This window comes from Neofelis nebulosa, chromosome 4 (assembly GCF_028018385.1).
Source record: "Neofelis nebulosa isolate mNeoNeb1 chromosome 4, mNeoNeb1.pri, whole genome shotgun sequence".
Taxonomy (NCBI): Eukaryota; Metazoa; Chordata; class Mammalia; order Carnivora; family Felidae; genus Neofelis; species Neofelis nebulosa.
The window spans coordinates 167556785-167832234 of record NC_080785.1 but is presented as its reverse complement, the minus strand read 5'-3'; the positions used below and the strand labels follow the sequence as shown (position 1 = coordinate 167832234).

At 58.5% G+C, this 275450-nt stretch overlaps 8 protein-coding genes, 3 long non-coding RNA genes and 1 pseudogene across 29 annotated transcripts; 7 read left to right on the top strand and 5 right to left on the bottom strand.

Moving 5' to 3' along the window:
• Positions 1-13312: 13312 nt before the first annotated feature.
• LOC131508520 (uncharacterized) lies at positions 13313-15879 on the bottom strand. Its single transcript, XR_009260041.1, has 2 exons — positions 15270-15879; positions 13313-14259 (listed from the first exon to the last, which is right to left on the bottom strand). It is a non-coding gene; the product is annotated as an uncharacterized LOC131508520 (long non-coding RNA).
• Positions 15880-20496: 4617 nt separating this feature from the next.
• On the top strand, positions 20497-30376 carry TLE6 (TLE family member 6, subcortical maternal complex member). 5 transcript variants are annotated; one of them, XM_058728394.1, is made up of 17 exons: positions 20499-20573; positions 21156-21262; positions 21797-21855; positions 22193-22238; positions 23241-23282; positions 26225-26287; positions 26375-26693; positions 26821-26843; positions 27079-27139; positions 27219-27322; positions 27411-27448; positions 28019-28271; positions 28369-28619; positions 28907-29048; positions 29457-29607; positions 29848-29924; positions 30093-30376. In XM_058728394.1, exons 2-17 carry the CDS (start codon positions 21194-21196, stop codon positions 30195-30197), a joined length of 1803 nt encoding a protein of 600 aa, XP_058584377.1. In that variant the 5' UTR covers positions 20499-20573; positions 21156-21193; the 3' UTR covers positions 30198-30376. The 5 variants fall into 5 exon arrangements, 4 of the variants coding, with proteins under 4 accessions (XP_058584380.1, XP_058584377.1, XP_058584378.1 ...); XR_009261209.1 differs by lacking the exon at positions 29457-29607 and having other exon boundaries at positions 20497-20573; positions 30093-30207; XM_058728397.1 differs by lacking the exon at positions 30093-30376 and having other exon boundaries at positions 20497-20573; positions 29477-29607; positions 29848-29923.
• A 1771-nt stretch (positions 30377-32147) lies between these two features.
• TLE2 (TLE family member 2, transcriptional corepressor) lies at positions 32148-56145 on the bottom strand. 2 transcript variants are annotated; one of them, XM_058728390.1, is made up of 20 exons: positions 55850-56145; positions 55678-55775; positions 55144-55207; positions 54706-54750; positions 52461-52523; positions 48991-49065; positions 48585-48768; positions 48207-48226; positions 43785-43892; positions 42456-42500; positions 41797-41946; positions 40185-40323; positions 39272-39432; positions 38132-38208; positions 37150-37399; positions 36698-36945; positions 36462-36609; positions 34741-34891; positions 33770-33846; positions 32148-32463 (listed from the first exon to the last, which is right to left on the bottom strand). In XM_058728390.1, exons 1-20 carry the CDS (start codon positions 55871-55873, stop codon positions 32356-32358), a joined length of 2235 nt encoding a protein of 744 aa, XP_058584373.1. In that variant the 5' UTR covers positions 55874-56145; the 3' UTR covers positions 32148-32355. The 2 variants fall into 2 exon arrangements, with proteins under 2 accessions (XP_058584373.1, XP_058584375.1); XM_058728392.1 differs by having other exon boundaries at positions 48585-48765.
• A 13129-nt stretch (positions 56146-69274) lies between these two features.
• Positions 69275-77894, bottom strand: TLE5 (TLE family member 5, transcriptional modulator). Its single transcript, XM_058728393.1, has 7 exons — positions 77428-77894; positions 76188-76285; positions 73957-74020; positions 72598-72642; positions 71933-71995; positions 70511-70585; positions 69275-70428 (listed from the first exon to the last, which is right to left on the bottom strand). Exons 1-7 carry the CDS (start codon positions 77452-77454, stop codon positions 70207-70209), a joined length of 594 nt encoding a protein of 197 aa, XP_058584376.1. The 5' UTR covers positions 77455-77894; the 3' UTR covers positions 69275-70206.
• Positions 77895-77953: 59 nt separating this feature from the next.
• LOC131510822 (uncharacterized) lies at positions 77954-83066 on the top strand. The gene is made up of 2 exons (XR_009261208.1): positions 77954-78347; positions 82171-83066. It is a non-coding gene; the product is annotated as an uncharacterized LOC131510822 (long non-coding RNA).
• A 1576-nt stretch (positions 83067-84642) lies between these two features.
• LOC131511223 (U6 spliceosomal RNA) lies at positions 84643-84739 on the bottom strand (annotated as a pseudogene).
• Positions 84740-107844: 23105 nt separating this feature from the next.
• GNA11 (G protein subunit alpha 11) lies at positions 107845-130361 on the top strand. Its single transcript, XM_058728389.1, has 7 exons — positions 107845-108242; positions 119670-119854; positions 122946-123100; positions 123481-123609; positions 126303-126432; positions 126509-126662; positions 127660-130361. Exons 1-7 carry the CDS (start codon positions 108107-108109, stop codon positions 127848-127850), a joined length of 1080 nt encoding a protein of 359 aa, XP_058584372.1. The 5' UTR covers positions 107845-108106; the 3' UTR covers positions 127851-130361.
• An 8146-nt stretch (positions 130362-138507) lies between these two features.
• Positions 138508-160480, top strand: GNA15 (G protein subunit alpha 15). 3 transcript variants are annotated; one of them, XR_009261207.1, is made up of 8 exons: positions 138510-139008; positions 145322-145506; positions 150517-150671; positions 151281-151409; positions 154349-154478; positions 155571-155724; positions 158676-159030; positions 159741-160480. XR_009261207.1 is itself a non-coding variant. In XM_058728388.1 (7 exons), exons 1-7 carry the CDS (start codon positions 138864-138866, stop codon positions 157721-157723), a joined length of 963 nt encoding a protein of 320 aa, XP_058584371.1. In that variant the 5' UTR covers positions 138508-138863; the 3' UTR covers positions 157724-158663. The 3 variants fall into 3 exon arrangements, 2 of the variants coding, with proteins under 2 accessions (XP_058584371.1, XP_058584370.1); XM_058728388.1 differs by lacking the exons at positions 158676-159030; positions 159741-160480 and adding an exon at positions 157659-158663 and having other exon boundaries at positions 138508-139008; XM_058728387.1 differs by lacking the exon at positions 159741-160480 and having other exon boundaries at positions 158676-159583.
• A 4819-nt stretch (positions 160481-165299) lies between these two features.
• On the bottom strand, positions 165300-168724 carry LOC131510816 (uncharacterized). Its single transcript, XR_009261206.1, has 2 exons — positions 168454-168724; positions 165300-166998 (listed from the first exon to the last, which is right to left on the bottom strand). It is a non-coding gene; the product is annotated as an uncharacterized LOC131510816 (long non-coding RNA).
• Positions 168725-168900: 176 nt separating this feature from the next.
• S1PR4 (sphingosine-1-phosphate receptor 4) lies at positions 168901-172444 on the top strand. The gene has a single exon (XM_058728386.1). The coding sequence runs from the start codon at positions 169053-169055 to the stop codon at positions 170208-170210; it is 1158 nt and encodes a 385-aa protein (XP_058584369.1). The 5' UTR covers positions 168901-169052; the 3' UTR covers positions 170211-172444.
• A 2130-nt stretch (positions 172445-174574) lies between these two features.
• NCLN (nicalin) lies at positions 174575-191915 on the top strand. Of its 4 annotated transcripts, none has more exons than XM_058728980.1 (15): positions 174575-174877; positions 179303-179493; positions 180269-180413; positions 181096-181190; positions 184084-184164; positions 186087-186190; positions 186468-186556; positions 186641-186780; positions 187042-187220; positions 188543-188630; positions 188735-188773; positions 188872-189032; positions 190005-190058; positions 190157-190235; positions 190385-191915. In XM_058728980.1, the coding sequence occupies exons 1-15, from the start codon at positions 174694-174696 to the stop codon at positions 190661-190663; spliced, it is 1908 nt and encodes a 635-aa protein (XP_058584963.1). In that variant the 5' UTR covers positions 174575-174693; the 3' UTR covers positions 190664-191915. The 4 variants fall into 4 exon arrangements, with proteins under 4 accessions (XP_058584963.1, XP_058584962.1, XP_058584965.1 ...); XM_058728979.1 differs by having other exon boundaries at positions 188869-189032; XM_058728982.1 differs by having other exon boundaries at positions 174578-174877; positions 190365-190564.
• A 13329-nt stretch (positions 191916-205244) lies between these two features.
• CELF5 (CUGBP Elav-like family member 5) lies at positions 205245-253040 on the top strand. Of its 9 annotated transcripts, none has more exons than XM_058729004.1 (13): positions 205249-205639; positions 224905-224987; positions 235031-235079; positions 237355-237483; positions 239280-239359; positions 241282-241428; positions 242040-242181; positions 242276-242422; positions 243979-244041; positions 244610-244693; positions 247358-247501; positions 249669-249836; positions 251142-253040. In XM_058729004.1, exons 1-12 carry the CDS (start codon positions 205381-205383, stop codon positions 249794-249796), a joined length of 1455 nt encoding a protein of 484 aa, XP_058584987.1. In that variant the 5' UTR covers positions 205249-205380; the 3' UTR covers positions 249797-249836; positions 251142-253040. The 9 variants fall into 9 exon arrangements, with proteins under 9 accessions (XP_058584994.1, XP_058584988.1, XP_058584991.1 ...); XM_058729002.1 differs by having other exon boundaries at positions 205250-205639; positions 235031-235082; XM_058729011.1 differs by lacking the exon at positions 244610-244693 and having other exon boundaries at positions 205245-205639.
• The last annotated feature ends 22410 nt before the right edge of the window (positions 253041-275450 follow it).

The window sequence follows — 275450 nt, the reverse complement described above, 5'->3', positions numbered from 1 at the left end:
AGCCTCGCCTTAACCTTAATCACCTCCTCAAAGACCCTTTCTCCAAATAAGGCCGCTTTCTGAGGTCCCGGGGGTCACAGTTCAGCCAGTAAGTCCTGCAAAGGGGGAAACTGATTTTGACTCAAGATGGGGGGTGGGGGGTGGGGGTGCTGGTAGGAGTGGCTGGCACAGCCCAGCAGGGAAGTGTGAATCCAGGCTGTGCCTCCTGGGGCCTCAGGTGCTGCTGGGTGGGAAATTGGCAGGTAGATTTTCCCCATCTGAGAAATGGGTACAAGCCTCGGTCCTTTCTGGCAGCTGTAAGAGAATAAACAGACTCCGGGCTTGTAAACAATAGGCCTATCCCATGGTTCTGGGTGCTGGAAGTCCAAGATCAAAGCCCTGGTGGATTCGGTGTCTGGTGAGGGCCCAGTTCCTCGGTGCCCATCACATTGTGGCAGGAGGTGGGAGGGAGCCTTCCGGGGTCTCTCCTCAAGTGGTAATCCCACTCCTGGGGGCGCCAGCTCCCGACGCCATCACACTGGGGGCTAAGTTTCAACATAAGGGCGTGGGGAGACACAGACATTCAAAGAACCAAAGCAGTGGAGTTCATTTTTTTTTTTTTTTAATTTGAGGAGAAAAGAGAAGGCAATGGGGAAAAGCGATGGAGTTTAAAGTTGCACAAATACTGCACTAAAGGACCAGAGAGTAGAATAAATCTCATCCCAGGGCGCCTGGCGGGGGGCTCCGTCGGTTAAGCGTCCGACTTCGGCTCGGGTCACGATCTCGCGGTCCGTGAGTTCGAGCCCCGCGTCGGGCTCTGGGCTGACCGCTCGGAGCCTGGAGCCCGCTTCCGATTCTGTGTCTCCCCCTCTCTCTGCCCCTCCCCTGCATGTGCGCTCTCTCTGTCTCTCTCTCTCAAAAGTAAATATACATACATACATAAATAGGGAAGTGAGTTTCTCTGAGTTCTGTGTAAATTAACGAACCTAAGGAAGAGGCCGTGGCCCCAGCTGGTGTCTGAGGATTGCTTGGGCTTATGGGTGGGGGTCAGTCCCTTGCACACACGTGGGCATTGGGCCCAGGAACCCTCAATGAATGTGGAAATGTGGCCAGACGGGAGAACAAAGGGAAGAAGGGGGAGAACTCCAGCAAGACCAGGAGGCCCCCCCAGCCGCCCTCCCACAGCCGCCCCTGCCCTGCAGCCTCTGTTCCCCGAGACCTTCTCCTATCTCAGGTCTCGGGCCTGTTTGCAGTGAGGACGGTGGCTGCTGCCCAGTCCCTCCACGAGCAGGAGGCTTTGTCCCCCTCCTTCCCCAAAGGCTCACCCTCCCCGTTTGTGCTGCTCTCCTCGGGTGCCCCCACCCACCCAGCGGCCATCACCTACTTCCTCCCTGGTCTTTGTCACATGCCCTCCCCTGCCTCCCCCCCCCCACCCACCCACCCTGACTCCCACCCTCAAACCTGTAACATCCAGGGTCCCAAAGTCCCGGACAGGGAGGACCCAGTGTTCTGTCCTCCAGGCACGTCCTCACTGCCCGACCTTGTCCCCAGCTCCCAGGGGCCCTGTGCCAGCCACCCTGGTGTCACCCGCAGGGGTTTCTGCTGCATTGTGTGAAATGTGTCCCCCAAAAAAGATCTGTTTGACTCCTAACCCTCCGGTACCTGAGCCTGTGACCTTACTTGGAAACAGGGTCTCTGCACACTTGACCAGTTAGGATGAGATCACACTGGAGAGTAAGCGGCTGGGGTCCTCACAGACGGGAAAACTAGAAGGGGACAGACGCACGGAGAGAAAGGCCAAGGCCTGACGCAGCCGGCAGCAGGGGGGAAGGGGGGAAGGGAGGACCCCTAGAGCCTGCAGAGGGAGCACGGCCCTGCCACACCCTGATCTCAGACCCAGATCCGGGAAGGGCTCTGTCCCTCTGGTTTGGCACCGTGCGAGCCGGTGGCCCTTGCCCTCGGCCTTCACCCGTGCTCGCCCCAGGTGGGTCTCAAACCCAAACCCTCGGCTGCCTCCGTTTCCCCTCCAGCTGTGCCGTCCCCTCCTCCTGGCCCACACAGACCACGAGCGGAGCGCCCCCTGGTGCGAGCCCACCCACCCAGCGGCTCCCCCGGGTCCCGCCGCCCCCTCGATCCACGCGAGGGAGCGCTGACCTGGCTCACATCAATGAAGCCTTCGGGTCTGGGTGGCCGACACCGCTCGGAGGGGAACCAGGCGGCCCGAAGACTGGAGAACGCGCCTGCGAAACCTGTACGCTCATAAAGAACGTGTCCTGAAAATGCACAAAGAATCTTTAAAGCTCAACAATAAAATAAGAGCCCAATTAAAAATGGGCCACGGATCCGAAGAGACTCCTCGCCAAAGGTGCAGAGATGGCAAGGAAGTTCGCGGACAGATGCCCCATTTCGCGTGCGGTCGGGGGACGCGAGCTAAAGCCGCACACGCCTGTTAGAACGCCCCCACCCCCACCCGGGGACCCAGCAGCAGGTGTCGGGGACACAGCAGGAGCGCGCACTCACGCCGCTGGCGCCGTCGCAAAACGGGCCACAGCCACACTCGCTCGGGCCCCGGGGCGGCTTCTCACAAAACCGACCACAGGCTCAGGGAGCTTCCAGAACACAAGGACCTGCGCGTGGCAGCTTTATTCCTAATCGCCCGAAACCGGGAACAATCAAGATGTCTTTCTGGAGGGAAATGGATTCGCGGAGCGTGGGGCAATCGGACAAGGGGATGTTATCCGGCACTAAAGGGCAAGAAGCTATCGCTCCGGGAAAGACATGGAGGAATCTTTTTTTTTTTTTTTTAATTTTTAAAAATGTTTATTTTTGAGAAAGAGACGCAGACAGAGCGTGAGCAGGGGAGGGGCAGAGAGAGAGGGAGACACAGAGTCCCAAGCAGGCCCCCAGGTGCTGAGCTGTCGGCCCAGAGCCAGAGGCAGGGCTCCAACCGGGGAAGGTGAGATCATGACCTGAGCCAAAGTCCAATGCTTAATGGACTGAGCCCCGCAGGCGGCCCTTGTTTTATTTTTTTTCATGTTTATTTTGAGAGAGAGAAGCCCAAGCAGGCTGCACGCTACCGGTGCAGAGCCTGATGCAGGGTTCGATCCCACCATCCTGGGATCGTGACCTGAGCCGCGATCAAGAATCGGATGCTGAACTGCCTGAGCCACCCAGCCCCCCCCCCACCCCACCCCCCACCCCGGGTAGATTTTATTTTTTTAGAAGTGGTTTTAGATTTACAGAAAATTTGAGCAGAAAGCAGTTTTCCCATATGCCCTACCCGGCCTTTCTTCTATTTATTAACATCTTGCATTCTTGGAACGTTTGTTATAGGGGATGAGCCAATATTGGTAGATTATTAATCAGAGTCCACAGTTGGCATTGGGGTTGATATTAGTGCTGTATGTACTCCATGGGTCTGGACAGATGTATAATCACATGTATCCGTCCTTGTGTCAGAGTAGCTTCACTGCCCCCCCCCAAATCCCTGTCTCCCCCTGTTCGTGCATCCCCTCCTTCCCACGAACCCCCACAACCACCCATCTGTGTACTGTCCACAGCTTTGCCTTTTCCAGAACGTCGTAGAGTTGCAATTATGTAGGACTTGCCTTTTGGGCTGGCTTCTTTCACTGAGGGAGATGCATTTAAGATCCCTCCATGTCTGGGGGCCCCTGGGTCTTTCTGTCTCTCAAAAACAAATAAACTTAAAAAAAATTTTTTTTTTTAATCTAAAAAAATACCACGAGATATCACTTCACAGCCACTAGGATGGTTAGAATCAAAAAGACAGGCAGGAACAGTATCGGCAATGATGTGGAAAAATCAGAATCTTTATTCACTGTTCGTGGGAGTGTGAAACAGTATAGCTGCTGTGGAAAAGTCTGGTAGTTAGTCAAATGATTAAACAGAGTTTCCGTATGACCCAGCAATTCTACCCCTAGGTATTGTTAACACACACACACACACACACACACACACACACACACACACACTTTATCTGAGTAAATTTTTTTAACATTTACTTTATTTTGAGACAGAGAGTAAGCAGGGGAGGGGCAGAGAGAGGGAGACAGAATCCCAAGCAGACTCCACGCTGTCGGCACAAAGCCCGATGTGGAGCTCGAACTCACGAACCGTAAGATCGTGACCCAAGCCAAAATCAAGAATCGGACAACTAACCGACTGAGCCACCCAGGTGCCCATCTGAGTACACTTTAAAGATCTTATTGGCTTGGGGCGCCTGGGTGGCTCAGTCGGTTAAGCATCGACTTCGGCTCAGGTCATGATCCCGCGGTCCGTGAGTTCGAGCCCCGCGTCCGGCTCTGTGCTGACAGCTCAGAGCCTGGAGCCTGCTTCAGAGTCTGTGCCTCCCTCTCTCTCTGCCCTTTCCCCCTCTCAAAAATAAACGAACATTAAAAAATAAAAAAGGCCACAAATCATATGATTCTCTTCATACAAAATACCCAAAGAGAGACATGTATAGACAGAAAATACATCAGTGGTTGCTTAGGGCTGGGGTGGGAGATTAGGGAGACAGGGCAGTGGTAAAACGAAGGGTATGGACTTTTATTCCGTTTGGAGGTGATGAAAATATTCTAAAATTGTGGCAACGGTTGTGCAGCTCGGTGGGTACTAAAGGCCATTGCCTTTTACACTTTCTCTTTCATTAAAGTGATGCCAAAAAAAAAAAATGCACACTAAACTCTTTAAATAAAAATACAAGTTTTGGGAACGGCCACATGTAGCTACCACATGGGACAGCACACGCTGAAAGGAAAACCACCACAGAAATCACAGCTCGTAGGGAACATGGAATTTTAAGAATTAATTCTGAGAAGTGACCGGGGGGCGGGGGGGAACCTGCATAAAAGTGACCGAAGAATCAAATCTTCTTGACAAAAGGGAGGTCTGTGAAACCTGGCCAGAGAGTCTTGCCACGGAAGGCAGCTTCTAAAAAGACAGAAGCCGGGGCACCGTGGGGGCTCAGCTGGTTGAGCATCAGACTTCGGCTCAGGTCATCATCTCACAGTTCGTGGGTTCAAGCCCTGCGTCGGGCTCTGTGCTGACAGCCTGGAGCTTGCTGCCGATTCTGTGTCTCCCTGTCTCTCTGCTCCCCTGTTCATGCTCTGTCTCTCTCTTTCTCTCGAAAATAAACATTTTAAAAAAACTTTTTAAAATAAACATTTAAAAAAAAAAAAAAAGAGGGGCGCCTGGGTGGCGCAGTTGGTTAAGCGTCCGACTTCAGCCAGGTCACGATCTCACGGTCCGTGAGTTCGAGCCCCGCGTCAGGCTCTGGGCTGACGGCTCAGAGCCTGGAGCCTGTTTCCGATTCTGTGTCTCCCTCTCTCTCTGCCCCTCCCCCGTCATGCTCTGTCTCTCTCTGTCCCAAAAATAAAAAAAAATAAAAAAAAAACGTTGAAAAAAAATTTTTTTTTTAAAAAAAAAAAAAAAAAAAAAAAAAGACAGAAGCCTGGTGAATAATTTGAACAGCCATACAGGTGATGGCTGACTCAACCCTTCCAGGTGACCATGAACTTGAGAGTGATGGTGCTTTCACGTATTGGCCAAACTGGGTAAAAACGGCTCTTCTCAGTCCCTGCAGGCCGCCCCAAGGACAATCGGGCAGTTTTTATCACAATTTAAAAGGTACACACTAATTGTCTCCTGGGGCTTAAAGAACACATTTGTACGGGCAGAGACAGGACAATCCATACAAGCGATTGGAGGTTTCGGGGGCTTTCAAGGGGCTCAACCAAGTGGTTAGGGGATTGGTGTGGAAGGAGACCCACTTTTCAGTGTATAATTTTGGGGGGCCATACTTTGCCCAATTTTCTCAAGGAGAATACGCTCACACAGCTGCACAAGCCATGGAGGTGTCCCACAGGAACTGAAATTTGCAAACACGGAGCTCCCCGAAAGTGGAGTCGCCACACTGGGCAGTTCCTCTCCTGGACGGCTCCCGCAGCTGCCCGCAGGATTCAGGAGCAAGGAAGGGCGGTGTGTATAAAAGTAAAACACTGGGGAAAAAAAGACAGACTAAAACGCCACCAACAAAACGGTTCAGTAAGTCCTGTATACACCAGGCAGGTCTAAGGAACTAATTTCAGCTCCGCATACAGCTGGTGCTCGACCAAGTGCGATTTTTGCCCTCCAGGGCGACACTGGCGATGCCTGGAGGCAATGTGGGTGTCAAAAGTAGGTCTATTACTGGCATCTGGTGGGTGGGGGCGGGGGAGGTCCTGAGTTTGAGAAACCTTGATGTATAATCCACACTAAATCGGAAAACTCGTGTCGGTTAAGCGTCCGACTTCGGCTCAGGTCACGATCTCGCGGTCTGTGAGTTCGAGCCCCGCGTCGGGCTCTGTGCTGACTGCTCAGAGCCTGGAACCTGCTTCAGATTCTGTGTCTCCCTCTCTCTCTGCCCCTTCCCTGCTCATGCTGAGTCTCTCTCTGTCCCAAAAATAAATAAACGTTAAAAAAAAAATTTTTTTTAAAAATAAATAAATCTGAAAACTCGCGTTGAAGTTCTAGACGCAAGGCTGACCATGAATGTGTGCAGGATTCCATTATGGCAGCTTTTAAAATCACACACAAAATATTACCGTGTATTGTCTAAGGGCACAGACACACACGTGAAAAACAAAACAAAACCCCACATAAACATGGACTACAAGGTTACAGGTCAACTTAGAAACGGCTCCCTCTGGGGAGAGAGGATAGCTGCACTGTTTTTCTTTTTTGTGTACTGTTTTTCTGTACAAATATTTGCAGCAAATACGGGTACCTGTTAAAATTGCATGTTACTTTTGTGCTTTTCTTTAAATTATTTCGTGAAAAGGCAAACATACGATGGATAAACCATCTCTCCGTGAAAATTCATCAGTCACAAAATAACGTTAACGTTAATAACGATACATGCCTGGTAAATGTCTACTCTATGCCAGGCACTCTTCTCCCATAAGCAGAGCATTTCAAGGCGGCACTATTAAACACGTGGGGCGAGCAGCATCACTGGCCTCCACCCACCCAATGCCAGTAACAACCCCCTGTAACCCAGTTGTGACGACCACAGTATCTCCCTACATTGTCAAGTGTCTCCTGGGGATAAACTAGTTCTTAAGGGTGGAAATCACTAGTCTCATTTGACCCTTTATTCGATCCTGGAGTGTTTTTGCCAAAGTCCACGGTCATAACCACTTGCCATTCTGCCACCTGCACATCAGTGATCTAAGCCTTTAATATTGAGAATGAGGACCAAGACGATGAGCGCACGTTAACAATCCACACTTTACATAGCAGTCATTACTTCCCCAAAATGCAGGTCCGGTTATGCACTCTCATTTTACAGATGTGGAAACTGAGGCTCTGAAAGGCTCCGCAAATTGTGTAATATCCCCAGAGAAGTGATTAAGGCTATGGGGCCAGGATTGCAGCCCAAGGCCGGCGCCCTGCTGGGCAGAAAGTCTCGGTGCACTGGACGTGAGAGATACTAAAAAAAAAAAATTTTTTTTAACGTTTTATTTATTTTTGAGACAGAGACAGAGCATGAACGGGGGAGGGGCAGAGAGAGAGGGAGACACAGAATCGGAAGCAGGCTCCAGGCTCTGAGCCATCAGCCCAGAGCCCGAAGTGGGGCTCGAACTCACGGACCGCGAGATCGTGACCTGGCTGAAGTCGGACGCTTAACCGACTGAGCCACCCAGGCGCCCCATGGATGTGAGAGATACTAAAAATCAGCTGAGGAGGTAAGTACTTGCCCTGACATTCATCAGGCCGGGAGGCCAGGGGCAGTAAAGCCAGCAGCAAAACTTAACAGGAAGCATTTCCTCCCTGCAACGTCAAGTGTCAAAACAAACCCCTTTTGAGCCATTCCCATTTTCTAACTCGCTGCAAGCTCTGTCCATTCAGTGAAGAAGAAAACATTCCTGTCTTGCCTGGAACATCTGACACTCGAGAATCAGGCTCCATTTCCAGCACCGGTGCGAAGGCTCGGATAAGGGGCTTCCGGACACAACCACCTCCCGCTTCTCCCATCTTTGCAGTTCCCAAGGAAACAGGACCGGGGTCCACCTCGCGTTCCAGACGCGGCGCTGACCCCTTGCACGCGGCCCTGCTTTGTTCTGACCCCGTGGGAACCAGGCTGCATTTATGCTGCAACCACTCCCACCCACCTTGCGTGGGTTCGGCCCGGACCCCAAGGTCCAAAGGGTCGGAAGACCCCCCAGTCCAGACCTCGGAAGCCCAGCCCCGCCCCCTGCCCCAGCCCGGCCCCGCCCCCCGCCTCTGCCCCGGCCGGGAGAACACGCAGTGTCCTGCAGTGGACACAAAAACAACCACGCCCAGGAAAGACGATCATCCCGGGACAGGTACCGCCGCCACCGCCCACGGCCGAATCATCGCTTCCGCTTCCGGGGCTGCCTGGAGCGGAAAAGGAGGCAAGCCTGGGGCTCGGGATTGGTGGAGTCTCGACGGTGGGAGGGGCTAGCCGCGTCTCCAATCGGTGAGCAGAGAGGCACTGGTCTCCCCGCCCTTTGGAACGCGATTGGGCCCAGTCTCCGGATCCGCCCTGGGGCGGACCTGAAGTCACATGGTAGTGTGGGCGTAGTAGAGACTGGATCCACCCTGGGGCGTGGCCAGGGGCAGGAAGAGGCCCGGGGTGCGGCTGGGGGCGTGGCTGCCGAGCTCTCTCCGTGCGCCCCGTTACGTTAGCAACAAATGCTTATTTCCACAACACTTTCCACCTGCCAAACACTCCTGTGAAAAGATAGTCCCATATTGGAATGATTCTCCCTGGAATGTCTCTTATTTCTTCCAGAAATGGGGTCCTATTTTGGGCATTTCTCTACATGTGTTTTGGTTTTTTTTTTCCTTCCTGATGGGTGTAGTATCCTGTCTTGGCCACTCGATGGCGACCTAGTTCACATTTTCACGTTTGTGACTCTTCTGTTTGTTGCGCTGGGTGGGCTCAGGAAAAGTGCGTGTGGATTCCTTCCGTACATACTCACTGGGCAACTTTTATATCCGGGACTCTGTTCTCTGCACTGGGGTATACGGCAGTAAATGGACACAAAAATTCTTGCCCTCATCCTTCTTAGATTGCAGCTGGGAGGGGCAAAAAAATTAAGCATGTTAATAAATTATATATATATATACATATATATATATGTATATATATATATATATATTAAATATAATATAGCCCAATGTAGATGGGGAGTGATGGCGAGCACCCGTCCTTTCTGCTGCGTCCTCCAAGCCCTGCACAGCTGTTTGAGACCCATCACTCCCAGGGAAGCCCCTACCCTGCCCCCCACGCTCCCCAAATTCCCCACTCCCCCTTCTGGAAACCAGCCCCAGACTTTCCACGTTCTAGGCAGGGCGCTTCTGGGGGGTGGGGAGCTGGCCCAGGGTGCCTGAGAAAGGGCTGGGGCAGGCCTGGGGACTCTGTGAGCAGCTGCTGGCTGTGAGCTGCTATCTCAGGGACCCGGAGAAGCCCAGATGTGCTGGGACAGCTGGCTACAATTTCGTTAAATGAACAGGCTCAATTTAAGGCAAACTGAAAATTCTTACAGGTTTTCCTTTTCTTTTTTAATGTTTTATTTATTTTTGAACGAGCACAAGCGGGGGAGAGGCAGAGAGAGGGGAGACAGGGGATCTAAATTAGGCTCTGTGCTGACAGTAGTGAGCCTGATGTGGAGCTGGAACTCACCGACTGCGAGGTCATGACTTGAGACCAAGTCGGCTGCTCAACCGATTGAGCCACCCAGGCGCCCCTGAAAGCCACTTTAAAGCAAACTAGGAGGCAAGTGACAAGAGAAAATATTTGCAAAACATACTGACAAAGTGGTTATTTCTAGAAGATATGTGGAATTCTTCCAGTGGAGTGGAGTGTGACCACAAGAGTGCCTCTTTACACCCTCAAAACCTCCTCATTCCCTGAAGTATTTTGGGAGCAAAGGGGCACAGACCGCAATTGACTCTCAGAGTTAAGAGGAGAAATCTACATAATTTGTATATGCGTATACACACACACATACATACATGTACACACACGTACACAATACACACATACATGTGCACACATGCACATGCGTACACACACACATACACGAAATCTTGGTACTATTCTTGCAACTTTTCCGTAAGTTTGAAAAGATATCAAAATGGAAATTTACCCAAAAGTAGTTTCCTATCCTGGACTATCCTGTATATAGAAAGCCAGCTAATGATCAGGGAGTAAAGAGTGAGCGATTTTAATTGTTTGCAACCATTTCCTTTCGTTCTTTTGCCTACAGCTCTGGTTTCATTGCTGCATTTGCCGAGAATATAACTGGTCATGTTACTGCTTCCAGAATTGTAGAATGGCTTATGTGCAGTTGAAAACAGTGGGTCCTAAACAAAGCCATTTCCCTGCGTCATCCAGAAGGTGTCCTTTTTGTTTTTCATTCCGAATTTTATCCTCACATCTTTTCCGTAAAACTGATTGGACATTGGATGACAGCGCAGGAGTTCCTTCACTGAGCGACACGAGATCCTTCCATTTTCTTTCCATGGCCTCTCATGTTACTGGCATTCCCATTGTGATGCTATTTTCTTATGTTCCTATCAGTAGGTCTCTTTTTTAATAGAAATCTTTATTGAAAGAATGGCGGAGGGGCGCCTGGGTGGCTCAGTCGGTTGAGCGTCCGACTTCAGCTCAGCTCACGATCCGTGAGTTCGAGCCCCGCGTCGGGCTCTGGGCTGATGGCTCAGAGCCTGGAGCCTGCTTCCGATTCTGTGTCTCCCTCTCTCTCTGCCCCTCCCCCGTTCATGCTCTGTCTCTCTCTGTCTCAAAAATAAATAAATGTTAAAAAAAAAAAAAGAATGGTGGATTCACTGGCAGTTGTCAGAAATAGTACAGAGAGACCCCAGTTTACATTTCCTTTGCCTTTGTCTAGTGGCAACATTTTGCAAAACTGGAGTTCAATGGATATTGACATTGATACAGTCCATTCATCTCAGGCAGACATTCCCTTTCACGTGTGTGTGCGCGCGTGTGCACGCGTGTGTGTATCACGTGGGTAGGTTCATGTAGCCACAGCCAAGATACAGAACATTTGTGACGGCACAAGGATATCCTGTGTCCTTTTTATACTCATACCCACCTCACTCTCAGGCCACCCTATTCCAGCAGGAAGCTTTTTTTTTTTTTTTAATGTTTATTTGTTTTTGAGACAGAGAGAGACAGAGCATGCACGAGGGGTGGGGGTCAGAGAGAGAGGGAGACACAGAATCTGAAGCAGGCTCCAGGCTCTGAGCCGTCAGTACAGAGCCCAACGCGGGGCTCGAACTCACGGACCGTGAGATCGTGACCAGAACCGAAGTCAGACGCTCAACCAACTGAGCCACCCAGGCGCCCCTAGCAGGAAGCTTTTTAAAAAGAGGCCCAGTCTCCTAGGAACCCCTAATTTCCACTCCCTCTCCCACTGTGCTTGGGCTCAGAAATCTGCATGTTTGCAAGGATGATCCCGGTGCTGGGGCAGGAGAGGGGCAGGAGCCTGGGCCATCTAGTTATACCTGAAAGCCGGGAGGCACTCAAAACAAAGATGGGGCATGTCACCAAAGTACGGAAGCCAGCTTGAAGTCTGGCCAAATCTCAGACCATGGGACCATCGAGATAATTACAGAGAATAATGAATAGAGAAGCCATTTTAAAAATGGGGCTCTGAAATAAACAGGTTCACAGGGGAAAAGGAAGGCTCTGGCTTATGGTAGAATACTAAGGGCCCACTGGCAAATGCGGGGAGTGTTCGGGGTACAAGGTGATGGATCCTGGCAGAGCCTGCTCCAGGCAAGAAGCATCCATCGTAAGGGCTTCTGGAATGGTTTCCAATGAGCCTCGCCTCCTAGTTTCCAAACTCATATACGGCTGTCCGACGGTGAAAAGCGGTGTGAAACGAAAGCAAACAAGGTAAGAGGACTGGGAAGCGCCTTGGGTAGAGGTAGGGTGCGGTTTCATGTAGGTGGGGGTCAGGGAAGGCCTCTCCGAAGAGGTGACCCGGAGCTAAGACCCGGAAGTACTAGAGGGAATGAGTCACAACACAGTCACGGAGAAGACTGTTCCAGGTGGGCAGACAGCCGGTGCAAAAGTCCTGTGGTCGTCTGTGAGGAACGGCAGGAAGGTCTGTGGGGCTGAGTAAAGGGACTGTGGTCCGGGATTAATCAGAAGAGATTGTAATCCGGTAAAGACCCTGCAGCACTTTCGGAAGCCACCTGAAGACTTTGGCTTTGCATCTGCGGGAGGGCGGGGGGGAAAGAGTTTGAGCAGGGGAGGGACAGGAGTCCACTCAATGTTTGAACCATTTTCCGGCTGCTTGTTAAGAATATATTGTAAGCAAAAAAAAAAAAAAAAAAGAATATATTGTAAGCAGAGGAAAAACAGGATGAAAAAGGCAACTAAATACTAATGTGAACAACTTCAGTGTACGTGAAATAGCGCACGCGCACACCCACAGACGACCGTGTCCAGCGCGCACGCGCACGCCCCTCGGGTGCATCCACCGCGCATGCGCACGTCCACAGCTGAACGTGTCCACCGCGCACGCGCACGTCCACAGATGACCGTGTCCACCGCGCACGCGCACATCCCTCGGCCGGAGCAGAAGCGAGGCGCCCACGCTCGCCGCCCCCGCGGACAAACCCCAAACACACGACGCGCAGGGAGGGAACCAGACGCGAGAGGCCACGCGGGATAAGAGGCCACGCGAGTGGAACGTCCACAACAGCCCCATCCACGGACGGGAAGGGGGCTCGTGGGGGCCGGGGAAGGAGGTGGGGGTGACCGCTGATGGAGACTGGGTTCCTTTTTGGGGGTGACAGAATGTTCTACAATTAGTTGTGCTAATGATTGCACAACCCTGCGGACATACTTCAAACAAACACACAAACACGGAATTCTACACTTGAAATAGGTCAGTTGCGTGGCATGGGCGTTACAGCTCAAAAAAGTCGTTACCAAACAAACGATGAGCCAGAAAACGAAGAAAGAGCAGGTTGATAACAGGGTCATGTAGAGGGCAGTGACGGCCAAGGAAAATAAGGGGTGAGCTGCGTATGCAGTTGAAATTTTTCTAGCCACGTTTTTTTTTTTTTTTTTTTTAATTTATTTTTGGGACAGAGAGAGACAGAGCATGAACGGGGGAGGGGCAGAGACAGAGGGAGACACAGAAGCGGAAACAGGCTCCAGGCTCTGAGCCATCAGCCCAGAGCCTGACGCGGGGCTCGAACTCACGGACCGCGAGATCGTGACCTGGCTGAAGTCGGGCGCTTAACCGACTGCGCCACCCAGGCGCCCCTAGCCACGTTTTTTAAAAAGGAAGAAAACAGAAGTAAAATTACCTCTAACAGTATATTTACCCCAATTTGTCTGAAGTCGTAGCCTTTCAAATGTAATCGGTATGGAAAACACTCAAGAGCATCCCACCTTTTTTCGGGTACAAACTCTTCAAATTCCCGAGTGCTTGACACCCTCAGTTCGACCCCGTGGTTGTCACTGCAAATCCTTGACCCCCCCCCCCACTGAGATGTCATAAAATTTGCCATGAGAAAATTAGATTTGCACCCCCAGATCGTCCCCAGTTGTCCCAAACAGAAATACTTTCTCTTACCGTCCTGGTGGGACCAGCACCGTCCACTTTCGGTCCCTAACATCCTGCCAGACACACCGGGAGGCTTAGTCACCCCTAATCAAGCATCGTTTTTAAAATCTAAACTTTAATTAATTTAAAGAAAATTAGGCATCCATTTCCTCGGTTCCATGAGCACATGTTTCCTTCTTTTTTTTTTTTTTAACGTTTATGTATTTATTTATTTTGAGAGAGAGAGAGACAGTGAGCAGGGGAGGGGCAGAGACACAGAAGGGAGAGAATCCCAAGCAGGCTCTGAGCTGTCAGCGCAGAGCCCCACGCAGGGCTTGAACTCACGAACCACCGTGAGGTCATGACCTGAACGGAAATCAGTCAGTCGGGTTCCTTCACCGGCTGAACCCCCCAGTTGCCCCCATCCACTAGCCCGTTTCTGTCGCCACGTGTACCAAAGAGGTCAGAAGACAGCAGCACTTACCATCACAGTAACGGCGAGGCCCCTAGTCGATCTAACTGAACTTGACGGTGGGGAAGGGAAGCGGATGGGGAGACAGGGCTGGGTGCGACGGGCTAAGCCCTGCGGCGTCACATGGAGCCACCACGTCCAGCACTGCAGAAGCCATGGAGAGTTTCGGTTCCCAGCAGGGCTCCGCGCCAGCTGTAACGAGGTCCCCTGGGAGCTTACTCAAAATATAGACCCTTGGACCCCCACCCACAGATCTCCTGCATTGGAAACTCTGAGGCTGGGGTGCAGTGACCTGTGTTTGCACGACCCCTCCCCCGCGGATGCTGGTGCCCAGCAGCTTGAGAACCGCCGACTTAAAGATATGTAGGCAAACACCTGAGGAAAAGGGTAAACGTAACATGTGGCCGATGCCTAGGAATCCCACTGAGGACCCAGCAGGTGATGATAATTCTTCATTTGAAACCTTTGAGGTTTGTTCTGTGTTTAGAAGCAATGCACCAGTGTGGTTCTTTGGGGGGACACTTTTATTTTATTTTATTTTATTTTATTTTATTTTATTTTATTTTATTTTATTTTATTTTATTTTACTTTTAGAGGTTATTTTATTTATTTTGAGAGAGAGAGAGTGCGCACTCATGGGAGGGGCAGAGAGAGAGGGAGAGAGAGGATCTCAAGCAGGCTCCACGCTGTCAGCGCAGAGCTGGAACCCAAGAACCGTGAGATCATGACCTGAGCCAAAACCAAGAGTCAGACGCTTCAACCAAGCGAGCCACTCGGGCGCCCCCAGTGGGACATTTTTTAAAAGCATCCGTAGGCAGTAAATAATAGAAAGATGGATAAACAGAGACAAACTGAAGGCACAGGTCCTCACCCACAAGGACCCACAGTGCGTGGGCATCCCAGACCCACCTGACTCTGAGTCTGGCGTCCAATCTCAGAGGATGAGGGCAGAAATGGAGCTCACGATCAGGCCCGCAGCCAGATGAGGGCAAGCTGGGCCTGGCCGCCGGGAGACCCTTCTGAGAAGGAAGAAGTCCCTGGTCCGGGAATCCCCTAATTGAAAAGTTTCCCCACTGTGAGAATGGGGAGCCTCTGGGGCCTCACACACAGCTGGTGGGAATGCAGAATGGTGCAGCCACTTTGGGAAGAAAGCCTCTGGAAGCTTCCAGAAAAGTTAAAGAGACACCTTATCATATACCTACCGATTCAACTCAGAGGATCCACCCGAGAGAGATGAAATCAAATCCCAACACAGACATACACGGATGTTCGTAGTAGCCGGATTCGTGATCACCCAAATTAGAAATCACCATCAAGGGCGCGTGCGTAAACACAATGGGGTCCGTCCACGCAGCGGAACGCTCGTGGGCAACGACAAGGCACACGAAGTGCTGATCCACGCAGAAACGTAGATGAACCTCAAAAACTTACCTCCAGTGAAGGGAGCCAGATACAAAAGACACATTTATAAGCCCATTTATATGACATTTCTAGGAAAGGAGATACCCCTGGAGGACAGAAAGCTAGGGAATGGGGGGGGGGTGTCAAAATGGACCAGAGGGACCCTTCTGAGGTGACGGAAATGTGCTAAGGTTCGGTTGTGGTGATGGTTGTGCGCCGGGACAAATTTACTAAATTTACGTGCGCGGCTGCAAGCTGGCGGCCTCACGGTGCAGAAACGCTGCGGCAACAGCGCTGTAATAAAACATCTCGCCAGCAGAGGGAGCCAGAGACCACAAGTTCAACTATGAATGGGCGTCGGGATAGGGCCTAGTAGGATCCACCTTCCCCTCTTCCCACCTCCTAAAGGCAATGAACTGGCCCCTCCGGAAGGTGAATGCAGCCTCTCCCTGCCTTGGGGGGAGGGGGTCTCTCCGGGACAAGGCTGCTGCCTTCACTGGGAGGACGTCACTGGTATTCACAACTGGCCATGTGCGGATCTGCTGGGAAGCCCTCAGCAGCCCAGCGCTCAATTAACCAGCCTGGGTTACACTTCGTCTTAAATCTCCCAAGAGCTGGCTGGATGCGCGAGTCTCTGCACTACGTCACAGGAAGCGGTGATATGGGGGCCTCATTCGGGTCACATCTCCTCCCCAAGTCCTCTGACAGCCTTAGCACGAGACCCAATGGGGGAGCATGTCCAGGGCGGGGGAGGCGAAGTCACCTTGGACCCCACAACTGAGACACCGACATCCGAGGGAGAAGAACACAAAAAAGGCATGTGGACGGATGCAGGTGTTATCCACTCAGTCACCCTTAGGGCCGCCCATGAACAGGACAAAGAAGAATTAACAACAAAGCACTGGGTAGGGAGTAGGATTAGGGATGCAGGAAAGTGATGGGGCCTCAGTGAGATTTTTAAATTGACTTCTGGGTGGCAGACCATGTTCGCTGGGGAGGGGGGCAGGGAAGCTGGAACAGCTATTTTTTTTTTTTAATGTTTTTATTTATTTTTGAGACAGAGACAGAGCGTGAGCAAGGGAGGGGCAGAGAGAGAGGGAGACACAGAATCCGAAGCAGGTTCCAGGCTCTGAGCCGTCAGCACAGAGCCCGACGCGGGGCTCGAACTCACAGACTGCGAGATCATGACCTGAGCTGAAGTTGGACGCCTAACCGACTGAGCCACCCAGGCGCCCTGGAACAGCTATTTATCGGCCACCCAATGACGATCCAGCAAAGCCACCTCCAGATTCCTGGCTACCGGAGCCTGTGTGAGATGATACGTGTTTATTGTTTAAGCCACTAACTTTGGGGACAGTTTGTTATGCGGCAGTAGCTAATACATCTGGATTTCATTGGAAGCGAGAGCCAGGTCCAGGTGATCCCAAATCCACTCCTAGAATGGACACACCTTCCTGCATGTTCGGGTCCAGTTCAATGACAGGAACCTCCTTTAGACCTGAGCATAATGGTGTCAGGGTTACAAGGATACTTCTCACAGCAAGGTGACCCGGGTTCAAATCCTGCATTAGCCATTTAATAACTGTGTGACCCTGGGGAGGTCAGTTAACCTCTCTGGACTCATGGAGGATTGAATGGGTTGATTTATCCACTTAATTTCTCTCTGAGCTCATAGAGAATATAACTGTGCCCTTCAAACAGTTTCTTTCACATCGTCATCTCTCGTCTCTGGGAATGTGACCTTATCTGGAAACAGAATGACTTCAGGTGTAACTATTTAAGACGAGGTCCTACTGGAGTAGAGTGGCCCTAAATCCAATGACCGGCGTCCTTATAAGAGGGGATTTGGACACAGACACACACGGGGAGAACATGTGGAACGGGAGGCCGGACAAGTGAGGACAGACACAAAGACTGGAGAGATGTGTCTACACGCCAAGGGACACCAAGGCACAGTGGCCACGCTAGAAACAGGAAGGGCAGGACGCATCCTCCCCAAGAGCCGCTGCAGGGAGCACAGCGCTGCTGACACGGTGATTTTGGACTTCTGGCCTCCAGAAAATGATAGAATAGATTTCTGTTGTGTCAGGCCCCTGGGCATGTGGGGACTGTTAGAGCAGCCCCGGAAATGAGTACAAGGCTCTCTCCACCAGATGGCAGGAGGCAAACTTCAATCAATTCTGGGTAATTCAATCAATTCGCTTTTCCTGGGGCCAGGTCTAAGTTCAAGGGTGTTCCCTGTGGCATTGGAGAGGGGCAGCTGAGGGGCCTCCTACCCTCGAGTATCACTGGGCCCCGCCACTGTCTTGGGAGGGTCCCTGTCCTTCTGTCTGTCAGTCATTCATCTGCTGGCTGGACACCAAGGTCCTTCTACCCGCTGGCTTTCTACACCTGCTCCTTCACGTGTGTCACTTGGCTTTTGTCTCTTGCCCATGAAGGCCATTGAGATGTCCTGGGGATAGGGGAGAAAATGGAGGCCCAAGGCTGAAACCTGTCACCACCTCTCTGCTGTCACCTCCCTGTAGTCACTCCACAGCCCCCTCTGCACCCTGGGCTTTCTCTTGAGCCTCCTGCCTGGCCTGTCCCCAACGCAAGTAACCCTGGGCCTCTGGGGGCTTGAGGTCATCTCCAAAGCTTTGGAAATGGAAACCCCTTTTCTGTCAAACTTTCATCCAGACCCTGGGGCTTCCCGGGCGACCACAACTCAAAAGCCAAGAAGGAAGCCTTTGCTTCCTCCCTGCCCCCGCCTCCTCTGTGCCCTGAGCCCTTCCAAAGGGCTCAAGGAAGCCTGCGTCCCTGCTAGCCAGACCAGGGCAAGCGGGGGACAGCGAAAGGAAGGACAGGGTGAGCACAGGCCAGCCCAAGTCCCAGCTATTAGCCCACCGGCATGCGGGGCGTCCACGGGCGAGAGGAGAATGGATGATGCCGTGGACGGCTCCTGACCTCTGTGTGGACCTAGGCATTTTTCTGCTTTAAGGACCTCAGATCTGCACTGTCCAGTGTGGACGGTCGTCCCCAGCCGCGGGTGACTGTGCAGAAATTGACACGCGGACAGTGAGCCTGAGGAACGGAGTTTTAAATTCTGTTTAATTTTAATTTGTTTGAATTTAAATAGCCACAGGTACCCAGCGGATCGCGTATGAGACCGACTGCCTTGGATAAACTGGTGTGCCCAGCAACCACGGAGAGGAGAGCCAAGCGCACAGGGGGAGGCAATTAGCAGACTGGCCCATAAATAAAATACGCTTCAATTAAGGGCCAGTTGAGGGATCGTGGGTGAAAACCTTTTCTGCGGCTCCTACGCGGCAGCCCTCGCTTTCTCCTCCACAGACCAGCCACAAAAGCCAAGTCGTGTGTTTACATTAGGACCTCTGGGGACGGTGCATCCCAGGATCTGAACTCCCAGGGTGCCCACCTCCCCCAGCCCCAGACAAAGCGCAGATGATGGGCAAGCGGACTGTTCACTCACTCACTCACTCATTCCTTTGGATCCCAAGCCAGCACACCTACCCAGGTGCCCTGTGGCCTGTGCAAGAATGTCTGAGAATCCTATCAGCGTTGTGTGTTATGTGAATTTTGAACACAGCATGACCTACAGCCACTGAGATTGCAAGATTAGTGCCAATTCAAACCGCATTTGGGGAAAAATTAAATAAGAAAGGGAGAATGGGGGTGGGGGTGGTGGGGGTGGTGTTGGAAGTTCATTTTTTTTTTTTTTTAATTTTTTTTTTTTATTTTTGGGACAGAGAGAGACAGAGCATGAACGGGGGAGGGGCAGAGAGAGAGGGAGACACAGAATCGGAAACAGGCTCCAGGCTCCGAGCCATCAGCCCAGAGCCTGACGCGGGGCTCGAACTCACGGACCGCGAGATCGTGACCTGGCTGAAGTCGGACGCTTAACCGACTGCGCCACCCAGGCGCCCCCTGGAAGTTCATTTTTTAAAGGGAATGTGAGGGGAGGCCTCCCGGAGGTCTGGTGACCTCTGAGTGGCTGTCAGGGGGAGACTATTCCTGGCAGAGGAGAGAATGGTTAGTGCAAAGGTCCCGGGGTAGGCAAGACCACGGCACACCTCCAGTAGGCATTTGCAAACCAGGCCAAAACAGAAATCTAGAATCGCCGGCCTCCTACAACCCAAACTCCTGAATTTTCCCAACCCCCCCCCTCCCCACCCCCCGCTTATCTTTTTACCATCCCAAGCCTGGAATACCCACGACCCATTCCTACCCTGGCCTTGAAAACTTGTACCAGAGTCAAGGCCTCTGCAGTTCCCGCTTTTGGTGCTCAGACGCCGGGCTGGGGGGGGGGGGGGGGGGGGGGGGGGCGCGGGGGAGGGCAGTTGGCAAAATTCACTGACAAAAATACAGAGCCCAGGGCTTGGTGCTGGGTGAAAGGGGCCTGTTATGTTTTCCCCATTAAGGGGGCTTGAAGCGTCCTTCGTCTGCACTGCACGTTATTAATATTGAGGGGAAAACGTTATCAGCCCCCGTGCGAGGACCGGAATGGGTGCGAAAGATTCGGCCCCCAGCCCCACCCCTAGCCACCAGCCACTCCCGGGCAAGGCTAAAGACGGTCCTCTCTAAATAATGCAACTGCACGCCGCCCAGCTCCTTCCCAGGTGGCACCCTCTGACCCCAAGCCCCAGACCCTTCTAAATATCCTCGCCCCTGCCTGGACCCCGAACTGCCCGCGGCTCTGCCCGCTGCCCTCCCCCCACAGCGGTACCGCGAGGGTTAAGCGGCGGCGCCGGGCGCGCTGATTGACAGCCCGGCCGGCGGCTGGGGCGAGCCGGCCAATCAGCGATAGCGGCCGTGGGCCACGTGGGCAAGCGGCCTCGCGATTGGCCAGAGCCCGCAGCGGCCGCCCGCGGAGTCCGAGCCCACGTGCAGCGGCTGCCCGTTCATTGATCGTCCTCGTGGTGCAGGTGGCGCCCGGCGGGGCGGGGGCGGGGCCGGGGCGGGCCGGGGCGGGGCCCGAGGGGTCAAAGGGCTCCGGGATGAGGGGAGAACTGGAGGGGCGCTCATTCTCAGCCTGAACTTGGTTGCCCCCCCCCCTCCCCCCCCACGTCGCTTCCTTCTTGCTGTTCTGGGCCTCCGTCCTAAGGGAGGTGAGTGGGCAGGCGAGTCTCCTGGAGGACCCCAGAGGCCGCGGGGTCGGGGAGGAGGCTGGAAGGCTGGTGAGGGGCAGAAGCCAAGTAAAAAGGGGGCTTGGTGCCACAGGAGTGACTGGGGTGGAGAGCGGTCCCTTTCCTCGCGTCTGAGACGTCCTAATTCCCCTGGCCAACTCTTACTCATCCTTCAAAACCCCTTCCCAGTGATGTTCACCCGTGCTCAAATTTGTCTCACACTGTCTCAAAACTGAGGTTGAAGTTTAGCGTCCTTCTCGGGGGGTTCCCCTAGCCCTGGCAGCAGCTGGTAGGGGGGGTGTAAGTGTTTGACACCATCTCCCTCCCAGCCCATGGGATGAGGCCCCTGGATGCGGCCCAGCATCCGTTGGGGCAGCTGGAGGCCCCAGCCTTTGATAACCGAACACAGGATATAGGTCATGCAGTGCGCAGGTCAGGGAGGTGATGGGGATCCAGGCCTGGGTCCTGGAGGGGAGACTGGATGGGGGGTGGGTGGGTGCTGGTTCTGTCCCTGGCTGCTTGGCCTTCTGCCCTCAGGACCTGCCATCACTTTGTCGCTTTTAGAGCCTCCTGGCTAACGTCCTTGTGGCTACTGCCTGAAGATGACCTCTTGGGACCATCTCCGCCCCCAGGAGCACCCTCAAGGGCTGAGGAGGCCCCCAGGAACTTTGGTGAGGAGGGCCCGGTGAGGCATTTACCCCTGTGGGTGCTTATTCCTGGAAGCTGGGCTCAAACCTGGCTGTCCTGCTCCTGCTGGAGGGTCACGGGCAAGTGGCCAGGCCTTCAGGCTGGGGGCGCTAACCGGACACACCTCCCGACAGGTGCCAAGGCCCTTTGTAAATTACACTTGCTTCTTATCCCCCGGGTGACGAACACATGACCGCAGCATCTCTGGTTAATATTTTGCAAGTAGAAGCCCCTTGCTCCAGAAACGACCCCTTTCCAACAGTGTGGGCAAACTTTCTCTCCAGGACTTTGCAGAGAGTCCGTGTTTGAGACTTTTAGGCCAAGCTGCAAAATGGGAGATACTCCCGGGGTGAGGGGGCTGGGTGGGGACTCACGTGACCGGAGAAAGCGAGCCCCCCTGGAGGTTTCAGGAGGCCCCAGCCCACCCCCTGGGGGGCGGGGAGGGAGGCGCCGATGGGAGCTGTGGCCCGAGGGCGGCGGGAGGCCGCGGTGCATCTACCTCCTCTCCCCTTCCCCAGGCTTCTCCAGAACTGAGCTCCCCGGACGTCCTGGATCAGATCCGGCGGCAGTTTCCCAGGTGACGGGCGCGCTCAGGGGCTGGAGGTCCCGCTGTGGCCCCCCGGAGGGAGAGAGCGTCCCGTCCGCGCTCTCGGTGGCCCCGGAGCCCCTCGCCCCAAAGACAGAACTAGTAATGGCAGGCGGGGAGCCTCCCTGGAGCCCGAAGCAAACGGAAAACCAGCAACGGCAATCCTGGCCCCCGCGTACCTCGTCGAGTTGTGTTGTTTGGCACGAATGTACTTGCCTCGATTGTCGCGTGTCCCGACGCTGCCTCCAGGGCCTCCCCGGCTGGGGGCGGGGCTGGTGGGGGGGCGGGGCTTGAAGGCTCTTCTCACCGGAGGTTTTCTTCCGCTCAGGCTCCCCCCTCACCTGACGGCGCAGGTGGAGAGCACCTCCCACGCGGTGAGCCCCACCGGGCGGCCCCCGGGCGGCCTGGCGAGCCGGGTTTGGGGACCCCCTCTCCTGCGCCTATTCCTGCTTCCTTTGGGCCAGTTTCTTCAAGGGGGTTCTTCGTGAATACTGGCCTCGCTGCCAAAGTTAGAAATTCCGGGCGTTTCTTTGGCTGACAGTTCATCCTGGAAGGATAGGTAACAGGAGCCCCTGCTCCCGGGGAGGGTATGTGCTGGTATGGTGCCGTCTTCTAGAACTTTCTGCAATGAGAATGTTCTATATCAACGGTGCCCAATATGGCACCCCGCCGGCCACACGCAGCCCATGGAGAACTTGTGAGGAACTGAATCTTCAACTTGACTAAGTGTACACTCTTGACTCGTGGCGAGCTCCTTGGACACAGCGCACCTCTAGGCGGGGGGAGAGAGAGAAGTGAGCGGAGAAACCGGATTCATAAGCCGTAACCACTATAAAGAAGCCGGAAGATGAAGGGGGTGGACGGGAGTAAAGATTTTGAGGGGAGATAGTCAGGAAGGGCTTCCTGGAGGAAGTGATGTTCCCTGTGAGGTATGGAGGATAAGGAGCTTTTCAATCCAGAGAGAGCAGGGAAGAGCATTCCAGGCTGAGGGTGTAGCCTGTGCAAAGGCCCTGGGGCTAGGAATGGGCCTGGAGGAGGAAAAGCCAGGAGGCCCCTGTGGCTGGAGCAGGGAGAGTGAGGGAGGAAGGCAGGGAGGGGACAGGGACAGGGGCAGGTGTGTAGGGCCTTGTGGTTCTGGGGAGTCTTTGAACTTCACCATAAGAATGAAATCCAAGGGTGTCCCTAATTAGCTCCCACTCTGTGTGGTGGGTCGTGTCCCATCTGATAGATGTAGTGACCAGAGAGGTAGGGCACCTTATCCAGGATCACATAGTTGGGGAGAAGCACGCACAGCCTTCGATTCCTACTCTTGTCCGCTTCCATTGGCCACCCCACCCCTCCCCCACCTCGGTGCAATCCCTGCTGTTCCCTTGCAGCTCCAGAAGATCCGGCAGGGTCTCCAGGAACATCACAAGCAGGTGAGTGATTGATGACCAGGAGCTGGGGTGCGGCTGCCCCTCCTTGAAAGACAGGAAAAATGGGGGGAGAGACAGAGGCTATGACAGGGGCAGGTTGTGGGGGCCCTTGTGGGGCCCGTGGGGAGGACGTGGGCTTTGACCCCGAAGGAGGTGGGAGCCCTGGAGTGCTGTGGGCAGAGGAGGGCAGCCTGACCCGGAGCCCCCACGCACCCGCACATCAGAGCCCGTCCCCCATCCTCTTGAGGCTCCTCCCCGGCCTGCTCCCAGGTCCCTGCGTGGCTCAGAGGAGGCCAGGGACCTTTTCAGTCAGCACTTTGCAGGTCTGGGTCTGTCACTTCTGGCCCAAAGGGCCTGTCATGTGCCAGGCACACCCGGATTGCAGCCTTCCGTGCGCCTGAGGGTTCTCAGGGCCCGGATCGCACATGAGCTTGGGGGGGGGGGGGGTGCAGGTCTGCACGGGGGCCCGGGCTCCCAGCACAGGGCTCCGTGCCCTAGCCGAAGCCTGTCTTCCACTCCTGCCTGTCCTTCCGCCACCTGGCCCCTCTCTCCTGGGTGCTGGCAGGACTTTCTGCCTGTGCCAGATGTGACTGGCGGAAGGCCAGGTCCGTGTCTGCAACTTAGCAGGGCCTGGGGTGGGCAGTGCACAGAACAGGGAGAGACTGATGGGGGGGGGGGTGGCGGGGGGGCAGGAAGCAACCAGAACACGGTTATTCATTCAACAGCTCCTTATCCATCACCTTCTTGCCAAGTGTGGTTGCAGGCGCCAGGGAAATAGCAGAGAAGGACACAGACGAACCTGTGCCCTTGGGGTGATGAGAGCTTGGTAAACAAGAGTGTCGGGTGGTGAAAGCTGGGCAAGGCACGGGGATGGGACCGAGCCGCCCAGGGGGACATGAGGGCAGGGGTGGGAGTGAGAAGGCCTGCTGGGAAGGTGATCAGGGAGGGAGTGCAGATGTCCAGGATGGGAGGAGCAGAATGGGCAAAGGACACAGCCAGTACAAAGGTCCTGGGGCAAGACCATGCCCGTGTAAGTGGCTGGAGCCTAGTGATGAAGGGATGAGAGGAAGGGAGGGGAGGTGGTGCAGGGCTGTGGGGGCCTCGGGGAGGACTTGGCTTTTCCCACAGGGTGGTGCAAGCCTTGGAGGGCTGCAGGCAGGGAAGGGCAGACCTGACTTGGGCGCTCATGGACGCCCTTTGGAGGATGGACTGTGGGGGGCAGGGCAGGAGAGCAGGACCATCTGGGTGGGGTGGTCACTTAATGCTTTGCTGGTGAGAACTAATCAGATTGTGGATTTGGGGGGATCCCCGCAGCACTTGCTGAGTGTAAGGATGTAGGGGACAAGGCCCCCCGAGAGTTGCTGTTCAAGCCAGGAGCCCCCCTCACACCCACTCAGGGGAAGATCCCTAGAACCCTTGCTGGCCGCGTAGTCCCTCAGAGACTCCTCTGTCCTCTCCCCTCGGTCTCCCGCTCCCTGTTTTCCCAGCCTCCTTGCTGCACATTTAAAATCCCGAGGAGCAGCAGGCTGGCCCAGCCAGCTCCTCTCCCCAGGGAGGGCCGGCTAGCAGGCAGGAGGGAGCCGCTCTTTCCATGCTGAGTGCACTCAAGTGCCAGTAAATTGCGGATTAACGAGCCAGGGCGAGTTGGGGAAGGCTCCCCTGGGCGCGTGCTGCTGGGAGGCCCAGCTGGGGAACCCATCACCGGCTGCCCCAGGAGGCAGCCCCAGCCCACGGCCACGGGAGGGGGTCCCGCCACCCGCCCCCTCCCTCACCATTCTGCCTGCCTGACCAGGCTCCAGATGGAAGCAGGTAAGCCCCGTCCTGACTTCGAGAAGTTGCCTCTGCTTCTCTGGGCCTCTGTTTTCTCATCTGCAAAACGGGAATGCCCGTAGCTCCTGTTAAACAGGACAGACCACGGTTGGCGCCCACACCGTATTGCTTTATCGGCTCGCTCTCTTCATGGATCAGAGCGTTTTCCCAGGATTTTGGAAGTTGCCCTGGGCCAGACAACTCTGGGCGGCTTCTCCGTGCCCACCACGGAGGGGTGCGCGTTGACAAGGCAGGGGAAGACCAGCTCCACGCCGTCTTCTCCGGGAGGCCACGGGAGCTGGGTTGACATTTCAAGTGCCCGGTAGCCACTCGAAGCTAGCAGCCACTGCATTAGACGGGCAGGTCTAGAACATTCCCGCTGTATTTAGTCTGGCACTGGACTAAATGTGGCTGCACTTTGTTCCCATCGAGGTCCTTATCTCACCACGGGGGGTGGGGGGCTCCCCGTCACGGATTCTTGGGAATAGTGGCCAAGAGGTTTGGTCTGCCCACAGCCCGGACGCAGGCACGTTCTCGGGACCCCTGCTTATGGGGTCTGTGCTGTCCTGCTTGGCTGTTGAGACCTGCCTGAGACTGGAGGAATTGCATCTTTAAGTTTGTTTATTTTGAGACAGGGAGAGGGAGAGAGAGAGTCCCAAGCAGGCTCTTCCCTGTTAGAGCCCTGACGTGGGGCTCAGACCCATGAACCGTGAGATCATGACCTGCCTGGAAATCAAGAGTCGGATGCTCAACCGACTGAGCCACCCAGCCATCCCCCTCATCGATTTCTTAATACGCTTCCAACACTCAAGCAAACGCACATGTCCCCATGCAGAGGGGCATATGTCCTGGGGTGAGGACAGATCGGATCCTACCTTCTACCAGTTTATGAAAACGACTGGCCTTTAGGGTTAGGCTTTACCACTTGCTGCTGAGTTCTGGGTACAAAGAACTTTCTTCACACTCAGCCCGGTGCCGAGGGCTCTGTGTTACCACCAATCAATCCGCCCAGAACCATTCAAGGCAGGCAGTGTGTCCCCGCCGCCTCGCACACTGAGGGACCCTTGCAGGAGGAGGTCTGCGCCCCGGGGCTGTCCAGCTGCAGAGGCTTAGCTGGGACACGTCTGCCCCTCCAGGCAGAAAACTTCCTGCGGACCATGGAGACCTGGAGTCGACCCCGGGGCTTCCAGCCGGAGGAGGTGGGTGCCCGGCCCTCAAGGTGGGGAAGGGGACGGGCTCGGGGCCAAGGGCACCCCCTCCCACCCCTCACAACCGTGTGCTTGCAGGAGCCCTCGAGCCAGGTCTCGGGTGGGCTGGCTGACCGGCACTCCTGGGGGCCCCCCAGCCCCGAGGCTTCCCCGCACCCGGCGCTCCCGACCCCGCCGCGCTCCAGTCTCCGGGGGCCACACTTCGAGGATGTCGTGGCCGCGAGGTCCTCAGACTGGCTCACGCAGCGCTCTGGGGTGGACGACGCCCCAGCCCACCAGCTGGACACGCCGGCATCCTGGGACTCGGAGCCCCAGCTCTGGCAGGACGTCCTGACCGAGCAGCTCTGGCAGATCTTCGCCGGGACCCACAATAAGGGGGAGCGGCTGCAGCACACACGTGAGCCTCCCGCGGGTGAGGGGCTGGGGGGTGGGGTGGGAGGGGGCTGTCCAGGGGCAGCACAGTTGAACCTTGTCCTCCTGTTCACCCCCCCACCCCCACCCCCACCCCCACCCCATCGTCCTAGTGACAGAGCAGGCGCCAGGACTGGTGAGTGACTGGTACCTGGAGGGCTGGGCTTCTGGCTGGCGGTGATCTGGGCTGGGTGCTGGGGTCCTGGGATCCGTTGGGTCCTTAGTCGCGCGTGCCCTCGGGGGACTCGGGACTTGGGGCTGTTGGCGAGTGCTGTCTATACCGCCTGGGCCTCCCTGAGGTTTCCAGGGTCTAAGACTGACCCTGGGCTGGTCTTTTGGTCTGAACTGATCGCCCCAATTCCCACGGGCAGGAGAGTCAGGACCTGGGACCGCGCTACTCAGGACCGGAACCACGTATGGAAGACACTTTGGGTAATCCCAGTGCGGGGAGGGGGGGCAGCCTGCCCCGAGGACCCACACCCGCCACTCATCTGCTCTTGTCTTTGCCCAGTTCTCAGCCCACCTGTGCCCTCCCTCAGCTCCCCTGAGGGCTCCCACGAAGGGAGCACAGAGCCAGGCACCGAGGCGGACGGGATGCTCTCCCGAGTGGCCCAGGTGAGGCCCCAGCCGGAGCGGTGGCCTCCGTGAAGGCTGGGAGGGCTGGGGCAGAAGGAGCTGAGCGTGACTCTGGTCCCGCCCACAGGAGCCTGCTGGGAGAGCCCGCCCTTTCCTGAAGCCCATGTAAGTATCTGTCACTCTCCTACCTGCACCTCTGTCCCTGGCAGGTAGAGGGGACCAGGGATGTGGGTGTGTCCTCCCCTTCCCCACCACCGTATTACTGTCCTCAGTAACCAGAGCTGAGGGATCTGGGTGGAAAGGGGCAGCTCGGAGACCGTCAGGCCAGCATCACTGTCCCTCCCCACGTGACTAGCTCTGGCTTTGCAGAAAGGACTCCCATGGAAAGAGGGTGTTAGAGCTGGGTGCAGACAGTCCTGAGCTTGTGGTCTGAGGCTGGGGCAGCCCAGCTGGGGACGAGAAGGCTACCTGGAGGGAAGGGGCATAACAGTTAGGGTCTTGATGGATGAGTAGGAGTTTGCTAGGATGGAGCAAAGCATTCCAGGTGGAAGGGGGTGATGTTTGGCTCTAGGAGAGGGAGAATACTTGAGGGGGCATGGGTAGCGCCGTGGGGGAAGCGAGGCCTGAGAACCCCAACGTCTGCAAAAGAATGAAGCTCCTCGGGTTTGAGGGGTGGTCCCCTCCAGGCGGAGAGGCTCACCAGTAGGCTGGTGCCCCGGGGCTTCCCCTCCCAAGATGCTGGGACCCTGAGGACTTTGACGACACGTGGAAGAGACCGGACGCCTTGCCCTGGCAATCCAAGAAGTGGGCCATCCCACACAGAATGGAGAAGGTGCGGACGCTGGAACACGGGGAGCCCGTGCTGGCCACGGCTGTCAGCAGCTTCGTGCGACACGCCTTCACCTGTGGCAGGGGTGGTGTCAAAGTGTGGAGCCTGGCCAGCCAGGTGGTAGAGGACAGGTATCCCGAGAGCCACCTGTGCGTACAGGTGAGGTTGGGGCTGGCTCTGGGGGCGGGGCCTGCGGGAGCCAGAAGAGCCTCCGGAAGAGGACGAGGACCGTCCCCTGCATCTCTGCCCACCACAGACCCGCCGGGCCTACCTGCGCACCTGCCTGCTGTCCTCAGACAGCACGACCCTGCTCGCGGGTGGCCACAACCTGGCTGGCGTGGGCGTGTGGGACCTGACCGCGCCCTCCCTGCACGTGAGCGGTGAGCTGCCCTGCGCGGGCCTCACCTGCCAGGCCCTGGCCTCCAAGCCTGAGGACAGCCTGGCCTTGGCTGGTTTCACGGAGGGCACAGTCAGGATCTGGGACCTACGGGACCAGAGTGTCATCAGGTGAGGCCTGGGCGGGGGAGGGGCGCGGAGTCATCCTGAAAGCCTGAGTAGGGATCCAGCAGCCCCAAAGCAGAGAAACCCCTGGACCACTTACGTTTGCATCCGAGAGCGTTGAAGGCCTGAGTTCAGACTGTGGCTGGGTTTCTTCAAAACCCAGTCCTGGCACTTTTGCCTGCCTCGGTTTCCCCATCTGTCACCCGGGTGTGGTTCGGTGGGGCAGGGGAATTCCTGGGGCTTAAGGCTCAGAGTCTCAGCCCTGACCCTCTCCCAATACCCCTTCTGGCCAGGGACCTGCCGGGCCACCCGAATGGGGCCAAGAGCATTGCTGTCAAAGACCAGAACGTCTGGACAGGGGGTCTGGACACCTGTCTGCGGTGCTGGGACCTGAGGGCTGCCAGAGAGCCTCAGGAGTACCAGTTTGAGTCTCAGGTGTGCAGGCTGGGAAGGGTCTGGTCGGCCAGGTAGTAGTAGCTGGGTCTCAGAACAGAGAAGGAGGTGGAAGGGGGCTGGATGGGACCCCACATCTCAGTGGTGCTGGTGGGAATAGGGTCGTTAGAGATGTTCTCCTCCCTCCAGCCCTAAGAGCATCAGACACTTTCATGTTGTTTCAGGTGCTCATAGCCCCCTTTAGTCTCCGCAGTCAGCCCTTAAGGTAGAGGGAACCAACCTGCTTTACAGATGAGCAGACTGAGGCCCACAGTGTGAAGTTGCTCATTAGGCCCTCGAAGCCGGGAGGCTGGCAGGAGGTCAGCCCCCAGGGTGGCTCCCTGTGCCCCTGTCCGCCTCTTGGGCCAGGCTGGGACCTGACTAGCTTCTTCCCTGCCGCCTGCCCCCCAGATAATGAGCCTGTCCCCTAGTCCCCAGGAGGACTGGGTGCTGGTGGGCACAGCCAATGGCCAGCAGTGGCTGCAGCCCACCCGAGGGGGCCAGAAGCACATGGTGGGGTGTAAGGACGGCACCATCCTGGGTCTGAAGTTCTCCCCCCTCGGTGAGTGGCCAGGAAGGGGCAGGCAAGTCCCCTCTGGTCCCCAGACTCCCACAGGATCCTAGCCCGCCTTCCTGACCCCTCCTGACCCCCCAACACCCTTCATCAGCAGGAACCACTCAGTGATGCTTTCCACAGAGGCAAGAGGGAGGTGGGGGGCCACCCCTGCGTCCCAGACCCCCAGCAGCCCTGCCCTCAGATGCCGATTTCCCCCCCAAACTGGTCCCTTCCGCCTCCTCCCAGGCCAGTGGTGGGTGAGCGTCGGGACGGACAACCTGGTTGGCGTCTATAGCATGCCAGCGGGGGCCGTGGAGCTCCAGGTACCCTGGCGGGGCGGGGGCGGGGGGGGGGCAGCGTTCAGGTCTGGGAGCTGAACGCAGGGGTCCTGATGCAGAGGCCCCCAGAGGGACCAGGCTTGAACTGCCAGCAGAGGTGAGGGGCGGGGTGGGTGAGCCCCCTCAGCTCATGCTGGCCTTCTGCCTTCCAAGGTACCCGAGACCTCCTCCATCCTGTGCTGTGATGTGTCCCCCAACAACCGCCTGATTGTCACGGGGTCCAGGGACCACGCCTCTGTGTACCAGGTCACCTACTGAAGGGCTTGGTACCAGTTGTCCTGACTTGGGCTCCTTTTTTTCTTTTTTTTTTTTTGTCCTTTTCCCCCAGCAAGGTGGAGGCATAATGGTGGAGGGGTGTGGTGGGCGAGCCGGGTCTCTTCCGCATTGCGCAATGGGGCCGGCGATCTTTGTCACATGTAATAAAGCAATTGGAAATAGCAGAGGTTCTGTGCGTCCCCCCCACCCCCGCCCCCGCCCCCGCCCCCGCCCGTCTTGCAGAGGTTTGAAAGGACTCTGTCCAGCTGGGTCTCCCAGCCTTAAGTCCACGTTCACTGAGAATCTCCTCAAAGCCACTGACCGCCCTGTTGGGAGCGGGGGTGGTCGTGGACCGCTTCTTCCTGTCCCCTCATCTCCCGGAGACGGGTCTCCCAGCCATTTGTGCCATCGAGGGGTGGGGCTCTCCGCCCTTCCCAAGATGCCCTATCGCTTTAGATGGGTGCATCTCACCTGGGCAAATCTGGACATTTCTGGTCATCGTGACCGGGGGTGGGGGGCTATGCCTGGCACCAAGTGGGTGGGGCCCGGGGATGCTGCTCAGCCCCATGGTGCCCAGGATCCCCTCCCGAGAGTGATCGGGTCCCTCCCCCACCTACCCCCCACCCCCAGAACACAGTAGTTCACAGCAAAACAGCAATTAGTCTCTGGCAGGCTTGTCCTCTCTGACCCCACCTGCTCGCCCTGTCCCCTCCGGCATAAGCACCCCCAATCGTGCCAAGAGGTCTGCTTTCCTTAGAGAATTGTCCTCTCCCCCAAAAAGCACCTCCAAAACTCCACCCGGGGGACCCTGCCATCTCCCTCCAGAAGGTTCCCAGGGGCGTCTGGGCCTCCCACCCAGCCACCCGCTCACCATTCTCCACAGCAGCCCCTAGGAGCTTCAGGAACACAGACGTGTTATGTCCCCGTCCCCACTGGCCCACATTTCTAGGGGCTTTCTCTGCTTAAGCCTGGGCTGGAGACCTCGCTCCCCCTGTGGCCGAGGAGGAGCAGATTTCCCTTGATTTCCACCTGGCCGAGCGCCTTACCTCTGAGCCTTTGCACATGCTGTTCCCTGTGTACCCACAGTCTTGCACGACCCTCCCAGCTGGTGGTTTCACCTGTTAGCTCCCGGCTTACCATCACCTCCCCTGGGGTTCTGGTGTTTGCTTGGCAGCTTATGCCAGGCCAGGTGTCCTCGTGCACCAGGCTCTCAGGAATTATCGGTGGGTGGGTCTCAAAGGAAAACTGCACCCCAAAGAACTCCGTTCTCCTCTATACTCCCCACCCTTTGTACATGGGCAGTGGCTTGGGATGATTCCGTCCGAAGGGCTGGCAGTGAAAGAGATACAGGCAACTTTGGGGCCAGGGCACTGAAAAGCCATGTGTGGGGCACCTGGGCGGCTCAGTCGGTGAAGCGTCTGCTCAGGTCATGATCTCGCGGTTCGGGAGTTGGACCCCCGCGTCGGGCTCTGTGCCGACAGCTCGGAGCCTGGAGCTACTTCCGATTCTGTGTGTCCCTCTCTCTCTGCCCCTCCTTTGCTCACACTCTGTCTCTCAAAAGGGCACGTTAAAACAAAAATGCAAAGGCATAACTAAATAAAAGCCACGTGTGACTTCCTCTCCCCTGCCACGTTGGATCCTGCAGCTACGGGCCCCGAGTGACTCCTCGCCGTCGAGCCCTGCAAACCACGTGGACACGAGCGGCAGAGAAACGTCCGCCGCCTTCAACCACTGAGGTCTGGTGGCTCCTTGCCACCCAGCACCACGTAACCCTGCTGCTCGACAGCACTCCGACTCTCCCGGCCGCCCCTGCAGAATGCAGTCCTCCGGGGTCCAGAGGAGGAAAGGGAGGCTGAGGGACGGGATGCCACTCACCCTCGGCCGCACAGCCTTCCGCGGTAACAGCGCCCAAGAAAAGCAACAGCCCTGGTTCCCCAGCCCAGGACAGAAAGGTAGTTGCGATAAGCACATTTATTTCCCCGAAGTCCACCTGCCCGTCCAGCGCCGTGTCCAGCAGGGGGAGATGGCAGGGAGCGAGCCGGAGGGCAGATGAGGCTTGGCGCTCATGGGTATGAACGGAGACGGGGTGCCGGGCTCTCTGTCCTGGATGCCCCTCCCCCAGGAGCCAGGCCAGGGGCGCAGGAAGATGGGGGGGGGGTGCTCAGTAAACCACCTCGTAGACCGTGGCCTTCTTGTCCCCCGAGCCTGTCACAATGTACTTGTTATTTCCGGAGATGTCACAGCTCAGCACGGAGGATGACTCCTTGGACTATGGGCAGGGGTGGGGGAGGGAGAGAAGGGGAGGTGAGGCGTGGCCGATACTAGCACCGTCTGGTGTCCGGTCCGTGCCCCTGATCGCCCTGCACGACGTTCAGAGGGAAGGGGCAGGGCCAGTGGGATTGGGTGGACAGGTGACAGATCCTGGGAAGGGTGGGTCCCCTGTTCTCGTGACACCAAGAGAGCCGCAACCGAAGCCCCGCCCTTTCCTGGGAGGCTCAGAGAGGGTGTGGACCGGGCACGAGGCCACAGGGAACAGCAGAGGGCCAGCCGAGGCTTACAGCGCAATGACCCTACACCAGCAAACGTTTCCTGTGAAGGACCCGGCAGTAAGTTTTCAGGCTTTGCCAAAGGTCCAAATGAGTCTCTAGCCAACAAGTCCGGGGGCCAAATAAATCTACGTCACATTATCGTCCTTTCGTTTTACACCCCTTTAACGATGTAAAACTCAACTGCACGCCCACTAGAATGGCTGTAACAAAAAAGGACACAATAACAAGTTGTTGAGGACGCGGAGAGTTTTGAACCCGCGTACACTGCTGATGGGATGGAAAAGTTGGAGGACAGTCCAGAGGTTAAACAGCTCCCAGCAATCCCACCCCAAGACCTCTCTGCCCAAGAGCAATGAAAACACGTCCACGGCAGCGCGACTCACAGCAGCCAGAACGCGGAAACAAAGCAGGTGTCCGTCAAGCGGTGGATGGATAAGCAAGACGCAATCCATCCAGACTACAGGCTGTGACCCAACCTCAGGAAGGAAGGGCAGCCTGCCTCCTGCCACCACGTGGGCGGACCCAGAGGACACTGAGCAGTGACAGAAGCCAGACACAGGAGGACACGTCCTGCGTGACCCCATCACAGGGGGTCCCCAGAGGAGTCCCGTCCAGAGAGACAGAGGGTAGACGGTGGGAGCCAGGGGATGGGGCAGGGGGCGGGGAGTCCGTGCTTCACGGGGACAGAGCCTCGGTTTGGGGAGATGGAAAGCTCTGGAGACGGATGGCGGGGGTGGTTACACAACAGTGTGAGTGTGTGTGCGCTTAGAAATGGTCACGATGGCAAGTCTTAATGTATTAAAAAGAGGAAGCACGCACAAAAAGGACCCAGGCTGCACGCGGATGTGGCCCGCAGGCTGCAGTTTGCAGACCCTGCTTTAGTAGCTTGCTGGCTGGTGGGGAAGGGGGGGGACCTCGCAGGACCCGGGGGAAGTTCCGCGGCTTAACCACCAGCTCGGCCACCCCGGGGCCCCTGCGTGCAGCACGTCCTGGCCTGCAGGGATGTGGCTGCACGCGGCTGGGTACCTGGAAAATGCTGGCTCCGTATGGCGTCCTCCAGGCATTCAGTAAGTTGTCTTTCCCGGTGCTCACAAACCAGCGCCCTGGGGGAGGGAGAGCAGGGGGTTCCAGCAGGAGAGACCAGAGGACCCCCCCCACCCCCCGGCTGTGGGCCGCAGGCAGACAGGGTCCAGCAGGCCTGGTCTCTCCCTTTCTCTCTGGCACCTCCGCTCTCACAAAGGGACCAGTGGGCCCCTCCTTCCCCCCCATTTTCCAGATGGTGAAGTCAAGGCCCCCCCCCCCGGGGGCGGGGGCCCATCTGGCCTTCAAGAAGGGGGAGCCCCCAAGAGAGCGTGGCCAGATAAAACATAAGATGCCCAGGTACCTTTGAATCTCAGATAAATCACAAACCATTTTAATACAGATGTGCCCCCAGGATTTCATTATTTATTTTCTTTTAATGCATGTGTGTCCCATGCGGTACTCGGGGCACACTTATGCTGAAAATCATTTGGCTGCTTTTTTTTTTTTTTTTTTTTTTTTTTTTTAGTGTCAGTGTGTCTCAGGCAATATTGGGGATGTATTTGTATTACCAAATCAGTTGCTTTTAAGCGTAAGCATGTCCTGGGTCGCACTTGGGAAAAACTTCCGCTAACCAAAGATTCGTTAAGGTTCAAAATTCCACCGAGGGGGTGCCTGGGTGGCTCCAGTCCATTAAGCGTCCGACTTGGGCTCAGCTCACAATCTCCAGGCTCGGGGGTTCGGGCCCCGCGTCGGGCTCTGTGCCCACAGCTCGGAGCGTGGAGCCCGCTTCGGGTTCTGTGTCTCCCTCTCTCCCTGCCCCTCCCCTGCTTGCGCTCTGTCTCCCGCTCTCAAAAATAAACATTAAACGGAAAGATTCCAGTGCCGCTGGGCGTCCTGTGCTTTGTCGTGGGGCTGTCCGGTGGGTGGGTGTGGGGTTTCGGTCGCCCCGCCCCGCGCCCTCCAGGCACACACACCGCAGGAGGCGAACTTGAGGGCCAGCACGCAGCTCTCGTGGAGGTGCAGCTGGTACTTCTCAGGCTTGCGCACGTGCAGGACCTCCACGTTACTGCTCTCCATGCCCACGGCCAGCCAGTCCTGGTTGGGGCAATGGCCCAGGGAGAAGATCTGGGGGTGCAGAGGAAAGAGGGGACATCGAACCCCCCCTGCAGAGGTTGGAGGAGGCCCAGAGGGGCAGGGGAGGGGCCCGCCGCTCTCCCGCGGCAGCCCTGCGTGGAGAGGCAGCTGGCCCAGGGCCTGGAACGCAGCAGGAACTGCATGTCGGATCATTAATATTAATCAGAATTACACGGAACCCTGGGGCCTCACATCCATTATCTGCTCAGAACGCACAACAGCTCTGGGAGGGAGGGAGGGAGGGAGGGAGGGAGGGAGGGAGGGAGGGAGAGGGAGAAGCCGGGCGAGGACAGTCGCCCCCCTTGAGCAGATGGCAGAAGGGAAGCTCGAGGCCAGGGCTCGCTCAAGGTCAGAGATCCGTGAAAGACGAGGCCTTCGGACTCCCAGCTCGGAACTTTTCCCTGCTTGCCAACACCTCCTTTTGCTTGGATGTGAAAGGACTCAGTGGCCTCATCGTTCCGTGTGCCCCACCCCAAGCGAGGCAGAGAGAGGCTTAACGCCCTGCTCTATCCTAACCCTGTCGAAGTCCTACGGACAGGACGCGTGTGGAAAGAACCACAAATGGACAGCAGAGAGAAGACTGGAAGTTTTCACGTGTGCTCTCCTGCCCGTGCAGAGTTCCTGCACAAAGACGTGGGCCCAGTGGGATGAGAGACACTCACCATGGGGTCCCCAGAGAACAACCCATCTAAGTCTCAGGGCCAGGGGATGAACAGCCATATCCACCTGCACCCTTGAGTTCCTTATCAAAGAAACTTTTAAGCTAAAAAGAAGAGAAGGTAGAACAGAAAGAGTTTGGGCGTTAGCTACTATCTCCAGGCTTCAAGGAAGGGGGCAAAAATGGAGATGGGTTTTGAAGGATGAGTAGGAGTTCACCAATTGGAGAAAAGGGAAGGAAAAGCATGTCAGCTAGAGGGAACAGTAAGTGGAGAGGTCTAGATGCATCTGAGGGCATGGTGTGTGTGAGAGGGACTAGAGCACAGAGGCCTTAAATGTCAGGCCAAGAAGCTCCCGTCTTGCCCCCAAGGCAGTGGGAGAGAGGATCTGGGTGACTCTGTTCAGCCGTGAGGAGTCTCCAGATCCTGTCCAGCTCCTTCACTTCATCCTTTAGCCTGGATTCTCACAGAGCCCTCAACGGAGACCTCTCTGCCCAACTCCTATGTCAACCTCTCCCTGTCGACCTAGATCAGTGGCTCCCCAGTGGGTCCTGGGGGGTGGTCAGGAGCTCTCAGTCGGGTCAAGAGATTGAAGGCTGGGAAGAGAATTGGGCTACCGGAGAAGAGGAAGGAATGAATGGGGGCGTGACTTAGCAAAAGCATCTGGGAAAGTGATCCGAGGGTCTTAGTAGACCCACAGCTTACTCTGAATCAGTGCCTTTGTGTTTCCATGGGGTTGGGGGCAGGGTAAGGCCTATGGATTTGTGAGAAGGACAAAAAAGATGGACACGGTCACAGGTATCTGGTCCCCACTCAGTTTCTGGAAGTGAGTGCCTTGTGGGGAGGGGAGGGGGCTCCGGATTCCTGAAGCTTCTATCGCCCTCCCGGCAGACCCACTGCGGCACCTGAGAGCAGAAATCGTGCTGCTGCAGCTGGCGGCCCTCCCGCAGGTCCCAGCAGCGCACCGTGTTGTCCAGACCCCCGGTCCAGAGCCGAGTGCCGTAGTCGGAGATGTCGATGCAGCTGGCACCATCGGTGTGGCCCTGGAACTGCCTGGAGGGAGAAGGGCCCAGGCGTCAGGCGACCGTCGTGGGGCTGGTTCTGCTCCAGCGCCGAAGCGAGGGGCGCGGGGGCCACCCACCTGACCATGGTCTGGTTCTGCAGGTCCCAGACCACGATGTTGCCGTCGCTGCAGCAGGAAAAGCAGACCTTGGCGTCGGGGCTGACGGCCAGGGCGTAGCAGGCCGGGGCCGAGGAGGTCAGCTCGGCCTTGATGCGCGGGGTGGGCGCCGCCAGGTCCCAGATGGACAAGGTGCTGGCCTCCCCTCCCACGATCAGACTGCGGCCGTCCGGCAGCAGCTTGCAGGAACGGATATAGTTGTCCCGGTTCTGGGGCGGGAGAGAAGCGACGGTGTGGGGCTGGCCCTCCCCGACGGGGCCTCCCCCCCCCCCCCGACGGGGCCTCCCCCCCCCCCCCCCCCCCCGAGAGCGCCCCCCAGCCCGCCCCCGCTCTCCCCGAGCCCCGCCCCCAGTGGCCCGGAAATCCCGCCCCTGCGGACAAGCCCCGCCCCCGCCGGCGGGCCCCGCCCTCACCAGGCAGTCGAGCTGCGCCACTGGTGTCTTGGCGCCCGGCTGCCCCACGTCCCACACTTTGACGCAGCCCTTGCCGCCGGTGTACACGTGCTGCGTGGAGCCGCTGATGGTGACGGCGCAGACCACCTCGCCGTGCGCCAGCGTGTGCAGCTGCCGCGCGTGCCGCGGGATGCCCGCGCCCACCAGCGCGTCCGAGGGGAAGGGCACCGGCTGCATCTGCCCGTCGGCAGACACGTGGAAGGAGTAGGCCCTGCACGGGGAGGAGGGCGGTGACGCGCGGGGAGGGGACCGCCCTGGGGGTGGCGGCCCGGCCGGGTGCCCGCCCCGCTCCGGGGGCTCGGGGCCGGGGGGGCGGGGGGGGGGAGGGGGGGGGGGGGAACCCTGGATCCCAGGTGACAGACGGGACAGTCAGCGTGGCCTAGCCCGTGGCCCGCAGCCTGGCAAGCAGGCACTTAGTAAATGCGTGTTGAGTAGCGAGGATCCAGGGAGACGCCTTGAGAGCTCCAGAGACTGGGACCCATTGGGAGCCCCCAGCCCCGGGTGGCCAGTTAGACTGAAATCGATTTACAACTTCAGTTTCTCAGTGGCGAAAGCCACAGGTGGCCAATGGCAGTCAGGTTGGACAGCTGTAGGTATAGAACATTCCCATCATGGCGGAGAGTTCCTGGGTACTTGGGGCTGCACCGCCCTGGGGTTGGCGGGGGGCACTCTGCGCACTGTAGGATGTACAGCTGTATCCCAGGCCCCATAGAGGCCGGATGTGGGCCTGACCACCAAAAATGTCAAAGACATGCCGAATGTCTCCGGGGTGGGGGTGGGGAGGGCAAAAGTACCCCCCACCCCCGTTTCTGCATTTTTCTTGTTACATACCTCTCCAGAGAGCTCCTCCAGAGACTTTCTGGAAAGACAGCAGGGAACCCCAGCCCCCACCCTACAATGTAAGCACCGGACAGGAGGCAGGGATCCCTGAGCCAATACTCACGGCTTCCCCCCAGGGATAGTGGGCAGGGAAGAGGAGATAGACGACCCTCGGAGATGTGGATGAGACTCAAATGCCATCTGCCAAAATGCCAAAGAGGAAGGGTCCTAGGGCAGGTGACTCAAACGCACCTCTGCCTTCCCCCATGCTCACCTGCCATATTTCTCTGTTTATGAGAGGATCCCCAATCTGATCCCCAGTCAGCCCCTCCCTAAGAAGGCAGAGATGCCCTCTCCTCCCGCTGCACTACAGACAGGAGAGCAGAGGCTTGCACTTGAAGGAACCCCAAAGCCTCTGCCCAGGGAATCCTAGAATCCCAGACTCGGAAGGACCCCGAAGAGTCTGACCGGCTCTAGAGCAAGAGTTGGCAAACTCTGGCCCCCTGTTCGTTTTTGTAAATAAAGTTTTATCGGTACAAAGCCACACCCGTTCATTTCTATGTTGTCTATGGTGGCTCTGAGCTATGAAGGCAGAAGTGAGTAGTTTTGACCCAGACCAACTGGTCGGCAAAGCCAAAACCATTTAATGTCTGGCCTCTTGCAGAAAACACTTGCTGACCTCTTTTGCACAACATCCCTTGGGTCTGGGATGTCCCCCGTGACAGCATTTTCTTCCCTCTGGAGGCACCCTTGTCTACTCCAGGGTGGCTCACTCTGTCAGCCATCTGTCCTTGTGCTGCCCTCTGGGGCCCACCCAGTCCCTGTCTGCTCCCTCCGCCCCAGCTCAGGGTCTCAGGCCCTATTCCTTCAACTCCTTCTCATGAGACCTCGCTTCCAGTCCTCTCCCCAGGTGAGTCCCTCATCAGTAATCTACCAGAATCATCGCAGCCCCTTAAAAATCAGGGCCAACAACTGTATGCCCTCTGCCGGGAGGTTGAATGGGCCCCTTGTGCCCCGTGGCCGGGGCTCCCTGCTCCTCATAATGCGGCATAAGCACAGCTGCTCTTTCCAGTTATATGTTACTTGTATTAAGCTTGTGGAGCTCCTGAGACCTTCAGATCCTCTCCCCGCATGCGCTTGCCAAGCCAGGATTCCCGTCCCTTTCCCTATCCCCTTGTCTCCTCTTGTGTAACTGGTTTCTCCTCCCGGCCCCCAGCCCCTGTGCCCTCCGATACCTCCCGGTGCCCCCACACTGAGGACTCACCATGGGGGACCGTCCATACACCACAGAGCCGCTGACCTGGGGGGACAGGTGGAGGCTAACGTAGGAGCTGGGCACAGAGAGGTCCCCGTTAAGGGCGCTGTGGGAGCTCAGGCTGAAGGACGTGGTGAAGGGACTGGACAGGGTCAGGGGGCTCCTCAGGGCTGAGTGAGAAGAGACAAAGATAGGTCTTCAGACACCTTGGACCCAGATCCGGCCTTCCACTGCCTTGGCTGGTCTTTCGGGGCTGCTGCGTTCCGGTCCAGCATCCACCACACCCTGTCATATGTCCAGATGTTTGAGAATACCGTTCCCTCTGGCTCATATGCTGTTCCCTTGCCTTCCTCGGTTGCTGAACTCCTACTCACCCTTCGACACCTAGACCCAAAGTCCAGCAACATCTCAGGAACATCACTGAGCCTGCTCGCCCCACCCCTAGCCCGTTCTGGCTCTCTGCCTCTATCCCTGCCACGATCACACGGGGCTGGAAGCTTAGGGGTCTGAGTCTCCGTCCCCACCATCTGGGAACTCCTCAAGGGCGCGTTCCAGGGCTGATTTCTTTCTGGGAACCCAGAACCAGTGACAGCAGAGCCCACGTTAACGAGGGGGGACCTGAGGCTCAGAAAGTTTGAGTCGCTTGCCCAAGGTCATGCGGCTGACGAGTAGTATCCAAGGCGGGCCTCAAACCCCAGGCTGTCTGACTCCAAAGCTTGTGTTGTCCGTGCAGAAGGCTAAACCTCTTGAGTAGATCGCTTCCCCCCTGGGCCTCTGTTTCCCCAACCATCCAGCCAAGACAGGAAACCGAGGCCCGGGGTGAGGCGGCATTGGGCTCAGAGTCCTGGAAGGGGTCAAGGCCATCCCAGGGCTGAATCCAACCCCCCAGAAGAGACCTGTTCAGGCCCCAGTGGACACTCACCGACACTGTCCGTGCCAGGCGTTGGCTTGGTAGCAAGCTGGCGGAGGTGACTGGCTGAGCTGGGCCCTGGGGTGGGCGCGTCCTGGGGCGGGGAGGAGTCGCAGGACTTGGGGGCGGGAGTGCTGGCGGGAAGATCATTCTGGGGAGAAAGGTCGGGACTGAACGCCCCACCCCCACCCTGGCACCAGCACCTGGCCCCCTGCTGCCCACGATCTGGTGAGAAATTGACACCTGAGGGGGGAGCTAGGCGGGGGGAGGTGTCTGCACGCCAAGCACGTGCGGTTCAAGGGCATGGGCCCCACCGCTGATGCCCTGAGCACAGGGACACGCGGGGTCCACAGGCCGGGAGCGCCAGGCGGGCAGCAGAGTGGGAATGGGCACGCACTGCCCGCAGGGCTGCACACGGCGTGGGGGGGGCGGGGGGGGGGGGACCGGCACCCGCTGCCAGAGCCCAGCGGGCACATGACCAGGTATGAGGAGTGCGGGTGTAGACAGGCCTCAAGCAAGGGCACACGGGGCAGGGAGCGGGCATTGCGGAGGAAGGCGACAGTCGGAGGACTCGGGAGGAGGGGAGCACAGGCCTGCACCCAGGCGAGGGACCGGCAGCCAGCACTGGGGTGCCCCTGGCTCTCAGGGGGCGGGGTGCCCCTGCAGCTGTCTCTCCCTGCGGGGACACCTGAGGAGAGGGGGAGGGGATCTCCAAGCAGGAGCACACGGGCTGTCATCTCTCTGCTGTCACCTCCTTTGCCTTTCAAGAAACTTCACGTCCCCGTCCCGTCTTTCCACTACACAATCACGTGTTTCCTGCCAACCCCACTCCACCAGGGGGAGTGGGTGGGGACACGTGGGACAAGGGAGGCCTTCTGGGGGCTTCTCCCGGAGAGCAGAGCTGCCCCTCCCCCTCTGGCCTCCCGGAGTGGAGGAGGTCACAGGAGATGCAACCGTCAGCCCCAGCCTCTGCGGTTGCCATAGCAACCTGCTGGGAGGGGAGGCCTAGAAACCGACGCACTCTCTGGGTAAGCGCAGGGCAGGGGTCTGGGGAAGATTTGGTGAGGGCAGGGGTGGGACCAAACGGAGCCCGGCTGTGAATGCCTAAGGGGCGTGCTCTGAGGGGTTCCTACACCTGGCACTGGGAAAGTTGTTCCCATAGTAATGCTCTTGCCTTTCGGGAAGGGGGGTGGGGGGGGAAGGGGGGTGGGGGGGGACGGGACAACCTCTCAGGTGGGGCTGCTGTATCTCCCGCTTCTCCAAGGCTTTAACACTTGCCAGGCTGGAGTCAGTCCCAGAGCAGCCATTCTGCAGCTGAGTGTGTTTATTTCCAAGGGATTTCCTATTTATTGCAAGAGATGCTTCCCTTTCTCCCTAAGAGGGTGAGTGGTCTTTTGATATGTATTTAGGTTCAACAGAGCACGTGGACTTGGGGAAAACACCTGGATAAAGTCGAGGCAGATTTTAGGAAGGTGGCAAATAATCATGAAGGAAATGCTGGACAACCCGCTGGAAAGACCCCAGCCGGGCTGGTTTCTCCTTGCTCGACATCTAATCCGGTGGCATCTGTTTCCAGGTCCCCAGGGTGCGTAAAGTGAGTTTCAAGGCCTCCCCTACTCCTTACCAGGACAAGCTCCTTGGCTCTGGGGAGCGGGGAGCCGAGGCTGGAAGCCAAAGAGGCCGGACTGTCCACGAGGTCCCGACGGGCGGGGACGCATATGGGCGCCTTTCCACATGGGGTGATAGCTGGGCTGGGGGGCTCCGAGGGTTGGTCCTGGGTTTGAGGAGGTGACATTGAGTGGAGGTGAACTGGGCAAAGAAGGAGAGCCCCTCTCTATATACCCCTCCCCAACCCCACCCTGCACTCCAGCCTGGGTCCCTACGATCCACCTTGGGAGGATTATGAACCCCCCCCCCCGCCCCTGTGCCTTACTTTACGCATCTGTAAAATGGGATTGATAGTACCTACTCCATAAACCCACATAGAAACGACTGTGTAAGGGCTTGGCTCTGTTGTCCCCCATTAAACAGATGGGGAAAAGTGAGGCCAGGGCCGGATGCTACTTCTGCTGCCCATTGCCAGGGTTCTCTGGGCCTCAGTTTCCCCACCTGTGCTATGGAGAGGGGGTCAGCCTGGGGTGTCCCTCTATCCCCTACTCACCCTACCCCCACATCACCCTCAACACAGCCATCCACAGAGGGGGCCAGGACCCCCCCTCTTCCCTCTGGGTCCCCCAACACTCGGGAAAGCCTGCCACCCTCTGTGCCCAGGCCCCGACTCACCTCGTCCACCACCAGGTTGTAATCGCTCTTGTCTTCGTCACTCTCCTGGGGGGACACGGGGGAAAGAGCTTGCCCTGGCCATGCCGCTACCTCCGTGCCCCCTTACTGATCCCAGGAGACCGCCAGCCGCGGTCTGACCGGGATTCTGGGGCTTCAGAGGCCCATGTGCTTAGTTCAGAAAGAAGGCTGCCATTTGCTCAGGTGCAAGGGGTTGGGGGCGGGTCTCTCATGGAGAAAAAGGAGGGGATGGAACTTAGGGCCCAAGACTTGCTGTGGGGCCCCGAGCGCCTCCCGGCCCTCCCTGGGTCCCAGTCTCCTCCTCGGTGACGGGATGGGACGTCCCGTCCGGGGTGGTCCCCGTCCGGGGACCAGGACTCATCCATAAACTCCCAACTGGCTCTCTCTCCACGGAGCCAGTCAACCTCTCGGGATCGTCTGCCCACCACCATCCCCATGGCCTAGCACAGACCTCATCCCCTCCTTAGGCTCCTGGCCTTCAGCCTCGCGCCCTCCAGGTAGCCTTCCAAGCTTGCCCCAGAGGACTTTCTTTACACCTGTCCCCACATCTGTACTACGTCCTTCTATGGCTCCCCACTGCCCTTGGGAGAAACCCTGGCGTGTGGGGCTGCCCTCTGGTCTGGCTGGAAAAGCAAGGGAAGACCAAGGCTGCAGCCTGAAGGCCACATCTCCCAGCAGGGGCGGGGGGGGGGGTGGGGGGGTGGGGTTGACTGCCCCCTGCCCTCCACCCCCCGCCCCGTCCCCAGTTTTCTTCTTTAAAATACCCGTTGCTGACGGGTATAGAACAAGCTGCTATGTTTTTTAAAGATCAAAGGCATCTCTGAGAAACAGCAGGACTGGCCAACACTGGGCCTGCCAGCAGGCAGCTGGGAGGAGAAGGCTGTCCCTGTAGATGGGACAGGTGCTTTCCAGTCAGCCAGTCCCAGCCCCAACTTGCAGCCTGGCCCCTGGGGCGCCAGAGTAGAAACTGCAGGCGCAGTGAGGGGCGGGGGTGGTCCTGACCCAGGAGGAGGGCCCCGGAGAGAGTATTCTGTGCCTCGTGGAGGGGCAGAGGGAGGGGAGTGCCAGAGCGCTGAAGAGCCGGAGCCAAAGCCAGGAGGTGGGCAAACAGATATGTGCCCCAGAGGCTACGGAGACAGCAACTGGGGTTGGGCCTGGCCCCACAGCTCCTCTCCTTGTTCAGTGCTCCGTGCCCAGTGGGGAGCTATGGAAGGCCCCAGAGTGAGAGAGTCGCGGCCAGAGCTGGGCTCTGGGAGGCCCTGAGGGGCGGGGCTGGGGGGCCCACCCATCTTCCGCTTGCCCCCCACTTACATAAGGTCCCGACAGATCCTTGTCCTCAGCTCGCGGCTTCCCACTGCCCCCTGGGCCACCGGGTCGCACCTCTTCCACCACGCTCTCAGGGGGGGAGGGGGACGCGCTCTGCAGAGACACAAGGGCCGGAGAAAGGGTCAGGGCCCTGGGGCCCCAGACTCCGTCCCGGCCCAGCCCAGACCGAGGGTCCCCAAACACAGTTATTAGGATCTGTGCCTCAAGCTTCCCATCTGGGAAATGGGACCTTCCAAGGGCAGACTCGATGCTAAGGTCTTGACCCCACAGCAAGTTCTTTGGGGAAGTGACGATTAATCCCATTGCACAGACAGAGAAACTGAGCCTGAGGAAGACAGGGCTGCACAGCGAATTAGGGGCCGAGGCAGGATGCCCAGCCAGCCCACCAGATGTCGACAACCAACCTTCTAAGGTCAAGGGCTGGGTGTGCCAGCACAGACACACAACATCAACCTGCCTGTGTGCCCTCGGACAGTTTTCTCCTTCCCTGGGACTCAGTCTCTCCAGCTGTACACAGGGGATGCCCCACACAGTGATTTCTCAAGCACTGCAGTTCTGGAACCATTTCTTCAACTGAGATCTTATCTTGAAGCCTGATTTCATGGGCAGATAAGACGTTGGGCCCTGAGAGCTGGGTGGCTCTGTGCAAACCGCACACAGGATTCAAAGCCACGTTCAGCAGGATGGGCCACTAGGAAATAAAGCAGGCCACAGATGCAAAAGCGTGCAGCCGCTTAAAAAAGAAAGCAGAGGGGCGCCTGGGTGGCTCAGTCGGCTGAGCGTCCGACTTCGGCTCAGGTCAGGATCTCACAGCTCGTGGGTTCGAGCCCCACGTCAGGCTCTGGGCTGATGGCTCAGAGCCTGGAGCCTGCTTCCGATTCTGTGTCTCCCTCTCTCTCTGCCCCTCCCCCACTTGCTTTCTGTCTCTCTCTCAAAAATAAACAAAGATTAAAAAAATTTTAATAAAAAAATAGTAAAATAAAATCTCTTGTTAAAGATAGTTTTAAAAAGTGTTTTTATTTTTATTTTTATTTTTTTGAGAGAGAGAGAGAGAGAGTGAGGGGGAGGGGCAGACAGAGAGGGAGACGGCGGATCCCCAGCAGGCTCTGCCCCGACAGCAGAGAGCCCGATGTGGGGCTCGAACACGCGAACCGCGAGATCGTGACCTGCGCTGAAGCTGGACGCTTAACCAACTGGGCCACCCAGGCGCCCCAAAAATAACATCTTAAAAAAGAAAAAAACAAGTAGAGACGTTAGAGATGTGACAGCACGGAAAGATGGCCTCAATGCATCACCGAGGCGGAAATCAGCCGGCAGAGAGGCTTCTCATTGGCTCTGAGACCTCGGGCAGGTTACGCAACCTGTCGCACGCTCAACCCGTGTCCCGTGGATGACCCCGGGGATCATCGCAACAGTGCCCGCCTCCCAGGGTTGCGGGGAAGATACAGCGAGCTGCGGACGCTTAGCCGGACGCGGGGCCCGGCGCGCGGTGAGCCCACGTTCGTGCAGGGAAATTCAGAAACGCACAGGATGTCCCTGAGTTTCCCCCCACTCGGCACTGTGGGGGCTGAGCAGCGACCCTGGCCCCGCCCACTCGATGCCAGGCGTACCCCTAGTCGTGAGAGCCACAGAGGTCCCCAGACACGGGCTGGTGTCCCCTGGGGGCGGGATCTCTTGTGCCACAACGGCTGCTTCCTCATACCCCTTCCCTCTCTGGCAATTATGTTCCCACCACGGAGCCTCTGCTGCCTCGAACCTGTGTCTCTGTGTGTGTGACACGTGTCACACAGGGGAGAAGTCTGGAAGGAGGCGCTCCAAAACGACTGGGGTCGTTCAGGAGACTTGGATGGGAGGGGGCTCGGGGCAAGGGTCAGGGGGTCACGGTCCCTTTACGGGGTTGAACAGGGTCCACCAAAGTTACGTGCCCACCCAGAACCTCACTAGGAGACCTTGTCTGAAAGTAGGGTTTTCGCAGAAGTGATTAATTGCGATGAGGGCACAGTGGGTCCGGGTAGGCCCTAATGCAATGGGGCTACGGTCCTGTTTTTTCAGGTTTTTAAATGTTTGTTTATTTTTGAGAGAGATAGAGGGCAAGCGGGGGAGGGGCGGAGAGAGAGGGAGACACAGAATCCCAAGCAGGCTCCAGGCTCCGAGCCGTCAGCACAGAGCCCGACGCGGGGCTCGAACTCACGGACCGCGAGATCGTGACCTGGCTGAAGTCGGCCGCTTAACCGACTGAGCCACCCAGGCGCCCCGGACTGGTGTCCTTAAAGGGCAAGAGACACACAGGGGAGAAGCCACGTTGAGGACAGAAGTAGAGATGGAATGATTCAGCCACAGGCCAAGGAGCCCCAGGCCCAGAGGCCACCAGACGCTAGAAGGGCTCACAGCTCGGTTTCAGATTTGTAGCCTCCAGAACAAGGAAGGGAACAAACCCGTGTTGTTTTAAGCCATGCAGTGTGTGCTAATGTGTTCTAACAACCGTGGGAAACGAGTGCAGCCCCCTTTCCACACGGTCCCCTTCTCTGTAGGAATTGTCTTCGAGGCACCTGGGGGCTCAGTCGGTTGAGCTTCCGACTCGTGATTTCGGCTCAGGTCATGATCTCACAGTTGATGGGTTCAAGCCCCGCGTCAGGCTCTGCACTGACAGCTCGGAGCCTGCTTGGGATTCTCTCTCTCTGCCCCTCCCCGGCTTGCGCTCTGTCTCTGTCTCTCAAAAATAAATTAAGGGGCGCCTGGGTGGCTCAGTCGGTTAAGCGGCCGACTTCGGCTCAGGTCATGATCTCGCGGTCCGTGAGTTCAAGCCCCGCGTCGGGCTCTGGGCTGATGGCTCAGAGCCTGGAGCCTGTTTCAGATTCTGTGTCTCCCTCTCTCTCTGACCCTCCCCCCGTTCATGCTCTGTCTCTCTCTGTCTCAAAAATAAATAAACGTTAAAAAAAAAAATTAAAAAAAAATAAATTAAAACATTAAAAAAAATGTTTTTAAGCAGTTGTCTTATATTTTTAAAATATTTTCTATATGATATATATATATATTTATATAATTATATAATGTATTATATATTTTTATTTTTGAGAGAGAGAGACAGAGTGTGAGCAGGGGAGGGGAACATACGTGTCACACATAACAGAGACACGGGGATCGAGATGCCCATCTCTAGGCCCAGCGAAGACTGAGGGTCCCCACCGCTGTTCTCAAGATCTGTGCCTCAAGCTTCGCATCTGGGAAATGGGACCTTCTAAGGGCAGAAGCCATGTGGTCGTGACAACCACAGATGTCCCCAGACACTGCCCAGTGTCCCCGGCGGCAGGGGGTGGGAGTGGGGGCCCGGTGCAAGCCAAGATGAGCTCTAAGAGCGAAACGCATTTGGATCGTGGAGATTTAGCACAATAAAAAGGACAAAAAACATACCATTAGTAGTTTTTATGTCGATTATACATTGAAATATTCTGGATACATGATGTTAAGTAAAATATACTATCGGAATTCATCTCATCTGTTTAACTTTTTAAACGTGGCTACGAGAGGGGCGCCTGGGTGGCTCAGTCGGTTGGGCATCCGACTTCAGCCTAGGTCATGATCTCGCCATTCCCAAGTTCGAGCCCCACGTCGGGCTCTATGCTGACAGCTCAGAGCCCGGAGCCTGCCTCGGATTCTGTGTCTCCCTCTCTCTCTGCCCCTCCCCTGCTGACGTGCGCATGTGCTCTCTCTCTCAAAAATAAACGCTAAAAAATTTTTTTTAATTTAAAAATATAAATAAACGTGGCTACTAGAAAATGTGCAGTCACATAGTAGATTGTGATGCTGCGAACAAAGGCAAAAAAACCACACGGAACCCCCCCCCCCCAACACACACACACCAAGCTCACAGCACAATGACGGATGCTGGGGAGACTGTGGGCTGCACCCGTGTGCGGTTTCCTGCATCCTGTACTGTGTTTTATCCGAGACATTACGGTTGGGGGAGGCTGGGTAAAGGGTACACGGGGCTTCCCTGCACTTTTCTTTGCAATGCCCGATGCATTGGTAACTGTTTCCAAATTAAGCAGTTTTTTAAAAAATCACACACAGGGCTCACCTCTATTTCCATTGGGCACCGCTCTGATAGATGGTGATATCGAGTGGATGATGGATAAGTTCATGAGCGGAAGGTGCCACGTGCGTGCATTTATTCAATGGCAAAAAACAAAACAAAACCCCCCAAAACCAGCTCACGATTGAAAACCTTCCATAAAGAAAACTCTAGCGGTAGGGGCATCTCCTATACCAAAACGCTCCAGACGACCCAGCTGGAACACTGGGCGGGCGTCCTGCTGGGAGGACCTTAGCAGCTCAGAGCCACTGGCTTCAGCCACATTCGAATGCAAGGCCAATATCACACAAGTTCCCGGATGCCTTTCGACTTACCCTGCTCCGAGCTCTCTCCGCTGGCAGGTTGGAGGCGAGGCAGAGAGAGAGAGAAGGAGAAGAGGTGAGGGTTTCACCGCCCATGGTGCCAGAGGGCACACCCCTCCAGCGTTGATAGAGCCCTCTTCCGGGCTCAGGATCTCCCTTCTCCAACACCCTTGCAAAGGAGTGGATCGTTCCTTTCCTGAACCATTCAGGTAGATGCCCAGAGAGGGGCAGTAACTCGCCCCAGGACACACAGCCAGTGGGGAGTGAAGTTGACCCCGACGGCCCTGCAGGCCCTCTCCTTCACTCCCTCACACTTAAGTCCCGGTGCCACCCTCCCCCCTCCCCCACCCCCTTCCCCCAGCCAGGGCCGCCCCGTGCTGCCCCGCTCACCTCTGGGTCCCTCGGCCTCCACGCCTGCCCGGTCTTCCTTGGCAACGGCGGCCAGCTGAGCCTGGGCGGCCAGGGCTCCGGACAGGGCCAGCAGCCCCGTGGCACTGCCACCCACCAGGCCAGTGGGGCGAGGGGTGAGGGGCACGGGGGGAGCATGGTGAGACAGTGGCTGGAGCTGCTGCTGCTGGAGAGAGGAGAGGTGGGCCGGGGCCAGGCCACACGGGCGCCCAGCAGGGCCCCTGGGCTGGGGGGGGGGGGGGAGTAGTGGGGGTCCCCCAGAGTCTCCAGGGAGGCCGGAGCCCAGGCCAGCTGCCCGCCCGGCACCCTCCAGCTTTAGCACCTACTGGGTGCCGGGGACCCAGGGGTGGGGTCTCCCCAGGGCAGGGCAGGGGCTGGGCGGACTCACCCCGATGAGGCTGTTCAGCTCCCCCACGGTCACCTGCTTGGCCCGCTCCACGGCTTGAAGCACCTGTTGCTGATGCTGGGAGGCGGGGGGCCGGGAAGGGGGGTGCTCAGGCTCCCCGTCTGCTGGGAGCCCCCACCCAGCCAGGCAGTGCCCTCTGAGGCCCCCCGCCTCCCTCCACCCCATCCTTGTTCCCTGAGCTTTGTTATTTCTCTTCTCTCTCCCTTTCCATTTTATTTTCTTTTAATTTTTTTAGTGTTTATGTTTATTTTTGAGAGAGAGACACAGAATATTTGAAAAAGACACACACACACACACACACACACACACACACACACAGGGTGCACGACCGGGGGAGGGGCAGAGAGAGAGGGAGACACAGAATATTTGAAAAAGACACACACACACACACACACACACACACAGGGTGCGCGACTGGGGGAGGGGCAGAGAGAGAGGGAGACACAGAATCCGAGGCAGGCTCCAGGCTCTGAGCTGTCAGCATAGAGCCTGACGGGGGGCTCGAACCCACCAACCGTGACATCATGACCTGAGCCAAAGTTGAACTCTTAACTGACTGAGCCACCCAGGTGCCCCTAAAACTTTTTTTTAAGATTTATTTTTGAGAGAGAGAGAGAAACAGAGTGAGAGTGGAGGAGGTGTAGAGAGAGAGGGAGACAGAAACTGAAGCAGGATCCAGGCTCTGAGCGTCAGCACAGAGCCCAACGCGGGGCTCGAACCCACCAACCGTGAGATCATGTCCTGAGCTGAAGCCGGACGCTTAACCGAGCCACCCAGGCGCCCCTCTCCCTTTCCATTTTAAACCGTGAAACAAACACAAAGCCAAAGAAACAGGCACACAAGCGCAGTGAAAACCAGTAATTATAAATCGGGGTTTCCTGGGGCACCTGGGTAGCTCAGTGGGTTCTGTCCGACTTCAGCTCAGGTCACGATCTCACGATTTATAGGTTCGAGCCCCGCGTCGGGCTCCATGCTGACAGCTCGGAGCCTGGAGCCCGCTTCGGCTTCTGTGTCTCCCTCTCTCTCTGCCCCTCCCCCACTCACGCTCTGTTTCTCTCTCAAAATTAAATAAACACTAAAAAATGTTTTAAAAATAAATAAATAAAAAATCGGGGTTTCCAGATCAGCGTCTCCCTCAGCACCATGGACATTGGGGCCAGGTCGTTCTCTGTGGGGGCATCCTGGGTGCTGTAGGGGGAGGCGGGGCTGAGCAGCATCCCCGGGCCCCCCTACCTCCGTGCCAGGAGCACCCCTCCCTCAAGGTGACAACCACAAATGTCCCAGACGTTGCCCGGAATGCCCTGGGGCAACACGGCCCCCAGCAAAGAACCAGCATCCAAATCAGCACCCAGGTAAACCACCCAGGTCAAAAAGTAGAAACTGGCAGGGGCACCTGGGGGGCTCAGTCCACTAAGTGGAGACTCTGGATTTCAGCTTAGGTCACGGGCTGCACGTTGCTGGTGCAGAGCCTGCTTGGGATTCTCTCTCTCTCCCTCTCTGCCCCTCCCCTGCTCATCCTCTCTCTCTCTCTCTCTCAGAAACAAATGGATTTAGAAAAAAAAAAAAAAAACGATTTAATGTGTAAATGGCCACATGTGTCTGGTGGCTCCTGTATAAGGCTGTTTATCCACACTCCTGAGGTCAGGGGTTTGAGCTGCTCCCCCTGAGGACGTGTGAGCCACAGGAAGCTCCCGTGTGTGGCACACCTGTGTGTCAGCGTGTCTAAGCCAAGGGTTGGTAAACTTTTTCGGCAAAGGGTCACAGAGAATATTTTCCGCTTTGCAGGTCAGAAGGTTCTTGTCTTAACTTCTCTGCCATTTTATCAGGAAAGCTGTCACAGAGATCATGCACGTGAGTGGGCATGACCCTGTGCCAATAAAACTTTATTAACGAAACAGGCAGAGGGCACGCCTGGGTTGAGCATAGGACTTCGGCTCAGGTCAGGATATCGTGGTTCGTGGGTTCGAGCCCCGCATCAGTCCCTGTGCTGACAACTCAGAGCCTGGAACCTGCTTGGGCTTCTGTGTCTCCCTCTCTCTCCGCCCCTCCCCTTCTCACCGTCTTGTCTCTCTCTCTCTCTCTCAAAAATAAACATTAAAAACATTTTTTAAAAAACCAAAACAGGGGCGCCTGGGTGGCGCAGTCGGTTAAGCGTCCGACTTCAGCCAGGTCACGATCTCGCGGTCCGTGAGTTCGAGCCCCGCGTCGGGCTCTGGGCTGATGGCTCGGAGCCTGGAGCCTGCTTCCGATTCTGTGTCTCCCTCTCTCTCTGCCCCTCCCCCGTTCATGCTCTGTCTCTCTCTGTCCCAAAAATAAATAAAAACGTTGAAAAAAAAAATTTAAAAAACCAAAACAGGCAGAGGGGGGGATTTGGCCCTTGGACTGCAGTTTGCTGAGTCTCGATCTAGAAGAATGGAGTCGCTGGGGCACATATGTGTGTCTTTATTCACTTCTTAGTTTTTTTTATCTTCATTTCTGCCATTTTCTCCCTACTCACTAAGCCACCTTGTCCCCACCCCCGGCTTCAGACACTCTCAGTCCAGCCACGATATCCCTCCATCCCAAGCTTCCAGAAAATCTCAGATTCAGTGGGGTCCAAAATTTTTGTTCCCCATCACACTGAGGGTGCCCTACTTATCCACCCTGCAGTGGAACCTGCCCTCATGTCTCTTGTGGACGGAATGCTCCGGATGGAAGCAGGGGCGGCTGATGCAAAGGTCCTGAGGCTGGCACGCACTCAGAGCATTCTTAGAAAGGCTGATTTTTTTTTTTTTTAAGTTTCAGTGAGCTGTTCACACTGCGTATTACTTCACCTGCCCTGACTCCAGCTTTTTAAAATTATTATTGTGGTTACAAATACATAAGCATTATCCTCGTAACCATTTCTAAGTGCACAGCTCAGCAGCAGCAAGCACATCCACGTTGTTGTGCAACCATCCGTCTCCAGAACTTTCCATCTCCCCAAACGGAGACTCTGTCCCCATGAAACACTGGTTCCCCGCCCCCTGCCCCACCCCTGGCTCCCACCGTCTACTCTCTGTCTCTGTGGACAGGACGGGAGTCCTCTAGGGACCTCCTGTGAGTGGGATTGGACAGCATTTGTCCTTCGGTGACTGGCTTATTCCACTGGACATATGTAAGGGCTGACTTTTATTGGGTGCTTCCTTAGCACCCAGTATCACCCTTGCACGGATCAGCTTGTCTGATCACACACAACCACACAGACAAGGCAAGCCGCCAAGGGCACAAGGCCAGGATTCGGACCCAGGCAGCCTGGTTGCACCCACTTGTCACCGTCAGCGATCACCTCCCTCCGCCCCTGAAGCCCCTGCCCCAGCCCCGTACCCTCCAGGCCACCCAGCAGAACCAGTGCCTGTGGCATCGGCATCGGCATCGAGCCAGCCCCCCGCCCCCCATCTTCCAGCTCCCCTCTGTCCCAGCAGCCCACTCACCTCCTGGGTCAGGAAGGGGATAATCTGAGCACAGATACCACTGAGGCGCTTCACAATCTCGGCCTGGCAGGAAACAATGAGGAGGAAGCTTGGAGGGGGTGGGGGCACTGAAGCCAGAGTGGCACACAGGCTCGGGGGCAGACGGAGGGGCTGCTGAGGAAGTGATCTGCTGAGCTGATGCCCAGGGCGGCCTTGAGCCGGAAGGCAAGGACAGATACACCAGCCGCGAGGCGTCATCGACAGATTCCCAGGAAGCAGCCACGTAGACGCCCAACTCAGATGGGGTACTTAGAAGCCGTGGGGTCCTCATAAACAAAGGAGTGGCGCTCACCGGGCCCGCGTCTCTGGGTCTGGGTCTCATCTGCAAGCTGAGGCCACTGCCAGGCAGAGACCCCCATGTACCACACTCAGGAGGAGGGCTTTGTAGTGTTGGGATAAAAAATCTGTTTACTTTGCTTTGTCCCCAGTTCCTGGCACAGAGGCTCTAAAACTCTTGGGATTTCTCAGTGATGGGTAACGGCAAGGGGGGGGGCATTTTTCTGTCCTCAACAAGCCCCTTTCGATCATACCTGAGTTTACTAGAGGGATGAAGGGTGAGCTAATCACCGATGGCCAGTGATTTAATCAGTGAGGCCTGTCCAGTGAAAGAAAGCTCCATAAATGTCTGTAACTGGGTTGGTGGAGAGCTTTGGGGGGGTGACCGCATGGAGGTTCTGGGAGTGTGGTGCGCCCCCGCCCCCTGCCTCCCCTGCACCTCTCTAGCCCCTGGCTGTGCCTGAGTTAGATCCTACATAACAAACGGGTGATCCAGGAAAGTGAACCGCTTCCCTGAGTTCTGTGGACTGTTCTGGCAAATTATTGAACCTGAGAAAGGGATTATGGGAACCCCTGACGTGTATATATAGCCGGTTGGTCGAGTGTGGGCCAGAGACCCAGACTTTTGATCGGCACGTCCAATGGAGGCAGCCTGGTGGGGCTGGGCCCTGAACTTGGTGGTGGTGGGGGGAGGGGGTCCACACTAACTCCAGGCAGAGAGTGTCAGAACTGAGCCAAATCGTAGGACATCTGCTGGTGCCAGGGTGCGAACTGGTTGGGGTGCAGAAAACCCACATATTTGGTGTCAAAGTATAGGGGGTGCAGTAGAGGGAAATCCAGGGAGTGGAGTAGAGACAGTCTGGTCTTACTTGCAGGTTTCATCGGGGGCAGGGCCTGGGCCAGGGGTGCCCCACGGGGGCTGAGCACAGCGGGGGCTGTGTGGGTGGGGACGGGGGGCAGCTAGGGCATATCCAGGTGTGTGCCCGGCCAGTCCATGCTTTTCTTCTTGGCTTCTGCCTGGATTAGAGGGGTGCTGGGTGCTGGGTCTGGGCAGAGTTTGAATTCCCAGCAGGAGGACAGAGACTGGGTCCTAGCACATGCCCCTCACCCTGCAAGAGAGTCTATTTCACGCACCCAAGGGACCACACCATGCTCCAGGCGGACGAGCCCCCTCCAGCACGCACCAGGTCCCGTAGAGCCCGCACATCCCAGAACAGCACACCAGGGCAGGCACCCCCAGGCACCCCACCCTCTCAGCCCACCCCCCTCCTCTTCCCACCCAGTAGGCTCCGCCCACTGCCCTGATAGTCGCAGGGACCAAATCTAAGATTCCATCAACCTCAGAATCTTTCAGGGCCCCTCTTATCTATCAGAGAGCCTTGAGTTCAGCCTCGGGTTGGAGGGGTCAATCTTGAACAACCGGAGCCAATTTCGGAACCTTTTGGTCTAACTTAGAACCTTGAATCAGACTTAGAAGCTCAGGAGAGTCTCAGAACATCACGGTCAACCTCAGAACCTTCAAAGCAGCAACAGAAGCTTGAGGTCCATCGCAGACCATCAGGTTCCACCTCCAAACATCAGACCCTGTGGGCTGAAGGGGACCTCCTCCAAGACCGTGTGGCCGGCCCCCACCCTGGGACAGATGTCTCCCCTACCTCCTCCCTGACCTGGCTGCCAGCCTCTGCCATAAGCCCTGCTTGCCCAGGACACCTGGCCCCTGCCGTCCCTGCCCGCTTCTTGCCTCTGCCGAACCATATCTCTAGAAGTTCAGAAGTGTTTTCCTTTCCTCCGTGAGGCTGAAATCGGGTAAGACCCCTGTTCCCTGGGTCTGCTTTGCCCCAGACTGCCAGATCGCTGGGTCTCTCCTCAAGCTCCAGACCCTCACCCTTCCCACTGAGCACCCCCCTTCCCGACCCCCCACCACTGTTACCTGCTTATGCATTTCAATGTTGAGCCCGTAGGACATCTCATAGTACTAGAAAGGAAAAACTCCGTTGGGATGTACGCCGGGCCAGTGGGTGCCCAGCCCCGCTCAGGGCCATGCTGGGTTTTCCAAGGGCTCCCAGGCTGGGGGATCACAGCGGGGAGCAGAGCCTCCCAGCCCCCTGGGAGCCCAGAGGGCAAGACCAGAGGAAGAAGCAGGGAGGGGGGGCAGGTAGGAAGTGCCCAGAGACCCTGGCCCCTCAGAGATGCCAGTGGGGAGAGGGGACATCCTTGTCCCATTGTTTGTAAGAGTTGGGGGGCTCCCAACTTACAGACAGGGAAAATGAGGCCCAGAGTGGCAGGGTGAGTGGGGATTCACACCCCAGGCGCTTTTACTCACAGGGAGCCCTCCCGCCGCCCCATCCTGGCGCGAAAACCCCCTCACCATGACATAATGTCGCTGCATTTCCGTCTTTTCACTGGCCAGCTTCTCACATTCCAGCTTGAGGCTGGAAAGGAGACGGGGCATGGGGGTCCTGCTCCGCCCCGCCTCTACCCCCACCCCGCCCCCACCCCGCGAAAGACCCAGGGACACCCCATCTGGGCCAGTTTCCAAAGCGATGGGTTTGGCTCTTGGCCCCCTCCCCACTTCCTCATTATCGGCCCACCTCCAGGTCCCGGTCCCTTCCCGCCCCTTCTCAGGCTCCAAGTGTCCCAGCACTGACGGTCCCCAGCCACCTCAGCTGCGCTTCCACCTGGAAGCCCTCCCTCGCCCCTGGGGGAGGGGGGGTCTCCCTCGGCCCCGCACCCTGGAGGCCCCGCCCCCGCCTGGCTGCGCACCCCCCTCCCCCCCCCTCCCCCCCGCCCCGGCCCCCAGCGGCCCGGCCGCTCTCCCCGGGGGCGCCCAGGTGGGCTCCCAGGTGGGCTCCCGGGTGGGCTCCCGGGTCCCCCGGGGCGGGGCGCCCCCGCCCCCCCTCACCTGTGGTACTGAGCCTGAAGGAACTGGAATTCTTCTTTGATGCGGTCGCAGATCTCCAAGATCGAGAACTTGAAGGGCTGGCCGGACTGAAGCGGGGTCTGGGGGGGACGGCGGCGTCTGAGCTCCCGGACGCCCGCGCCCCCCACCCCGCGCAGCCCGGGCCCCCACTCACCGGGTGCCTTCCCTGGGGGTACATCCTGCCGGTCCGCAAGCCCCCCACCCACGCCGCCGCCGGAGCCCGACGATCCGGGGGCGCGAGGCGGCGGCGGGGTGGGGGGGGCGAGGCCGGGGGGGGGGCTGCCCGAAGAAAGGAGGAGGGGGCGCGGCGGCGCGGGGCAGGCCCCCCCCCCGGGCGCGCGCGGGGGACGGGGACGCGGAGGGGCGCGGGCCGGGTGGGGGGCGCGCGGGGCGGCGCGGAAGGTCGCGCGAGCCGCGGCCGGTGTCGGCGGAGGCGCGGGCGGCGGGCCCCGCGCGGAGCCGCCTCCCTCCGGCGGGGCTCGGCCGGGAGCCGCGGGCAGAGCCGCCTTAAGGTGGCGCCGCCGCCCCCGGCCCGCCCACCCGGCCCGCCCGCCGCGCCCCTGTCACCTCCGGGCTGCGGGCACCCCCCCCTCCCCCGGGAACCCACCCCTTCCCCCACCCCGGGCCGGCGACCCGTGGGGAAACTGAGGCTCGCGCCCAGTCCCCCTCCCCCTCCCGGAACGTCGTCTCCCCCCCCCCCCCCCCCCCAGGGCCCAAGCGAGAGACACGCAAGGAAACCAAGAAATACCTGGGGGCCCACAGTGGGGAGCAGCGTGGCGGGGAGGGGACAGCTGGGGTCAGAAATGGCCTTTCTGAGGGAGTGGGCTAAGACGTAGGACACCTGCGTCTCTCTGGGCCCCTCTCTGGGCCTCAGTATTCCCACCTGTAAAGTGGCAGACACAGGGGCTGCTTTTGCCCAGGCGGTACATGAACAGCCCTCAGCCTGGCCTGGCACAGAGTAAAAACCCCCACAGGTGGGATTTGGTGTTTCCACTGCTACCTCCAGCAGACTGGGCTGTCTCCTCCCTCAGACTCAGCTCCCAGGAGAACGGCAGTTGAATCCCTGCCCTCAGACTCAGGTGTCTGAGGGCAGGGGCTGCGCCTCCCAGCACAGACCACAGACACCTGACACTCACCTGGGAGGGGGGACATTCTTATTCCCATCTTGCTTATGGGAAACCTCATGGTCTTTTGTTAAGTCGATCAACAAACGTGTGTCGACCACCTGTTGTGGCCGGCACACTGCGCTGGGCACTGGGCACAGCAGAGAGCCAAACAGAGAGAAACCCTTGCTTTGTATCAATCCCTGCATCTGTGTCTGCACGGGAGTGAGCAAATAGTACCCCAAACCCTGTTAAACTTCAGAGCATTGCCTTCCAGCCAACAGGTGTTTCTGGAACATCTATTACCTGGCAGGCACCCTTCCAGGTACCGGGAATATAAGGGAGAGCGGAGGAATACAGATTCCTGCCTTCTCGGAGCGCCGGGAACAAGACAAGACCACAGCTTGGTAATTATGGAATTATTTGTGTGCACAAAGGAAGAGTTTGGGGAGCAGGTATGGAAATGAATGAGAGGGAACCTGCTTATCCAGGGTGTCTGGGAGAGGCGTCTTTGAAGAAGTTTACATTGGAGATGAGATCTGGAGGATGCGAGGGTGGGGAGAGGAACAGAGATCCTGAGGATAAGGATTTGAGTGTGTGTGTGTGTGTGTGTTGGAGTATTCAATGGCTCCCTATTGTCCTCACAAGAACACCCAAACTCCTCCCTCTTCCCAGGGACAGAGGGGCGTTCAGGCCCTTCGCTGTTTTCCCAGCTGACCAGACTGGGGCCCTCTGCCTGGAATGCTTCCCACCATTTAAGTCTCAGCTCGCATGTCACCTCCTAAGAAGACCCCCTTCCGGCTGCCCATTTAAGTGGTGTTCACAAATGGCGTTCACGCCTCCCGTCTTGTGATCCTCCAACACTGTGCCCTGTTCTGGATCCTTCTGGGCCCCAGCACGGTTTGTTTTATTGTTTTGACAGGATCACGATGAGGCTGTGTGGGGACAGAGCCTATCCCTTGCAGGGCCAGGCACACAGTAAGTGCTCAATAAATGAATAGGACAGGCCGGGCAGTGCATCCAGAAACAGAAACAGAGCATCCAGCTAAAGCCAGAGATCCGCTGGCCACACTCCTGCTGGGAACTTGTAACAAACAAGAGGTCCGCCATCAAGCAGTGCCAGGAACTCCAGGTTCTGGGGGGTCTGTGAAGCCCTGTGTCCAAAACCTTTCCAGGAAGTGTCGTGCCTCCCCTGGATGTCCCCCGGGGTGCTAGATGTAGCATTCCCCCCCCCCCCGCCCCCTGCCCGCCGTGCCTCACCCTGCCAGGCCCCACAGTCCATCCTGCTCCCCCAACACAGAGCTTCAACCCAGCCCCTTCTCTCCCCTCCGCCTACCACTCAATCCTATTCCCTCTCCCCACGGCACCCCCCTCCGGCCTCCTCACCCCTCCCATCTGAGCTCAAGACACCTACCTCCCCCATGCGAGTGGATTTCACTCTTGTCACCTTTTGTGAGTCTGGCCCTCCCTCACTTCAGACCTTCTCATGGCTCCCCATTGCCCTCGGGACAAATCCCCAGGTCCTCAGGCTAGCATCAGATGCCCTACACACATCCCCCCCTGCCCCGCCCCCCATCCAGGTTTCACCTCCTGTCCACCGGTTCACACACTCTCTCTGCTCCAGCCACACCAGTCCCAGTACCTACTCTGTGTTCTCTCCCACCTCTGGGCTTTTGCTTGTGTTGTTACCTCTTCCTGGAATTCACTCCTGCTCCTTTTCTGCCTGGAGAAAATCCACGTCTTCCAGGCCCAGCCCCAAAGCATCTCCTGCAGGCAACCCCTCCGTCACACACACTGAACTCAGGCTGTTCAGGGAGGGATTTGTTCTAGAACCCATCCTCCTAACGGAAGCCGCTGGGGTCCTAGGGAGGGCCCGGGAGGCAGGGGGGTGGGGGGCAGAGTCAAGCACTCACTCCTGGGCCCACCTAGTTAGTGTCATGACAGAGGGAGCATCTGGAGGGACCAGGGCCTCTGCTTGGTGAGTCCAGAGGAGGCTTCCTGGAGGAGGGGACCTTTACCCACCAGGCTTTAGATGTTTCTACCAGGCACACACCACAAGGGAGGGTAAATACAGATTTGTGGATTGCCTGAGAAGCCACAAGACCACACACACACACACACACACACACACTATGGTGTATATGATCTGCCAGGAAGGAAGAGACATTCTGCTCTGAGCAGCAGCTGTGAGAATTTAGGAAGACTTAGCTGAGAGCAACCTGTGAGATGGGAGACCCTCAGGCAGCCCATGACTCCATAACTCGCTGAAATGTCACATCCAGCCAGAGCAGGAGGCAGGGAAAGGACTCGCCAGGGGTGAGTTACAGTCTGGGCAGTCTAGCACAACCTTCCCACTACACCGAGAAGGCGGCGCCCAGCTAACTCTTGGGCCTTCCGGGGCTTCTCGCCCCACCTCCCGAGGTCTCAGTTTCCCCATCTGCAGAATCCAGGGAGAAGCTGCAAAATGGGGGAAGGGACTTAGCTTCCGAGCTCTCTCCTTCCACTTAGGAAAGCTCAGCCCCGGTTCCTGGCTGGGTTTTTATGATGTGGATTTTTTTTTTTTTTTTTTTTTTAAAGGAAAAAGCTGAGAAGCAGCGCTGGGACCCGGGATTGCTCAGACCACCTTAAATCAGCCTCGCCGCCTCAGCTACTGTGGAAATTCCTTTCTCCGCGGTGGTTGGCCGGGTGTGCCAGCCAATCCTCCCGCGGCGCTCCCACATGGGTCCATGACATCACAATGGGCACTGGCCAATGGAAATCAAGAAACCCGCGACCAATGGCAGGAGGCTCTAGGATCGGCTGGGCCAATCGGAAGGCTGCCAGCGGGGTATGGAGAGTGCGGTCGCCCCCACCCTTAGAGACGATGAGAGCCTCGTGGACACCAGAGCTCACCAGGAGTGGGGGTTGGGGGGGATCCGGTCCGTTTAGTATCCGAAAATCCGGAGACGCCAGCCACCTCCTGAGCCTGGCGAGTCTCTCCTTAAAAGCAGGGGCCCCTCGTCCAACAAAGTACCTTGGAAAAGCCCGGCCAGCTGGCGGGGCCGACTAGGCGCCTTTCGCCCTATTTCACAGATGGGTAAACCGAGGCAGACTTCAAATCGAGCTGGACACCTCCCACCTCCAATCCCCGGGAAGAGCGGAGACTCTCAGCCGGGACTGGAGGCCCCTAGCACGACTCAGCTTTTGTTTCCAGGCCCCGCGGGGGGAGGATAAGCCTACGTGTAGGCGGAGGGGAGGGACGTGCGCGTTTCCGTGCCTCAGTTTCCCTGAGCGCAAACGGGAGAGGAGGCGGCAGCTGGGTTCTCGGAAAGACTACGATCCCCAGAAGCTCCCGCGCGACGCCCGCCCGGGCTGTCAATCAAAGTAACGTGGGTCCCTCTCCCGGCCCGCGCTCCCCCGCCCGCCGCCTCTCTCCTGCCAGCTCCCGCTCCCTCCCCCGCCGGCTCCGGGCCCGGCGCGGTATAATTACAGCCCATTGATCCGACCCGGGCCGGGAAAGCGGCTCCCTCGGGGAGGCCAAGCCTTTGGCTTCCGACTTCGCCAACCTCTGCCTACCGCCCCCGCCCCCAGCCGAGCTCCTGGGCCACCAGCCAGGCCTGTCCCCTCCTGAGGGCCAGGGCTCTCAGGTGACCTCGGAGCCTCTGTTCCTGCCAAGGTTGGCGGTGAGCCCCCCTCAGAAGAATCACACACGTTGACTTCCACCTGGGAACGTGGGGAGGCCTCCCCCTTGTTCTAGCGCCCCCCACCGTGACCTTAAGACTTGCGCGCCTCTCTCTGAGCCTGGGTTTGCTCACCTGTATTGTGAGATAGTTGGGCAAGACTTGTTCGTGAAACCAGTGTGCTGGCTCTCTGCTGTCCCGTGTGTGAGCAGCCAGGCCGGGCCATGATGGGGACTCAAGGAGGGGTTCCCGAGATTGGGAAATGGGGCGTGTGGGAGGCCCACAGAGCAGAGCACTCTCAGCCCCCTGTAGTCAGGGCTGAGATGGAGGTAGAAACGGGACTGTGGGTGGGGGCAGAGACAGAGCCAGGAGTGAGGTCCCTGCTTGGGAAGTTGGGAAGGCTTCCTGGATGTCAGATGGGGGTGTGTAAGCTGGGGTTCTGCAGAATGCATAGGAGTTGCCTCATTGGAGCGGTGCATTCATGTCACCCTAACCCAAAGTGGACTCAGAGGAAAACTGGGGCAACGTGAAGTCTTCCCCTGGGACTCCACACCTCCGTGGGTGGACCTCTGACCTTGCCCAGGCTGTGGAGTGGGGGAAGGTGGGCACACTCGTGGGCTAAAATGGCCCTCTGCCTGCTTTCACCAGGGTCTGAAAAGTCAATAGGTTCTGTGCAATGGGAGTCGGGGACTGGGTGGCCAGTGTCGGGAGGCGCTAGGACTGGCTGAAGGCTCCCAACCCCAGCTGCTGCCTCTGAAAGAAGTGGGCAGCTCCAGAAAGAAAAGAAGGGGCCTCAGGGAGTCCAGGATGGCCCCCGCTCCGTGGGTTTCCTCACCTGGGAACCGAGGTGGATGACAATCTTCTAATACACTAACACACACGCTCCCTTCCCCCTACATTTTTGACGATGCATTAAAATGGCTCAGCCCGGAGAGCCTTCAACTCTTGATCCCTGGGTCCTGAGTTCGAGCCCCGTCTCGGGCGTAGAGATTTGCTTTTAAAAAATGTGATCAGATCCCATCCTTCCCTCTGCTTAAAAATCTTCCAGAGCTCCCCATCACCCTCAGAATAAAATCCAAATTCCCACCTGTGTCTACATGGGCTGACCCCTGTCCTCTCCTGCCCTCACCTCCTCCCTCTCTCCCCATCACTCTCACTTCCCTCCAGCTTCTCAGCCCTCTTGGTTGTTACCTCTAACATACCAGGTAAGGTCCCGCCCCAGGACCTTTGCATGCACTGTTTTCTTTGCCTGGATCACGGCTGACTCTTCTCTCCCTTCCAGTCTTGGATGGAACATCACATCCTAGTGAGGCCTGGTCCGGCCAGCCTGGCTACAACAGCCCTCAACCTCCCTACTTGGTCAGCCTCTCTCATTTTATTTCCTTCAGTAGAGTCTCATCCCTCTCTGGACACTGATTATTTTATGGTCGGCCCAGGCCCAACACAGTGCCTGCCCCTTATATTTGCTGGGAGGATGAAGAGGCAAGCCTAGGGAGGGGCAGAACCCCTTCCAGGTCACCCAGTATTCATATCCGGGCAGGGATCCAGAGTCCCTGACCTCCTGCCCATTGCTAACCTTGCCTGCAGGGGTCAGTGGCCACCCGAGGTCACGCCTCCCTTGGAGGCCTGGGTTCAAATCTGACTTTGCTGCTGTGCCACCGTGATTCTGTAAACTGAGAGGAACGATAGGACCTTCCTTGTGTTGTCATAGGTTCAAACAGCTGGATGGGGAGGCTGGCTTTGCCTGTCCTGTGAGTGTGTGCAGGGGGGAAGCAGGGTGGGACCTGGCCCAAAAAGGCAACCTCTATTTGGGGCTCTCCTGGTCCCAGACCCCACATCACACGCAGGGGCCCTCCATCCCAAGTCTGGGCCTCACCCTCTACACCCCCCACCCCCGCTCCCGGCATCTCCACGCACCCCGCCTCCATCCCTACTCTTGGGAGGCTCCTGCTGGACCCCAGATTCGCCCAGTCCCCAGCAGGCGTCGCACAGACATGTGTGTGGAACACACTATGTGGCCCAACCGGAAGCTTACTCTCCCAGCTTCAGGTTTGCAGGGAGCCCTTTCTCCCCGGGGCCTCAGTTTGCTTATCTTGAAACGGGGGTGAGCTAGCCCTTGATAATGGTATCTCCTGCCCTTCTTGCAGGGCCAGCTGGATTATTCCCTTTACTTTGTGCGGGAACCTGCAACAAAATAGCAGTCCTCCTGCCTCTGGGCTTTTGCCCTCTTGGTTCCCTAGGCCTGCAGCCCCTCCCCCCCATCTCCCTCCCCGCCTCCCCCCCCCCCCCCCCAGGCTCCTGCCATCCAAGTCTCAGCTGAGATGTCACCTCCACAGAGAGAGGCCTCTGTCATTCTCCGTCTCCAGCCCCTGTTGGAGCTTTCTTTGTAGCATTTGGTCTGTGAAATCATCTTATTTTCTTATTTGCTGGCTTATTATCTGTCTTCCTAGACGCTGTGGGCTCCACCACGGTCAAGAGCAGCTCTGTCCTGGGTCCCTGGGCACCCACCCCAGAGTCTATTACACAGCAGGCGTCCAATAAATGCCGGTGACCAGTGGGTCTGGCTGCAGGGCAGGGTGGAGTGGAAGCGGCCAGGCCCAGAGACGCCTAGGGACCTGTGCGTGGTCACACAGCGCCAAGCTCACTCAGGGTGGGCGCTCAGCGGCTGCCGTTCAAGGTCCCGGGGGCCATCTCCGCCCCGCGTCCCAGGTCGGCCAGACCGTGTGCCATGTAGCCCGCCGCCCAGGCCGGGAAACCCACCATTAACCGCGGGCCGGGCCTGCACGTTACCCAACAGGCCCGGTCAGGCCCAGCAGGGCACCGGGAGCACGGGCCCCGCCCCTCCTCGGGGCCGGGATCGGGAAGCGGGGAGGGGAGGAAAAGGGAGGAGGGGAGTGGGGCGCGGGGAGGAGGAAACGCTGGGGACCCGGGGAGGAGGCGGAGGGTGGGCAGGAGGGGAAGGGTGAAGGGGACGGAGGAGGGAGGGGCGGGGGGGGGGGGCAGGGGAGAGGGGGGGTGGGAGGGGGCGGGAGGGTCAGGGGCGGGGGAGGGGCGGGCTTCCAGGCCTGGCTGGCGCCCAGCGTCCGGGTCCTGGGGCCGGAGTGGGTGGGAGAGGCTTGTGCCGAGAGGCGGTGGGTGGGGGGTGGGCATCCAGGGCGGGTGGGGGGGGGGGAGGGGGCACAGAGCGGGGACACGTGGGGAGAGTAGGAAGGAGAGACAGACAGGGAGGAGAGGGAGAGCTAGAAAGACCTTGAAGGACGGTGGGGGGCGGGGCGGGTGAGAGAGAGAGACCCGGAGAGACAGAGGATCTGGGACACCCAGAGACGAGGGCGGAGACACACGGAAGGGTAAGACTGCGACAGCCCGAGAGACCGTCGGGGGGAGTCCTCGGCGGGCAGGGTCCTATGGTGCCTGGGCTCCCTCCCGCCGCGTCTAAGGTCAGAACGCGTCTAAACGCGACGCGAGCCTCTGTCTCCCCTCCAGCCTGGCCCCTCCTCCGCTCTAACACCTGCCGTGGCTCCCAGGCTGGCAGGCGGGGTCCGGAGGGGCTGGCTCGTGCGCCGCCATCTCACCCGCTCGCTCGATCTTCCCCGAACACCTACCGCGAGCCAGACACAATGCTAAGCCTGGAGACGCAGTAGTGACCACATCAGACCGAATGCTTTTGTCACAGACTCGGAGTGGGGGTCGGGGGTGGGGGAAGGGAGAACAAGGGAGTATCTGTTGCCTTAAGTTGTGCATTGTGATTGATAAAGCCAGCAAAAGGGGGGGTGTTGATGGCAGTCCCCGGCTCTGGGGACAATGTGTTCCAGGCCAGGGAAAGGCCCTCAGGTGGTGTCAGAAAGAGGCCAGGGTGAAGGCCTGCACAAGCAGGGGAGCACTGCCTCCAGGAGCACCCCTCCCTCCCACTCCCTCCTCACCCTTGCCTCCTGCCCTGCCCTGCCCTGCCCTGCCTGGCACTCCCACCCTTGAAGCCCTGCTCTCCAGCACTGGTTCCAGAAGCTTCCTCTTTCCCTTAAACAAAATGGCTAAGACCCTGCACCCTGTAGCTTGGACCTTCCTGCATCAGAACCTAGGTTCCTGGCTGTGTGCTCTTGGGCAAGTCACTGCCTCCGTTTCTTTATCTGTCTAATGGTCCTTCCTTCACAGGTATTTTCAAGAATTAACTGGGAGACGGGCGCCTGGCTGGCTCTGTGGGAAGAGCATGTGACTCCTGCTGTCTGGGTCGGGTTCGAGCCCCACATTAGGCATAGAGATTACAAAAATAAATAAATAACTAATAAACTTAAAAAAAAAAAAAAAACGAAGGAGGGGCGCCTGGGTGGCTCAGTCGGTTGAATGTCCGACTTCGGCTCAGGTCACGATCTCGCGGTCCAGGAGTTCGAGCCCCGCGTCGGGCTCTGTGCTGACCGCTCAGAGCCTGGAGCCTGTTTCGGATTCTGTGTCTCCCTCTCTCTGACCCTCCCCCGTTCATGCGCTGTCTCTCTCTGTCTCAAAAATAAATAAGCGTTAAAAAAAAATCGAAAAAAAAAAAGGAATTAACAGACATGTAGTCAAAACCCTCAGCCAAGGCTGGGGCCTTAATAGATGTTCAAATCATAGCTGTTTATGATTTCTGTTATCCTGATGACTGGTTTTGGCTTCCTGATTATTTCTGGTTGCTCCTAGTGGGGCCAAGAGCTCCTTTACCTGAGGTCGGGTGACCTTCTGAGGCACTGCCTTGTTTTGTGGCCTTGACAATCTGTTGTCCGTCTTTGGGCCACAGTTCTGTTGTCTGCGAAATGGGCAGCGTGACATTTCCGGGTCCCAGACTCCACCAGCACTGTTTCTCCCCCAAGACTGTATCCAAGTCCAAGTTGCTGATGCCCAGAGGACTCAGGAAGGAGGAAGGCTGCAGGTGCGCCTGGCCGGCCGGACTGTGGCCATTTCGTGGATCACGTGAGGAGTTCCGGCTCAAACCAGGAGCCGGAGGAAGAGGGCTGGCTTTCTGAGCCACTGGGGTGCTCTCAGGCCTAGGAGTCGGTGGAGGTACAGAAGGGGTGTGTGGGGACAGGGGCTGGGTTCGTCTCAGGCCACAGGGGCCTGGGGGAATGCTCCAACACTGAGGACATTAGCACATTCGAGGACAGAGTAGGGGGGCGGCTCACACCCCTGATGTCCACATCCCCCTGCTAAAAACCCCTTCCAAAGGGGAATGATCATAGAAGGGGAGGGGCTTTTAAGAAGGAACCCCCCCCCCCCACAAGGGATGGGGTCTGAGAGGGGGTTGGGTGGTCAGAAATGGCTGGGTTCATCCTGTCTGCATGGCTCCCCTCTCCTCCAGTCCTGTGCCCAAGGGCTGGGGGCATTGCCCCCCCTCCTCCTCTCCCTGGGCCCCTCCCTCTCAGCCTTCCCCCTTCCTGCCGTGTTCCTCCCTATCCTCCTCCAACTCCCCCTCCTCTTTCCCTAACCCCTCCCCTCCCTTCCCTCCATTCGCTCCCCCTCCTCCTGTCCTCCCCTCCCTTCTCCACCCCTCCCTTCTCTCCCCCACCCCCTCCCTCCACCCCTCCCTTGTCTTCCTTCCCCCTCCCTTCCCCCTCCCTAGACCCCTCCTCTCCCCCTCCCCTGCACTCTCCCCACCGCCCCCTCCGCCCCCTCCGCCCCCTCCTCCCGCCTCATTAGGCGCGGCCGAGGCGCGGGGCCCATTAGCGGATCAATTAGCCGAGGTCGCCGGCGGCGCGGTCGTTAAGCGCGGGAGGCCGCGGTGGGGAGGGGGCACCGGAGGCGGCCCCTCCGCCCGGGCTCCGCGGCCGCGCTCGCGCACCCCCCCCCGCCCCCCCCCCCCCCCCCCCCCCCCGGACCTTCTTGTCAGCCTGCTCCACCGGGGGCTCCCAGATCCAAGCCCCGCAGGTGGGATTGGGCGGGGGTGCTCCGAGGCCCAAAGGGAGGCCCCCGAGGTCCCAGATCCTCCGTGGCTGGGCAGGGCGCCCCCTTCTCCGGAGGAGACCCCTGTTTTGGGGGTGTCGGATTTGTGACACCCCCCCCCCCCCCCACGAAGCCCTTCATCTGCCAGCAATATCAGTAATAATAACACCAGCTGACAGCTTGTGAGCCCTTGCAGGCTTCCTGCTAATTCTCGGGAACAGTTTCCCAGAAACTGAGATCAGACAAGTGACTTCACTTGCCTCAAATCACTAGTTAGGGTCTGAGACGGCTACAAACCCAGGTCTGCCCTCAGCAAACTGCTAACATTTATTGAGCTGCTTCTATGTGCAAATTAGAAAAAAAAAAAATTTTGCAGCCAACACTCCCCATCCCTTCTCTGCCTGGCTCTCCGTCAACACACGTGCTGACACATTTTGTGTTTTCCTGGTTATCTGTCTGTTCCAGCCAGAGGACAGGAATTTATGTCTTCTGTGTCCCTGGGGCTCACAGTAGGTCTCAATGAAGGAATGAAGGAACGTGCCAGGCTGTGCTGTAAGCATTTCCACGGATTAAATAGTATGACCTTCATAACAAGGAGTAGTATTGAGATTATACCCAGTTTACAGACAGGGAAACCAAGGTCCAGAGGGGAGAAGCCACCTGTCTAGATGGCTCAGCTATGAGATGGCTCGGAGCCTGGAGCCTGTTTCCGATTCTGTGTCTCCCTCTCTCTCTGCCCCTCCCCCGTTCATGCTATGTCTCTCTCTGTCCCAAAAATAAATTAAAAAAAAAAAAAAATCATTAGATGGCTCAGCTATGAGAGGAAGAGCCAGGATTTATTTATTTTTTTAATGTTTGTTTATTTTTGACAGAGAGAGAGAAGGAGAGAGACAGAGCACGAGTGGGGGAGGAGCAGAGAGAGAGGGAGACACAGAATCCGAAGTGGGCTCCAGGCCCTGAGCCGTCAGCACAGAGCCCGACGCGGGGCTCGAACCCACCGACCTCTAGATCATGATCTGAGCCGAAGTCGGGCGCTCAACCTACTGAGCCACCCAGGCACCCCTGAAGAGCCAGGATTTAAACTGAGGCAAGAGACCATATGCCTGGAACCACTATGTGACATATTAATGGCACCTGTTGTTCCCTGCAGGACCTGGGTGGAGGGGCCTGAGAGGACTTAGGAAACATGTCATCCAGGGACCTGGGGACACCTGGGTGGCTCAGTCGGTTAAGCCTCTGACTTCGGTTCAAGTCATGATCTCACGGTTTGTGGGTTCGAGCCCCACGTCAGGTTCTGTGCTGACAGCTCAGAGCCTGGAACCTGCTTCAGATTCTGTCTCCCTCTCTCTCTGCCCCTCCCCCGCTCGACTTACACTTTGTCTCTCTCTCCGTCTCTCAAAAATGAATAAACGTTAAAAAAAAAAAAAAAAAGAAAAAAGAACACTGTTCCAGACAGACGGAACAACATGTGCAAAGGCCTCTAGGCAAGGAATGGCGAGATGTTTCAAGCTGGTTGCCGCCTGCGGAAGAGGGATGATTGGAGGGGTGGGGAGCAGATCCAGCTGCCACGGAGACCACAAATCTATTTTTTATGATTTTTTTTAAATTGTGAAATGTAACACACAAAAGGGTGCACAGGTTGTGAAGTGAACAAATTGATGAATTATTACAAAGTGAACACCCTCATGTAATCAGCAGGCAAGTTGAGAAGTGAAACACGACCGGCCCCATTAGAAGCCCCCTGTGCCCCTCGCCCTCTGCCAAGGGTAACCCCATGACACCTGACAGTACAGGTCACTTGGGCTGGATTTTGTTCTTCATATAAATGGAATCACTCAGTACTCATGCCTTTTTTTTTTTTTTTAATGCTTATTTATTTATTTTGAGAGAGAGAGCGCACGCACAAGGAGGGGAGGGTCAGAGAGAGAGGGAGAGAATTCCAAGCAGGTTCCGCGATGTCACTGTGGAGTCCCAGTCAGGGCTCGATCTTAGCAACGGTGAGATCGTGACGTGAGCTGAACCAGGAGTCAGTGGGTTAACCAACTGAGCCACCCAGGTGCCCGAGTTTGGGTTTTTAACCCGAGGATAAACGTTAGGCGGGGAGTGACCCCATCACACTGGCGTTTTTAGAGGTGCTCTGGCTGCAGTGGGTGCAGGGGTGCCTGGGTGGCTCGGCCCCTGTCCCCACTCCTCTGTCTCCTCTTTGCTCAGGGACATGAGCCATTTCTTGTGCGGTAAGCAGTCCGCCTTCCCCTCTGCCTTTGGTCCCCCATGGGAACCCACTGGATGGGGGGCAGGTGAGAATTTCTTGGACTTGAAAAGTCCCTGGGTGCCCAGGTCCCTGAGGGTGGGAATTCTACGCCCCAGCCCTCCTTGGCTGCCCCGCCTTCTCCCCACATCCTGGGTGGGCAGCCTGAGGGCCTCTTGGCCCAAGCGCGAGATGCACTCTGGGAACCTCCTTTCCTTCTGGCTCCCCCAGGTGGTCCCGCTCAGGGGGTGGCTCGAGGACCTTCAAGAGGTCCTGGCCCGGTCACGTTCAGCTGGGGGTCTGTGTTCTCAGCTCTGGAAAAAGGGTCTTCGCGTGGGCAGTGGCAATTGATCCCGCAGTCTGGAAATCTGTCTCTAAGGGAAAAGAATGCCACTTAGGAGCCCTGTGGCCTGGTGATCAGAAACCAGCTCCATTAAGCCTCCAGCACCGGGGCGTGGCTGTGTGACTTAGATCCTCCAGCTGACCCTCTCTGGTCTATGCACCAAGTTCTGCAGACAGACTTACACGGACAAGCCGGACTCACCCGGGACTCTCGCTATCCCGTCCCCCATAAGGAGGGAGCTCAGACGTGAGGGAACCCCCTCCTCCCCTGGGAAGGGGGGCACCGCGGCAGCCCGCAACACAGAGGCAGGAACAAGGCGACCAACCTTCTCACATCTTTATTTGAAAGGCACAGCTAAGCCCACCCTCGACACAGCATTGTCACTTCTCCGCAGCGATCAGACGACTGAGCACAACAAAAGCTGACAGTCTAAAAGGCTATATACAGACACAGGTGTGGGTGTTGCTTGTTTTTTTTTTTTTTTAAACATTTTTCTGTCTTTTTTTTTTTTCCCCCGTAATATCCCTTTTCTTAAAAGACAAGCTAGTATACTGGAAAAAGGAAAAAAATAAAATAAAAACCAAGACAACTTGAGTACCCTCATCTTTATTCGGGAAGGGGAGAAAGGGAATTCTGGGACGCCCGCTCCCCCTCCCCCTGCTCCTGGCTAAGCTCACTCTCCCCGCCCCCTCTCCTGCGGGGCGAGGGGAGAGGACAGGTGGGCGTGGGCTCCGGAACGGGCAGAGGAGGTGAGGGAGGGGGGAGGGGGGAGGACGGGAGGGGGGGGGTGTGCCCAGGGCAGGAAGGGGCAGCTAGCGTGGTGTCTGCATGCAGTGCCGGGGTGAGAGGCTGGGGGGCGCGCCCTGAGGGGCCCTGCGGGGCGGACGTCAGGTGCGCATGTGCGGACGGGGAAGTGCAGGGGTGCGGGGCTTCTGGAGGCTTTGCTCTCCTCTGACCTGGCTTCCCGTTTGTGCCTCCAGGCCTCAGCTTGCCTCCGGTGTGGAATGAGCATGAGCAAGGTATTCACCCACTCAGGCTGCAGGGGTGGGGGGTGGAGGAGGAGGAGGGAGGCCGGGGGTGTGAGCGAAGCTAGGGGCGGCACACAGGCAGGGCTAGGGCCCCAGCAGGCGGCTACCATAAATACTACCGAGTTCAGCCAATCCCGAGCTACACTGTGTCTTGCGCTAAACGTTCCTCTCTCTTCCGTTGTCTGTCTCCCCTCTGTCCCCCCACCCTCCCCATCCCGGCCGCCCACTAATCCGACTTCTCGCCGTCATCCTCCTGGTGGGTGTCCCCGTCGTGCCCGTTCTTGTCTTCCTTGGAGAGGTGGGCCTGGGAGCCCAGCGCGGACAGCGAGAGGAGGCCGGTGCCCGCGCTGACGGCCGGCAGCGAAGGCGGCTGCAGCCCCACCGGCAGCGGGGTCAGAGGCAGGGCCAGGGCCTGCAGCTGGGACAGCTGATGGGCTTGGAGCTGCTGCTGCAGGGCAGAAGGAGGGGAGCATTAGCTGCCGGGCCCACCTGCCCTCCCACCTGCCCGCCCACCCGAGACCCAGACGTACTCGGATGATGGAGTTCAGCTCAGGAGCCGTGACCTGCTTAGCTCTCTCGATGGCTCCCAAGACCTGCTGTTGGTGCTGGAAAGGGGAATGGGGGGCAGAGAGGAGCCAGGTGCTGCACCCTGATCTCAGGTGGGGCTCTGGGGCACAGAGCCCAAGAGAAGCCACTCTCCCATCCAGGCTATCAGCGCCATGCACCGTCCCCCCCAACCCCCATGGCTTTCGACCCCACCAGAAAACCCCTCTCCATCCCCTTCTGTTTACCAAGCCTCAGCCAGTGCCAAACATACTTAAGAAAACAACATTGGGTGAGTCTGAGAGACACCCTGGATCTGCCACCTACAAAAAATAGATGTACAGTGCACAACGTGGCCAACTGTACAGGCAAGTCTTGATCCTAAGATCTTGCACATTGCAGTCGAACATCTAACCCAAGCTCCTCTCCTTCCATAGCTGTCGAACATCTGCTAATCCAAGCCCCTCTCCTTCCATAGCTGAGGAAGGCCCGGTGGATTCTGGCAGTGCTGGAGTAGGAGTCTAGGTTCAGCGCAATCCCTCCCCAGAGCAATCGGCCCCCTCCACACCCCAGCACTCCCTGAACGTCCGTGTCTTCTGCCATCAGATGCCAGAATCTGCCAACGTCTCTTTCTGCCTTGCCTACCAGGAAGCCCCCGTCATGAGAGGAAAGCACAAGTCTAGGTCTTCAAGGCCCCGAGAACCCCTTTCTCTGGGGTTTTCACAGTGTCCTTCTGGAACTGTCCCTGGGCATGCAGGTTCCCCAAGGGCCCCAAGATCGTCTGGCCTTAAAGAGGAAATGAATTATCGACAGCAAAACCTGGCAGGGCAGGAATGGCAGGGGCGGGGAATGTGGAGCGGGTCTCACACCAAGAGTCTTAAAATCTCAAAAAGCAGGAGTGAGAGCCCGGTGCCTGGTTCCCCAGGGCGCGTGCGTGTGTCCACGCGTCCACCTGTGGGTCTCTGCGTGGCTGCACGTACGTGCATCTGCGTGCACACGTGCATGTGTGTGCCTCGTGTATCTGGGCGTCGCGTCTGTGCATGTCTGCGTGCACGCCTGCGGACGTGTGCTGAGTGCCCTCCCCGTACACACACACGTTTCTGGTGTTGTGGCCTGAGGTGGCCCACGGGGCCTGGCAGACAAACCTCAGGAAGGTCCGAGGCAGAAGCAGGACAGGCGGGAACAACTCTTGGTGCAGTCTTGGGCATATCTGACATTTTCCCCAGTGAAATGACTCACTCCAGCCTGGGGATTCTTCCGCACAGGCCAGGCTGGTGTCTGGGAGGTCCAGAGAGGGGAGGTGTGTGGTCGGGGCAGCCCGAGGGCTGCAGCGGGGAGGGCCTGGGGCAAGTCGACGGTCTGTCTACTTCCTCCTTCCAGCAGCCCTTGGGGGGTGGAGGGTCACTCACCTCTTGGGAAAGGTAGGGTAGGACCTGGGCACAAATCCCATTCAGCCTCTTGACGATTTCAGCCTGGAACGCACGGAGGGTTCAGTCCAGGGCGGGCGGCGGGGGCAGGTGCAGACCAGCCCCAGGAGGCCCGCGAGGTTCTAGCTACGAGGCCAGCTCGGCCCAGGGTCAGATCAACCCCTCAAGCCTATGGGCACCCAACCAGCGGTAGAGGTGGGATCCGAGGCTGGCTCCCGGCCCTGCCGCTGACAGTGAAGACGCAGGACCAGGCTCGGGGGGCCGGGGGGCCCTGAGATGATGGCCGGCGCCTGGTAAGGAGTGGCTGCTTGTAGGGGACGGGTGGCCAGCATCATTGTTTTCATGACCCCCCCCTCAGGGCACGGATGGCCAAAGCAAGGCTGAAGGGTGAGGGGCAATTTGGGGGTCCACGGTGCGCTGGCATGTTACCCTCCCTCACTGTTGTAAAGGGGGGTCGACGGGGCAGGGGGGTGGTAGGTTGGGGGAAAGTTTCTGCCCCTCCCCCTCAGGGAGATAAACCTCCCAGGGGGCCCCAGGAAAGAGCAGACAGAGGGCTTGGAAGTAACAGTATGGAGGACAGACTTGGTGTATAGCCAAGGGGCCGGGCCCACCTGCCTGGGGGTGCTCAAGGGGGGCGGGGGGCGTACCTGCTTGTGCATCTCGATGTTCAAGCCGTAGGACATCTCGTAGTACTATTGGGGGGGGGAAGAGAGAGAGAAATGGGGGGTGGGCAAAGGATGGGGGGCTCCAGAGACGGCAGGAGGCAGCCAGATGAGAGTGTGAAGGCAGGAGAGAGGAGAGGCATGTAGGAGGCACCCAGACCCGGAGCAGGGGCCCAGGCCCCTGTGGGGGGGGCACTTGAGGGAGCTGGGAGGGGGCTTCAGGGCCCCAGCCTGGCCTGGCTCCCCTGGGTTCTGGAATAATTTTCCAGCCCCCTCTCCGGCACACAAACATTCCAGGGCTCCTAATCTTTTATCTTTATGTGTCTTGTCGGCGGGTGGCCCCAGACTCCCGGGAAGTCTGCCTTCCTGGGTATAAATAATCAGGATAAACAAAGCCTGCTGGGTCTGGCTCTGGGGTCAGGAGCCCCCCTCCTCACGTCCCAGATCTGACCCTGCCCCCTCCCCTCCCCTCAAGTCCCTCATGGCTCCCCATCATCCCTGGGGGTGGGGCAGGGGAAGCCAAGTTCATTCCCAGGACATAGCAGTTTTTCCTCTGCCCAGAAAGCTCCTACTCATTCTTCAAGACCCGAGCCGCAATGCCCCGTTCTCCGTGCAGCCTTCCTTAGGCAGCGTGCCCCTCTCTGGAACCGTCCCCCCCGGCCCCCCCCTCCCCCGCCAGCCCTGGGTCCCTCTCTCAGCCCCAGCCCCATCCCTCTGGGGCCAGGAGGGTAAGTATCTGCCTCTGCCTCCCCTGTAGCCTGGGAGAGCCGGGCTCTGGGCTGGACCAGCGCAGGGGTTTTTGATGTAGAAATTGCCACCTGGTGGGTGTGGATCCCGGCAAGTGATTCTGGCAGCGTACACAGGCAGGGTCTCAGATGTCAGGCAAAGAATGCAGTGTCACCCCCTCCCTCCCTGGGACCTCAAAGGATGTCAGCTTCCTGGCCACCCCCCCCCCCCCAGTCCTCCTTCTGAAGCCCGGGCCAGGAGGGGTTAAAGGCTGGGATGCCCAAACTGTGGGGGCAGGGAGGGATCCGGCTGCTCCCCCACGTCAGTTCCTGGCTTTGGCTTTCACAGCAGCCGCCTCCTCTGCTGCCAAGGACAGCCGGGGGACCTGGCAGGCCCAGGCTGCAACCCGGTGGTTTGGCACCTCGGCCACCGCCTGGGCCGGCGGCCAGGCCGGCAAGGCGGACTCAGCCAGGCCCCGGGGGCCGGCTGAATGGAGCGCAGACCCCGAATCCTCCTACATCCCGCAGGAGGCGGCCAGGGTCAGGCAGCTGCCAGGGGCGGAGGAGGGTCTGGGGTCCCCCCACCAGCCCCCCGCCCGCCCACCCGGGGCCAGCTTACCATCACGTAATGACGCTGCATCTCCGATTTTTCACTGGCCAGCTTGTCACATTCGAGCTTCAGGCTGAAACAGAACAAGGAGGGAGGGGCCAGGGGCTGGGCTGAGGTCCCCCCTACCACCGTGCAGGGGAGCCCAGAGCTTTGGTGGGGGCGGGACGACGCGCCCCTCTGTGGAGATGGGGCAGGGGGTTGGTTGCCTCGGGCTCCCGGACTGTAAACCGAGGATCAAGAAATCAGCCTGGGAGGTACGGCTGCAGAGAAAGTCCTGGGTAACCACACGGATTACAAACACCCTGACCCCAGGTCCGCCAGGGACTCAGAGAAACTTCTCCCCGTCCAGCAACTCGATGGAGTCCGTGATGTTAGCGCCGACCCTCGTGCCACGGATGACGCACTGGACGCCCAGAGAGGTTGAGTAAGTGGATCAAGGTCACACAGCCAGAAAGCTGGCTACAGAGACCACAGTCCCAGCCACTGGGGAAAACGATCCGGCCAGGGAGGAAGGAATAGAAACCACAAAAGGGCAGAGAGGGTGCAGGGCTGGCTGGCTGGCAGGGAGCTGGGCTGGACTCAGCAAGGAATCTCCAAGGGGACCGGCCAGGCCCCTCTTACAAGCCTTGATTTCACTAGGGGATTCAAGTTCCACTTTTGGGTGACAGAGGTGGTGAGCCCCTGGCCTCTTTCAGGCTGTCCCCGCAAGGATGAGCTTGGAGCATTTCTCAAAGCCCACTTGCCGCCAGCCCTAACGAGGAGGGCAGAGAAAGAGGCAGAAAGCAGACGGCCGACTCGAGCCAGGCAGACTGGACTCAAAGTTCGGCCCCGCTGCTTTGACGCCGTGTGACCCTCTACCTCTCTGGGCCTTGGTCTCTGCGTCTGTTAAGTGCCAAGCTCCCAGGGTGGGGTGGGGAGAATGAAACCGATTAAGACAAGGAAAGCTTCTAGAACAGCTCCTGTTATACAGTAAGCACCCAATAAACGCATGTCGGTCTCATGGGGCCTAGCGTCTCCCTCCACCAAACTGACTGCCTTGTACATCCAGGTTCAGACACAGGCCACAGTCTGTGACGCTAGGGGCCCCGTGAGTTTGTTTTCTCTCATTTTCTTTAAGAAAACTATTTGTTGACGCCATTAAAAAAAAAAAAAAAATCAGGCACTTCCACTGCAAACTCTGGATTTCTGGCCCTTCTTGGAGATCGGGTAAATCCCGTGTGTACCCCCAACACGGTAGGACCCCTCAGTGTATAGAGAGACACCCAGGTCCAGTGGATGGAGATCCCAAAGTTCAGAGAGGGCATCTGGATTACCTGAGGTCACACAGCACTGTGACCGTACTGTGACCTCCAGTCTATGGGACTGGACCAGGCCCAGTACTCCTGGGCTCGGGCCAGGCAGGGAGGGAAGGACCCCCTGGGGGGGTCTCATAAAAGCCAGACCTGCCAAGCCGAGCCCCTAAACTCTCCACATCAGGGGATGGAACAAAGTTCAACTGCCTGTGCCTCAGTTTCCTCATCTGTAAAATGGGCCCAGCGACAGGACACTGGGGGAAGATTAAACAAGAGGATGTAGGTTGAGTATTTACCACACGGGGAGCGTGGAAAGTACCCTCAAAAAGTGAGATTTTTGTAAATATCTCTATCTATTTCCCTTTCTTCTTGAAGAAAACCCAGGAAGCTTCTTAGATCGCTTTTGTGTGGGTAAACGGAGGTCCAGAGAGGGCCCGAGGCCCCGCTGGGATTCGTGACCAAGGACCCCCTTCTGATTCCCAGGCAAAGCCCCACACTCGGTAACACAGCCTTGAGGGCTCACATTCTTCAGCCCAGGGACTGGGTGCAAGTGTCCGTGTGCCACTTCCTTGCTGGGCAGCCCCAGAAAATCTCTTTAACTTCTCTGGGCTTAAACCTGTTGAAGTGGAAGGCCATCTCCAACTTCTTGGGAGGTCTTCTGTCCAATGGGGGTGGGGGTGGGCGTGGGGAGAGAGGCTCTGAAGCCAGGCAGGTTGCCGCGGCTCTGGGCACATAACTTTTTGTGCCTCCGTCTACTTACCTGCGAAATGGGCTGTTTTGAAGTCTAGGGGAGTTTAATACTGGAAAAGTGTTCACGACAGCGCCTACCACATGAAAGGACACTCTCTACCTACATTTTTTCAAGCCTACGTATACAGTAGGGGCCGCAACCTCCCCTCTAGGGGTGTCCATCATCCCCCCCTGCAGGGCCCCTGGCCCCCAGCTCACCTGTGATACTGAGCCTGCAGCAGCTGAAACTCATCCTTGATGCGGTCGCAGGAGTCCGAGGTGGTGAATTTGAGTTGCTGGGGTAGGTGAGAGGAGCCCTGTGGGGAGGGGGCGGCCCGGGTCAGGGCCGGGCGGGGCGGGGCGGGGCGGGGCGACCCCCGAGGCGGCGGGCGGCCGGCGGCGCAGCTGCAGCGCGCCCCCCCCCCTCCTCGCCCCACTTCCCGGGCTCGTGTTTACAGCCCCTGGCGCGGCCCCCGCCCTCGCTTCCTGCCCCCGCCTCTCCCGGGGGAAGGCGAGGGGGTGGGTGCGCCCGAGCCGCCTCCTTCCCCACCACCCCCAGGCTGTGGGGGTGCGTTTTAAGGTCCGCCCTTGGTGGGGGGCAGCGTGCGCCCTCTACCGCCCCTCCACAGCGCCGGAGGGGGGTGCACATCCGAGAGCCCCAACTGCCTCTGCGATGGGGGGAGAACGTGTCCTGGAGTGCCCCTCCCCAAGTTGGTGGGGGAGCAAGGCCTCCCCGCAAAGTCCCCTTGGGGAAGGGGCCTCTCCCAGCGCCCGATATCACCCGGCGGGGGGCCCTCCACCCCAGATTCCCAGCACCCTTCCTCCCGGCTGCGCTCTTCCGGGAGGGGTGCGCCTCGGATCTCCCCCCACTCCTAGGCCCCAAAAGCAGCCCCGGTGTTAGAGGTGCCCGGTGGGGCTCCCGGAGAGCCCCAGGCCCGAGGCCAAGGCCGCCCCAAGGCCCTGCCTGCCTGGCGGGGGGGGGGGGGGGGGGGGGGGCGGGAAGCATGCCTCAGGGGCTGGGGGAGGGGGGAATCCGGGCCGCGAGCTGGAGGGGACCGGGCCTGGGAACTGGGGGTGGAGGGGGGGGATCTGGGCTGGGAGCTGGGAGAGGACCGGGACCTACGGGAGATGGGGGGGGAGCCCGGGGGCTGGCGGCGATGGGGGCGGGGTAGTAGCGCTGGGCCGGGAGCTGTAGGGGACCCGGCCCAGGAGTTGGGGTGGGGGGGGGGGGAGGCGCCGAGCCGCGAGCCGGAGCGGAGGGGGGGGGGCGGAACGGCCCGGCTGGGAACTGGGGTGCCAGGCGCCGACCTGGGGGAGGTGCGCGCGGCCCGGACCGGAGTGGGTGGGGGTGGGGGGGGAATGGCCCGGCTGAGAACTGGGGGTTCCAGGCGCGGACCTAGGGGGATGCCGGGCCCGGACCCGGGGGTGGGGGGGCGCCGGGCCGGCGGGCCCCGCTTACCGAATGCCTGCTTTGTGGAAACATCATGTCAGTCGCGGCGGGGGGCGCGGGCTGCGCCCCGGCTGTGCGCCCCGGCTCGGGCGGCTCGGGGCGCCGGGCGGCCGCGCCTTTGTCCCGGCGCCGATCGGCAGCTCCCGGGGCCGCCGCCGCCGCCTCCCGCGCCCGGCCTCGCCCGCTTCCTGCGCCCCCTCCCCCGCGCGCCCGGCCCCGGCGCGCCCCGGGCCCCGCTTCCTGCGCGCCCGGCGCCCCTCCCCGCCCCTCCCCGCCGCCCGCCTCCCCGCACGCCCGGCCGCCGCTCCTATTGTCTAATGGCGGCGACGCCGGCAGTGGCCGCGGCCTCGGCTGCGCGGAGGCTCCGGCTCCACCTGCTGCCGCCGCCGCCGCCGCCGCCGCTGCTGCTTCCCGGGCCCCGTGCGCGCCGCCGAGGGGGGGCGCGCGCCCGGGGAGGCCTGCGGATCCCCACCCAGCCCGCCTCCCCGGCCGGCCGGCGCGGTGACCTTGGGCCCGGCGCGCCCCGCCCCGGGCCGCGGCCCCTCCCGGCGGGGTGGCCCCGGCCGCCGCCGCCGCCGCCGCCGCCGGGCCTCGGTTTCCCCATCTGGCGGAGAAAGGGCCCGGCCGCCCCCATCTAAACCGCCGGCTCTGTCATGGCGCGACCTGGACGCGTGCCAGGGACGTGCTCTGTAACCTTGGCTCACTGACTGTTTTCTCTCCGAGCCTCGGTTTCCTCTTCTGTAGAAAGGCCGCGGTGATCCCGCCGACCTCATGGGAGCCATTCCTTCGGCGCACGTTTATTGAGCGCCTACTGTGTGCCAGGCCCTGCTCCGAGACCCGGGGGTGGGGGTGGCGGGGCACGAAGTCCCGGCCCTGGTGGCGATGACATGAGACAGAGGAGCGCGCGAGCCAGAATCCCTGGCACGTCGGTAGGTGGTAAGGGCTATGGAGCAAATGAAGCGGCAGCGGGGAGGGCCAGGAAGGTGCGATTTTCAAACAGGGGAAGGTCAGAGAGGCCTCCTTAACCACAGAGAGGACCTGAAGGTGAAGGGGGGGGGGGGGGAGCCGGCAGGGATGGAGGCTGGCAGCTTACTCAAGGAGGCAGGAATAACAAGTGCAAAGGCCCTGAGGCAGCGAGCGAGCCTGGTACTGAGAAGCAGGGCAGGGAAGGAGGGCAGGGAGGCAGGGCAGGCGACTTCATGCATTCACACAGGGGCCCTGCCCTGCACTCAGAAGGGCCTGCGCTTGGGTTGGTGACCTGCTGTTGTGGCCTGGAAACTCCTCGTCGTTTTCGAACAAGGGTGTCTCGCGGTGTTGTTCTATAGTTGGGCCATGCAAATTCTGTAGCTGGTGCCAGGGGCATTCCAGATGGTGCAGGGCCTTGGAGGCTGCTGGGAGGAGTTGGGCTTTTACTCCCGGGGAGGCAGGGAGGCTGGAGCCCTGGCCCCATCAGGGCCGGCCTAGCTGGGATTTTGATAGGATCTCACTTGCTGTGGAGAACAGGCCCCAAAGAAGCTAGTGAAATAATGCCCCACTAATCCGGCAAGTGCTAAATACAGGCTCTTAATCACCACCACCACTACCAGAATCAACTCTGCAGCTCGCCTCTGGTTATTTGGTACTTTTTTGGGCCTTGGGTTTTCCCAGTCTGTAAAATGGAGGGTCAGGATCCCAGACACCTTTCCGGGGCAGATGAAAAGGCCAGACCGGTATGAGATGAAAAAGCAAAACGTAAGGCCTCTTCCTGCCCTCCCCCAAAGCCCTTCGAGATAAACAATGCTTTAAGACGGCATCTTTTAAAATAAAAATTAATGCCAAAAATATTCACGATGAGCAGAATGTCAGTGCGTTAAATAAAGACAGCATCTGATGGGGCCAGAGATGAGTTAGGAAGACGTGGGTCTCCCTAGTCCCAATGCTGTAGGAAAAAAGGAACAAATGTTTGGAAAGCTTCTTCCACATTCCCATCAGGTTCTGGAATCCGTGGACCCCACAAATGCGATCAGAGTCCCCGATGGAGGCGGCCTATAGAGTTTTCAGGCGGAGCATGATGAAAATGCAGGCCTCTTGCTGAAAAATGATTAGGAATGTAGGCATTTCAGGATGTTGGCCACAGAGCATTAAGCCGAGGGCCGGGTCCCGTGGGACAGCATGAGCCACACACCAGGCGCCCTCTCCCTTGGGAAGCCCCCTGGGGCTGAGCCTGCCCTGGGTAGGCACATCCCAGTACTCGGGCATTTGGGGACCCAACACTCCCATTTTAGCAGACCCCAGATGTGGCCGGCAGGGCCAGAGCTGGATGCAGAGACCCCAAGTCCGGTGGGGTCAGGGCTGGGCCTTCCAGCAGGTGGAGAGGCCCAGAATTGTGTCCCAGACCATGAACAAAAACCAACCAGTCCACCTGTCTATGTTTTTCACTATGTACCCGGCTCTGCTTAAAGCACTTTGACCTTAGGTATTATGACATTGGAAAGATGGGGAAATGAAGGCACCAAGAGGTTGAGGTCACCTGGTCAAAATCACCCAGCGAGACGATGGCAGGGCCAGGATGTGAAGCCAAGTACCCGGGCCTTTAACCACTGTGCAGTCACTGCCTCTCCAGGTGGGACGTGGAGGCGGGGCACGGTGGCATAGGCCGGAGGGGGCCCAGGAGGCTTGAGGAAGCAGAACCCCACATTCTGGACTGAGGGGTAGGCATTTTACCCAGAGGGCACCAGGGAGCCATGGGAAGCTTTACAGCGGGGTTTCTCAGCCAGCCTCTGCACCCTTGCCGTGCCGGCCTGGATCGTTGTCTGTGAGGGCCCCTCCTGGGCGCCCCGCGTGGTGCCAGGAGCACCCCCATCTGCCCAGTGTTGACAAGCAGAAGTGTGGGCAGTCGCTGAGTGTCCCCAGGGGCCAGATCGTCCCCAGCTGAGAAGCCCTGGAAGGCCGTGTGCTGGGTGGCCGAGTGGGGGACAGGGTGGGAGGCCGGGAGACGAGGTGGGGTGCCCATAGTAAGGCTGGAGGGGGGGGAGGAGGGGTGCCCATAGTAAGGCTGGAGGGGGGGACAGGCCCTGCGCGGAGGAGTAGCAGGTGCGGGAAAGGCAGGGAGAGTGTTCAGGACGGAACAGTCTTGACTGTCTAATTAATCTGGAGGGATTGGGGCTTCCGAGGATCTTACAATGGGGGGCATCCTCCGGTCCCACCCATCCCCGCCTCTGCACCGGCATCCTGGCGTTTCCTCTGTTCCAGGGTGGGGGGGGGGGTATCAGGGCCACATCTGGGGGGGTAGGTTGGAGCAGGGATCTATCTGTCTCATGGATCCAACCGTCTGAGACCAGCCTCTCAGCCTGCTTACAAATGAGCGCTGGGCCCCGCGGCCTCCGGGGCAGAGCCAGGCACTGGCTGGTGCATGATGGATGGGCTGCAGGGCCATTAATCACAGGCGGGGGAGGAAACAGGTGGCCACCACGGGCTCAGCCCTGGACCTCCCTCTGGTAAGGCTGGTGGAACTGGGGCCTCCGCTGCCCAGCTCCGGGTTTGAGCCCTTGGCCTGCCCTAACCTGGCTACGTGACTTGGGACAGTGTGACTTGCCTACTTTGCACCCTCACCGCCCCCCCACCCGCCCCTAAATGGAGCTGGTATTCATTCACTCCCTCAGTAAGTCTCTACTGCACCTACTGTGGGCCAGGTGGGATTCTAAGTGGAGGTTTATGGCGCTGACGGGGGGGGGGGGGGGGGAGATGGAAATCCCTCCCCTTGCAGAGCTAATAGGCTTTAAAAACTTGGCTCAAGTCCTGCGTTTCCTCTGCCCATAGCCCTCCAGAGCTCCCATGTCCCTGGGGTAAAAGCTCGAGTCCTCCCCACGACCCCCAAGGCCCTGCTCGAACCGTAGCATCCCCTACCTGCCCTGCCCTCCGCCCTCTCTCCCCCTCACTCCCTCTGCTCCAGCCACACGGGCCCCAACACACCCGGCCCGGTCCTGCCCCCGGACCTTTGCATGGGCAACTTCCTCTGCCTGGGATACTCATCCCCAAATGCCACTTTGGCTAATTCTTTCCTTTCTTTCCAGCCTTGGCTTAAAGGTCACTTTCTCAATGAGGCCTCATTGTGACTTCTCTATTTAATTCTGGCAGGGCTGGGACTAGGACAAGTGCACTTTTGAGTGAGGCACTTTCTTCAGGCATAAAATTTAAGGGGGCACCAAAAATCTCAGTCTACATGCTAAACACTATTTTCATGCAACCTTTTTTTTTTTTTATTGTGGTAAAAGATACGTAAAATTTACCACGGGAGACATTTAATCCATTCGCCACGTTGTACAATGATCACCTTTAGTTCCGGAACATTCTGTCGCTTCAAAAAAGAAGCCCTGTGCCCATCCGCAGTCACTCCCCATCCCCATGCCTCAGCCCCCTGTCCCCACGAACCCCCTTCCTGTCCGTGGATGAGACTGCTCGGGACGTTTCACACACGTGGACTCACGCCCCGTGCGGCCTCTCGTGCCTGGTTCCCTCCCTGAGCGTCGTGTGTTCAGGGTCCGTCCTCGGGGTGGCGGGTGCGGACGCCTCGCTCCTGTTGGTGGCCGAGGGACGTGTGCGTGCCCGGACGGACCACATGCTTGCATCCGTGTGTCCCCTGATGGACGGTCGGGGTGATTCCCCTTTTTGGCTCTTGTCAATCTTGCTGTTGTGCACGCTTGTGCGTGAGTCTTGGATCCCCAGAAGTGGAACTGCTGGGTCACCATGGTAATTCTATGTTTCATTTCTCAGGAGCCGCTCAACTGTTTCCCCGCGGCGCTGCCCCATGTCACGTCCCCCCCACCGCGTCCCTCCCCGCCAGCCGTGCACGAGGCTGTCGACTTCTCCACGTCTCTGCCAACACTCGCTCTTGTCCCTTTCGGAAAAAAGAGCACTCAGTAACCATTCTGGTGGGTGAAAAGCGGTGTCTCGTTGCAGTCTTGATTTGCATAAGGCGATATTTGAACAAGCCGAAATTAATGAAACAATTTCCGCGACGGGCGACATTTCGAAATTTTCCTAAGAACGGGATCCAGTCCTGCACGCGCTGCCCGCCGCACCTGTTCCCCCCGCCCCTTGCCAGTCCTGTGGCAGCGTGCCCTTGCTCCCGGGCCCCCTTCCCCAAACCGGTAACAGCTCAACGTTTTCTCCCAGCTGGAGGACTCCTCGCTGTTGGACACAGGAAGTGTGCGACGCGTTGCTTTTGTGGACTCTCTAGAATTAACCAGCGGAATGTCAGCTCCCGGAGGCAGGGGTTTTTGTCTGCCTCCTTCACTGCTGGATCCCCAGCGCCTAGAAGGGTGCCTGCCTCGCCCTAAGTGCTGGACAAATGGTGAATGGATGAATGAACAAAGCAACGAACGGATGGACGGACGGGTTGCAAGGATCCCCCCAAGACAGACCCGGAAAAGCACTTTGTACCCGCTGCTGGCACAGGCCACCTGGATTCAAGGTGCTTGGTCTGCTGGGATCCTCCGATTGGCCGGGCTTGGATCACATGACATGCGCTGGCTGGCAGGCCTTCTCCGGCCTCTTCTTTCCCACCAGGAAAAACAAACCAACGCTGAAATCAGTCTGTATTGTATCACCCTGCTTTATTATTACTTTAAGGGGCACGTATGGTGCCGGAAAGATCACGTTGAGCTATGGCCGTCTGTGTTGTCCTTCAGCCCCGTCCTATCTTATTTGCCGTGCTGTCCCAGCACGGAGCTGGGGCCTGGGGTCCGGCAAAAAGTATTTTAGGTATTTCTGGAATGAACGAATGGCGTGGTAATTATTTCCTCCATGTTGCAGGTGAGGCCGTGGAAGGCGAGGGCAGGTTCTGTCACTTACGTATCTGCCTTCTTCATCCCCAGAGCTCAGCCACTCCACAAGCATTTAGTAGGCGCCCCTGTGTGTCTGACCCCGGTCTACACCCTAGGGATAGAGTGACCCACTCAGACCCTGACCTCACACACCAGCAGGGGAGCGAGACGTGAATTAAGTAACAAACACAGATAGGCTATTAGGATCCACGAGTGACCTCACTGGGCCCAGCTTCACAAATGTACCCAGAATCAAGTGGTCCCCGAATTTGTCCCCCATTCAGGAGCCTCCTGAGGCGGCCCTGTGTCATTTGAAATGGCCGTCCCCCTCTCTGAGCCTTCTGTCTGGCCCCACCAGGCCATCCAAGCCCACCTGTCCTCCAGGCCCTGCTCCTGGTCTCAGCTGTCTCTCCGGGGAGCCTGGTTCCTTTGGAACGGGAGTGATATTTGGGATCCAAGAACAGGCTGCCAGATGTGTTCAGACTTCTGGGATTTGCTGTTCCCAGACCCTTCCAGTGAGTGAAACACACACACACACACACACACACACACACACACACACACACTAATATTCACGTGTGTGCATCTAAATCTATAATCTGTCAATCTACTGATTGACATCCATTGAGCTTATGTATTATCTATCGTGTGTTTCTGCATCATCTATCCAGCTGTCTGTCTCTCCTGTTATCTATGATCTATTGGTCGTCTGTCTCTCAGCTGTATATCTGTCTTACCTCTCAGCTGTCTCTCTTGGGCACTGTGAGTCCCCCTGACCCCTCCGATCCCATTCCGGCACCTCAGGATTTATTCCTTCCCTCTTCCCATAGTTTGTCTCCTTCTCCAGCAGGGGAACCAGGTTCAGGGGAAGAGTTTTGTTTTGTTTTGTTTTCTTGCCTGGCTCAGGGGGCGAGTTTTCCCCCAGGTTCAGGGGGAGAGTTTTGAAGACAGAGATGAGGTGGTGTCCCTCCCTGGGAAAGAGCCTCCCTGGATTTCCTAACACATTAAATTTTTTTTTTTTAAGTTTACTTAAACTTAAAAAGAGAGAGAGAGAGAGAGTGAAAGCATAAGTGGGGAAGGAGCAGAGAAAGGGCAGAGAGACAGAATCTCAAGCAGGCTCATCGTCAGCACAGAGCCCGACGCGGGGCTCGAACCCACAAACCGCGAGATCATGACCTGAGCCCAAGCCCAAGTCCATGACCTGGACCCAGCCCAGTCCAAATGCGCCACCCAGGCGCCCCTCCCTAATACCCTTATTACTTCTATTTTCTTTGTACAAAATAACTAGGATTTTATTGTGAGATTCCCATAGGTGGAAAACGAAATTGAATATTTATGCCGTCCCTTTCATTGTACTATGTATTTCAATTGCCTGTTTAGTGAAAAATAAAGAAACCTATAACTTTTGGCTTAAATTTGTAAGAATCTGGAACATTGCATGACTGTGTGTTGTCCTTGTACAGGGGCCGAATCTTCTCTGTATCGTCCCAACTTAAGTGTATATGCTGAGGAAGCGAGTGCCCTAATGTAGTGTCCATGAGACCCAAAGTCCTCCCCGTGGCCCCCAAGGCCTAGCATGACCTGCCCCCTCCCCTCCCTGCCCTCCCCTCCTCCCTCTCTCCCCCTCGTTTGGTCTGCTCCAGCTCGGCTCCTCCAACACGCCAGACCCGGTCCTGCCCCAGGGCCTTTGCACAGGCTGTGCCCCCTGCCTGGGAGGCTCTCCCTCTGGAAATCTCCTGGCCCATCCCTTACTTCCTGCAGGTCTCAGCTCAGGAATCACTCCCTCACACAGGCCGCCTTGGGCCCTAAAATAGCCCCACGTCCATTCCCTCACCTTTCCCCGTTTTTCTTTATAGGGACACCTCTGCCTTTATATTTTCCTTTATGTGTTTATTGTCTCTAGAAAGTCGGCTCCACAAGGCCGGGATGTAGGCTCTTACTCCCTGCACAGAGCTTGCCACACAGTAGGTGCTCAGTAAATCCTACTTGCTGTGAAGGTGAGGGTCGTCTTCCTCGGGACTGCGCTGCCCAGGCAAAGCAGGACGCAGCTTGGTCAGCCCGGGGCTGCCGTAACCAGACAGCACACGGTTGGGCCGCTTATGAACCAGAACCCCTATTTCTCACAGTTCCGAGGCTGGAAAGTCCAAGATCAAGGTGCTGGCAGATGAGGTCTGGTGGAGAGCTCTCTCCCCGGCTTGCAAACAGCTGCTGGCCGGCTGTGTCCTCCGGGGATGGGGGTGGGGGGCGGGGGGCGCTTTCCTCCAGGCCTGCAGCTCCCTTATCACAAGGCCACCAAGTGCTCTCAGATCGGGCCCTCACTCACCTGATTACCTCCTCCAAGCCCCACCTCCAGATGCAACCACACTGGGGTCAGGGCCGCCCCACAGGAATTGGGGGGACACGATTCCGCCCACGGTACAGTTCTACTGGAACACGTGGCCTGTTCGTTCCTGGAGCACGTGGCCTGTGCGGAGCCCTGGAGCCCCAGGAAGGGCAGACAGCGGCCTTGAGCAGCTCAGCGGCGCGCAGGAGGCGGGCATTTATCTGATTACCACTCTAATGAGGCCCTTCCCAGCCAGGGCGATTCTGCCTCCAGGGGACGTTTGGCAACATCAGGGGACATCTGTGGCTGTCACACCGGGACACTGCTCCCGGTCTGGAATGGGTGGGGGCCAGGGATGCCCCACAGACAGTGACCTCCGGATGTCGGCGGATGTCGGCGGCCGTGCTGGGGCGGGAGAGCTTTGCGGTCTCTGATAAGAGCCAAATGGCAAATTGAGAGAAGAGGGGTGGGGGGTTTCTTTCCAGGAGAGCTTTTAACAATGGAACTGACCTTGGCTGGGGGCTGGGAGGTCAGAGGGCTTCCCCCAAAGTGAAGGGGGTGGGGGTTACCTAGGTGACAAGTGCTCAGGTGGAGAAGACAGCTTGTGCCAAGGCCCGGGGGCAGCGGGAGAAGCTGGAGGGGAGGGGACGAGGTAGGGAGAGGGAGGGGTGCTTGGACTCCGCCTTCATCTGGGGCTGCTGGGGAGCCACGGAAGGTTTTCAGGTATCACAAGAGGGCAACACGGTCCCATTTGGCTTTGGAGACCTCCCTCTGGCTCCTTCCAGTCAGCAGGATGCAGGGTGGCCTCCTGACTTTTGTGGGTTCCTTCCTCCGCCAACAACGTTAAAGAGTATATTTAATGATGGCATTGGTATACAGACTGATATAATCCAGGGTGGCAATACGATGATCTGTTCGTGGTTATTGTAGTCACTGTTTTCTTCTGATTCTGGAGGGAATGAAAACATTTTCACAGGCCCCTAAACTGTCGTCAGCCCTGGGCACTGCTTAGTGGACATGCTGTCCAGGCAGGAAAAGCGACCTGGAGAGCAGAGAGGCACTGGACCGGGGTGGGGGCTTGGCGAGGAGGGAAGGGGCTGGGTCTGAAGGAGATTCCGATCACCACTGACCGGGGTACCGGGGTGGGTTGGGGGGGAGGTGGCAGGGACGGAGGGTAGAGCCATCCTGGAAGCCAGCCGGCCTGGCAGACGGTGCCGGGGGCACGGGCAAATCCGGTTTGAGAACTCAGTGAAACGCCCTCAAAAGTTAGCCAAGGAGGGGAAAATCAGACACGCGGGACTTCATGGAAATTAAGCACCATCGAGAGAATAAAAAGACAATTCACAGAATGCGAGAAAACCGCTGCAAATCCTGAGAAGACTCCATTGTCCAGCATATATAAAGAACTCCCACAATTCAACAACACAAAATAAAGCACCCCGTGCAAGAACGGGCAAAGGACTTGAACGGACCCGGCTCCGGAGGTGACCCGCGAACGGCCGAGAAGCGCATGAAAAGATGCCCCACCCCCCTGGCCGTCAGGGAAATGCAAACCGAAACCTCAGCCAGACGCCCCTTCACACCCACTGGGACGGTTATCGTGAACAACTGGAAAACACCAGCGTGGCTGAGGATGTGCAGGAATCGGGGCGGCCACCGGGGAGAACACCCCGGCAGTCCTTAAAGACTTACACAGAGGGTCACCGGCTGACCGGGCACATCCACCGCTGGGTACGGACCCGAGAGATTTGAAAGCGGGGACCCCCACAGACCCCAGCGCCCCCACGTTGATAGCAGAAGTCTGTATAATAGCCCAAGTAGAAACAAACGTCTGGGAGCAGACGACGGGATCAACAAAAGTTTACGGTTTCAACCATTTTTTATTAAAATTTTTTTCAATGTTTATTTAATAATATTTATTTTATTATAATAATATAATATATTAATATTAATAATATGCATTAATATTGTATATTAATATTATATAATAAAATATAATAAATATAATATATTTAATATATTATATATTATTAAAATAATTATATAAAAATTATATAAAATTATTATATATTATTAAAATATAATAAATATAATATAATATAAATATAATATTTATTTATAATGTTTATTTAATAATATTTATTTTATTATAATATAATATATTATTAATATTAATAATATATTAATATTAATAATATATTAATATTATATAATAAAATATAATAAATTATAATATAATAATATAATATGAATATAATAATATTTATTTATAATGTTTATTACATAATATTTATTTTTGAAGGAGAGAGAGACAGAGTGTGAATGGGGGAAGGGCAGAGAGAGGGAGACACAGAATCCGAAGCAGGCTCCAGGCTCCGAGCTGTCGGCACAGAGCCTGACGCGGGGATTGAATCCACAAACCGTGAGATCATGACCTGAGCTGAAGTCGGTCGCTTAGCCGACTGAGCCACCCAGGCGCCCCTATTTTAGCCATTAAAAAAAAAAATTTTTTTTAATGTTTATTTATTTTTGAGAGAGACAGAGACAGAATGCGAGTGGGTTAGGGGCAGAGAGAGAGGGAGACACAGAATCCGAAGCAGGATCCAGGCTCCGAGCCGTCAGCACAGAGCCCGACGCGGGGCTCGAACATACGAACCGCGAGATCATGACCTGAGCCGAAGTCGGACGCTCAACCGACTGAGCCACCCAGGCGCCCTCGGATATTTTTTTAAAAGTAATCTCTGCCCTCAGCGTGGGGCTCAAACTCCCGACCCCGAGATCAGGAGTTGCGGGCCCTCCTGGCTGAGCCAGCCACGGGCCCCTTAACCGCGTCTAAGCGCCCAGCTCAGCGGCATCAGGCGCACTCACACCGTCGGGCGCCCACCCTCCATCCGTCTCCAGAACTTTCCATCTCCCCAGACTGAGACCCTGTCCCCATGAAGCATGGACTCCCCACCCCTGGCTCCCACCATCCACTCTCTGTCTCTGTGGACGGGACTCCTCTGGGGACCCCCTGTGCGTGGGGTCATGCGGGACGTGTCCTTCTGTGCCTGGCTCCTGTCACCGGGCACAGTGGCCTCCAGGTTCATGCACCTTGGTGATTAGTACATTCACTGAGTTGTGCAACCATCACTAGTATCTAATTCCAGAACATTCCATCACCCCCAAAGGCATCCCCATTAGTTGTCACCTCACCCCTTCCCCCAGCCCCCACGAGCCCCCCTTCCTGTCCCTGGATGAGCCTGTTCTGGACGTTTCACGCCCCGTGTGGCCTCTCGTGTCTGGTTCCCTCTCTGAGCATCGTGTGTTTGGATCCGCACACGGGGCGGCGGGGGCAGGCGCCTCGCTCCTGCTCGCGGCCGAGGGACGTGCGCGTGCGCGGTGGCCACGGTCATCTGTGGACGTGCGCGTGCGCGGTGGATGCACCTGAGGGGCGTGCGCGTGTGCAGTGGACACGTCGCGTGTGTCCCTTCGTTGGTGGACGGACCTTGTATTGCACCCGCTATGGGCTGTCATGAATCCCGCTGCTGTGCACACGCGTGTGCAGGTTTTTGTGTGGACACATGTTTTCATTTCTCTTGGGGGAACGTGGAGTGGAATCGCTGGGGCAGATGGAAACTCCGTGTGCCACTTTGTGTTTTAATTTTTAAAAATTATTTTTAAGTTTATCTATTTATTTTGAGAGAGAGAGAGAGAGAGAGAGAGAGAGAGAGAGAATGAGTGGGGGAGGGGCAGAAAGAGAGGGAGAGAGAGAATCCCAAGCAGGCTCCTCGCTGTTAGAACACAGCCTGACATGGGTCTCGAACTCATGGACCCGAGCCAAAACTGAGAGTCAGCCGCTTAAGTGACTGAGCCACCCAGGTGGCCCTTAATTTTTTTTTTTTTTTTTTTTTAATGCTTATTGTTGAGAGACAGACAGACAGACTGCGAGCGGGGGAGTGGCAGAGAGCGAGGGAGACACGGAATCTGAAGCAGGCTCCAGGCCCCGAGCTGGCAGCGCAGAGCCCCACGCAGGGCTCGAACCCAGGAACTGTGAGCTCATGACCCGAGCGCGTCAGCCGCTTAACCAGCTGAGCCACCCAGGGCCCCCCTCCTCGCGCCACTTTTTGAAGAACCGCCAGACTGTCTCCCACGGCGGCTGCCGCTCCCCCAGCCCCACCTCACTGGGGACCGTCAGCCCCTCAATCTTGGAACCCGGGCAGTGCTCCCGTGTCATGTGATCCGGCCTGCTGCACAGCCGTCCCCTGCTTCTCGGCCCTCGCCAGCTTGGCCTGCAGCGGGGAGGCCTGAGAAAGACAGACAGACAACGCTCTTGACCTCCGGGGGTGGCAGGGGCCTCCTGCGTGCTGCGCGCTCGGTATTCTTCGTGTATTAATTCATTCACTAGGATTCATTCCATTTTGCAAATGCGGGCCATCGAGGCTTAGTTAGGGACAGTGGGGCCCGGCCGCTTGCCACCCAGCCTGGTTGGGGGCAGGGAGAGGGGGACCCAGGCCTCCAGGGCTGATGCCACCGGCCGAGGCTGTGCTGGACAATGACTGCGTTTGTTTTTGTGCTTTGCCTTCCCCCCGGGGCTTCTGGCTGCGCCCTCGGGAGCCAGGCGTTGGCAGGGCCGGGAGCTTGTTGGGGTGTTTAAGGCCTTTAAAAGGTGTAGCCGGTATTTCCCTGGGGCCGTGTGGTAATTGGGGACCGGGATTAGGAGGCTGCTGCCAGGGGGCGTGTCTCTGGGGACATTTGGGGACTGTGGGGAGCAGGAGGTATGGCTGCCCACCCACCCTGCCCTCCGGAGGTCCCCAGGGGCCAAGTGCCAGGTGCGGCTTTGTGACTGGTGGGCTGTGTGGCTCTGGATAAGGGTCCGTCCCTCTCTGGGCGTCCTTCTCTCTAGTGGATGAGAAGACTTTGTATTGCCGCAGGACCCGGTTCCCCCCGTTCCGGCTCCTTGGTGCCCAGATGCCCTCAGCCGGCCCCCCTGACAACATAAATCCCCCCCTTCGTCATAAGTGGAAGTGGCCAAGGTCCCCAAATGCACTCATGCCCCCAGTGTTGTTCCAAGTGCTTGAGGTGGGCACTGTTATCTCTCCCATTTTGCGGCGGAGGAAACTGAGACCCAGAGGCCCAGAGAGATCGAGCCACGGGCCCGGGAGCACACAGCCAGTGGCCAGAAGAGGCAGGGTTTGAACCTCAACCACCATGAGGACACCCCTAGCCAGTATTTCCTGGTGAATGTGCTCGCTGTTTTGAGTGGTTTGCAGTGAACTGTGTCCCCACCACAGGTTTCTGTGGAAGCCCTGACCCCCAGCGGGACGGTGTTTGGAGGTGGGCCTTTGGGGGGGGTAAGGGTTAGGTGAGGTCACAGGCTGGGGCCTTGCCAGGAGCGCACAGCCAGAAGGCGGCCACTGCCGCCCCAGGAGAGAGCCCTCACCAAACATTGACCCGCCTGGCACCTTGATCTCCAGGACCACGAGGAAAGAAATGTCAGGTGTTTAAGCCACCCAGCCTGCGGTATTTTGTTACAGCCGCCCAAGCCAACTAAGACAAGTTATATCGTTTAATCTCCAGAGAAGCCCCAGGAAGACGGTTGAGGAGACCCCGAGGCTCAGAGAGGGCAAGACACCTCCGTAAGGTCACACAGCTGGGAATTGACAGAGGCGAGGTTCCAACTTCAGACCAGGGTGACCGGTTCTCAAGCCCATCCGTTTCCCCCAACCTTCTCCATGACCCCGCAGACCACTCTAGGGAGGCAGTTTGGTGTCGTGGTTAAGAGACTTATGTGGGTTGAAATCCTCACTCTGGCATTCTTTTCTCTTTTCCTTTTTTTTTTTTTTTTAATATTTATTTATTTTGGGGAGAGAGCAAGTCGGGAAGGGGCACAGAGAGGGGGACAGAGGATCCAAACCAGGCTTTGCGCTGACAGTAGGTGCCCCCCCTGTTTTTGAAGGAGATTTTTATTTTTATTTTTTTAATGTTTATTTATTTTGAGAAAGAGAGACTGTGTATGCAAGGGAGGGGCAGAGAGAGAGAGAAAGAGAGAAAGAGAAAGGGAGAGAGAATCCCAAGCAGGGTCTGCTCTGTCAGCACAGAGCCTGACGTGGGGGCTCGATCCCACAAACCACGAGATCATGACCTGAGCCAAAACCAAGAGTCGGATGCTTGACTGACTCAACCACTCAGGCTCCCCTCTTTTTTTTTTTTTTCTATTTTGTTTTCAAGTGATTCCTACACCCGACATGGGGCTTGAACTCACAGCCCCGAGATGAGGAGTCGCACGCTCCACCGACCGAACCAGCCAGGCGTCCCTCACTCTGGCATTCTACTTGTGGGGGTGACTGGGCCTCAGTTTTCTCCTCTGCAAGATGGGAGTCATACAAGTCCCAGAAAACTGTGGGATGGAATGAAATAGGGCACGAGGGCCCCTTAGCTGGGGGTTAGCACAGAGGTATGAGCATTTGGGCAGCTGTCCTCTCTGACCCTCAGTTTCTTCTTCTATAAAGTGGGCATGTTGTCAGTACTTGTTTGAGTGGAGACTTGGAACAAGGGGGGTGAAGTGCTCAGAACAGGATCTGGTGCCCGTACGTGCTAAATATGCAAGAATTCAAAAATGTAGTCCTAAATACACACGTCGCCCAACCTGGAGACACAACAGCCACACACAGCCACACACACACACACACACACACACACACACACACACCTACTGCCCCAGGAAGAGTGTCTGCTTTCTGTACAAACCAGGCTGTCCACTTGGGTCCCAGCGGGCACATGGGGCTATTTGCATTTAAAGGTAAATGAATTGCAACGACAGGAAATTGAAAACTCACTTCCTCAGTTGCCCCGGCCACATCTCAAGGGCCCCACGGCCATGAGAAGCTAGCCTGTCTGGCAGCCGGGAGCTAGAATAGTGTCACCTTGGAAGAAAGAGACGGTGGGCGGGGCCTGTGGAGACCCTCCCCAAGGTCACGCAGTGCGTGCAGCGTGTTCCACGGGCGTCCACACGGGGGCAGCGTGTCACACGGTCTGGGCCCTGTGCCACCGCGCAGTCTGGTCCAGGGTCCTTCCCTCTGCACTTGGACATCGGGGCCCGGTCATTCTTTGGGGTCGCACTGTGTGGGCTGAGCCTCATCCCCCGCCCCCTCGATGCCGGGAGCACCCCAGTCGGGACAACCACACATGTCCCCAGACACGGCCCAGTGTCCCCCGCGGGCAGGATCTCCCCGAGTCGTGAGAACCAGAAATGTCACCAACGTTGCTGTCTCTTGGCAAAATCACGCTCAGCTGAGAGTCGCCGTTGCAGTGAATCCACTCATCACACACACAGGGATTAAATTATGGAAGCAGCCGAGAGCCTTCAAGCCTTTTTCGTCCGTGACATCTCCATCCAGTTCAAAGTATGTACACACGCCCGTATACAGACACTCGCTCGCTCGGGGCATGCATTTCAGTGCGAACATGACCCCAGGGAAAGTGATGCAAGCTGCCCCTTGCCCTTGCAAAGCATGGTGCACTGTGCTAGTTTCTACCTTAAAAACTTTTTCGTTAACGTTGATTTATTTTTGAGAGACCAAGCGTGAGCAGGGGAGGGGCGGAGAGAGAGGGAGACACGGAATCCGAAGCAGGCTCCGGGCTCCGAGCTGTCTGCACAGAGCCCGACGCGGGGCTCGAACTCCCGAGCCGTCAGATCATGACCTGAGCCAAAGTCGGACGCTTAACCGACTGAGCCACCCGGGGCCTCTGGGCCATGACTTATTGAATTGATTCCCTTAAAACACGGGCCAACGACTGTTCTCCAGAGAGATCTGCAAAGATCCAAGGAGCACGCGAAAAGATGCTCACCATCATCAGTTGTCAGGGAAATGCAGATCAAAACCACAGTGAGTTTCCACTTCCTACCCTCCAGGACAGCTAGAGTAATAATAATGATAATAATAAATAATGATTAAAAAAAAAAAAACCCGGAAAGTCAGACGTGTTGGTGAGGATGTAGCAAAAGCGGGGCCCTGGTGCACGGCTGGTGGGGACAGAAAAGCGTCTTGCAACGCTGTGCAAGACGGTCTGGCGGCTCCTCAAAAGATTAAACACAGAGTGACTGTCAGACCCAGTGAGTCACCCCAGGTTTCTGCCCACGAGAACCGGAATCAGGGACTTGAAGACGTACTTGTTCACCCGTGTTCACACCAGCATGACTCACACCAGCCAGGAGATGGGAACAGCCAGCAGGTGAATGGATGGATACACACAACCGGAATATGATCCAGCCTTAAAAACGACGTCCTGCCACCACGTGGACGGACCCGGAGGTCACTGTGCGCGGTGACAGGAGCCGGACACAGAAGGACACGTCCTGCGCGACCCCACTCACAGGGGGTCCCTAGAGGAGTCCCCGTCCGCCCACAGGGACAGAGAGTGGATGGCGGGAGCCAGGGGTGGGGCAGGGGGCGGGGAGTCCGTGCTTCCTGGGGGCAGGGCTTCAGTCTGGGGAGGTGGAAAGTTCTGGAGACGGATGGCGGGGGTGGCACGCGACGTTCACAGCTAGGTGCACGTGCTTGACGCCGCTGAGCTGTGCACTTAGAAAGGGTTAAAGCGGCAAGTTTGATGTCATGTCCTTCTGCTATGGCTAAAAAGTATTAAGAAAAAAACCATACAAGCAAAAAACCCACACCTGCTTGGGTAGGGAAAACAGAGCCGCACACGGCTCAGGGAGCTGGGTTGCAGGGAAGGGCCGGGGGCTGGGATCGCAGGACCCCTTCCCCGGGTGGGGTCGGGGCGGGGCAGGGGAGTAGCAGGGACTTCGCCTGGGCCAAGGCCTCCAGACGGACTCCGGGACGCCCGGTTAAATGAGCAAGGGACACTCTTACACGGAAACATTACTCGTTGTTTATCTGAAATTGCCACTTAACTGGGCGCCACGTGACTTTATTTGCCAAGCCCAGCTGTGCCCACCCTGCCGGCCCCCCTCCGGGGCCTCCATCCCGGGCAAGAATGGGAGCCTGGCCGCTTCCTGCGGTGGCCAGCAGGAGGCGCTGCGCCCGGCCACGTGGCTGCGGGCACGGAGGCTGGCAGGGAGGGGGCTTCCAAGGATCCCGACTGCGCCTGCGTCCCAGGGCGGGAGGGGGGGAGGGGCGGTCCCGCTGCTCACGTGTCTGCTCTTATCTGCTCGCCCGCCCCGTGAACTTTGGGGACTTTTATTGCTGGACACAGATAAGGAGAAGTAAGGGAAGAGTTTTCAGAGAAAGCTCAGAACCGAAAGCTTTTACAGGCACACCCTCAGGAGCCTCCGTGCAGAGGGAGGGGAGTGCTGGGGAAGGATGCTGGGCTAGACCCAGCTCCACCCCTGGGCGGGCCTCAGTTTCCCTCTCTGAAGTCGGGGGGGCAGAGGGAGAGGAGCATTTCCTAAAGGCGTGCAACATGGCCTTGCTTGCCCCGTGAGGAGTGATGGTTATTCCCAAAGGGCGGTGTCGATTCTAAGGTGCATGGGGAGGGGGGAGGGGGATTTTTTGAGGATCCTTTCGGGGGGTCCTGTCGAGTGAGGCCGGATGTATGCACAGTCCGTTCTTGTGACTCACGACAAAGTCGAGTCGCCGCGGACGCGGAGTGAGTGGGAGCCCAAGAAGGGCTCCGGGAGGGAATCTGGGGTGAGGGTCCTGTGAGTCTCTGTTCACAACGCTTTCGTCAACCCATCGATAGGTAACCTTGTGTCATGTGTTTCTGTTTAAAATGTTTTTCTTTGAAGTTTTATTCCTTTCTTTTGAGAGAGGCCGAGACAGCGCGAGCAGGGGAGGGGCAGAGAGAGAAAGAGAGAGAGACAATAGCCCAAGCTGATTCTGAGCTCCCGGCGCAGAGCCAAACGTGGGGCTCGAATCCACGAACTGTGAGATCGTGACCTGAGCTGAAACCAAGAGTCGGTGCTCAACCCGCTGAGCCCCCCGGACGCCCCATGTGTTTCTGTTTAAAGACACCCTCTTTTAAAAAGTTGTAAGTTTATTTATTTTAAGAGAGCAAGCAAGCAGGGGAGGGGCAGAGAGAGAGAGAAAGAGAGACTCCCAAGCAGGCTCCGCACTGTCAGCCCGATTCCGGGCTCAAACTCACGAACTGCGAGATCACGCCCCGAGTGGAAATCGAGAGTCGGATGCTTAACTGACTGCGCCCCCCGGGCGCCCCCCAAAGACACCCTCTATAATGTATGTTGTTGCTTCATAACCCAGCCCACGGCCGCCTCACCGCAGCTCACCACGATGGGAGGAACGGAACTCGACGTGAGTCAGTATTTTCTCCATAAGACAAGTCACAGCCTCTGGAGCTTAGGAACACCAGCCAGCCCAGGAGGCTGGGGGGGGGGGGGGGCAGCGCAAACAGCAAAATCGCCCACAAGAAGCGCAAAAAAGCAAACGAAATGTGGCACTCGACAGCCCACGGAAGGGACGCTGGTGTACCGTCGGAGCTGGGACAAGAGGGCGGAGTGTCCCCTTCCTCGCCCTCAGCTGGGAATGGGCACGTGGGGCGGCTCCCGCCGTTTGCCCCCCCCGGGTGCTCATCCGCAAATGACTGAAAAGTGCCTCGAGTAGTGATTTCAGGGGCGCAGATAAACGCGAGTCAGTGAGTTTGCCAACACGGACTGTATGAACCCTGAGGATTGGCCGTGTATGCGTTTATTTCCGTTTCTATATTCCCCAGCTCCGTTCACCAAGGGGGCTTGAGACGGACACCCCGGGGGCGATGAGCACACTCAGGGCCCACATGTTGGCTTCTAAATACCACCCTCCTGGAGAAGGATCCTGTATTAATTGTCTCTTTTTCTCCCCCCTTTATTTTCTGATGCTCTGATGTCTTGGGGGCTTGCTGACCTTGGAGACACCAAAGCTGGGGAGTTCCAGAGAGAGCGAACAAACTGCACGGAGCGTATCTTTTACCTGCAAGCCAGCCAGTCCAGAGTCCACACCCCAACTCGAGCCTCCTGGGGGGCTCTCACGCTCAGGACCACTGCTCTCCATCCTCATCACCCCAGAGCCTGGTGCCAGGTAGCTGGGGGGGGGGGGGGTCCCTTGTGTCCTAGACTCTTCTGCAATTATTCACAGCAGTCAACCCTAAATTTGCCAGCTTGCTTACCCTGCCTCACCCGGCCCTCACCTGGAGATCATAATAAAGGCTCTTGCCCATGTTTCCTGGCCCCCACCCACCTCCTGACTGACCCTGGTGCTTCCCCGTGTGGGCCTGCCTCCCGTTTTCAGGGATCCCAGAGGACAAGTCTCTTCCTACATGACAGGCATTCCTGTGTCTGCATGTCTTGCCGTACTGAAGAAAATAAGTCCTGGGTGCATTAAAAAAATTTTTTTAATGTTTATTTTTGAGAGAGACAGAGAGTCACAGCATGAGTGGGGGATGGACAGAGACAGAGGGAGACACAGAATCCGCAACAGGCTCCGGGCTCCGAGCTGTCAGCACAGAGTCTGATGTGGGGCTTGAACCCACGAACCGTGAGATCATGACTCAAGCTGAAGTCGGACACCTAACCGACTGAACCACCCAGGTGCCCCTCTCCTGGGTGCATTTTAAAACGGGCCCAGGGCTCATGGGAGAAATGGCCAATTCTGGGGCTGGGGGATGGAAAATAGAGGCTAAGCTCGAAGCATCTTTTTATACCAGGGAGTAGGGAAATATTCACAGAAGAGCCAGGACCTGTCAATAGGACATAGGAACCACCGTGAAGGGACGTCACTGGGCAGGTCTGGGATCATTGGAGCACCAAAACAGATAAAGGCAATAGTGAATCCTAAACACTTTTTTAAAAAGTGAGAATCCATGAGTTTATGAAAGAAAGAGGAAGGAAGGAAGGAAGGAAGGAAGGAAGGAAGGAAGGAAGGAAGGAAGGAAGAACAGAGAGATAGGGAAGAGCCTAACTCTAACAGAGTTAGAGACTCTCTCTAACAGAGAGATAAGGAAGAGCCAGATTGAGGAAGGAGGGTTCTCACACTGGAGAAACAGCATCCCAGACAGAGGGCACAGCCCATGCAAAGGTCCTGGGGCGGGACCAGGCCTGGTGTGTTGGAGGAACAGACAGGAAGCTCGTGTGGCTGGAGTAGAGTGGGAGAGGCAGAGAGAACGAGGAGGGGAGGGCAGGGAGAGGACAGAAGCACATTGTGCAGGGCATGTGTCAGGCCCCAGGGAAGATTTGGGCTTTTACCCCAAGGAGGTGGGAGCCCTGGAGGACTGTGGACAGAGGAGGGACAGGACCTTAATCAGATTAAAAAATAAAAAAAAAATTGTTTTTCAATGTTTGTTTATTTTTGAGAGACAGAGACGGAGTGTGAGTGGGGGAGGGTCAGAGAGAGAAGGAAACACAGAATCTGAAGCAAGACCCAGGCTCTGAGCTGTCAGCACAGAGCCCGATGTGGGGCTCGAACTCACGAACCATGAGATCATGACCTGAGCCTAAGTCGGACACTTAACCGACTGAGCCACCCAGGCGCCCCTAAATTTTTAATGTTTATTCATTTTTGAGAGAGTGAGAGAGAGAGAGAAAGGGAGAACGTAAGCGGGGGAGGGGTAGAGAGAGAGGAAGGCACAGAATCCGAAGCAGGCTCCAGGCTCTGAGCGCTCAGCACAGAGCCTGATGCGGGGCTCAAACTCACGAACCCACAAGATCGTGATCCGAGTCAAAGTCCGATTCTTAACTGACTGAGCCCCCCAGGAACCCCTGATTTAAATTCAATCATAGATTCAGCAGGAAAGAGGCTTCTCCACTTGATCTATATCCCCTGGAAATGGAGCAGGGACTGTCCCTGGCCATGCATGGTGGCATCTCAGAAGCCACCTCCTACCCCAGGCTCAGAATGAGCTTGTTTAAATGCGGCTTCCTGGGGCTGGCTTTGTGCAGAAGCTAATCCAGTGGAGTGAGGGCCGTCTCCACCATGAACCACATTCTGGGAGTTTCTGCCCGCCCAGAGAAGCTGCGTAGACCTCTCATGTTACCAGTGTAGCCGGGGGACTGCAGACCATTTTGCCCTAGTTTGGGAATAAGAAACTTAACCTGCACACGGGAAGAAATGGCTTATAATTTTTTTTAACCCAAGTTTTTTTTTTTAATGTTTATTTATTTTTGAGAGAGACAGAGTGTGAATGGGAGATGGGCAGAGAGAGCAGAGGGACAGAGGATCTGAAGCAGGCTCTCTGGTGACAGCAGTGAGGCCAGTGCGGGGCTCGAACTCATGAACTGCGAGATCATGACCTGAGCTGAAATCAGGAGCCCGATGCTCAACCGACTGAGCTACCCAGGCGCCCATATACATTTTTTTTTTTTTAAAGAAAATCTTGACTCAGTTATTTGCCTGAGGTCTCGGTACAAGCTGAAATGTGGGACTTGGGGCTGAGGTCCTCAGGAGGGGGAAATTGGGTTCTGTGTGGAGGGAGTAGGCAGGGAAGGCTGCATGGAGGAGGCGACGTTGGGGTGCAGCTTTGGAAATCGGCAAAGCAGAGAGGGGGAGAAGAATGTTCCAGGCAGTTGATACAGCGCAGGCAGAGCTCAAGGCGTGAGCCTGCCTGGAGGGTTTGTAGGAGTGCGGCAAGTTCGGCCTAAGCGAGAGGACTGAGTCTAGGCGGGGAGTTTCTGGGGGACTCTAGGACGGCAATGTTCTCAGGAGCCTGGTCATGCAGGGCTGAGGTGGAGAGAGGGTGTGAGGCTTAGGGAGTCTGCGGGGAGGAGATGAAATTTCTGCCAAACGTTTGAGCTGAGGATTTGAAGGATGAGTAGGAGTTTGCTGGCCCTGACCCTTCCGCAGCCCCTGAACTAGGGAGGAAGTTTGCACGGAAGGAACCAGGACAGAGAAAGGGACCCAGATGGGGAGCCAGTAAGGCAGGGGAGGGGGGCAGCGCTCTGCTCAGAAGGGTCAGGAGACTCACTCATTCCTTCAGTGCCTCCTTCCTGACACCTTGGCCTGGAGCTGAAGACTGGGGACCGGAAGGTGACAAAGGTCCAGTCTTTGCCTCCAGGAACCCGCTGGGAGCGGGCCTTGAAGATTCCCCGGGAGGCAAACCGAGGGAGGAGGGGTCAGGATGAAAAGGATCCTGGGTTGACCGTTGTACCCCTGGGACAATGCACAGTAACAATTATTACTATTATTGTTGTCGTTGTGGTTCTATCGTTATTGCGACAGAAAACGACACTCGTAGACCATTTACTGGGTAGTAGGCCTTGATTTCAGCATCGTGCGTCCATTCAATCTTCTGAGATAGGTGACTTCTATTTGCCTTATATGGAGAGAGATTGAGTCACTGCCTCAAGGTCACGGCTCAAGGTCTCGGAGCTGGGATGTGAACCTAGAAACCGAAGGGGCAGAATCTGGGCCGCTACCGACCAGGCCGCTTCTCGCCATTCCCAAGCCTCCAGCTGGTGCCGCCCCATCATCACCAGCCTGGACCCGCACAGTTCCCCAACCCCCTCCCCCGGCCCCCTCCCCCACGGTGTCTGTCCTCCCCAGAGAAGCCACCAGAGGGCGCCCGTGAGCACCTGAGTCCGTTCCTTCTCCGCCTGGGCTCCCAGCCCTCCAGGGCTCCCACCTCCCTGGGGTAAAAGCCCAAGTCCTCTCTGAGGCCCCCAAGGCCCTGTGGGACCTACTCCTGTCCCCTCCCTGCCTTCCCCTCCTCCCTCTCTCCCTCGTTCACTCTGCTCCAGCCACACGGGTTCCCTGGCTGTTCCTCCAACTTTGCGGGCCCTGTCCTGCCCCAGGACCTTTGCACTGGCTCTCTCTGCTACCTGGAATGCTCTTCTTGTAGATAGACTTGTGCCTTGCTCACTTCCTCAGAGAATGCTGCCCTAATCCTTGCATCCATGTATCCACTCCCTTCCTAAGCCCCGTACTCTGCTTATGTTTTTCTCTTTAGCATGTACTACTAATGTCAATATACAGTTGCCTCTTGAACGACTGGGGGGTTAAGGGTGGCGACACCCCGCACGGAAAAAAATGTATGCATAACTTCTGCCTCCCCCAAGACTTAACTATCAATAGCCTACCATTGATCCAAAGCCTTACCGATAACATAAACCAACCGACACATATTTTGTATGTTACCTGTATTATTTACTGTATTCTTACAAACAAGTCAGCTAAAGACAATGTTATTAGGAAAACCATAAGGAGGATAGAAAATGCATTTATAGCGCTGTATTTATCAAACAAAGCTGTGTGAAAGTGGACCCGTGCAGTTCAGAGGGGTGTTGTTCAAGGGTCTGCTGTATTTTATTTTATTGTTATTTTTTTTAAGTTTATTTCTTTTTGAGAGAGAGAGGGAGGGAGCGCGAGCGAGGGGAGAGAGAATCCCAAGCAGCGCCGGGCTCCATCCGACGAAGCAGCGAGAGACCATTGACCTGCGTGGAAATCAAGAGCCGGATGCCTAATCGACTGAGTCCCCCAGGCGCCCAGGGCCAGTTTATTTTAATTACTTATATCTGTTTATTGTCTGTGTGCCTCCACTTACAATGTGAGCTCCCTGACGGCAGGGATTTTTATCTGCTTTTCTTCATTGCTGCGTCCCCAGCACCCAGAACTGTGCCTAGATCACAGTAGGTGCTCAATAAATGTTTGTGGGATAAGAAACTGGCTCTATTATGTTCATTCAGCCCATTGTAATGATGATCTGACTATTTATTGAGTGCTTTCTGCGTTCAAGCCTATGTAGGAGGATTTAAATCATTGATCTATCTATCTATCTAAAGCTGCGGTTTACATACCCGAAAATTCACCATTTTAAATAGTATGATTCAGTGGGTTTTGGTATGTTTACTATGGTGTGCAACCATTACCACTAATTCCAGAACATCCTATCGCCCAAAAAAGAAACCCGTCCCCATCAGGAGTCACCTCCCATCCCTCCCCCTCCCCCGGCCCCCACGAGAGCCCCCTTCCCGTCCGTGGATGAGCCTGTTCTGGACGTTTCACACACTCGGACTCACACCCCCTGTGGCTTCTCCTGTCGGGTTCCCTCCCTGAGCATCGCGTGTTCGGGGTCGGTCCACGGGGCGTCGGGGGGTGGGCGCCTCGCTCCTGCTCGAGGCCCGGGGTGCGGGGGGGGGGGGGGGGACCTGCGCGTGCGCGGTGGACTCCTAGTATTTACACACCCATCCTTTGATGGACGTCTGGGCTGCTCCCACTTTTTGGCTGTTGTGAATCATGGTGCCGTGGACGTTCACGGGCACATTTTTGTTGGCACGGCTGTTTTCAGTGCTGGTGGGTAGGTACCTAGGAGCGGAGCTGCTGGTGGAACCGTATGGGGTACCTCTGTGAAGAGCCACCGAATCGTTTTCCACGTCCCATCCCCGCCAGCAGGTGGTCGAGGCTCGCGGTTCCTCCACACCCTGGCCAGCTTGTCCTACTGTCTGTCCTATTGTCTGTCCTTTCTCCTCGTGGCGTGGCATCTCTCCGTAGCTGAGCTTTGCATTTCCCTGGTAACTAATGATGTTGGGGATCTTTTTTTTTTCTTTTCAATCACACAAACCAGACTTTTTCGGAGCCTCTTTTCATGTGCTTATTGGTAGGTGATCCCGTGGTAAGTAAAGGTTTAAACTTTTTCTTTTATTATTATTATTGTTCTTTTTAATTTTTTTTTTAGCATTTATTCTTTTTTTTTTTTTTAATTTTTTTTTTTCAACGTTTATTTATTTTTGGGGCAGAGAGAGACAGAGCATGAACGGGGGAGGGGCAGAGAGAGAGAGGGAGACACAGAATCGGAAACAGGCTCCAGGCTCCGAGCCATCAGCCCAGAGCCTGACGCGGGGCTCGAACTCACGGACCGTGAGATCGTGACCTGGCTGAAGTCGGACGCTTAACCGACTGCGCCACCCAGGCGCCCCTAGCATTTATTCATTTTTGAGAGACAGAGCACAAGCTGGGGAGGGGCAGAGACAGAGGGAGACACAGAATCGGAAGCAGGCTCCAGGCTCCGAGCTGTCAGCACAGAGCCCAACGCGGGGCTCGAACTCACGAACTGTGAGATCATGACCTGAGCCGAAGCCAGATGCTCAACCGACTGAGCCACTCAGGCGTCCCAGGTTTAAACTTTTTAGACCCCAGTGCACTGTTTTCCCCCAGGGGCGCCCCCACTTTGTGTTCCTGCCCGCTGTGGATGAGAGCTCCCGTTGCCCCTGTTCTTGTCAGCACTTAGTATGGTCAGACTTTTTCGTCTTAGCCATTCTGGCTAATTTGCTTTTTCCTAAGTGCTCGTGGGCCCTCTGTATGTCTTTTTGGGTAGAGAGCAAAAGCTCATACGTACGGAGGCGTGCAAAAGGCATATGCCTGAGTGCCTGGTACCCACCAGGCCGGGTGTCGGGCACTGGGAACAAAACCGTAACCCTCACGGACCCAGAGCCCCTCGGTCGCCTTGGATTGCGCCGACTTTCAGAAAGCGAAAAAATGCGCACGCCAAGAGCCTCTGCGATTGCGGGTTGGGGACAGCGCTGGGGACACACGGCAGGACAAAGACTCAAGCCTCCCTCAGGCTCCTGGGGCGCTAAGTGTCCACGTAATGCTGGTGATTTCCTTCGTTCTTTCTTGTTTTTCTTTTAAAGTGCAAGCGGGGGAGGGGCAGAGAGAGAGCGAGAGAGAGAATCCCAAGCAGGCTCGGTGCTGTTCAACGTGGAGCCCGATGGGGGGCTCGAACTCATGAGCTGTGAGATCATGACCTGAGCTAACATCAAGAGTGGGACGCTCAACTGACTGAGCCACCCAGGCACCCCTAGTGATCTCTTTTCTAGAAAATCAGCACCGAGGTCTGGAGAAGTTCAGGGACTTGAGTGCCGAGACATCTGTCACCCAATTTCAGGGCTGGCACTCTGACCCTGGGTGCCCCTCCAACCTGCCTGCCCCAGCCTGGGCCCCCTCACCTTTGCTCTGTGCCAGGAAACGGCCTCTCCCCTAGCCTCCGGACCCCTCATAAAATTGAACTCCTCAAGGCATGGGAGGCCAACTTCCAAGGACAGCGGAGGCCAGGAGGCCACCAGGAGCCAAGAAGGCAGGGCCTCCCAGCCATCAAGGTGTGGCAGCCGCGGACTTTGTCTCTCTGGGTGGGGAAACCCAAGTCAGCGTTTAGCAACTGCCTGGGCCTTGGGGCCAGTTCACGGTCTCTCTGTGGACCTCAGTTTCCCTATTTACCCACTGAGGCCCTTCCTGGTATACGCCCAGCTCCCTGCCCGTAGCAGGCACTGGGAGAATGGATGAGAAGGAGGAGAGGCCCCCTGTGGATCTGCTCCCCGCACCTCCCCCTACTTCCTCCTCCCAGGCCCCCCTCCCCCACCCCCAGCAGAGCTGTGGTAGGAGGGGCAGCACCCAGGAACAAGGGCACAGGGACTCCTCTCCCCCAGAGTGGGCCTCTCCCTGCCCTCAGCTGCAGTCCCAACCCCGCCTGTCCCTGCCTCAGTGTCCCTTTAAACATTTTATGCATTTATTAAGCACCTAAGTAAGGTTTACCTGACATGTGATGAATCTCACGCTTATTTTTAAAAATTTTTTTTAATGTGTATTATTTGAGAGGAGAGAGACGGGGAGAGAGAGAGAGAGAGACAGAGACAGAGACAGAGACAGAGACAGAGAATGGGCAGGGGAGGGGCAAAGAGAGAGGAAGACACAGAATCTGAAGCAGGCTCCTGGCTCTAAGCTGTCAGCACAGAGCCCAACTCGGGGCCGGAACCCGTGAACTGTGAGATCATGATCTGAGCCAAAGTCCGACGCTTAACTGGCTGAGCCACCCAGGTGCCCCCTGAGGGGGTCTGTCTTATTGCATCACAGGAATTCTTTTTTTTTTTTTTTAAGTAACTTGTTTTTTAAAGTTTGTATAGAGAGTGGGAGGAGGGGAAGAGAAAGAGAGAGAGAGCGAATCTGAAGCAGGCTCTGTGCTCAGCGTGGACCCTGACCTGGGGCTTGAGCCCACAGCCCTGAGAACATGACCTGAGCCAAAACCAAGAGTCGGACGCTCAACCGACTCAGCCACCCGGGAGCCCCGAATGTCAGGTTTAAAGTAGACAATTAGAGGACTTTTGTCACGTGTCTACCTCCGTGAAACCACCAGCATAATCAAAATGGTGAAAAACCACGCCCATCACCCCAGAAAGTCCCCCTGTGCCCCGGCCTGACCCCACCCCCACCCCCCCAGACAACCAGAAACCTCCTTGTAGTCACTCCAGATCTCTGAACTTGGCATTTCCCAGAATTATACATAAGTGGAACCGAACAACACATCCTCTTTTGCGTCCGGCTTCTTGCGTGTAGCAGAAGGCAGCAAAGGTTCACTCAGGCTGTTGTGTGTTTTTCCCCTTTTTATGGCTGAGTAATATTTCAATGTATGGGTGGACCACACTTTGTCCACTCACCTGCCGGTGGACCTTTGGGTCACCCCCACTTTAGGGATGTTATGAGCAAAGCCGCTCTGAAGTTATTTTATTTTATTTTTCATTTTTGAGAGAGCGAGCATGAGCAGGGGAGGGGCAGAGAAAGAGGGGGGACAGAGGATCCGAAGGGGACTCTGTGTGACAGCAGACAGCCCGATGGGGGCCTCGAACTCACGAGCCACGTGACCATGACCTGAGCCAAAGCTGAATGCTCAAGGGACTGAGCCGCCCAGGCGCCCCGAGGGCAGGTCTTGGCCAGCGAGGTTTTCTGTTTTCATTTCTCTTGGGTGCGCGCGTTAGTTACCAACTTCTGTGTAACAAATCACCCCGAAGCCTGATGCTTGAGAACAAGAAACATTCATGACCTCACACAGAGGCTGAGGGTCAGAGAGCACCTAGATGGATGGCCGTGGCTCGGATCTGTCATGAAATGGCAGTCACACTGTCAGCCAGGGTGGCTTCATCTGAGGGTCCCCCCCCCGCCCCCTGCAACCGGGGCCTCACTGGGCGCTGGCGGGAGCCTCCACCCCACCCCACCCCACCCAGCTTCCCCAGCAGACACTACGAACTCAAGAGGGAGCCCAAGATGGAATCCAGAAACACCGTGTCACCAAATCCTGGAACCCGCATCTTCCGTAGTCTGTGTATCAGAAGTAAATCACGATCGCTAAATTCGAGTCACATCCTAGCTGGCGGGTGAATTACATAAGGCCGTGAATACCAGGAAGCAGGGCTCTCTGGGGGCCATTGTAGGGGTAATCTGCCACCGTCCGTGAGTATTTAAACATTTAAGCAAACGTTAAGCTTCTACCGTGTGCTTCTCGAGAATCATCTCCCTGGCTATTTACAACAGCTCTCCGAAAAAGAACGAGTATTATGCCCACTTGACGGATGGGGAAACATGCCCAGAGAAGGTAAGTCGCCCACCTACAGTCCACCCAAGAGTGAGCCGCCAAAGGAAGATTCCATCCTGAGGCTTAAGCCCTGCATACGGAGGAGGCCGACAGCAGCAAGAAACAGGAACACAGGAGGGAAGAGATTTTAGCGACTGCTTTTTTCTCCAGAGACAGAGAAGAAGCAGGCAAGGGAGCTGGGCTCCTTTGCTGTTTTCATAAACATTTATCGAGCACCCACTGTATGCCGGTGCTGTTTTCGTGCTGGGGGCACCACAGGGAATGAGATGGACAAAGTTCCCTGCACACGTGGAGCTCACACCATGAGTAAGTGATTTCACTCGTCACCGTCCAGCCAGCACCTGGCGCACAGGAGTGTCGCTGGCGCAGGAAGGAAGCCCAAGACGCGACCCCACGGGGACCAACACACATGCGGTCATTGCCTTCCTGGAGCTCATGGTCTGGTGGTCACTGTGGATGGCAAACAACACCCGCAACTTTTGTCTATTCGTGGGGGGAGCCCCAGGCCCCTTGCCCTGGCTGTGTGTCCCACTCAGGTGTGGATGGAAGTCCCAGAGAGGAGAGTTTCAAGGAGCCAATCTTCCCACACACCCAGTCAACTAATAAATGGAGCCTTTGACCCTCCCCTCACCTCATATCTCAAGATAGGCTAGAACAGCAAGTCAAGGTGCGGCTTGCTGTGGATCTGGGCACGGCCAGGTGGGGAGAGGAGGTGGGCGTCCTGCTGGGTCAGGGCTGGGGGAGATGCCATTGCAGGGAACCGTGCCTCGTGGAGCCTCCGTTTCCTTGTCTGCCTGCACTAGGAACGCTCCAGGCCCTTTTATTCTCTTTCTGTCACTCAAAGCACGTTGATGGAGCACCCTCTCTGTGTTTGAACCTTGTTCTAGGTCTCTTTTGGTGAGAGGCCAGATGGTAAGCATTTTAGGGCTGTTGGAACGATACAACTCCATGGGTTCAGGGTGAAAGTGGCCCAGGTCCATACTTACGTGAAAGGGCCTGGCTACGTTCCAATAAAATCAACGGGGCAGTAGGGCTGGTTCAAAGGGCTTAAAGCGTGCTGGGTATACAATAGGCATCTCATTAATGCTTGTCTCCTGCCTGAACACTGCAGGCGCTGCACTGGTCCGTGCCTGGTTTACAGTAGGCACTCCGGAACGCTTTTGCCCTGTCTGGTACATAGCAGGTATTATATTAGTGCTCGGCCCATGCCTAATTGGAAAGCAGATGCTGCTCCAATGCATAGGCCACATCGGGTATATAGCAGGTGCTACGTGAATGCCTGGTCCCTGCCTGGTTTACAGCAGGCTCTCCATTAACGCTTGCTTCATATGCATATGGAACATAATACCCCGCAAATAGCAGGCACTGCGTTAACGCTTTGTAAGTGACTGGTATACAGTAGGCGCTGGAGTAATGCCTGGTTCGGAGCCTGGTTTATAGTCAGTGTTCCATCAATCCTTGTTTCCTGCTGGGCATATAGCAGGCGCTGCTTTAGTGCTGGGCTCGGGCCCCATATACAGGAGGCGTTCCTTTAAAGCTTAGCGGATGAGAGGAACGTTCGTTTCCGGCCAGGCAATGCCAAGGCGCCTCCCGGGAGACCGTGAGCGCTGGGACCCCAGCGTCTCGCGGCGGGCCGGGGTCCCCGGGTGCCGCGACGGCAGCTACGGGGTCCACGCCGCTCGCTCCGGGGCCCAGCGGACCGCCCGAGCGGGGCCGCGCGGAGCCGAGCACAGACGAGCCGGCCGGCCGAGTCCGCCACATTCCCACAATCCCGGGCGGCCCCGCCCGGCTCCCGGCTGCGCGTCCCCCTTCCCACGTCGGCGCAACCTAACCCGCGGGCGCGCCCGCCGCGCCGCGCCCCGCCCCGCCCGCGCGTCGCCCCGCCCAGCGCAGCCGCTAGTCCCGCCCCCGCGGCGGGCGCGCGGGCCACCGCCCCCTCCCATTGGCCGCACTGCCCGCCCGTCGGCGTTGTCCAGGCGCGGGTTAGGTTGTGCACCGCTTGTCGCTCGGTCGCGGCGGCTGCGGTTGGCGGCGGCGGCGGCGGCGGCGGCGGCGGCGCGGGCGCGGGCGCGGGGCAGCTGGGCGGGAGTGCGCGGCCGAGCGGGGACCGGCGCTCGTAGGCGGCCGAGACGGACCGGCCGGCCCCGGGGGCCGAACGCCTAGGGCCAGGCGGGCGCGGCCGGGGCGGCTCCGGGCCAGGGCCAGGGCCGGGCCGGGGGGCTGCGGCGGCGGCGGCGGCGGCGGCGGCGGGGGCGGCCGGCGGGCGGCCGGGGCCGGGACGATGACTCTGGAGTCCATGATGGCGTGTTGCCTGAGCGATGAGGTGAAGGAGTCCAAGCGGATCAACGCCGAGATCGAGAAGCAGCTGCGGCGGGACAAGCGCGACGCCCGGCGCGAGCTCAAGCTGCTGCTGCTCGGTGAGTGGGGCCGGCCCTGCCGGGGTCCCGCTGGCCAGCGGGCGTCCGCGCCGGCCGGGTGGGGCCGCCCCCGCCGTGCTGCCCGCGGCCCGTGCCGTCCGCGGCGGGCCCCCGTCCCTGCCCGTGCTGTCCGCAGCACGGCCCAGCCTCCTCCGGGGCCGGCCTTGCCGGTGCTGTCCACGGCAAGTCCCAGCCCCTGCGTGGTCAGCCTTGCCCGTGCTGTCCAGATCAGGCCCCAGCCTCCTCCAGGGCCGTCCCTGCCCGGTGCTGTGCACGGCAAGTCCCAGCCCCTGTGGGGTCAGCCGTGCCTGTGCTGTCCGCGTCGGGCCTCGGGAATCCTCCCCTACTTCTGCCGTCCACATCAGATGTCCAGGCCCTTGTGGGGTCAGCCCCTGCCTCTACTGCCTGGGAAGGGACCCAGAACCCTCGAGGGTCAGCCCTGTGCCACTTCTCACCGCAGGAGCCCCTTGCCGGCACAGGGCTGGCCGTCTGTCCCTGCTTTACCGAGTCTGCCCGGCCGCTGCCCCAGCGTCTGCTCAGCAGCGGACCTCTGGGCTGTCATCCGCTAGCCGTGCCCCTCACCTCCCGGGATCTTGTCTCGGTTCTTCCCAGCAGGTGGAGCCCTGTTCCTGTGTGCGGGGGGTCTGTCCCCCGTCTAGCACCCCAATCCCGCTGCGGGGAGAACCTCTTTGAACGGTTTTACATCCCTTCCGGGAGAAGACAGCCTTCCGTTCCCTCGGGGTTTCTGTTTCGGGCCGAGGCCAGGGTGCGGGCACTGCAGGAACTATCCCAGATTCTTAGAAGCGGCCAGCTCACCACCCTTCCGCAAACCCCTTCCTTCTGTCTTGGTGAGAGCGGGCTCTCCCAGGTCGGCCTCCTCCTGCAGAAGATTCCTGTCCCAGTCGCCAGGGTCCCAGTCTCCATCGCCCCAAGGCACACCTGTTGTAGGGACGAGTGGGCCCGGCTGTTGGCAAAGTGCTGTCACCCTAGCGAGGGCTGTCGCAGGGCACCACCGCCAAACGCAGGAAGGTCGTTTACAAAACAGAAACCCTGGCCCTGCCCTGCTCTCCCGAGCCCTGCGCCCTGCACCCTGCACCATGGGGAGGGCTGGAAATGCTCACTCGCCCTCAGGGGTAGCCTGGACGGGCCCAGAGTGGGAGTGGGCGGCTGGCCCAGGCGGGTGCGCCCAGAGAGGGGCGGAGGGTTTAGAGGAGCCGAGCCTGCAGGTGAATGAGTGGTGGGTGGCCCTTTGGGAGGTGGCAGGTCTTGAGGGGGATGCATTGCGTTTCCTGCTTGTGGTAACCCACGTGGGCCCCCCATTTGATGAAGTACCTCTCCTTTTGTTGTTTTTCCAAACATATGTCCCGGTTTACCCGAAGACTGCAAAATAGGCCATCCTTGCAGAAAAGATAGGCAGAGAGTAATCTTCAAGTTTGGGGGAGACTTGCAGTGGGGCCGAGGGGTCTTTAGGGGGACAGCATGGCTCTGGCTGGCTTTTGCAGTGTGACACAGACTTTATCATGGGAGGGGGGCTTCGGAAGTTATCGGCCTCGTAACGGTACCACCAGTTGGCCTTTGCCTGGGGGCTGTGTGAGCCTCCAGGTTCTCCTGCCACCTGTCCTGAGCACGCAGGCTTTGGGCCGAGTGGGGTTCGAGGGGGCAGGTCAGCAGCTCACGCTTCTGCAGCCGTGGTGTGCGTCTCCAGTGTCCCTGGATTGGGGGATCCAGCGGGGCCACCTGCTGAAAGTGTTGGTGCCTGCCTGTGGGCGGGGGTGGTGCCTGTTTACAGCCCCACACCTCTGCCGCCCCGTGACCCTAGAGAGGCACCCAGCCGCCCCCTGCCAGCCTGCACTGTGGGGGGTCATGCACCTGTCCCCGAGGCCGTGACGCGCTAGGCATGGGGGGCAGATAGGAAAGCGAAGGGGTGGGCTTGCAGGTCCGAAGTGAAGGTCTGAGGCATAGAGCACAGCAGCAAATGCCTGGGGTGCCCTGGAGGCAGGGTCGCCCCCGTTGGGACCCCGTCCCCCCCCCCCCCCCCCCCCCCGCGCCCCAGGCCATTCTCCGTGCCAGCACACGGGGTCCAGTGCGGGCTGTGGAGCTGGGGTGTAGGCTCGTCAGGTGTTTGGGGAGGGCTTTCGAAGCGAGTACTCCATTTGTCCACCAGAAAGCCTCATACACACGTGTGTGTTTGGTAGGCCGTGTGTGTGTGAACGTGTGCGACACGCGCATTCAGCTCTCTGGGTGCTGCTGGTCAGGCCGTGCTCTGGTTACCGTTTTGTCCGGTCCGGAGCGGGAGTAGAGGGCGTGGCTGTGCGGGGCCAGCTCCCGGGATCTGGGTCCTGAGAACTCAGAATTGTGCGCGGGAGGACCCCGTGGCCTGCGGGCTGAAACCTCGTTAGGAGCTCTAGGGACAGGGATCCCGGGCAGGCCTGGCTGGCTTCTGCCTCCCGTGACCTCTTCTGGCCAGGTCCTTTGCTGTTGTGTTTCTGTCACTTGGGGGTGCCCCTCGTCTGTTCCTTAGGGCGGGTGTATTTGAAAATCAAGATCTTCACGGGAACCCCGGTCACTGGAGGTGGCAGCGAACGGCTCGGCTGAGCCTCCGCGGCTCTGGGACTTCTAAATAAAGCAGGGCGGTCAGTTCCACAGGCTTCCTGTCGGCTGCGCCGGCCCCCAAAGGGCAGTGGAAAGGCCCGGAATCTGGCATGGGGTGTGGTGGCCCTGGTGGGAAGGGCGCGCCTCCCGGGGCTTCGAGGCGCCGAGCGGAGCGTGTGGAGCGTGGCCACCGGCTCCTGGCGGGGCGGTCATGCTGCACGCCCTGCGACCCCGGAGAGCGGGAGGCACCTCGGGGAGCCCCTGGGCTGCGGCGGGCCCGTGACCCACCCCAGGATGTGCCTGACGCCCCTTAAATTCAGATTTCGTTTCTCCTGCCCAGAGGGTGTGCTTTCTTGGGGCACAGTCCGTGTTAGTGCTGCGGGAGCCCAGCGCTGCCCTCAGAGCTCCCCCTCCCTCAGTTTCCCTGCACGTGCGGGAGGACGCCAGCGACTGGACGCGGCTCTCTCTCCTTCCCGCGGGGCCGCCAGGTGTGCCCCGGGGGCTGAGCTCCCATCGCGCAGATGCACTGATGGAAGATCGAGGCCTTTCCAGGCTCTGCTCCTTCCCCGCTTGCGCCGTGCCCAGCCGGGCTGCGGTGGGACACGAGGAAGTGTTCTGCCTCAGATATTTAACCACAAGAGGTTTCACTTTCATGTTTTTGTGGTGGAGCCCTCCCCGGTGCAGCCCCAGGAGCGTGGCCACGGGCATCGCCGCTCGTGGTGCCCGGCGTTTGGCGCTTACAGAACTCCGGGGAGGGGGAGGGGAGGTGTGTTTGTCCCCCTCGGTCCCAGATGGTGCCCGGTGCAAAGTTCAGCCGGGGTGGGCGGGCCTGGTCTGGGGCTCCGGGCCACGCCGGGTGGACTGAGTGGGTGGACTGAGCCGGACCCACTGCCCTCGGGAGGAGGGGCCCCATCTGCGGGTACGGCTGTCCCGGCAGGCAGGCCGGCCCGGGAGCCGAGGACAGCCAGCCTCTGGGGTCCGTGGGCTCAGGCTGCTCACAGAACCGCCATCCCAGCCCCTCAGGTGTGCAGCCGCTCACAGGTGTTCGTAGCTCCTGTGCCCACGGTCCCGGTGCCTGTCTTCTGGGGCAGCCACCGTATCTGTCCCCTGTGGGGCATCCGGCCCGTGTCTGGGTCCCATCTCACGGCCACTCAGTCGCCGTGCGGTATCGTCCTTGCTCCCGCTGCTGCTCCCCACCTTCGGGTCTCCGCCACCCCGGCCCCCGGTGCAGGGCCTGCAGTCTCAGGAATGGTGGCCGGTGACTTCCATTTGCTAAGGGAACTCACATCCCCCAGGGAAGTGGGACGGGAGTGACTTGGTGCTGCCACCACAGCCCTTGGGGACCCGAGCCTCCCTGCTCAGGTGGGCCCGATGCCGTCTCACCTGTGGCCCTCTGCTCTGATGTGAACAGATGGGGACCCCAGCGGACAGCTCACGGTTACCCTCCTCGGGGGCTCCTGCTGGTGGGTGTGGGGGGCTTGCTTTGAGGGCTCCCTGTGCAGCCGGCTCGGAGCAGTGGGGGGGCGCGAGCTCTGGGGCGGGACCACGGCTCCTGCCCTCGGTTTCTTCCTCCGTCTGATGGGAATGACTGTCCCGGGATTAAGTGTGATGGTGCCACTGAGGCCCCTGGCACACAGCAGGTGCTCGGCAGGCAGAGGGAGCCCTTTGATCCTGTCGCTGCCCGTCCTCCTGGGCACTTTGCACCATGTCCCCTATGAAAGCAGCTGCGATGTCCCTGGGAGGCACCTGTCCCCAGCCCTCAGCACCCGGCTGGCAGGTGTGGGGTGGGGTTTCTGTTCTGTCTGACTCCCGGTCTCGGTGTTGTCTTCTGGAAATCGGAAGTGAGGGTGACGGGGAGGGACAGACGGGGGCCGCTGTCTCTGTCATTTCTGTTCGACCACACCGTCCACCTGGCTGGCAGTTCCCTCTGCCACTGAGCAGGGCCCCCCTGTCCTGCAGCACGGGGACTCACAGTCTCACTGCCTTTCCTCCTTACCTTTCCTGAGCCCTGGCAGCTGGATGGCGCTCTGTGCCCCGGGCACTCGCAGACTCCTCTGAAGGGGCAGCTCCGGCCGGTCCCCTGGGAACTGGCCTTGTGTTGGCCCCGGGGCATCGTGTTGAGAGGGACAGGAGGTGTCAGGTTAGAACACTCACAGAGTCCCTTGGGGCAGGAGCGTAAACGGGAGGCTCTCGCCACCTCTGCCCAGCTGGCCTGTCCTCCGAGCCTCCGTGGAGGTGTCGGTGAGCTGTGCGGGCCCCGTCCCTCTTCCCCAGCTGGGCTGCATGGGGGGCTGGGCAGGACTGGGGGCTCACAGGGTCCTGACTACCTCGGTGTCCCCAGGAAGGGCTACAGTAGGACTTGGCACACGGGGCCAAAAGTGGGGGCGCGGTGACACGTGTGGGGTGAAGGACGCCCACCAAAATCAGCAGGGACAGCTGTCCCACCGTTGGGCTGGGAGGAACAACCGACGTCACAGCCTGGCGTCTGCGCCCCGCGGCCCCAGCCCCAGGGTGTCCTCCCTCCTCTCCCTCGTCATCGAGGTGCACACTGGTGTCTTCTCGCTCTCTGGGCCCCACACCCGAGCGACAAGCGCTCCGCCCCAACGCCGAGGCCAGATGGCCCCAGTCTGTGGAGGTCCGACGGTCCCTGGCTGTGTGACCCTCCAGAGTGTATCAGAGCCTCCCCAGAGGGGATGTGGGGACAGTGGTGTCACTGAAGGAATGAGCGGACTTGACCTGCCACCCTCAGCTGCTCAAGGACTTTACAGTGTCTCTGTCCTCCCGGGTAAGGTCAGCGTCCCGTCTCTGATAGCAGACTTGCTGGCACAGCTTGAGGTCCCAGGGGTATGCGGGAGTCCCAGGTCGCAGGGGTGCTCTCGCGTGGTCTCCCCGCAGTCCCAGGAGCTCCCGGCTTCACTGCCCACAAGCCGGAACCGTGGCGGCCTGCCCCTGGGGTCCAGGGTTCAGCGGTCCCATCCTTCCTGCCTGTTAGGCCTTGGCCCCGACGGCATTGGGTCCCTTTCCCGCCCGTCTGGGGCTAGGGCTCACACTTCCTTCCTCCCTGCCCCCCACCCCCAGCCCATCCCCCAGAGCTCGGTCCCTAGTGAGGGCGGACAGCGGCATCTCCTCCGACTCTGGCTTCCACTCTCTTCCCTCTTCTTTCAGCTTGTCTCAGCTGGGCGTGGGTCAGATGCGGCCCTCCTGCCAGGGATGCGTCAGAGCGCCCCCGGGGGGTGTCCACGGGCTCCCGGTCCTGCTGCGTCCCATCTGATCCTGTGGGGCAGGCGCCAGGCTGGGCTGCCCCCCAGGGGCTTCCTGTCCCTGAGTTAACAACCAGTCGAGTCCCCCCCGCCCGGCACCGGGATGGGGAGGACCCGCGGGGGATGCTTGGCGGAGCCAGCACGTTGGATGGGGGCCAAGTTCGTTCTGTTCATTCACAAAAAGCTTGTGCAGCATCTTCTGTGAGCTGGTCTGGGGGGCGGGGGCTGGGGGCAGGCGGCTTTGGGCAGACCCCCCCCTCCTGAACCCCTCCCTCGCCGCATGAATAACTGGGGTGGCATCGTCTGGAGCGAGAAGGGGTGGAGCATCAGGGGGCCGAGGGCACTTCTAGGAAGACCTGAGATTGCGTTTCTGCGAAGGAGGCTCCAGTCGCGCTGGGGGTGGCTTGTGTCCCCTGGTGGCACAAGTGCCCACGGACATCTCCTTGAAACGATGAGCAGCAGGCAGGCCAGGGGCCCACGGTCGTGGACTTGGGGTCTGCCCCCAGCCGGGACCTGGTGCCGGCACGGTTCCTCCCAGGGAGTCTGTGTGATTTCATCACCCGCCCCAGGGCACCCCACCGCAGGGACCCCCGCCACCCATCTCACCCTGCGTCCGCGGGGGTTCCCACTAGGCTCTGAGTGCGCTCCGCAGCACGGCTGGGCCGCTGTAACCACCTGCTTGGACGTGGGGGCCGTGGGGGCCGTGGGGGGCCTCCGGGCCGATGCCGCTTCTCGGTGGCTGTAGGAAAGTTCCAGGAAGTCACACGTGGGTGCTGGAGTGAAGACACCGGTCTTTGCCGGAGCGAGCGACTTTGGAGCTCCTGGGTCCAGGGCAGCTGTGCCTGCGTGGTTGGGGGCGAGGAGGGGCGCGGTAGGCGAGTCTGCGTTGGGGAGTGGGGCCCGGTCTTGGGTGTGTCACACACTTGGGCACGAGGTGGGGCCTTCCCTCCCTGGTGGGCAGCCAGAAGGTTTTGAGCCAGGAGGGCACGTGCAACCAGCTGTCTTTCAGGGGGAGTGTGAGCGTGGGCCAGCCAGGTTGCACCGGAGGCTGGAGACTGAGCGGGGCGGTGGGTCGGGCAGGAGAGAGCCCCGTGGGAGGTGAGGGGGGCAGGGCTGAGTGGAACCCGGGGCGTCGACCACGGCGCGGGGCTGGGTGAGCGGCTGGTTCCAGATGGGCTCAGCCGTGAGGTCCAGGCAGGCCTGGCCTGCGAGACGCTTGTGGGCAGGTGCACATCGGGTCAGGTGTGTGGCAGTTCCTGGGGCCAGGGATTGTCACAGGCCCCAGTCCCAGCTTCCAGGCGCTACGTGACGACAGATATGGCAGTGGCTCAGTTGGCCCCAGAAACGGGGCATCTGGAAAACGAACCTGGGTTGCTTTGGCCAGCTCAGTCTTGCACGGAGCCTGGTCCCCTGCGTCCAGCCCTCCCTCCCCTCCTTCCCGGACGCTGTGGTGGCCCAGCGCCTCCTGGGCAGTGGGCCTGGCCCGTGCCAGGGCAGAGGGCCCTGCTGGCTCCCGCCTGCTGTGCTGCGGCACCGGGCCTTCCTGGGGACCTTCCTGCTCCGTTGACGTAGGCCCAGAGTATACACCACACGCGATACGTGGCATTTTTCTCTGAGGTCCTCACGTGCCCACACCTGCCTTTCTCTCCATACCCTCCTTTCTCCGTGGCTGCCGTGGGCAGGGTCACTGATTACCCCGTTTCCCAGGCAGATGGGGACTTTCGGCCATGCCGATCCCTTTTGCGTCCTTCTTCCCCTCGGCTTTATTGACACATGAGCGATGTCGATGCTGAGCAGGTTTAAGGTATGTAACTTGATGATTGGATGCACTCACATGGCACAAAATGACTGCTGCAATCAGGTCAGTTAGCGCATTATCTCACATTAGGTTAGTTGGCACATCGTCTCACGTTGTCTTTGCGCACTTCGCTTCTGCTGGAGTTTGGCCACAGCCTCGGTCTTTGCTGTGGCCACGCTGCCGTGTGGGGGGCGTTTGCAGACTAGACAGCAGGGCCACGCAGCTTGTCCGGTGCCCCCGACCTCTCCGGGAGCTGATTGTGTGTTTCCGGCCTCCTTGACATCCTGCTTATATCTCGGTTTTGCGGAGCGTGTCCCTGCCACCCCCCGTCCTCCCTCAGCCCGGTTTCGTGCCGGATGCGAGGCTGCTCTGGCTCCGCATCGAGGGCCCCTTCGCGGGCACACCTGCCTCGCCTCCTGTCCCCTCCCGGGCTCACAGCAGTATGTTGTGCTGGTTGACACAGCCGTGGGCGTGGGTGCGGGTGGGTGGGTGCGGGTGTGCGCACTCGTGTGCCCTCGAGTACATGTGCGGGCGTGCACACGTGTGTGTGGACGTGTGTGCACGGCCCCCGGAGCCTCCACGGGGGGCTGCTTCCCTCTTTTGCCTTCATTTTTATTTTTGTTCTGTAATTTTAATTACAAAATTTTTTGATTTTTTTTTTTTTTTTTTTTTTTTTTTACAAACTTTGTTTTTAATTAATTTTTTTTCAAGTTTACTTATTTTGAGAGAGCGCCCAAGCAGTGTAGGGGCACAGAGAGTGTTAGAGAATCGTAAGCGGATTCCGTGTTGTCAATGCAGAGCCTGATGTGGGGCTTGAACTCCCGGCCATGAGATCATGACCTGAGCCGAAATCAAGAGTCGGACGCTTAACCAGTTGAGCCACCCAGGCGTCCCCCAATTTTTTAATGTTTTAAATAAGCTTATTTATATATTTTGAGAGCGAGAGAGCGCGTGTGTGTGTAAGCGCCCGCATGGGTGGGGGAGGGGCAGAGAGAGAGAGGGGGAGAGAGAGAATCCCCAGCAGGCCCCCCACCGTCAGCATCGTGGAGCCCAGCTCGGGGCCTGAGCTCACGAACTGTGGGATTATGACCTGAACCGAAATGAAGGCTTGGAAGCTTAACCGACGGGGCCCCCAGGCGCCCCTTGCCTTCATTTTTAAGGAGCCGGTGTGAGGTCGGTCCTCGGCTACACACAGTGCGGTCTCCAGGCCCCTCCCGTGGTCTCCCGCCCGCCTCTTGTGGGAGCCGTGGCCTTGGCCTCTCCCGTCCCGAGGTTCCCGCGTGTGCTGCCCTCGGCGTGCGACGTGCCGTGTCTGCACGTCGGGGGCTGTGGCTGTAACGTGGGTACCTGGTGAGCTGTTTCCTGGGAGCGAGCCTCCCGAACAGACCAGAACAGACCAGCGGGGCAGTTTTCCTGTAGCAGCGTTTCTGTCAAAAGTAGGGCTTCTCAGGGCGCTCCTGCCCCCTGGAGGTCACTGGGCCGTGTCTGGGGATCTGTGGTTGTCACACTGGGGGGCTCCTGCCATCGAGGGGGTGGGGCCGGGGAAGCTGCCCGACCCCCACAGCGACCCCCACAGTGCCCGGGTCGCCCCCCAGAGAGTGAGTCGGCCTGGCGTCAGCAGCGCCCGGGGGACAGGCGCTGGCCAGGAGGAAGGCACAGGAGAAACTGCGTTCCTAGCACGCACGCCCCTCCCCGCGGTGTGTGGTGAGGGGGAGCAGTGTGGGACCCTCGCCGAGGGGCGGGGGGCCGGTCAGGGCGAGCAGGTGGCCTCCTGTCCCTTTCACAGCAGAGGCGAGTTGTTTGAAGGGGGATGGATGGAGGAGGGCGGGCGGGTAACCACGTTACCTGATGACGGACCCAAGGGGACCCGAGGTCGTTTCACTGACTCCGCGGAGGATCCGAGGGCAGCCAAGGCCCCGCTTCGTGGTGTCTGGTTAGGGGCTCGGGTCTCCCCGAGTGCGGTCAGTCACTCAGATACTGGCTCAGGGCCTCCCGGCCGCAGGACAGTGTGGACACGCGGGGCCCGCAGGACCGGTCTCCTGCGGAAGCTCCTGGGCCGCGGAGGGTGCCGGCCGCAGACACCTGCAGAGAGAGCCCCCGACTCGGGCAGCGGCCACGGCTCTGCGTGCAGGGAGGGCTGTCCACCCACAGGGCGCGGGGCTTTGTGGAGCGCGGATCGCCTCACGGGCCACGGCGCGGGAGGTGCGTGGACCGACCCAGAGCGGTGAAAATAAGCCTGAGCAGCGGGTGGGGCGGGTCTGGGGCCCCGGTCTGCGAGTGGGTGCCCGTGGAGGGTCGTCAGGCCGCGGTTTCAGGCGTCGTGCCCTCAGAAGTTACAGGTCGTCTCTGCTGTGTGATCACGTCACTCCGGGACTCAGTCTCTGGGGGTCCGGGGTCTGGGTGGCCCTCGTTCGGGGTCCCTCACGGGGTTGCAGAGCACGTGTCGGCCACGTCCAGCTGCGGTCCCCCCCGTGGCCTCTCTGCCCAGCGCCGCTCGAGCGTGCTCGGTGTGGCGCCCCCCTTCCCCTCGGCCAGTGGTGCCGGGCGGTGCGGACCTAGTCTCGGGAGGGACGCGCCGTCATCTGTCCTCTGTCGGCTGCAAGTGCGTCGCGGAGTCCGGCCCGCGCTCGCTGCCGGGGCCTCGGTCTCCCCCTCGGGAAGGGGGCGTCGTGGAGGTCCGTGGGCATTAACAGCCTCTGCAGTGGCTGGCCCTGAGTGTGGGGTGCCCCCTCCACCTGGGGGTGTGAGGCCGACGCAGGAGGGGAGCCCGGGCCGGGGCTCCGCGGGGCCGGGATGAGGGTACAGTGGCCACGTAGCCCCTTTCCAGCTGGCTCTCCGATCCTTTTGATCCTGGAGGCTGAGGCGGGGGCCAGCGTGCTGCCCTGGAGCAGCCCGGAGAGCCCCGCGGCCGCTCGTGCTTACGGGGAAGAAGGGAGACCCCGGGGCTGATGTTGTGCGTGCCAGCTCAGCGGGCCGGGAGAAGGGAGCGGACGCCGGGTTTGGCGTGGCTTCTGGGTGGGCGTGGGACACGGGGCTTGGACTCCTGGTGCCGTGGTCGCTCCGGGCGAGCGTGGAGCGCTCAGCAGGCGGCGTGACGCTGGGTGGGTTTGTGAGTTCAGGGCTAAGGGGGAAGGAGCTTTCGGGGACCTTTGTGGGGACATATTCGGTCCTTAGAGCGTCCAGGCTTCTGTGCGGGTACCCGACTCTTGACCCAAAGGAAGGCTGGCTTCGGTGGGGCCCCTGGTCGGGGGCCCGCGGAGATGTCGCCACGTGACGCTTGGTGTCCACGGTGGGCGTGGGAAGGTCTGGGGGGCCGGCCGGCCGTGGGGGCCCTGGAGGAGGAGGAGCTTGTCACCTGAGAGTCCAGGGGCGGCGGCATGTGGCGGAGACGTGGCCCCGTGCCTCCCTGGGGCACCAGACCCAGCGTACCCAGCAAGCGCTCACGGAGGCCAGCCACCCCTGCCAGGTGGCTGGGCCGGACGCTTGGGGTACCTGCCCGTGTCGTACCTCGGTGCCGGACGCACCGCAGGCGCCAGCCCCCCAGCCTCAGTTTCCCATCGTGTGGCAGGGTCGTATGCTTGGGGACACGAGGGAGGTAAGACGGGGGACGCGCCTCCCAGACCGGCTGCGTGCCGGCCGCGCGTATCCCACGCCCGCCCCGAGCACCGAGCTCTTGGGCCCTTGGGCCCTTGGGCTCTGACTCCCCCGTGGGCCCTCCTCTGCCGGGTGGGCCCCCGGCCTCGGCTGCCGCCTGTCCTCACGCGCCCTGCTCTGCAGGCACGGGCGAGAGCGGGAAGAGCACGTTCATCAAGCAGATGCGCATCATCCACGGGGCGGGCTACTCGGAGGAGGACAAGCGGGGCTTCACCAAGCTCGTGTATCAGAACATCTTCACCGCCATGCAGGCCATGATCCGCGCCATGGAGACCCTGAAGATCCTGTACAAGTACGAGCAGAACAAGGTGAGGCTCTCGGGCGGGAGCGGGCGGGCTGGACGCGGCGTGGGGCCCGGCCCCCGTCCCCCCGTCCCCGGTCCCGGCCAGGGCCTGCCTGCTCGCAGCGCCTGTGCGGGCCCGTCCTGGCCGGGCCTTAGCGCTCCCATCCTCCGGCAGGGAAGCCGGCCGGGGGACGGGCCCCTCAGCACCCTGTGTGATGCTCTGGGTGATCCCAAGGGAGGGGGCATTTCCCTTCCTTGTTTTTAAAGTTTATTTATTTTATTTTATTAAAAAAAAAATTTTTTTTAACGTTTATTTATTTTTAAGACAGAGAGAGACAGAGCATGAATGGGGGAGGGTCAGAGAGAGGGAGACACAGAATCCGAAACAGGCTCCAGGCTCCGAGCTGTCAGCACAGAGCCCGACGCAGGGCTCGACCTCACGGACCTCGAGATCGTGACCTGAGCTGAAGTCGGACGCTTAACCGACCGAGCCACCCAGGCGCCCCAAGTTTATTTATTTTAAAAGGGAGAGCGAGCGAGGGAGCGCACCTGTGAGCGGGGGGACGGGCAGAGAGGGAGGGAGAGAATCTCAAGCAGGGTTCACGCTGTCAGCACAGAGCCCGACATGGGGTTCTGTCCCACAAACCGTGAGATCGTGACCTGAGCCGAAATCAAGAGTTGGACGCCTAACCGACAGCCACCCAGGCGCCCCTCCTTCCTTCTTCTTTTCTTTTTTTTTTTTAATGTTTATTTATTTTGAGAGAGAGAGAGAGAGAGAGAGACAGAGCGTGATCGGGGGAGGGGCAGAGAGAGAGGGAGACACAGAATCCGAAGCAGGTTCCAGGCTCCGAGCCATCAGCAACGAGCCCGAGGCGGGGCTTGAACTCATGAACCTGGAGACCATGACCTGAGCCGGTCAGACGCTTAACTGACGGAGCCACCCAGGTGCCGCCCACCCCCGTTCCTTTTTTTTTTCACTAACAGCTGTTGGGACAGAATTCAGTCACCATGCAGGCCTCCACTTAAGTGTGCAGTGCCCGGGTTTCTGACACAAAGAGCTGTGAAGCCACTACCACATCCGTGGGGGAACATTCCCTGCCCCCAGAAAGAAGCCCTGTCCCCGTTAGCCGTGACCTCCCCTACCCCTTCCTCCCCCAGGCCCCCACGAGCCCCCCTTCCTGTCCCTGGATGAGCCTGTTCTGGACGTTTCACGCCCTGTGTGGCCTCTCGTGTCCGGTTCCCTCCCTGAGCGTCGCGTGTTCGGGGCCCGTCCGTGGGGCGGCGGGGGTGGGCGCCTCGCTCCTGCTCGCGGCCGAGGGACGTGCGCGTGCGCGGTGGACACGTTCATCTGCGGACGTGCCCGTGCGTGGAGGACACACTGTGTGAATCCACTCACCGCCTGATGGACCCTTGGGTCGTTTCCACGTTTTGGGTCTTGTGGATCCTGCTGTTGAGACGTTCACATGCAGGTTTTCGTTGGCACGCCTGTTCTCCGCTCTCGGGGGGCCTGTCCTCAGGAGTGGAGACGGGGGGCGGTCCCAGGGCAGCTCGGGGTCTGCCCCTGGGCGGAGCTACGAGCCTCCTCTCGCCGCAGCGTCCAGTGGGCTCGCGCTGCTGGCCTCCCTCGGCTTTGCTTTTGTACATCTGTTTTTGGAGTGTTTCGTTCAACCCCAGAAGTCTGCCCTGGGCTAACGTGAGGTGGTTTAAATTAATCCATTCGCTTCGAGGCTTAAGAAGGTCAATCAGCTAGATTGCTGAGGTATCTCCGATTGGCACCTTCCTCCCTTTACGCCTGGTTCACAGATGATCAGGGACCCCCCAGCAGGGCCTGATGGTGGGCTTGTTGGGGGGTCCCTGCCGTCCTGGCTGTGAGCTGCGCATACGGGGCCTGCTGGAATCTCTTGTCCTCTGGGTCTGGGTCAGTGTGACCTGCACAGCCGAGGCCCCCTCCAGCGTCCCGACCGTGCGTCCCGCGGGTCCCGTGTTTGGACCGTAGGTGTCCATCAGCGTCCAGAACAGGGGTCACCGGCTGTGGCCTGTTTCTGTGAACAGTTTTATTGGTACTCACCACGCGTACTCATTTACCTAGAGTCCCCGGTGGCTTTCGCCACAGTGGCAGACACAGCTGGCCACAAAGGTGACAACACTCCTGTCTGGGCTTTTATAGAAGCAGATCACCGGTCCCCGATCTCCACGTGTGCACAGTCAGTGGGTTTTCGGGGGCGGTGCCTGCTTCTCCAGGCCCCTGACCGAGAGGCAGGTGAGGGCCGGAGGTCACGGCCGGGGGACGGGAGAGCATCATTTGGAGGGGGGCAAGTGGGGGCAGCCCTCGAGTCCAGGAGGAGCCTGCTGGCCTTCGGCGCCCTGGCTAGGGCTCCCTCGTTCCCCATTTTGAGTTCTGTCCAGGTGTGTCCTCCCTGGTCCCTCAGCTGGTGGCCGGTTGTGTGGGCCTGACCACCCTGAGGACAGGCACGTGGAGTGGGCTGGAGGAGGAATGGAGAGTCTCCTGAGCCACCTGCCTCGCTGTTGTGTGTGTGTGTGTGTGTGTGTGTGTGTGTACGCACGCATCTGGGGCATCCCTCGGGGACTGGTTCCCCAGGAGCGGCTCCCCTCGCCCTGCGGGTTTGGGGGCGCTGTGCAGGTTCCTGTCGTAGCTGTGAGTGAAGAAGCCACTGGCCGCGGTGATTAGCTCAGCTCCAGCCCCTCCCCCTCCGCTGGCAGGTTCCTCGGCCCAAGCCCCACCCCCAGGCTGCTGTGTGCCAGGCCGGGGGTGGGGATGGGGGGTGCAGGCCAGACGGCGGCTCCCCGACTCGGTTCCTGTGCGGGCGGTGGTGTTCGTTCCGTCGTCCCGTTTGCCCTCGGTCCCTTTTACGGGATCTGCTTGTGCGTGTGTGTGGTCTCCTCCGGTCCCGCCTGCTGCCCCGCGGAGCAGGGCCCTGACCCAGCCGGGCACCCCCCGCAGGCACTGCCTTGTTCCCGGGCACAGCCACTGCCGCCCACCCTCGCCCCCGCCTGACGCGTGCTCCCGCCTAACCGGGTGACGGCCCGCCCCGGTCGGGCGCCCCGTGTGGCCGGGCCCCCGGCGAGCCCACGGCTCTCCCTACCCACGCTCGCAGGCCAACGCGCTCCTGATCCGTGAGGTCGATGTGGAGAAGGTGACGACGTTCGAGCACCGGTATGTCCACGCCATCAAGACCCTGTGGGACGACCCTGGCATCCAGGAGTGCTACGACCGGAGACGCGAGTATCAGCTCTCGGACTCCGCCAAGTAGTGAGTGGGGCGCCCGCCCCGCGGGTTGCACGCAGCCAGGGCCGCGACGGGGTTGTCAGGCGCCTGCTGCTCGTGACACGCGGGCCACGCTGGCGAGACGTGGTCACTGTAGGCAGCCTGGCTGTGCCCGAGCGTCTGCTGTGGCCACTTTTCTGTGAGCCTCTGCTACTGTGCCAGAACGAGAAGGTTCGTTTTGGAAAGTCCCCTGGGAGAGGGTCCCTCAGAGCCGGCTCGAGTCGTGCGGCTCCCCTGGCCACGGGACCCAGGGCGGGGCTGCTTCACCCCTGCTAGTGAGGGCTGCTGGGGGGACCGTGGTGGCCCGGCCGTCCCCCCACCCCTCACGCGCTGGCCCGAACAGCCTCGTCCCTGCCGTGTTACAGCTACCTGGCCGACGTGGACCGCATCGCCACCTCCGGCTACCTGCCCACCCAGCAGGACGTGCTGCGGGTCCGAGTGCCCACCACCGGCATCATCGAGTACCCTTTCGACCTGGAGAACATCATCTTCAGGTACCTGCGCCCTGGTTCCCTGGGGGTGGTGGCCCTGGGGCTGCCTGGGGCTCTGTGAACTGCAGGAGGGAGGGGCCCAAGCACCTGCTGTGGAGACAGTGCGATTCACTGGGTCCCGGCCTCTGCTCCCAGGGAGCGTCCTACCCCGATGGGAGAGAAAGCTCATACAGCTGCCACCGAGTTTCCACGTGAGCCGTGTCCCAGTAGTGGTGCGGGTGGTGGCAGAGCTGGCCAGAGGTGGCCTGGAGGGGAGGGTCTTCCGGGGGGCCCTCTGTGACGGGGCCGCAGACGAGGGAGGGTGATCTGGAGTTCCCGTCAGACCTGGATATGGTTCAGGGCAGTGCGGGCTTCCTGACGGCCCTGGGGACCCACACAGAGCTGGGTGACAGGAGGGTCCTGGACTCTGGCTCTCGGGCCCACTGTGGCTCGTGGCACGTTGGCAGAAGGGGTGCGGCGGTTCTCCCTTGGGGCCAGAGTCGTGTGGCCAGAGTAGACCTGGTGCCTTGAGGTCCTTGAGGACCTGGGCCGGCCTCTCAGTGGGGTCCCAGCTGGTGGAGAGTCGCTAAGTGGCAGAGGGCAGGTGCGTGTCTGCTGGGCCACCGTAACAAAGGAGCACAGATGGGCGGTTTAAAACCACACGCGTTGTTTCTGTCCCGGCTCTGGAGGCAGAGCTGGTTGAGGCGAGGGCACGGCTGGTTCCTTCCGAGGCTGGAACGGTCTGTTCCGTGCGTCTCCCGGCTCCCGTCCCGGCCCGTCTCACGGCCGGGGGTCGCCGGCCATCCTTGGCACCCCCTGGCTTGTAGGCGCACCACCCTGTCTCTGCCTCTGTGGCCACGCAGCCTCTCCCCATGTGTCTGCGACCAGCTGTCCCTCTTCCTGTAAAGACACCGGTGAGCGGAGTAGGGCCCCCCTGTCTAGTGTGATCTCCTCCTAACCAGTGGCCTCTGCAGTGGCTCTGCTCCCACGGCGGGTCCCGTGCCCGGTTCTGGGTGCGCTGGTTTGGAGGACGTTCAGCCCAGCGCCCCCGGCACGGCGCCCTCTGCTCCTTGTGTGCAGGCTCACCCTGGGGAAGGGGCCGGTGCCTCCTGGGCGGGGGTCCCAAAGAGGCGGTCAGCCGTGGCCCCTGTCCCCGGCCATGGCGCCCTGCTCTGTGGCCTCAAAGCGCCAGCTCTGTTGGCTGTGTTCCGAGGGGCCCTTTGGCCTTCACCCCTCCCTGCCGTCCGCACCCTCTCTTACCTGCCGGGCCTCTGTCGGAAGCCCTCTGGGGTCCCCGGAACCTTCAGAAGCTGTGGGCACCCGCCCTGTGTGTGTCCGACAGCCCGTTTTCCTGGTGACAGCTTTCTGTTTTAATTAGATCCTCGGCGGGGTTGTGACCTCAGAGTTCAGACCTGAGGTCTCCAGAGCACAGGCTGCGGCTTGACGAGGGTTACCCCGAGCTCCCATTTCAGGGACTCCTCGCGGCCTCACGCTGACCTCTGCGTGTCCTATGCCTGCTGTGTCCTCCCCCTCCCCTGCCCGAGCCTGAGCTGGGTGTGTCCCCTCTTCTTGGCACCATTTCCCTGGTGCCCCTCCCTGTCGCCCCCCTCTCTGTGGGGTGCCCGAGCTCTGTCGTGGGCCCCCACCCTCTGCCACTGATGTTCCCCAGCCAGCCCACCCTTCGTTAGCTGTGTTCTTCCGCTCCAGCCGCGCCCCTCCCCTCCAGCCGTGCACTCGTGGAGACAGCCTCCGGGCCCTGGCACTGAGCTTGGGTCTGGCCCCTCAGCGGGGTTGGGACAGCACTGAGTAATGGCCTGACGGCCCCGGTGTGTGAGGAGATGGGCCTGGTCCCAAACGGGGGCCTTGCGTGGAGACCTCGCTCCACACTGGGGAGGCCTCGCTTTCCAGTAAGGCCGTGGCCCCAGATGCCGTCAGCCCTGACGGCACTCCCCGGACTGGCCCTCACACAGGGCCCTCGGCCAGTCCCCACCCTCCTGTCACCACTGTCCCGTCCGTTCAGCGTCACCCTGGCACATCCACCATCCACCTGTGCTCTCTCGAGTCTCCCGGTGGGGGGAGCGCTCTGCCAGGAAGCCCTGCTCCCGTGGGCCAGGCCGGCGACAGCCCTGAGTGTCAGCCCCTCCCTGCAGCCGCGGCCAGAACCCCTGCCTTCGCGGGGACCCCTGCCTTCTCGGGGCCGGGGCTGGGGCCAGGCAACTCCCGGGTAGCCAGCGGCCAACCCCTGCAGGCAGGCCTGCGTGATGGGGTGTCCCTGGTGTTTCCTCCCCCTGCTGCTCCTTCTGCTTGTGAGCGTGTTGTTAGTACTGTTACTTTCCGCGTGTTGGTCCTGCTGGGCAGGAGACCTGCTGGCAGAGACAGTTCGCTCTCTGAGCCGCCCCCTTGTGATGCCGAGGCTCCTCTTGCGCGAGCGTTTATCTCCGTCCTCTTGTGGAGATGGAGACCCTTCCCCGTGTGTCACAGACGTCTGTGCACCCTGCGCAGACGAGGGGATGGGTCTCCAGGGGTTGCCCCCGGGCTCCCCAGACCTGGGACTCCTTCAGGGGCAGGTGCCCGGACGCGGTGCCCCCGGCCAGGGCAGCGTGTCCCGCAGGGGCTCTGCCGGCCCCGACAGGTGCGGCCCCCCCCCCCCCCAGGCCCTGCAGATGTCTGTCTGCGGGCGTGGGTGCTGAGCCCCGCCGGGCTCCTGTCCCCCGCAGGATGGTGGACGTGGGGGGGCAGCGGTCGGAGCGGAGGAAGTGGATCCACTGCTTTGAGAACGTGACGTCCATCATGTTCCTCGTGGCCCTGAGTGAGTACGACCAAGTGCTGGTGGAGTCGGACAACGAGGTGAGGCACCTTCCTCCGCTTCCTCCCCCTCCCTGCGGCCGGGGCCCCGCCCACGCTCACGCCCTCCTTCCGGCAGAACCGCATGGAGGAGAGCAAAGCCCTGTTCCGGACCATCATCACCTACCCCTGGTTCCAGAACTCCTCGGTCATCCTGTTCCTCAACAAGAAGGACCTGCTGGAGGACAAGATCCTGCACTCCCACCTGGTGGACTACTTCCCGGAGTTCGACGGTGAGCCGGCCTCCTCCGCCCCTCTGCCCCGCCGGGGGGGGGGGGGGGGGGGGGGGGGCGCCCGTCCCGCGTGCTCTCGGGGCCTCAGTGCCTGCCATGCGGGGACGCGGGTGAGGACGGGGTTTCACGCGGGCCCTGGCAGAGGCTGGTGGCTCAGTTAGTGCGAGCCCGGGAGCTGCCTGGAGCTCCGGTGGCTTCACGGGCCCCCTGCCTCGGTGCTCCTTCCCGAGCCTGTGTGTCCCCAGCGGGGGCGTCCTCTTGGGGAGGGCGTGCGCAGCGGCAGAGGGACCCGCCTGGACGCGGTGCTCCCAGGCCGCCACCCAGCCGGCAGTCCGCCCCGCCTCCCACCCCTGCAGTCGGGGGGGGGGGGGGGGGGGGGGGGGGGGGGGAGGGAGGGGAGCGAGGCACTGGCGGCGAAGGGGTGGCCCAGAGAGTGCCCAGGGTCCAGCAGAAGGCAAAAGTGAGCAGAGACGGCCCCCACCTTGCCCTTCGGCATCCCCGCAGCTGCCTCCCAGGACACAGGACAGGGAGAGGACACAGGCCGGGGCCGTCGGGGTCTGGCCACTCCCTCCCCATTGGCTTTGTCCGGCTGGTGGACTCTTGTCGCGTGGCTGTGGGCCGACAGCTGGGACGGGGCTGTGCAAGTGTGCACGCGTGTGCAGGGGCGCATGGGGCCGTGTGTGCATGCGTGTAGCCACGTGCCCGTCCGTGTTGGGACGGGGGTGTGTCGGGGACGCGGTGGGAAGGAAGGTGGGTGCGGTTTGGAGGTGGTGGTGTCCGACGTAACAGCCGACCGAGAGGCGTGGGGGGGGGGGGGCGGTGACCTGCGTGGAGGCCGGTGGGCGCTGGTGGAGCTGCCGCTTCGGGAGACCGCAGCTCGGGGCCTGTGGCCTCCACGCGGGGCCCTGATAGGAGCAGGGAGGAGGCGGTGCCTCTGTATGCGCGTGCGCGTGCGCGGCGGGGGGGGCGGGGCCTCACCCGCCTCCGCCTCCCCCAGGGCCGCAGCGGGACGCCCAGGCCGCCCGGGAGTTCATCCTGAAGATGTTCGTGGACCTGAACCCCGACAGCGACAAGATCATCTACTCCCATTTCACATGCGCCACCGACACGGAGAACATCCGCTTCGTGTTCGCGGCCGTCAAGGACACCATCCTGCAGCTCAACCTGAAGGAGTACAACCTCGTGTGACCTCGCCGCGGCCGCCCGAGGGAAGAGGGGGAGCCCCAGGCGGGCCCCTCCTTGGGGCGCCGTGCCCGGCCGGCTGTCCCGGCTCCGCCCGCAGACCGGTTGATTTCGTTTTCATATTTTTAACAAATGGTTTTTATTTCACAGTTATCAGGGGACGTACGTCTTTCTTTCTTACACCTCGTGCACCTTCTCACCTGTGTCAGCGGCAAGGCCGCCTTTTCTTGGCCTTGACTCGGGGCTCGCTTTTTTCTAAAAAAATAAAACAAGAAAAAAAGAAAAAAAAAGGAAACAGAAGAACGGATGGAGACAAGTGGAGACGAGCGGCCCCGGGCCGGCGGCCTCCCGGCGGTCACGCGGGGACAGAGCCAGCCGCCGGCCTCGGACTCCCCGGCTTGCCCTCCCCTCGTTTCTCGGTCGTTTCCCTCACAGGCGCGGCGGCGGCGGCGGCGGCGGAGGCCTGGGGACTGTGACTTCTCTCTCCTTCTCTTCCTAAGTTATTGACACCCTGGACTCCAAGAAGTGGGGGTGGGTGGCGCCCCCCGCTGCCCGCCCTGGGAAGTGCCTAACCTTTTTTTTTTTTTTTTTTTTTGGTGAGGAAGGAAAACGCAGTGTGCCCACTCTTGGGTCAAGGAGACCGCCTGGCTCTCAGCCCTCCCCGCCCCGCAGACCTCGGGGGGGCCCTCCCAGGGCCCTGCAGGCTGCCATCCGCACGCCCCCGAGGGTCACGTACCCTCCGGCCCTGGCCGAGGGCACCCCGCTGCATCCAGGAGGCCAGAAGGAGGCCCCCTCGGACTGGGAGTCACTTTTGATGTGTTCTGTTTTGAAAGCAGTTTGGAAACAGTGCGAGTGGGGTGGGGACTTTTTCAGAATCTTCTCAGGTCTGTCCCCTGGAGGCAGGAGCGGGGGAGTCGCCCCTGGCGGGGGATCTCGGAGGCTTCCGGCAGCAAGCACTTGCCCCCACGTCTTGCAGGCCCGCCCCGAGCCCCACCCCGGGAAGCGAGCACGCAGCACACGCACTTTGCCCAGAGCCATCGAGGGCCCGCGGTGGCCAGGCCGCGTGGAGGCCGGTAGCTGGCGCCTCGGCCCCCTGGTGGTTTCCAGGCCTGGCCACGGCCACGGCCACGCACTGAGCCAGAGCCGGGGCCGCCTTGCCTGAGCCCCCTTCTTCCGAGGGGCTCAGAGGGTGGGAACAAGCAGGGGGCTGTTTTTGGGGGGGGGGGGGGATGAGGTGGCTGTTTCATCTGATGTAGACCGGGCAAGCACTACAGTGTTTTTCTGTGGGTTGGTTGTTTTGATTTGCACAAAGTAACAGGGATGAACCGCCGGTGATGCCTTGGACCCGCCCAGGACATCTGGTCGCGGCGCGTTAGCGGTCTGTGTGGCTGCTGCTTATTGGGGCAAACACGGTAGAAACAACTCAACCACCAGCCCAGACGCCGGTCCTGTGTGCCTGGCCCGCTTCCTCTGTGCTCCGGAGGAGAAAGGACGAGTCTTGGGGCTCCCGCACAGAGTCCCTGGAGGGCGGGGTGGCTGCGTTCCTGGTGATCGGCCCTCTCTGGGGGCAGAATTGGCAGGGGGGGCAGGGCCCCCGCTTTCTGTGCCAGTCGTCCCTCGGTGCCTCTACCGAGAGGGCCCTTGTGCCATGTGTGTATGCGAGGTGTGTACTGTGGGCCGGCAGCGGGGAACGCAGGGTCCTGGCTGGGTGGGCACCTCCATGTCTTAGCGCCTCTCTGGGGCCTGGATCGCCAGGGAACAGGATTGGGCTCTCCGGGTGACGTGAGCCGCGGGCCTGAGGCACCCAAAGTATTCACTTTTCCCAGAGGGAGCAGTATGCCAAGCACCCCAAAGCCAGAGCCTGGTGCTCCCGGAACCCTGGGAGGGGGGCGGGTGCTATGCGCCGCGGGGGGTGCGAGGCCAGTTCTGTGCCAATGTCAGCGGGGGGGGGGGGGGGGACCACGTGGTCTGGGTCCCTCCCTCGCCCATCTTGTGAGGTTGGTTTGTGTTGTTTTACACCCTGGTGGGCTTTCTCGAGAGTGCCGGCCTCCCACCCCTCCCGCTGCGTGTCGTCAGATCCCCAGCAGAGGGGAAGCCGCGCCTGCTCCCAGTGCCAACGCCCCCCCCCCCCCCCCCCCGCGGCCGCGCGGGGATCGTGCGGGGACCCTCCCGCCGCCGGCAGACGTTCTCCGGTTATACTTGTATATTACACAGGCCTGATTTCAGACGATTTAAACCTTAACCTATTTTAAAGAAGAATATTATATAAAAATACTGTTTTTAAACCTTTTGTCATTTGAAATGCATGTATTGTGAGCGCTGGGGGATGGGCACGTTAGCTCAATGCCAACGTCCTGGGGCCAAGGCTGCCGAGGTCGGGCGGGCTGGACGGCAGGCTTTGCTCATCGTGTCGGGGCCCTGACCCCTTAATCCAGAGACACCTGATGGAAATTGACTTTTCATATCTTTCTCCTGAAATGAATTCTGTTTTAAATTGGAATAAATTCTGTTCCTAAATGCCGTGGCCCCCTCTGGCTTATTTCCTATCGCTGGCCGTGGTGGGTGCTGGGCAGTGCGTTGGTGCCGAGGGTCTGCAGGGGGCTGCCTGGTGTCTGTGCATCTGGCTGGGACCCCAGCACCTTTGGCCAGGTGTCTGAGCTCCTGGGACCCGTGGCCACAGCTGCCCCGGGATATGCCTGTGCCTCCCGCCCCGGGCAGCGACTGTGGCATCGGGGCCCCTGCTCTGAGGGCCTCTTTCTGGACCCTGGCTTCAAGTTCATTTGTGCTGCGGGACTAGAGCATCGTGCAAGAGTAGCGCCTCCTCACTGGGGGCAGGGGACCGAGGAGCCTGGTTCTGGGCCGGGCTTGCTACTCGCCGTGGGGCCCGTGGGGGATGCTCTTGTGGAACACGTTCTCCTCGCCCACCTGTATTAGGCCAGTCTCCGCAACCACTCCTCGGATTTTTTCCTTTTTAAAAAGTGGCAAGTGCACATAAATGTGCCATTTGTGGGCGCCTGGCTGGCTCAGTCAGTTGAGCATCTGACTCTTGATCTCAGCTCAGGTCTGGGTCTGCGGCTCATGAGTTGAAGCCCGGCACTGGGCTTGCACTGGGCATAGAGCCTACTTCAAAGAAACGTACTATTTAAAAAAAATTTTTTTTTTTGATGTTTATTCATTTTTTGAGAGACAGAGCATGAGTGGGGAGGGGCAGAGAGCGCGACACAGAATCCGAAGCAGGCTCCAGGCTCTGAGCTGTCCGCACAGAGCCCGACGCGGGGCTCGAGTTCACGGACCGCGAGATCATGATCTGAGCCGAAGTTGGACGCTTAACCGCTGAGCTGCCCAGCGGCATCAAACACACACTGTTGTGCACCCACCCTCCATCCGTCTCCAGAACTTTCCATCTCCCCAGACTGAGACCCTGTCCCCATGAAGCACGGACTCCCCACCCCTGGCTCCCACCATCCACTCTCTGCCTCTGTGGACGGGACTCTTATGGGGATCCCCTGTGAGTGGGGTCGCACAGAACGTGTCCTGTGTCTGGCTCCTGTCACTGTGCAGTGTCCTCCGGGTCCATCCACGTGGTGGCAGGCGGCAGGACGTCCTTCCTCGCTGAGGCTGGATGATCATTTTATGGATGAGCCACTTTCTGCTTTACCGTCGGTGGACACTCGGGTTATTTCCACGTCTCAGTGACTGGGAATCATGCTGAAGGGGACCTGTGTGTGCAAACATCAGGCTGAGAGCCTGCTTTCCGTTCTAGTGACTACAGACCGCACCAGCAATCTCCAGATCACGGTAGTTCTACATTTAGCTTTTTGAAGAACCACCAACCCGTTTCCACAGCGGCCGCCCCGTTTCACACTCCCACCGGCCGTGTCCAAGGCGTTCAGTCTCTGCACGGCCTCCTCCAGCTTTCCGCACTTGCTCATCAGTGGGATAGGCCTTGAAGGCTGTGGCACCAGACACAGCAGGGAAGCCGGATGGGGAACAATGATGACGTGAGAGAAGGGCACCCCAGGCACGGGGGCACAGCCCGTGCAAACGTCCTGGGGCAGCACTGGGCTCACATGTCGGAGGAACAGTGAGAAGGCCCGCGTGGCTGCAGCAGAGTGGGTGAGGGGGAGAGAGGGAGGAGGGGAGGGCAGGCAGGGGCAGGTCTGCACGGCCTTGAGAGCCTCAGGAGGACTAGGGCTTTCCCCCCAGAGAGGTGGGCGACCCGGAGGGCTGCGGGCCGAGGAGGGCCAGACCTGACTCGGGTGCTCACGGGCGCCCTCCGATGGCCGCCATGGGGAGGACGGACTTGGAGGGATGAAGGCCCGAGCCGGGGATCCACGGCGGAGGGGACTGCTCTGGTCCCCGCGGGCGTGATGGGGGCTGCACCAGGTGGGGGCAGAGGAGGGGACAGGATCCAGGAAGTGAGGCGGGGAGGAGAAGGCCCCGCGACGCAGCCGGCGCACCTGGACGTCACGCCCGCCGCGTCCAGCAGGTGCCGCTCTCGAGCTCTCCGGCCTTCCTGCACACCGGCAGGCTCCGGACGCGCGTTTTTCCGCGCGAGGGCCTCTCCTCCTCCTCTCATGGGGAAACCAAGGCACGGAGTGGCCAGTTCCTTGCCCTGGCGGTAGGCCAGCGCTCGCCAGACATGGGCGCCAGCCGCGGCCGGTCCAGCGAGGCGCGGACACGAACTAAATGAAAACACACGATCTTTGTTTAAAAAAAAAAAAAAAAAAATAGGGGAATTTCAAGACGGAAAACCTGCAGAACCGGGTTGCTACGCCCACGAAGCCTGCCCCACTGACCTGTCGACGGAAACCTGGGGCTGTGAATGATGCCGCTGTGAACACAGGTACGCAAGTGCCTGAACGGTGCTTGCCATTCTCCTGGATATAAAACTAGCAGTGAAATCGCGGCAGGAAGACTTTCTCGTCTTCTCCAAAGAAATGATCAGTTAAAAACTTTGTTATCCCAGCATTGACTTCGGGCCTTTGCCGGGGGGTGGGCAGGACCTGAGGTGTGGCCAAGGGCCGGCGGGGACAGCCGTGGCCCTCAGCGGCCAGTACTCCCGGCAGCCGAGGACTGGGAGGTACTTGGGAACGATGTACAGATCGTATTCTTGTTAAGCACAAAGGACACTTGTAAAACCAGAGACGCAGCAAGGCGCGTGCCGTTCAGGAAACAGGAGACGGGAAGGAACGGACGCAGCTCCGGGAGCGTACGTGGCGCATGCGCCGTGGCCAAAGCCAGTCCCTGGGAAACCCCTTCTGAGCCACCGTTCCCCAGTTAGGTTTCTCTCCGCGCAAGGTCGCTCCTACAGTCACCAGGGGCCTGGGCCACATGTCCACCGCTGCCCCGCTCGCTGCAGCCCCAGGCTGAAATTTAGCCGGGTGCCCATCACCGGTACAGGGTGGCTAGCGCGGCCTGGGGACCGTGGTTAGTGACACTGTACCGCACATGTGAACGTGGATGAGAGATCTTAGAAGCCTTCATCCCGGGAAAACAAAATGTCCCCTAACGAGACCCATCGTGTGATGGTTTCACGATGGGCACAAATATCGGATCGTCACGTTGTACATCTGAAACGAACGCAAAAATTATATGCCTGCTTAAAATAGATAAGCGTTGGGGCGCCTGGGTGGCTCAGTCCGTTGAACGACTGACTCTTGATCTCTCTGCTCAGGTCATGATCCGGGCGTCGTCTCTCCCTTTCTGCCCATCCCCCCGCTCGTGATCTCTCTCTCTCTCTCTCTCTCTCTCTCTCTCTCAAAAAAAAAAAAAAAAAAAAAAATATATATATATATATATATATATATATATATATATATATAATACAATAAATAAATGAAAAGACTGCCATCTCTCGACTGAATTGTCATTGTATTTACCAAAAATCACATCACCATATTGATCCGAGTCTATGCGGTCCATGGTGGTGTTTAGATCTTCTATATTCTTGCTAATACTCTGCCCGCTTATTCTACTGATTACGGAGAGAGGGGTGTCAACGTTTGGGAGCAGATTTGTGGCTCTGTGGATTTCTCCTTTCAGGCCTTTCATATTTTGCTTTTCTGTGCCTCGTGCATACACGCTCCGGTGGCCATGTCCTCTGTGAATCGATTCTGTTATGTAATGTCCCTCTTTGCTTCCTTGCTTTTTTTTTTTATTATTTAAATTTAAGCTAGGTTTTTAAAATTTACTTATTTACATATCAGTTTCTAAAAATGTATTTATTTTTTTTAAAGAAAGTAACACTTTAATTTTTTCATGTTTATTTTTGAGAGAGAGAGCGAGTGAGCAGGGGAGGGGCAGAGAGAGGGGGACCCCAGGCTCTGTGCTGACAGCAGAGACATCGATGTGGGGCTCAAACCCCCCAACCAAGAGATCGTGACCTGAGCTGAAGTCGATGCTTAACCCACTGAGCCACCCAGCCGCCCCTAAAGTTATGTCTTTAAATTCAAGTCGGTTTTTTAAATTTATTTAAATTCAAGTTGGTTTTTAAAAATTTGTTTATTTAAATTCAAGTTAGTTTTTTTTTAATTTCTGTCTTTAAATTCAAGTTAGTTTTTTTTAAATTTACTTATTTAAATTCAGCTTCCTTGCTTTTCTTTACAAATGTACAGCTGAATTAAGCTACCCTAAAATTTGTGTTTCCTTTTCTCCATTTGTGAACTTTATCTGAGGAGAGCTGCGCAAGATGAACTGTGGTGAGTCATTTCTATCTATCACTCAGTGTCACATCTGTGTGACACAGAGTGCTGTGTGTCCTTGTGGGTTGTCAATCCTCACCGCCAGCTGTGGCCGCAGCATTCCTTTGGGTGAATATCTCACAGTCAATTCATCCGTTCTTTTGTTTTTCTTTAAAAAAAAAAAGTTTTTTTTAACATTTACTCATTTTTGAGGGTGAGAGAGACAGAGCATGAGTGAGAGAGGGACAGAGAGAGAGGGAGACGCAGAATCCGAAGGAGGCTCCAGGCTCCGAGCTGTCAGCACAGGGCCTGACATGGGGCTCGAACTCATGGACCTTGAGATCACGACCTGAGCCGACATCAAGAGTCGGACGCTTAACCGACTGAGCCACCCAGGCTCCCTGAGAGATGACAGTCTTTTTAACAAATGATGCTGGGACAACTGGACATTCACATATAGAGGAAGAAGGAGAAGGAGGAGGAAAAGCAGGAGGGGGAGGGGGAAGAGGAGAGAGAGGAGGAGGGGAAGGGGAGGAGGAGGGAGAAAGGAGGAGGAGGGGGGAGGAGAAGAAGGAGGAAGAGGAGGAGGGAGAAAGAGAGGGTGGGGGAAGAAGGGGAGGGGGAGGAGAAGGAGGAGGAGGGGGAGGAGGGGAAGAACATCTACTTTCATACAAGAAAGAACTCCGCGTGGTCGTAGCTCTAAATGTAACATGTAAAACAATGAAACTCCCAGAAGAGAAGATCGGAGAACATCTCCACCTCCTCGGGTTTGCCAAACAGTTCTCCGATAAAACACCCAAGACATAATCCATAAAGTTAAAAACAAATTTGATTCATTGAACCATCATCGAGGTTTAAAACTTCTGCTCCAGGGAAGACACAATTAAGGGGACGGAAACCCGACCTACGGGCTGGGAGAAAAGCATTTGCAAACCACCCGCGCAATAAAGGACTTGCGTCCAGCCCGCACAACGAATTTTCAAAACACAGTCATAAGAAAACAAGGCCCTGAAAGGACGGCCGCTTCACCAAGAAGCACACACGGATGTCGCGTGCACACACGCGAGAGTGTTCAATGCCACTGGTCCCTCAGGGAGACACAGATGAAATCCATAAGGAGACACACACGTCTGAAAATGGCCAAAACTAAAAATACAGACAATGCTAAGTGCTGGAGACGACACGGAGCAATTGGACCTCATTCATCGCTGGGTGGGGGGTGGCGTGGGGGGGGGGGATGCAGACTGGGGTGGCCACTTGGGAAACCGATCGCAGTTCCTCACAAAGCCGAACAGTTACTCTGGCCCGGAGATCCCCCTGCTAGAAATTTCTCCCCGAGAAATGAACACGGATGTTCGTCCGAACCCTGAACACGTATGTGTGCGGCAGCACTGTTCATGATCACTGCACCCTAGAAACAACCCCCGTGTGTTCTGTGGGTGAGCACTGCCGTGTGGGGCCCCACAACCGCTCAGCAGCCGGAAGGAACAGGTCCCCGGTGCACCCCCAGCTTGCAGAGGACGGATCTCAAATGCTCCGTGAAAGAAGCCAGTCTGAAAAGCTACCTAATACAGCATTCATTTGTGCGACCTCCAGAGAAGTACTTTAGAAATCATAGCAACAAAGATCAGTGGTTTCCGGGGACTGGGGATGAGGCGAGGGTCTGACGACGAAGGAGTCCCTGGAGGGAGTATTTCTAGGTGGTGGGAGCACATTCCGTCATCTGTTCGGGTGATAATTTACATGGCTGTGTGCCTTTGTCAAAGTCCCAGAACCACACACCAAAGAAAGTGAACACCACGCCACGTACATTTCAGAATGAAAACCAAGATAAGTCTGGGGGCGCCTGGGTGGCTCAGTGCAGTTAAGCATCCGACTTTGGCTCTGGTCATGATCTCACTGTTCATGAGTTCAAGCCCCGCTTTGGGCTCTGCATTGACAATGCAGAGCCTGTGTGGAATTTTCTCTCTCTCTCTCTCCCTCTCTCTCTCTGCCCCTCGCGGGATTCTCTCTCTCTCTCTCTCTCTCTCTGCCCCTCGCTCACTTGTGCCCTTTCTCTCTTCAAAAGAAAGAAAGAAAGAAAGAAAGAAAGAAAGGAAGAAAGGAAGGAAGAAAGAAAGAAAGACAAACAAGATAAATCTTATTACCAAAAATTACTCCCCAAACATAGAGACACCGTAGGAGTGAGAACATTGGGGACCGTTGGGCACTTCCTGGGGCTGGTGACATCCTCAGTCTTCACCTGGGTTCAGATCAAGTGGATGCAAGTTTCACAAGAATTTATTGGATTATATATTCATGCTTTATGCGGTGTGTGTGTGTGTGTGTGTCTTAAAAATATGCAAGAGCTCGCCCTGCTATTCCCGAATGAACTAAAACGTGACAGATTCCCGCTGGCGCCTGGCACGGGGTGGGGGGAGGGGAGAAGTTAAGGGAACTGAAAAGGAGATTTATTTTGAAGCCGGAGAAACTCACGGAGGCCGGGCCACTGGGGGGGATCGAGGACCCCGGCCGTTTGTTCCGAGGCCAGTGAGCGGGAGCCACAGAAGACGTTAAGCTAGACCCCATGACACCTGGGTCCTGTCGTGGCGTGCTGGGGGCCTGGTGACCCTCAGGGTCCTGGGCCTGGTGCCCGCATCTGGATCCGGGTCTGTGACTCAGCCTGGCCTCCGGGTTTTTGCCAAGCTGGTTATTTCTGTTCTGCTGTTCCCCGGCTCTGCGTGGCTCAGACCTATTTCTGCTTTTCATCTGCCTGGAGGGTGGAAAGTCACTCAGGCCTCCGGCTTTGGGGAGCACCTCTCCTCACAGCCATCCGGTTGTGGGTGGGGGTGGGGTGGTGAGCAGGGCAGCGCCTGCCAGCCCCAGTGACCCAACGGGGGCCCTTATCCAACTTCCCATCTGCTGTTCGTTATGAATCAACAGCAAAGAAAACCACACGGGTCTTGCGGGTCTTGCCGTGGGGGAGGGCTGACGGTTGCTGCTGTGTGACTCCAGGCACATCACTCACCCTCTCTGAGCCTTGCTGGTGCCATCCGAGAGGTGTCCCGAATTATGTGTATCTCCAGCGGGAGGGGTTTTCCAGAACTTTCTAGAGCCTTCTAGAACCTCTCAAAGTGGGGTTTCTACCGTCAAACAGGGCAAAGACCTGCTGGATTGGACACAACCCAAGACGTCCCCTTTGGCTGTGAGTGCCCATCCAGAAAGCAGCCATGTGTCACCGTCCTATTTCTAGGGTCCCGGGGGCCCAGGGGGCAGGGGCAGGTGGCCCCATGGCCTTGTGGGGAAAGTCCCTGAACCGCACGTTCGACCCTCAAGGTCCCCCTGTGCCTAGGCTGCCTGTCCGCCTCCCCCTCCTGGTGACCTTCCTTGACCCCTATTTAAAGCCCCAACCCAAGCACCCAGCGTGCCCTACCCCCTGCTCTGCTCTCTTTTTGGCTCGGAATGTACCATCATCCAACAGCCTTGAATGTTAAACAGGTATTTCCTTATCTGCGTCTCCATCTAGAATGTTCGGCTTAGTGTTGTCACTTTGTGCCCTGCTGTGCTCGGCACTGTCCCTGGCACACAGTGGGCACTCAGTCCTCGTCCGCAAGGAAGAAGGAAGCTGCCTGGTCAGCGTTGAGAGCCTGGGGCCCTGTGGGCGACAGCAGACTCCGGACCCTGGCTTGTTCTTCCGCCCGGCGCCCGGGCAACTCACTTCCTGGCCCTGTGCCTCAGTGTTGCATCTACCCATTGGGAAGTCGGGGCGCTGTGCACCTGAGACGGCCCCTCCACGGGAGCCCCCTGGCTTCCGCCCGTTTTTTTGGAAAAGATCCTCATTGGCCTTGCCCCGACCTCTCGACCTCCCCTCATCGGCTCCGCGGAGGGGAAGGAGGGGTGCGCCTGGGGTGCGCCTGGGGCCCGCCTGGAGGCGGCGTCAGAGGCCCCGGGAGGATGGAGTCCACCCGTTCTCCAGAATGAGGAAGGAGGGCCCGGTGGGGCGCTGCGGGGACGCTCACTGCACCCTGTGGTTGGGCCCTTCCTCCCGGCACCCCGCCCTCCCCGGGGGGCACCCGCCCTCAACCAGTTTGGCAGGGCAGGCCGGGTCTGGAGATGGGCGGGGAGCCCTGAGCCTCCGCGCCTTCCTGGGCGCCTCCTCCCGCCCCCAGCCGCCCGCCCCGCGCCCGCCGGACACTCAGGCCTCGCCGGGCGCTCGAGGCCGGGGAGTCGGCGTCCCCGGGGGTGACCCCCCCCCCCCAAGAAGGGTGCGCAGCCCCGGTACGCCCGACGGCCGTCCGGGCGGGGAGCCCTCCCCGGGGCGGGGCCATGCCGCCTCGTGCCCGCTGAGGCCCCCACCATGGCCCGCTCGCTGACCTGGTGCTGCTGCCCCTGCTGCCTGACCGAGGATGAGAAGGCGGCGGCCCGGATCGACCAGGACATCAACAGGATCCTGCTGGAGCAGAAGAAGAGGGACCGCGGGGAGCTGAAGCTGCTGCTTCTAGGTGAGCGGGCGGGTGGGGTGCGCACGGGACGCCGCCGGGGACCCCGCGGGGCCGGGAGAGCCTGACCCACTTGGGGGCGAGAAGTCTGAGGCCCAGAGAGACCAGGTCCTCGCCCCGAGGTGTGGGCAGCGGGAGGCCGGGAGGGGCTTGTGCAGGGGGGGGTGGTGGCGGGGGCAGGCCCCGCGTGCCCTGCCGGCCTCTGCCCTGGCGTCAGGGGAAGGGGGCCATGAGCCCAGGCGTGCAGCCGGCCTCGGGGCCTCCCCGTCGCCACCGAGGGCCCTGCCCCCTGTCTGTCTGCCCCACGCCGGCCGGGGAGGGCCTGGCCCCGCCTGCTCTGGCGGGCTCGCGGGGGAGTCCCTGGGCCCGGGCATTGCCCGCGGGCTGTGACCCACTGGCTCACTGATTCATTCATTCGAGAAGTATCGACTAACTCTCCGGGCGGCCGCCGCAGCCACCGAGATGGGCGATGTCCCTGCCTCCGGGGACCTCATCTTGCCGACAGGGAGACAGACGGCCCAGAAGCCAATAAGCAGAGAGAGAATTTCCGGCGGCAAGAAGAGTGAGGAGGAAAATAAACCAGGGTGGAAGGGAAGAGTGACGGGGGCGGCAGGTCGTAAGGCTCCAAGATTGTGGCCTCCCAAAGCGCAGAGTCTTGTCCCCAACGCGTGTCCACTCCCTCCACCCCTGGGGCCCTGCGGGCTTCCCCTCCGGATGCCAGCCTCACTCAGAGGGGCTCCCGGGACATCCTGAGCCCTGGCGGGGGGGGGGGGGGGGGGAACACCAGAGAAGGTCTCAGGTGTCTGGAAGTCACATCTGCCTGCCCTGGGCCAGGAGGCCGGCCATCCGTATGGCGGCCTCACTCTTCCCTGCCTCCGAGGTAGGGGGGCCCTGGGGAGTGGAGAGGAGGGTGTAGAAGCCTGGGGCCCCCAAGATTGCACCTTAATTAGGGCCCTTCTGACTCTAGTCTTTTATGGAAAAGACACCCCCCCCCCCCATTTAGTTTTCCAAGGAAGCTGGCATGGGGACGGTCTCAATGGCCCCATGGCTGGCCCCTCAGACCCCAACTCCTGCAACTTCCTCCTGCGATCCTTTGGCACAGGCCCTTGCCTTCTTTGCTTTTTTCAATTATTTCATTTTCCTGAAGCTTCGGCAAAATCGTCAGTGAGGCTATCTGAGCCTGGAAGGTTTTAATTAAAAATTTAATTACTTGGGACGCCTGGGTGGCTCAGTCGGTTAAGCGTCCAGCTTCGGCGTCGGGCCCCGTGCTGACCCCTCGGAGCCCGGAGCCTGCTTCGGATTCTGTGCCTCCCTCTCTCTCTGCCCCTCCCCTGCTCACGCTCTGTCTCTCCCTGTCTCTCAAAAAATAAGTAAACATTAAAAAATTAAAAAAAAAAAAAAGAATTAAATTACTTGGGGCGCCTGGGTGGCTCAGTCAGTTGAGCGTCTGACTTCAGCTCAGGTCACGATCTCGTGGTTCATGAGTTCAAGCCCCACATCGGGCTCTCGGCTGTCAGTGTAGAGCCTGCTTTGGATCCTCTGTCGCCCTCTCTCTCTGCCCCTCCCCTGCTTGCATCCCCTTTCTCAAAAATAAATAAAATATATTTTTTTTAATTAAAAAATTTAATTACTTTAATTGCTATCTCTATTTGACATCTTCAGACTAGGTAGGCTATTACAGGAAGAGGATGTATGATATATGATGTATCATATTATTATATTATTATTAGGGCTTTTAATAATATTATTATTAGGGCTACTTAGGCTATCTGTTTTTTCTTGCGTCAGTTTTGGTGATCGATGTCTGTCAAAGAACTTGTCCCTTTCTTCGAAGCTGTCGAAGGTATGGGAATCAATCGTGTGCCCCATTCCCTTGTCCTGAGGGACATGTGAAGCGTCCATCTTTCATTCTGTTTGCTCGCTTCCTCTCGATCCACCCGGCACGGACGTTTACCGATGCTGGCGATCTTTCCTTGCACACCTCGAGTTTACGTATCCGAACCTCAGGGCCTTTCCACTTGCTGTTCTCCCTGCCGGTGGCTCTCGGCATCACCCACGCCTCCACGCGGCCGGTGCTGTCACTCAAGGCAACACAACTCGTGTGTCACCTCCGCAGAGAAGTCTTCCTGGATTCCCTGACCACAAAGGCGGCCCGTCCTTCTCCTTCCTCCTTTCTTCAGGGCACGTACGGACGTTCTGTAGATTTGTTTAACTTGTTCTTTCCTGTCTGTCTCTCCAGTTACACGGAGGTGGGGACCGTGTCTTTCTTGTTCATGCCTCTGTCCCCAGCATCCGGCCCAGGGAGCATAGTGAACCTGACAGAGAACAGATGCCCAGAGCATAATTTATGAATGAATAAGCGAATGAAGGAATCCTGTCTCTGGGGCGACTTCCCCTGGAGCTGCACCGAATCTTCCAGAGCTGGGAAGGTCCCTGGTGCCACACCACGCTGACCACTGCCCAGCCCTCCCCACACCAGGAAGCCCCTTCTGCTGGTGTGCGGTGGGGGCAGGGAGGTTGTTCATGTTCCCAAGCGCTGATGGTGGCCCTGTGGACCACGCTGTGGACTGTGGTTTTGACCACCCCCCTACCCCCCAGCCCCAAGGGCTGCTTCCACACCTCTCTCCCTTCTTGAAAACAGGAATTGAAACCAAAAGTTATTTTTTCCTGGAGGTGGCTGGTCTTTTTGAGGAAGCAGGCTGAGGGGCCGGGAGTCTGTCCCTGACAGGAAGCGATTGGCGTGTTGGAGAATGGTGGGGGGGGGGGGGGACGTCAAAATGAAGCCATTAAAGGAGCCAGCTCTGTCCACAGAGCTTGAGGTGGATACCGCTCCTGTCCCCAGGTGGGGAAACCGAGGCCCAGAGAGGCGAAGCGATTTGCCCAAGGTCACACAGCCAGGATCGGAACCTAGAATTCTGGTTCCGGAGCCCATGCATTTGACCTCCCTGTGAATGTGCCTCTGGAGAGAAAAGCCACAGCACCCCAGTGACAGATGGGGAAACTGAGGCCCAGGGAGGTGATGGGATTGGTCTGGGGTCGGCAGCCAGTCTGAGCCAGAGCTGGACCTAGAAGCTGAGCCTCCTGCCCTCCAGCATGTCCCCGTGGCCCCGGCTCCTGGAGCATCAGAGGTCTGGGGCGGCCTTCCGCCGTGGAAGGAGCCGCCAGCTTCCCCTTCCTCTCCACCCCCAGGAGGAAGCAGGCCCTACCCCTCTGGCCCACCAGGCGGGAAGAGCTGTCCCTGCAGCCCCCAGCCCCATTTGCGGACTTTCCCGCAGCAGACCAGGAACCTGGGGCTGGAGAGGTTCCAGAATCCTCCGTGGCTTCAGGACAGTCACGGGCTGCAAAGAGAGGGTTCCACCCAGTGGAGTCTTCAGACTTTAGGTTGTGACCCAGTCATGAGTCACAAAATCCATGCTGTGGGTGGCGACCAGGATTATTTTGTTTTTCCTTCAACGACACGGGAGAGAAGAAAATCAGTGCCTCGCAAGTCAGCCGTTGCTCTGTGTGACCTTTGATGGGTCCCCACATGTCTGGGGGAGACCCGAGGTCTGAGAGTTGAAAGGCTACCGGGAAGGAGGTCAAAGGGTGTGGTCCCCTGCGCTCGTCTCGGTCCCCCTTCCCGCAGCCCCCACAGGACCTGTCCGGGTCCCGAGTGTCTGTGGACATGTGACATTGACATGACGTTCATTGTCCGATACTCTGATGGCGCCTGACCCGGCAGGCTGGCCGGAGCCCGTTTTGTCAGTGAAGGACCCACCAGGGCTTGAGTTTACTCCCTTGCTTCTCTGCTAGCTGTGGGACCCCGGGAAAATCACCCCACCTCTCTGATTCCCGGGTGTCTTTTGCAAATAGCAAACCGGTGGGACTCTTTGTGGGGGGGGGGGGTTGGCTGAGGACAGGCACGGGGTATTTTGGCCCAGACACCAAGAGTTAAATCAAGCTCGCGGTGACTATGGATATGGGGAACTTTCTGGTTTAATACCGCTAACCCATGAGCTCTGCACTCGGACAGAACGAGGTCTGAGTCCCAGCTTGGCCCCTTAACCGGCTGCGTTGGCCCGAGGCAAGCCCATCAGCCGATCTGGGACTCAGTTTCCCCATATGAAGAGTGGGCCAAGAGCCGTCCTTCTGTCAGGCGATCTCAGACACATACGGCTCCGTGTTGGAGATTTTCAGGCTGTGGACCCGGGGCGTGGGGGTGTTTTGGGTGTTTTTGGAGGGGAAACTTTTTATTTCGGAATAATTTTAGATGTATGGAAGAGTGGCAAAGACAGAGCAGACGTTCCCATCTACTAAACGGCTTCCCCTGTGTTGACATCTCATATGACCCCGGTGCACCTGTCCCAGTGGGAGAGCTCCCTCGGAACCTCACGACTGCGCTCCGTGAGCGGCGCTCCGGGCCTGGGATGTGGCCGGTTCTCTGTGGGGGCCCTTTTTCTGTTCCAATTTCCCATTCAGCATCTCGCATCACATGTCAGGCTTTTCCCCTCGGTTAACTTTTCCGTTTGAAATGCTTTCAGACCCACTGAAACGTTGCGCCCGGTTCTTCTGCAAATGTTGATGTTTTACCATATTTCCTCTCTTCTCCATCTCCCTCCGTCTCGCTCCTTTTTTTTTTTTTTTTTTTTTTTTGTAAGTTGACTTGATTTTGAGAGAGAGAGAGTGTGGGAGCAGGGGAGGGGCAGAGAGGGGGCGGGGAAGGGAGAGAATCCCAAGCAGGCTCCGCGATGTCAGCGCAGAGCCTGACGCGGGGCTCGGACCCACGAACCACGAGATCGTGACCTGAGCCGAAACCAAGACTCGGACGCTTAACCGACTGAGCCACCAGGTGCCCCAGAGCAACTCATGTTCTTGGACCTCGAGTCCAGTGGACTTAACCACACCTGGTGTCGCCCCAGGCCTGCCCTTGTTGCCCACAGATATGTGGGGACACGGAGCTCCTGGGGGGGCACCCTCTCTTCTCTCCGCCTCCTCCACCCCCACTCTGCTCCCTCCGGCTGTTTCCTCTTTCTGGGCTCCACCCCTTCCTTTCCGGCTGCCTCCTGTTCCTCCTTCCAGTCCCCCCCTCCTGTGCCGGGAAGGACCCCATGCCAGGGTCCCCCAGGAGCTGGGCGGGGCAGGGAGCTGTGGGAGGAGCCTCCCGGTCCCACCCCTCCTGCCTGGCTATCACACCATTTTACAGATGGGAAAACAGAGGCGCGCGCACACACACACACACACACACACACACGCCAGGGCTCAGGCAGCAGGGAGTCGAGCCTTCCTCTCTGAGCTTCCAGACCGGGACTACCGAAGATCTAAGTGTTATTGTCGCAAGCCCAGGGCTGGCTTTTCTGGGCGTGGGACCTGGGCAGTCCCGCAGTGCCCTGGGCTCAGAAGGGCCCCGGCGTGCACTTGGCCCCGTGAATCGTGTAGATGGCCCTGCAAGGACCCCTCTCCCCGCTCTGGTCCATCAGCGAAGCCTTCTTAGTCCGTCTCCCAAATATCTCTCGAATGTCTTCTTTCCACCGGGTCCAGCCCCCGTCGTCACTCACCTAGACCTCCACCCCGGACGCCCTGCCCCTGCCCTCGCCCCCGCAGTCTGTCTTCCCTGCAGCGGCCACCGCAGAACACCTTCGAGGACCTGGGTCGGGTGCCCCACTCCCCATAGCCCTCCAGGGTTCCCACCTCCCTGGGGTAAAAGCCCGAGTCCTCCGCGTGGCCCCCAGACCCCCCGCACCACCTGCCCCCCCCCCCACCTCCACTCTGCTCCAGCCAAACAGCCTTTTTGCTGTTCCTCAGTATTTTCAGCCCCGCGGGCCAGACCCTCTCGGACTGCCCGCTTCTGCTGCCCGAGCGAGCAAACAGCCAGAGGCCATGGGGACACAAATGGCCGTGACTGTGTGCCAATAAAACTTTATTTAGGGACGCCGAAACAGGAATTCCAGACCAGCTCCACATGTGATGAAATACTCGTGTTTTGTTTTTTGTTTTTTTTTTTAATTCCTTTCAATCGTTTAAAAATGTCAAACCCACAAGCACAGAAAGTATTTGAGCCGTGAAAGCTGTCGTACAAACTGAAAACCTGCTGGGCACGCGGACACAGGCTGCCGGCTGGCTGGCCCCTCGAACCCTGGTTGGCTGACCCCCCCCCCCAGGGGCCTCTTACGGGGCGCTCGTTTCCCCTCGCAGGCAGGCTCTGACAGCAGGGGAAACTGAGGCACGCAAGGGGAAGGCGCTCGCCCAGGGTTCCGGAGCGGGGTTGGAGCCCCGGGGTGGCGGGTGGCGGGAGCCCCTGGGACTGAGCTGCTGGTGTCCCCTCCCCCCCCCCCCCCAGGCCCCGGCGAGAGCGGGAAGAGCACGTTCATCAAGCAGATGCGCATCATCCACGGGGCGGGCTACTCGGAGGAGGAGCGCAAGGGCTTCCGGCCCCTCATCTACCAGAACATCTTCGTGTCCATGCAGGCCATGATCGAGGCCATGGACTGGCTGCAGATTCCGTTCAGCAGGCCCGAGAGCAGGGTGAGCGAGCGGGGGGCTCGGGCCTGGGCCGCGTGCTGGTGGCCCTGTGGCACTGGGGGTGGGACCCGTCCCTTCCGACCCCCGGGCCCAGGCTGTGTCCACTAGGACCCCCGGGGCAGGATGCGTGCCCTCTGACCCCAAAGCCCAACACATCTTCCCCTCACAACTTCCGGGGCAGGACCGCGTCCCCTCAGACGCCCCCACCCTGTCAGGCCGAGTCCCCTCAGACACCCCCACCCTGGTGGGACCATGTCCCCTCGGACCCTCCAGATCAAGACTATGTCCCCTCAGAACCACAGGTCTGGGCCGTGTCTCATAGAACCCTCCGTTCAGGGCCATGTCCCTTTGGACACCTGGGACAGGGCCGTGTTTCTTGGGTCCCCAGGTCTTGTCAACTCTACCCCAGGAGTTTCCGTGCATTCCAGGCAACTCGGCATCAGCCCCCCTCTCGTGCTGTCCTGTGGGCCCTGCGATGACAGGGGTGGCCTGGGTGGGGGGGGGGTCCCGAACCAGCACCCGCTTTGCTGTAGCAATGTTAATACCATCGACCGGCGACAGAGTCCGGCTTCGGGGCGGGCAGCTCCGTGTGCACGTGTCACAGGAACACCTCCCACGCTCTCCACCCTCGTCACCAGTGGGGGTGTGCACAGTGCGGTAGGGTTCCCGGGAGGCCTCTCGACGTGGTCCTCCTGAGGAACTAGAAGGTTACGGCCTCGAGTGGCAGATCCCCAGATCTCCCTGCCCCAGCCCCATGCCGCTGTCCGTGTCCATGAGTTTGCTTTTTCTAGAAGCCTCACGCAAGTGGGGTCATGCAGTGTTCGTCCTTCTGTGCCTGGCTTATTTCACTTAACGTGATGTCCCCCAGATTCATTCATGTCATTACCTATTATGGATTCCCCTTCTTTTTTTTTTTTTTTTTTTTAATTTTTTTTTTCAACGTTTTTTATTTATTTTTGGGACAGAGAGAGACAGAGCATGAATGGGGGAGGGGCAGAGAGAGAGGGAGACACAGAATCGGAAACAGGCTCCAGGCTCCGAGCCATCAGCCCAGAGCCTGACGCGGGGCTCGAACTCACGGACTGCGAGATCGTGACCTGGCTGAAGTCGGACGCTTAACCGACTGCGCCACCCAGGCGCCCCTCCCCTTCTTTTTTTAAGGCTCAGCAATAGCCGTGTGTGTGTGTGTGTGTGTGTGTGCGCGCACATGCACCACATTCTCTTGATGGACATTTAGGTTGTTTCTACGCCTTGGCTATTGTGACTCGTGCTGCAGTGAACACAGGATGTTAGTATCTTTTCAAGATCCTGATTTCAATTCTTTCGGGTAAACGCTCAGAAGTCGAATTGCTGGATCATAGGGTAGTTCTATTTTAATTTTTTTGAGGACCCTCCACACTTGTTTGCGTCCCCCCCCAACAGCACACGAGGGCTCCAATTTCTCCACAGCCTCGCCAGCACTTGTGGGTTTTTAAAAAATATTTATTTATTTTTGAGAGAGAGAGAGAGAGAGAGAGAACAAGCAGGGGAGGAGCAGATCGCGGGAGACACAGAATCTGAACTGTCAGCACAGAGCCTGACACGGGGCTCGAACTCACAAACCGTGAGATCGTGACCTGAGCCAAAGTCGGATGCTTAACTGACTGAGCCACCCAGGTGCCCCTAGAATAGCGGTTTTAACTGAGCTCTAACACACGTGCTGAAGAAGCCAGTTCACAAGCTCAGTGAAGCCATCACAACGTAAGTGCACGTGTGTAATCGCTGCCCAGGACGAGAAGCAGAACGTGTCCCCAGAGGCTCCTTCCCCAAATCACTACCCCCCAGGAGTAACCAGCGGCTATATTGGGGTTATCTATTTTTGAACTTCTCATACATGGAATTATACAGAACGTTCTCGCATGTCTGGCTTCTGACGCTGCTCAGTATGTCTGTACTTCTTCCATCTTTGGGGGCATAGTTGTGGTTTGTTCATTTCTATCATGTGTGTTTCATGAAAACCTACACATCTCTGTTGGGTATCTGTGTAGAAGTAAATTTGGATCATAAAGTAGATTAGATTAGGAGGAGACACCAGACCGTCTCCAAGCACTTGACTATTTCACACTCCTGCCAGCAGTACATGAAGAGTTCCAGTTGCCACTCATCCTTGCCAACATTGGATGCTGTCGGCTCGTTTTAGCCATTCTGGTGGGTTCTTGGAGGTATTTCATTGTGGTTCTGATTTGCATTTCCCTGATTAAGAAGGAGGCTGCACGCCTCTTCACAGGTTTATCGGACATTTGGGTATACCATTTTGTGAAACAACTGTTCAAATCTTTCGCCCATTTTTGTTTTTGCCCTTTTTTTTTTCTTACTGATTTATAGCAGATTCTTTGTATGTTCTGGAAGAGAGCACTTTGTTGTGTATTTTGTAAATATTTTCTCCCCATCCATACCTTGCATCTTCATTGTTTTCATGGTGTCCGGATGAATAGCTCTTAATTTTAATGAAGTCCATTATGTCAGTCTTCTGCTTACTGGTGTGTTGTTGGATTTTTGCTTTTTGTGTTTGTTTGTTTGTTTGTTTGCTTTTGGTAGCCAGCTTAAGAGATGTTTTTCCCCCTCAAGGTCATGATGAAATTCTCTATCGCTATCTTTAACTTTTTTTACTTACTTGTTTTTTAAAGTTTTATTTATTTATTCTTTTAAAAAATTTTTTTTTCAACGTTTTTTATTTATTTTTGGGACAGAGAGAGACAGAGCATGAACGGGGGAGGGGCAGAGAGAGAGGGAGACACAGAATCGGAAACAGGCTCCAGGCTCCGAGCCATCAGCCCAGAGCCCGACGCGGGGCTCGAACTCACGGACCGCGAGATCGTGACCTGGCTGAAGTCGGACGCTCAACCGACTGCGCCACCCAGGCGCCCTTAGTTATTTATTCTTGAGAAAGCAAGAGAGAGAAAGCACGCTCATGGGAGCAGGGGAGGGGCAGAGAGAGAGGGAGAGAGAGAGAGAGAATCCCAAGCAGGCTCTGTGCTGTCAGCATGGAGCTGGACACGAGGCTTGAACCCACAAACCGGGAGATCACGACCTGAGCTGAAACCAAGAGTAGGATGCTCAACCGACTGAGCCCCCCAGGTGCCCCTCTATTGCTGTCTTTTAAGTGGAGCTTTATTGTTTCAGATTTAGATTTACATTGTACCTGGAATTGATTCCTGTGTAGGGTGTGATCACGTTTCTTTCCTTTTTTATCCTCCTGGTGCAGCTATTCAATGGTGGCAGTGCCCCTTAACATTTTTCCCACCGTACCACAGTCTCGTCTTTGTGATAAATCGGGTGTTCAGATGTGCCTGGATCTGTTAACGCTCGCTGTTCTGTTCTGTTGGTCAATATCTCTGCCTTTGAGTGAACATCATTTCATGTTAGTGATTGCAGCTTCCTAATACGTAGTCTCGGAGCCTGCGAGTGGAAATCCTTCCACTTTGTCCTCCAGAATGGCGTCGGCTGCTCCGGGCCCTTTTGCATTTCTACATTAAGTTTAGAATTATCTTGTCAGTTTTTACGCGCACACACGCCTTTCTGGGATTTTGGTAGAATTGCATGGAATCTGTAGATTAATTTGGGGAGAACTGGCAGCTTAAAAATGCTGAGTCTTTCAATCCACGAACACAGCATAGCCTTCCAGTTATTTAGATCCTTTACATTTTTTCCTTAGCGGGACGTCTGGGTGGCTCAGTTGGTTAAACGTCCGACTTTGACTCAGGTCACGATCTCAAGGTTCACGAGTTCGAGCCCCGCATCGGGCTCTGTGCTGACAGTGCAGAGCCCCCTTTGTTGTTGTTTTTTAATGTTTTCTTTTTTTCTTTCTTTATTTAGAGAGCATGAGCAGGGGAGGGGCAGAGAGGAGAGAGAGAGAGAGAGAGAGAGAGAGAGAGAGAGAGAGAGAGAGAGAATCCCAAGCAGGCTCCATGCTGCCAGCACAGAGCCCGATGCGGGGATCGAACTCACAGACCGTGAGATCATGACCTGAGGTGAAATCAAGAGCCGGGCGCTTAACCGACTGAGCCACCCAGGTGCCCCGCAGAGCCTACTTTGGATCATCTCTCCCCCCGCCTCACCCCTCCTCCGCTCGCACGCGTGCGCCCGCTCGCACAAATAAACATTTAGTAAACAAATTTTTTCTTCGTGATGTTTGTATATTTCAGCGTGGCGAGATTTCACGTGTGTTGTTAGATTTATTCCTAGGTATTTGAGATCTTTTTTTTTTTTTTTGCTACTGTAAATGGGATTTAAATTCTTGAAAACGTCCACCAGTTAGTGGTTAATATATAAGCCACACATCGGATGTGTGTCTGTTGATCTCGCCAAGGTAACTAGTTTATTCTGACAGCTCATCGCTAGACTGTGTTGGACTTTCTACGTGCAGCCATGCTCTCGGCGAGTAACCACCGTGTGACACACTCCTTTCCAAACCTGACGCCTTTCGTTTCCTTTCCCTCTTGGGTGGCCCTGGCGAGGACCTCAGTAGAAGTGGTGGCCCTCGTTGTCACACTCCCAGGCACAGAGGCACACACACACCCCCACGAGCATACACGCACGTGCCCACACGGACACACGCACCCACGTGCACAGGCCAACGCGGAAGTCTGAGCCGCCGTCCCTGCTGGAAGGAAAGGAGGACGGGTGGAGGCAGGGGAGGGGCAGCACGAGGGGCCAGCGGGCGCACGGCTCTGGCTGCGTGTGCCTCGACCTCCCCGCGGGACCTGCACGCATTGTTTCATCACGCTACCTGTCTGTCGTGAGGGCACCTGTAGCGACTTGCCTCATGAGCGTCAAAGATGCAGAACTGATGTCCCTGCACGTGCCTTCTCTGCTGCCCCTCTGCTCTCCATCTGGGGACAAAGGGGGGCGCGAAGGAAGGAGCAGAGGCGAGGCGGGAGGGGGGCTAGGAACTGCGGTGTGGGGGGGCGTTCCGTCGCAGAGGGGCACAGTGGCTGGCGGGATGTCTGACTCGCCCCGTCCCTCCCTCCCCAGCACCACGCCAGTCTGGTCATGAGCCAGGACCCCTACAAAGTGACCACTTTCGAGAAGCGCTGCGCCGTGGCCATGCAGTGGCTGTGGAGGGACGCCGGCATCCGGGCCTGTTACGAGCGTCGCCGGGAGTTTCACCTGCTGGACTCGGCCGTGTAGTGAGTGCGGGGCTCGGGGGCGGCAGGTGTGGGGCCCAGATGCAGCCGGTGGCGAACTCGTCCCGGGACAGAAGGGGCCCAGGCTGGTTGGCTCCCACTGCGGGAGGTGCTGTGGATGGTCTTGCTCCCGGGTGACGTCGTTCCTGGGGGGGCACAGCTCCTAGGGTGACATCGTTCTGGGGAGACACAGCTCCTAGGGTGACGTCGTTCCTGGGGGGACAGTGCTCATCACCACGCAGTGACACTCCCTGGGCACGATGCTGGGCATTGAGGGCGATTTGACAGCTGCAGCCTGTTCCCAGGCCATCACTTTTCTTGGGACAGTGTCACTCCTGGGGGTGACAGCTCTCCAAGGTGACACCCCTCCCCCGGTGACACTGTTCTTGAGTTCACGCTGTCCTCGAAGTCCTGCTGTTCTGAGGGTGAGGCTGCTTCGCCCCGTGCTCCCTCAGCCTCAGGGTGATGCCCCCAGGCTACTTGCAGACTCAGAGGTCTGGCCCCTCCCCAGCAGCTCCCCTCCCCCCGCAGGGTCTTCTCTGGGCTTTGGAGGGGGGTCTGAGAAACAAAGGGAGGCTGCGAGACTAGGCCTCAGGGCTCCTCACTCCACAGCTACCTGTCCCACCTGGAGCGCATCACTGAGGAGGACTACATCCCCACGGCACAGGACGTGCTCCGGAGCCGCATGCCCACCACCGGCATCAATGAATACTGCTTCTCCGTGCAGAAGACCAACCTGCGGTGAGCCCATGGCCCGGAGCTGGGGAAAGCTTCCTGTAGGAGGGGGCAAAGGAACTGGGGCCCTGAAGGATGAATAGGAGTTTCCCAGTACCGGTCCTCAAGCGGCTTCCAGGCTGAAGGAGGCTGAGCTGGATCTAGACACCTGGAGTCCCCATGCAGTCAGGTGTGGGACCTGGAAGAGCCCAGAATGAGGCCACCAGAGGTCCAGGAGGGCAGGTCTTCCTGAAGGAGGGGACATTGGTATTAGGGCATTGAAGGTTGAATAGGAGTTCAGTCGGATAACTTGAAGGGCTGCTGGGTAGGAGGAGACGGAGACTGTGTGGTCAGCGGTTTTCCAGAGGGATCGATTTGGGCCTGGGGAAGCTCAGAGGGTGATCCCCCTGATGGGTGAGGCTGGAGGTCAGGGGACTCAGGAGTGGGCGGGAGCCATGATCCAGGCAGGAAGCGCTGGTAAGGGCCAGGGCAGTGGTCGCGGGGATGGAAATGAGGGGATGGAGCAAAAATTGTTTCCGACGTAGAATGGGCAGGACCAGATGAGCCCAAGGATCAGAGAATCTGGGTGATGGGGTAAATGGCAGGTCATGGTGGTGGTGGCAGCGTGGGGGTGTTAGACTAGACAATGATGTCCTTTGGGGCACGTTGAGTCTGAGGGATCTGGGGCATCTGGGAGGTGGCTAGACACACACAGGCCTGAGCTGGAAGGCAGAGGCGTGACTGGCCAGCGCAGCAAGGGGTCCAGGCAGAGTGACGGACAGCGTCGAAGACTAAAGGTGAGGTCGGGAAGAGTATACCGGGAAAAGCGACTTCTGGGATTGGCATTTAGAGGGTCATCAGTGACCTTAACAAGCTCCGTGTCTGTGGGCTGATGGCAGGGAGCTGTGGAGGGTGCGGGGTGAGGACTGGACACAGGGGTTGTGCTCACCTCACCCATACTGAGTCTCACACTGTCCTGAATTGATACCCCAAACGTGCTCCTCTGGCCTTTGCAATAGTCCTCACCAGGAAGGCTCATAATTTATCTGTTTGCCATCAGTCTCCTCCCCTGACAGAGAGCCCCACAAGGCTAGGGGCTGAGTTTGATTCCCCTGCTTTGCTAGCGATGATCAGCTCAAGATCAGAGTGGAAGTTAGTTAATGTGGGAGGAGAGTTGGAAAGATGGAAGGATAAATGAGTGGATGGATGTGTGAGAGTATGTATGTATAGGTGTGTGGAGGGTGGGTGAACGGGTGGGTGGATGGACGCAAGAGTATGTGGGTGGTTGGATGGATGGTTGGTTCAATGGTTGGGTGGATGGATAGATGGATGGATGGATGGATGGATGGATAGATGGACAGAAGAGTATGTGGGTGGTTGGATGGATGGATGGATGGATGGATGGACAGAAGAGTATGTGGGTGGTTGGATGGATGGATGGATGGTTCAATGGTTTGATGGATGGATAGATGGATGGATGGATGGATGGATGGATGGATGGATGGATAGATGGATGGATGGAAGAGTATGTGGGTGGTTGGATGGATGGATGGATGGATGGTTCAATGGTTGGATGGATGGATGGACGGAAGAATATGTGGGTGGTTGGATGGATGGATGGTTCAATGGTTGGATGGATGGATGGATGGATGGATGGATGGATGGATGGATGGAATTGCATGTGGGTGGTTGGATGGATGGATGGATGGATGGTTCAATGGTTGGATGGATGGATAGATGGATGGATGGATGGAAGAGTATGTGGGTGGTTGGATGGATAGATGGTTCAATGGTTGGATGGATGGATGGATGGATGGAAGAATACGTGGGTGGTTGGATGGATGGATGGTTCAATGGTTGGATGGATGGATAGATGGATGGATGGATGGACGGAAGAGTATGTGGGTGGTTGGATGGATGGATGGATGGTTCAATGGTTGGATGGGTGGACGGACGGACGGATGGATAGATGGGTGGATAGATTGGTAAAAGTTTAGGAATGAAGGTAGAGGTTGGGGAAGTCACAGGAAAGGCTGGGCTGAGGTGCTGATTATTAAGTGAGAACCCTTGAGTGTGTTCCTAGGTGAGGAGAGAGCTAATCAGTGGGGTTAAGGATCAGAGGGATCCTATTAGGAGATGGGAGGCTGGCAAGTAACCTACCCCACATATATCTCAGTCCGCTAAGCCCCACTTGTAGCCACTGCACCCCTATCCCGCTCTGGGGTTGGAGGGGGTCTGAAGAGGCACAAGAGGGGTTGCTTGGTCTGTCGGATCAGGAGCCACAGGCACTAGCCTTGGCTTCCCGTCCATACAAAGGGGCAAGTCCCTTCTTGCTCTGAGGCTTCTGGCATTTCCTGTTGGCTGCCTGTGTAACAGTCCCATCCCTGGGGAAATGACGCAGGGCTCGTTATCAGTGACCCACATTTCTTAGAGAGAGAACAGGAAGGTGGGAGGGCTCAGGCTTTGTTGTGGTGTGTGTGTGGGGGGGGGGGTGGGGGGGGTGGAGGCTGGGCTTTCGCCCTGGGCCACACACCGAGGGGATGGCGTTGTCCAGCCAGGATCGTGTGGCCACATTTCACAGATGGGGAAACTGAGTTCTGGAGCTCTTCTGCGCTTTGCCCCCCCTGCCCCCCCCCCCCCCAGCCAGCCAGAACCAGGGCAGATTCCGGATGTGTCTGACCCTCTGTCTTCTAACGCGGGGGCAGAAATCAGGCAGCCCAGGGCAGAAGCCCGGGAAAATGTCCCCCTCCCGTGCCTCAGTTTCCTCGTGTGTAAATGGGCAAAATAGTAACACCCACCTTGCAGGGTGGGTGAAAGGCAAATAACACACAAGGGGCATTGGCCCAGTAGCTGGCACAGATTCTGGCTGCTATTAATATTGGTCTTGACGTGTCCCAGCTGTCTGGGGTGCCGTGTCACAGGGCCCTGATTGGGTCTGAGTTCTGACCCGGGCTGGCTCCTGGCAGGATCGTGGACGTCGGGGGCCAGAGGTCGGAACGGAAGAAGTGGATCCACTGCTTTGAGAACGTGATCGCCCTCATCTACCTGGCCTCGCTCAGCGAGTATGACCAGTGTCTGGAAGAGAACAACCAAGAGGTGAGGTCCACTGTGGGTGCGGGGCACCGCCTCCTGCTGGCCCCCAGGCGTGCAGCCGAGCAGGACAGCCCATGGCCACGCTTGATGGGGTCCGGGTGTGTCTGGCGTGGCTCTGAATCCCGCCCCCCACTCTTCCGTGGTCAGAGCGCTGCGTCCCGAGACACAGATACACACACACACAAAGGGACGCCAGAGCCCCTGGACGCAGCCCCCCCCCAGGAAGCGCAAGGCAGCTGGCCTGGGAAAATGGGTCATTGCCTCAGGGGCAGTGTCCTGCTTTTATTCAGAAAGGCTGGACAACACTCTTTTGTGAGCTCTTCTCCTAATTAAGACCCGGCCCATTTCCGACATCTGGGCTTTTAGGAGTTACGGTTCCACACGGACAGTTTGGGGATCCAGGGGTCAGATGCTATCGTCCTGACTTTCAGACCGAATCAAACAATGAATTTGAGGTGGTTCTGCCACAGAGCTTGCTCCAAGGCAGCCACACGAGGCGTCCTAGTTTGCTGGGCTGTCCTAACAAAGTACCACAGCCCGGGGGGGGGCCGGAGCCACGGAGACTTTTCTCCCAGCGCCCGAGGCCACACACCCTGGATCCTCACGTTGGCCAGGCTCGGTCCTCCTGAGCCTGCGGGGGAGACCGTCCCAGGCTCTCTCCGCTTCTGGGGGTCACTGGCCATCCTTGGGGTCCCTTGTTCTGTGCACCCGTTACGCATCTCCGCCTCCTGTGGTCCCATGGACTTTTCCCCACGTATCTGGGTCCAAACGTCCCCTCTTTAAAAGGACACCTGCCACCAGACGCGACAATCTAGAAGGACCTCTTCTTAACTAATTACATCTTCAAAGACCCTATTTCCAAGTATGGTCCCATTCTGCGGTTCCAGAGGGGCGTCAACTTGGGGACATTAGTCAAAGCAGTATGGGCCACACAAAAGCGTGGGCCACCCCCTCCGACCCAGCCGGGAATCGGGGAGCCCAGAGCTCCCGGACGGTAGGCTGGCAGCCCCCTCTCCACGTGGGGGAGGGCTCGTGTCTGGACCAAGGTGGCCGTCGTGTTGGAGCCATGGTCTGCCTGTTCCACCCCCCGAACAGAACCGAATGAAGGAGAGCCTGGCCCTGTTCGGCACTATCCTGGAACTGCCCTGGTTCAAAAGCACGTCCGTCATCCTCTTCCTCAACAAAACTGACATCCTGGAGGAGAAGATCTCCACCTCCCACTTGGCTACCTACTTCCCCAGTTTCCAGGGTGAGTGGTTCTAGAACTCTCTAAGCCCTTCTCCGGGCTCGTCGAGCCCGGCTCCAACGAGCAGCTCCCAGGAGAGATGCTGGTCCAGACCCTGCCCCAGCTGGAGTCCGTGGAGTTTCAAACGGGATCACACAGACCTGAGTTCCAGACCCAAGCCGTGAGCCTCAGTTTCCCCCTCTGTGTGTGTGTGGGGGAGATGGCAGCCATCATTCCCGAAGCACCTGCTTCAAGCAGGGGTTCTAAAGAGGCAGGTGTTACAGATTCTCTGCGCATGGTCTGCTGTCGAGCTCATCGTCATGAGCCACACCCGGAGGGTGTCAACCTTTTCCAGACTCTGCCTAGGTTTTCGAGACTTCTTTTTTTGAGTCGTTCATAGTCACTGCATCTATGTCTAATCAGATAGCAGAATAATTTTTTTAATTGCTACTTTTAAGAGACAGAGAGAGAGAGAGCAGAGAGAGGCAGACAGAGGATCTGAAGAGGGCTCCACACTGAAAGTGGGGGGCCCGAGGTGGGGCTCGAACTTACGAGCTGCAAAATCATGACCTGAGTTGAAGTCGGACGCCCAACCGACTGAGCCACACAGGCGCCCCCTCGGTTAGCAGAATACCAAGGAAATAGGTGCCTGACCTTTGAACAAGTCCTTCCAGGACATAACGTCTTCACAGACACAGCAGCCCTCTTTCCTGGGGTGCTTGTAGCTAACAGGTTTGTGCAGCGTCTCGGCAATTGCGCGTGAATCAGGACAGGACGACCTCACTGAGCGGGTTTGGGGGCGAGCCGTCAGCGCAGACGGAGGGGCGAGGGCCTGGCCGCCTAGAGAGGATTACGGGGGGAGTTGGGCACAGGTCAGTGTACCCCGCAGAGGGGAGGTGGGGTTTCGGAGGGTCCCGGGAAGGGGTGTATTGGCTAGCACTTTCCGCCCAGGGCCACTGTGAGGACGCAGCATGGTTGTCTCAGGGTAGCCAGACGTCAGCCCGGGGGTGGGGTGGGGGGAAGCCTCTGCTCCCGACGTGGTGGCCTCAGAGGTCCCGGATGGTCACAGCCGCCTCATTCTATGGCTCAAGCCAATCAGTTAGGCCAGCTCCCACTCAAAAGGGGGCAAACAGACTCCCGTCTTGGTGGCCGAATGGCACGCACGTAAAGGGCGGGGGGGGGGGGAGGGGAGCGATGGCAGCCGTCCTGGGGACGAGCTGGCTTCATCTCCCGGCACCACAAACTAGGAGGCTGGAAACAACAGACGCGGATCCCCATCAGTTAAGGTGACCAGAAGTCTGAAATGAAGCCGGGGTGGGTTCTTTCCGGAAGCTCTGAGGTCGGATCTGTCCCTGGTGTCTCTTAGTTTCTGGCGTTACCTGCAATCCTCGGTGTCCCTAGATATATGGATACATCCCTCCAATCTGCCTCTGTTGTCACATGGCCTCTCTCTCTCTGTGTGTCATTCCTCTTCTTATAAAGACGCCAGTCATTGGTTGTAGGGCCCCCCCAATCCAGTGTGACCCCGTTTCAAGCTAACCAATTACATCTGAAAAGACCTTATTTCCAAATGAGGTGACTTGGTCATATTCTGAGGTTCTGGGGGGATGTGGATCTGGGGGAACACTGTTCACCCCAGTACACAAGCAACGTGGCAGATGAAGGTCTTAAGCCCGGTGACATCACCACGGGCGTGACGCTTGGCCTTGTCAGGTCTTGCAGCCCACGAGGCCAATCTCAGCCAATCATACCCGGAAGACTTAGGGGCCCGAGAGACAGATGGCAACTTGTCCCAGCATGGCGGACGCCCCTTGTTCCCTTCCCGGCTGGGCGGCCTTGGGAATGGGAACATGGTCTGGAGAGTCGGGGGGGGGGGGGGGTGGATAAAGTGGATAGTTTTGAGGGACTGTTTTCCTTCATGTCAAAGGAAACGCTCATGACTCACCTTTTTCTCCCAGCCAAAGGGGCTGCAGTACTCTGCCGACTTCCGGGTCTCAGTCCTTGCCTGTTCTGTACTGAATAACGTTTGTGATTACAACAGCGGCTGAAGTGTCTAACACTGCCGAAGGCGCCCTCACGTATGGACTCATTTGATCCTCGTTAAAAAGTCCTGTGCAGTGGAGCTCTTCCTCCTCACCGCTATAGAGGTGGGGAAACTGAGGCACACAGAGGCGCAATCACTTGCCAAAAGTCACACGGCCAGCGGGTGGCAGAGGCAGGATTCGAACCCAGGCTGTCCGGACCCGGAGCCACCGGCCTTAACCACTGGGTACCCTGCCTGTCTGGAAGAATCAGAATAACATTCTGATTATGGAGCACAGAGCCCTCCACATGAGTGCATTGAATCCTCACGACTCTGGGAGGCTTGGGACTGTTAGGATCCCCATTTTACAAGTGGGGAAACTGAGGCTCACAGCGCTAACATGGACTAACATATAAGGCAACCCAACGAGTAAGTAGGAGAACCAGGGCTTGGGTTCTAGAAGCCCTTGCCCACATTGTGCTTGGGAGAGAGAGAGACTGAGCATGGCAGGTGCCTCACCAGGGTGGCCACCCCTCCCCTTCTCTTGGCCTCGGTTTACCCCTCTGCACCTCTCAGGAATGTCTTTCTCTGCAGCTCTAGGCTCCCATCCCCTTAGCCGCAAGCCCAGCCAAGTGAGAGGGTTTCCTTCTTTAACACAGTTCTGCCTGAAGTCCCAGGGCCAAGTCTTATTGGTCCGTTCCAGGTCATGTGACTCACCTGAGTCCATCCTCGATGATCCCATTGGCTGGACCTGATAGTCATGTGACCCTCTAGAAAAAACAAAGATGGCGCCGGCCTGCACCACGGCGCGTGGTTCCTGGGGCGCCTGCAGCCCCGTTGATGTGCATGCGTGGAGCAGGGTCTCCAGATCCCCTCCTTGACCCAGGAGACTCTCCCTCCTGCCCCACGAGCCCCCTGCCCTGACTGCGCATCCCCCCTTCCCCTCCCCCAGGCCCGAAGCAGGACGTGGAGGCAGCCAAGAAGTTCATCCTGGACATGTACACTAGAATGTACGCCAGCTGCGTGGACAGCGCCGACGAGGGCAGGAAGGGTCCGCGCTCCCGGCGACTCTTCAGCCACTACACGTGCGCCACGGACACGCAGAACATCCGCAAGGTCTTCAAGGACGTGCGGGACTCGGTCCTGGCCCGCTACCTGGACGAGATCAACCTGCTGTGAGCCAGGCCCCGCTGCCCCCGGGCTCAGACCCGCGCGTGGCAGGCGGGACCTGCGGGCGGACCGGTTCTCAGGGAGCCCAGATGCCGCTTGTCGCTCGGCCCCAGGTCCAGGTGGCCGAAGGGCTGTGAGTGAGTCAGAGGTTGACGGCGGCGGGTCGTCGTCCCCCCTCCCGTCTCTGCCTCTCGCTAGGACAGCCCCTGGGTTTGCCCCCCCCCCCTTGACTCAGTTTACCTCCTCGGAAAGGGAGGGCAAGGGCCACTTGGGATGCCAGGGTGGGGGGAAAAGTGGGGCGAGCAGAGGATGTATGATCTCTCCTGGGCAGAGGCCGGGACCTCCGCGGAGGTGCTGCCCCAGCCCCGTGATGCGGGAGTGGGCCTTCCATCGAGGGACCGGACTCTGGCGCCCCCTAGCGGACAGGAAGCGGCACCGACCCGCTGAGGCCTGGGTGGCGCGGGGACTTCCTGTTCCCGGCTGGAAAAGCGCCCCGGAAAACGCTGTCCCTTTCACGATCTGAGGCTCACAGCGTGTCCTGCCCTGTTTACAGACGAGGGAACCTGAGGCCCACAGGCATCCCCCCGCTTCCCAGGCTGGGGGCCGGGCGCACCGCAACATCCCTTCTGTATTTATTCCCTCCCCTTCTGTGGCGCCCCTCGCAGGACATTAAAGAAACGACATTCTGGACGCCTGTGGTTTCTTAGGGTCGTCCTGTTTATCACTATGCAGCCCCTTCTCGGGGCGCCTGTCCCAGGCGGGGTGGCACCACGGAGCAGGAGGGAAGCGATCGTGTGGACGTGTGGGACGCGTCAGCCCACCCTGTGTTGTTACCCCAAAATTCCAGGAGCCCCCACCCACCTCGGATGAAGGTGAAGGTTCAGACGTCGATGGCTCCACTTACCCGGGACCGCGGTCTCCCGCCACCCTCAGGGCCCGGCGGGTCACAAGCCAGCCCACCTCTGCTTTCCGGTGAGGAAACCGAGGCACAGAGACACGGAATCATCTGACGAAGGCTCCAGCCTGCGAGACGGCAGAGCCGAGAAACGGATTCATCCAACGCTTTTTGCCTTTTACTTTCAAACCTATAAACTTTATGTCTCGGAATAGTCCCATTTACAGAACAATTGTGCAGCTAAGTACAGAGTTGCCTTACGAAAGCACACTCAGTGTCCCCTACTGTTCACATCTTACGTTAATATGGTGCTTTAAAATTTTTCTAATTTTTAGTTTTATTTTAGAGAGGGGGGAGGGGAGAGGGGCAGAGGGAGAGAGAATCTTACCCACGCTCCACACTGTTGGTGGAGCCCCATGCGGGGCTCAATCTCACGACCCTGAGATCCCGAGCTGAGCTGAAATCAAGAGTCGGGCGCTCAGCCGACTGAGTTGCCCATGTTTGTTTGGTAATTTTGAAGAACTTCTTGGTTTTATTCAGAGATTCGTGAATCGGGGAGCATCGCATCTGACAGACAGATAGAAGCCCCTGGCTCGATTTTCATGAGCTTGGCAGTTTTCAAGCACGCTGGGCAGGGATTGCCTTGGTTTCCCGGGACCACAAAATAAAGTGCCACACACTTTGTGACTTCATGGCAGATTTCTACTCTCAGTTCTAGAGGGCAGAAGTCAAGGTGTGGCAAGGCTCTCTCCCTCCAAAGACCCCAGGGCTGGATCCTTCCCTTCCCGCGCCTTCCAGCTTCTGGGGGCTCCAGGCGCCCCTTGGCCTTGGCTCAGTCCCTCCTGTATCTCCGCCTCTCTTCATGTGGCCCCTTCTCCCGTGTGTGTCCACGTTTTCCCCCCTCAGAGGGGACAGCGGTCGTACTGAATGGGGGCCCACCCTAATGACCTCGCCTCAACTTGATTACACCCGCAAAGACCCTATTTCCGATGAGGAAATGTGGTCACGTGAGGTCACAATGAGGTCACGTGCCCAGCTATGGGGGGGGGGGCGAGGACTCCAGATCTCCCTGCAGGTATTTCGGGGATCGTCCCTTGGTGGAGGTTTGCCTGGAGCTTTCCTCGAGATTAGGCTGAGCTGGCGGGCTTCAGGGGGCAGGACCACAGAGGCAAAGGGCCACTTGCCCCTCATCGTAGCAGGAAGACCGGTGTGACACCGCTGTGGGCGTCGGGCCCCTGGTTGAGAGGTCGCCCAACCCTTTGAAAATTTTTTTTTTTTTTTTTTTTTCTGATCGTGGAAAATACCAAACCTACCAAAACAGGGAGGTGAGGCAAGGCCGCGCTGGGACTTTTGTGGGCTCAAGGCATTATTGCTTTCATAGGTCTCCTCCTCCAGAAGCAACTGTTAAAAATTGTTTTCTTGTTAAAAAAATTTTTAATGTTTATTTTTGGGGTTTTTTTTGTTTTTTTTTTTAAATTTTTTTTTTCAACATTTTTTATTTATTTTTGGGACAGAGAGAGACAGAGCATGAACAGGGGAGGGGCAGAGAGAGAGGAAGACACAGAATCGGAAACAGGCTCCAGGCTCCGAGCCATCAGCCCAGAGCCTGACGCGGGGCTCGAACTCACGGACCGCGAGATCGTGACCTGGCTGAAGTCGGACGCTTAACCGACTGCGCCACCCAGGCGCCCCTTAATGTTTATTTTTGAGAAGGAGAGAGAGAGAGAGAGAGAGAGACCGTGCGTGCACGGGGGAGGGGCAGAGAAAGAGGGAGACTCAGAATCCGAAGCAGGCTCCGGGCTCCGAGCTGTCAGCACAGAGCCCGACGCGGCACTCGAACCCACGAACCATGAAATCATGACCTGAGCCGAAGTCAGATACTTAACCGACTGAGCCATCGGGTGCCCCTTAAAAGCTGTTTTCTTCACAACTGTGTTGGTAGAAAGACCAGTGAAATCCAGAGGGGGCTCACTGTTACATATTCGTGATGGTTGTATTTGTTTCCTTCTTCTAATTTCAAAAAGGAATGAAAGAGATTCGCACAGGCCCCTGAAAGTGTCATGGGCAGAAAGCGTAAGCTGAGCCTGAGCCCGGGACCGAAAACCCCCATCCCTATGCAGTCAGTTGGCATTGACCCTTCCTGGCTGGCCCATTTCCGGCCCTCCCTCCTCCTGGCCCCACCACACCTGCCTCGTGGTGACTCTGATTATCCTTGACCTCGTGCCGTTTCATCACTCACGCACGTGAGGGCCCCCTTCTGACACACAAGGCCTCCCGCCTCCAAAGTCTAGCTAGCCCGTGGACTTTGTTCCAAATTGGCCAGCCTTCCGTGGACGCCCCTTTCCTGGTCCAGGATCCCTGATCGTGCTGTGTTGGCTCTGTGCCCTCATTCCGGGGTGGCTCGTCTTTGTCCCTCACGGCCCCTGGGAAGGGTTCTGTTCGGTTCCCAAAACCCGGGTTTGTCTGGTATTTGCTTTTGATTTGACTGACCCCGTGCATTTTTGGCAAGACTCCCTTGGGAGTGATGCTGGGACCCGCTTAGCGTGTCGCCGGACTGGGCCCACGGGGGCGTCACGTCTGCCCGCGGACGGTCAGATCCCGCAGGCGTTTTCTCACAGACAAAGGCCACACGTGGTGTTTGGCCACTTCGGGGACAAACTCTTTTCATCTGTAAGCATCCAACGACCTTTTTCTCGCTGCCATTGATCTGTCGAAGAAACCAGGTCATTTGTCCCGTATCCCAGCCTCCCGACTGGGCGAGTGGCCTCCCAGGCGTCGACTAACGTACTCCCTCCCCATTCCCCGGGGTTGCCTCAAGCTGATCTGTCTGGAAATGTGAGTGGACTTTCAGGACGCCGCTGTAAGCCCCCCCCCCCCCGAGGACACGGAACGCTTGCTTGATTCTCGTCGTGCCAGTCCCCGTGTCCACGTCCCTCTCCAGGAGACGCGTAGCCGAACGTCAAGTTCACTCTCTCTCTCTTTTTTTTTTTTTTTTTAATTTTTTTTCAACGTTTTTTATTTATTTTTGGGACAGAGAGAGACAGAGCATGAACGGGGGAGGGGCAGAGAGAGAGGGAGACACAGAATCGGAAATAGGCTCCAGGCTCCGAGCCATCAGCCCAGAGCCTGACGCGGGGCTCGAACTCACAGACCGCGAGATCGTGACCTGGCTGAAGTCGGACGCTTAACCGACTGCGCCACCCAGGCGCCCCCACTCTCTCTCTTTTGTGTTAACGCTGATCCCTGGATGGAGGGGGCATCAGTCCAATTCGTCCATCACGAATTTCCCCATGAGCCTTTCTCCTAATGGTCGTAGCGGCCATTGGAGAACATTCCTTAGACACAGCATTGGCCACGGCTAGAGCGGGACGATAGCCTAATGCTTTTGTTTTCTCTGCATCTATTGCCTGGAACTACTCTATTTAAAAACCACTCAGAAGAACTGAAAGGGTCTTGAAGCGATATTCGCACACCCGTGTTCCCAGCAGCGTTATTCACAGCAGGCGGGACGCGGAAGCAGCCCACGAGTCCAGTGATGGATGAAGGAGAAACTCGATGCGGTCCATACACACGCTGCAGGACCGTCCAGCCTTAAAAAGTTAAGACGTCCCGGGGCGTCTGGGTGGCTCAGGCGGTGGAGCGTCGGAGTCTTGATTTCAGCTCAGGTCGTGATCTCGTGGTTCGTGGGATCGACCTTGGGATTCTCTCCTCCCCTCTCTATCCCTCTCCTGCTCACTGTCTCTCTCTCAATAAATACATAAGCTTTTTTAAAGAGTTAGGATATCTTGCCACCTGCCACCACGTGGACGGATCCGGAGGCCACTGTGCGTGGTGACAGGAGCCAGACACAGAAGGACACGTCCCCACTCGCCCCGAAGAGTTCTTAGCCGGGCACAGACAGCCGTTAGCTCCTCCCGCGCTCGCCCAGCCCCAACCCTGCACCCTGCACCGGGCCATTTCTCCAAGGAGCCCTGCTTCCTTTTCATGGGAAGTGATATTCAGGGACCACAACCTGACCACAAAGTGAGGCAACAAGTTGCGAAACGGGGACAGTGAACTCCCGTGAACCCTTTATCTATAGGTCAGGGACTCACCAACGACCTGTGCTGAGCCTGTTTTGGCAAATGGAGTTTTACCGGCACGTGGCCAATTCATTTACATATTGTCCCCGCCCACTTCTGCTACAACAGCATTGTTGGGTAATTGGTTGCTTGTTTTTTTATTTTTTTAAAAATTGAGAGACAGAGAGAGACAGAGCACGAGCAAGGGAGGGGCCGAGAGACGGGGAGACACAGAATGTGAAGCAGGCTCCAGGCTCCGAGCTGTCAGCACAGAGCCCCACATGGGGCTCGAACCCACAGACCGCGAGATCATGACCTGAGCCGAAGTCGGACGCTCAACCGACAGAGCCCCCCCCCCCCCCCCCCCCCCGCCCACCAGGCGCCCCCCGCAGAGTTGAGTCATTGTGACAGAGACCGTCTGGCCCACAAAGCTGAAAATAGTTACTATTTGGCCCCTCACAGAAAAAGTCTAACTCCCAGAGCTGGATCTGCCCGTGGTTAACCTCTTGCTTGGGATCTCTCCATACACGTTGTCTAAGAATATATGATATGTTCGATAGAAAATCTTTTCCTCCATTTTCCCAACTAGTTTGAGAGTGAGTCGGACACATCACGAACCTTTCCTCCAAAACGCCACCCGTTGTCAATGAACAGACCTTGGAAAGTGTACAGGTCAGTTATTCTGTGGGATGTGCCTCAGGGCGAGTCTGTCTGCTGGCACACACCCCCCGCGGGAATATCTGAGCAGTGACCGGTCCCCGTCACCTGGGTGACGCCTGGGTGGCTCGGTTGGTTAAGCGCCCGACTTCGGCTCAGGTCACGATCTCGCGGTCCGTGGGTTCGAGCCCCGCGTCGGGCTCTGTGCCGACGGCTCAGAGCCTGGAGCCTGCCTCGGGTTCTGTGTCTCCCTCTCTCTCTCTCTCTGCCCCTTCCCCGCTCATGCTCTGTCTCTGTGTCTCAAAAATGAATAAACGTTAAGAAAAAAAAGAAAGAAAAGAAGAAAAAGTGATCCGTGGGAAGATACTTTGAGATTATGCAAATGCCCTGCTCCCAGTGACCCCACGCAGTCATTTAACTCCCAGTGTCGACTCTTGCCTGGGCCAGTTGTTGCTGGAGAGGTCACAAAGAGATGACTGTTGTGACTCCGTTATCGGGGGGACGTCTACCGGTGGAGCTGCAGGATATGGAGAGAGTCTTCTTCTTTTTTTTTTTTCTTTCCCCTAATGGTTTTAAAAAAATTTTTTTTTAACGTTTATTTATTTTTGAGACAGAGAGAGACAGAGCGTGAACAGGGGAGGGGCAGAGAGAGAGGGAGACACGGAATCTGAAACAGGCTCCAGGCTCTGAGCTGTCAGCACAGAGCCCGACGCGGGGCTCGAACTCACGGACCGTGAGATCATGACCTGAGCCGAAGTCAGACGCTTAACTGACCGAGCCACCCAGGCGCCCCTCCCCTAATTGGTTTTATTGGGATAAACCGCACTTGAACATAAAATTGACCATCTCAACCACTTCCAATGCCCAGTTCAGTGGCGTTAAACCATCCCCAGTGCTGTGCAGCCGTCCATCTCTTGTGAAACTGAACTCTGTCCCCATCGAACACTGGCTGTCCCCCCCCCCCCCCCTTGGCGCCAACCACTACTTTGAGTCTCTCTCAATTTTAAGGTCGCTCAGTACCGATGCCCAGACCGCTCCAGGCTTGGCCAGCAGCCGCCCTGTCAGGCTGGCCCCTGTGTCTCTGACAGGTCCCCGTCCTGACTTCCTGGCCCACCATGAACTTCCAGGCTCGCGTGGCACTCTCCCTGCCCCACTCCCAGAATCAGCCATTTCTCCCAGGAGCCCTGGAGGCGATATTCAAAAGCCAAGATCTGATCTAGGGGCTAGATGTAACTGTTGTTATTGGCTGGTCTCAGTGGACAGAGTTATGAAATAGATTTTTGTCTAAATCATCACGGGGCCCGGGGCACCAGGGTGGCTCAGTAGGTTAAGCATCCGACTCTTGGTTTCGGCTCAGGTCATGATCTCACTGTTCGTGAGTTCAAGCCCCACATTGGGCTCTGTGCTGATGGTGTGGAGGCTGCTTGGGATTCTCTCTCTCTGTCTCGCTCAAGATAAAGAAACTTAAAAAACTGAAATAAAGTAAATCGTCACGGTCCTCGCTGATACTTTCCCTCCGGGGTTGTTTCGTGTGCTCTCCTACCAATGTTGACGTCTTATATGCTCCTCTGTGAACACCTGCTTCTTCTTCTTTTTTTTTTTTTTAATGTTTATTTATTCTTGAGACAGAGACAGAGCGTGAACAGGGGAGGGCAGAGAGAGAGACACACAGAATCCGAAGCAGGCTCCGGGCTCCCAGCTGTCCGCACAGAGCCCGACGCAGGGCTCGAACTCGTGGACCGTGAGATCATGACCCGAGCCGAAGTCGGACGCTCAACCGACTGAGCCACCCAGGCGCCCCAAGACCTGCTTCTTACTAACATCAGTACCCTCGCTACTTTGCTCAGTCCCATAATACACATGAGACTTTCAGAATGACTACACCCTGCCAGTCCTGAAAACAAATGTACTAAACAACGTCATTTTTTTTTTTTTTTGTCAGTTCCTTTCATCTTTAGAAAAAGTGTCGTGCCCAAAGGTTGCACGGGCTGGTTCTCCTCTATTTCTGGGCGGTCATGGTTTTCATCTGAAACACAGTTCGTTTCACCTGTTTTCTGTTTCTGATCCACATCCTGGAGCTTTTCCCCTGCACCCTTGTTGAGTTAATTTCATTGTAAACTATGGCAAGTGTACTCAGAGCTTGAAAACTATGAGGAATGCTCGTAGGGTGTCAGTCCCACCGCTGTCCATTTATTTCAACTCTACCCGCCCCCCTACCCCCCGCAGGGAACCAATTTCACGGGTTCCTGGTTTATCTGTCCTGTGTGTCTTTTGCAAAAGCAAGCAGATCGGGGCCTTATTTCCCCTTCTTTGCTTTGCAGAAGGTAGCACCCTACGTATAGCCTTTTGTATCCCCCGCCCCCACCCCCTTAACCATACGTCCTGCAGGCCACGCCCATCCACTCACTCACGCTCACAGTCGTGTGGCGCTCCACGCTACGTGCAGCGTCGCTCATCGGCCTCTCTCCTGGGTGCAGACGTTGGGACTGCTTCTAATATTTTGCATTTACCAACAACAATGAATAACCATTTGCATGCATACTTTGGGCAGGTTTCTAGAGGGGGGATGGCTCTTTTGTAGCATGGGGATAATCATGAGATTAAATAAGGTACGGTGTTCATAGGGCCTTCCACTAGGCGGCAGGTAATTCGTGGCAGAAGGTCATCGTTGGATAGCTTGGCCTTGTTAGTCAAACTCTGCTCTCTCATAACATTTACTTTAGTCCTGAATTCGCTCTCTGAGACCGGGGTCCGAGTTGCAGCTGGAGGCCCGGCTCAACTAGAATTGGGGCTCAGCTTGAGATCAGAGTTCAGTTCTGGGCCAGGTGTCAGCCAGAGTCAGGGTTGTGGTCAGTCTATGGTCACCCACTCAGCCAAGGTCAGGGTTCAGCCAGGGATCAGGGATCAGTCTAGGATTAGGGCTGAGCCTGGGCTCAGGGCTCAGTCCAGGATCAGGGCTCAGTCTGGGATCAGGGCTCGGTCCAAGATCAGGGTTAATTAAGCCCAGGATCATGGCTGAGCCTGGGCTCAAGGCTCAATTTGGCTTTAGGGCTGAGCCTGAGATCAGGGCTCAGTCCGAGATCAGGGCTGAGACTTGGATCAGGGCTCAGTCTAGGATCAGGGCTCAGTCCAGGCTCAGGGCTCAGTCTGGGATCAGGGCTCGGTCCAAGATCAGGGTTAAGCCCAGGATCATGGCTGAGCCTGGGCTCAGGGCTCAATTTGGCTCATTTCAGGATCAGGGCTCAGTGCAGGATCAGGGCTCAGTGCAGGATCAGGGACCATTTCAAGGTCCAGGCTCAGCATCAGGACACACAGCGTGTCTCTGTGAATGTGCCTGAGTTTGGTGGTTCCTTGTGAAGTTGAGGCTGAGGCTCAGTGCTCAGCTCTTCGGGGGTGCTCCCTGGCGTGTCCCCCTGCCCCAGCCTCACACCCCCACTGCCTGGGCGGCCCTTGTTCCCACAACCTCCTCCTCAGACCTGTTTCTGCTTGGTCACCTCCAGTGAGAAGATGCTCCTGAGTCCTCAGGCAGCACCTCTGTCTGCGGCTCCCGGTACCTGCCCTGCTCCCAGGGCTGAACACTGAACAAAGGGAAGGGATGCAGGCTGGTCCGCCCTCGGCCCCAGTCTCATCGTGGCCGCCGAGACTTATGGGGATGTTGGAGCCCCTTGTAGCTACGCCTCCCCAACTCGGATTCTCCAGGACCGGCTAGACTCGTGCCCCACCCCCCGCCCCTCCCCCACCTGGTGCGCATGCCCCAGTCCTCAGCATCTCCAGGTGAGTCGACCTGGGTGGGTCGGGATAGACACGAGGGGGTGAGCTCCCACTTTTCCTATGAGCCCCGCCCCTCCCCATCCAGGGGTGAGGGGAGCAGCCCCAGCTCAGGCACAGGAGAGGCAATCCCGAGGGTCCTGGCCGAGACCTACGCGTGCGCCTGTCTGGGTGTTTACCTCCCGCTGCGTGTTCTCCTGGGCGACTGGGGACGGCTGGCCTCAGTTTCCCCTTCTGTGGACAGCGTACCACAGGCCGGGCCTGGCTCTGTCATGGCAACAAAATGTGCCTATGCCTTCCACGAGGTATCTGGGGGCGCTCCTGTGTGCGCAGCCACTTAACACACCTATTAAGCACCTACTGTGTGCCAGGCAGGCTTGGAGCGGTTGAGGAGGATGACGGGGTCCTGGAGGGGGTAGCTTGGGGGGGGAAGGGGAGCCGCCCAGCCCGGGAAAGGGGCCCATTTCCCCTCCCCTCTGGGGCCCTCGCCCCTCCCTGGGCTCTCGGGGGTGGGGGGGTGGGGGCGCCCCACGGGGGGGGGGGGCACAGATAGGGTCTCGCGGCAGGGGGCAGCCGCAGCACCCTCCCGGAGCCGGGGTGGGAGCCGACCGTTGGGATGCCCCTCCCTGTCCCCGGCCTCACCCCCGGCCTGGGGCGGGGGGTACCTCGAACATAACAGGAAATTTCAAATAACAGGAAACCGAGGCCCGGCGAGTGGCTCCACCCTGCCCCCGGGGCTGAGCCTCCCCGGGGCCTCAGTCCGTCCCAGGGGACCGCCATGAACGGCTCGGGGTCCCCGGCCGAGGCCCCCGAGTCCTGCCAGCAGCTGGCGGCCGGCGGGCACAGCCGGCTCATCGCGCTGCACTACAACCACTCGGGCCGGCTGGCGGGGCGCGGCGGGCCCGAGGAGGGCGGCCTGGGCGTCCTGCGGGGGCTCTTCGTGGCCGTGAGCTGCCTGGTGGTGCTGGAGAACCTGCTGGTGCTGCTGGCCATCGTGAGCCGCATGCGGTCCCGGCGCTGGGTGTACTACTGCCTGGTGAACATCACGCTCAGCGACCTGCTCACCGGCGCGGCCTACCTGGCCAACGTGCTGCTGTCGGGCGCCCGCACCTTCCTCCTGGCGCCCACCCAGTGGTTCCTGCGCGAGGGCCTGCTGTTCATGGCGCTGGCCGCCTCCACCTTCAGCCTGCTCTTCACGGCGGCCGAGCGCTTCGCCACCATGGTGCGGCCGGTGGCCAGGAGCGGGGCCGGCAAGACGGGCCGCGTCTACGGCTTCATCGGGCTGTGCTGGCTGCTGGCCATCCTCCTGGGCCTGCTGCCGCTGCTCGGCTGGAACTGCGTGTGCTCCTTCCGGCGCTGCTCCAGCCTGCTCCCGCTCTACGCCAAGGAGTACATCCTCTTCTGCGTGGCGGTCTTCGCCTGCATCCTGGCCGCCATCATGGTGCTCTACGGGGCCATCTTCCGGGTGGTACAGGCCAACGGGCAGAAGGCCTCCCGGGTGCTGGCCCGCCGCAAGGCCCGCCGGCTGCTCGAGACGGTGCTCATGATCCTGGCGGCCTTCCTGGTGTGCTGGGGCCCGCTCTTCGGCCTGCTGCTGGCCGACGTCTTCAGCTCCAACGACTGGGCGCAGGAGTACCTGCGGGGCATGGACTGGATCCTGGCGCTGGCCGTGCTCAACTCCGCGGTCAACCCCCTCATCTACTCCTTCCGCAGCCGCGAGGTGTGCCAGGCCGTGCTGGGCTTCCTCTGCTGCGGGTGTCTCAGGCTGGGCCTGCGGGGGCCCGGGGACTGCCTGGCCAAGGCCGCCGAGGCCCACTCTGAGGCCTCCACCACGGACAGCTCGCTGAGGCCGAGGGACAGCTTTCGGGGCTCCCGGTCGCTCAGCTTTCGGATGCGAGAGCCCCTGACCAGCATCTCCAGCGTGCGGAGCATCTGAGCGCGGGTGCTTCTCTGGGCCCGCGGGAGCCCCCGGGAGGGGTGGGCCGGCGGGGGGCGGGGGAGGGGGGGTGCCGGGAGTGCGCAGGGAGCAGGGGGTCCTGACGGAGAGGCGGGAACAGGGCGGCCAGCGGGGGTGCGTCCCGAGGCCCCGTGGTCCTCCCCACGGCGCCTGGGCCTGCTGACGCCGAGCAGGTGTCCCGTGGCCGCCCTGGAGGAGGTGACTGCTCACGGGGGCGGGGAGGGTCCCGGAGAGGGCATGAGCGTCTCTGCTGTGTATGCCCCCAGCTCCCGGGTGATTCTGGGGAGTCCCAGCCCCGCCCCCCGGCCTCGGGGCGGGGGGGGGGGGGGGCGGCTCCCGGGCTTCGAGGGGGCGGCTGTGGGGCTGATGTCCTGGCAACACGGAAGCTCAGTGATGGTTTGTCCCGGCCTCCCTCTCATTCACGTGTGGGCAGAGGGACGACGGCGTGGGGCTGTGGGCCAGCGAGCGACGTGCAAGGAGGTGTGCCCGTGGCCAGGGAGGGCCGTGGGGCTGTGTGGATCTGGGGTGTGGTTGTGAGGGGGAGTGGCAGGGTGTGGATGAGAGTGTGTGTGAGGGAGGGAGGCGGGCACAGACCGGGGCGTGCCGACAGTGTGGGCTGGCCTGTCTGCTCGTGCACAGACTCCTCCGTGTGTGTGTGTGTGTGTGTGTGTGTGCGCGCGCGCGTGTGCAACCGTGAGGGCCTCTGGGGCTGCCAGGTGGGGCCCCCGCCCCTCCCGCTCACTTCCCCTTTCCCTGCCCCATCCCTCATCTTGGGCCCCCCCAGTCTCTTCCCCGCCTCTGGCCTCTGCCCCCTGTGGGGGCCCCATCTGGGGGCTAACCTGGCCCTCCCAACCTCAGGGAATTGCCCACTCCTCTAGAGTTCCCGTTATTTATTATTATTAGTTTTTAAAGTTTACTTCTCTCATAGTTCTACAGCCCTAATAGCTTTCTCTTTTCCATCTTCTGACTTTTTTTTTTTTTTAAAGTAGGCTCCACGCCCAGCATGGAACCTAACGGGGGTGGGGGATCCAGAACCCGTGACCCCGAGATCCAGACCTGAGCTGAGATCAAGGGCCGGATGTTCAACCGACCGAGCCACGCGGGCGCCCCTGGGGTTCCCTTTAGCACTAACTGCCTTGTCCTTCCCTCCTGTGACATGGGCCCATCACGGATGGGACCCTGGGAGGAGGCGCTCGCCAGGGCACGTGGTAGGAAGGCGCGGCCCATTCCGGGAGCCCCCGTGGCTGTTGAGCACTTGGTAAGTGGTCAGCGCCACGGGCAACCGAACTCGGTTTGGGTTTGAACGGCCCGTGACACCCGCAGCCAGCACATTGGACAGCGCAGGGCTACGGCCCTCAACGCGGGCCACTTTCAGCGGGTAGGAAGCTCCCTCTCTCTCCCTCCTTCCAGGCAAGCCCCTGCCTGCAAGTCTTCCTGCCTCTGTCTTGCCACGTTCCTGGGGGCAGCACCTGCCTGCCGCGCGGGCACAGGACAGCTCTTCTCTGACCTCGGTTTCCCCTGTGCACGAGGAGGGGTGAGGCGACTGGAAACTTCGCCGCACTGCCCCGGGCGCCACGGCTAGCCGAGGGGCGGCTGTTTACAGTTAACGAAAATGAAATGAAATTTTGAAATTCACTTTCTCGGTGCCTCGGTCGGCTGGAGGTGCCGCGTGTCGGTGGCACAGCCTGAGGGGCTTTATAGACACTCGTTCTCTCGTGGTTCTGGAGGCTGGAAAGCTGCGACCAAGAAGCCGGCGGGGCTGGTGCCTCTGGGGCTCCGAGGTGGAATCCGTACCATGCTCTCTCCTAGATTCTGGTGGTTTGCTGGAATCTTCCGTGACCCCCCGGCCCGTGGGAGCGTCCTCCCGAGCTCTGCCTCCACGTGGCCCTCTCCCTGGGTGTCCGTGCCCAAAGGCCTTCTTTCTCTAAGGACACCGAACGACCTCATTTTTAACGTGATCGCCTCTGTAAAGACGCTGTCTCCGAACACAGTCTCATTCTGAGGACTCAGACGTGAGCTCTGAGGGGGACACAGTTCAGCCCATAACGTCCGGTCGCGCCAGGCACGTTTTAAGCACTCCATAGTGACGTGTGGCTCGTGGCCACTGTCCGGGGTGGTGTAGACGCAGGACATTTCCATCATCACAGAGATTTCTGTTGCACAGAAACTCCAGGCATGTGTCCAGGTGCACAATAAACTGGGATATGCTTATATTTTTCCGACTCTTATTGGCACGTTTATGGGTGATGGCAGCAACCGGGCTGGGTGGTGGCAGGGTCTTGGTGGAATCTGCGGTGAGTGGAGTCTGGGCCATCCACCTTGAACCTGCGAGCCCGTGCTCTGGCCCGTGTGAGCCGGCCCCACTGCCCCTTCGGGTCTCAGCTTTAGGACTGCCTCCTCCAGGGAGTCTGTCCTGATTTCCCCTCCTGCCTAGGTCGCCTCTCAGCTCCCACAGCTGCTTGCGCATCCCACACTGACGGCGGCTGTGCCCGCTTCTGGTCACTCATCCGTCTCCTCCCCTGGACTGTCAGCTCTGGGGTGGGGGGGGTGGGGGGGGTGGAGACGGTGGCAGTGTCTGGGTCACTGGTGTGACCAGAGCTCCGAGACAACTGGACCCGACAGCACGCCTCCCTCGGAGCCTCAGAAACCTCTTCCTCTCCCTCTTCCCCACCCCAGGCCTCCCCGCTGACTGTCCCCAAGACAGCAGTACTGTGGCAGAACCAGGGACGAAAGGCACATGGGCCAGAATGAGTTTCGGGGTCGGGGGGGGTGGGCATTGGAGCTCTCACTTCCCATTCATTCCACTCATTCATTCATTCACTTAACCAGTGTGTCAGGCTCTACTCTGGGCATTGGGGTTCCGCCCACAGACACCCTGGTGCCTGCACCCACAAAGGTCCCACTCTGGTTAGGGGTGACAAACGCCAGGCAGGAAGGTGTTAGCCTTGCAGGAGGGTGGGGTGGAGGGATAGGAGAGGCAGCAGCCGGGAGGCTGCATGAGCTGGCGCATTCTCACGCCAGCGCTTACTGAGCCCTTAATGTGTGCTGAGCTCTTTCTGAGTCAGTTCCCCCGGGGACCATCTTACTGAATTCTTACCCCTGGCAGGGGGGTGGTTGGGAAAAGGGCATCTGATTATTTGTCATCATATCGGGTGGCTGAGGAAACTGAGGTTCTGCGAGGTGAAGCAATTTGCCCAAGGTCACACAGCTGGGAAGGGTGGGTCGGTACTGAGACTTGAGTCCAGAATTCTATCAGTCAGCACACATGTCGCCTCGCACCTGGGGCAGAACGGGGGGGGGGGGTGGTGGTGGTCCCCCAAGTCCTCCAGGAGCCGTATTGAAGCCTGGATGTCAACTCACTGGGGGGCAGGGCCTTCTTGTTCGGCACCCTGTGGCCTCAGTCTTCCCATCTGTACCCTCACACAGGGGGTATGAGTTATGGATGTTCCTTAAGACCCCTCGCAGGCAGACAGTGAGATCTTAAGGTTGCCAGATTCGAAAAAAGCAAATACGGGACACCCAGTTAAAAATATGAACAACGAACTTCAAAAGAATTTTTTGTTTTTTGTTTTTTGTTTTTTTACTATGAATATGCCCCAAATACGAATAAGCCTAAGTAGAAATCATCCTATCACCAACCCTGCACAAACTCCAGGCTCCAGACTACAAGTCCCATAACCCACTGCACCATCCCTTTAGGAGACTTCTATCATGATTTCTTTCTTCTTGTTTCATTCATTCATCCCCAAACTGTAGAGCCAACCCACTGTATGCCAGGCCTCGCACTAAATTCTGGGGATACATCAACGCACGAAGTGGACAAAAGTCTTTGCCCTCGCGGAGTCTGACATCTACGTGCCTTGGTTGTTTTAAGGGATTTTTCTGACTTCTGCCAGGAAGACTACGGCTCCCATGAGCCCTGCGCCTGTTTAACCGGACTACAATTCCCAGGAGACTGCGCGCACTGGGCTGGCCCCTCTCGTCTCTTATTCCAACTTCCTTCCGGGTCGGAAGGTCACGTCCCCGCGGCTCTCGCCGCCCCCCTCGTCCCCCCACAAGAGACAGGGTTGGAGAAAGTTCGACCGCAAATAGTTGTTTTTAAAGTCTCCGTATTTCGGGACTCGGAGTTGACGTGACACGCCATCAGTTCTAGCCCAGCAGTCCACCGCGGCGTCCTCCGTTGGGAAGTAACAGAGTGGGCCTACCACTCCCAGGAGGCTCCGCGCGCGCCAGGAGGACTACAACTCCCCGGAGGCAGCGCGGCGAGCGGGGCGGCCCGTGGCGGTGCCCGCAGGACCCCGGAGCAGGCGCGGGCTGCCCGGCGCGGCGCCCGCAGGACCCCGGCGGCTACCCATGCTGAGGTGAGTCCGCGGGAGCCGCCGCCGCCGCCGCTGCCGCCGCCGCCGCCGCCGCCGCTGTCCCGTCCCCGCCGCCGCCCCGCGCGGCCCCGCCGCCGGCCAGGATGCTGGAAGAAGCGGGCGAGGTGCTGGAGAACATGCTGAAGGCGTCGTGCCTGCCGCTCGGCTTCATCGTCTTCCTGCCCGCCGTGCTGCTGCTCGTGGCGCCGCCGCTGCCGGCCGCCGACGCGGCGCACGAGTTCACCGTGTACCGCATGCAGCAGTACGACCTGCAGGGGCAGCCCTACGGTGCGTGCACCCCGGCCTCGCCGGGCTCCCCGGAGCCCGGGCACCCGCCGCGCCGGCCTGGCCAGCTGCAGTGCAGCCCGCAGACCTCGCTTAGGCCATCCGACCCTTAGCCTTAGCCGAGCCGCAGACGAGTCAGAGCCTGCGTACGTGGACCCCTGCGTGGCGCCCAGCTCTGTCCGTCCCGTGCCCCTGGAGCCCTCAGCGCGGGCTCCGCTGGCCCCTGGCAAGGGCAGCGGGCCCCAGAACCCGGGGCTCCGACCCTCAGGCCAAGCTCCCTCTGCTCCTGGACCCTCGGATTCCCAGCTGGGCCGGAGTCGCACTGCCGAGGCCCCCTTCCCGGGACACCACCCCGGTGCCCATCCTCACTGGGCCGTGTCCCGGTGCCCAGAGCTCCCGCTTTGGGGGCGGATTTGGAGGTGAGCCTCCTGGCTTGGTTTCTGCCAGGCGGAGCCCCTCGGTGGGCAGTTCCAACCAGCCCTGACCCTGCACGGCCCAGGTACCCCCACTGTTTTCTGCTCAGTGCCAGTATTGTCCCCTCGGGTCTCAGGAGCTCTGATCTCTCACCCAGACCTGGCCTCACGTCCAGACCCATGTCTCCATGCTCTGAGGGCCCAGCTCATGAGCCAGATTCCTTAGCCAAGGCCCCCGGCCCCCACTCCTTCCCATTTCAGTCCCCATGCCTGTGGGCTTGTGGGGTCCCTTAGACCCCGTGTCTTGTCCCTTCCTTCGGTGCACACACCCCCCCCCCCTTCGCCCAGCCTCCTCACCCTGGTACCCCGCTTGCTCCCTCTGTCCAGGAATCCTGGATTGCCTCTGACCCTGCGGGGTCCTCTGTCCCAGACCTCCTGGCCCTGGAACGAGCACAGCTCTTTGGGTCCCCCTCCTGCCCCTTCTCCTTCCTGTCAAGGTCCTGATCCCAGCCCCTAAGCCTCAATTCTAAATTCCCTCATCTCTACTGGACTGTAGCTGTATCTGGTGTTCCAGAACCTTCTGGCCTCTGGGTTTTTCTTCCAGCTTGGCGCCTTAGGCCCCTGCAAGTGCAAGTCTGATCTCTCCATAAAGAGCTTTCTCCCCCGTTCTGATTGTCCTCGCCTCTGACCCAGTCTCCTCTCGGACTGTCTCCTCCTGTTAGAACATCTCAGTCTTAGCCTGAGCCCCATGGATCCCCAGCCAAGCCCTTGGGGAACCCCGGGCCCTGCAGACATGTCCAGACATCCTCTCAGATCCGTCCTCACCCCCAAAGTTAGGCCATTTCTGTTTAGAACAGTGGCTGTCAACCCAGGGGACGCTGGGTGATGACTTTGTGGTTGCCCCAAGTGGGGGAGCCCCTGGCATCCAGTGGGTGAGGCCAGGGATGCGACTCACCGGCCCTCAGTGCCCAGAATGCGCGCCCCCACCCCCAGAGAACGACCCTGCCCTGCATGTCTTCGGTGCCAGGGGGCTGACCTGAGTGGGTTAGACTGATGATCTTGACCTGAGGCCCCAGGCTCTGGAGGGGTGGGACGGAAGGCCCGGAGCCCCTGATGCCCTGGGCATGTTTTCGTGGAATGTTCCACGTTTGCGTGGGTGAAGGGCCTTTACCAGCGGCGTCTGGTGGAACTTTCTGTCTTGTGTGTCTTTGCTGTTTAACATGGGAGCCACGAGCCACAGGTGGCCACTGGGCACTGGGGATGTGGTCCAGGCAAGGGAGGATGGGAGTTTGCAGTGTTGTGTCAGTTGTAATAAACCGAATCAGCCAAGGGTGGCTGGCGGCCGCCGGAGGAACCTGTGCTCCAGAAGGCGCAGAGCCTGGAACCTGAGACAACCGGAGGCCGGGTGGATCTCCGTCCGGCTTTCTTTTCCTCTGTCCTCCCTTCCCTGGGTTCATTGCCCCTCCTCCTCCTGGGATTCCCTCCCATTCCTTTTCGTGGCTTGACATCTTCCCCCGTGTGGCGTCCGTAAAGACCTTGGGCTCTGGGGGTGAGCCCGGGGGGGTGCCCCCCGTCTCAGCCGAGAGCTTCTGGTGTGCAGCCCAAGGAGGCAGAGGCCCGGTGCGTGGGGGTCACGCACCCTCTTGACCCCGTGCCCCTCACACCGGGCTGTGTCCACCTGGGGAGACGCTGGAGGGATTGTTGGTGCCATTGTTCTGGTGGGACCGGAGGGAGCCCTGGCCCTCTGGCGGCCAGTGTGGTCCCTGAGAGCCGGCCTGTAGGTCATCGCTGATTGCCGATTGCCGTCTCCCCAGTGTCTTCAGCACCCCCTCCGTGCCTGCGGGCTCCCCGCCTCCTGGTGCAAACCTCGCTGCGACTCTGCCTCCTTTCCTCACTTCCTGTTCTCTCCTCTTGAGAAATGCAGGCCAGCCGGCCGGCTGCTGGGAAGGAAAGGGGTGTGCTCTTTGTGCCGAAGTGCCAGCTGGGCTGAGGGTAATCCCGTCAGGTACAAGGCCATGGGTGTGACCCCGCCACCGCCTCCTGGAAGACTGGCCCTCCCGAGGTGACAGGTCGCTTTAACAGCCTTGCCTGTGCGCCTTGCCGCGCTTAGCGGCCTGCTCAGACCTGCCTCACTTGATCCCCTAGGCTGAGGCGAGGCCCTGGGAGAGGTGGCCACGCGAGCACCCCGTCAGGCCCCTCCACCCCTCGTGGTAAATAAAGTTGTATTGGCACACAGCCGTGGCCGCTGGTTGGCGTGCAGAACTGAGTACTTGAGGCGGGGCTGGCGTGGCCCGCAAGGTGAGAGGCGTGACCTCCCGGCCCTTGATAGAGCAGTCTGCGACCTCTGCTCGGGCCTGGTCCTGGCGAGAGAACTGGCGGCTTCCGTCCTGCCCGGTCGTGGCGCCCACCGAGCCCGACCTCTTCCTGTCCGGGGTCCGTGGCGGGGGCAGCTGCTCTGGCCTCAGCTTCACGTCGGCAAAGAGGGTCTCTGCCCCTGGGGCCCTCGGGGCCCGGGGGGCGGTTGGGGGCCCGTGTCCAGCCGTCTCTGCTCTCCCTGCGTCCCTTCTGGGATCCTCCCCCGGGAAGGTGGAGTCCCGCTCCGTGAGGGAGCACCGGGCCTGGGAGGCCGAGTGTGGGGCACGGGGGAGGGGCCTTCCCGGACTCCCAGCCTGAAGGTCTCGCTGCCCTCGCCCTGCCCGGCCCTCCTGGGGCTCCCACGGCCAGTCTGAGTCAGGGAAAAGGCCCCTGGAGGGAGCGCCCCACCCCCGGCCCTGGGGACGTGGGTCACCTTCGTGCCTTGGTCACAGGCCCCCTGTTCCCAAGATGGCCTTCCCTTTCCCACCTGGGACGCTGTCCCCTTTCCCCTGACCAGCCCCTTCCCTGGTCTGCCTGCCTTCTCCGGAGGCCGCGTTCCCGGAAAGCAGAGGTGGGGGCTGGGGGGCTGGCTCTGAGCTTGGGGCGTTTGTAGCCGAGCGTCCTTGTGGACACCTGCCCCCGCAGCTCTGACTTTCGGATGGCAAGGCCGGGCTCCCCGTCATGACTTTGAGCATCCACTGTCCGGGTCTGGGATGAGAGGCCCCGGGGCCACATCCAGCCTCCCCCCTGCCCCCCCCCCCCCCCCGCCCCACCCTGCATGTAATATGGTTGCTTGTTTTGGGCAGCCCGGGTTGGTCTGCAGCTGTTGAGGCGTTTTGCAATCGTTGCTTCTCTTTGCTGTTTGAGTGATTTGATGTAAAAATTGGGATTTTTTTCTGGGGAGCTGCCTAAGTCCCCTTTCCCACCGTGCTTGGGAGGCAAATGGCCCCTGGGGGCCTGCCATGCACCACGCATGGGGACAGTGCCGCCGTGGGAAGTTACGTAGATGTTAGCGCTTGTCCACGTGCAGGCATTTAGCGTCCGTGTGGCTTCTGGCCGGTTTTCTCCAGTGCGGCCCTCTCAGGGCTCAGGGCTCAGGTGCCTGTGTCTGGGGGAGACCCCTGTTCACCCCAGAAAAGCTCTCCACTATCCTGGTTCCAACCCACCTCTTGGATGGAGGGTCGGGGGGAGGGGATTCAGTTGCCTGGAAGCTCTGTCTCTAGCTCTCTCCCTGATTTTCTGGAACTTTCTTCAGCTCTCAGAAGAGAGTGAGAGATGGCCCTCGGCTGTAGAGCGGAGGCTCCGATCTGGGGCAGTCCTGTCCCGGGGGGACTCTGGGCCGTGTCTGGGGACACCTGAGCCCCTGGCACTGAGTGGGTGTGTCCAGGAATGCTGCCCCATCCCCCACGGCACCCAGGGAGGAGGGTCTTAGCTCTTGAGTGGTCCTTAGGGGCCCTGTGACTCACCGGAGTTTGAGTGGGTGCTGCACCTGTGGGCGGTGAGGCTCAGGCCTTGGCGGACGTGGTCTTGCCCGTGTCTGCCGTGCCTGTGGCCGCTGTGGGACACGTAGGGGGTGAGACCGTGGGAGTCCTCGAGTCCGTGGTTTCCAGGTGGGGGTCCCCGTGCCCCACTGAGGGAGGCCCTGCCCGCCCTCCTGCAGGCACTCGGAACGCAGTGCTCAACACAGAGGCCCGCACCATCGACGCGGACGTGCTGAGTCGCCGCTGTGTGCTCATGCGGCTGCTGGACTTCTCCTACGAGCAGTACCAGAAGGCCCTGAGGCAGTCGGCCGGCGCTGTGGTCATCATCCTGCCGCGAGCCATGGCCGCCGTGCCCCAGGACGTCATCCGGGTGAGTGCCCTCCGCCCTTCAGGGAGTGGGCTGCCGCCTCTTTGCCTCTTCGTCGTGGCCCCTGCCACCCCGGGGTGATCCTGTCCTTAAGGGGACACGCCTGTGATTGGGGAGCCCCTGGCATCCGGGGGGTGGGCTGGGGATGCTGCTCCCACCCCCACAGTGCCGAGGCGGTGACCTGCTTTGAATTAACGGAGTCTCACAGGCCCCCGTGAAACTCCACGGATGAAGAGGCCTTTGCAGATGAGATGCGGGGGTGGGGCTGTGGAGGGGGCTCAGCCTTACCGAAGCCTAGCTCGGGGGTGGGCGGGGGCTGCAGATCGGCAGAGTCTCGGCCTCCGGCCCCAGGACCGTGGCACGGCCGGTGCACCTCGTGTGCGGGCACCTTGTGCTCACTGTGTGCGGGTCCCTGCCGTCAGCCTAGGGTGCCGACATCTGAGGATGTGATGGCCGTTGGGGCTGGGGCCGGCCCACAGTGACGCCAGATCTGACCCCAGACCTGGCCGGCTCCCTCTCTGTCCTCCCAGCCTGCTTTCTCCCTGGTGGGTACCGCCTGGGCGCCCATGGCGTTGCCACCCTCTCTCAGCCCTCCGTCCTTGTCCCGTCTGCGCCCACCCCCCCATCCCATCCTGTCCTCTCCGGTGTGATCCTCGCCTTATCAGCCAGCCTCATGGGAGGCTGCCTGTGCTCCCGGGACGGCCACTGCCCCCTGCCCCCGCCCCCCCCCGCCCCCCCCGCAGGCCAGAAGCCCCCTAAACAAGCCTCTCCTCCACAGCAATTCATGGAGACCGAGCCTGAGATGCTGGCCATGGAGACCGTGGTCCCTGTGTACTTTGCCGTGGAGGACGAGGCCCTGCTGTCTATCTACGAGCAGACGCAGGCCGCGTCCGCCGCCCAGGGCTCCGCCTCCGCTGCCGAAGGTAGGCTTGGGCTGCAGGACGGGGCTGGCGTGTGGGGTCCTGGCCTGTTGAGGGGCCGCGTCTCACAGCGAGCGCACGGCCCTGCACGCACCGGCTGTGCCACAGACCTGGGGCTGGAGGCCAAGACCCTGCCGTTCCGCGCCCCAGCCCCGCCCCGCCCCGCCCCTGGTTCCTGTGCAAACAGAAGCCGGAGAACCACTGACTCGGGGAGGCGTTTCCCATGTTCAGCCTCTGATGGCTTGTGGGAAACACAGACACCTGTTCCACCTGCCGAGGGTTCTGTCCGTGCCACCATATCATGCTGGAGTCTGTCGGGAAGGGGTGGCAGCGTCCTTGGGGAGGGAGGAAACCCGTCCTTCTGTTCCGTGGATCGGGGGCGTCCACGAGCTTGGCGCGGGGCAGGTGAAGCCGTCAGAGACGCCGGGGAAGGGACCTGCCTGCTACTCCCTTCTCAGCCGTGCGGGTGGCGGGTGTGACCGGTGCCAGGGCACGAGTGTCTTCCCTGCCAGGCTCTTTGCCCTGCCCAGTCCTCGCGTGGCGCCCCGGTTCACGGGGGTGGGCCTGTGTCCAGCTGGCCTTGGACTGAACCCCCGCCGTCTGGGGTGCTGGGGCCACAAGGATCCCGGCTCTGGTGCGGGAGCCCCCCCGGGCCTGGGGCTGACGCTCCCTGACCTGTCCTCAGTGCTGCTCCACACCGCCACTGCCAACGGCTTCCAGATGGTCACCAGCGGGGTCCAGAGCAAGGCTGTGAGCGACTGGCTCATCACCAGTGTGGAGGTGAGTGGCCCTGCCTGCCACACTAAGACCTGGGGAGCGGGGCATCCTGCTCTCTGAGCTCAGCCCCACCTGTTCCCCACAGAGGGAGCCTCTGATAGGGAAATCAGGTCAGATCTCCCCACCAGCCCATCTCCTGCCTCCCATTGCCAGCCCCAGCCATACATCAGGTCTCTTCATCCTGCCTCAGGACCTTTGCACTGGCTGTCCCTGCCTCGCAGAGAGCTCCCCTTCCCGCTGTGGCCTTTTCTTTTCATATCATGATACCTCCAAGGCTGCATCCTCAGAACCTTCTGGGGACACACCCCCCCCGTTGTCCACAGCTCAGCTGAGCTGGGACAGAGCTGAGCTCTGGGTGTTGAAGTAGGCAATTAAAGCGGCAGGCCAAACATGAAGGAGTTCAGCCCGTAATCACCTCCCGTGGGGGTGGAAGCAAGCGTGTAGGCCGGAGGAAACCCTGACTCGGCTGCTCTGCTCTCCCCCGTGTCGAGGGTCAGCTCTGTCGGCAGCCGTGGGGGGCCTGGACGGAAAGCTCTGGCAGTTGTGTGGACCCAGGGTGGGGAGGTGGCGAGGGGGAGGGCTGGCAGTGGAAAAGCACAAAGTGGGGAGTGTCTTCTTTTCATGGTGTCATCGTGTCCGTCGTGTCCCCCACCCCAGTGAGGAGGTCTCCCTGGAGACCACCTGGGGGACCCTCACAGAGGCCCCGGAAGCAAAGGCACAGGGCAAGGAGCACAGATGGGGCAAGTGCATGGCCAGGGGCTGAGTACCCGATGGCAGCCTGTCGGCCTGAGAACCCACATATAGTTTTAACCCGGGAGCCGCAGTCGTCCCGTGGCAGGCCTGACCCAGGCCTGGCTTTACTTCGTGTCCAGGGTCCGTCCCATCTGACACGCTCGGAGCCTGCGTGTCAGTCTTTCTTTCCTACCAGCCCCGGCGCCGGAGGAGCTGAGACCATGTCATCTCGGCCTATGTGGTGTCCTGGGAGCCTGACCAGGCGCCTGTGCACAGTAGGCCCTCAGCGAGCACTTGAGCCGAGCGTGCTGGTCGCCCCGGCCTCTGTTTGGGCCAGGCGGGCCTGAGTCCCCAGTGGCTCACACCAGACGGCGCAAGGCTACTCGGCCAGCCCCTGGTGCCGGCGTGCGGGCTCAGTGCGAGTTGGGGTGCGGCTAGCCCTCCCCTCTCGAGAACTAAGCAAGGCCGCCTCGGGAGTTTAACCTGCTTTCTCCGTGAGCACTCTGAGCCCTGCTGTGTGCGGGAGGCAGCAGCGGGCGGGATGCCCTTCCTGGAAGAACTCCCCTGCAGTCGGGGGAGGTCCGAGGGTGGCAGGCGGGCACTTCGGCCCAGCGGGAGACGGGCTCTGCTGGGGCAGCCACGCCTGCAAAAAATGGCTCCTCCCATGGGGCGCCTGGGTGGCGCAGTCGGTTAAGCGTCCGACTTCAGCCAGGTCACGATCTCGCCGTCCGTGAGTTCGAGCCCCGCGTCGGCTCTGGGCTGATGGCTCGGAGCCTGGAGCGTGTTTCCGATTCTGTGTCTCCCTCTCTCTCTGACCCTCCCCCGTTCATGCTCTGTCTCTCTCTGTCCCAAAAATAAATAAAAAACGTTGAAAAAAAAAAAAATTAAAAAAAAAAATGGCTCCTCCCAGTCCGCGCAGGGGCCCTCGAGGACGCCACACTGGCAGGTCTATAGCGGCGAGGGGAGTCGGGGCTCCGGGCGGGGTGGGCCGCCCGCAGGGACCGGGTGCAGGGGGCTGGGCAGCCCGATTCAGGACGTGGGGACGGCTCTGCCCTGTCTACGCAGTGGGTGAATTAGAGGAGGAGTACCGTGAGAATCGTGCGAAGGATCGCGGCAGGGTCCTTGCATCGGGCTCCCAGAGGTGGGGCTGAGCAGCAGCCAGTCCGGGTACCGGGGGGTTAATAGCAGCAGAGCCGCCCAGGGTCTGGTGGGTTCTTGCCTTTCAGGAGTCTCTTTCAGCCTGCCAGCTTGGCCGTCCTGGCCTGTGGTTCTAGAAACCTCTGCAGTGCCCTGAGCCCTCTGCCATCCCTGTTATCTGGGTCGAAGTGGGGGCATGGAGGAAGCGGGGGCGCTCGGCTGCCCCCCTACTCTCCCTGACCCCCGCTGGCTCACACAGCCGGTGCCGGGATCAGCCTGTCTCGAGAGGCCTGAGCCCGCACGGTCGGCAGTGTGCCCGTGGTCTCGGGCGGGGACCCACACCCGAGCTGTTGTCCCGGGTCTCGGCCGGCTCCCCGTGGACGGCAGCCAGGAGGGCTCGCCAGCGGCCGCTTCCCATCTGACGTGACTAAGGCCCTCACAGAGCTCGCCCTCTAGCTGGCAGGATCAGAAAAACGGCCTCAGCCGTGTGCTGGCAAAGACCCTGGGCCACCCCGTCCGACCTCTCTGCACCCCGGGACTAGCCTTGGACGGGAGGAGCGGAGGCTGAGGCCTTTGCTGACAAGAGGTGGTTCTGCTTTGTCACCCCCGTGACTTCAGCGAGGGCCGGTCCACACGTGCTGGGTCTCCAGCTGGGGTGCCGGGACCTGGACCCCGGACCCCGATGGGCTCCTGTGGCCGCGTTCTGAACTGGCTGTGTCTCATCAGCAGAGCTCTGCTCCTGCCCTGACGGTGGCTCGGGGCTCAGCCTTCGAAAGATGGGTCGGGTCTCCAGTTGGGGAAGCACGACAGAGAGAGCAGTGGTCGGCGTGCTGCGGCCCTCGTGACTTCTTGTGTAAATAAAGTTTTATTGGCGCCCGGCCACAACCATTGGTTCACGTATTGTCCGTGTCAGAGCCGGCAGGGCTCGAGAGACTGCCCCACCCCACGGGGGCAGCCGGAACTGTTTCTGGCCGTTGGGGCCCCCCCCTGCCAGTGTGCCCTTCATAGACTGTCTCTCTCTCTGCAGGGGCGGCTGACCGGGCTGGGTGGAGAAGACCTTCCCACTATCGTCATCGTGGCCCATTACGATGCCTTCGGAGTGGCCCCCGTACGTATGCGGGCACTTTGGGGAGGGGCCCGGGCACCCCCACCCCCAGCCCTGCTCCAGCCTAGCTCAGAGGTGGAGCGTTTCTGTGCACTGTGGCTGGGGTCACAGCAGCGGCACCCGCCCTCTGAGGCCCAGGAGGATCCCTGGCACGGGTGGCATCGTGGAGCAGACACGGGCTAACCTGAGGCAGGTCTTGCGGCCAGGGTCCCGCGAGAGATGGGTGGCCGGAAATCGAGCCCAGGGTGTCCGTGCCAGGGTCCTCAGGACCCCTGCCAGGAGCAGGGATGTGTGCAAAGATTCCCAGGGACGGGGGTGTGCTGGGAGGACCCCAAGGCCGTGGTTTTTATAAAGGATGAGAAGCAAATAATCTCAGGGCATAGGCACGGGGTGGGGGATGGCACAGGGACACCGGGCTAAGCTTCCAGAATCCTCTCCCGGGGTATCCCCTAGGATGAGCTTGATCCCCCCCCCCCCCAAAACGACACGTGACCACACGTGAGGTGTGGTCTCCAGGGGGCGTAGAGACCCAGCGCCCAGGTTCTCACCGGGGGTCGGTCAGCAGGCCCCTCTGCCGGGCTCGGGCGGAGACCCCAGACCCCAGGAGGGGAGCGGGTCCTCGGCGCAAACCTCGTGTCTGCACGGACAGCTCCGGGACACGAGCCCCCGGCAGGTGAGGCTGGTGGGAGCCCCCGAGTCCGGGTCCTGACGCCCCTGAGGGCCAGCCTCGCCAGCAGTCCTCTGAGGAGGGAAGTGTCGGGCCTGCTGAGTTCTGCTGCCCTGCAGGCCTCCCCCACCCCCTCACCCCCTGCCGAGCTGTCTGAGCCCCCTGCACAGTGAGGTCACGGTCACTGCTCACTCTCACCAGCTTGTGAACAGTGCCTGTGGCTTCATCAGGAAAGTCTTGCTTTGAAAGAAAAACTGTCCAAAGCGAAGAGGTTGCCAGTGGCAGCCCGGCGTGAGGTCCTGGCCGTGTGACCATGGCAATGGTGAGCAGCCGTTCCAAGGGCCACCCCACCTGGGAGGCCAGCGGTCCCGGATGCCGGGACCCGCCAGGGCCCAGAGGCAAGGCCTGAGCTGTCCCCTCAGGATGCTCAGCCTCGTCATTTTCCCTCCCGCCTCATCTGCAGCCTTTTAGATTATTTTGTTTTTAATCCCCCGCCCCCTGCCTTGAAGTCTGCCTGCCTGCCTTCCGTGAGATGTAATTCATTTAAAAATTGTTCTTTTAAAGCAAATGTTTTAGTACAGAGTAGGACACTCAGAGCTGTGAAAACCATCACCGTCTACTTCCAGAACATTCGGTCACCCCAAAAGTAGCCCCATCCCCATCAGCGGTCACTCCCCATCGCTCCCCAGATCCCACGAGCCCCCTTCCTGTCTGTGGATGAGCCTGTTCTAGACGTTTCACACACGTGGCCTCACACGCCATGTGGCCTCTGGTATCTGGTTCCTTCCCTGAGCGTCCTGTTACCTTTTCCCCTGAATTTTAATGTATCAATATGTGATATGTTGGCTACAGACTGTAACCTGGGGGGTCCCCAAGCCCTATGATAGAATCCAATTTTTTTTTTTTTTTATCTGATTACCATGTTGTTGGGAATGTTGCTTTTCTTACCTGATTACCATGTTGTTGGGAGTGTTCCTTCAGATTACAGAATGCGGATGAGTCGGGGCCTTTCACAGCTTGGGGGGGGGGGTGTCTGCACCGCCCTCCTGCCCCCCAGTAGCACAGGTGGGGGGGGCAGGAAGGGGGGCCGCGTTCCTGGGGCAGGTGCTCCGACCAGGCCGCCCCCGTGGGGCAGAGTCTTGGCGAGCAGGGCTGGAGCCGGGGAGCGAGGCGTGGCCCAGAGGCAGGGTGCCGGGCTCCGGCTGCCAGGGCAGGGGTGGCGAAGTGACCTGCGGCCTCGTGTCCCTCCTGCCCGCAGTGGCTGTCCCACGGTGCGGACTCGAACGGGAGCGGCATCTCTGTGCTGCTGGAGCTCGCCCGCCTCTTCTCCAGGCTCTACACCTACAAGCGCACCCACGCCGCGTACGTGACAGCTGGGCGGGAGGGGCCACGCACGCCCCCAGGAGTAACTGCGCCGAGGTCCCCCGGGCGCCGGGCCTGGAGCTGAGCCCCACCCAGGCCCTGCACCCCAGGGACACCGGGTCCCGTCTGGGGCCGTCTGGCACTGAGTGGGTGGGTCCGGGGATGCCGCTCGCCCCCCACGGAGCCCGGGAGGACTCAGTGCCTGTGGGAGACCAGCTCCTCCTCGGGGGCCCGGTCTCCCCTCCACAGCCGACACCCGCTCTCCCCATGCTGCCAGGTACAACCTCCTGTTCTTTGCTTCTGGAGGGGGCAAGTTCAACTACCAGGGAACCAAGCGCTGGCTGGAAGATAACCTGGACCACACGGGTGAGCGGCCCCGGGGGGGCGGGGGCGGGGGGCGGGGCCCGCAGAGAGGCCCCGCCCCTCCCAACCGCCCTTGCTGCCACGCAGACTCCAGCCTGCTCCAGGACAACGTGGCCTTCGTTCTGTGCCTGGACACCGTGGGCCGCGGGGACAGCCTGCACCTGCACGTGTCCAAGCCGCCCAGGGAGGGGACGCTGCAGCACGCCTTCCTGCGGGAGCTGGAGACGGTAGGTGCCGGAGCGCGTGCCCGCTGCTGCCTGGGGTCTCTGGCCCCGCGCGCGCTCGTTGCCTCGCGGGCGCGTCCGGCAGGCTGGTGATCAGGCGCTTTGTGCATGCTGGCGCCCGAGGACTAGGGACCCGGGAACCCTCTTGGCTCCCAAGGCCCTGCGTGAACGTCCGTGGTCTGAGCTGGCGCGGGCCCCCCCTCGCGGAGACAGGCCGGCATCCGGGGCGGGGGTGTCGCCCTGATGGGCCCCGCCCCCGCGCAGGTGGCCGCCCACCAGTTCCCGGAGGTGCGGTTCTCAATGGTGCACAAGAAAATCAACCTGGCGGAGGACATCCTGGCCTGGGAGCACGAGCGCTTTGCCATCCGCCGGCTGCCTGCCTTCACCCTATCCCATCTGGAGAGCCACCGCGACGGCCAGCGCAGCAGCATCATGGATGTGAGGTGAGTGTGGGCGCGGCAGCGAAGCCTCCCCTCCGTCCATGCCCGGTTGTGAGCGATCTTTGAGGGGCGACACTGTAGGTGCAGGTGCCTGGATGGAGGGAATGAACCCAAAACGTGGGTGGTCGGGAAGAGGCCAGCGTTGGCTGAGGACCCTAGGAACAGTGGGGGCCTGGGGTCGGATTACTGAGTGTCCCTCGTTAGCGATGGGGAGGCTGCGTGAGTGGTTTGGGGTCCCCTGGCCCCCACATGTGATGTCCAGACCCCACGCGTGACTTTCAGACGCTGGGCACCTCGGTCTACCCTGCTTCCCACATGCTGCAACATCTGTCCCTGGGCCTTTGCACGGCCGTGCTGAGGCCTGGAGAGTGGTGCCCTGTCTCGTGTCTCCTTGGGGAGCCCTCCCCACCCCTTTCTTCCTCACCATCTGTCTTCAAGACCCTGTGCACCTCTGGCTTCTGCCATTTTTGACTTCACTTCTCGTTCGTGGCTCCCTGTGGCCTGTCAGCCCTCAGTGGGGCCAGGGTTTTATGGTGGCCTTGGGGCTGGGCCCAGCTTGTTGCTGAACATGTCTGCTGGGGGATGAGAAGCTGGTCCTCGAGGAGGCCCTGCCAGGCAGTGGGTGAGGCCTAGAGAGAGAGAGCAGGTGTGGGCGGGGTGTTGACTGTTCCTGGGGCATCAGGGAGGCTTCCTGGAGGAGGCGGTGCTACAGTCAAGGAGCGTCCGGAGAAGGGTGTTCCGGGCGGAGAGAGCGGGAGGGAAGGGGCTGGGCCCTGGCCAATCCCTCCGCCTTCCCGGGGGGGCCCCCTGCGCTGCACACACTCGGCTCGGCGGTGTTTTGCACCAGAGATCCTTTTCCGGGTCTGTGTGTTGCCTGCGCGGCCTCAGGAGGGTGTCTCTGTGTGTCTGTGCGATTTCCCCCCTTTGTGTAAGGACCCAGGGCTCATCCCCTCCAGCGCGACCTCGCCTTCACTGGTCACGTCCGTGGAGGCCCCGCTTCTCGGGCAGGGCCTGTCCCCAGGCTCTGGGTGGGCGTGAATGTGGGGACATGTTCACCCGACCCAGGACATCACATCAGTGAGGTCCGCCACAACCGCGGGGGCGGGTCCCCCCTGGCCACCCCCACGTTCCCGATGAGGAAACTGAGGCCCAGAGCCGCTCATCATTCCAGGCAGATGCTGGGGAGGCGCCCGCCCTGCCCGAGGAGGCGGCTGTGGCCTTTTTTGTTTTTATCATCATTGGAAATACGACCACTCTTTTTCTGGTGATTTTAACTGATGCTGATTCCGGACACACACGTGTGTTTTCTTCACACCTGCCCTAAGGTCCCGGGTCGACTCTAAAACCCTGACCCGCAACACCAGGCTCATCGCGGAGGCCCTGACCCGAGTCATCTACAACCTGACCGAGAAGGTGAGCCCCCACCGCGCCCGCCAGCTCCCGGCCCGCCCCGCCGGGCGGCCAGACTCAAGGTGCGTCCCGCCCCCGCCCCCCCCCCCCCCCCACTGTCTCCACAGGGCACCCCCCCAGACATGCCAGTCTTCACGGAGCAGATGGTAACGGCCGGGCTGGGGGCGGGGCGGGGGGAGGAGGGGGGGCGGGGCCGGGGGGGCGGGGCCGGGGTCCCGTGACCGCGGCCCGTGCCCCGCAGCAGATCCAGCAGGAACAGCTGGACTCGGTGATGGACTGGCTCACCAACCAGCCCCGCGCGGCTCAGCTGGTGGACAAGGACGGCACGTTCCTCAGCACCTTGGAGCACTACCTGAGCCGCTACCTGAAGGAGGTGAAGCCGCACCACATCAAGGCGGACAAACGGTGAGGCGCCGTCTACCCGCCCCCCCCCCCCCCGCCCCCCACGACAGCCGCGTGGGCTGTGGCTCCCCCCTCAGCAGGCGCCCCGGGGGATGGAAACAGTGGACGGAGATAAAACAAGAAGCTCAAAGCCCAGGTGGCCACTTAGATGCGATTCCACCTAAATGCTTATTCACGTGTTCTTGTTTAGCGTAAGTATGGCTCCCGCAGCGTTTGGGATGTACTTATACTGACGGCCGGTTTTTCTCTATTTAAAATCCGAGCGTAACTGATATCCTGTGTCTAATTGGGCAGCCTCGTATCCCCACCGCCCTCCGGCCCTTTCGTGCTCTGGTGTCGTGGCTCGTAACCCCCGGTCCCCGGTCTGCCGTCAGGATGCTCCTCCCCACCACGGGCCACCTGGGTTTTGTCTTTTTTTCTGCTCGGAGCCCCCCACGTGGGCCAAGCTGGCACCTCAGGGCCTTGTGTGGCAGGAGGGAACCTGCAGGTGTCCACAGCCAGGAGATCTCCCCACACTGCTTGGTGCCCTTTGCTGGCTTTTTACCTTCTCCCAACTCATGGTGTGCCTGAGAGTCAGAGCCCTTGGGCGGAAGAAGAAACCGAGGCTCAGAGTGGACCCACGGCTGTGGAGCCAGGGCCTCTGATTCCCAGACCACCTTGCCCTCTCTCTATGGAAATGCTTTCCAGACCCGTAAATTCTTAGCAGTCACCCTACTCCGTTTTTAAAGAGTGTTCTGACGCCCACAAAAGCAATAGGAAAGAGGTTACTTCAGGATAAAGAATAGTTCTTCCCCAGGAGGGTGAGTGGCAGCTTTGCCCAAGCACACGCGCGCACGCACACACACACACGCACACACACGTGTGCTCCCTCCCCCGTTCTGGGCCCACGGGCCCTCCAGGCGGTCTGGTTTCTGGGGGACACAGAACGTGGCCCCGCTGCTGGGTGACCCTGCTGAGGAAGTGCTCTCTCCTCAGGGACCCCGAGTTTGTCTTCTATGACCAGCTGAAGCAGGTGATGAATGCCTACAGGTGAGCTGCCCTGGGTCACTGCCCGTGGCGTGCGGTCCAGGGACACGGAGGCAGCCCGCACCCTCCCCTGACCCCGCCGACGCCCCGGTCTCCCTCAGGGTCAAGCCAGCCATCTTCGACCTGCTGTTGGCCGTCTGCATCGGCGCCTACCTCGGGATGGCCTACACGGCGGTCCAGGTGAGCCGGGGGAGGGCCGGGAGGGGGCTCACCCAGCCAGCTGCGTGCTCCCCCCCCCCCACCCTGCCTAGCAGGACGTGACCCCCAGGCAGCCCTTGGGCCCAGCTCTCACTCACGCCCCCCCTACAGCACTTCGACCTCCTGTACAGAACCGTTCAGAGACTGCTCGTGAAGGCCAAGGCGCAGTGACGCCCCCGCCTGCCACCCCTCCCCACGCCACAGCTGGCCGGCACCCCGAATTACAGAGCTTTTCCGTGTTGCTCTTGAGGACTTGGGGGGCTCTTTCTTTTCTGTCCCGTGAACTCTCTGGGAGGAGCATTTGGTGGAGGCCCCGGGGCCGGGCCCTGGACTTGGGGACAAGTCTGCGGACGAGCCCCCCGCCCCAGAGGCGATCCCCCAGCCCTCAGGGTTCACGGGCTGCAGGATGACCAGAAAGGCGCCCGGCACGTCCCTCCTTTTGCCTGCAACGCTCACCGGCGACTGCAGGCTGAGGGGCAGGGGGCCGCCCCTCTCTGGCCCTGTCTGGCCTCACGCCGCCCCGTCCGCCTGGTGATGTGGGTGCTCAGCCTCTTGTCTGCCGGGCAGCACCAGCCCATCCCTCGGAGGCTGGGTCCCCCCACCCTGGCCTCTCGCCTCAGGTGCGGCCTTGGAGCACGTGTCCCCCGAGCCCCTGGCTTGTCACAGCCTCTGCCCTCCCGCCGTGCCTGGGGCACTTGAGCCTGTCCCTTGGGGACCCGGCTGCCCCGACGCCCCTGGGGCGGGAGACAGGCGTGGCGAGAGGAGGCACCCTAGGCCTCTGCCCCTTCCCTTGGGCTCTCCGGGCCTCGGTCTCCTCACCTGTGGAGTGGAGGCTGTGTTCTGGGGGCATCCAGTGCCCCCGTGTCTGAGGACGGCATCCAGGCTGGGGATCGAGGAGAGCGTTTGCTGGGGAAGACGTGGCTGTGGGGCCCACAGGGCTGCTGCCCTTCCCAGGACCTGGGACCTGGAGAGGAAGGTCTGGGCCTGAACCCCACAAATCAGGCTCCTTGGAAGGGAAGGGTGTGGAGGGGGCCTCCAGTGCTGCTGAGATTGATCTCAGGGAGACCCAGGCGAACCGATTCATTAGCAATATAATCAGTGAGGTGTTCTGTGCCGAGGGGAGGGTCAGGATGAGTGAGGGAGGCTCTGGGCACCTGCCTCAGCCCCCAGGGAGGCCTTAACGGAGGGTCTGGAGAGCAGGGGGACCGCTCCCTCCCACGTGCCCCCCCCCCCCCCAGCCAGCCCTCCCCAGAAGCCAGCTCACCACCCACTGCAGGGACGGGCTCCTGGGGGCTGTGTCTCCGTCTCCACCTTGGGCCTCCTGCCTTCGCCAAGCCAGACCGTCCCTGTCCCAGCCCCCCAGGCAACAGGGAGGGGCAGGTGTGGGGTCTACAGGCTCTCCTGCCTCTGCCCACCCTCCCCCCCCCCCCCTTGCCCTGCTGGGTGGCCTGTCTCCCCCAGAGACTGTTTACCGAGTGCCCAGCCAACCCGGCCACCTCTGGGGGCAGGACTCGAGGACCGGTGTTGGCCCGTCTTCCCCACGTGTGCCTGCCCCGTGGGTGTCCCTCCTGCTGGGGCGGCCGTCAGGACTGCTAACTGTTCAGAGCTCAGGCTGGTTGGGGACGGACTTGGACGATCAGAAAATAAAGCCATATCGAATGATCCGCCTCTCGTGTCCTGTCCGGGAGGTGCTTCTAAGGTGTTTTGTGCTCCTTGAGGGGCCTGGGGCCAGGTGAGCGGGGTCGGTCCTTCCTGCCCCCCCAGCTGCCAGCTGAGGGTGGAAACCCACTCGCTGTCCAGTGGGATCACGGGGTGTGTTTGATTCTTGGGGCAGCTGTACCCCAACCGGGCACCCTGAGCAAGTCTCTGGTCTCCCAGCTCCGGAGGCCAGAAGTCAGGGGCAGGGCGTGGGCAGGGCTGGCTCCTGGGTCCCCGACAGTCTGTTCCTGGCTCTCTCGGGTCCCTTGGCTTGTAGGCGTGTGGCTCCACATTCCGTCTGCTTCTCTGCTTCTCTCCCGCTCTCAGGCCCCCACCCCGGGGCAGTACCACAACCTCTCTGCTGATAAATATGCAAAGACCCTCTTTCCAGAGAAGGTCACGTGCTGAGGCTCTCTCGGGTGTGAATCGGGGCTGGGGGGGGGGGGGGGCAGGGGGCTGTATGCAGGCTGCCCCCATCGTCCCGCCTCCCCTGGCCCCCAGTCCCAAACCAGTCTCCAGGGCGGTCCGGGCCGGAGCACAGCCACTGCGGCGCTCGGGTGCAAAGCTCCACTTTGGGTTTACAGGGCCCCCGGGTCTCTGCTCCAGGCCTGGGAGCTCTCGCCAGGTGCCTGCCCCCCAGGCTTACCCTGCTCGGCTCCACCCAGATCTGTCGGCCGGTTGACGGCGTCCGTGTGTCCTCTGTGGTGTTCAGTGAGAACAAACAAGGTGTTCTCAGGGGCTGGTGTTCTGATGTGGGAGAGGACAGTCTGCGCGCAGTCTCAGAGCTCCGAGCCGCCGGCAGGTGGTGTAGACGGGCTGCGGGGAGTCCCGGAGGGGATCCTTCGCTCGGTGGCGTGCTCGCGGGCGCCCTCCCGTGGCCGCTGCGGGGAGGACGAGGGCGGGAGGCCTCCAGGACCCGAGGACCGCGCAGGTCTAGGTGGAAGGATGGGCTGGACGGGGCGGGGGCGGGGGCGGGGGAGGGGATACCGGCGCCCGAGGGGAGGGGCCACCGCCGTGGTGGGCTGGGCCTGGAGCGAGGACTGGCCGGGTTTCCCCAGGGACCCCCAGCCCCAGCGTCGGGACCATCTCCCTTCCCCTCGGCCCTCCCCCGCCCCCCGCCCCCCCCCCACGGGCCCAGGTAAAAATCCGCACGGTTCAGAGGGAGAAGCCAGACGGTTATCTACTCGTGTTAACGTACACGGATTTTTCCTTTTCCTTTTTACACACAAAGTTCCATGGCCTGAAAACGGGAAAACGGGGGCGCCCGGGTGGGGTGGCGCAGTCGGTTGAGCGTCCGACTCGAGCTCAGGTCATGATCGCACGGTTCGTGGGTTTGAGCCCCGCGTCAGGCTCTGTGCTGACAGCTCACCTTCAGATCTGTGTCCCGCTCCCTCCCTGCCCCTCCCCTGCTTGTGCTCTGCCTCTCTCAAAAATCAACATAAATAAATAATTAATTTTAAAAAAAGAAACCAGGAAAACAAGCCACCAATCACTGTAGCTGGAGTTTTTTCCATCCTGTTTCCTAGAGTGTGTGGTGTATATGAAATCTCATTTTGAAAATCACATAAGTTTTAAATACGGTTGACCCTTGACATGGGTGTTAGGGACACTGTCGAAACTCTGCATACAACTTTTGACTTCCCAGAGCTTGACAACTGATAGCCTCCACTCGACCAGAAGCCTGAGCAATGATGCCAGCAGCCGATGAACACAAGTTAGTGTGTTAGGAGTTACCGGCTGTGATACGTGTGTCACGTGTGTTCCTTGCTGTGATGTGTATGTGTTAGCCGTGTTCCCTGCTGCGATCTCTGTACGTTATGCGTTACCTGATCTGATCTGTGTGTTATGCGTGCTACCTGCTGGGATATGTGCATGTTATGTGTTTTATCTGCTGTATTCTCAAAGTAAGCTGGGGAGAGAAGGCCAACTCTAATCACGATCACGAGGAAGAGGAGACAGATCCCAGCGCTGTGCTGTAAAAGATGTGCAAGGGGACCCACTCGGTTCAAACGCGTGTTGTTCAAGGCTCAGCCTGGTTTCTCTTTAGACAGCTCTGTGGGCGCTGGGTGTGAAGTGTGTGGTGTGAGGTACGAAGACGCGGCGTCAACACCACCTCACGTGTGAACGTACAAGTGCTCTGGAACGGTCCCTCCCTCTCCATCGCCACCTGTCCCAGTGCCCTCTTCGTCCCCAGGTGACGGCCCATGACATGACTAGTGTCATTAGGCTGTGGAGTCAACCAGTCCTTGCCCACCTGCCATGTGCCAGGTGCCACGCTGGGCTGGGGGAGACACGGAGGGAGACACTCTCCCAGCCACCCTGAGGCTCGCTGTCTGCTGGGAAGACGGGTGACTAAGGAAAGAACAGATGGGGACTGGACGGTGAGAGGCCCTAAACTAGGCCTTTGAGTAAAGTCGGAATGACAAGGATTAAGCCGTGTGGAAATTAGGGACAGCCTGTGCAAAGGCCCCGGGGCAGGACGGTGCCTGGTGTGTGGGAGGAGCAGTGTGAGCCATGGGGAGAGAGGGAGGCGGGGAGGGCCCTGCGGGGCCTCCAGCGAATCGGCAGGGCCTCTGCCTCTTACTCCCAACGTGTTGGGGAATGTGGGGAGGAGGTGGGCCGAGGGGAGGAGGGATGGGGCCCGGCTTGCATTTGGAAAGGTCACTGGCTCCGGAGGATGGTCGGGAAGGTGACTTTGTTCCGTGGGCCTCCTCGGTGTGGACAAGTGAAGTGTCATTAGCCCTGGGCAGCGGCAGCAAATGATTTGGGCGAAGGTGAAATCCAACAAGCATCCTGCAGCCTCCGTGAGGACCCCACGGGGGTCACACGTGGCTTTGACTCTACCCCAGGGGCCTTTGTTTTGAGGCAGTAAAACACAAGTGAACCTCCTTCCAAGCCACCTCGGTCTCCCTGGAGTCACCGTCCCCAGCCTGTATCCTTCTTGTTCTTCAGAGACCCGGACACTTTTCAGCCGTGTCGTGTGTGCGGCTTCAACATTTTACACCAACAGCATCAAAGTGTCCTGGTCTGGTGTCCTCTTACACACGCACGTCCCTTTTTTGTCGCCGTCTAATATTCCGTCCCGGGAGGCTGCCTGGAGGGACCCACTTTCCTGCTGACGGACGCATAGCTTTCCCCAACCTTCGGCCATCACAAACCTTCCCGGGTGCCTTTCGGAGCCCTGGGGGGAGCACATGCACCCGGAGGTCAGCAGGCTGGGGCCCGTGGTTGTAAATAAAGTTTCACTTGCACGTGGCCACGCTCCGCTCATTACGTATCATGGGCACTGGAGCTGAGCGGGGAGTGGGGGGCCCCTGTGCCGCCCCCCAAGCCCAAGATGTTTGCCCCCCAGCCCTCTCCAGGAAGAGCCTGCGATCCCCCACCTCCGCTCTGGTTTTCGTCTCCGTGGAGAGACTGTCCAGAGAGCAAGGTGGAGCCGTGGTTGTTTGGCACTGAGCACACACTCGCGGCCTCTGAGAGACGCCCCTGCTTCTGATCCGTCCGGAGGCCCGGGGAGGGGTGAGCCGGCTGCTGAGGACACGTGGTTCCAAGGGGCTGCAGAGATGTCTCCACCCGTCGTGGCCCAGGACTCCAGGGGCCGGCCCGAGGACCAGAGAGATCTCTGGGAAGAAGGCACGAGAGAGAGAGAGAGAGAGAGAGAGAGAGAGAGACTCATGGCGGGCACGGCTCCAAAGGGACACATGGGGGTGCTAACCCCGTGCTTCCCAAACATTTGCTTTCTGTTTCCTAACTTTAAAAAAAAATTTTTTTTAATGTTTATTTTTTTTTTCAACATTTTTTATTTATTTTTGGGACAGAGAGAGACAGAGCACGAAAGGGGGAGGGGCAGAGAGAGAGAGGGAGACACAGAATCGGAAACAGGCTCCAGGCTCCGAGCCATCGGCCCAGAGCCCGACGCGGGGCTCGAACTCACGGAGCGCGAGATCGTGACCTGGCTGAAGTCGGACGCTTAACCAACTGAGCCACCCAGGCGCCCCTTTTTGTTTATTTTTGAGGGAGACAGCCTGTGAGCAGGGGAGGGGCGGAGAGAGAGGGAGACACAGAATCCGATGCAAGCTCCAGGCTCTGAGTTGTCAGCCCAGAGCCCGACGCGGGGCTCAAACTCACAAACCGTGAGATCGTGGCCTGAGCCGAAGTCGGACGCTCAACTGACCGAGCCACCCAGACGCCCCTGTTTCCTAACTTTTTATCTGGACATCATTTCAGATTTACGGAAACGTTCTAGAAACACCCAGAAGTTTTTATTTTTTTTATTTTATTTATTTATTTTTTTTTAATTTTTTTTTTCAACGTTTTTTATTTATTTTTGGGACAGAGAGAGACAGAGCATGAACGGGGGAGGGGCAGAGAGAGAGGGAGACACAGAATCGGAAACAGGCTCCAGGCTCCGAGCCATCAGCCCAGAGCCTGACGCGGGGCTCGAACTCACGGACCGCGAGATCGTGACCTGGCTGAAGTCGGACGCTTAACCGACTGCGCCACCCAGGCGCCCCAAAACACCCGGAAGTTTTTAAAGCCTCCGTGCAGTCTGCAAACGCTGACGTTTCACATCTGCTTCCTGCGTTTCTCCCTCTCCCTGTCTGTCCCCTCACCCCGCTCCTAAACCCAAATGCGTTTCCTAAAGTGCCCTCCTCACAGAGCACCCGCCCCGCTCAGGAAGCGGACACCAATACGGATGACAGCCTGGCTGCAGCGCTGGTCATTGTCCCCAACAGCATCCTCCGTGGTAAAGAACGTTCCGGATCACGCCCGCCTTCCGGGATTCTGTCTCTCTAGCCTCCTTTACCCCTGGAGCATTCTCCACCTTTGTGTCTTAGGATCTTGGCACTTTCAGGGGCCCTGGCCACTCTTCTGTAGAACAGCCCCCACAGTCCTGGCTTTCTGGTGTGTCCACAGGATGGGGTTCAGCTTCTGTGTTGGGGGAGGGCACGGGGATACCACAGACAGAAGTGAAACCCGGGTGCCACGTCCCGCCCGGGGCGTGAACCCTGGTGACGTGGCTAATGTGGGATCTGGTGTTTCTTCCCTTGGTGACCCCTAAGTTGTGGGGAGGTTCTGTGTGCGGACCCCGGTGCTCCTCAAAGGCCACCCTCCGGTCTGGGTGACACTCTGATGGCCATGGAGGGCGGGTGCCCCTCACCCCATCCCTCTTACATTTTTTTTTTTTTGCTTTGTATTTTTAAGTAAACTTTTTAAAAATGTATTGTTTTAATTTACATTCAAGTTAGTTAGCATCTAGTGCAACAATGATTTCAGGAGTAGATTCCTTAATCCCCCTTCCCCATGTAGCCCATCCCCCCACCCACCACCCCTCCAGTAACCCTCAGTTTGTTCTCCATATTTATGAGTCTCTTCTGTTTTGTCCCTTTCTTGTTTTTATGTTATTTTTGTTGCCCTTCCCTTATGTTCACCTGTTTTGTCTCTTAAAGTCCTTATATGAGTAAAGTCCTATGATATTTGTCTTTCTCTAAGTTCGCTTTGCATAATACCCCCCAGGTCCATCCACGTAGTGGCAAATGGCAAGATTTCATTCTTTTTGATTGCCGAGTAATACTCCAGTGTGTGTGTGTGTGTGTGTGTGCGTGTGTGTGTGTGTGTGTGTGTGTGTATTACACATCTTCTTTATCCATTCATCCATCGATGGCCATTTGGGCTCTTTCCATCCTTTGGCTATTGTCGATAGTGCTGCTATAAACACGGGGGTGCATGTGTCCCTTCGAAACAGCACACCTGTATCCCTTGGGTAAATGCCTTGCAGTGCAATGGCTGGGTCGTAGGGTGGTTCCATTTTTAATTATTTGAGGAAACTCCACACTGTTTTCCAGAGTGGCCGCACCAGCTTGCATTCCCACCAGCAGTGAAAAAGAGATCCTCTCTCTCCGCATCCTCACCAACATCTGTTGTTGCCTGAGTTGTTACTGTTGGCCATTCTGACAGGTGTGAGGGGGTATCTCATGGTGGTTTTGATTCGTATTTCCCTGATGATGAGTCATGTTGAGCATTTTTTCAGGTGTTGATGGCCATCTGGATGTCTTCCTTGGAGAAGTGTCTATTCATGTCTTTCGCCCATTTCTTCACTGGATTATTTGGGGTTTTTTTGGGGTGTTGAGTTTGATAAGTTCTTTATAGATCTTGGATACCAACCCTTTATCTGACGTGTCATTTGCAAATATCTTCTCCCATTCCGTCAGTCGCCTTTTAGTTTTGCCGATTGTTTCCTTCGCTGTGCAGAAGCTTTTTATTTGGATGAGGTCCCAGTAGTTCATTCTTGCTTTGGTTTCCCTTGCCTCCAGAGACGTGTTGAGTACGAAGTTGCTGTGGCCGAGGTCAAAGAGGTTTTTTGCCTGCTTTCTCCCCAGATTTTGATGGCTTCCCACAAAACTCACCCTTTTAAAGCGTCCTTGGCTGTGGTTTGTAGTACATGCACAGAGTTGTGCATCCGTCATGCCTTATTCCAGAATATTCCATCACCCTAAAAGACACTGGTCCCCATCGACAGTCGTTCCGCCAGCCTCTGGTAGCCACGGTCCGCTGTCTGTCTCCGGACTTGCTGTTCCGAACATTTCACACACACGGAATCCTACAGGAGACGACCCCAACCGGTTCTGACAGACACTCAGTCCCATGGAGGGCTCCCCTCGCTCTCAGCCTCAAATTCCCACAGGAAGAATTCACTGACCCTCCGGGGCAGGCGTCCATGCCTGGCCACATGCGCGGTGGCCGGAGGGCAGAGCCCCACCCGGGGAGGCGGAGGGAGGCCATGCCCCCTCCTCCCAGGCTCACTGGGCCGAGCGGAGTTTGTTGAGAGGGGGCATCGAGAGGTTGACCCAAGGAGGAATCATTTTCCATCCCAGGGGCCACAGGGCAGGGATCAGGGACTTGGGAGAACCCCAGCGGAGATCGGGGTCCCCGCAGGAGGGAAGGGGTAGCTCCTTCCCAGCACAAGGGAGGACAGTTGAGGCGGGCCGGTGAGGACCAGACACCTCTGCTCTGTGTGGATGTGTGGAGGCAGGAGGCATCTGGGATTAGAGATGCGATGTCTGTGCCCAGTGGACACATCATCAGCCCCTAGATCCTCTGGAATGTGCTAGAAGAGCAGTAGGCAGCCTGAGCAGTGAGGGGCTGGAGGGCGTGGAGGGCAGAGCAGGGCCAAGAGGCATCAGGGTCCAAAGGGACACGTTCAAGCTGACCATCACCCAGGGAGGCACTCAGGCTGGCCGTACGGAGACCACCAAAGGGCAGAGGCCCCGCTCTGCCCGCTGACCCGCCATTTCCCTCCACGGGCAGGGTCAGAACCCACATTTTGGGCAGGATACCCAGGTGGGCACACGCCCTTTCCAGGAAAGACTCCGCCTTATCCGACAGGAGCAGATTGTCCTGCGGGCCCCGAGACACACGGCCCTGGAGTGGGGCTGTGTGGTGAACAATGCGGGTGGCACCTGGGGCCGAGCAAGAAAGCGTGGACGGCAAAGCCCCGAGCGTGGAGACACCTTGCGCTCTGGATGCCGCCAGGCTGAGCCCTCGATTGCAGCTTCGTGGGCCTGGGGAGCGAACCCAGTGGCTCGCTGTGCTCCAAGTACTGGCCCAGGGAAGTCACGAGCAGGAGACACGTGTTCCGGGCCAGTGAGTTGGTTGTAAGTTCGTTACACAGCTATAGCTAGCCGATACAGTGGTCGCTGGTGTCGATCCCACTCTTGGCCTCGGCATTATTCTCTGGGCTTGGCTTTCCTGCCCCCAGAAAGTTCCTGCTGTGCCTCCCAAGTCCTTCTTGACGTCTCCTTACAGTTTACAAAGTGCCTCCTTTCAGTTGCTCTCGGGAAGGATCCTAAGCAGAGGTGGGGGGGAGTTCTCAGGGCACACACGGCCTGGAGGGGGTGCCCAGGGCCGCCTCCTCCATGCTCGGGGAGGAAGGGGTTTTGACACAAGAAAGTCAGTCCCAGGGGCTTCCCACCAGCCAGGGGAAGGATGGCAAGAATCAGGATTTAAGTAAATTTGTAGGGAGTGTAGAAACTCGGTGTTTCTTGGGCACTGTTATTTCGGGACTGGGGGGCTCACCCCACTCCCCATCCGTGGCATCCCTTGAGCCTCACAGATTCCCTTCACAGAACTCTCACTGCCCCTCCCCACGATTTATTGATAATGGAGCTGGGGCCCAGAGAGTTGAGATGACTCACCCAAGGCCACACAGCCCAAACCGCTCTTTATTAGGGTTAGAGCCCTGTCCCCTAAAGCAGGGTTTCCCAAAATGTGGGGAAACCCCACTGGGATTTTCAGAGATGGATGGAAAAAACCTACCGTGAGAAAGGCCCACCTTTTCCAAGCCCACTTGCTGTTCCATTTAAGTCAGAGGAAGTCTCTCCAGGGCTAACGGGTCTGTAACGCTTCTCATGCAGAGTGAAAGCGTCAGTGTCCAGTTGAAACCTGCTACCCGCATATCTAATAAACCTTATTTCTTTTATTTTTATTTTATTTTTATTTAAAAAATGTTTAATGTTTATTTTTGAGAGAGGGAGAGACAGCGTGAGCGAAGTGGGGGCGGGGGGGGGGGGGGGAGAGGGAGACACAGAATCCGAAGCAGGCTCCAGGCCCTGAGCTGTCGGCACAGAGCCCGACGCGGGGCTCGAACCCACGAGCTGTGAAACCATGACCTGAGCTGAAGTCAGACGCTTAACCGACTGAGCCCCCCAGGCGCCCCTGAACCTCGTTCCTTTCAAAGGCAACAATGTAAATTTGCCTTTATGATAAATTTATTTGAGGTTTTTTTTTTTTTTCAAGAGGTGACTGATAACAAGGAAAATGTCACGTAAATAGTGCTTGTGCATCTCACACCCACCAACGTGGCTGCTACTTAAAAAAACAAAAAAAAAAAAAGAGGAAATGACAGAATAACAGGTGTCAGCGAGGATGTGGGGAGATCGGAGCCCTCGCTCCCGGCTGGGGGAATGTGAGACGAGGCAGCCGCGGTGGAAAACAGTGTGGCGGGTCCTCACAACGTTAAAGATAGAGTCGCCATCTGACCCATCGATTCAGCTTCCGGGTTTATACCCCAAAGAGCCGATTGCTGGGACGTGAACGGATGCTTTGCACACCCCTGTTCCCAGCAGAGGATTCACAATGGCCGGGAGGCGGAGGCCACCCAGGTGTCCACGGCATGTCGGTCCACGCGGTGCCATGATGAGGACATTCTGACACCTGTCTTGGCAGGCACGGGCCCCCAAGACCGGGGAGCCAAGGGACTTGCTGGAAGCCTCCCCCCAACCCCCAACTCCCCGCCCCCCAGGCTCTGATCCCGCCGCCCCACCCCCACCCCCGCTTCTTCAGTACCGTCCCAACTGGTAGGATGCCGATTGTGACCGGGGCTCACAAATTGGAGCATCGGCCGTGTGGCCTCCAGATGTTTCCAGGTGCACAGGCTGCTTTCTGACCCCACCCGCGTCAGGGAATGAGCTCCAGGGACGGGTATCGTTCAGACGGTGGGATGCTGGGTTTAACGTCCCCAAGGTCAGTGTGGAGCCGGGCTGGGCTCTCTCTAGCGCCTTCCCCACCCCTTTGTTTGGGGTAGAAGTAAGAGAGTGAGGAAAAGGCATCTCTGGCTCACAGGGGGCCTGCTGGGTTTAATTTCTGTCCTTTCCCCACTCTCCTGGCACATCAGAGGCCCACAGGGCTTCGGGCATCAGGCTCAGATCTCCATGGAGACGGTGCCTGCCTCCAGCTCGGCTCCACGAGCCCATCCTGGGGCTGAGTGGGAACGGGGGGCTGGGCAGGACCAAGGGCTGGAGGCTGTAAGAGGACCCGTGACCCCTCCCACCCCCCCGCTTCCTAGCCAAGCCTGATGTCCTGCTCCAGTCTGGGGGCGGGCAGGTCCCTGCCAGTAATAGTCCTGACAGCAGCCGTTTAGGGGGGGGGGGGGGGGGGCTGAGAATGTCCCAGGCGCTGTACGGAGCCTCACCCATGAGCTCGCTGAATCCAAGCCAGGGACTTCACCCCGTTCTCTCTGGGGTGCCACTTGGCAAATAAGGAACTTGAGGCTTAGCCGCCTGTAGCTGGAGGAAGACCGTGCGGGGTCGTGGGAAGTTGTGCGCTCCGGGGTCGGCCGGCCGGGTTCAAGTCCCGGCGCTCTTTGTGCGTGGCCTTGCACCAGCGACTCGACCTCTCTGAGCCTCAGTTTCCCCTGTGCCAAGTGAGTATAGAAACATTACTTCCCTCTTACGGCTGCTCTGAGGGCTGGTTGTGCAGGGAGGGACCGGGGTGAGCTCACCTGCCGAGCAGTTTAAGGGGGTGCAGGAAACTCAGTCATCAAGATAGGGATTATTTTCATGCAGTTTTAAAAATCAACACTGACGAACAAATCCATAACGAACAGCGTGCGCGGGAGGGGCAGAGAGGAAGGGAGAGAGAGAGAGAGAGAGAGAGAGAGAGAGAGAGAGAGAGAGAATCCCAAGCAGGCTCCATGCCGTCAGCACAGAGCCCGATACGGGGCTCGATCCCACAAACCTCAAGACTATGACCTGAGCTGAAATCAAGAGTCAGACGCTTAACCGACTGAACCATCCAGGTGCCCCGAATGTCGACATTTTAAATAGAATCAGTATTACTGATTTTTTTCCTTTGGCTCAGCGTGACATTGTCACTGATACCGTCTTGGTTTTGAAATAACATTTTAAATTTAAAATGAATAAAAATACAATAAATTAAAAATTAAAATCAGGGATCAGTAACACTGCCATGCTGAGTCAACGGGAAAACTCAGGAATACTAATTCTGCCTTTATTTAAATTTTTGATATCGTGTCCCTTGTATTTTTTGCATTTTGATCTTTTAAATATTACACTGAGTGTTTGTTTTTTAAGTTTATTTATCTAATTCATTTTTAAGTCATCTCTACACCCGACGTGGGGCTCGAACCCACAACCCCGAGGTCAAGAGTCACGTCGTCTTCTGACTCTGATCTGTAAGAATCCGTTTATGTGTACCCACCCAAGGGTTTGTTGTGTGGATTAAATGAGTTTGTACATGTCGGACACCTAGCACAGAGCCTGGCACCTGGAGAGAGCTGTGTGGTTTATTAATAAACAATTAAATATATAGCATATTAGAATTAAGTTAAAATGGGTGCAGATGCTATGGAGGAAAAAGCAAGCCTGAGGAAGCGTGTGATGGGGGCCGCATGACTTTAGATACGGTGGAGAGAGAAGGTGATGAGGAATGAAAGAGTGAGCCATGCACCATCTGGGAGAGGGCACGCCAGAGGGCACAGCCTGTGCAAAGGCCCTGGGGCAGCACTGGGCCTGGCGCGTGGGAGGAACAGCCAGGAGGCCCATGTGGCTGCAGCAAAACGGGCAAGGGGGAGCGAGGGAGGAGGGAAAGGCAGGGAGGGGACGGGGCAGGTCCCGCAGGGCCTTGTGGGCTGTGGAGATGACTCTGCCTTTCATTTGGGGCCATCTTTGAAGCGTTTTAAGGCCGGGTGTCATGATGCCCATAGAGCACTCGGTCCAAATTTGTGTCACTGTCCTTTGAAATATTTTGAATCGTATGTGCACACACGGCAGGTATGAGGGGAACAAATGTTATTTGCTGTTTCTTCTTCTTTGTTTTACATCTTTGTTCTTTGGGGTCTTTGGTTTTGTTTTGGTGTTTGGTGTTGCGGAGTTTTTTGCTGCCAAAGCCCCGGAGGATGATGGCTGTTTCTACTCAGTAAGCTATCCACTTAAAGGTCCTGAACACAGTGCCTTGCCCATGGTAGTATCGAAGTGCTCCTCTTGGGATAAGTTCCGAGTAGTGCTGTTGCTGGGTCCTAGGGTAGCTCTATTTTTCGTTTTTTGAGGAACCTCCTCACCGTTTTCCAGAGTGGCCGCACCAGCTTGCATTCCCACCAGGAGTGCAGAAGAGATCCCCTTGGTCCGCATCCTCGCCAACATCGGCTGTTGCCTGAGTCGTTCATGTTGGCCACTCTGACCCGCGTGAGGTGGCATCTCAGTGTGGCTTTGATGTGTATTTCCCTGGTGAGGAGCGACGTGGGGCATCTTCTCATGTGCCTGTTGGCCATCCGGATGTCTTCTTTAGAGAAGTGTCTATGCATATTTTCTGCCCATTTCTTCACTGGATTATTTGTTCTTTGGGTGTGGAGTTTGGTGAGCTCTTTACAGATTTTGGATACTAGCCCTTTATCTGATATGTCGTTTGCAAATACACCCAGAGGACACAGGGGTGCTCATTCATAGGGGCACGTGCACCCCAGTGTTTACGGCAGCACTATCGACAATAGCCACAGTATGCAAAGAGCCCGAATGTCCATCAACAGGTGAATGGCTAAAGAAGATGTGGTGTATATTCTACAAGGGAATATTACTCAGCAAAGAAAAAGAACGAAATCTTGCCATGTGCGCAACGTGGATGGAACTGGAAGGTGTTCTGCTGAGCGCAATAAGTCGGTAAGAGAAAGGCAGATGTACGTTTGCCCTTATATGTGGAACTTGAGAAAGTTAGCAGGAGACCATGCGGGAGGGGAAGGGAAAAAAAACCAAACAAACAGACACGAACTGAGAGGGAGTCAAACCATAAGAGGCTCTTAAATACGGAGAACCAACTGAGGATTGATGGGGGAGAGGGGGCAGTGGGTGATGGGCATCGAGGAGGACACTGCTTGGGATGAGCACCGGATGCTGGATGTAAGTGATGACTCATGGGAATCTACTCCCAAAGCCTAGAGCACACCGTACGCATGGTATGTTAGCTGACTTGGCAATAATTTTATACATGTATATACAAATATAAATATATATAAGAATTTATATATATCAGCATTTTTAAAAATTCATATATGTGTGTATATACATCGATGCATCGATGCATCTATCCATATATGTACATATACATATATATGCGTGTATGTGTGTGTGTGTATATACAAAGTGTTCCTTTATGTTTTGCTGCCGGTATTATTACTTTAATTACTATTATTACGATACTCTTAACTATCACCGTCGTTACCGAGTTACGCGCTTACCAGCGCCGAGGACGGGGTAAACGCCCGGGAGGCACCCCACAGGACCGCGCGCCACCCTTGCGTTCTTCGTGTTGGTGGCGGTGGGTGCCGCGGGGGCCCCACCCCCCCACCCCGGCCGCCCTCGGTCCCCCCCGCCCGCACGGGGCGCGGGAGGCGCCGCCGCGTCGACGCGCGCTCCGGCCGCCAGGGGCCGCTGCGGAGCCGCCCTTTTGTGGTCCTGATGCTGGAGCGAGCGGGCGCGCGGAGGAGGAGGGAGGAGGGCGCGGGGACGGGGCGGGAGGGAGGCGGGAGGCGGCGTCCGTCGCTCCAGCTGCGAGTCCGCCCGCCGCCCGCCGCCCGCCGCCGCCGCCGCCGCCGCCGCCGCCGGCTCGGTCCCGCGCCCGCCGCCCGCCCGCGCCCGCCATGGCCCGCCTGACGGAGAGCGAGGCGCGCCGGCAGCAGCAGCAGCTCCTGCAGACGCGGCCCTCGCCCGTGGGCAGCAGCGGGCCCGAGCCCCCCGGGGGGCAGCCCGACGGCATGAAGGACCTGGACGCCATCAAGCTCTTCGTGGGCCAGATCCCGCGCAACCTGGACGAGAAGGACCTCAAGCCGCTCTTCGAGCAGTTCGGCCGCATCTACGAGCTCACGGTGCTCAAAGACCCCTACACGGGCATGCACAAAGGTGGGCGCCCCGGCCCCCTCCCCGCCCTCCGCTCTCCTCCCTCGGCCTCCCCACCCCACCTTCCGGCATCTTCTCTCCCCCAGCCCTCCCCTCCTCACCTCCTCCCTCCGCTCGCCGCCGCCACGGCATCATTGCTCTCCCCCTTTTCCACCTCCCCCTCCTCCCCCCTCTGGGGGTGCAGCTGACAGATTCGAGCTGGCCCCCTCCCCTCCTCCGCCCCCTCTCCCTCCCTCCCCACCTTCCGGCATCCTCTCTCTCTCTCTCTCTCTCTCTCTCCCTCTCCCTCTCTCTTTCCTTTTCTCTCCTCTCCCATCTCCCTCTACCTCCCATCCTCTCCCCCCCCCAGCATCCTTCTCTCTCTCTCTCTCTCTCTCTCTCTCTCTCTCTCTGCCTCTCCCTCCCATTCCCCCTGGACCCCCACCCCTTCCTCCCTCCCTCACCCACTCTTTCCTGCCCCTTTGCTGGAGGAGCTGCCCGGACCTCGCCACCCCTCCCTGCCCACCCCCTCATTCATTCGGCCTCCCCAGGCCCCGTCGGGGAAGTTTGCACCTCTGGACTCCATTGCTTTGGTCATTTTCACAAAGCCAGGCCAGCGGGGCAGGTCCGGCCAGCCGCAGGGGACACGGATGCCCAGGACCCCGGGCTAATCGGTAACTACAAAGAAAGCGGGGTGGGGGTATCAGGGAGCTGAGCCAGGCTAGTGGGGGGGGGGGCGCCAGCCTCCCCAGCCCTGGGTGGTTAAAATGCTATGGTTTGCCCTCCCCCCCCCCACCCCCGCCGCCCATCCTCTCTGTTTGGATCAGCATCCCCCCTCCATTTCTCTGCCCTCCCCCTCCCTGCCTCCACCTTTGGCTCAAGTTAAAACTGGCCTAGCCTGTTAGCAATGTGTTGAGGTCTGAGGCCAAAGACGATGAGCCTGGACCGTCCATCTGGCAGAGCCCAGATCCTAAGGTGGACGGGGGAGGCGTGGGCGACCCGGGAGCACAGTGGGGGAGGCAGGAGGGGTGGGGAGGCCTGCCCACCTCCCTCCCACCTGATTCTCCCTCAGATGGGATGCTGGGAGGAGGCGCCCAGGGACTGTGGCCCCAGCCCTGGGCTCAGATCATGGGCCCAGTGTCTGAATGACGGTGGCTTTGACGGCTCTCCCATCAGGTGTCGGTGACCGAGGGTGGGCACAGTGAAGGCTTTGTGCTGGACACCCCTGCCAGGACCCTGGAGGCTCCTTGGGGATGGAGCGGGGCTCATGACCTATTTCAGACCCCGTTGTCCCCCTTCTTCTCTGTGGCTGCCATGGGAAGCATGAATACATGCTTGTTGGATGGATGGATGGATGAATGAGTGAATGAATGAATGAATGAATGGGTGGATGATGGACCCGGGCAGGCCATAGGGAGAGTCTGGTGGGATGGACCCAGGGCCTGTCACTGTAGCTAGACCCTCCAGCTGGTATCCTAGGGGGAGGAAAGAAACCCCTCCCATCCCCCACCTCTTTTCAAATCCAACCATCACCAAAAAAAAAAAAAAAAAAAGGTGGGGGGAGCTTGGAAAATCGAATTCCTCTATGTGAACTAGGAGGGCAGAGGGCTCCCATTTGCCCATGAGTCAAGCTAAGGGGTCCATGGCTGCATGGAGGGCGCTTTGCACAAGCCCCCCGCCCCCGGTACGGCCGAAGGGCCCATTTCTAGAAAGATTCTGATGGGGGCTGGAGGGGGTGTCCACGTGCCCCCCCAAATGTTGGACTGATAGGCTGTTGGTGGGCTCTGAGTGAGGGAAGCTGATGGGGTGCAGGGGGTGCACACACCGGGTGGCCCTCCTCCCTTTGCTCATTTTTAAATCTCCCCTGGACACCCCCCCCCACCCCCACCAGGGGAAGGGACGGACTGTGGCTGGGTTTCCGCCTGGGCTGGAGCCTCAGTTTCCCCCACTGTCGGCAAAGCAGGGCCTCTTGAATGTCGGGTTATTTTTTTTCTGGCTGGGGATTGTTAGGCTTAGGGGCGTCTCGGGGTCTTTCCCAGAAGAGTGACAATTAGGCAGCCGGGTGTCTGTGACACCCAGCTCCCACCCTCCACTTCCCAGGGGCCCCCGGCTGCAGGGGGTGGGGAGGGGGACGTCTCCTCCCGCCCATCCTCCAACACCGGATCTCTCTCCTGACACCCCCTGTGCTGGGCCTGGCTGGGCCTCACCTGTGGGAGGGAGCTGGAGGTGAGGGGGTCTCAAGGGCCAGCAGCTAGGATGATGGCTCCGCTGTGTGACCTTTGGCCAGTGGCTGCCCCTCTCTGGGTCTCAGCCAAAGGGAGGCGGAGTGATGAATGGGAAGTACAGGGGGTGTTCAGGCGCCTCCTGCCAACACTTCCCTGGTTTCATTTCTGGGGAGCCAATGGGCACAGGATGCCTGCTGTTGGCGCTGGCTGAGAGCAGCGAGGGCTGGGGGTGTGGCCCCGGCGGGGGTGAGGGTGGGGGGAGAGATTCCCCCCCCAGCCCCAGAGCCTTCTGGGCTCCCGAATGCTAGGGGATCCCATGACATGACGACGGACACCAGGGGTGCTAAAAGGGACAGCAGCATGGGTCATCATCATCCCTGTCCTGACCATCATCTCATCCTTAACTGTCATACCTGGGGCCTGTTCAGTCCCCCACCGAAGGGATGGCCACTGGGGTGGGCTTGCGAGCATCAGTGCATTTCACATGGAAGGGAAACTGAGGCCGGGAGGGGTCAGTACTGGCTCCCAAACACCCACCAGAGCCTGGGCCCTCACTGTCTCCCACCTGTGTCCCCTCCAACCCAGGGAATACAAAAGTACATCTGTGTGATGGAGTGGTGACAGGTTCCCCCCCCCCAGGCCAAGAGTCGGCCCCCCCTCAAAGATGGTGTTGGGGAAGAAGGGGCTGTGGCATGAGGCACCCCGATGCCTGATGGCCTGTGGGGTCCCCGTGAGACCAAGTGACAGGTGGGAGGTCCAGCCGTGCCGGGGGAGGGGGAGGCTCTGGGACCTGAGTGTCGGGGTAGGGGGCAGGATGGGAAAGACAGGGTCCTCAGCAAGAGGGCAGGCCCTTGGGCGCTGGCTTGTTTTGTTTTTAAGATAAGGGATGGAGACAGACAGAGAAATGATTTAGAGACACAAGGAGAGACCACGAGAGACACAGCAAGAGCAGGAAAGGAGACAGACACACAGACAGAGAGGGAAACCGAGGCAAGTGGAGCCCCCCCCCCACCACACACACCCAGGGAGAGGCAGGGAGGGGGAGTCAGGGAGAGCCACGGAGAAGGGGGAGCAGGGAGGCTGCAAGGCCGCTTCCTCACTCAGACCAGAAAGGGAGCCCAGCCAGGAGCTCGGGCCGAACTGGGGGGCTCCCACCAGCCGGTGTCCCCATGTCCCCCCACCTGGCTCCGGCCAGGGGACAGCGCCCGCAGAGGGGGCCCACGGGGGTGCCTGGCATGGCCGGGCTGTCCCTCTCTCTCCCGATGGGGGCCGAAGGAGCGTCGGTGCCCACCCCGCCCGGGGCAGGCTCCCACGATAGGGCTCTAGGGCTCGGCAGCCACCGCCGCCGAGAGGCCCCCCATTTATGGTAATCACATATGCATTTGCATGTTAATGACAATATTTGTCTTAAAGCGGAGGTTGTGAGGGGGGCCGGTGCAGGTGGGGGGGCCGGGTGGAGGCCTGTGGTTTCCATGGGAGCCCCAGCTGCTCACTCCGCGGCAGGAGGGGAGGCTGGAGCACGCTGAGCTCTGAGGCGTGAGATTCCGAGGGTGACGCGCCAGCTCCAGGGAGACGGAGGGCTGCCTGGCGGGGGCACCGAGGGAGGAGTTGTGAGCACGGCGGGCGCGTGGGGGGTGCTGGGGGCCGGCCACCAGGGCCGGCTGCCTGACTCTGATCTGGGCGTGCCCCTCCCCGTGCCTCAGTTTCCCCAGCTGCCCGTTCTTCCCCGATTTAACAGGGGCCTTACAGGCCGTACATCATGCCTGCCCTCCTTCGGGCAGAGAGTGTTGACCAAGCACCTACTGTGTGCAGCGTTCATGGGGAGATGGGAATCCGTGCAACCAGGCATCCCTGTGGATTCACGATGGGTTGAACAAGACACGAGTGCATCTCCCCATATAACCAACATTCATTGAGCACTTGCTGTGTGCCAGGCGCCGTTCCAGACCCAGGATATGATGTTGGGCAACACAGATTACCCTCCCCTGCCCAGACCTGACCTGCCTTCAAAGCCCAGTCTGGTAGGAGGGACTCAGTGAGGAAGGAGGAGGTTAAAGGCATTGATGTTCAGGCTGCGATGGTGGGAACACAGCCCAGAGGAGCCCCTGCCCCTGCAGGTGTGGAGACCAGGAGGGCTTCCTGGAGGAGGTGGTCAGTATAAAAGAGCAGTTCTGAGCTTGGCATTGAGATGATCTGGTTTCTCTAGTCTTACTGGCAGACCGTGCTCTCGCCTACAGGGTCGGGAGACAGCGGGGCTTTCACGCTCAGAGCAGTGGGGAAGGGGAGGACCGCGAGCCGGGCACAGAGTACATGCTTGGTCAGGAGGAGTTGGGCTTATCGTGGGACTGGGCTGACGCCTACAGGGTGAGAAGGATCCGTTGGTGGGGACAGGTGTTCCTGGCACAGAGAAAAGCATGTGCAAAGGCCCAGAGCAGTGCTACCTCTGGAAACTTCTGGCGAGGGGGCTGGGGGGTTTGCCCTGGTGAGAAAGGAACAAAGGGTCTTGGGAGCCCCAGCGTCCCCTTCTGTTGTGGGACTTACCCGGGGGGCTCTTCTGAGAGGCTCTGGCACTTGGGGTGTCTGACACAGGCTCCCGTCTCTCTCTTTCGCCCTTGACATTGGCAGATGAAAGCCTGGCCATTAGGCAGGGCCATGCCTACTCGCCCATTCGTTCGTTCGGCCAACGCTTCCTGAAAGCCTTTTGGGGCCGCTACTGGGCACGAGAAATGAGAAGGTCTCTGATGGCAAGGCAGAGCTAGGCACTCGCACTCAGAATGAGTGGTCAGGGCTGGGTCGGAGGGAGGGAGGCAGGGTTGAGGGAACCGGACAGGAATCTGGGGCTCTGCCTGGGAACTCCGGCGGTGTGGACGAGGGGCTGTAGAACAGAGGCTTTGAAAGGAGAATAGGAGCCTGCCCGGTGAAGGAAGTGCTTCATTTGTTTATTCGCCGAAACAAGGACTGTGTTCCTGGCCCTGGGATGGGCATGGCTGTGAGTCAGCTAGGCAGACGTCCTCATGCATGTGGGCAGAGGGAGCTGGGTTTACAGAGGCCTGGAGGTGTGGAGGGCACACCTGGAGGAGGCAAGGAATTAGGTGGGACCTGGGAGGTGAAGCCAGAGGTGAAGCCAGAGGGTCAGCATGGGGTGAACCCCGGAGGGCCTGTGATCCCAGACTGAGGGCACTGGGGAGCCATGGAAGAATTTAGAGCAGGGGAGGAATTCAGACTTGGGTGGAAAGGGCGCTTCATGTCTGTTCACCTGCCATTACCAGCCCCTTTCCAGCCTCCCAGCCTCATTCAGGATATGCCTGCTTCTTACTCAGAAGGATGGAAAAAGAGGAAGCTTCCCCTTGGGGTGAGCCCACACTGTGGGGAAACTAGAAATGCAAAGAAGCAGACCTATGTTCTCAAGGGACCAAGTTCCCCTCCCTCACATGGATCACATGATGGGTTGGGGCTCAGAGAGGCGTAGCATTCAGCCCCAAGTCACACAGCAATATAGCTAGGTGTTCCACCTCCCAGACTGAGTCTTGACCCATTTGGGAAGAGGAGTAGAGGAGGCAGAGAAAGAGATGTGATTGTGGAGGTGAAGATTCAGGGTGAGAGCCATCAAGGGAGACTGGCTGTCCTTGGACTGAAGGCGACCAGTGCCAGAGGAAGGGGCTGCTGGGTTGGGAAGACACTGACCTGGCAATAGTCCTGTTGGCCTGGGGTCATGGGGATTTCACTGATATGTAAGCTCTGTGGGGGCAGGGACTGTGTCTTGTTTGTTATTTGGAAGTGGAACATGTGGAGGGATGAGGGCATGAGGGAATGAGAGGTTGGGGGGTGGGGATGGGGAATGGTTGGATATGGGAGGGTGGGCTGGTTACACTATGGACAGATAGATGGATAAGTGAGTAGATGGATGCAAGGATGGATGGATGGATGGATGGAGGGATGGAGGAATGGATGGAGGGATGGATGGGTGGAGGGATGGATGGGTGGATGGAAGGATGGATGGATGGATGGATGGATGGATGGATGGATGGATGGGTGGATGGATGGATGGAGGGAGGGAGGGAGGGATGGATGGGTGGATGGAGGGATGGATGGATGAAGGGATGGAGGGAGGGATGGATGGATGGATGGATGGAGGGATGGGTGGATGGGTGTATGGGTGGATGGATGGATTGATGGGTGGATGGAGGGATGGGTGGATGGATGGAAGGATGGAGGGATGGGTGGGTGGATGGAGGGAGGGATGGATGGAGGGATGAATGGATGGAGGGATGGAAAGATGAATGGATGGATGGATTGATGGGTGGATGGAGGGATGGGTTGATGGATGGATGGATGGAGGGAGGGAGGGATGGAGGGATGGAGGGATGGGTGGGTGGATGGGTGGGTGGATGGAGGGATGGGTGGGTGGATGGATGGAGGGATAGATGGATGGATGGAGGGAGGGAGGGAGGGATGAATAGATGGAAGGATGGGTGGATGGAGGGATGGATGGATGGGTGGATGGGTGAGTGGATGGGTGGATGGATGGAGGGATGGATGGGTGGAAGGATGGATGGAGGGATGGATGGAGGGAGGGAGGGATGGAGGGTGAGTGGATGGATGGATGGATGGATGGATGGATGGGTGGATGGTAGAGGGATGGATGAATCGATGGATGGATGGATAGATAAATGGATGGAGGGATGGAGGGATTGGTGGATGGATGGGTGGATGTATGTATGTATGTATGGATGGGTGGATGGATGGATGAGTGAATGGATGGATGGAGGGAGGGAGGGAAGGAGGGAGGGGTGGATGGATGGATGGATGGGTGGATGGAGGAATGGATGGGTGGATGGGTGGATGGATGGATGGATGAGTGAATGGATAGATGGAGGGAGGGAGGGAGGAATAGATGGGTGGATGGATGGATGGGTGGATGGATGGATGGTTGGATGGATAAGTGGATGGATGGAGGGAGGGAAGGAGGGAGGGGTGGATGGATGGATGGATGGATGAGTGGATGGATAGAGGGAGGGAGGGAGGGAGGGAGGGAGGGAGGGAGGGAGGGAGGGATGAATAGATAGATGGATGGAGGGATGGATGGATGGATGGGTGGATGGAGGGATGGACAGATGGACAGATGGATGGATGAAAGACGGAGGGATGGATGGGTGGATGGCTACGTTCCCAGCATTTGCCACCTTCCTCCACACGTGATGAAAGGGAATGACCCATCAGGTCTGTGGTCTCACAGGCTTGGTTTCTGTTCCTGTTTGTGTTTTTTTTTTTTCTTCTTCTCTGTGATCCTGAACAAGCCACCTCATCTTTTCTGAGTCTTGGCTTCTCATTTGTAGAAGAGAAGGAATATTGAAAGCTGTCTTCCAGAGTAGTTGCAGAAATTGGAGTTCACTTACATAATGTGATTAATGCACGTACTCTGAGTGATGTCCTTCATGTTGCAGGTGTCCTCAGTACGTGGTCAGGTAGTCAGATAGCAATTGTTTTCCATATCTCTGTTATGTGCCAGGCGCTGACCCGGGGTCTAGGGACACAAACCCTTCCAGGGGAGAGGGGAACTGATAATAAATTGGGTAACAAACAAGTAAGATTTAGATTGGATTGAGTTGCCGTGAAGAAAATAAAAGTAAGATGTGTGTTGGAAGGTGATAGCTTGGGTGGCCAAAGATGGCCTCTCTGAGCAGGTGACCTGAATGACAGATGAGAAAGCTGTGATTCTGAAGCCAAGGGAAAGGCATTCCAGGAGAGGAAACAGCACATGCAAAGGCCCTGAGGTCGGAATGAGTTTGACCTGTGAGAGGAACAGTGAGGAGGCCTGTGTGGCTGGAGCACAGAGGGCAAGGGGAGAGAGGAAAGAGGGAGGGCAGAGAGGACACAGGGTAGGTCGCTCAGGGTCTCCTGCGTCTTGGAGAGGATCGTGGGTTTTACTCCGAGTGAGGTGAGAGCCCTGGAAGGCAGTGGGCAGGGAAAGGACAGCATCCCATACGGAGCTCAGAATCTGGAGAACATGGACTCTGGGTTCTCCGTTTTCTCGATGGGGAAGCTAAGGCACAGAGCGTCCTAGAGTGTGGGATGGAGCTTCCTTCCGTCATGGCTGCACCCCGTCCCTCTGAGGGGCTCCTGAGGACGGCAAACTGCCTGGAGGTGTGGCCAGCGCTAGGGGAGAGACTCCTTGTCCCTGACCCTCTGCAGATGACGCCCCCCCCCCCCGCCGTGGCTGGGGGCCCTAGAGCAACCTCATGCACAGTGAGAGACAGAGGCTCAGAGAGGGGGGAAGACCTCCCCCAGGACACACGGCAAATTCGTCGCGTGCCGGAAGGGACCTGGCATCATCTAGAGCGACCCGAGGCGGATGGCTGGGGCTGGGGCTCATTTCTTCACCCACCTACTTGCCCCCTCTCTCCACTATTTCCTGAGTCCTGCTACATTCAGGATGGAAACCTGGCGTGTGTCCATAGGGAGTGCAGTGCTCTGAGCGGTGGACAGGATGTCTGCGCTGGCCTGGACGGACAGACGGACGGAGGTGATGGGTGGCGGGGGGGGGGGGGCAGAGAGGGCGTCCTGGGGCTGAGGGTGCAGGAACCACACGCAGGAAGCGCAGTGAGGTGCCTCTCGGCGCATCGGGGTGGCTGTTGTAAAACAAAACAGAAGACGAGTAGAGTATCCTCAGGACTCGCGCAGGAGTCGGAGCCCTCGAGCGAGCGTGGCCGGGGGTGGGGAGGGGGAAGGGGCAGCGCTGAGGGAGACGTCTGGCGGTTCCTCAGGAACCTTCACGCGGAGTCGCCGTGTGACCCGACCGTTCCACTTCTGAGGACAGATCCGAAGAATTGAAAGTCTCCGAGAGCTGTTTGCACGCCCGTGTTCACAGCAGCACCAAAGTGGGAACGCCCCGAGTGTCCCCTGGTGGATAAGTCAGTACACACGGTGTGGTCCATCCGCACGCCGGAATGTGACCCAGCCTCAGGGAGGGAGGACGTCCTCCCGCCTGCCGCCGCGTGGACGGACCTGGAGGTCACTGTGCGCGGTGACAGGAGCCGGACACAGAAGGACGCGTCCCGCGTGACCCCACTCCTAGAGGCGTCCCGTCCACAGAGACAGAGAGCAGGCGGTGGGAGCCAGGGGTGGGGCAGGGGGCGGGGAGTCCATGCTTCATGGGGACACAGTCTCCGTCTGGGGACATGGAAAGTTCTGGAGACGGGTGGTGGGGGCGGCTGCACGACAGCGTGAGCGTGCCTGCTGCCAGTGCACGGAGAGACGGTTGAGGTGGCACATTTTACGTTATGTATATTCTACCGCAATTTGGGGACACAGCCCCATCCCCGCCCTGGCCGCCCCTCCTCCCTCTCGCCCCCTCGCTCACTCTGCTGCAGCCACACGGGCCTCCTGGCTGCTCCTCAGGTCGGTCCTTCCCCAGGGCCTTTGCATCAGCTGTCTCTGCTACCTGGAATGCTGTTCCCCCAAATCTCTGCAGAGTTCACTCTCTCACTTCCTTCAGGTCTTGGCTCAGATGTCACCTACTTGGTGAATGTTCCTCTTCCCCCAGATACTCACATGCCTCCTTCCTCCTGCCTTTCAACCTTCACCTTCTCAGTGCCGCCTCCCTGCAGAAATGATTTATAATCACAGCCACCCTCCAGCACTCCAAGCCCCTCTTCCCTGCTTTCCTTTTTTTCCTGTGAAAATGAAGACTCCTCATAGGTTTTGTGTTTATGCTATTTGTTTTTCCCTTTCCCCCCTCCCCCCTGCCTTAGAGTGAATACAGCATGGGGGTGGAGGCTTTTTGCCTTTTGTGTCCACCTCTGTGTCCCCAGGGCCTAGAACAGTGCCTGGGACACAGCAGGTGGGTGGGTGAACAGATGGATGGACAAGTGAGTGGGTGAGTGGGTGGGTGGATGGATGGATGGATGGACAGGTGGATGGGTGAATTGATGTGTGGATAGGTGGCTGGACAGGCGAGTAGATAAATGGATGGAAAACAGATGACGGGATGGACAGGTGGAGGGATAGACGGATGGACAGGTGAATGGGTGGACAGGCGGATGGACAGGTGGATGGGTGGGTGGTTTGTGGATGGATCCGTGGTGCAGCAATGGTGAGAGTCTGTGGGAGGAGTCAAGACGGCTGGGGGCAGGAGACTGAGGGTGTGTCCAGACGAGGCCTGAGAAGCCCCCATGTGTAAGTCTGGGGCAGAGGAGGTTTCAGCAGTGGAGGCTAAGGAGCCCGGCCAGGGAGGCAGAAGGTCACCCCAGAGATGATGCGCTGGGGTGAGGGGTCCAGGGGTGTGAGCCATGCGCATGAAGTCATGCCCTCTGCACAGGAGCCAGTGGGTTTGTAAGTGAGGGGAGGGGCGATGAATACGGGAGAGGCTGTCCGCCCCACTGTTCTTAGCAAAGTGGGGACAGTCTGGGGCTAAGAGGTTGGGGGGAGGAGAGAAGGTGTGGGGGGCAGGTGGTGGCTGAAGGGTGGCCCCACAGCACAAGGAGATGTCTTCCGTAATCCGCAGTGGAGGCTCAGAGAGGTTAAGTGACCCAAGATCACACAGCAGAGGGGGGCATCGGGCAGGGTTTGAGCCCATCTTTAGCCGCTAGATCCCAGAGCCAAGGTTAAAGGCCAAGAAGGTGGGCCGCCTGGCATGCAGGGGGCTTGGGAGCAAAGGGATTCGCCCTGTTGTGGTGCGGTCCTTGTTGGCGATCAGAGACGAACAAGGGGGTCTTTCCTGCATCTGTTTCCACAGTACAGCTGGCACATAATAGGTGTTCAGGAAATATTGAATTGGCCCCGTGCTGGGCGTGGGGGAGGAAAGGGGAAGGATAAAAAGGGTTCGAATGTCGCTGCCCTCAGAGAGATTGTCTCCATGTGAGCAGGTCAGTTTGAAAACACATCCATTCAGTCCACAAGTATTCATTGAGCGCCTACTGTGTACCTGGCACTATTTAGGTCCTGGGAACCCTGGGGGGGAAAAAAACATGAAAAACTGACTGTCCTTGTGGACAGGACATTTCAGTGGGCTGGGGGAGGCGGGGAGACAGAAATAAATATAATACAGGTAACCTCTGCTCCTGGAAAGTCCGTATTATGCTACTCCCTCTGCTCTCATGAAAGGCCTACATGAGTACCTTTTTTGGTAACCGAAAGAAATCTGAAGGAGATTTTTGCTTTTATGAAAAAAGGCAAAACGCTAAAACAGCACCCAACGCTGGCTTTGCACTCGGGGAAGGCTTATGGAGGCAGTGCGAGCCCCCAGCAGCGAGGGCAGCCCCACGGAGCGCCTTCCCCGGGACCACACTCGGGCATGCCTGCAGCCGGAGCTCTGAACTGTGTCTGCAAGCGTCTGGGCCTTGCCTCGTTTAATTCTGTGCCTCCATTAGCAAGATGTGTCCTAACCTATCAGAAGAGCCTAAGAGAGGCCAATTCGGGGGTCTGGGAATCTTCAAAAGTTTTCCACATAAACCAGTGGTAATTGCTTCTTTGCTTTATGCCATTTGGGGTTACGGAAAGTTTCACAGGAACGCTCTGCTTTTGGATGGCGAGGGAAACCTGTATGCGGCACGTAAGGGCCCTGGAAAAACAGAGCAGGGTGAGCGGATGGTTGAGGGCCGTCACTTTAAACAGGGTGCTTAAGGAGCCTTCACTAAGGAGGTGACATCTGAGCCAAGACTTGAAGGAAGGGAGTGAACCGTGCAGAGATCTGGCAGAGTGCATTCTGGAGCAGCCCATGCAAAGGTCCTGGGGCAGGACTGGGCCTGGAGTGTTGGAGGAACAGAGGAGGCATGTGTGGCTGGGAAAGAGTGAACGAGGGGGAGAGAGGAGTAGGGGAGGGCAGGTCCTGCTTGGGGGCCACGGAGAGGACTGAGGCTTTTACCCCCAGGGAGGTGGGAGCCCCTGAAGGCTGGGGGCAGAGGAATGCTCACGGGCGCCCTCTTGTGGCCCCCGGGGCAGGGCTGATTTGTTGGGGGTGGGGTGCGAAGACGGTGGCGGCAGCGAGGGGGGACCCGGGATCGGAGGGGACCGCAGCTCCAGGAGGGCGTGGATGGGCACTGGACCAGCCTGGAGGCCGTGAGCTGCCCCCAAGTGCTTGCTGCGCACACAGCGCGCTGGGCGCAGTGCTGGGCTCTGGGGACACGTCTGTGGCCTGCACGCTTGGTTCCCACCCGCAGGGAGCTCCCTGTCCCGTGGGGAGAATGACTCCGGACAGGATAGGCGGTGAGCGCCCGGCACAGGCTCGGGAAGAGCTGTAGAGCCGCCGCGTGCGGGGCAGGGGTGGGGGAGGGGAGATGCCGAGCGTGGGGTGCAGGGGAGGGGGACAGGGTGCAGCCAGGCGCGTGGCCATGGCCGGTCCCCAGACCTGGCCAGCTCCGCGCAAGTGACAGAAATCCCAGATTGACCCACGTAAATGACGACCATGAACAGTAAGAAGGAAAAAAACAACAACAATTTCTGTTGTTCTATTTCATTTGCAAACAAATTTTTCTTTAGGCCCCTTAAGGCCTCTTTCCTGCACTCTGGGATTTTCTGAAACTCAAAAGCTCTTTCCCACCTCCCCCTGCCCCCCAGCTGCAAACCCTGAGTCTGGGTTCAGCTGAAGGGCTTGTTTCTGATTTGCTGTGTGACCTCAGAAAAGCACTAAGCCTCTCTGAGCCTGGGTTCACGCATCTGCAACACGGGATAAAAATAATTGCCAGCGGGAGTGAGGATTCCAGCTAAGGGGTGGGGGGTGGGGGGTCTGACCCAGGACTTGGCTCTGTGTGCTGGTGGCACTTCCTTGCTGGGCCTTTTGGGGGATTTTTAGTCAGTCCCTGGGGGGAGAGGGGGATCCTTCCCCTGATGCCCCCCAGACCTCCAGGTGGATCTGGGACCCACCTCATTACCTCATCTCCAGATCCTTAATTACATCTGCACAGTCCCTTTTTCCAAGTTGGGTCCCACGCACAGGGTGTGGAATGCACACGTGACTTTTCCGGGGGACAAGACAATCCACGACACCCTCCCAGGGACGGCCAGGGCGTCCGAGCCCTGCCTGGAGTGTCCCGTCCGTCTTTCCTCTCTGCCCCGCCTGGCCCGGGCTCAGTCTTTGCCCTGCCCCATGTTGCCCTCGGCTCTGCCCCCCCCCCTTGACTTCTGTCCTGTGCTCTAGTCCTCCCTCTATGCTGACCACACATGGCGGTGCGTCGATGTGCCTCTTCCCAGCCTGGGAGCTGTCAGCGTCACCCATTAGGGCATTGTCCCCAGAGCACAGAAGGAGCAGAGACGGGTTGCAATGGAGGGACCATACAGCCACCTTTGCTCCCTTCCTCAGAGACGGCATTTCCAAGGCCGGAGAGAGGAGTGTCCTTGTGGGCTGGGGAAAGAGCCCTGTGCAAGGGGGTCATGCGGGTATGGGCTCAAGTCCTAGCTGTGTCGCTACCTGTGGGTGACCTGGGCCACTGTGGCCCTCCGACTTTTCGTCTGTAAGTTGGGCACTGTTCTTGAAGGCTCTGTGGAGTTACCCCAGGGCCCCACGTTTGGGCGGCCTGTATCTTTAAGTAGCCCCCTACTGATTCAGTCTATCTGGATACAAACAGTCGGTGTCTACACTAGATTGTCGGTAGAGTACGATTGTCTTTTCGTAGATGCTCTTAAGGCCACCTTTGTCTTAAAACATGAAAGGCTTCGACTTTCAGGGACGATGGCAGGATGGGGTGCCCCTGTGGTTCCACACCCTGGGGATCAAAGCCTCCAAGCACAGTGGATGGCAGGGAGGCCCATGATGTCATATTCCAGCCCCTCCCCCCCCCCCCCCCCCCCCCCCCGCCTCCCGGGTTCAAATCCCGCCTCTGGCCCCGATGCGATGTAACTAACCTCAGGCGCATTCCTCACTAGGTGCTGTCTCAGTTCCCTACCTGTGAAACGGGGATAATAATGAATACAATCATGCCATTCTCTTGGGCTAGTCTGAGGATTCAAAGGGTTGCAATGGGTGGGGAGCCCCTGCAAGATTCCTGGTGCTCGGGGGGACATCGACTCTTGTCATTATTACAGGTTTGAGCCATGAGATCGCCAAAGGCTCAGAACTGAGAGCAGAGAGCAGGGGATCTCAGCATGAGCAGGGATTCTCAGTAGTCTCTGGCAAGGAGGTTTCCTGTCTGGGGAGCTACTGGTGCTTACCTCCAGAGATGGGGAACTCCCTCCTTTGCCAAAGGAGCCGTGATGAGAAAGATCTAGTTATTAGGAAACTTTCATATATACGGTGATTCTCTCGATTTGGCCTCTGCTCTGCCCTTGGGCCTAGAGAGATCTGCAGGCCTTGACCCCACCCCCCAGATCAACCCTGGCCCAGGCTTTGAAAATGCATGTGGGTGTGAAGGGATGGTCAAGAGCCAAGCATTCTGGGAAGAACGCGGGGCTTGGCCAGCGTGGGAGGGAGCTGCTGGACACAAGACCCGGCCCCCTTGTCATTGATGAGGCCGGTGGGGGGGGGGGAGGGGTGGCCAGGGCTGGAATTGAGATGAGAGGTTCATCCAGCGTAGGCTTTGCATGGGCTGTGACTTCTGTCAGAAGGTCCCTCTGGGACTAGGATGTAACAGTTGAAATGGGGCTCATGGCATTTGATCCAGCGTTGGATCCTGGCACTATCTTAAAGTTCCTTTCACGGAGAGGCAGGTCAGGTGCCTGTGACCCTCCCCTAGGCCTTGGGGAAAATTTTAGAAAAGATGCGAGCTCGAGGCAGTGCACCCCAGTGGTTAGCACAGCCCATGGGGCCTGGATATTCCATTCCCCATCTGTGTGACCTTGGGCAAGTCACACCCCCACTCTGTGCCCTGGCCCCTCATCTGCAGAATAGGACAATACTAGCAGCTACTTTGTGGGTTTGTTGTAAGGACTAAGTAGTCGCTATGGAGTACAAGCCTCTTCGGATTAGAAGTCAGTGAGCTTTATTAACATCACTACCAAGTCTGTGCTGACTGGGGATTGTATTAGTTTGCGAGCGCTGCAGAAACAACCTAGCACAAACCAGGGGGCTTCAAAAACAGAAACGTGTTTGCTCACCTCCCCGGAGGCCAGAAGTGTGCGATCAAGGTGTTGGTTGAGTTGGTTCCTTCTGAGACTAAAGGAGAATCTGGTCCAGGTTAACTAATTTCATCGGCAATGACTCAATTTCCAAAATGGGTCTTATTCTGAGGTCCTGGGGAGTTAGGACAGCAACATATGAGTTTTGGGGAGGGGAATACAATTCAGCCCTAATAAGAACTGGAAATCAAGGCTGTATTTAGCCAGAAAGGGGTAAACATCACACATTTTCACCAACCAGAACAGAGAAAGAGGCCAGGAGAGAGCGGGTCAAAAGAACAGGGAAGCGTTTCAGCACCGAGGACAGCGGCACGCAATCTGGTTTGCGTCCCTCTGGCTGCAAACCTTCCAGACCCACAGGCTCATGGCCTTGAAGGTTGCTCGGGGGTCCCACCCTCCCCTCCCAGGACCAGCACACTCCATGTTCTGCAAATGAGGCCCCACGGGCAAGAGAGGACCCAAGGAGGAAGGGTTTTGCCTCTATTTGACATCTCCCTGCAGTCCAATTTCTTTCTGGCTGTGCCTAATTTCTCTCAGGCCCTAGGCTAGTTGTCTTAGCGCCTCTCCTTTCCCGGAAGACCTTGGGGGATTAAATTCAGAAAATAGAAACACCAAAAAAGGAGTAGAAAGACCAGCCACGGGCTGGGAGAAGATGTGTGTGCATCAGATGTAACCATAAAAGAATACAAAGTATTCTTTATTTACACACCACATAAAGAACTCCTACAAAGCCACAAGGTGCCCAACTTTATTAATAACTATAGCAATGTATGTTCCAATCTCAATGAAATACAATGATACACCCACCATAATGACTCACATCTAAAAGGCTGGCAAAACCAAGGGTTGGGGAAAACAAAGCATAAATACTGTCAGACCCGCTGGTTGGAGAATGCTCTGGTACAACCCACTTTGGCAAACTGTTTGAAAGAATCGATTAAAGCCAAACATAAGCCTACCTTGTTACCAGCAATTCCATTTCCGGATATGCCTTTGCGCATCAGAGTACCTGTGCAAGAACGCTCCACAGCACATTTATTCATGATAGCCTTTAACAGCGGGCAGCCCCGACGCCCATCCACAAGAGAATGGATAGCTTTGCTGTATATTCACAGGGCAAAACACTACAAGCCAGGAAAAGGAATTAACCCCCTGATACACGCAACCACCTGTCGTGGAGTGGCAGAAGCTAGATACAAAGTGTACATATGCTATGATTCCATTTATATAAGTTCAGAGGCAGGAAGCGCTCAGCTACACTGATTAGTGACCCCCCTCCCCCCCCGCCGGCAGGGAACCATAATGAAGAACAGTGACGTGATTATCACAAGAGCTAGGTAGCAGTGACTTCTGGGGGAGATAGTCATGGGATGGGAGCACCCGGGCTTCTGGGAGCGTCTGTGTTCTATTCCTCAACCTGGAAAATGGTTACGTGATTTTATAATTATAAAATTATTATATGTTACGTGATTTATAATCTAAGTTCTGCACTTTTTTGGCATATATATATATTTTTTTTAATGTTTGTTTTTGAGAGAAAGAGAGAGAGAGAGAGAGAGCGCGCACAAGTGGGGGAGGGGCAGAGAGAGAGGGAGACACAGAAGCCGAAACAGGCTCCAGGCTCCGAGCTGTCAGCACAGAGCCCGACATGGGGCTCGATCTCACGAGCTGTGAGATCATGACCTGAATCGAAGTCAGGAGCTCAACCGACTGAGCCACCCAGGCGCCCCACGGGAGGGGGGTTGTTTTTAATATATCTCCATTACAATTTTTTTTTATTGTGGGTAAAATACACATAAGATTAAATTCGCTGTCTTAACCGTGTCTAAGTGCACAGCTCAGGGGCATCAGGCATGCTCACACTGTTGTGTAACCATCCCCAACATCCGTCTCTGGAATTTCTCATTTCCCCAAATGGAAACTGGCTCCCTGAAGCACGGGCTCCCCGCCCCCTGCCCCACCCCTGGCTCCCACCGTCTACTCTCTGTCTCTGGGGACGGGACTCCTGTAGGGACCCCCTGTGAGTGGGACCAGACAGTCCTTGTCCTTCTGTGTCTGGCCTATTACGCTGAGCGTAATAACATCCTTCAAGGTTCATCCACGTTGCAGCGGGGGTCAGAATTCCTCGCTTTTTAAGGCAGAATAATATTCCAGCGTATGGATGGACCCCATTGTGTTTTCCGTTCATCTGTTGATGGACACTTGGGTGGTGCCGCCTTTTGGCCGTTGTGAATAATGCTGCTGTGAATATGCGTAATATCTGTTTGAAATATCTGTCAAGTCCCTGCTTTCAATTCTTTTGGGTAGAGACGCAGACGTGCAGTTGCTGGGGTCCTACGATAATTCTGTTTAACTTTTCTGAGGAACGCCAAACCGGGGGCTGCAACATTTTACGTGCTCACCGCAAATGGTTTTTATACGCTAGAAAGCCCTGCTCCCCAGGGCACCAGAGGACCCCTCGGGCCTGAGGCAGACCCCTCCCCAGCCACCGGCCCAGCCGGTGGGAATGGCAGCGTGGTGACCACATCCCAGAAGGAAGGACGCAGCCTTAATTAGCTCCTGCCTGGAGCACAACTGGGCTCCACGGGGCTGTTCCCAGGGGCTCTGCACAGGGGGCCCTAGGGGTCGGAGGAGGCAGAGAGGCTCCGGGGGGGAGCTGGGGGTGGTGGGCGCAGGGTCCACGGCGCCAGAGCAGACGACGATGGTCTCGTTTCCCACGCAGTGCACGCGAGGTCCACAGAGGTTAGAGGCAGAGTCCAGGGCTGAGGCCCGGCTCCCTGGGTCCATCTCAGGGGACCTGACACCTGCCTGCATCCCACACCCCGCCTCAGGCAGACCTCTTTCAAAACACCATTGATCTATCTCATCAGTCTTTCTCTGGGGGCCTCTCTCCGTCTCTCTCTGTGTCTCTGGTCTCTGCAGTTCTCACGCCTCGCACCCCTCCGCAGCCCCCACCCGGCCCAGGACGGCGTCCAACCAATCACACCCTCGCTCTGGACCACTTCGGGGAGGGCCCGCCCCCTGTCCTCTCCTGATTGGCTCCGCCGCACCACGCCCCCTCTAGCCCCGCCCCCGCCCCTGACCCATCCTTGTGCGCTCTGGAACCATCCTCTCGGAGCGGAGCGGGGAAACTGAGGCCCGGAGAGGGGCGGCGCCCGGCCCAAGGCCACGAAGCAGGTGCGTGGCAGAGCCGCTGTGCTCCTCCTCCCAGTCCTGGAGCACCTTTTGCATCCTTGGGGCACCGTCCTCCCCGGGCAGCCGCGGCCTCGCTGCCCCACCGGCCCTCACCCCGCGCTCTGCCTATCTGTTCATCTGGCGTCGGACGCGGATTTAATTAGCAGCTACTCTCCTCTCCCCTTCCCTAGCTCACCGAGGGGGAGGGGCGGCTGGACCACGGCTATTGTCCTCCCCCCCCCCCCCCAATACCGTTGGCTCCCATGTCCTGTTTATTTTGGGCTTGTAGTAAAAAAGAACATAAAATCTACCTCAATTTTTCCTTCTTTTCCCATTTTTTTAAAAATGTGGTTAAATACAATTAAATTCACCCTCCTCACCCTTTCCAAGCGCACAGCTCAGCGGCATCAGGCGCACTCACACTGTCGTGCAGCCGCCCCCACCACCCGTCTCCAGAACTTTCCATCTCCCCAGACTGAGGCTCTGTCCCCATGAAGCACGGACTCCCCCGCCCTGGCTCCCACCATCCACTGTCTGTCCCTGTGGACGGGACTCCTCTGGGGAGCCCCTGTGCGTGGGGTCACGCGGGACGTGTCCTTCTGAGTCCGGCTCCTGTCACCGCATAGTGTCCTCGGGGTCCATCCACGTGGTGCCAGGTGGCAGGACGTCCTTCCTTTTCAAAGCGGAATGATATTCCAGGGTGTGGACGGACCACATTGTGTTCGTTTATCCATTGGTGGACACTTGACTCCCTTCCCCTTTTGGCCGTTGGGATTAATGCTGCTGTGAACTTGGGTCTGCGATCTCCTTTTCTCTTAACGCCCCCATTTGTCTCCCTTCCAGGCTGTGCCTTTCTCACCTACTGTGCCAGGGACTCCGCCATCAAAGCTCAGACTGCCCTGCACGAACAGAAGACCTTGCCCGGGGTGAGTCCTGGGTGCTGTCTGGGGTGTGGGGATGGAGGGGACGCTCTCACCCTGGGGAAGGCTGAGGCCCTGCCTGGGGTCAGCGGTGAGGCCCACGTGCCTCTGGACTCAGAAAGAGGGATAAGGTGCAGAGGGGCAGAAACGACCAGAGAGAGCATCTATCGAGTGCCTACTGCCTGCCACGTTCCCTGCTTCACACCAGAGTGGTTGTGTGTGGTTGTGCCGGTTGCACACGGCACAGAGGCCCGGCCCAGCGTGCAAGTGTCATTGTGCCGAGACCTGAAGGACGAGGAGGCATTAGCAGAGAAAGGGAACAGCATGTGCAGAAGCCTTGAGGCAGGATTGTGCCTGGCACGTTGCAGGAACAGCAAGGGGGCCTGTGCGGCTGGAGCAGAGTGAGCGAGGGAGCCAGGGGGAGGAGGGGAGGGCAGCGAGGGGACGGGGCAAGTCCTAAGGGTCTTAAGGGCCTCCAGGAGGAGCTTGGATGCTGCCTGCTTCTCCATATGAAAAGGAAAGGGATTTTCTTATCCCTCATCCTTACAAGCAAATAGAGCTACGGCCCCTTGACGAAGGGGGTGTTTGGGCAGCTTTTCCACCCCCAGGGGAGGCTGGCCCAGGCTCCGTCTCCGCTGGCTCTCTCTTGTCAGCCCTGCCTTCTTGGGGTGGGCAAGAAGCCCCTGTCCCCAGTGCAGGCAGGGTGGTCTGCCTGAGCCAGCTGAGCCCGGTCCCCAGGCAGCGTCTGTTCTTGGAAATCGAAGGAAGCACAGTGAGACCCCCGGCATCCCATGGGCTCTGGGGCGTTCACCCTTCCTTCTGGGACTCTCGTGGACTCTTCAGCATCAGGGACATCTGGGGGCTGCTTGGGTGACATCTGCAGACACACGTGCTGGGAATTTGGGTGAAACAGGGCTGGTTGGGTGCACCTGCCGGGAACATGCCATCATGGCATGGGTTGACTTGGGTCTGAACAAGCACCAGAAATGGCCCAGGGGCTGGCCTCAACCTCATAGTCAAGAACAAAGTGCCCCTTTTTGGGTGAAGACAAGAGGGGTGGAGGAGATGTGGCAGCAAGCAGTCCTTGCTGGGCAGCAGTGAGCCAGTGACTTAACCTCTCTGATCTTCAGCACTGGAAGAGTATAACGGGGTGGGGTGGGGGGAGGACACTATAGAGAAGGGGGTCACGGAAGGCTTCACGGAGGAGGTGACATCCAAGAAGAGAATTCACAGTTCTCCCTCCATTGGACCTTCTGCCATCACCTCCCCGAACCAACTGGGGACTGGAGGGCAGGTGCATCCGTGCAGGCTGGCCCCTGGGGGCACAGTGGAGTTTCTGTGGACCCCATTAGTTATCTCCTGTGGCCTAACAATTATTCCACAACCTGGTGGCTTCAAACAGCCAGCATTAGTGGTCCCAGTGGCCGGGGGGCCGGAATTAGGGAATGGGTCTGCCGCACGGTCGTGGCTCAGAGTCTCTCCTGACTGTGACTCAGGGATCCGCCTCTGTGCTGGCCCCTGGGGCAGCCGTGGACAAGAGGCCTCAGTGCCTCTCAAGGGGGACAACTTGAGCAGCCTCACAGCATGGCGGCCGGCTTCCCCCAGGGCGCAAGGAGGGCACCACCTCGCGCCTCGTCTTGGAGCGACACACTGTCTGTCACGCTCCCCTTGGCAGGAACCTCTGGGGGCACTGGGCACCTAGAGGAAGAAACCCGTTTTGTAGTGGATTTGTCCAAGGTCGAGCAGCCAGCAAACGGCAGAATGGGGACTTGACGGCCGACCCTGTGTGGGCGCCCAGCCCTTCCGTGTCCGGTGGACCGTTTTTTGGCGCGTGGCACCAGGTTCTGGCTGGGGGCTCTGTACCATCAGTCCGGAGAAATCCATACCCACCTGGAGATCTGCTAAGATTTCTAGCAGTGCCCCCAGCTCAGTCCTTCTTAGCTCTCTTCTGCTCCCATTTTACTGATGGAATCACTGAGAGCCAAAGCCAGCCTCCCTCTCCACCGCCTGAGGCCCTGGGGGCCTGGGAAGCAGCGCCCTGTGTGTTGGGGGCCCAAGCTGGGCTCTGGGCTCCATCAGCAGCCGGGAGGGAAGCCAGAAGAAGGCGGGGGGGGGTCTCTCCCCAGAGTGGGGGGCCCTCGAGTCCTCAACACCCATGGGTTCACTCAACAGACATTTACTGAGCACCTGAACGAACAACCCAATGAAAGGACTTCCGGTGGTGAGGACACCACGGAGCCCAGAGGTGACGGGGGCGGGGGGGGGGGGACTTTCAGAGCGATTTTCAGACTCAGGATGGGGGTTCTGTTTCGACAGGGAGCTCAGGGACCTTCTCTGAGCATCAGGGGCCAGAGGGACCGCAGGGAGCTGTGGTCGTTCGGGCAAGCGGCTCGGGCAGGGACAGCGGAGGTAGAGATGGGGAGTTCGGGATGCTTTTGGAGCAAAGCTTTCCGGGTCGGAGTGAACGGGGGGGGGGGGGCGGGTTAGTGACCCGGGGCCACTGTAACAAAGCGCCATGCACTGGGGAGCTGAAAGCGACAGAAATTTATGCTGTCACACTTCTGGGAGCCAGAAGTCTGAAAGCGACGTGGCAGGAGGGCCATGCTGTGGGGAACTCTGTTCCACGTCTCTCCAGCTCCCGGTGGCTCTCCAGCTTGTGGACGCATCACCCCAATCTCTGCCTCTGTGGCCACGTGGCCGCCCTCTGTGTTGATACGTCTCCCCTCCCCCTCTGCCTTTCTTTCTCTTATAAGGACACCTGTCGATGGGTCTAGGGCTCACCCTAAACCTCATCTCGAGATCCGTGACTTAATCACATCTGTAAGGACACCTTTTCCAGATTCACAGGTTCTGGGGGTTAGGACTTGGACATATTTCAGGGAAGTCCCCGTTCAACCCACTCTGACGGGCGAGCACAAAATGAGCAGCGAATGTGTGGCGGCCGGGACAGCATCGCGGTGGCTCTAGGTGGGGGGAGCCGGGGCCCCTCACTGGTGACTTTGTGCGGCAAACAAGGCGGCTTCTCGGAGGAGAGGGCATTTGAGCCACGCCGTGTCTCGAGAGGTGGGGAAGATTGTGGCAGATGGAGACAGGGGTGGCGTGGGGACGGCGTGGGCCGAGCCGGGAGGTAGGAATGTGCCAGGCGAGCTGCTGAGTGCGGGAGACACAGCGGAGCCTCCGCTGTCTCGTGGAGGAGTTTACGTTAGGTCAGAGGAGGGGTCTCAGCCCGGGGGGCGATTCTGCCCCCGAGGGACCCTGAGTGATGTCTGGGGACACTTGTGATTGTCATAACTGGGAGATGCTCCTGGCATCCACTGATCAGGAGAATAAGGAGCAGCGAAGGTTCCAGAGCAGTGCGCCTTGGTCTAGAACGCGAGCCACATCTAACATTTAAATGTTTCCACGAGGGGGCGCCTGGGTGGCTCAGTCAGTTAAGCGTCCGACTTCAGCTCAGGTCGTGATCTCAAGGTCCGTGAGTTCGAGCCCCGCGTCGGGCTCCGTGCTGACGGCTCGGAGCCTGGAGCCTGCTTCGGTTTCTGTGTCTCCCTCTCTCTCTTCCCCTCCCCCGCTCATGCTCTGTCTCTCTCTTTCTCTCTCTCAAAAATCAATAAACGTTAAAAAATGTTTTAAACTTAAACCACTACACGTGGCTAGTGGCTACCACATTGGACAGCCCAAGTCTAGAATGTTCTTTTTAAAAAACATTTATTTATTTTTGGGAGAAAGAGCGAGCACAGCAAGGGAGGGGCAGAGAGAGAGAAGTCGACACAGAAGCCGAAGCAGGCTCCAGGCTCCCAGCTGTCAGCACAGAGCCTGACGCGGGGCTCGGACCCACAAACTGTGAGATCATGACCCGAGCTGATCATGATTGGACGCTCAACCGACTGAGCCATCCAGGTGCCCCTAGAATGTTCTAGGTCAGGGAACAACTACTGTGTTAGGCAGCAGATGTAGAATGTTCTAGACTGGGGGTCACCTCCTGTATGGGAGCGTTCAGACTTAGAATATCCTAGATTAGGAGTCAGCCACTGTTTTGGATAGCACAGATGTAGAATGTTCTAGACCAGGGATCAGCTACCACGTTAGACAGGGCATTCTAGACCTAGAATGTTCTCGACCCAGCAACATGATGCAATGTCATCGTATGTCTAGACTGTGGAGTCTGGGGGTCTCTTTGTGATACGGGCTCGTGGTTGGGGGGGAGGGAGGATCTCTAGCAGTCCCCAGAAACCATGCCTGTCGTGTCCCCACGCCTGAGCCCCTGTCTTCCTGTTGGAGGAGTCACCATCCTGACTTTCACGGTAACCAACCCCTGTTTTTCCTCACGTTCTTCGTGCTGATAAATATATCTCTAGAAGACCGGGTAACCTTTTCCCGTTTCGCTTTTTACCTAAAGCGACTGGAATCATATTATATGTAGTCTTTACCACCTGCATTTTTTTCTGTCACTGTGCTGCTGCTGAGATCCAGTGTCCCCTGTCGGCACCAGGTGTCTCAGTGGCTGGTGCTTTTTCGTGGCCGTGTAGTATTCCACAGCGGGCCCACACAACTTGCCACTGTCCTGTGGGTGGGCCGTTACCGACCGGAGAGATCTCTACCTTCGAGAGAGATCCTGCCCGTGCTTTGTCTCTGATGGACACGTGCCGCGTCTCCTTTGGGCGCCGACTCGGGAGTTCGGACCCCCGAGGACCTAGGCCTGCGGCCTCTGTGGCCGACACCCCCCCTGCCAAGCCACGAAGGGGGTTGACTTGCGGGTGAACCTCCTCCCCCCAGGGCAGTGGTACCGGCAGCCTTTCAGAGCCAGAGCTGACGCCTCTTCCGCGGGTTGCAGGAAGAGTGACGGGGAGGGTGGGGCGGCGCCGGGTCCTGCGCTGGGTCTGTGCTCCGCCCCCCCCCCCCCCCCCCCCGCCACGCTGCCGCTTCTGCAGCAGACGGGTTCCCGTGTCGCGTGTGACAGCGGTGTCCGTGGGGGATGCGGTTTAATCAAATCTCAGCATTCTGGAGTAGGATCCTAAATTAATCACAGAAGCCCAGAATAGGACCCGGAACGGACCGCAGGACCCGGGAGTCCACGCTGGGCAAATGCCGCAGATCGAGCTGATGTTCTCCGTTGGGCCGTCCGTCCCCAGGATGGGGTTCCTGGACCTGGAACGGGGGGCCGTGGGGACAGCGGGTCCAGCTGGGTCTCTCGGGGGTCGTGCCATCAGAGACGACACCATCCGTCCTTTCTTCGTGAAGGTCTCGAGGGGCGGAGGACACCCCAGTTCTGCAGGCTGCCCCCCTGTTCTTGTGTGCACCCTGGAAAGGGATAGGTTTGTCCGTCTGGCTGCGGATCCCCCCGACGGACCCCTCCTGACACCCCTTCTATGCACACAGGGGTTTCTGAGGTGACCCCCCCCCCCGCAAGACCCCCTCCCACATCCCACGACTTGGCTCAGAGCCAAGCCGAACCTGAGAAGGCGCAAGGGGCCCCACGGTGGCTTGACCTTCCCAGGCCTCAGTTTCCTCATTTGTGAATGGGATTGCAGAAGTGTGAATGGGACTGAGGGCCCTGGGCGTGACACCTGCCGGCTGCTGAGCCTGGCAACAGGAGCCTGGCACATCCACGATGAACGAATGAATGAACGAACGAACGAATGAACGAACTGTCGCAGGCAAGTCAAGCCTGCAGGACTCTGGGCCAGTCTCGTCTTCCCAAGCCCGGCTTCTCCCCCTAAAGCGTATACACAGCTGGGCACAAGGTCTTGACTTACTCCCCGCACGGGGTGCTGGGCCCAGCACGGGTCCAGCTTGCTCTTTGCCCACGGGGACAGGGACTGGGTTTCACTTTCTGGGGAGTCTGGAAGCCATAGGTTTTGTCTCATTTCATTTCACTTGCCATTTGGGGACCCCGGGCCGGGCCTCTGGTGGGGAAGGGGCGCACAGCCCCTCAGCCCCTGCCCCTAGGAAGTCACCCAAGAGGCACAATGTGTGTGTGTTGGGGCGTGTGCCACAATCAAGGTGATGCCTGGACAAAGCATTGAAGCAGAGGCACTTGGAGAGGTGGCCTTCAGGGAGAGGTGGCCTCGGAGGGGCCTGTTCGCACTGAGGATGGGGTGTGTGTGTGGGGGGGGGGGGGAGTGAGATGCAGTGATGTCCCGGGGGCATGGGAGGAAGGCAGAGGAGGAAGGCAGAGGAGGAATGCCAGGATGCGACTCCCGGGGCAGTAGGGAGCCACAGCAGCGCCTAGAGCAGGAGAGAGGCTTGCTCTGGGTGTTTGACAGAAGCTGGCGGGGGCCCCCGCAGGAGAAGGGGAGGCTGTAATGGTGGCTTGGGCCCCACCTTGCTTTCTTCTCCTCCATACTACCCAGAAACAACCCGGTTGGGGCCTCTCCCGGGCCCCCACGTCTTCTAAAGGACCGTCTTCCGGGCCCCAGCCTGACTACCAGAGGCGCCTCCTGCAGTCCCTCCCCCAGTGGCCTCAGTGTCCCCATCTGTAACACACACAGGTCAGACACAGGGACCCCGGTTTCTCAACGGTGTATGACTTCGTTGAGGTCACCCAGCAAAAGCTGGGGGCAGAGCAAGGACTGGACCTCAGCTACGTGATGTATGCCCCCCGCCGCCCCCAGAGACACAGACGCCCCCCCAGAGCCCCGGCCCACAGGACCCTTGGCTGAAGGGTTGGCTGGATCCTAAGAGGACCCTGAGGAAACCATCAGGAGACCCGGACTCTGCCTCTGACGTTCTCCTCTCCCTTTCTGATTTGCCCATCTCTAAAACGCGAATGTTTCCGTCTCATAAAGTTGTTTGGAGATTGGATGAGTCGGGGGTGTAGGTATTCCTCCAGCATGAGAAACTGTCCCCCCCCCAAAACTCTTACTCATACTTCAAAACCCACTGCACTATTCCATCTCCAGTGCGGCCCCAGTAGCCTTGGGCTCTTCACTGCTCTGAGCTCTGGGGTCTCCAGGAGCCGTTGATCCCTAGCTCTGGCTCAATCCTGACCTCTCAGGTCTGGGAGTGCCTGGCTCTGCCTGTGTCTCCCCTTGGGCCAGATTACTGGGGTCCTCCCTGGGGTTGCAGCCTGACTCGGCATGGGGGAATGTTGTGGAATAAATGAAAGGGGGACGGGAGGGGGGAGGGAAGGGACGCAGCGATGGGGAGCCAGAGAAGGTGGAGGAGGGAGGGAGGGCACTAGGCAGAGACCTCGGTGGGACAGATGGAGAGAGGGAGCCGGAAGGAGGTGGGCAGAGCCAGATGGGCGGGCAGGGGCGACAGGAGGGGTGTGGGGAGACCCAGCTCCCCACTCGCGCGGGGCAACGCCGGCAGGGCCCGGCCTCTGGCGGGCGGATCGTCAGCGCCCGCCGGGCGTCGGGCGCGGGGAGCGAGGCGCGGGGCCGGTGCGTGCGTGCGGCGTGTGCGCGCCTGTGCGCCCGGGGCCGGGCGGGCGGCGGCACGAGGCCAGCCTGGCGCGCGTCTCCAGGCCGGTGGGTAAGGCGGGCCGCGGGGTGCGGACGGCCAGGCCTCGGAGCCTCGGCTTTCGAGTGGGGGACCGGGGAGGAGGGGACTGACTGCCCGCCTGGCTTCTCGGGACCAGACCCAGACCCCCGCGGCTGCCCCGCGCCGAGCTGACCCAGGAGGGGGAAGGGGCCTCCCAGGAGGCGGAAGGTCCCAGGCTCCGCAACCGGGCTGGTGGGGGGGGGGGGGGGCGGGGGCGGGGGAGATGGGGCGCAGGTATCCAGGCCACGAGAGTGGGGCGGGGGTGGAGGGTGCGGGGATGGGCACAGGTTCCCTCCCCGTGGCCCCCCCACCTCGCTCCCTCCCTCAGCGCATCCATCTCCAGAAGATTATATTTAAATATCTCTTTTGTGCAAGGCAGGAGCTGGGCTCGCCCCTAAGAGGCGGTTTCCATGGCAACAACAATTGCCAGCTTCCGTGTGGTGAATCAGCGTTGCCATGGCAACCCCATCCTCATCTGCCCAAGGTGCTGGGCGGCAGGGGGGGGGGGGGGAGGTGAGGGCCAGCGGAGGCGGGGTGGGAGGGGTGGGGGCGAACAGGAGGCTGGAGCTCAGGTGCCCCCTGTCCCCCCACCTCCCTTCACAACCTCAGTCTGCGCGCAGCCCAGAACCTGGTCCCATCTGGTTGAGCAAAATCTCCCCTCCCGCCTCCAGCTAGCTGGGTGTGGTACCCAGGTGGAGAGGGCCCGGGGTGTGTGTGTGTGTGTGTGTGTGTGTGTGTGGACATGGTGGGGGAAGGGAGAGCCTTTCCCAGGTGGTCAGGGTCCCTCTGAGGATGTGGCTGGGTGGGTGGCAGGAACTGGGGACACCGGAAGGCCTCTCTGCTTCTGGGGCTCCCAAGGCTGAGTTCAAATTGAGGCCGCCCATATGCGCGCAGAATGGGGAGGGGCTCAGAGAGGGTAGGGAAGCTGGAGAGGGGGAGGGGGCGCAGGGAAAGAGGGTGCAGGGTGAGGGAGGGGACTCAGACTGGGGGTGTGGGGCAGTTCGGGGTCTAAGAGAAGGGGAAGGAGATCTGGGGGTTCACAGTTGGAGAGGGGTCTCTACTCACGGGACTGGGTAGAAAGATCCTTAGAGTTGAAGTCTAGGGAGGCTTAGTGCCTTCACTCACGCACCATGACCTTGGGCAGACAACCTCTCCCGGCCTCGGTTTTGACATCTGTAGAACCTGGGGAAAGCTGCAGCTCGCTGGGCAGCTGCACAGTGACCAGAGGGCTGACGTCCCCCAAGCACCTTCTCCGAATGGCCATGGGGACTGTCTGACCTTGGAGGGGGTCTGGGACGGGCACGTGTTCCAACCCCAGGCCTGGTGCCCTTCTATGCTGTTGTGTGTTGGCCGCCTCCTCCTGGTCCGTTCAGTTCGGCAAGCTTCTCTGGTTCTCCCTGCTGCCGCGAGAACGCAAGACACAGGCACTCGCTGCCCCGAAGCAGAGGGAGGAAGGGTTGCCTGCGTGGGGCTTTTGAGCGGGGTTTTGAAGGATGAGTAAGAGTTCGCCAGAAGCACCAGGCTTGGAGGAGGATCCCATTCTCAGACCAGTGGAGAAGCAAATGTCACCCACTTCCCACATCCCTTGAGTTGGTTCTCAGATATCCACCTTAGCTCCTCCCCATGGCTGGGTAAGTTTGGGGGTGGGGATTACAGGAGGATTTCTTCCATCGAACATCATTTTCGGTGCTGGAGGTGGAGGACAGGAGGGTCCAGAACACCGAGTCCACACTGAAAGCTGGCCCACTCAGGTACGACAGTCCTCCCACCCAAGGCTCAGAGAGCTGGCTAAAAGGAGTTGCCTTGGTGGCAGTCAGCTAGTGCTCAGTAACAAACCAACTCAACCCTCTTATTTGGTCATGATTCCACGGGTCGGCGAGCACAGACGGGGCTCAGCTGGGCGGTTCTTCTGCTGGTCTCTCCAGGGTCACTCGTGCCGTGGCAGTCAGTCAGGGCTTGCGGGGCGAGCCGGGAGAGGACAGCCTTCCTCCCACAGGCTGCCTGTCATTGGGCCTCTCAGTGCTTGAGGTCTCCCGTCCTCCTGTCCTGCCTCGGCTTGTCCAGCTGGCAGCGCGAGGGTCCCAAAAGAGGAAGCTGCAAAGTCTCTCGAGGCCGGGGCTTGGAACTCCCCCCACTTCCCCGCCACCACACTCCACTCGCCAGAGCAAGTCACAAGGCCAAGTCCAGATGCAGAGGGTGGGGACATAGACTCCAGTCTTTGATGACAGAAACTGCAAGGTCACATCACACACAGGACCAGAGGAGTTGGGCATCTTTCCAAGGAGCATACAGCACTTGGGAAGGCAAGGAGGCTTCCTGCAGCAAGAAATATTGTTACTGGGTTTTGAAGGTAAAGTAAGAGTTTTCCAGGCAGCATGAGTGAAGCCCTGTACCTGGGACTGTGTGTCCGTTTAGTTTGGCTGGTTTGCTGCTGGAAGCTGGTGGGGTGCTGAGCCCGGGGAGGGGGGCAGGGTGCCCGGCGGGGCTCGGACGTAGCCTCCCCCCCCCCCCCCCCCCGCCACGCCGCACTGCCAGCCTTGACCTCCTCCTCCCCTCTCTCTCCACAGATGGCGCGGCCGATCCAGGTGAAGCCTGCGGACAGTGAAAGCCGCGGAGGTAGTTGTCATCTGTCCGTGGCCACCAGGCCGGGGGTCGGCGGAGGAGCCGGGGAAGGAGGGGAATCTCTGATCAGAAGGATGTAGCCGCCACCTCTCCGCTCACACGCCTAATGGTGGTGGGAGAGGCAGAGTCCCCTAGCTAGGGTAGGGGCAGGAGAGCAGGGGGGCTCTGTCCTCTCTTCCAAGCCCAGGAGTCAGGAGTAGGGGGTCTGGCTGGGTCCCGCCGCTGGCCCCTAGAGCTTGAAATACACCCCTCCCCTAGGGTGCAAAACTGGGGGTCTTCTGACGCAGAGGGGATGGGATCCCTGAAGGGGTCCCTGAGGGGAATCGCTTTTTCTGTGCGTGTGCGTGTGCGTGTGAGCACGCATGCCTTGGCACGCCCGTGTACAGATGTGCACGCGCGTTTCTGCGGCTCCTGTGGTGGGGGTGCCTGCCTGCCGGTGCGCATGTCTGTGCGTGGGCGTGCGTGTTCGAGCGTGTGTGCTTGACCTTCGAGGCTGGGCGAGCGGGTTCTCCGGCTGCGGGTCTGGACCGTGTTGGGGACCTGCCCACGGGGGCGTGCTCGGCTGTCCCCAGTGGCATCGGGGCTAGTCATTCTTGGAGAGTTTCCTCCCCGCCCCCCCCCCCCCCCCATCTCAGGTGGACTGGGTGGCGTGCGGGGCAGGGCTGTTAGGACTCCTGTGTGTGTGTAGGAGCCTGGGACAGCCCATCTGGGTTGGGGCCTGTTTTCACACTCTCCAAGCTGGCTGCGAGTGTAGGGCAGGGGTTGGAGAGGGGGTCTGTGTATCTCCATCTCTCCGCTTCTCTCTCACTCTTTTAGTAATTCTTCCCCTCCTCCTCCTCCCCCTCCTCCCCTTCTCCTCCCCCTCCTCCCCCTCCTCCTCCTCCTTCTCTCCCTCCTCCTTTTTCACTTCCTCCCCCTCCTCCTCCCCTCCTCTCCTCCCTATCCTCCTCTTCCTCCTCCTCCCCTTCCTCCTCCTTCTCCGCCTCCTTCTCCTCCTTCCCCTCCTCCCCCTTTCCCTCCCCCCTCCTTCCCCTCCTTCTCCCCCTCCTCCCCTCCTCCTCCTCCTCCCCTCCTCCTCCTCCCCTCCTCCTCCTCCCCTCCCCCTCCTCCTCTTCCTCCTCCTCCCCTTCCTCCTCCTTCTCCGCCTCCTTCTCCTCCTTCCCCTCCTCCCCCTTTCTCTCCCCCCTCCTTCCCTCCTCCTCCCCTCCTCCCCCTCCCTCTCCTCCTCCTTCTCCTCCTTCCCCTCCTCCCCCTTTCCCTACCCCCTCCTCTTCCCCCCTCCTCTTTCACTTCTTCCTTCCCCTCCTCCTCCTCCTCCCCTTCCTCTCTCTTCTTCTTCTCCTCCTTCTTCCTCTCTCTGTTTCACCCTCTCTCCCTCTCCATACCTCTTTCTCTCTCCTTATCTTTTTCTCTCCTTCTGTCTCTCTGGTTCTCTCCGTACTCCTCTTTATGTGTCTCGCTTTGTCTCTTACTGTCTCTCTCAGTCTCTCTCTCTCTCTCTCTCTCTCTCTCTCTCTCTCTCACCTGTTTCTTTCCCTGACTCTCAATCTCTCCGCGTCTGTCCCTCCTTCCCTCCCACCCTCATGAGTGACAGCTGCCAGAGAACAGGTTTCCATAGTAACCCAGCTCGGCATCCCTGGGAGACCGAGCTGCCATGTTCCTGATTACAGGGGGGCAGCGCAGTTACCGGAGGGAGCAGGACTCTGGTGCCTCATACGGCAGACGCTGGCCCAGCCAGGCCTGCAGCCAGGCACCCGCCCCAACCCACCAGACGGGGGCTCCAGGCTTCCAGGCACCCGGTCCTGCGCACACACATGCCCTCACTCATTCGGCAGGCACCTGCCCGGCTCCTTTTGAGCCAGCGGCGCTCACCCGCGACGGGGAAATCTAGATGGCAGACAGACAGACAGACAGGGGCCCAGGCCAGGCACTTCTCACGCCAGCACTGCGTGTGGGTGCTCTGAAGGCAAGGAGGGAGAGCGCATCTTTGCCCGAGGGTGGGAGCAGTGAGCGGTGGCCCTGAGGATTGAAGGGAGGGCACTCCAGGAGGGGCGCACTGCGTGAGCGAAGGCTCCAAGATGCGCCCGAGCAGCGCACGTGGGAGGGGGGACAGACCCGGCGCGGGGAAGCTCGTGGCTGTGTCCTCCCGCTCACAGGCCGAGCAGGGGCCGGCAGTGCTCCCCCCGGGCGCTGCTGCCTCCGTTCGGTTGGAGGGACCGAGAAATTCCCGGAGGCCAGGACTCGGCTGAGGGGGTGTCTCCGCCCACAGGGGACCGGAAGCTGTTTGTGGGGATGCTGAACAAGCAGCAGTCGGAAGAGGACGTGCTGCGGCTGTTCCAGCCCTTTGGGGTCATCGACGAATGCACCGTGCTCCGCGGGCCTGACGGCAGCAGCAAAGGTGACCGGCGAGCCGGGACTGGCCCTGGGGCGAGGCTGGGCGCGTAGGTGGGGATGGGACTAGCTCCTGGGGGCGGAGCTGGGCACTTGAGGGGGCGGGACTGGCTCCTGGGGGCGGGGCGGGGCACTTGAGGGGGCGGGACTGGCTCCTGGGGGCGGGGCGGGGCACTTGAGGGGGCGGGACTGGCTCCGGGGGCGGGGCCGGGCACGTGGGGGGGCGGGACTGGCTCCTGGGGGCGGGGCAGGATACTTGAAGGGGTGGGGACTGGCTCCAGGAGGCGGGGGTGGAGGAGAGCACGTGAGAGGGCGGGGTTGGTTCCCGGGGGTGGAGCTGGACACTTGAGAACGCGGGACTGGCTCCTGGGGGCGGGGCCAGGCACGTGGGAGGGCGGGTTGGCTCCTGGGGGTGGGGCCTACAGGTACTTGATGGGCCGGGACTGACTCCTGAAGGCAGTGGGGCAGGGGGCGCGGACTGGGTGACCAGGGCTGTCAAGTCCCACGGGGTCCTAACTGTGTGCCATGTCCCGATACGCTGCCTGTGTCCACCTGGCTCTGTGGGACAGTTTCCTGTGGACTGTCGGCCTGATCCTGGCTGTACCATCCAGGAAAGACTTTAATGGTCTCCAATGTTTCCCTGTCTGCCCATGTGGCTGTATGTGACTATGGACGCCTGCCTCTCTTAGTGTCTGATTCTTTATGCCTGAGTGTCTAAATGACTATTGCTGTCTGAGTTTTCATGAGTCTGGTGGTGTTTGTCTGTCTACCTGATTCTACCCGTTTAGTCCATCTGTCTGGCACCAACTCTCAGCCTGCCTGTCTCTGGCTCTTGCAACTTTTAATCTTCTAGGACTGAATGTATCCCATGGTCCCTATTTGCTTGGCTCTCTCTCTTTTTAAAAAATTGATATCCATATACTGTAAAAACTCCTCTTTTTTAAAACATACAGTGAAGTGCTTTTCAGTATATTCAAAAATTGTGCAACCATTGCCACTCTCTAATTCCAGAACATTCCATTGTCTCACCCCACCTGCCTGGCTCTTCCATAGTACTGTCTCCGGAATTATGTCTAGTGGTCTCTCCTTATGACTGTGTGTCTGAATTTACCTATGTCTGGTGGTCCCTGGCTATCTGTCTGCCCAATTTCTGATTTGGTCCTGTGTGACTAGCCAGCTGGGTCTGCCCTGTCTGGTTCGTTCTTTCTTTCTTTCGTTCGTTCGTTCCTTCCTTCCTTCCTTTCTGGTCCCATCTCTCTAACTCTGGTGACATGGGCATATCTGTCTGGGTCTGAATGTATCTGTGCCTGACTGTACCCACAGGACTGTATCTCTGTGCCTGTGTCTGAAGGTTTGTCACCATCACTCTGCATATCTGATTTCAGCTCTGGATCTCATGGTGCCAGGGGCTGGTGGGTGTTCTCGAAGCCCGTGCCCTTCCCTTGTTCCAGCGGGCAGGGTCTGCCTCCCTGACTGTGCACCGCTTCGCGACATCCGTCTGACTGTGCGTGTGACAAATAGCTGTGTGGCTGGCTGGCTTTCTGAGTGAATGGACGGCCAACTGGCTGATGTCGACCTCTGTGGCTGGCTGTGTGCTTGTCTCGTTGCCTGATCCTTTATTGTCCAGCTGTCTGTCTGGACACATGACTGCTTGTCTCTCTGTTCTGACTGTCCGGCCTTCCGGCTGCCTGTGTCTGACACTGGCCGTCCAGGGCTCCCGGTCCCCTCTCCTGCGGCCCCTGCCCCCCCCCCCCCGAAAGACCCCGTTGCCCTCACGCACTCTCCTTCCTTCTCTTGGGGCAGGCTGTGCCTTTGTGAAGTTCTCCTCCCACACCGAGGCCCAGGCGGCCATCCACGCGCTGCACGGCAGCCAAACCATGCCGGTGAGTAGGACTGTCCCGGGCCCTGGGGCGGGCAGGGGGGAAGGGGGAGGGGACAGGGACGGAAACGCTCGCGACCGTCCCAGCCGTCCTCGGCCTCTGGCTGGTCGTCAGCGAGGCACAGGCGGAGGAGGAGCGCGCCTCTGATGGCGCCGTGGGCGGGTGTACGCACACGAGGGTGACTGCGCACGCGCGGAGCGTACGAGGACGCGAGCGTGCCAGTGAGCGTGGGGCTGCGCGTGGACTAGCGCGTGTGTGCCTGTTCACGTGTGTGCGAGGGAGAGAATACGTGGGTGTGCGCACATGCCCGTGGGTGTGAGTGCGTGTGTGTGTGCCTGGCAGTGGGTGATTGTTAACGTGCACGTGAGCTGTGTGCGTGTGAGATGTGCGGATACGTGTGTGTGCTGGCACACGTGTAAGTGTGTCGAGTGGGTGTTTTTGTGCGAGTCGACGGTGCAGTACGTCCGTGGGTGGGGGCACGTGTGTGTATTGAGTGCATGCGTGTGTGTGTGTGAGTGTGCCTGGGGGCGTGGGGGGGGGCAGGGGCGTATGTGTGCATCTGCAGGAATATGTGAGGGCAAGTGTATGCGTGTGTGTGAGCGTGTAGGTCTGCGTGGGTGGCGTTTGTGTGCACGTGTGTGGGTATGCGTGTGAGTATGCGCACGCGCGCGTGTGTGTGTGAGCGTGTGTACGCGTGTGGGTGTACAAGAGGGTGTCCTGGAGGGGCGAGATCCCGAGAGGTAGTTTGACTTTGTCGAGGCCAGCAGGGGGACGTGTGGGGCGTGGGGGATGACGACACGGATGGGGGGGCAGCGGAGGAGCAGGGGGGCGGCTGGAGGGGCTGCGGTCCAAAGCTGAGGAGCACGGCTTCTTAGGGCGATGAGAGCCACGGAAAGTTTTGACAGGGGAGGGAAGGTCGTTTGGACACGTCCCCTGGGCCAGGGTGGGGATGGGCAGGGGGCAGGACTGGCGCAGGGAGAGGCCGGGGAGGACCAGCCGGGCTCTGGGAGTGGCCCTGCCCTCTAGGAAGCAGGTGCCGGGGGCCACCATCACTGTACGTGAATGTCCAAATCTGCCAGGGGACGACAGGCCTTCCAGAACCAACTCTGCTCTCAGCTGGTCTCAAAATGGGTGTGCAGGGGGCGCCTGGGGGGCTCAGTCGGTTAAGCATCCGACCCTTGATTTCGGCTCAGGTCGTGACCCCACCGTTCGTGAGTTCGCACCCCATGTGTGTGCTGTCAGCGCAGAGCCTGCTTGGGATTCTCTGTCCCCCTCTCTCTGCCCTTCCCCCACTCAGTCTCTCTGTCTCTCTGTCTCTCTCTCTCAAAATAAATAAGTAAACCCCAAAAAACTAGGTGTGAAGGGCAGGGCAGTGTCAGAGCTTCCGGTCCCTTGCTCTCTGGGTACTTGGGCATCAGTTTTAGTCCCTAGCGTGGCAGGATTCATTCAGGCTTTCTCCTGCAGGGAGCTGACCAGTGAGGAGGTGTCTCAGGGAGTGAGCTCGCCATCAAAGGGGGCAACCTCTCTGATGGTCGGTGTCTCACCTGTTCTCAGGTGTGAGTGCGTTACAGGTCCCCGTCGTTCCTCTCCAGCAGTCGGCTTCTCCACTTTTGAGAGTGTGGCTGATAGGCCGGGTCCTCTCCTGGGCCCCAGACACAACCCCCCGGGGCCCAGAGGCCCCACCTGTGCGCACCGGCGGCCGCACGGTCAAGTGCGAGACCCAGGACGCCGAGCTCTGAGCTGTTCTCGCTGCGACGTGCATGTCCCGCTGCGGCGGGCCCATGGGCGGGACTGAGACCTCCCGGCATCTACCCCGCGCGCGCGCGCGCGCGCGGCCAAGGCCCTGGGCTGGCGTGGTTCCAGGAACCCAGAGTCCTGGCTACCTGCCTCCTTCTTTCCCTCCCTGCTCGCCGCCGCCCCTGCAGGGTGCCTCCTCCAGCCTGGTGGTCAAGTTTGCCGACACGGACAAGGAGCGGACGCTCCGGCGCATGCACCAGATGGTGGGCCAGCTGGGCATCCTGACGCCGTCCCTCACCCTGCCCTTCAGCCCCTACAGTGCCTACGCCCAGGCTGTGAGTGACCCCGGCAGACGCACGCCTGTCTCCCAAGGCCACTCTGGGGGTTCAGCTCAGTCTCTCTCTCTCTCTCTCTCTCTGCTTTCTGTCGAGGGCTGCTGCCTCTCTGCTCCTCTTCCCGCCTCCTGCCCAGTCTGTCTGACTCGGGGTCCTATCCTGGCCACGGCCGAGTCCCCACATCCAGGCTGATTCCTGAGCCCCAGCCCCAGCTGAGCCCTCCAGCCACGAACCGAGCCCCAGGCCCAAGCCGAACCCCAGCTCTGGACTGACACAACCCCATGCTTAGCTCCAAAAGGAACCTCTGAATCCAGGCTGACTCCCCACTGAGACCTGACCCTGGCTGACGTCCGTGTTGGCTGATCCCCGATCCCGGACCAAGCCCCAGTTCCTGACTCAGCCCTGACCTGAAGACTGAACCCTGATCCTAGACTGACCCTCGATCCCAGGCTGAGCCCCACAATTCCTAATGGAGGCCTGAGCCACGATAGCCAGGCTGACCGCTCCCCCACCCCCGCCAGTTACCAGAGGGCCAGGCCTCCCCCAGGGCGTCACGACCTCAGGGCAGGTGCCACCCCGACTGTGCACGCTGACTCCCTCTCCGCCCCCAGCTCATGCAGCAGCAGACAACGGTCCTGTCCACGTCGGGCAGCTACCTGAGCCCTGGCGTGGCCTTCTCACCCTGCCACATCCAGCAGATCGGCGCCGTCAGCCTTAACGGGCTGCCTGCCACACCCATCGCCCCTGCCTCTGGTGAGAGTCCGCCGGGGGCCTGAGGATGGCGGGCAGGGCGGGGCCGGGGCCAGGGCCAGGCTCAGGCTCCCCATCGCGCTCCTCTGCCCCACAGGACTGCACTCGCCCCCGCTGCTTGGTTCCACTGCCGTGCCCGGGCTCGTGGCTCCCATCACCAATGGCTTCGCTGGCGTCGTGCCCTTCCCTGGGGGGCACCCTGCCCTAGAGACCGTGTATGCCAATGGCCTCGTGCCCTACCCAGGTAACGTGAGTGGTTCCCCCAGGGGCCGAGGAGAGGGGGTGGGGCCGGGAAGGCGTCTCTGGGACAAGCGCGGGTTCCTGTGCCCTGGTGCCTAGGAAACAGAGGCGGTCTCAGCTGGACAGATGTGAGCGGTGGGCACAGAGAAGGGGGCTGTAGCAGGGTGCGTAAACATGGGAACTTTATACCCAGGTATTTATGGGTGCAGATTCCAGTTTGGTGGCCCTAAATAGTTTCCGTGAGTCTCTGGGCCTCAGTTTGCTCACCCGGGAGATGGGGCAGATAACATCGGACATCTCATGAGGTTGCACGGACAGTGGACTCAGTATATAAAATGCTGAACGTGTCACCTGTCCTGAGAACAGCAGCACCATCCATCTTAGTTATTAATCATTGCTGTTTCGGAAGACGTCAGTAGCCTCATTCATTCATTCATTCATTCATTCATTCATTCATTCAGTATTAACCATGCCCTGAGCTAGGCTCGGCCCTGCCTTTGTGAAGCAGGGGCCCCATCTTTCCCTTACTTAGACCACAATCCCCAGGCAAGCATCTGCCAGTAGCTGGCAGTATCTGTGTTTCCACCATTGAGGAGAACTTATTTTTATTTTGAAATGATTGGAGCTCACAGGGAGTTTCAAAAATAGTACAGAGAGGTCCCAGTACCTCCAACCCAGTCCCCCACCCCCACCCCCCGCCCACCATGCTAACATCTTACATAACCACAGCACATTGTTGAAACCAGGAAACTGACGTTGGTGGGGTACAATGAACTCAACAGGAGTTGGAGATCTTACTCAGAGTGTGCCACTTTGTACGTGCCCTCGCTTGTTGTATGTGTGTTGGGGGGGGGGCATTCTGTGCCATTTTATCACAGGTAAAGATTTGGGTAACCACCACCACAATCAAGATACAAAACTTCTCCATCAATACAGAGTGATTGGTGCGTGTGACCCCTTTAGGGGCACACCCCACCACCACCCCGTCCTCTAGCAGCCTCTCTCTCCATTCGAGCAGAATCTTTTGGCTGAATTTCCCCCCGGAGGCACCAGCTCTAGTGGTCTGGACAACTTCTCCCCTCCCCTTACCTCCACCATCGCCCCCGCCACCCCCCCCCCCCCGCCCAGGGGCAGTTGGGTGGTGGGTGGTCACAGCCACATGAGGGATCCAAGGGGTATCTGATGAGTGACATGTGGGGGTGCGAGAGAGGGAAAGGGATGGGGGTGATGGGGAGCAGAGGCCTGAAGTCCTGGAGAATCCAGAGAATAAAAGGGAAGAGGGAAAGGGTCCAGATGGGGACAGAGAGATGGGGGTGATGGTTAACCTCTCTGGAGTCCTGTTCGACTTCGCCATTATCTATCTGAGTGGCCCCGTGCCAGTTGCTTCACCTCTCTGAACCTCAGTTTTCCCACCTGTAAAATGGGGGCCACACCTGTAAAAGGTTAATGCGGAGGTGAAGCTGGGGCGGATGTTGCTCTCCTTTTGGCTCCGAAGTTGCGGGGGTAATTGGAAGACTTCTGCTGCCCCCGTCCCACTCAGTCCCTCCGTTTGCCCCGCAGCTCAGAGCCCGACCGTGGCCGAGACCCTCCATCCTGCCTTTTCCGGCGTCCAGCAGTACACAGGTACGGAGGGCAGTCCAGCCCAGTCCGGGCGGGGCCCCGCCCCTGGGCCCCGGCTTTTCCACCTGGCCTAGCCACGCCCCTAGCCACACCCCGCCTCTGGCCCCGCCCCTCGGCGGACGCCCTCTCCTTCGGCCTTCCCGCTTGCACCTAGCCACGCCTCCTACTTCTGGCCCTGGCCCAATCCCAGGTCTTGGCCCCGCCCCCTGCAGCTTCTGGCCCCGCCTCTTGGGTCCCGCCCTCAGCCGTGGCCCTGCTGGTCAAGCTCTGGCCCCACCCACTCGGATCTTCTGTGGCCTTGGCCACTCCTTCAGGCCCGGCCTCGGCTGTGGCCACGCCCCCTCCCGCTAGGAGGCCTTGCCCCCACGCCGTCGAATCATGGCTCCGCCCCATTCTTCCCCGTGCCCTGGCCCCTCCCTGGGCCCGCCTCCCGTCGTGGGCACGCCCCTCTCCGCTCCCAAGGCAACTGTGGCCCCACCCCATAGTGGCCCCGCCCCCGCCCGCCTCGAGCCGCCCCGCCCACCGGCCTTACACCTGCCTCCGCCCTGTGTCTCGCTCCCGGTCTCCGCAGCCATGTACCCCACCGCGGCCATCACGCCCATCGCGCACAGCGTCCCCCAGCCGCCGCCCCTCCTGCAGCAGCAGCAGCGAGAAGGTGAGGGGGCCGCGACCTCCCCCGGGCGCCAGCCCAGCCCTCTGACCGCCCCCTCCACCTCCAGGACCCCGAGACCTCAGGGAACCGCGGCTTTCTAAGAGTGCGGCCCGCGGGCCACACAGACCTGGGTTCCTCTTCTGGAATGTGGGAACCGTGCTAGCTTCGACCCCCTAGGACTAGCGGTGACCCTCCTCCCACCCCACCCCCACCAGCCTTCCTCCGCAAGACGGGATGGATGGTTCTCTGAATTTCTGGAAAGGACACTCGTTTCGAGGTGGTGGGGGGCCGTGGCGATGAGGTATCTGGGGTGAGCTGAGGCCTCCCCAGTAAAGTGGAAGGAGGGAGGAGGTGGATTCTGGAGTCAGACAACCGGGATTAAGATGCACCCAGTTCTGACTGTGCCATCATAAGGAAAGCGCCTCGCTGCCCTGTGCCTCAGTTTCCTCCCTTGCAGCAAGAGCAGCCATCCGTGTCAAGAGGCGCTACTGGGAAGTAGGCAGGGCCCGTCCTGACACAGTGTGGCTCAGCACCCCCAAGGCCCTTTCTCTTGTCATGCAGCTAGTGAGGGTGGGGGAGAGGTGACCAGCTAGAAAAGCCCCCAGACACTCCCATGGCCAGGGGAGTCCCGCAGACTGAGTTCTTTGAGGCTCTGCCCCATTTCTCCCTTGCCCTTGGCCTGTGAAAGGCGGGGAGGCATTGCCAGGGTACAGGCGCTGGGCTTTGGAGGTGAGCCCTAGGCTGAGGGGTCCCCAGCTCTGCCCACCAGCTGCTACCCGTTCCCGGATTTTCTATCTCCAGGGGGCTCTGTGGTCAAAGTCACAGACAGCAGACAGGAGGGTCTGGCAGTCCCTGCACCTCCGATATGACTTTCAATAACCTCCCCCGCCCCACCCCCCCACCCAGGGAGGGCCGGTGAGAGCTTCAGAGAGGACCTAGGTGTCTCAGGTCTGATGGCTCAGACCTGGGTGTCTCCTTCTCCAACTTCCCCCAACCCTGGGCCGAGGAGGTAAAAGCTAGTTCAGATGCGGTCAAGCCGCGGGTTCTGGAGCGTCTGCCCAGCATGCAGACGCTCGCAATACAATCTAGAAGGTTCCTGCTTGAATGGGGTCAGGATGCACCATTCAAAAGCTCCGTCCGTGACACAACAAAACAAAAGACAGAACCCTAAGAGAAACGACGGCACGGCGGCATGCATGTCAGCGGGCTCAAAAAAAATACAACAGATGTGGCACTTTGTCTTGGAAAAGGCCTCACGTTCGTTCGCGCGTGGAGGTGGACACAGGAAGGGCTGCAGCTGTGAGGTGCTGTTAAGTGACACAAAGAGGCTTGTCTGAAGTCAGAAGGGGAGTCGGATCCCCAGATGGGGATGCGTGTGGCTCGCAACACGCTTGGGGGCCCGAGAAAGTGGTAGGTGTTGGAACCACCTGTGTGTTGGGGGCGGGGGGGGGGGGGGTGCGCGCGCACTGTTTTCCGCGAGGTCCCACTCAGCTGGGTGCGGCTTCTGCATTCACCTCCCGTGTCGTGGACATGAGATAGCACCCAAGCAAACGTGAACTTTGTGTCACGGTCCAAACTGTGCCATCGGCGTCAGTCGCCATGATCCCCTTGGAACATGCTTGTATTTGAAAAACAAGCATGATCAGAACTCTGGTCCCAATCAGGAAGGAAGGCTTGGATGTGAATGTGTCATCTGGGATTTAACATTTGCCAGGAGGGGGGAGTGCTCATGTCCGGGGTGAAGGGAATTCTGGTGCTCTGGGGATTCTCCCTTGGTTTGTGGGGACTGTGGGGGAAGGGATTAGGGGCAGGTTTGGAGAATGCGTGTGACTCCAGACAATGAAGGTTTTTTAATTGGATTATTATTTACAGGTTCTACATGAGTCATGCGTTGGGGATTATTTGGAGAGGGGATGGTTTAGAGAGGTGGCTGTGCCGTTAAAAAATTCTTTCCGGGTGGTGTAGTATATCATTTTAAAATGACCTGGCGGTCTCGGGATATGTGGGTCCGGGGACTAGAGAATTTTCTTTTTTTTCTTTTACTTGATTTTACTTTTGTGTCGTCTGAGTTTCGAAGATGATTCAAGGTTTGGAGGATTAGCCACAGTTTTGAAACACATCTAGATATTTGGGGTTTGGGACCAGGAATTGGTCGTCGTATTGTATTCTGTGATCATCGGACTTGTAGGGGGGGAAAAAATGAACATTTTATTTTAAAACCAGTTTTAGATTTACAGAATTAGTGCAAAGATAGTACAGGGTGTCCGTATACCCCCCCCCCCCCCAATTCATCTCATGTTGTAAACGGTCTGGAGTTTCAGGGGTTTTTCAGGGGGTTCAGGTTGTCTGGAATTTTGGGATTATCCAGGGTCTGGCATTGAGGGATTTATCTCAGATTTGGGGGGAGGGACCGGCCGAATTTTGTAAATTATCCGGGGCCCGAGGACCTCCGGAGGTTCGCAGGCCCCAAGCGCGGGATTAGACAGGCAAACGTGGGCACACGCCGCGCGCCCCTCCCCGCCGTCACCACGCCCTCCCTGCTGACGTCACGGCGCCGTCCTCCAACCGCCGGAGATGCCGGATGTGGGCTCCGGTCCCGCGCCCCTCCCCCGGGGGGTCCGCCTCCTCTCCTTGGGGGCTTTATGTCTTTCTCTCCCCTACCTGCAGGTCCCGAAGGCTGTAACCTGTTTATCTACCACCTCCCCCAGGAGTTTGGAGACACGGAGCTGACGCAGATGTTCCTGCCCTTCGGCAATATCATCTCCTCCAAGGTGTTTATGGATCGGGCCACCAACCAGAGCAAATGTTTTGGTGAGTCCCTGTTGCAGGCACCCGCCCCGTCCCCCACTCCGCTTGCCAAGGAACAGGGGCCAGGGAGGGCGCAGTCAGCCATGAGACAAGTGTGGTCCAAAGGGATCACATTTGTGAATTAGGGTGAGCGCTTAGGAAGCACCTACGGTGTGCCAGGCCCCGTGCTGGGTGCGGATACACGGCAGTGAAGGAAACCAACAAAGTTCCTGCCCTCGAAAGCTCACAGTCCTGCTGCGCCGTCCAACAGAATATTCTCCACTGGTGGGAATGTTGCGCGTCTCTGCCACCCGAGCCGTCAGCCACACATGGCTACCAGCCACCTTAAGTGTGGCAGTTCAACCAAAGAACGGAATGTTTAATTAAATCTAAATTTAAATAACCGCCTGTGGTCAGCGATGAGGGCGTTGAAAAGCACAGGTTTCTGGGTAGGAGCTGGAAATAAAGCGGGACATAGGCCAGGGGGCTATAGATGGAATGCAGAACGCCATCAGTAAGGAAATAGAAACTGATCTGCAGGGGGTGATGTTTCAACTGAGACCCAAGTGAGGAGATTTTCCAGCCAAGGGATATGTGGGGTAGAGGGTTCCAGGGAACAGCACATGCAAAGGCCCTGGGGCAGGACCTGTCTGGCATGTTGGAGCAACAGCGAGGGGGAGACCCATGTGGCTGGAGCAGAGTGAGCAAGGGGAAGAGAGGGAGGAGGGGAGGGCAGGGAGGGGACGTCGTGCAAGGCCTTGGGAGGACTTCCTTGTCCCCGGACACAGGAAATTAAGGCTCAGAGAGGCACTGCAACTTGTCCAAGTTCACACAGCAGCAAAGAGACAGAACCTAAATTAGAACCAGTCTGTTTGACCCCAAACTCGGGACTCTTAATCCCACCCTGTGTTATTCAAAAGGCTAACTGTTGCCTATTAAGCACTTCCTGTATATACTCCGTGTCCAACCGTAAAATAGAAGACTTGCCCCCAGAGGTGCCTGGCTGGCTCAGAGGAGCTGCAGCCTGTGACTCTTGATCTCGGGGTTGTGAGTTCAAGCCCCACGTGGGTGGAGAGATTATGCAAAAATAAAAAATCTCCAAAAAAGAAAAAAGAAGCTTTGCCCCAATATCCTTGGAGGAGAGAGAGGCACAGAGTGGCCCAGCAGCCGCACCAGGAAGGACCCTCTGCCAGTGCCTAGGTGCCTCCTCTGCATCCTGCTTCCAGGAGGAAGACGGAAATGGGGGGGGGGGGGGGACACTCAGTCCCTTTCCACAGTGAGGGGTCCCATGCCTTCTCTGAGCCTTAGTTTCCTCATCCATATGATGGGGGACAGGTGTTAGGGGAGATGATAAGATGTCACCCCTCCCCAACTCCTCATTCCCCCATGGCTCCCCATGGGCCTCAGCAAGACTGCTCAGCCCTGCCCCCAGCTCCGCCTGACCTCCCACCCGGCCTCCTACACGGAGCTCAGGGACCCCCACCTCCAAATGCTTGTGCATGCAGACCCTCGCCCCAGAGGGCCCCCCGGCCCCTGTGGCCTCCACACCATCGAGGACCAAGAGGTGAGGGGCCAGGAGTAGGGCAGGGTGGTCTGGGGGGTGGAAGTTTGAGGAACCCCAGGCTGGAATGTTTCTCATGGCCTCACGGGAGACAGGGGTAGAGAGACCGTCAGAGACAAAGACAGAGATAGAGAAAGAGGGATAAAAGGCAGAGGGAGGGAGAAAAGAAGGACAGAGAGGAGAGACCCAGGACATTCGGAGAGAGAGAGAGAGAGAGAGAGAGAGAGAGAGAGAGAGAGTCCCATGCACAGTCAGGACCCCAGAGGGATAGTGGTCTTGGAGGGGCCACACGGTTAGCATCCGGGGTCTAGATGGAGGCAAGCATTCAGGACAGGGAGGGAGGGAGGACGCGGCCTCACCTGTCCCCCACCGCCGGTCGGGAAGTCTCAGCACAGCAGACCCCAGGTAAGGAGCAAGCGTCCCATCCCCAGAAGCAAGTGCAGAGGGGGACAGGACCAGGCCCGGGCTGCTGTGCGTGCCTGGCCAGCCCTCCCCCCTGCCCCATCTGCCCCTGCCAGCGCACCCCCCCCCCCCGCCCCCAGGACCCCAGGGAAGCCTGGGCTGCCGCCCTGGAGCCAGCAGAGGACGCCCACGTGGCCCACCATCGCGGCTCCGCCCCGGTCTCCACAGGCTTCGTGAGCTTTGACAACCCGGCCAGCGCGCAGACCGCCATCCAGGCCATGAACGGCTTTCAGATCGGCATGAAGAGACTCAAAGTGCAGCTGAAGCGGCCCAAAGACCCGGGACACCCCTACTGACCGCGCCCACAGCCGCCCGGAGGCTGCGGGCCTGGCCCAGGTGAGCCGCCAGGCGGCCCCACCCGCCCCCACCCCCGCCCCCCCCCCCCCCCGTCTTGGCCAAACACCCCCTCGTTCTCCATGCCCTCCCCAACCCCCAGGGGGGATGCCGCTGGAGACCACAAGGAGCCCCCAGGTTGGGATGGTGGGGACAGAGCTAGAGAGTCACCCTCCAATCCCCGCTTTGATCAGGGCTGGGACAGAGGGTGGAACTGGGGTAGAGGGGGGTTGGGGAATCCTTCCAGAAGGTTTTGAAGGATGAATAGAAGTTCACTTGAGAGGCCAGGTTTGGTCTGGGGTGGGGCATGCTTCGAGGGAGGGGCTTCTGTCCTGTCCTGTGACTCTCCCAGCTGGGCCCCTGTCCAAGTTCCTCATTTGGTGTCACCCGCGTTCAGTGAACTGGCAAAAAAGTGGAATGTTTGCCCCACTCACCAGCATGCCCCCCCAAAAGAGACCCCCCCCCAACAAATCCCCAAGAGTGTATTTTGCCACCAGAGAGAACAACTTTATCAACAACTAAGCACCTTCTTTGGGGGAATGAACAGTGAGCCTAAGGGGCCAGTAGGGAAACATAACTGACCACAAGCCTTGATGAGCCTCATCTGTGAAATGGGTTCACGAAAGTCGCCTCCCCAGAAGCAGCAGGGAGGATCCGCTCGGGGACGCGGTGTTTTCCCAGCTGAGCCCAGGACCTGCCACCTGGAAAGCTCTTGATCATTTGTTTTGATTTTGTTTTTGTTTTGTTTTTAATCATGAGCGCCGTCGTCATCAAAGCGCCGCGCCTGGGGTCTGGCGCAAAGTAGATGCTCAGTTAGGGGCTGCGCATGCTTTTCAGACCCTGCCAAATCAGCACCCGCAGAGTCGAAGGTCACGGGATCAGACAACTAACAGGCGACCCATGCACTTTAACACCCTGGGACAGCAAATCCTTTCTGAGCACCTACTATGCGCTAGGCACTGTTTGGGGACAGCGCTCGGGGACACAGCTGTGAATGACCAGAAACGGGGCGGGGGTTGGGGGAGAACTGCCTTCGTGGCAGGGAGCAGGGGAGGCAAGATGAGACAAGAATAAACACAACTGTTTGCCCCCGGGGGTTGCCAGATGAGGAAACAGCCTCGGCGGCCAGTCCTTTCCAAGGCGGACCGCTGGCCTCTGAACCTGGAAATGGACTCTCTCTGAGCAGACAGGGGCCCTTGGGTTCCTGGAACCCAGCCTGGCCAGGGCAAGGGGGGCGGGTGGGGGGCGATGTCGTCGGCCTGCATGCCCCCCATCACCGCACCCTAACGCCCCTCCCTTCTCCGCCAGGTGAGGGGCCTTCCCACCCCAGGAGGGCCTCCCGCTTCCAACCGACCCCGGACTTTTCCGTAAATTACAACCAAGTTTGGACACCAGCCCCACCCCCTCCCGTCTCCCCTTGCCCCCCGCCCGCCCCCTAATGTGAAACACTACTGCGGGCCACACAGAGTGGGAAGGGGGCTTCGTGGTCCGCCCCAGCTGGGGAGGGGGGCTCCTGAGTTGGGGGCCGAGGGCTTCACTGCCCCCACCCTTGGTGGCTTCCCCAAATTAAATCACAACTTTTCCTATATATATATATATGCATATATATATAGAGCTATAGACAGTATATATATTTTTTGAGTATAGATCATGGGACCAAACTTTTCCGACTTCCTTCCATCCAAGAGAAGGTGACCCTGGCCCGGTCACTCAGCAGGGACATAAGAAGGGCTGAGGATGACCGGGCAGCCCAGTGTGTCCCCACCTCCCGCTGTCATGTCAGACCAGGGCACGGAGAAGCACTGGGAATCATCAGCCAACGCGATATACCTCCAGGACATTGGGCCCCTGCCACCGACGTTCTCGCAGGCCCTTGGGCTCGGCCAGCTCGAGTGTCCCTGGTCTTAGCTGCAGCTTCTGGAACCCCTACCCCCTCCCTCACCCCAGGGCCCTGCCTTCCCCGATGTAGGCAAAGAAGAGACCCCCCTGGCCTCCCACCCCCACCCCCGTCATAGCCTTACTCATGTGACCAATAGCCCTTAGCTTTCCGTCAGGGGCAGACAGGGTCGGGGGAGCCCCCCTGCCCCTCGCGCCCCCTCCCAAGGGCAGGCAGCCGCCCTCCCTGCCTTCGGATCACCAGCCTGGAGTTCACGATCTCATGACCAAGATCGCCACGCGCGTTGGACAAACCCAACCCGCTCTGGCCCAGCACCCCTTTACCAGAGATACCTCTACAAATAATTTTTTTTTTTGAATTTTGGTCTTTCTGAGAAGATACAAAGAAGAAAAGAGAAAAAAAAATGGGGAAAAAAATCAGACAACAGTGGATTTTTGTTTCCTAGTTGGGGCGGGGAGGGAGGTCTTGTGGGGCGCCTCTGTATAGCTACTCAAACTGCGAAAACCCATCTTGAAGCACAGAGTCAAGTTCGTTGGACGTCCAGTGGGGCCTCTTGCCAAATGAGGCACCAGAGAACTTCGTAAGCTCAAGAAAAAAAAAAAAATTTGTAAAGAAAAAACAGCCTTCCCTTTTGTTTCTACCAAAATGTGTTGACTGACCCAGAAAAAAAAAAAAAAAGAAAAAAAAAAAAACCACATAGCAAAAAAAAAAAAAAAAAAAAAAGGAAAAGAAAAAAAAAATCTTATGACCAACTTGTTTCGATATTCCAGAGTTTGATAATTGTTCCGAGACACTCTAGCGTGCCTGTGTCCTGTGCGTCTGCGTGTGCAAGCGTGTGCTCAGGGGCCACGAGGGGGCCTCGTCCGCGTCCCCGGCACCTGCCCAGCCCCGGGCCAGGCCTGCTTGGGAGAGCCTGCTGGCGTGCAGTGGCGTTGTGTCCTTCTGGTCCATGTTTACTGGCTGTAAATACCATTTTTATACTCCACATCGAAGACCTACGTGATTTGTACGATGTACTTTATTTCTGCTACGAGTAATTTCATGAAGTTTCAACTTGCAAACTGACTTTTGGAGACAAATCGCCACACACACACACACACACACACACACACACACACACAGAAAAGGAAGACAAGAAAGGAACTTACAGGGAACTTTGGGTGGACTGGGTTTGCATTTCTGGCTGGAGAGGTCCTTGGCACTGTGCTGTGTTTCAGGTGAGAAGCTGCAACCATCATCTTAATGTCCAAACGCCTCTCTTTGGTCTGGAGAAACTGAAAGTTTATTTAATAAAAGTTTTACTTGCTAAAGGACCGGGTCCTCCCTGATTTTCCCTCTCTCGTCCACAAAAGCCCGCGTGCGTCTGGCCCCAGCGAGTTTCCCCGGGGCCAGAGAAAAACCCAGGTTTCAAGTGAGGGGATGCGGGAGGAGATATTCCGAGAAGGGAGGTCTGAAGAATCCATCTGATTCTTCCAGAAGTTGAGGAAATGGAACCTTTCCTCCTCCAGAAGGTCAGGTGCCTGTGTTCGTGGGCTCCCGCGCTCATTCATTCTGCAAACACTGAGCACCTCCTGTGTGCCCATCCCTGTCCTGGCCACCAGGGCTGCCGCAGTAGCAGACCGGACACCCTGTGGCTCTGGTTTCTGCCCTCGTGGAGGTGGCCCAGCGGAGGAGAGAGACGCTACACAATATGCATTTTCTTTACACTGAAGTAAAATCGGGGCACCTGGGTGGCTCAGTCGGTTGAGCGCCCGACTCTTGGTTTCAACCCAGGTCATGATCTCATCAAGCCCCGCATCAGGCTCTGCACTGGCAGCATCGAGACTGCTTGGAATTCTCTCTCTCTCTGCCCCTCCCCTTCTCACTCTCGCTCAAAATAACTAAATAAACTTAAAAAAATAAAATAAATTGAAGTAAATGTATGGAACGTAAAATCCACCATTTTTCCGATTTTAAAGTAAGTTTACAACCCGGCCTTAAGTGCATTCACAAGGTTGTGCGGACATGACCTCTAATACCAAGACATTCTGACCTGCGGAAGCAACCCCATTAACAGTCACCCCACCCCCACCCCCAAGCCCCTGGTTCCCACGAGCCCCCTTCCCGTCCGTGGATGAGCCTGTTGTGGACATTTCACAAATGTGGACTCACACCCCGTGTGGCCTCTCGTGGCCTTTTCTCTCCCTGAGCGTCGTGTGTTCAGAGATCCTTACGCCGGGCAGCCGGTGTGGGCGCCTCGCTCCTGCTCGCGGCCGAAGGACGTGCGCGTGCGCAGTGGACACAGCTGAGTGACGCGCGCGTGCGCAGTGGACACGCTCATCTGTGGACGTGCGCGTGCGCGGTGGACGCGCGTAGCCATTCATCTGTCGGATGCCTGGGGTGTCGCCACCTCTTGGCCATCGTGAGTCGTGCCGCTGTGAATACTCGCGCGCGTGCGGGGAAGCTCCTGCTTGAGTCCCCTTGGGTACAGCGCGGGGACCTGCTGGGTCGCTGGGTGTCGAGGTCTCTGAGGCGCCACCAGGCCAGTCTCCGAGGCGGCCCCGCCAGCCTGGCCCGGGGCTCCGCCTACTCTGCACCCTCGCCCACGCCAGTTGCGCGGTAGAGACAAATCCCGCGATTGGACCGAAGCAGCTGAGGACCCAGTGGTGTTCCGGAGGTGAGGCCTGAAGGAGGGGCCTGCCGCGCTCCTGGGGACGCCTCGCTGGGGGACGCCAGGCTCCGGGACAGGGTCTGGCTGGGCGGGGGCGTGAATAGTGGAGACGGCCACCCCCCCCCCCCCCAGCTGATGCCCCCACTAATGAGGCACTTGAGACCCTGCCAGGCACCTGGAAGTGGCCTTGTCTTTTAACCTTATCGATAACGCATCCCATTTTGGAGTTGAGGAAATTCAGAAACAGGGAGCACTGCAGAAAGAACGAGGCCCAGTCGGGGCGGGAGCTGGAAAGAGGAGTCTGAGTCCGCCTGGAAGGGTTTTCTGGGTGGAAGGAACAGCCTAGGCAAAGGCTCAGAGGCCGAGATGTTGTGGCGGTTGGACGGTTGGCTAAGACTTGACTGCGGCACTGGGTGGAGAAGCGGGTGCAGAGGCGATAGAGACTCAGTTCCAGATAGCCTCTGGTGAGTAAGCATCTACCCAGTGCCAGACCTTGTCCCCATCCTCCCGAGCCCCTGGTCGAGGAGAAAGGTGGGCAAAAACCACAAGTGCCCATCCCTGCAGGAAAAAGTGCTTCCAGAGTGTGCCAAAAGTCGTAACCACGGTGAGGTTAGCAAAGCTGGGCCATCATCTTGAGGGCGGTGAGGAGTCACAAAACGGCTTTGAGCAGGGGAGAGGCTCTTGATCAGAGTCAGGTATGAGAAGGACACCTGGGTGACCTCCATGCTGCTATGGGATGGAAATCGGCACCCTGGCAGATAACTTGGCAGGATAACATTCCTACCCAGCATTTATTAAGCGCTTACTATTTGCCAAGCATTGTGTCAAGCCTGAGCCATATGCTACAGTAGCCACTAGCCACATGTGGGTATTTAAATTTATTTAAGATTTATTTATTTTTGAGAGAGAGGGAGCACAAACGGGGGAGGGGCAGAGAGTGATGGGGGCAGAAGATCCGAAGCGGGCTCTGTGGTGACAGCAGCGAGCCCAACACGGGGCTCGAACTCTTGAACCCTAAGATCATGACCTGAGCTGAAGTCGGACACTCAACTGACTAAGCCATCCAGGTACCCCTTGGCTATTTAAATTTAAATCAAGGGGCACCTGGATGGCGCAGTTGGTTAAGCATCGGACTCTTGATCTCATCTCTGGTCATGATCTCAGTGTTCATGAGTTCAAGCCCCACACTGGGTTCTGTACCCACAGCGTGGAGCCTCCCTGAGATTCTGTCTCTCCCTCTCTCTGCCCCTTCCCCGCTTGCATGAGCGCTCTCTCTCTCTCTCTCTCTTTTTCAAAATAAATAAAATTTAAAAAAATTAAATTGATTTACCAAATCATAGATTCACTTCTTTAGCCAAGTTAAGCCACATTTCAAGGTCTCAATCGCTCCGTGTCTTTCCGGACAGCACGGGGCTGTGTTTTATGTGACTTAACTCACTTCACCTGCCACCACCTTGGGAGGTATGTCCCGATGATAACCTCATTCTATGAGCTACTAAACTGAGGCCCAGAGAGATTAAGCACCTGCCTGAGGCAGCACAGCAGGAATCGAATCCTGGCTCTCTGGCTGGTCTCTTAACCACTAGGCTATCTCACTTCCGTGTGTAGTGGCTAAAATTCAAATGTATGAGATTGTAATACAAGTCGTTATAATACTCCAGTTTAAGCTTTGAAGTGTAACTCAGAGTTGTTGAACGTTTTGGAACCTGCAGCCTTACAATACGGCCGTTCCGGCTGGCTGTCTCCGTGGAGCGAACAGGGGGATGCTTGGGGCGGCCGAGCCCTGCTGTGATGTCACTGTTCATCCAGGGGCATAGGCAAAGTGACACCCAGGGTGTATTGGTTCACTGTCACTCAAAGCAAATCTCTCCCCACCCCCAATTTAGCAATACACATTTATTAGGTCACAGTTTCTGTGGGTCAGGAGTCCAGGAGTAACTTCGCTGGGTGCCTTTGGGTCTCCCATGAGGTTGTGGTCAACACAGACCTGCCGGGGCTGCCTTATCTGAAGGCTGGACCGGGGCCGGAAGAGCCGTTCTTGCCGACGCCCTCTCGAGGCTGCTTGTGGGAGGCCTCAGCTCCTCACCACGTGGGCCTCTCCGTGGGGCTGCTTGTGACCTGGCAGCTGGCTTCCCTGTGACCCAGAGGAAGAGTGGGGGAGGGGCAGAGAGAGAGGGAGGCACAGAATCTGAAGGAGGCTCCAGGCTCTGAGCTGTCAGCACAGAGCCCAATGTGGGGCTCAAACTCAGAAACTGTGACATCATGACCTGAGCTGAAGCGGGACATTCAACCAACTGAGCCTCCCAGGCGCCCCTCATTTTAAATACATTTTGTAAAGAATGGAAGAGGCAGGTATGTGAGGCATTTTGGGGACAGTATCTATGTTTCACATACCTGCTCCACTGCCCTACGGGGATGCCCACATGGCCAAGGCTAGCTGCCCGTGAGGAGCTGAGTCCTGCCAATGACCACACGCAGTTGGATGTGGGTCTTTCCACCGTCGAGCCTTCAGATGAGACTCAGCCCCGGCCACCCCATTGACTGCAGCCCATGAGAGGCCTGAGCCAGAATTCCGCTGAGCACCCCCAGATTCCTGACCCACAGAAACTTGGATCATGAGTGGCTTAAGCCACTAAGGTTAAGATAAGTCACTATGCAGCTATGATAGCTAACACATCAACAAAACCTCATCAAGCACAGCAAAAGCTTCAAAATGCCCAGGATGAGCCTCAGAAGAATCTGGAGAGAAAATGATAACATTTTATTGAAAGACATAAACGAGGGGCACCTGGGTGGCTCAGTCAGTTAAGCGTCCGACTTCGACTCAGGTCATGATCTCACAGTTCACGGGTTCGAGCCCCACATCGGGCTCTGTGCTGACGGCTCAGAGCCTGGAGCCTGCTTCGGATCCTGTGTCTCCCTCTCTCCCTGACCCTCCCCTGCTCGCGCTCTGTCTCTCTCCAAAATATAAACATTAAAAAAAAATTTTTTAAATAAAAATGTAAAAACTACACGTCCTAAAAGCATAGTGGTTAAGGCTGGAGGCCTTCTGGGATCCAGGGTTTGGATCCCAACTATGACACTTGTCAGACCAGTGGCCAATCCCTCAGCTCAGATCTCTGTGCCCTCCCTCTGCAAAATGAGACTAATCAGACACCACCTTTTGAGGGTTGTTGTGGGAACGAATGAGTTGACGTTAAGGAAGCTTGGAGCAAGCGCTATGCGGGTGTCAAATCAATCCCCTTGGAGTTTCCTTTCCGAAGCCTTCTTCTCAGGACACCAGCAGGGGGCAGCAGAGACCCACGCCTCCGTCCAGGATTGGCGTCACCACTTTGAAATGCCACCAAGCATTTATTGAGCACCCACTGTGTGCCACGCAGTGCTCCGCGGGCTGCAGGGGGTGGTGAGGGGACCCCTGGACTCTCTGCTGGGTACAAGGGCTACCCTATCCCTTAAAGTCAACGGGATCAGCCCCACCTCCCGCCTCGCCGTGCTCCTCCCCACGTTGGCAGTGGTCCAGCTGCCAGCCCTTCTCTCTCCTCCCCGCCCTGGCTTCTGAGATGCCGGGTTGGGATGGAGGCACACATAGTCTCTTGAGCACAGAGAACACCCGTGGCTAAGGTGGGCAGGTAGGGATTTCCCAGGTCCTAGTGACGGAACAGGGGGCCCTTGGCCTGGCTGGCCTCAGGACTGCAGAGAGGACGCAAGCAGGGTGCATGGTGGTCAAACGGGGCTTGCGGGCCCCCCACCCCCACCCCCAGGACACGGACTGGGACGCTCACCTCTGGGTTCTCAGTACGTGCAAGTCGGGGCCTGCCTGCCCTCGAGCAACCGCTTTCTCTCTCCAAACCTCAGTTTCCTCATCTGCAAAATGGGACTCACGATAGTGCGCCCCATCCAGGACTGTGGAGACCATCAGGGAGATTAATTAAGGCACATAAATAACAGCCGTTGTCAACTTAATGTAAGGTGACAAGGCAAAACAGAACCTCCTTCCAAATCAGGAAAGTGAACTCTCAGACATCAGTCCTGCTGGATTGCCAGCATTTATTGAGCGCCTACTGTATGCTACACGCGGTGTAGGTCCTGGAGGTCCAACAGGAAACAAAACGCACAAAATTCCCAATTGGCACCTCGAGCATCTCGCCCCGCCCCAGCCCCGCCTTCATCCCGCCCCCTCTCTTTCCCCGAGCCTACCAGAGTGAGGTAGAGGTGGAGGTGATCTACATATTCATGAGTCCATCAGCCAATCCACACCCAGAACTCGAGCCAGTCTATATCGACCCTGGGTAATTGTGACGTCAAGAGTGACGCAGCGAGGGGCGCCTGGGTGGCGCAGTCGGTTAAGCGTCCGACTTCAGCCAGGTCACGATCTCACGGTCCGTGAGTTCGAGCCCCGCGTCGGGCTCTGGGCTGATGGCTCGGAGCCTGGAGCCTGTTTCCGATTCTGTGTCTCCCTCTCTCTCTGCCCCTCCCCCGTTCATGCTCTGTCTCTCTCTGTCCCAAAAATAAATAAAAAATGTTGAAAAAAAAAAATTTAAAAAAAAAGAGTGACGCAGCGAGTGATCCTTAAAGGTACAGTAACCGCCTGTAGAGAAGGGAGCCTGCCTCTCTTTGGAGGTCTATACAGTGCAGGTTGGGGTGTGCCGGGCATAGAGACCGGCTCAGACCAATGGCACCTGGGTGAAGCCCTGGGATAGGTTTCGAGCGCTCACTCCCTGCCAAGCACTTCACTCCAGCACCGGGTTCGCTGCGTGCAGCCGAAGCTTCAGCACCGGGGGTCGTGGACAGATCCAGGGTCTGGCCGGAGAGTCCTGTGTGGGTGGGTGGATTGTGTGGCGACGTTCTGGGGACAGGATCCAGAAAGAACCCCAGGCCCTCAGCCAGCCCAACAGGAACAAGGGCCTATTCTTTCTCTGCCTGTCTGCCCTCCATCAAAGCCTCAAATGAGCCCAGCTCTTGATCCAAGAATCTGCCCAACATCTCCAGGCGGATGTTCCTCAGGACGAGACTGATGGAGAAAATAGTGCAGGGGGAGCTGAGTAAAAAGAGGAGGCTTATGTTGGCTTCCAGGCAAACAGTGGTGTGGCTTAGATGAGGCCAGAGCTCCCCAGAACCCCCCGTCAGGATTTGTCACCTTTATCATTTAAATATGACAATAGACAATTATCTAATGTCCATCTCCCCCAACATACTGTGAGCTCCCTGAAGGCAGGCTTGGGGTCTGCCTCAGTCTTGCGGTGTTCCCCGGGGCTCAGTACAGGACCTAGCATACAGAAGGTGCTCAATAAAAGTCTGATGAATGAATAAATGAATGTCTCACGCCCAGAGCCCTGGTTAGGAGGCATCTGACATCGCATTGAATCTCACAACAAAGCTGCGAAGAAAACATCATCGGACCCATTTTACAGGTGGGGAAATTGAGACTCAGAGAAGGGAAGAAGTTTGCCTGAACAAAGCCAGGCAGACACAAAAGAGCCCTCTGGTGGTCATGGAAGGTTCTATTCCATGGAAGGTGGCATTTCAGAGGGGTCTGGAAGGGTGAGGGGTCAAGGGCCAGCACAAGGGCTACAGGAAGGAACGAGCAAGCGTTGAGTCATGTGATTGCAAAGGATAAAATCCAGCTGGCCACCCAACAGGAAGGTCATGTGGGGTTCGAGGGTCAGGGGGAAAGTTCCTGAGCTGGTAAGTGTCCCATGCGGAGAAGAGCGCTGTGCGCATCTGATCCCCTGAGACCTGCCCTTGGATCATGGCATCCCTTGGGCAAGGGCAGGACCTGCCTCTTGCCCCAACCAAGAGAATATGGCAAGGGTGATGGTTTCCTTCTCATGGCCAGGTTACTTTCTCCCTCTTGTGTTTTTCCTTCAATTGTGGTAAAGCAAGTGTGACATAAAATTTACCATTTGAACCATTTTTAGGCATACAGCTTAATGGCATTAAGCACATTCACGCAATCTATGATATAAACATTTACTGCTATAATTTTTCACCGAAGTCCTGTTTTGGCTGCATCCCATAAATGTTGGTATGTTGTATTTTCATTGAATTAAAAGTAGTTTCTCGGGGCACCTGGGGTGGTGCAGTCAGTTACACATCTGGCTCTTGTTTTCAGCTCAGGTCATGATCTCACAGTTCATGAGTTCGAGCTCTGCATAGGGCTCTGCATTGACAGTGCAAAGTCTGCTTGGGATTATCTCTCTCCCTTTTTCTCTGCCCCTCCCCAACTCATTCTCTCTCTCTCTCTCTCTCTCTCTCTCTCTCTCTCTCTCTCTCTCTCTCCCTCCCTCTCTCTCTCTCTCTCCTCTCTCAAAAATAAATAAATAATTGTATTTGAAAGTATTTTCTCATGTTTTATGCTTTCCTCTTTGATCTGGGTTATTAAGAAGTTGGTTGTTTGGAGAGGTTTTTTTTTTTTTCACATGTCTTTGTGTTATTGATACATAGTTTTGTTATGGCCTTGAATTCTCTTAAATTTATTAAGGTTCTTTTCATGCCCTATTTTGGTGAATACAATGAAAGAATAGGGTCTCTCTTGGGGAATGGTCCAGATGAACTTGGAAAGGATGCACACTGTCCTGTTGTTGGATAGAATGTTCTGTCCATGTCATTTCAAGCTGGTTGACAGCGTTACCCAGGTCCTCCACAGCCTTGCCGACCTCCTGTCCATTTTCCCCATCAATTGTCGAGGGAATAGTGTGGAGGCCTCCAAGTATAATTGTAGGCTCGCCAAACTCTCCATTAAGCTCTATCCATTTTCATTTCCTGTATTGTAATTGTCCTTTGTGAGATCGTTTGCTGATTGTATGTGTGTAAAAACACACACTTTCAGGATTGGCAGATTGACCCCATCATCAGTGTATGTACCTTGCTACCGTGTCTGCTTTGTCTGGCTTTAACGTATCCACTCCAGTATATTTTAAATTCGTGTTCTCTCATACATTTCCCCTGTCATTTCACTTTATCTGTCTTTATATTTAAAGTGAGTGTCTTGCTAATCACGAATTTTTCCAGTTGTTTTGTTTGCTGAGAAAGCCTTCCTTTCTCCTTCATTTTCAAATGATACTTTCGTTGGGTATAAAATTCTGGGTTGACAGTCTTTTCCCATCCACAAGATATCAGTCCATTGTCTTCTCGCCCGTGCAGTTTCAGATGAGAAATCTGCGGTGATTGTTATGGATGGTCCTCTGTATGTAATGTGTCTTTTTGTCCTCGGCCGCCTTCAAAATTTTTCTCTGTATCTTTAATTTTATGCTTTTCGAATATGACACCTGAGTATGTGCTTGGGTGGGTATTTATTCTGTTGGTATTTTCTGAGCTATGGGATCTGTGGTTTAATGTCTTTGATTTTTTAAGGTTATTGGCCATTCTCTCTTAAAATATTCTTCAGCCTCTTGTCTTCTTCTTCTGGGATTCTTTTTTTTATTTTATTTTTTTTTCCTTCTGGGATTCTGATTACACATGTGTTAGATCATTTGCTCCTGCCCCACAGCCCCTGGATGCTCTTGACCTGTCTGTAACACCTCTCCAATGTTTGGTTATCTTCTTAACGAAGAGAGAGCAGGCTTTAGGCTTGCTCTCAGGTCAGAGTTGGATAAGATTGAGGTGTTTGTTACATTTATCTTTACAGCTGACCTTGACTCAACGGCAGCCTGAGTGGTGAGTTATCCTTTTTTTTTTTAAATACATCTAAGTCTCGAGGTGCCTGGGTGGCTCAGTCAGTTTGAGTGTACGACTCTTGATTTCAGCTCAGTTTGTGATCCCAGGGTTGTGGGATCAAACCCCCAGTCAGGCTCCATGCTGAGTGTGAATCCTGCTCGTGATTCCCTCCCTCTGTCCCTCTCCCCTGCTTGCTCTCCCTCTCTCTAAAATGAAAATAAAAAGGGAAGGAAAAATAGATCTACATCTTTTTTTATATAAATAGCTTGATCAAAAGAAAAGTGTTTGGGGTGCCTGGGTGGCTCAGTGGGTTAAACGTCTGACTCTTGAGTTCAGCTCAGGTCATGATCTCATGGTTTGTGAGTTCGAGCCCTGCATCAGATTCTGCACTGACAGCATGGACCCTGCTTGGGATGCTCTCTCTCTCTCTCTCTCTCTCTCTCTCTCTCTCTCTCTCTGTCTCTCTCCCTCAAAAATAAATAAATAAACTTAAAAAACAAGAAAGAAAAATGTTCAGTGGCGCCTGGGTGGCTCAGTCGGTTAGCACCCAGCTCTTGATTTTGGCTCAGGTCATGATCTCACGGTTTCTAAGATCAAGCCCTACATTGGGCCCTGTGCTGACAGCCCAGAGCTTGCTTGGGATCCTTTCTCTCCCTTTGTCCCTCCCTTTCTCTCTCTCTCTCTCTTTCAAAAATAAATACATAAACTTAAAAAAAATGTTCAGTAATACGTGGACAACATAGGGAGAGTAGTCTGTGGATGACAGAAGAGAGCAGGGCTTCCCTAAACTAGCCTGCTCATTTGGCAGTTGGGGAAACTGAGGCACAGAATGGGCAAAGGCTTGTGGACCTGGGCCCTCTGTCCTTGGTATGGGAAGGATAGGTCGTCAGGGCAGGGGAGCTCGCAGAGGCCCAGGCCCTGGCCCAGCTCAGGTGCTGCTGAGGGTCTGGGCCGGTCCTCAGGGGTCTCAATTTCCTTGAGCAGAAACTGTAGCTGAGAAGCCAGGCCCGTGGGGCTGGGAGCGGATGGTATGTGACCCAGCAGCCCCCCAGCCTGCCGCGGCGGCCGGGGTGTGCCTGTCTCCTGGCCTTCCTGGTTCTTTCTGTGTTTCGGTCTTTCTCTCTGTTTCGTGTTGTCTCTCTGTCTCTCCTCGTCTCTGCCTCTTACTGTGTGTCTCTCTCTCACTCCCCCCTCTCCTCCATTCCCCCGTGTGCGTGTCTCTGTTCCTCACCTTCTGTGTCTCTCTCCCCCCCCCCCCTCTCTCTCTCCTTCTCTCGCGCGCACTCTCTCCCCCCTCCTTGTTTGAAGACGGCTTTCCACATCTGCCTTCCGCCAAGGCCCGGGCTCTGACCCGCCGTCTGAATGCCTTACTCCAACCGCACATCTGTGGGGTAATTGTCTCCTGCGACCACAAGGTACTGAGGCAAATTATAGTTACGGGCGGGGGCCCGCATGTGGGCGAACCGCGTCCGCTGGGCGGGGCTGCGCTGGCCTCCGCTGGGTGAGACGGCTGGGGCGTGGCCTCGCCCGGCCCCTGGCCCCTCCCCACCCCTCTTGCCAGACCTGTATCTTTTGTGGCAAGATGAAAATGCCTTTTGTAACAGTCAGCAGGAAACGCCATTGTTGGCAAAGGCCTGACCCCTTATTTATTCCCTCATTCATCCATTCAACAAATATATTACTGAGTGTCGACTCTGTGCCAGGTGCTGTTCCCGACACTGAGGCCAAAGCGGGGAACAAGACGGGCGAAGGCCCTCGCCCTCCCGGAGCTGACACTCCACTGGGGGACACAGACAAGAAATAATAGCGACAAAGAACAGCGAAGCTGGGAGGGGGAGCGATTTTAAACGGGGTTGGGGTGGGGGGGGGGGTCACCTCCCTTTGGAGGTGACGTCTGAGCTGAGGCCCACAGGAGGGGAGGGAAGTTGCTGGGTGGAGGTGCCGCCCTCCCACACCTCGGGGGTGACTTCTACTCGCCATGTGTCCCCAGGCTCCTGACCAGACTTCTCTGAGCCTCAGTTTCCCTGTCTGTAAAATAGGGACACCCAAAGTCCTGGCCTCACACGGCCCTTGGGAGGGTGTGATCGTCGGCCTGGAGCAGAGCCAGTGGTTAAGAAATGGCTGCTGCGAATGACGAGGGTCCCAATAATTGGGTCTCTGGAAGCCATCACAGCCCACTGCACCCACGGCCCCCGCCTGGGTGATGCCAGAGTCCCGGCGGGGACTCAGCTCCCCGTCCTGTCCTCCACGGGCCCCCAAGCTGGCGCAGATATTCTCAATCTGTGTGCCCGGGGTGGGGCCCGGGGACCGGAGGGAGTGGGTCACAATGGGCATCTTCTTGCGAAGGAAAATATGGCTGAGAACCCAGGCCTCTCAGGGTGGGAGTTAAGAGTGCGTGACCCAGACGGTGGGCGGGGCAGGGCTGGGTCTCTCTCTCTCTCTCTCTCTCTCTAACTCTCTCATGACTGTATCTCTGTCTCCCCATCTCTGTCTCTCCCTTTGTCTCTGTATCTCTGTTTCTCTTTGTCTCTAACTTTCACCCTCAGGGGGAGGTGGGGAATGTCGGGCTGGGTTTTGAAGGATGCATAGGAGTCCCTAGGTGATAAAAGAACAAAGGGTGTACCAGGCAGAGGGGACGCAGGGAAGCCAGGCCTGGGGACTGAACTGGGGGACACTGGGAACCATGGAGGGTTGCAGGCAGATGAGAGGGCCAGTCAGAGCCCCGTGTGGGGAAGAATGGTCCAGGTCGTTGGGGGACAGAGCAGAGAGGGTGAGCCTGGGCAGCCACGTTCCCCGTGTGCCGTGCTGCTTGGCTCAGCCTCGGTCCCCATGTACGTGCAGCACCTGCTGAACCCCGCCTGCTTCCTGCGCGGGGTCCTGACCGGGACACCGCCAGGCCACCCGGAAACCCAAAGCCAACGCTTTCCAGCCAGCCCCTGTCCCTGCCACATCGGAGCGCCTGGGCAGCCCTCACTGGGAAGTCCTTCCTGCCGTCTGCCTTCAGCGCCCCCCCCCCCCCCACTCCCAGTGTGGGGCCGGGACAACGGACTTACACACAGAACATTGACGGTCTCATGGAGACGGGGCACACACTCGGAGCTCCATAAATGCACGGCCACGATTAGGCTGTGGAACGGAAGGAACCTCCCAGGCGCGCCTCTTCTCGGGGGCTGGGACAAGGAAGGAAAAGCCGAAATCATGAGAACAGCAGCCCCTTCTCTGCACCCCCCCCCCAGACCCTCAACCTCGGCGATTCTCTGCCCGCTTCCAGACGCTTCCAGACGGGGAGCCCAGAGAGGGACAGCGACTGGGCCGAGAGAGATCAGAGATCCGCGCAGCCAGAGCTGAACAGCCCTCGCCGCCCCCCAAATCCAGGGCGCACCCTCGTCCCCCACGGCGCCTCCAGCCCCTCAAGACGTACCCTCCGCCGTCCCACCGCCTCAGGCCTCGGGCCTGTTCCCAGCGCGGCAGGGATGGGGCGGTGGGCGGGTGGGAGGGGGCTCCCCGTGGCCCCGGGCGCTCTGCCCTGACGGAGGCGACGGGGGAGGCAGAGGGGCGGGGGGCAGCCCGGACAAGCCACACACGCCTTCCGGGGGCGGGCGGGGGGTTGGGGGGGGGGCATATGCCCAGTCGGAGCCTCATTCACAAATCCACGCTCGGGCGGGTCGCCGCCACACGCGCGCGCACACACGCGCGCACACACACGCGCGCGCGCGCGGCCTCCTCCGGCTGCGGGTGGCCCCTCGGCGGGGATGGCCCGGCGGGTCTCGGATTAGCGCATCCTCGTCCCCGCCGTCCCGCCCGGCGCCGCCCCCCCCCCCCCCCCGGGGCCGCCGCAGCCTCTTCCGACGCCCCGATGGGAGCCGGCTCCCCTGACCCCCAGCCCCGGCGGCCGGCCCAGCCCGCGCCGCGCTCCGAGTGACGCGCGCCGGCCGCCCTCACCCCCGGCCGAGCATGGAGGTGCCCGGGCCCCCCGTGTCCAGCAAGCCGGGAGAGACCTCGGTCAAGTGGCAGCTGTGCTACGACGTGACGGCCAAGATGTGGTGGATGGTGAGTGGGGCGCGGGGCGGGGGCGGCGAGGGCCTCCCCGAGACCCGAGACTCGGGGGGCCCGGCGGTCCGGCGGGGCTGCGGCCGGGCCGTCCCGCCCCGGGCGTCCGCAGAAGGGGGCGAGGTGGTCAGAGCGGGGAAACCGAGGCCGGACCACGGAGGGAGCACCCTGCCGAAGTCGGCCACCTGGAAGCGTGGCCGAGGCTGCCCGGAAGGCGCCCGTTTGGTGGCCGCGGAGGGCACGGCGGGCGGCGGGGAGCCAGCCAGGGTGCAGAGCTGGTGTTGGCGCGGCCGTGACTCCTGTCGCCCCCCCCCCCCCCGCGCCCCGGGGGCCTGTGGCACGAAGTTCTGAGCGCAGAGAGGGCTGGGGGCTGGGGGGACGAGGGGGGCCCCCAGGTGGGTGAACCGAAGGCGACCCTGGCCTCCTTCTGGGCCCCCCTGACCCCAGGGAGGGAGTGGATGCCTTGCAGCGTCCACCCCTAAGATCGAGCACCCTTCCAGAAGCTTCCAGGCAGTGTGACCAGGACCCGGAGACGGGATCCAGCCGGGGGGGGGGGGGGGGGGGGGTGACGGCCGAGGCCACTAGGCCAACACACCGCTGTCCGCTCCACCGTCCCGCTCGCCGGTCTCTCAGTCCCCCCAGGAGCTGGCCCATCACCCACAGCCAGACTCTGAAAGCTTCCGTCAGCCATACAGCCCTGGGTTTGAACTGGACGTTCTCTGTGACCTCGGGTCAGTGGCTTCCCCTCTCTGGTTCTCAGGCTCGGCCACCGGGAAAACGGTTTGGGGCCTGGATGTCTCAGGCTTCTCTGCCGGGGGCCCTGCCGCTCCCTGGGGAGAGTCGGGCCTTGCGGGAGGGGTGGGGGGGAGACGGCGCCTGGTGACCTCCGCGACCCCTCCGAGCCGCTGCCTCTCAGGTCCATCTGACCTGGGCGGGGTTGGGGGCAGTGGGGGCGCCTTCCTCAAGGTCAGGGTGTCGCCATCTTGGGATCCACGAGGGCAGATTTCCCCACGCTTCTGGGGAGCGGCACACGTTGGTTTTATGTGTCATTCCCCATTCAGCCAACATTTATTAAACACCTACCGCCTTCCCGTGCTGGGGGCACAGCAGTGACCCAGACAAAGATCCCTGTCCCCTTGGGGCAGTGCAAAGTAAGACAACCATGAATGTAGAAAGGGTTATAAGGATCCAGAGGCGTTCGATAAGACTGGGCAATCCAGGAGGGCTTCACTGAAGAGGTGACCTCTGCTCTGAGACCTGATGAGACCTGAATGAGACAGAATTCATTAGACGAGAAGGGGGACCATCATTCTAGGCAGCAGGAACAGCCCATGCAAAGGCCGTGGGGCAGGCCTGGGCCTGGCCTGTTGAAGGAACAGCAAGGAAGCCCGTGTGGCTGGAACAGAGCTATCGAGGGGGAGAGAGGGAGGAGGGAAGGGCAGGGAGGGAGCAGGCCAGGTTGTGCAGGGCCCTGGGGGCCCAAGGAGGACTTGGGCTTCCACCCCAGGGAGGTGGGAGCCCTGGAGGGCTGTGGGCAGAGGAGGCCTGTTTCACATTTTTAAAAGCTCCCTTGGGCTTCCGTGGGGGAGAAGTCCTCCAGGGCTGACGTGGCAGCCAGAGACCAGGGGGGAGGCTAGGACAGCGTCAGGCCAGTGATGATGGGGACCCGGGGGTGGTGGAAAGAATGGCGGGAACTTCACAATGAACTTGAAAACGCAGATAACGGGGTGACGTGTTCAAAGTCCCCCCTGCAAGTGAAGGGCAGAGCTGGGAACGGGAGAAGAGGCCTGCGGCCCCAGATCAGAGGTGAGGGCAGCGAGTCCCGAGTCCCCATCGCCCAGCTCCCGGGTCCCCGGAAAGTCACGCTGCACTGGCCTTGTGAGACTGAGAACGTTCTTGTACAAACTTGCGGTGTTATCAACAGAGGTAGGAGGGCCGAGGCAGGGGGGATGTGGAGCCAGGGCAGGTGTCACCCCGGGACACATCCTGAAGAGGAAAGAGGCTGGGGTTCACCGGCCTGCAGGGAAAGACTGAGAGTCAGGGCCTCCGCCCAGAACACAAGCCAGCCGGGCAAATTCTGTCAAATTCGCCATGTTCTCCTCAACCTGCCTCTGGGCTCAGCCCCAAGCTGGGTCATCCGGGAACCCCAAACAAGGCCAGCCCCAGCCCCACCCGCGAGGAGCCCCCAAACACAAGAGCCAACCGCCCTTGGGCGCAGGAAGCCGGGCAGGGCCGGCGGGAGGGTCCGCACAACCCAGAGGGCAGAGCTTGGCGTCTGTCGGGCTCAGCTCCAAGTGGGTGAAAGGTAGTGAGGCACCTGAGACAGGAGGCAAACAAGCCCCAGCTGGTGGGGATCCCCCCCCCCCCGAAGCAGAGTGTCCGGATGATTCTCAAGAGGTCCCTTTATGCTCAGAACATCAAAGCCCCCAAGATGGCTGAGGGGCGCAGGCGGGCATTCAGAATGGGGGCCCGGATGGGAGCGGGATCCCAGCCTCAACGAGGCTCGGTGTCTCCGAAGTCAGGGGAAGTGGCGGCACCGGTGGCCCAGAGACGCTCAGGGACCCAGGAAGTGGTCTAATTTTCACTCCTCGTCCAATCAGAAGGAAACCGTGAACATGGCCACGATGCGTCCATAGGAATGAATGCAGCCTTGATACGTGAATCGTGTCATGTCCATCGAGGAGTCAGGAGTGTGTCAGACCCTCAAACGTCATCAAGCCGCCAAGTTCATTCAGTCTCTGTTCCTTTGGTCAAAGAGCAGGCAAAGAGGGGCGGGGCGTGAGTAACGGCCTCCTCCCCGCCCAGCGGTGCAGGAAATCCGGCCAGCCGCTGACCCCGGGGACGTGTCTTGCAAACTGTCGAGGGCTGTGCCCGGGTCGCAGCTACGGCAGGACAGACCATGGTTAGACTCCAGGAAGGCTTCCCAGGTCGTGCGGCCCATTCAGTGAGTGCACCAGGACCACCCAGCCCCGCCCTTCCTGGGCCGGGGCACAGGAAACAGTAAGAGAGGAAATGAATAAACGCAGGAGATTATTTCAAAGTGGGAGGAGGGCTGGGAGGACTTTGGAAGAGGGTGTTAGAAACTGGGTGAGCCAGGAAGGACTCTCTGAGGAGGTGACATTGCAGCCTGAGTGATCTCAATGGGCCAAAGGTCTGGGGAGGGGGGTGGGGTGGGCAGAGAGCACAGCACGTGCAAAGGCCCTGGGGCACCACCGGGTCAGGCATGTTGGGGAGAACAGCGAGCAGGCCAGTGTGGCTGGACCAGAGTGAAGAGCGAGGGGCAAGGAGGGGTCACGGTAGGTCCTGCAGGCCTTGTGGGCCTTGGGGAGGGCCTGGGCTTTATTCAGAGGGCACTAGGGAGCCCTGGGAGGGCTTTAAGCAGGGGAGGGCCTCCCCCATCTGCCCATCCGTGAGTGCTGCCCGCCACCTCCCCCGCCGTGCGCCCGGCGCTGGGGTGGGGGGTCGGGGGGTGCACGGTCTCCCCAGCCCCCAGCCTGCGCCCGCCCAGCCGCCGCCCACTCTGCCCACATCTGAGGCTCCGAGGAGCCGGACAGTCTGCTGCAAACCACGGAATGTTTCCCGGAGCGCCCGGGCCGGGAATGTCGGCGGCGGGGAGGGAAAGGGCGGGGAGCCCCGGAGAAGAGAGTCGGGGAGACACAGAAGGCAGGACCAGGGTGGGGGGCGGACCCCAGCATCGCTGGGCGCTGGTGGTGTCGACGATCGGGACCCGCGATGCCCCTCGCTTCAGAGACGGGGAAACTGAGGCACGGCGCTGCGAAGGGACTTGTCCACAGAGCTGGGGAGAGGCGGCACCGCGATTCGAACCCGGGCCACCTGGCCGCGGAGCTGGGGTGCCACCGTCAGCCTACAGTGACGGAGTCGGGGTGGTACTTTTCGGTGACCGAACGAGTGGACTGCGTCCGTAGGGGAAGGCAACACACAGCCCCCAGTTCAGCCTGGCACGAACCCGAGAGCCGGCGGCATCCATCAGCCCCCGTCCTGCCCTCTAGAAGCCCTTCCTGTAGGGCGCCCAAATTCTCCTTGCTGCTTTCTTCTCCGGGGCAGACAAATGCAGTGTCAGACCCTCCCCTGGGGGCACCTGGGGCTGCCCCTCCCGGAGAGGGTGGAGCTGGGGCACTGCTCCTTCTAGAAGTCATCAGAGAAGGGCAAGCCAGGACCCAGAGAGTCTGTGCTTCTGGGCCGTGCCCCAGCCCCAGGCCAAGCGCTCACGAGCTGATGACACTGTGCTTCTGTTCACCTTTGCACTCGGTGGCCTTGCAGACCTCCAGGGCTCTGCCTCTGGAGGGCCGAGAAATGGCAGCGTGGAGGCATCCGGTCCTTTGATAGAAACTCACGGAGCAGGGAGTGCCCCTGGCCAGGGGGTCCCTGGAGGAGGTGGCATTTGAGCCAGGCCTGGAGGGATGCTAAGGTTTTCCACACAAAGAGATTGCAGCAGGGCATTCCTGGCACAAGGAACCGTTCAGACGAAGGTGTGGTCCAGGCGGGAATGTTCTGGGTGCAACAGAGCCGCCATAGGGAGAATGTGAGGCAGGGGTGGGAGGTGACAGTGGTGTGTGGAGCCAGACCTCGGTGGACCTTGAATGCTGAGCTGGGAAGCAGGGCCTTTCTCTCTCTCCAAGGCCATAGGGAGCCATGGCAGGTGTTTGAGCGGGAGGGACACGGCCAGACGGAAGGCAGGTGTGGGGATTGGAATGAGGACCAGGAGGGGATGGGAGCGATGCTCCGGAGGGAGAAAAGAAGACCTGAGTCAAGGCCAGGACCATGGGATGGATGAGGGAGAGGCCCCGGCGGGGGGGAATGCACAGAAAATGGGACCAACAGTCCATGGGGAGTGACAGAGAGGGGAGAGACAAGGGTGGCGCTCACATTCCCACCTCAGGGATGGGGAGCGATGGCGGGATTATCCATGAGATGGGGACACTGAGGGAGGAGCAGGCTTGAAGAGGAGGATGCTGAGGCTAGGGACCCTGGGAGATGCTCTGGGGAGGGGGGACGCTGAGTAAGGTGTGGAGAAGTCACCTGGGGCCTAAAATGGTGCCTGGTGCGTCTTTTGTGATCAATAAATATTTGTCAACGGCACGGAGGGAGGGGTGAATTGAGGGAGGGATGATGAGTGGATGGATGGATAGATGGATGGGTGGGTGGATGGATGGATGGGCAGATGGGTGGATAGATAGAAGGATGGATGGATGGGTGGGTGGATGGATGGATGGACAGATGGGTGGATAGAGGGATGGATGGATAGATGGACGGATGGGTGGATGGATGGATGGATGGATGGATGGATGGATGGATGGTTGGATGGGCGGATGGGTGGTTAGATAGAGGGATGGATGGGTGGGTGGGTGGATGGATGGATGCACAGATGGGTGGATAGAGGGATGAATGGATAGATGGGTGGATAGATAGAGGGATGGATGGATAGATGGACGGATGGGTGGATGGATGGATGGATGGATGGATGGATGGATGGACAGATGGGTGGTTAGATAGAGGGATGGATGGATGGGTGGGTGGATGGATGGTTAGATAGAGGGATGAATGGATGGATGGATAGATGGATGGGTGGGTGGATGGATGGATAGTTAGAGGAATGAATGAATGGATGGATGGATGGATGGATGGATGGATGGACAGATGGATGGATAGATGGGTGGATAGATAGAGGGATGGATGGATATATGGGTGGATAGATAGAGGGATGGATGGATAGATGGACGGATGGGTGGATGGATGGATGGATGGATGGATGGATGGATGGGCGGATGGGTGGTTAGATAGAGGGATGGATGGGTGGGTGGATGGATGGATAGTTAGAGGAATGGATGGATGGATGGATGGATGGATGGACAGATGGGTGGATAGATGGGTGGATAGATAGAGGGATGGATGGATATATGAGTGGATAGATAGAGGGATGGATGGATAGATGGACGGATGGGTGGATGGATGGATGGATGGATGGGCGGATGGGTGGTTAGATAGAGGGATGGATAGGTGGGTGGATGGATGGATGGATGGATGGATGGATGCACAGATGGGTGGATAGATGGGTGGATGCACAGATGGGTGGTTAGGTAGAGGGATGGATGGATGGGTGGGTGGATGGATGGATGGGCAGATGGGTAGACACATGGGTGGATAGATAGAGGGATGGATGGGTGGATGGACGGATGGGTAGATGGATGGACAGGTGGGTGGTAAGATAGAGGGATGGATGGATGGGCGGATGGAAGCCAGAGAAATGGTTGTCCTGAACGTGCGCGGCAAAGAGCTCGGCAGGGCCCTAAGAAGCCCGCACTTCAGGCAGGGGGGATAGACTTGGGGGTCCCAGAAACCAGGCCAGTTGACCTCGCAGCTGTCTCTCAGTGAGGCCCTCCCACCCAAGCCCTTTCCTCTGCCTTCACTCCCCGTAATCGGCTTTGGGATTTGAAGTTCCTCTGCACACACACACACATGGCTCAGCTCTGGGGGGCCCACCGCAGACAAATCAGTGGAAAATTAAAATAGTGCCTGTATGCTGGTGATCGGCGGCCTCAGCTGGGCCACTTAATGACCCCTTTCTGGGGATTGTTACCAGCTGGAGGTGGCTGGGGGAGGGGGTCAGAGCCAAGCCACCCAATCTGAAAGGGAGAGGGAGGGGTGGTCCCTGGGAACAGTGCTGCCGGGAGAGGAAAAGAGCCATGTGGTGGTCGTAACGGGCAGGGGAGGGTCAGGGAAAAACACGCCCCTGGACTCATCCGGGCCCCTGCATCCCTGCGGGTCCTCTCTCAGGGTCTTTCCCTTGCAGTCCCTCCTGCCGGGCCGCTCTTTCTCCCCCAGTTTGCCCCGGGGTAGCTCCAGCTCAGCTTTTAGGTCTCAGGCCCATGTCACCACCTCCAGGAAGCCTTCCCAGACTAGATGGACCCTTCCAGGCATTTGCTCTGTGATCTTATCTTCCTGGACATGCAGGGGTTAAAAGCAAGAACTCCACTCTGCCACTCGCCTGCTGTGTGTGCTTGGACGAGTCCCTTCCCTCTCTGTGCCTCAGTTTCCTCATCTAGAAACCAGGATAATGATAATCCCTTCATCATAAGGCCGCGGAAAGGATTAAGTGAGCTCTTAACAGGCGACTGGAATCTGTCGAGCATTTATCGTGTGCCACGCAAAGGACTGAGCGTGGTCACCAAACCCCGGCAATCTCATTTTAGGGGTGGGGTCACCGAGGCCCAACGCCGCCATCGTGTGTCTGGACCAACACAACCTCTTCAGCTCTGACCCCAACCCCCCCCCCCGCCCCCCCCCCCGCCCCCCGCAGCTCTGGTCCTCACAGACAGAACTCGCCTCAGCGGCCACCAGAGGGCACCCATGAGCACCCAAGTCAGGTTACCCACCCCCCTCCTTCCCTGCTTACCGCCCTCCAGGGCGCCCACCTCCCTCAGGGTAAAAGCCCAAATCCTCCCCATGGCCCCCAAAGTTCTGCATGACCTGCTCTGCCCCCTCCCTAGCCTCCCCTCCTCCCTATCACCCCTGGCTCAATGCTCCAGTCACACGGGCCTCCTCTCGGTATCTTCAACAGGTATCTACGATGGATATCTACGGTCCAGATTGCAAACGAGTTAACAGTCTTATTGTGCTCTAGCTGTATAGACATGGGGCACTGGTTCTCAACCAGGAGCGATTTCAGCCCCAGGGGTATTCGGCGATGTCTGCAGACATTTTTGATCATTATAACTCGGGGGGGGGGGGGGGAGATGACTGAAATCTAGTTAGGGATACCCCTCAGCACGCTCCAATGCACAGAGGGCCGCCCCCTCAGCAAAGAATGATCCCAAAGCTCTTTTGGATAAGGAAGAAAGCTCTTTTGTGTGCTGTTTTTGAGAGCATACGTCTTTTTAAATTTATTTTAATTTAATTTTTTTAAATTTACATCCAAGTTAGTTAGCATATAGCGCAGCAATGATTTCAGGAGTAGATTCCTTAATGCCCCTCCCCCATTTAGCCCATCCCCCCTCCCACAACTCCTCCAGTAACCCTCTGTTTGTTCTCCATATTCATGAGTCTCTTCTGGTTTTCCCCCTCCCGGTTTTTATATTATTTTTGTGTCCCTTCCCTTATGTTCATGTGTTTTGTGTCTTAAAGTCCTCATATGAGTGAAGTCATAGGATTTTTGTCTTTCTCTAATTTCACTTCGCATAATCCCCTCCAGTTCCATCCACGTAGTTGCAAATGGCAAGATTTCATTCTTTTTGACTGCCGAGTAATACTCCATTGTATCTATATACCACATCTTCCTTATCCATTCATCCATCGCTGGACATTTGGGTTCCTTCCATACTTTGGCTATTGTCGATAGTGCTGCTATAAACACGGGGGTGCATGTGTCCCTTCAAAACAGCACCCCTGTATCCCTTGGGTAAATGCCTAGTAGTGCAATGGCTGGGTCGTAGGGTAGTTCCATTTTTAGTTTTTTGAGGAACCTCCAGACTGTTTTCCAGAGTGGCCGCACCAGCTTGCATTCCCACCAACAGTGCAAAAGGGTTCCTCTCTCTCCACATCCTCACCAACATCTGTTGTTGCCTGAGTTGTTACTGTTGGCCATTCTGACAGGTGTGAGGGGGTATCTCATGGTGGTTTTGATTCGTATTTCCCTGATGATGAGTGATGTTGAGCATTTTTTCATGTGTTGATGGCCATCTGGATGTCTTCCTTGGAGAAGTGTCTATTCATGTCTTTCGCCCATTTCTTCACTGGATTATTTGGGTTTTTTTGGGTGTTGAGTTTGATAAGTTCTTTATAGATCTTGGATACCAACCCTTTATCTGACGTGTCATTTGCAAATATCTTCTCCCATTCCGTCAGTCGCCTTTTAGTTTTGCCGATTGTTTCCTTCGCTGTGCAGAAGCTTTTTATTTTGATGAGGTCCCAGTAGTTCATTCTTGCTTTGGTTTCCCATGCCTCCGGAGACGTGTTGAGTAAGAAGTTGCTGCGGCCAAAGTCGAAGAGATTTTTGCCTGCTTTCTCCCTGAGGATTTTGATGGCTTCCTGTCCTACGCTTAGGTCTTTCATCCATGTTGAGTTTATTTTTGTGTCTGGTGTGAGAAAGTGGTCCAGGTTCATTCTTCTGCCTGTCGCTGTCCAGTGTTCCCAGCACCACTTGCTGAAGAGACTGTCTTCATTCCATGGGATCTTCTTTCCTGCTTTGTCAAAGATGAGTTGGCCATACGATCAGTTGTGGGTCCATTTCTGGGCTCTCTATTCTGTTCCACTGATCTGAGTGTCTGTTCTTGGGCCAGTGCCATTGATGACTACAGCTTCGTAATACATCCTGAAGTCCGAGCATACGTCTTTTAGAGGTAACTTG

Coding starts and splice junctions, on each gene's coding strand:
- TLE6 (XM_058728394.1), top strand. CDS start 21,194: ATGACCTCTTGGGACCATCTCCGCCCCCAGGAGCACCCTCAAGGGCTG. Junction 28,272..28,368: donor AGAGCCACCTGTGCGTACAG/GTGAGGTTGGGG, acceptor TGCCCACCACAG/ACCCGCCGGGCCTACCTGCG. Junction 29,925..30,092: donor CGGGGGCCGTGGAGCTCCAG/GTACCCTGGCGG, acceptor CTGCCTTCCAAG/GTACCCGAGACCTCCTCCAT.
- TLE2 (XM_058728390.1), bottom strand. CDS start 55,873: ATGTACCCCCAGGGAAGGCACCCG. Junction 54,751..55,143: donor TGCAGCGACATTATGTCATG/GTGAGGGGGTTT, acceptor TTTCCTTTCTAG/TACTATGAGATGTCCTACGG. Junction 37,400..38,131: donor ACTATCCCTGGGGGGAAGCC/GTGAGTATTGGC, acceptor CTCCCCGTGCAG/GGCCTACTCCTTCCACGTGT.
- TLE5 (XM_058728393.1), bottom strand. CDS start 77,454: ATGATGTTTCCACAAAGCAGGCATTCG. Junction 74,021..76,187: donor CTGCAGGCTCAGTATCACAG/GTGAGCTGGGGG, acceptor GTTCTGTTTCAG/CCTGAAGCTCGAATGTGACA. Junction 72,643..73,956: donor TGCAGCGTCATTACGTGATG/GTAAGCTGGCCC, acceptor CCCCCCCAATAG/TACTACGAGATGTCCTACGG.
- GNA11 (XM_058728389.1), top strand. CDS start 108,107: ATGACTCTGGAGTCCATGATGGCGTGTTGCCTGAGCGATGAGGTGAAG. Junction 108,243..119,669: donor GCTCAAGCTGCTGCTGCTCG/GTGAGTGGGGCC, acceptor CCTGCTCTGCAG/GCACGGGCGAGAGCGGGAAG. Junction 126,433..126,508: donor TGGTGGAGTCGGACAACGAG/GTGAGGCACCTT, acceptor TCCTTCCGGCAG/AACCGCATGGAGGAGAGCAA.
- GNA15 (XM_058728387.1), top strand. CDS start 138,864: ATGGCCCGCTCGCTGACCTGGTGCTGCTGCCCCTGCTGCCTGACCGAG. Junction 151,410..154,348: donor GTGCAGAAGACCAACCTGCG/GTGAGCCCATGG, acceptor GGCTCCTGGCAG/GATCGTGGACGTCGGGGGCC. Junction 155,725..158,675: donor CTACTTCCCCAGTTTCCAGG/GTGAGTGGTTCT, acceptor CCCCTCCCCCAG/GCCCGAAGCAGGACGTGGAG.
- S1PR4 (XM_058728386.1), top strand. CDS start 169,053: ATGAACGGCTCGGGGTCCCCGGCCGAGGCCCCCGAGTCCTGCCAGCAG.
- NCLN (XM_058728979.1), top strand. CDS start 174,694: ATGCTGGAAGAAGCGGGCGAGGTGCTGGAGAACATGCTGAAGGCGTCG. Junction 180,414..181,095: donor CTCCGCCTCCGCTGCCGAAG/GTAGGCTTGGGC, acceptor ACCTGTCCTCAG/TGCTGCTCCACACCGCCACT. Junction 181,191..184,083: donor GGCTCATCACCAGTGTGGAG/GTGAGTGGCCCT, acceptor CTCTCTCTGCAG/GGGCGGCTGACCGGGCTGGG.
- CELF5 (XM_058729002.1), top strand. CDS start 205,381: ATGGCCCGCCTGACGGAGAGCGAGGCGCGCCGGCAGCAGCAGCAGCTC. Junction 224,988..235,030: donor AACAGAAGACCTTGCCCGGG/GTGAGTCCTGGG, acceptor CTCTCTCCACAG/ATGGCGCGGCCGATCCAGGT. Junction 242,182..242,275: donor ACCCATCGCCCCTGCCTCTG/GTGAGAGTCCGC, acceptor TCTGCCCCACAG/GACTGCACTCGCCCCCGCTG.